The following is a 264,974-nucleotide window of genomic DNA, read 5'->3' on the forward strand; positions in this document are numbered from 1 at the left end:
GAGGCCTTTTGTGAGAGAATGGCCAGTAAGTCTGCTATGTCATGGGGATGGCAGGATGCCAGCCTCTGGCTCACAAAAATGACAGTGCAAGCATTTGACTACAAAAAGAGCTTGCGGTCCTTTCGCAGCGAGCAGGCGCGTGGCAGGCAAGCCAAGCGCACGCAAGTCCCTGCGACGTTTGCTGGAGATACAACCGGGGAGGCTGCTTCGCTGCCGATTGCCGATTTAAGCACGACTGTAGTCAATGCGCAGCACCTCATCCAGGTAACAAATGCTCACAAAAGGATAAGTAAGGGGTGTGGCTGGGTTCTCGTCCCGACCCCGGTAAATTGGTGGGCAATGCTTCCCTGCTTGGCATGTTACCCTGATAGGGTAGGGGGAATAACACACTGAGCTGTTTACGAGATGTTTTTCTTATCCCTTACACAGATCAGCTGCGATCCGTTAAGGTGGCCAAGGCCCCTTCAGTGCACAATCTGGCCAGCATCAGGGAGAAACTCAGAAAGGAGGCTGACCTAGGGCAGACTGCCGGCCCTTTTGCTGAGCCTCTGCTGGAGCATCTCATCTTGTCCCCACTAGCAGTCGTCCCCAAAACGTAGCCTGAAAAATACCAGCTTTTACATAATCTTTCTCACCCTATGGGGGCTTCCATTTATGACCATATACCCTCTGAATACTACACGATACAGTATGCATCCTTTGATACTGTATGGGATTTACTAAGATCCTGTGGACAGGGTGCTGTCAAGGCGAAAGCGGACACTGAGTCTGCTTTTCGTCTGCTACCAGTACACCCGAGCAATTTTTCACTGCTCAGATTCCATTTCAAGGGAGCTTTCTATTATGACAAATGTCTGCCAATAGGATGCCCGATTTCATACGCCTTCTTTGAAACATTCAGTGCCTTCCTACATTGGGAAACAGAAGAGGCATCTGGGCTAGCATCGCTAGTTCACTATCTGGATGATTTCTTGTTTATAGGAAGAGGGGGTACACCTGAATGTGATAAGTTGTTTGACACATTTTACGAGTTGGTGCACAGGTTTGGCTCTTTTTGGCAGAGGACAAGTCCAAGGTCCGACAATGGTTCTTACTTTAAGAACATAAGAAAATGCCATACTGGGTCAGACCAAGGGTCCATAAAGCCCAGCATCCTGTTTCCAACAGTGGCCAATCCAGGACATAAGAACCTGGCAAGTACCCAAAAACTAAGTCTATTCCATGCTACAGTTGCTAGTAATAGCAGTGGCTATTTTCGAAGTCATCTTAATTAATAGCAGGTAATGGAATTCTCCTCCAAGAACTTATCCAGTCCTTTTTTAATCACAGCTACATCTAACTGCACTAACCACATCCTCTGGCAACAAATTCCTGAGTTTAATTGTGCTTTGAGTGAAAAAGAACTTTCTCCGATTAGTTTTAAATGTGCCACATGCTAACTTCATGGAGTGCCCCCTAGTCTTTCTATTATCGAAAGAGTAAAAAACTGATTCACATTAACCCGTTCCAGACCTCTCATGATTTTAAACACCTCTATCATATCCCCTCTCAGCTGAAAAGTCCTATCTTCTTTAGTTTTTCCTCATAGGGGAGCTGTTCCATCCCCTTTATCATTTGGTCACCCTTCTCTGTACCTTCTCCATCGCAACTATATCTTTTTTCAGATGCGGCGACCAGAATTGTACACAGTATTCAAGGTATGGTCTCACCATGGAGCGATACAGTGGCATTGTGACATTTTCCGTTTTATTCACCATTCCCTTTCTAATAATATCCAACATTCTGTTAGCTTTTTTGACTGCCGCAGCACACTGAGCCGATGATTTCAATGTGTTATCCACTATGACACCTAGATCTCTTTCTTGGGTGGTAGCTCCTAACATAGAACCTAACATCGTGTAACTACAGCAAGGGTTATTTTTCCCTATATGCAACTGTTACTGCTATGGCTGCTGTGCAACCGCCTCACCACCAGGGGTCCTTCAAGAGCAGGCTCTCCTGGCTGGCCCAATCCATCTGCTCTATGCCCTGGATGTTCCTTTATAACCCTGCCTACCCAAGACTCCAGTGCTTCGGCATCGAGCTAGTTTGGGCTCCCTGCTCTAGCCTTGCTGTGTGTGGCCTTCGGGCCTTCTGCCTTGCCTTGCTGCTGTGTGTGGTCTTCGGGCCTTCTGCCTTGCCTTGCTGTGGTGGCCTTCGGGCCTTCTGCCTTGCCTTACCTTGCTGCATGTGTGTGGCCTTCGGGCCTTCTGCCTTGCCTTGCCTTGCTGCGTGTGTGTGGCCTTCGGGTCTCCTGCCTTGCTGTGTGTGTGTGGCCTTCGGGTCTCCTGTCTTGCCTTGCCTTGCTGTGTGTGTGTGGCCTTCGGGTCTCCTGCCTTGCTGTGTGTGTGTGGCCTTCGGGTCTCCTGTCTTGCCTTGCTGCATGTGTATGGCCTTCGGGTCTTCTGCCTAGCTTGCTGTGTGTGTGTGGCCTTCGGGTCTCCTGCCTTGCTGTGTGTGTGTGGCCTTCGGGTCTCCTGTCTTGTCTTGCCTTGCTGTGTGTGTGTGGCCTTCGGGTCCTCTGCCTTATCGTGTGTGTGTGTGTGTGTGTGTGGCTTTCGGGCTCTCTGTCTTGCTATAAGCTGCCTTGACCCTGCCTGGACTTTGACTCTGTTTGCCTGCCGCCTGCCTTGACCCTGCCTGGACTTTGACTCTGTTGCCTGCCTCCTGCCTAGACCCTGCCTGGACTTTGACTCTGTTGTCTGCTGCCTGCCTTGACCCTGCTTGGACTTGACCTTGTTCCCAGCCAGTACTCTGCTCCATATATCAGCCATCGCCCAACTCCATACACTCCTGCCACATCACATTCCTCCCAGCCATCATCAGAGACCTTCCAGCTATCCCTGTCTCTCTCCACCTGGAGTCACTGCTGGAGGTAGTGTTCACTACACCGGATCACTGCCCAGACGTAACAGCAACACCTTGCACTTGTCCACATTAAATTTCATCTGCCATTTGGATGCCCAATCTTCCAGTCTTGCAAGGTCCTCCTGCAATTTATCACAGTCTGCTTATGATTTAACTACTCTGAATAATTTTGTATCATCTGCAAATTTGATAACCTCACTCGTCGTATTCCTTTCCAGATCATTTATATATATATTGAAAAGCACCGGTCCAAGTACAGATCCCTGAGGCACTCCACTGTTTACACTTTTCCACTGAGAAAATTGACCACTTAATCCTACTCTCTGTTTCCTGTCTTTTAACCAGTTTGTAATCCACGAAAGGACATTGCCTCCTATCCCATGACTTTTTAGTTTTCGTAGAAGCCTCTCATGAGGGACTTTGTCAAACGCCTTCTGAAAATCCAAATACACTATATCTACCGGTTCACCTTTATCCACATGTTTATTAACCCCTTCAAAAAAATGAAGCAGATTTGTTAGGCAAGACTTCCCTTGGGTAAATCCGTGTTGACTGTGTTCCAATAAATTACATCTTTCTATATGCTCTACGATTTTGATCTTCAGAATAGTTTCCACTATTTTTCCTGGCAGTGAAGTTAGGCTCACTGGTCTATAGATACCCAGATCGCCCATGGAGCCTTTTTTAAATATTGGGGTTACATTGGTCACCCTCCAGTCTTCAGGTACAATGGATGATTTTAATGATAAGTTACAAATTTTAACTAATAGATCAGAAACATCATTTTGTAGTTCCTTCAGTACCCTAGGATGCATACCATCTGGTCCAGGTGATTTGCTACTCTTTAGTTTGTCAATCTGGCCTACTACATCTTCCAGGTTCACAGTGATTTCGTTCAGTTCGTCTGACTCATCACCCCTGAAAACCATCTCCGGAACTGGTATCTCCCCAACATCCTCATTAGTAAACACGGAGGCAAAGAATTAATTTAGTCTTTCTGCAATGACCTTATCTTCCCTAAGAGCCCCTTTAACCCCTCGGTCATCTAATGGTCCAATCGACTCTCTCACAGGTTTCTTGCTTTGGATATATTTAAAAATGTTTTTATTATGAGTTTTTGCCTCTATGGCCAACTTCATTTCAAATTCTCCCTTCGCCTGTCTTATCAATGTTTTACACTTAACTTGACAATGCTTATGTTTTATCCTATTTTCTTCAGATGGATCCTTCTTCCAATTTTTGAAGGATGTTTTTTTGGCTAAAATAGCCTCTTTCACCTCACCTTTTAACCATGATGGTAATCATTTTGCCTTCCTTCCACCTTTCTTAATGCATGGAATACATATGGACTGCGCCTTTAGGATTGTATTTTTAAACAATGTCCAAGCCTGTTGAACACTTTTAACCTTTGCAGCTGCACCTTTCAGTTTTTTTCTAAGTGTTTTCCTCATTTTATCAAAGTTTCCTTTTTGAAAGTTTAGTGTTAGAGCTGCAGATTTACTTATTGTCCCCCTTCCAGTTATTAGTTTAAATCTGATCATGTTATGATCACTGTTGCCAAGTGGCCCCACCACCGTTACCTCTCTCACCAAATCCTGAGTTCCACTAAGAATTAAATCTAAAATAGCTCCCTCTCTTGTTGGTTCCTGAACCAATTGCTCCATGAAGCAATCATTTATTACATCCAGGAAATTTATGTCTCTAGCAAGTCCTGATGTTACATTTACCCAGTCAATATTGGGGTAATTGAAATCTCCCATTATTATTGCACTGCCAAATTAGTTTGCTTCCCTGATTTCTCTTAGCATTTCATCATCTGTCTGACCATTTTGTCCAGGTGGATGGTAGTATACTCCTATCACTATACTCTTAATCAACACACATGGGATTTCTATGCATATAGATTCTACTGAGCATTTAGTCTCTTGTATGATCTTTATCCTGTTGGACTCTATATCCTCCCGGACATAAAGTGCCACACCCCCGTCAAGTTGATTCTCCCTATCATTGTGATATAATTTGTACCCTGATATAGCACTGTCCCATTGGTTATCCTCCTTCCACCAAGTTTCTGTGATGCCATACACTCTAACTCTCCCATCTTACTTCTTAGACTTCTGGCATTGGCATACAGACATTTCAAAGTGTGTTTTTTGTTTGTTTTAATAACCTGCTTTTCAGTTGTTTGGGATAATTCGGAAATCATTAGCTTTGGTGATTTTTTACATATAGGCATATGGACTATGTTTGCTTTTAATGGAACCTCTCTGTTAGGATGCCCTGTTTCATTAGTATCCTTCAAGGATACATTTCTCCAAACCATGCACTGCTGAGTGACTGTCGGCTGAGTGACTGTTGGCGGTATATATCATTAAAACTAGCGAGTAGATGGCTGTTGAAATAAAATAAGTGTAAAGGAATAAGGCTTGGTGACAAGGCATATTCAGAGAGAAGTTTATAACTTTAAAATAGAGCATAGGTGGTGGGGATAAACGTAGGTATTATGGGTAGGCTAACTTGAAAAGCCAAGTTTTCAATTTTTTTTTTTTAATTTGTGTGTGCAGTGTTACATGCGTAGGTCAGGAGGCATAGAGTTCCAGTTGATGGGTCCTGCTATTGAGAGTGCTCTGTCCCTAGTGGAGGTTTGTTGTGTAGTTTTAGTGGAGGGGATGTGAAGGGTTCCTTTATAGGCAGATCTGGTTGGCCTGTTGGAGGTATTGAAGTGGAAAGAGTTATTTAGCCAGGTGATGTTCTGGTTGTGTAAGGTTTTGTGTGTAAGGGAGAGTGTTTTGTAAAGAATTCTAGATGAGATCTGTAGCCAGTGTAGGACTCTTAGGATGGGTGTGATGTGGTCTTTTCTACAGGTATTGGTGAGCATTCTGTAATAACTGGTGCGGTTTGATGGTGGAGGCAGGGAGGCCTAGTAAGAGAGAATTACAGTAGTCTAACTTGGCAAAGATTAAGGTTTGAAGAACGGTGCGGAAATCATGGGCGTGTGGGAGAGGCCTAATTTTCTTTAACACATGAAGTTTAAAATAGCATTCCTTTAAAGTTGATTTTATAAATGTTTTAAGGTTCATCTGGTTGTCAATAGTAATACCCAGGTTGCGTACTTGTTGAGTGAGAGGGGTTGGGAGGGGTGATATGCTAGTAAGTGTGGGGTAATGTGTGGTGGGATTGTGGGAAATAATGAGTTCAGTTTTGTTGGTGTTGAGTGCCAAATTGAGGTTAGATAGGAGGTGGTTGATCGAGTTGATGCAGTTGTTCCAGACTCTTAATGAATTGTCTAGTGAATCGGTGATGGGGATAATAATTTGGACATCATCCGAGTATATAAAGTGAATGATGCCTAAGTTGGTTAAGAGGTGGCAGAGGGGTAGCAGGTAGATGTTGAAGAGGGTGGAAGAGAGGGCAGAGCCTTGGGGTACACCACAGGTAAGTTTAATGGGGTCAGATTCGGTTGCTTAATTTGACCTTGAAATGTCTGTTTTCAAGGTATGATTTGAACCAAAGATGGACAGTTCCAGATATGCCTATGTTAGAGAGGTTGTTTAGGAGGATCTTGTGACTGACAGTGTCGAAGACAGAGGAGATGTCAAGCATCGCTAGGAGGAAGGCTTGACCATTATCCATGCCTTTGCGAATGGTGTCTTTGAGGGTCAATAGGAGTGTTTCTGTACTGAAAAATTTACGGAAACCAAACTGAGACGGGGATAGAATATTGTGTGTGTCTAGGTAATCGGTGAGGTGGAGGTTGACTACCTTTTCAGTAATTTTGGCTAATAGAGGTAAGTTTGAGATTGGGCAATAGTTAGTTCTGATGGGTCGAGACTAGGTTTTTTTAGGATGGGTTTCACAATTGCTTGCTTGAGGGAGGAGGGGACTACACCATTTGTGATGGAACAATTGATAATCTCTGTGAGGGTTGAGGCTATTGTTTTGGGGATGGTTTATAGCATTTTGGCGGGGAAGTTGTCTAGGGGGTGTGTGGAGGGTTTGATTTTCTTTAATAGGGATTCAATTTCAAAAGCCGATGTGGTTTCAAGGTGTTCAAGGTTGGCAGTGGTGTCGGAGTGGGGGGGGGGTCATGGTGAAGTCCGTATCAGGGGGAAAATTTGCTATCAGTTTGGTGACTTTGTTATGGAAGAAGGAGGCTAGGTTGTCACATTTGCTTTTGGAATCTAAGGATGGGCTGTGTGAGGGGGAAGGTTCAGTTAGGTTTGATATCAGAGAGAATAGGGCCTTGGGGTTCTATGATAGTCGTGTATTTTGCATGCGTGGAAATCACATTTTGTTTTTAGGATGGTAGTCCTGTATTCATGCATGGAAGTTTTTTATAATGCGAGTAAGGAGGGGGATGGATGCTTTCTCCATTTTCTTTCCTTAATTCTCAGGTTGCTTTTGAGTTTCTTGAGTTCTGGGGTGAACCATGCTGTTTTATTGCCACGGGAAGGGTTACATTTATTGTTTTTAGTGGGCAGATTTTGTCTGCAATGCCTTTGGTGGTGTCGTTCCAAGAGGAGATAGCTGATTCTGGGTTAGTGAGGTCAATCTTGTTTGATGTCAGAGCATGATGCGATAAGGTCTTCTCTGGAGCAGGGTTTGCGAAATTGGAAAGAGTGTGTGGGGGGGTGGGGGAGGTGTTGGTTTCATTATAGAGAGGGTGGTGTTTATGAGGGTGTGGTCGGACCAGGGTACTGGGGTGCAGGTAGGGGTAGCGGTGGTGGCTATGTTAGAATTCGTAAAAATTAGATCAAGTGTGTGTCCTGCTTTATGGGTTGGGAGGTTCATGATTTGCTTGTATCCCATGGCATCAAGGGATAAGAGGAAAGCTTTGCAAGAGGGGGAAGGTGGGCAGGAGTCAACATGTAGATTGAAGTCGCTGAGTATGATGGAGGGTGTGTTGAGATCCATGTTGTTGGCAAAGAATTCAGTGAGGGGGGATGTGTCATGCTCTAGTAGCCCAGGTGTCGGGTGTATACTAGGCATATCTGTAGCAGTGGGGATTTGAAGTAGCCAAACTCATATTTGGGGGGTAAATTGACCGTTTGGGGGGGTGAGGTTAAGTTCTTTTTTGGCTGCGAGGACAAGGCCGTCCCCTCTTTTCTTGGGGTCTGGGTAGAGAGTAAATGTTGTAGAGATGTGATGGTAGTTGATTTAGTAGTGCTATGTGTTGCGACCATCGCTGCCCTCCTTACCTCTTTGGCGACTCCCTCCTGGGTTGATGGAAGTTTGGCTGCCGCAGCATCATCTTGTCGACCTCCTCCAGCGTTCCCGGACCGGGTAGACGCTGCCTTCCGCCATGTTCTCCTTAGGCCTAAGGGCGGGCACGCGCGCGGCGCGGCCCTGACTCAACTACCAACAGTGGCGCGAACCTCAGGGGCGTCCCCCTAAGATGACATCATCTTCAGATATTTAAAGGTCTTTCATTTCGCTAACTAATTGAATTAGCAAAGGGTTTCCTACCTAGCTGCCTCCAGGTATCGCTGCAGATGGGATTCACTCTCTGCATACCTTGCTACTCTGCCTCCTCGGACTTTACCAGGGATACCCGCTCCTCGGGGGCCTCGCTCTCTCTTTTACTTTTCAGGTCGCAGTCTGGAACCAGTACTCGCTCCTTGAGGGCCCACATTCCCGGACCTGCCACTGAATATAACTTGTGCCAGGAAGTCACCGCTGCCTACAACATCAGTGAGTTACCATCTCTCTCCCTCGAGGGCCTACTTCATTCCAGCTCCTGGGCTATTCTAAGAGACTACAGTGTGAGTGTTAACATCAAGGTTCTGTTCCTGAACTCTGCATACACTGCCTACTCACTATCTCAGTTTCTCTACAGCTCAGCCTTTCTGGGATCGCTGTTCCAGTGCCTGAGGGACTACAGCCCAGCCGGGCTCTTCCAGCTCACTACTGCCACCTATGGTGGTTCCCAAGAACTGTTTAATAAAAGAACATGTGTGTGTCTCCCAACTCTGAGCCTGACCGGTGGTCCCTCTCGGGATCTTCCCCCGTAGGCGTGGTCATCTGCCACCGGCCCAAGGATCCACCCACAACTATCACAAATAATAACACTGTGTCAGTGTGTTTGAGCCAGTTTTCTGGTGATTGTGCAGATGTCTGGCTTTGATTCTAATAAGAAGTCGTTGAGTATGTGGGTTTTTTTCACTAGGGATTGGGATTGAAGAGAGTGAGTGAGAAGAGTGTGAGTCCAAGGAGTTGTGTGAGGGGGGAGGTCATAATGGGTATAAGTAATTTTGGTTTGTGTGTTAGGGTTGGGGTAGGGGGTTTTCTAAGATTGCGATATAGGTATTGTATGATGGGGATGGGGATGGGGATGGGGATTGGATGCATCGTTGAGTGTGTGAGGTGGGTGTGCTGAGGCAGTGAGGGTAGATTGTAGCATGAAGTGGTATGAGGTGCTTGGTGGAGGGGTGATGGGGTTCACGGGGAGATCCAAAGGACACAGGGGTGACACGAAAGGGCGCACTAAGGGACAGGCTCCTTAGTCGCGCGCCTTTGGCGTGCGACGCCCGGCGCACAGCTCCTGGGGCCTGCAGGATGTTTTCAGGCTTTTGCAGTTCCCCACCTCCTATGACGTCGTGCTGGCTCGAGGGGCAGAGCGTCGCGATGCGGCTGCGTTCAGGGCCTAGTAAGGCCGAGGGCGAGGTAGGCCCTTACCCCGACGGGTGCACGCCGATCGCGCAGGCCTGGTCCTCGTCTGGTGGTCGGAGTCGGCTGGCCTATTTATCAATTTTTGACAATGAATTTATTCATTGTTTTTGTTGGGAAAAGATAGAAAGAAGGAAAGAATTACAAAGGGACTAGGACCAACATAAGAAAACTATCCAGGCAACTACAGTGAAAAAAGAAAAAGCATTTTATTTTCAGTTTATTGATTGGAATATGTAATGCATTGAATTCTCTGCAGGCTATGATGATTAGAGGGCAGCAGTCAGTGGGAAGGAAGAGCAGAGAAGTGATAATGTGGGTGAGAAAAAGAAGTATGGAACAGCAGGGGAAGAGGAAGGGCACAGGGGTAACAGGAAGGAGAAGCAGAAGAGTGGCAGCCAGAGGAGCAAGAGGAGTGTCAAGCATAGGGCAGAGCAGGGAGAAAGAACAGAGGAGCATCAGCAGGGAGTTGGAGGCATGGGCATTGGGGTAGTAGAGGAGCACTAGCTAATGGAAGTGACTAAGGCCGGCACTCAGAAAGTACAACTAAGTCCAGAGCATTCAGAACAAGGTCAGTGACAGCTTTTCAGCTCCCTTTAATTTATAGAGGCAGTAAAGATAGACAAAATTAACTATTTCCCAGAGAAATATGCTAGGGTTAATCAGCATGGAGGGGCAATAGAACTTTGGAATGCACTCAGGTATAATCAAGGAAAGATAGTTTGTTTAGCACTTGTAGGATGTTAACTTAGTTATACTCCCTAGTTAAGGCCAAAAAGGATAAGGAGGTGATCAAGCTTCTATGACTGACAGCTAAGAGATATTCTTAGTGCAGTATATGGTGGTAAGGAAGAAAAAAAAAGGGTGATGACCACTAGTGTGGGTAACCAAGCTTTTACATCAGATAGCTAGGAGATACCCTTTTCTAGAGCAATGTAGGCAAAGCTCCCATTACCTACTACTGTCTGCTTAAAAAGAGAACATCTTAGACATACACAGATCACTTTCATTTGCCACCAGAATAATTACTTGTTCTGTGAACAGGTGTATGTTTGCGCATATTGGAAAGAGTTTAACCTGATGACTTTATAGAGTAGAGGAAGAGAGCTCCTTTCAGCAATTTGAAGAGAAAAGGAGGCCTTGAGCTGCTGCCTGCTAATGCGATTGCCTCATTCCTTGACAAAAGCTGATAGCTCAGTGAAGGTTTATGTTAGGTTAGGAGCCCAGACTGGTCAGCCATACTACCATGCTTATTTTTTTATCTATAATTTTTTTATTTTTAAAAATTTGGAAGAAAGTCAAGGAAAGAAAATGACAATTTATTGCATCCATACGTCCCTTGCTTATTTTACATTGTGTCTGTCTGTTTAACTTTATTGGTTATGCATCAAAGGCCATTTATACATGGCAATAATGGTGAGATTACTGAAAAAAAGACACTGTGGCAGATGCAGATATTCAGACAGTCCAGCGGACAGCAGATACCAGCAGCAGAAAGCCAACTGGCTATTTGTTCTTGTGGACGCATTAGCTCCAATATTAGTTTGGAAAGCAAATACAGACAAAACACTAGGAATGTGCATTCATTTTTTTAGTGCACACAAAATAGAATTTAGGATGCACTAAAAAAATTAAGTGAGCACTAAAATGAAAATCAATTAAAAAAAAAACAAAAACAAGCAAACAGAAAAAAAAAAGACAATGTTTTGACTGCACAGCCAAGGAAAACACCATGACCAATTATTGCAAGGGTAATTTTCAAACATCCCATATGACGTGCCACACATACACAGGTTACACAAGTTTTGAAAGTGCACTTGCATAAGTCCACTTTGAAAATTATCCCACCAAATCTACCCCACATAAGTTAAACCTGTTGTTCAGTGCACAGAAAAGTTTCCTAAAAATGTATAATCATATGGTCGAATTTTACTCAGTCTGGGTAAACCTCCATGCAAACAAGACCTATATGCATAAGTTTATTTACATATCGGGCGGGCAGTTTTGTAAAGGTTCTTTCAAAATTATCCCCTGCATATCCTCCATTTATGGATGGAGAGCTTGCCAAAGTAATAATAGGACCAATCCACCAGATGGCGCTATCTGTACAGATTTTCATAAGATGGAGGCCATTTTTCATTCAGAATGAATTGGAAGCAGCCAACTGGCAATTGCTGAGAACAAATACAAGCCGAATTTTCAAAGACGAACACGCATATTTATAAAATCACCGTGGCCATGTGTGTGCACCAGCATCTGCATGCACAAGGACGCCTGCGTGGAAGTTTGAAAATTACCATCTATTTGTTTACATTCTCAAAAGATTTTATAGTTTTTAGCAGAGGCGTTCTAAGGGGGAGGCAGTCCACCTCGGGTGGCACCAGGGGACGGGTACCATTGTCACCAGCAAGAAGGCCCTGCGGTGGCTTGGTACAGTGACGTGGAAGGGGAAACCCCGCCAGCAAAAGCAAAGAGCTGCAGAGGCCAGCAGCATGCCAGCATTTCCTGGAGTTGGCATGGCAGTGCTCTGGGAGCCGGCAGCAACGCTGGGCCTGTTCTTCTGCCGAAGAACAAGACTGGCCCTGTGAGAGTAAGAGCGAGTGTATGAGGGTGGGTGTGTGTGTATGAAGGTTTATGGGGGTGTGTGGGGGTGTTATGAGTGTGCATGTATGTATGTGGGGTGGTGTGTGTGTGTGTTTTCCCGCAGATAAGCAGGCTGAACTAGCCATGCTGTCTTGGGACGTCCTTCCCAGACGATCGGGCGCAACTTGACCAAGCTGACAGAGCTTTGCTCTGTGTGTGGCTGCGCGTCCTTTCCTGTGTAGTGCCATTTTTTCCTCAGTCTGTTCCTTCCACGCTGCAGGCTGCATGCAGAGCTTCTTCTCTCTCCTCACAGAGCATCGTGTTTGTTAAAAAAAAAAAAAAAAAAAAAGAGAGAGAGGATTGCAAACATGCCGCCACAGCCGAATGGCTTCAAATTCTGCCAGTGCGGCAAGATAATGTCGGCTATAGATGGGCACAATTACTGCTACTTGTACCTTGGCCCAGAGCATGACTAGGTGGCATGTCAGAACCGAAGCCACATGTCCACCCAAGCTCAGCACCAATGCGCAGCCAAGATCACCCGACCTCAGGAAGGTAATTTGAGTCCTATGCCCCAAGCTTGGAGCGCTTGTCTGCCCACTCCTTTCTGGGGCCCAGTCTGGACCGCCCCAAAAAGGCTAAAAGGGCCTCTTCTGTGGGACCACCGGATAAGCAGCAGGGCCAGGGGAGCAAATTCCATGCCCCTCAACGCTCTTAGACCATCCAGGCACAGAAGGCATAGCGAGATGCACCGACGCATCAGCAATGGTGCCCTGCGTCGTACGGCGCTGAAGCACTGACGCAACCGCTCGATGCATCACGCCGCCCCAGTGCGTCACCCACCACGAAGTACCACGCACGTCAAGCACTGTCGACGCATGCATCAAAATCAAAGCGCAAGGAGGATTCGGCGCTTGACGCACCGACACACCATCATCAGAAAGCATCATAAGCAACTCGACACAACTCATCAGCAAGAACGCAGATACAGGCTCAGGCTGTGTCACGCAGCTCAACACAAAAAGCACTTGCTAGTGACCGGAATCCGAAATCCTCCAAGAATCCAGACACGGCTGGAGAACAGCATGGGGCCACCCTCCCTGACTTGGATCTGGTCTTCTCAGACAATGAACAGGCGTCTGACTTTGGATCCACGGGCTCCTCCTGCTCCTCGGACCGAGACTACTTGGACCTGTCTTCAGTCTCTAGGCACAAGAGATCGGCGGAACATCTGCAGGAGCTCCTCCAAAAATGATACAGGAGATCTGCTTCAACAGAACAGGTAAGATCCAGCCCTGAGGCCCTGTCTCGGACATCCTTCTGGCAGCAATACTGCCAAGGAATCCTCCAGCAGAGGACTCGTCGCCTGGCCATGGGCAAGGAACCTTAGCTTCTCAGGTGATGTCTCAGATCTCTAAGATCCTAACCCATTTCCTCTCCTCCGTAGAGGATCAGGGGAGTGGCAAGTTTTGCCCTATTCCACATGAGGACTCCCCCCAGGGCGGACCACCTTCGCCTCCGCAAGAGGATGTCAGTCTCAACCCCCTATCCAGCAGTCCAGCTTCAGGGAAATCCATCTCTTCTCCCACATCACCAGGTTCCTCAATAGGGTATCCATCAGTCCCACCAGAAGGGCAACCTGAGCCAGGTTCCCCTCCAGAAGACCTCTCTTATTCAAAGTTTGTGGAGAATGTGGGCTCCAGATCCAACCTCGAAAAACAAAAAGTACTGGACCCCCACACAGAAGTCTTGGGGATAATATAGATCTTTGAAACACCAGCCAAGCCAACTGCCTTGCCTTTACACTCTGTGCTAGATGCGGTTATAACTTAGGCTTGGGAGTCTCGGGGCTAGTGACCTCTCGCAAGACAGACATACATAGAAACATAGAAATGACGGCAGAAGAAGACCAAACGGCCCATCCAGTCTGCCCAGCATGCTTTCACACTTATTTTTCTCATACTTATCTGTTACTCTGACTGCTGAGGTCAGGGCCCTTATTGGTAACTTTTTGGTTCTAATTTCCTTCCCCCCCTCCCCCCGCCACTGATGTAGAGAGCAGTGCTGGAGCTGCATCAAAGTGAAGTATCAAGCCTAATTGGTTAGGGGTAGTAACCGCCGCAATAAGCAAGCTACTCCCATGTTTATTTGTTTTCCCAGCCTGTGCAATTTAGTCCTTGTTGGTTGTTGTCTGAATATAAATCCCCTTTTCTTCATTCCACCTGCCGTTGAAGCAGTGAGCTGCGCTGTATATGTATTCAAAGTGAAGTATCAGTCTTAATTGGTTCGGGGTAGTAACCGCCTCTACAAGCAAGCTACTCCCACGCTTATTTGTTTACCCAGCCTATGCAATCCAGTCCTTGTTGGTAGTTGTTTGAATGTAAATCATCTTATCTTCATTCCCCCTGCCATTGAAGCAGAGAGCTACGTTGGATATGCATTGAAAGTGAAGTATCAGGCTTATTTGGCTTGGGGTAGTAACCGCCGCAACAAGCAAGCTACTCCCACGCTTATTTGTGAATGCAAATCCTTTATCCCACATTTCCTCTTGCCGTTGAAGCATAGAGCAATGTTGGAGTCGCATTAACCATGTGTATGTTTATTGAATATTAATCACCAGGTAGTAGCCGTCATTCCCGCAAGCCACCCCCATGCCTCTTCTCTTCATTCACATCCTCAAGACTTTATGGATCCACAGTGTTTATTCCACGCCCCTTTGAAATCCTTCACAGTTTTGGTCTTCACCACTTCCTCTGAAAGGGTATTCCAGGCATCCACTGTTGTGTTCTGCGGCCGTGGCGCCCCACGACCGCGGCCCCCTACCTTGTCCGCAGTGTTCCTTCGCTGTGGGAGCCCCGGGGGAGGGCTCTGTTCCAGGCCGTCGCTCCTGCGCGGCCTCCGGTGCTGCTCGTTGCAGGGGGAGCCATCCTGCTCCCCCCTCGCGGCATCCAGCAGAGTCTCTCCTCCGCGGGGGAAAATCCAAGATGGCCACCGCCATCCTTAGGCGCAAGGCCATGCCTCCTCCACTGATTTAAAGGGACCTGATCCCTTTAACAAGCTTCACCTGTTCCTCAGCAGCCTAAGCAGGGGAAGTATAAAGGGAGACTTCCTCTTCTCATCCAGTGACTTGGCAACGTCCTCCAGCACTGTCTAGTCTGCTTGCTTCGTTGAGTTCCTTGAGCTTTGGATCCTGTTCCTGTTTGTCTTGGTGTTCCCGGTTCCTGACTTCGGATTGGCTTACGGTGATTCTCTGGTGCTCAACTTTGGATTGGCAAGCGGTGATTCCCTGGTGTGTGACTTCGGACTGGCAAGTGGTGATCCTTCGGTGTGTGACGACCCTCTGGCACTCGACCCAGGACTCCTTCTGGACTACCGTCTCCAAGGGCCCGCCTAAGTCCCAGCGGCCTGGGTCCCTACGGGCCCATCCCGGGGGGGGACTGCGTGCTTCCAGGGCGAAGCTCCAGTCAGCAGTTGCACCGACACCCTGACCTCTCAAAGGTCCACCTAAGTCCCAGCGGTCTGGGTCCCTACGGGCTCCTCCTGGGGGGGATCACAGACTTCCAGTGGTGAAGACACAGCGCCTCTTCCCGTCTCTTCGTCCGCCTCTGCAGTCGTCTCAGTCCTCAGTGCCAAGGGTCAGCTGGTCCCGTCTTTTTATTTATTTATTTATTTTTAATTTTTATATACCGAGGTTCTTATAGAGACTACAAATCACTCCGGTTTACATATAACGATAAACTGCCCAACAGAGATAAGGGGCTTTACATAGAACAGTGGCACATATGGAACAATATAACTGGATGACAATTTAACATAATGATAATAAATAATATAGTATAGTTTAACATTGTAATTAATAAAAGGTATACCATTAATAAAAGGTATACCATCCTCCCGTCGGCCAAGGGTTCACAAGCCTGAGCGTAACATCCACCACCCTCTCTGTGAAGAAATACTTCCTGACATTGGTTCTGAGTCTTCCTCCCTGGAGTTTTAAATCGTGACCCCTGGTTCTGCTGATTTTTTTCCCAATGGAAAAGGTTTGTCGTTGACTTTGGATCATTAAAACCTTTCAAGTATCTGAAAGTCTGTATCATATCACCCCTGCTCCTCCTTTCCTCCAGGGTATGCATATTTAGATTCTTCAATCTCTCCTCATAAGTCATTCGATGAAGACCCTCCACCTTTTAGGTCGCCCTTCTCTGGACCACCTCCATCCTGTCTCTGTCGCTTCGGAGATACGGTCTCCAGAACTGAGCACAGTACTCCAGGTGATAATCACTTCCCTTTTCTTACTCGATATTCCTCTCTCTATGCAGCCGAGCATTCTTCTGGCTTTAACTATCGTCTTGTCACATAGTGTCTAATGATCTGAAGTCGGCGAAACAATCACCCCAAGGTCAGGATGCAATCTATAGCACAGTTCAGCTATCACATGCATCCATTGTGGTCGAATCAACCATGAAGAAGGCTAAAAAATCACGCCTCCATTCCAACACTCCTCCAGGGCACAACTTTAAATGCCTGGATGACTTCAGCAGAAAAGCATTCCAAGCCCTTCTTTGCTGCTGCTGCTTTGCTACAGGAGGTCCTGCCACAACAGTTCCATGACCTAGAAGAAGGTCTAAGGCATTTGTTGCACACAGTCTATGAGGCCTTTGAGACATCCGTTCGTACTGCAGCAGGAAGCATAGCTGCTTGTCGAATGGCGTGGCTTCGGGCCAGCACCATTCGAGAAGATGTCCACGAGAAGTTGGCAGATCTCCCTTGTCTCCCTGACAACCTCTTTGGGACAAGCTCCGCAAGATGGTAACACAATTAAAAGAACAGAACATTGGGGTGTTGTCACTGGCGTCCCCTGTGGAGCAATCGGCAACTAAAAAGTACTACCCATTCTACAGGAAGGCCTACTTCCAGAGGCAACTGTATAGGCCATATTCCATGTACTGCCCGCCATCTTACTCTCTGACCCATCCTCAACCACCACAGCTGAGGCAGACAGAGAAACCAAAGACAACATCTGCCACCGACTAACAAAAGCATAAAAGCCCAGCTTTTACCACTACATGCAGGAGGGAGGATTTCCCATTTCTACCACTCTTGGGAAGCATCACCTCTGACCGTTGGGTACTCTATTGTCAGAGAAGGCTATTCCCTCTATTTCAAGAGCACACTGACTCTTCCCCATTGAGTAAGTCCTCATCGGTCCACCTCATGGAACCTTTGCTGGCTGCAAGAGGAGGCCTCTACACTGCTTCACCAGCATTTGATCCGGTAGGTCCCCAGCTCGCAGCTGGATCAGGGATTCTATTCCAAATACTTCCTCATTCTCAAGAAATCGGGAGGACGCTGCCCAATCTTGGACTTAAGAGCTCTCAACAAATTCCTGGAACAAGGAGAAATTCAAGATGACATCTCTCAAGTCCATCCTTCTTTTCCTACAGCCCAACAATTTGATTTGTTCACTGGACCTCAAGGATGCATACTCTCACATTCCTATACATCGTTTCTCCTGGCCGTACCTTTCAGGTCAAAAGACACCACTATCAGTACAAGGTACTTCCCTTTGGTCTCTCATCTGCCCCGAGAGTCTTCACCAAATGTTTAGCAGTTGCAGTGGCCCACCTCAGGAAGCAGGGAATCCAGTTGTTCCCATACCCTCGACGACTGGTAGCTAGTGGCACCACAACCTGCCACCCTTCAAAGCAACCTACAGACTACAATCCAATGCCTGGAGGGGCTTGGCTTAATAATCAATTACATGAAGCCCAATCTCCAACCAATGCAGAACCTATAGTTTATTGGTGCCCACATAAGTACAGCTCAGGGAAGAGCATTCCTTCCGGCAGACAGGGCCCATGCACTGCGCACCCTGGCCATACAGCTAAGAGACTCTACTCACTCTTCGGCCCGCTAGCTCTTGACCCTCCTGGGACACATGGCAGCAGCCATCTATGTGGTGCCCTATACGTTTGCACATACGGCGCCTGCAATGGGGGCTCATGTCTCAATGGACACAGTTCCACATCCGCTGTCCTGGCAAGTACGTCTAACCAGAAGCATAACAACAGACCTGGGCTGGTGGCTACACCCTGCAGCTCTCTCTGTCGGGGCCCTGCTTCGCCCCCCAGTTCATCAAGTGATCCTCACCATGGATGCCTCAAGCAAAGGCTGGGGAGCCCACTTGCATCACATGTGGACACAAGGACTCTATGCCCGCTGGGAGAGTCTCCAGCAGATAAACCTCCTGGAGCTCCAAGCGATTGGAAATGCCATACGTACGTTATTTCAAGAGGTTCCTACGAGGGAAAACCATCATGGTCCACATGGACAATCAGGTCGCGATGTTTTACATAAACAAAGAAGGAAGCTCTGGTTCCTGGATGTTGTGCAGGGAAGTGGTGCACATCCTGGAATGGGTGGAGGAGCACTCCATCATCCTTCAGACAACCAGAACGGACAAGTTAAGCAGAATCTTCCACCCGCATGGGTGGGAGCTTCGTCAGGAATTGGTGGAGTCTCTCTTCCAATCTTGAGGCCTCCCACGCATAGATCTTTTTGCTATGGAGTGCTACAGGAAGGTGCAGATGTCCTGCTCAGAATACCCCAGCCAAAGACGACTAGCGCAGGATGTGTTTCTCATATCATGGATGTGAGGGCTTCTCTACGCTTATCTCCCGATTCCACTCATCTCGAGAACCATGCAGAAGTGTATAGTGGACGTTGCCGACCTCATCCTTGGCCCAGACAACCGTGGTATGCCGATTTGTGCATCTCTACATTGAACAGCCCATTCCCCTTGGCCACCCTGCTTCACCCCATGCACTTCTCACTGCATCTCACAGCGCGGAGGTTGAAAGGATGGTATTAAGTCGCCTGTGCTTGCCTTCGGAAGTCCAAGAGGTGCTGCTATCATCCAGAAAATGTTCCACCAGGCGTAACTACCAAGGCAAGTGGCTGAGATACACTACTTAGTGTGATGACAAGGGTATAGACCCCTTCTCCTGCCTACCGGAGCACCTTTTGGAGTACCTCCATTCCCTTTATCAAGTGGGACTGGCAACTGCTTCAATGAGGGTTCACATCAGTGCAATTGCTGCCTACCATCATCCTCACAATGGCCTACCAGTGTCCAATCATCCACTAGTCTCCCACTTCATGAAGGGCATTCTATGACTGCGACCACCTATTCACAAACTTGGGATCTCAACCTACATAAGAATATAAGAAATGCCATACTAGGTCACACCAAGGGTCCATCAAGCCCAGTTTCCTTTTTCCAACATTGGCCAGTCCAAGTCACAAGTACCTGGCAAATACTCAAACATTAGGTAGATCACAAGCTACTGTTGCTTATTAATTACCGTAATAGCAGTTTATGGATTTAACTTCTAGGAACTTATCCAAACCTTTTTTAAACTCAGTAACACTAACTTCTGAAACCACATCCTCTGGCAATGAATTCCAGAGTTTAACTATGTGCTGAGGGGTAGATTTTATAATTTTTTGCGAGCGCGTACTTTTGTTCACGCACCAGGCACGAACAAGAGTACGCGGGATTTCAATAGATACGCGCGTAGCCATTAAAATCCGGGATCGGCGCGCGCAAGGCTGCCGATTTTGGGCAGCCTGCGCGCGCCGAGCCGCGCAGCCTGCCTCGGAGGGAACTTTCTTTCGCCCTCCCCTCACCTTCCCCTCCCTTCCCCTACCTAACCCACCCCCCCGGCCCTATCTAAGCCCCCCCCCCCCCCCACCTTTATCGCTGGATTTACGCCTGCCAGAGGCAGACGTAAATCTGTGCGTGCCAGCGGGCTGCTGGCGTGCCGTCACCCGACCCGGGGGCTGTTCCGGAGGGGGCGGCCACGCCCCCGGAATGCCCCCGAGCCGAAACCCCGCCCACGGCACCGCCCCCAAAACGTCGCGTCACAACTGCCACGTCCCCCGGCAAGCCTCTCCATGCAAGCCCCGGGACTTACGCACGTCCTGGGGCTTGCGCGTGCCGCCGAGCCTAGGCAAAATAGGCTCGGCGCACGCAGGGGGGGTTTGGGGTAGGTTTTTGAGAGGTACACGCGTACCCCTTTGAAAATCTACCCGAGTGAAAAAGAATTTCTTCGATTAGTTTTAAATGAGCTACTTGCTAACTTCATGGAGTGCCCCCTGGTCCTTCTATTATTTGAGAAAGTAAATAACCGATTTACATTAACTTGTTCAAGTCATTTCATGATTTTGTAGACTTCTATCATATCCCCCGTCAGTTGTCTCCTCTCCAAACTGAACAGCTCTAACTTCTTTAGCCTTTTCTCATAAAACAGCCCCATATCATTTTGGTCGCCCTTCTCTGCACTCTCTCCAGTGCAGTTATATCCTTTTTGAGATGCGGTGATAAGAATTGCACACAGTATTCAAGGTGCAGTCTCACCATGGAGCAGCTGACACTTCCACTCTTCGAACCTCTAGAGACTACTCACATGAGATATCTTTCTTGGAAGGTTCTGTTCTTGGTCACCCGGACCTCTGCAAGAAGGGTCAGCAAGTTACACACCCTTCATTCTTGCCCATGATAGTTTGGTTTATGTGGAAAACTGAAACTATCACCCTGCTAACCTTCTTCCCGAAGCCGCACAGTCCAGCTTGCTTGCAGTCCAGCATGTGGCTCCACATGCTGGACTGCAAGCAAGCCTTAGCCTACTATAAACGTAGAATGCACTCCGAAGCTAGAGCCTCACAGCTATTCATTTCCTTCCGCCCGAATGACCCGGATCTGCCAGTCTCCAAGAGAACTCTCTCGACTCGGATTTTGCAGTGCATTCAGTACTGTTACAGTAAAAGATCACAGAATCTGACCAGTTTGCCAAAGCCCACCAAGTAAGAGCAATGGCAGCATCAGTAGCCCATCTAAGCGAGGTTCCAATCATAGACATATGCTAAGCCACGGTCCTCGCTCCACACTTTTACTTCTCATTACTGTCTCAACCAGCAAGTAGCTGCAGATGCTGTGATGGGCAAATCCATTCTCCAGTCAGGAACAAATTAAGAAGACTGTCCGCGGCTCTGGACCAGGTTGAGCACTGTTGTTTCATTCATCTTTGGGAACTGCACCATGTTCCGGCAAGGACCCAACTTACTGCGCTTACAGCCTTCACCTGGGGACTCCCAAACATCTTGGCTAATTCAGCCTGCTTATCTGTGGAAAAAAGCAAGTTTGCTTACCGTAAACGGTGTTTTCTATAGATAGCAGGGTGAATTATCCATGTTGACCTGCCCACCTCCCCGGACAGTCTCTACTTCACACTTCGCAGACACATTTTGGAATAGACTGAGGAGAAAATGGCACCGCACGGGAAAGGATGCGCAGCTGCACACAGAGCAAAGCTCTGACAGCTTGGTCAAGCTCTGCCCAGCTGTCCTGGAAGAAGGTCCCCAGACAGCATGGCTAATTCATCCTGTTATCTACGGAAAACACCATTTACGGTAAGCAAACTTGCTTTGTGTGTGTTATGGGTGTCTGTATGTGTGTGTATGATGGTGTGTGTGTGAGAGAACATAAGAACATAAGAAAATGCCATACTGGGTCAGACCAAGGGTCCATCAAGCCCAGCATCCTGTTTCCAACAGTGGCCAATCCAGGCCATGAGAACCTGGCAAGTACCCAAAAACTAAGTCTATTCCATGTAACCATTGCTAATGGCAGTGGCTATTCTCTAAGTGAACTTAATAGCAGGTAATGGACTTCTCCTCCAAGAACTTATCCAATCCTTTTTTAAACACAGCTATACTAACTGCACGAACCACATTCTCTGGCAACAAATTCCAGAGTTTAATTGTGCGTGGAGTAAAAAAGAACTTTCTCCGATTAGTTTTAAATGTGCCCCATGCTAACTTCATGGAGTGTCCCCTAGTCCTTCTACTATCCGAAAGAGTAAATAACCGATTCACATCTACCCGTTCTAGACCTCTCATGATTTTAAACACCTCTATCATATCCCCCCTCAGTCGTCTCTTCTCCAAGCTGAAAAGTCCTAACCTCTTTAGTCTTTCTTCATAGGGGAGTTGTTCCATTCCCCCTTATCATTTTGGTAGCCCTTCTCTGTACCTTCTCCATCGCAATTATATCTTTTTTGAGATGCGGCAACCAGAATTGTACACAGTATTCAAGGTGCGGTCTCACCATGGAGCGATACAGAGGCATTATGACATTTTCCGTTTTATTCATCATTCCTTTTCTAATAATTCCCAACATTCTGTTTGCTTTTTTGACTGCCGCAGCACACTGAACCGATGATTTCAATGTGTTATCCACTATGACACCTAGATCTCTTTCTTGGGTTGTAGCACCTAATATGGAACCCAACATCGTGTAATTATAGCATGGGTTATTTTTCCCTATATGCATCACCTTGCACTTATCCACATTAAATTTCATCTGCCATTTGGATGCCCAATTTTCCAGTCTCACAAGGTCTTCCTGCAATTTATCACAATCTGCTTGTGATTTAACTACTCTGCACAATTTTGTGTCATCTGCAAATTTGATTATCTCACTCGTCGTATTTCTTTCCAGATCATTTATAAATATATTGAACAGTAAGGGTCCCAATACAGATCCCTGAGGCACTCCACTGTCCACACCCTTCCACTGAGAAAATTGCCCATTTAATCCTACTCTCTGTTTCCTGTCTTTTAGCCAGTTTGCAATCCACGAAAGGACATTGCCACCTATCCCATGACTTTTTACTTTTCCTAGAAGCCTCGCATGAGAAGCCTCTCATGAGAAGCCTCTCACGAGAGTGTGCCTGTGTGTGGGGGTGGGGATGAGAGAGAGAAAGCATATGTGAGTGTGTGTGCGGGGGCGAGAGGAATCGTGTGTGAGAGATAAAGAGGAAGCTTGTATGTGTGAGAGAGAGACGGAGGAAACGTGTGTCTGTCTCTTTCACACAGACATACAAGCTCCCTCTGTCTTTCACTAAGCGTGTATGTGTATGAGAGTCAGAGGGAGCATATTTTGTTTGTGTGTGTGTGTGTGCACCCCCAGTTCACAACAATCTCAGAGTGACAGGTATGCAGAGTAAGGGATTTTTAAAATCCTTATTAGTTTTAATTACTGGGTGTAATTTGATGTCTGCTGTTTTGAAATATTTTATCGATGTTTAGGAAATTTAAAAAATGTTGTATAGGATCTTCTAATTATTGAATATTATTCTATTCATCAGATGTTTTGAAATGTATATTATTTAGTATGGTTTTACTATTCTGATTGATTTATATTTCTTGATTGTATTGTTTTGAGGAACTGCTTTTCCATTGTTGCACTGCATACAGAATGTGGCTTGTGGTTTCCACCAGTTTTTGTCTGCATATGTGCATGTGAGACAGAGAGACAGAGGATGTGTATGTGTGTGGGTGTTAATGTGTGAGAGAGACAGAGGTAAAGCATGTGTGTGTGAGAGAGAGATGGAGGAAGCATGTCTGTGTGTAAAAGAGACACAGAGGAAGTGTGTGTGGGAGAGAGGTACAGAGAAAGTGTGTGTGTGTGTGAGTGTGTGTGCATGCATGCAATGGAGTTTGGCGTCCTTTATCCCCACAGTATAGATTAACTTTAAAAAACGTATGTGGCCCCACTCACCTGGGAGAAGCACCTGGGAGCAAGTCCCTGCCACTGTGCCGAGAAGCAACCAGAAGGAGGCACTCCTGCTCTAGCTTGTGTCTTTCCTTGCTTATAGTCCTTACCTTTCCAGCTGCTGTCATAATTTCATATGTAATAAACTTAGGCCTGGATTCATCATTCTTCGCAGAATGATGAATCCTGGAAAAACGGGGGGTGAACCTGCGAAAGCCCACAGCCTTCGCACCACGGCAGTGTGCCGGCTGCCGGCTTTCGCACCGAATAGCACCACCGTGAAAGGTGGTGCTATTCAGCGCGCTACTTCCGACAATAATGGTAGTAATGTTAGTAACATTATCGCCGGCAGCAAAGCCACTGCCGACTCCACCCCTCCCCGACTCCTCCCCTCCCCCTAATTTGCATTATATCGCATGCGATATGGCCTTATCATGTGCATTAGGGCCCTAACGCATGCGATAAAGCTTTAGAAAATAACCCCCTTAGTTTGGGATATTTTTTTTTTTAGATCTTATCATTCATCTACAAGTTGCTGACCACCTCCAATTGGAATGTAAGCTGCTAGTGAGCTATGGTACAGCATGATTATAACCCTTTAATAGCTCAACATTTGAAAAGGGGCACTCTGAACACGATGAAGACCGAGATATACAAGCAAAAAAAATATTTTTATAGAAAAGTAAAACTCATACCCTTGAAAATCTCAAAAACCTTATCTACTTTGTAAATCTACTGACACCACTTTCAATAAAATTCCATTTGGTTTTCAAAACTGCTTTTTTTTTAACATTTTTTATAAAATTATGAACTCTCTTTCAGTAAGGAATTTTGCTACAAATGTAAATTGGGTAAAAAAAACTCTTACTGAATCAATATCTCCAACCCTGGCCTGCAGGCACTCCAGCCAGTCTGGATTTAAAGATATCTGTGATGAATCTGAATAAGAAGATTTGCTATTTGACTTTGCACTTATAGGGCACATGCACTAAGCATTTTTCCCATGGACACAAAATAGGTAGAGATCCCTTCCTTTGGTTCAGCAGTATGCACATCTTTGTCATTACATTCATTGTAGCTGTCATTAAAACAGGCGTTCTCAACTCCAGTCCCCAAGGGCCACCAGCTAGTCTGGTGTTCAGGGTAACTAATGCCATTTAGCCTTTTTCTTAACCATAGGTATTTAAAGGGATTATTCATGGGTATTTACCCACAGGAAATCCCCTGTAAAAATGACTGTCCCAGCAAAGTACATGCAGCTTGCACCTGCAAACTCTGGGATAGTTTTTGTTACTATGGACCCCCACTGAGGAAGAAAATTTCAAAGGGAAATTCCACAGGAAGTTTTTACTTTGAAAATAAACTTGCAGATGCCCACAGGTCTGCAATCCCTTGGGGGGGGGGGGGGGGGGGGGGACACTGAAAATTACCTTCCCCATGTGTGAATACAATCCATGAATGTTCATTATGAATGTCCTGTTCGCTGGCCTTGGCTGAGAGCCATTGAGTTACAATGTTGACTTACATCGCTCTTTGACAGAACTGTGGAAATTAATTAAATGGAGAAAGTCATTAGGAGGACCTAGAGCTCAGTTTCCTGAGAACTGGCACAGTTTGTAGGATGGTATATCCTCCCTGAATCAGTCAAATCAAGTACAAATAAGGTGGTGATAAGTTGAAATTTGGAGACACCTGGCTTGCAAATCAACTGTCAAAAAGTAGATTCCACTCTCCAGGTCTTTCCATTGACTGTAGGCATATGTGCTCACACTCATTTCCGAACCAGCATCAAGGAACAGACCGGGATGCTCGTGATCTGACTTTCCTTTACCGATAACAATGCCCTTTCCTAAGCTCTGCGGGCCCAGTTATCAAGAGGACTCTTCCCAATTTGTGCCCCTAAGGGAAAACCCTTGACAATTGGGTCCCTTATATTCCATTTCCCATTTCCTGCATCCACAGCAGTTGGACATTTTAATTTTATGCCCACATAGAGTTCAAGTGCACATTTCCTCCAGGGCTCTCAGTGTTTCTTTGGGCGAGTTCATTCAAACACTGTAGCAAAGATTCCGTTCTGCCTAAAGTCCTCTGCAACTTGTTTTGAGTGCCGTATTTTGGCAGACAGCGCTTCAAAGATATCATTCTGATCTACTGCGGTGGCAATCCTGTAAATAAATTCTTCGGAGGATTCCAAGCCTCTGAGACCAAAGTTAACTCCACAGCCTGCAAGAAAACAAGAGCATACAAGGCACCGTGTTAGCCGCCAGCCTCTCACATCGCTATATGAACAGCAGGGTACCAGACAATGCTTAGACCTTTGTTTTCAAAAGAGATTTGCCAGAGGAACAGGCTGGAATAAGCCAAATGGGCAGTCAAGTCCTTAAGCAATAACTTGTGACCTGTTTTATACTCACTGGCTGGGGATGAAGGAGAGGATTTTTTTTGATTAGTGAAAGTATTTCAATGGGAAAAACATTGGGAGCAGAAGTGGAACAACTTTTTTTTTTACACTGCCCATGTCTTGCTGACAGAAATAAAGGTTAAGAAACAGAAACCCAAAAAAATAAAGCAATAACTTTTTATTGGACTAAATAATACATTTCTCGACTAGCCTCCGGGAGCTAATGGTCCCATCCTCAAGTCAGAACAGAATAATTCCTCACTGTCAGCTCGATCCAGTATCGTCCGCTCGAGGATTGCCCGTCTGTAACGTGCTCGTAGCGCACAATTCGGGCGCGCAAGGCAGTTCGGCGATACAGTGTCCAGTTTCACGCGTCCGTATCGCTTCTGAAAACAGACGCATAACCCTTTCCGCACCCGGCATGTAAATGAACGAAAAAGCTGTATAATGAAGGAATTAGCTATCCCCTGCGATACTGTAACGGGCGCTGATATTATCTCCTCCGTAACCCGCTGTTCTGCCGCGGCCTTAACCTGCTAGTTTACCGCCTCCCCCCTAGTAGGAGTTAGTGTAGTGTAGTGTAGGGTAAAAACATTGCTTACCCCGCCCTGGTCCCGTCCGGTCTCCTGCAGCCCCGTCCGGACCGGACGGGGCTGCAGGAGACCGGACGGGACCAGGGCAAAAAAAAACAAACGAAAAAGTAGCAAGGCTCGGGCCTGCTATGGTAAGTGTAAAAAGTGTAAAAAACAAAAAACCTGTGTGTTATATAAAAAAATAAAACAATTTTAAATACCTGTCGGAGGGCCGTGGGTCCAGGCGGCCGGTGGGCGGCGGGCAGCCATCAGCGGCATCCGGTAGTCCCTTCTCCCTTCCTCCCTCCCTCCCCTGCCTGGATGAGCGCCAAAATCGCACGGGCGGGTCGCAGCGGGGGGGGGGCGGCAGCAGGATCCGGAGCGGCGGGTAGGCAGCAGCGGGGTCCGGGGGGTCCGGGGCAGTGGCAGCGGGGGGGGGGGGGGGCGGCAGCGGGGGGGCGGCAGCAGGATCCGGGAGCGGCGGGTAGGCAGCAGCGGGGTCCGGGGGTGGCAGCGAGATCCGGGGAGCCAGCAGCGGCAGCATGTTCGATCGCGCAGGCAGGTAGGTGGCAAAGTAAAGATGGCCGCCTGCACGGGAAAATCGTGCAATTGGCCGCTGAAGACGTGACGTCACGACGTTTGGCGTCACGGGGTGTGACGTCACGTCTTCAGCGGCCAATTGCACGATTTTCCCGTGCTGGCGGCCATCTTTACTTTGCCACCTACCTGCCTGCGCGATCGAACATGCTGCCGCTGCTGGCTCCCCGGATCTCGCTGCCACCCCCGGACCCCGCTGCTGCCTACCCGCCGCTCCCGGATCCTGCTGCCGCCCCCCTGCTGCTGCCCCCCCCCCCCCCGCTGCCGCTGCCCCTGCCCCCCCGGACCCCGCTGCTGCCTACCCGCCGCTCCCGGATCCTGCTGCCGCCCCCCCCCCGCTGCCGACCCGCCGTGCGATTTTGGCGCTCATCCAGGCAGGGGAGGGAGGGAGGAAGGGAGAAGGGACTACCGGATGCCGCTGATGGCTGCCCGCCGCCCACCGGCCGCCTGGACCCACGGCCCTCCGACAGGTATTTAAAATTGTTTAATTTTTTTATATAACACACAGGTTTTTTGTTTTTTACACTTTTTAAACTTTTTTACACTTCCTGGTGCCTGTCATTCCAAATGTCATTTGAAATGACAGGTACCAGCGCACCCAGGTTACTGTATAGGCGCTGTTACAGCGCCTATACAGTAAAATGGGTTGCGCGGGCATAACCCTTCCCTAACGCTTCACAGCCGCGGCATGCATTTGCATGCGATTAGAGGAGAGTATCGAGGAGTTAGTGAAGAGAACTGTGCGTGCGGGGAGGAAGGGTGCGCCTGACACTACCTCACTGTTTTTACCGCGGCCTTACTGGATCGAGCCGTGTAAGAGCAGAAGAGCATCTGCAGTTGATGAGATCCTAATCAATCAAACATGCTTCAAAATCTCAAACTTCAATAATCAGAGAGGGAGAGGAAGGGAGCGGGTTTGTAACCCCCCCCCCCCAAAAAAAAAAAAAAAAAGTCACCAAAGGTGAGGAGACCACACCTCACCATGGCTCCTACCCATATCCTCCCCTCACCTCTGGAACTGTATAGGGATGCTAGCCGTATAGCAGGAAACAAACTCGGGGGCTGGTAAGCCCTTCTGTGCTGACAGTCCCTGCAATGTCTCCCCCCCCCCCCCCCGCATGATAATAGGAAGGAGAAGGAGGAGGCAGAGTACTGCAGGGCCCCCCTCAGCATGCGAGGGCTTGCCAGTCCCATGCTGGCCTTCCCTGCTATAGGGTGGGTAAATCTTTCCAGGCCCAGCAGCAGCAATAGGGCCTGGGTCAACGCATGGCGGCAGAAGCTGCCACAGGCAGTTGCCTGTGCTCCCACTGCTCCAGTCCAGGCCTGGAAGCATGGATCTTGGGCACACTCGCCTCTAATAGTCTTCCTCATGGAGATGAGGAAAAGGAAAGGGTACAGAAGAAATGTAAGGGGATAAAGATAATAAAAATCACTGTCTCGGTGGCTGAGAATGAGAACCTGCACAGTATGGAGGTTTAAAGCTCTGCTATCCCATCCCCCTGGGGACACAATGACCGTTGCCAAAACAGGAAGGTTAAACAAGCAAACAGGAAACTCAATGATTTTTCGTCAGATACAAGGAGGACAAAAAAATCTTGTCCATGACCAGTAAAGTTCAGCTCACAAGTCATGAATATTGAACCCATAGATGTATTCAGGATTTCCTGCAGGAGGTACAGTCACATTTACAGTTTCAAAGCAGGACTGCAGAACATTTCTTGCTCTGCAAGCCACTGTAGCAATGATCTCGGTGTCAAACACCCACATTCGAGCAATTTTTTCACTGCATGTTCAGTAAAGCAGCATCGTTGCCATATTAGTCCTCTTGGCTACATAGAAACAGAGTTCTTTGAATAAGTTGTAGGAGATATCGTTTATATAATACCAAAAACATTGATGACTAGCTTACAAGATCTATAAGGATGTGCTATCATTTTGAAATGATAGGGAAATAACATTTATTTTGGTTTTCATTTGCCATGTAATCCGGCACAACAAAAACCCAGAATGTTTCTATCATTATAATATGCACTAAAATGAGGATTGAAATGGTAAAAATTAAATAATTTTAATGATGTGGTTTTATAGGCAAAACTGTAAAAAATAGCATGTTAAGAGGTGTGTGTGTGTGTGTGGACAGGGCTGGATTTAAGATTATGGTGCCATATGCAGAGGACTGGGCAGGACGTTGCCCGCAGAAAGTTGTTGGGTTTTTTTTTTATGCACACCTTTAAAGACCTCTGCTTCTTTCACCAGATCAATACAGTATACTCATGAATGAAACATGACTCTCGAAAGCTAGCCCCAAAGGTATCACCTACAATGTATTTGCTGAACTTTGTTTCTATGGGTGTAATATGCTGCCATTATGAAAAAGAAACCTATGATGTAGAATATTCTAAAGAGTCCCAAATTGGAAATAAGCAGTCTCTTCCAATCTTTTAGTGAACTGCAAACTGGTGCATAAAGGCTACCAAAGGGAAACTAATCAAGAATATTCTTATCTTCATAAGAGGATCTCAAACCATCTACCCTGTCTCTAAACCATAGCAAACAGGAGGCAGGAAGCAGAAAGGTCCCATCTAAAATTAAATGCTTTTGGTGTTTGTTTGTTTCTTTTGTTTTTAATCTCCAATGTTCTTATCGGCCACAGATAACTCATTATCTCCCAGGCCTTATCCCAGAAATGAATGCCCATGAGGAAAGGGAGGAATGAAAGCATTTCAAGAATCAAAGTCTTCATTGGAAGCTGAGGCTAGTTCGGGCCATGCCAGATGCGCAGCTGCTGAATCGGGTAGGACTGGGAAAATCATATCAGCTGGAGATCATTATCATTAATAGAAAGAAAATACAGGCGATTTTTATGTGGTCATATTTTTGGATGAAAGCATGCTTTGTCTATACTTAACTCTTTTGGATGGTTGCACCTTAAATTATATAAACTGCATGCAATATACACCCTGCTAATGCAGGAAGAAAAGTAACGTGCAGCTTTTCACTTATACTGTGGTTTCCTTCAGCAGAAAATACCAGCATCAGCCAATAACGGGAACTTACCAGGGGCCGCTACCAGAATCCACTGTATTAGGACCCAAACATGTATTGGGAATGGGTTGGTTTGGCTTCCTCTCTTCCATTTCAGCTCCATTCTTTTCTAAATATGCTCCATTGAGGAAAGCAATTTGGGCTGATTTGGAGATCAGTTTAAAGTATATTCCTTGCGTAAACCGCATGTAGGCAGCATACTATAATAATTCCAGGAAGTGTGCTCTTCCCCTGTGCTGTACAGCCTGCAAGTGACGTTGTCATATGTGTGCATGTGCCGGGCAACAGGGGAGAGGTTTTTTTTTCTCTTTTTGAGATTATAAATTTGCTACGCCCCTTTCCTATACTGTTCTAGAGCTGGTGCCGAAGTGGCATTCTGTATGGGGAGCAGACAGAAATGCTCTGAAAATGACTTTTAACAATAATTAAGCTTGCTTTGCTTCTGGACTTTAAAAGGTATCTTCCAGTTTTCATATGCTATTTTTTACAGTTTTGCCTATAAAATTACATCATTAAAATGATGCATGGATCCTCAGTCTGAAACTAAAACAGCCATTGAAGGCCTTAACAGTTTTCAGCTTACTGCCTTAATAAAACTTTAAAGTTAGACTCTCACCATCAGGGTTAGTTCCTCATTAATCAGTTGGCATTTCCAATGATGGAAGGTCCAATAATGTTTCCTGGTTATTATAATAAAAGCTTATAGATAAGTTCCAATTTTTTGGGGTGGAGGGGAGGAAAGGGGAAGAAGGATCTGCCCAGTAGGGTCATTGTTCTATACTTTAGCTGCCAGGTGAGTGGAGAGGTAGGAAGGGGATGACATTTACACTCCCTTCCGAACCCAGATGAAATAAAATAATTTTGATTGTGTTTTAGCTTGTAAAACAGTCTGGTCCAGATCACTAGAGTGGAAGGTGGGTCAAGCTTAGCAGGGATTTATATTATTGTGTATGATGAATTATATTGTCATTTTTTGTACCTGGTGTTAGGCCTCTTGAAATGCGCTGGGTGTGGGCTTGGTCCATATTAATGCATGAATACATTGAAATTACATTACAACTTACCGGTGTCAAAGTTGAGCATTCTAGCTGCCTCTCCTTCTATTGTCACAACCACGTTGTCTCCCTCAATGAAGGCAGCAGTCACCTTCCTGTGAGAAAGCATGATCTCAAAGAGCCTCCTACTACACTGCAGGTGATGGCGGGTCAGGTCATTCATTCTTGGCTCTATGTCAGTCTTGTAGGCATTGAAGGACTGGTGAAATATGTTCTTCATTATCTGAAATAACAAATGGCTTTTAAAGTTGGCCTCTGGTGATAAAATAACTCTGCAAAAATGTGGAATGTCTGAGCTACCTTTACAAATTCTGCGTGTGGATTATCCATGGCTTTCTCCTCCTATCTGCACATGAGTAATCTGCTTGAGTGGCTCCCATATAGTTCTTGAGAGCCTCTTGTAAATTCATGATGACCAAGAATGTCTCAGTTAGTGATGCCCAGCTGGTAAAAGTCCCTTAAGAAGAGATTAGTAACATAATCACTGCTGCTCACACTACTGGTTCTAACCTTTCTCAGATTCTGGACTTGGATAGTCAGTTACAACCATGTATCAGTGTCAGCAGCCAATAGCCTTCAAATTCTTGAACAGATGATATGGAAGGTACATGAAAACATTCTTTTTTTCATATGTTTAATAAAAAAAGAATAAATTAAATTTTAACTAATTAGCATTTTGTGTTATTACAACGTATTGTTCATAATAAAGTGCCAACAGTGTGAAAGGAATACAGGAGGACATGAAAACAGAGGCAAACACGAAGAAACAAAATTAGGCATAGAAAGGGCTTCTAATCTAAGAGAAGAAAACAGAGATGAGATATATTGAATTGAAGGTTATGTCACTAGGGCCGCTCACAAGTATTGCAGGAAACCTTGGGGCATGGAAGTTAGCAAAATTCTTTGGAGAAGAAGTGCAATCCAAGTTAGTTATGAAGGTAGAAACAGCGTTAATAAGAAACAGGAACACTGGACTAGTCTGGGCACTCCTGGAGTTCATGACCTTGGGGTAGAGGATTCTGGCAAAGACATCTTTTTACCGTATCCCCGTTTCTAATTGCTTTGGAGATTGCTGCCAAATCTGGAATTAATGCTCAATGGTTGACCCGCAACCACAGATACTATGGGGCTGATCGTTCTGTAAGTGCAGTGCTAACAGCACACAAATGCAGCAGAGCTGCGTTAGATGCTAGGGATGTGAATCGTTTTTCAACGATTAAAATTATCGTCCGATAATTTTAAAATTGTCTTAAATCGTTAAAGAACACGATACAATAGGAATTCTAACAATTTATCGTTAAAAAATCGTTAATCGGGTTAGTGCGCACTAACCCGATTAACCCCGGAAAAACCAATTTTTTAACTAAAAAATCGTACCAAACACGATTTTCTTCTCCTGCCAGACGATTTCGATCGTTAAGACGATCGGGCACACGATTCACATCCCTATATGCAACTATGTCCAACCCTAGTCTTGACAAACCTGTTAAACTTTCCCGTACATTCACGATAAACAGAAGTTTTATTAGTGACTGTACACTTGTTTTAGTTCTTCTTTCTGATGTTAGATTACTATATTTAGTCAGCAGACAGGTTTTATGGAAGAAAAACATATCCAACTGCAGAGAGGCATGCCCATGAACAGCAAGAGAGCGCAGTCGGCCCTTAGACTGTAGGCCTGGAGAACCAAGGAAGGCCAGCACAGCCTAGGCGATGACAAGGCAAGGGACAGACCAGAATCAGAGATGTGGTCAATGGCAGCCGGGGTCAGTTCTGAGGATCAGTCCGAGGAGTCACAAGGCAGGCAGAGGTCAAGATCCAGGCAGCGAGCAGAATGGTCAAGGAACAGGCAGAGGTCAGTACCAGAGAGTCAGTCCAGAGGTACTACCTGGGGAGACAGACAGACACTGGAACAGAAGGACGCTAGAACAGGAGGACGCTGGAACAAGGCTAGAATAGTAGGATGCTGGAACAAGGCTGGAACAAGACTGGATGTGCAGGCAGGAACTTCCTTATATCGTACGTTCAATCAGGGCGAGCCGTGGAGCTAGGACCTGCCCCTGGCCCTACAAGAGGCTGGGTGGTCCGCGCACGCATAGGAGCATGGCCAACGCCACTGAGGACGTGGAACTCCGGTGTGAGGCCTGGTGCGCAGTAGAAGGCCCGGCGACCGCCGCCGCGGCATGCCGAGGCCTGGAGGAGCTCGCTGCTGCCGCTGGGGTGGCCGACCTGTGACCTGCAAAGGAGTTAGCGAGGTAAGCAGGCCTGTGCGGGAGTTGGGTGCGGACAGGGCGCACAACACATCTTGACACACACAGTCCCACATTTCTGCGGCGGTCAGTGAAGCCTTGACTTTGGCCTCCGTAGTATGGGAACCGTGGTGGCCCGACGGGCTTCTCCTTTTCTTTACAGCCTGACAGCTGCTGAAGGAGACTCAAGGCAGCGAGGAAAAGCATGAAGGTACAGGCCCCATGTACCCATGGCTAATGATGTTCCTGCCTTAGGAGGGTAATTTTCAAAAGTAATTCTGCAGGTTAAACAGTATTTTACTTGCAGAAATGGCCTTTTACAGAATTTCCTGCCTGATACGCAAATAAACTTACATGCATACATCCTGTGTGAGCATACATTCACCCAAAGTGAGAGGAGGCATTCCTGGGAATAGGGTTGGAGAAGGGTGTGTGTGCGTTTGCATTTAGCAGTTGTAGCTGTGTGTGAGTAGTTTCAGTGGAATAATTTTTAAGAGAGGATGTATGCGCGTACATACATACTTTGAAAACTGGCGTAGCTTATGCTTGTATTTGCTCTCTAAGGGGCTATTTGAAATTGTACCTATTAGGGCCAGATTTAATTTAGGGAAAAAAAGACAAGACAAAAGAAAAACAGTGCAGAAATTCTGACAAGTCAGTTTGCCAGCAGAATTATGAAACAGGAGCATCTTTTGCCCAATAATTTAATTCCCCGCAGCTTCTAAGAAAATGAAACTGGCAAGTACAATATAGTGCAAGTAGAATCATGGGCAAAACGTGCTGTGGGGCAATCACCTGATCCCTAAATTTAGCAGGGTGGGAGGATAAGAGAATGGGGGAGGGGAAGCCCCACAGTGTGCATTCCATAGGCTTTTTTTTGCTCTGTTCTGATGTGAGTCTCTACCCTGTTACTGGCCTATATTGTTCCATCTACTTGTTTTTTAATACATCTTTGAAGAGTAGCTGCTCTTTCACTCCTGTGCATAGTAGATTTGGTTTCATTGCCTGACTCCTTTCTAAACTATGTACTTTACAAAAATGTAATTTCTAGAAATTTCCTCCACCCTATTTAACATTTATATGCTCCCCCTGACAAACTTCCTCTCCAACCTTGGTATTACACACTTCATCTACGCCGATGATGTGCAAATCCTTATACCTTTCACAAATTCTGCACTCACTGCTATCCAAAAATGGAACACCATCCTCGCTTCCATAAACCAACTCCTCTCCGACATGCACCTAGCCCTTAATCCGCAAAAAACTGAACTCCTCCTTATCTCCCCCAAACATGCATCCATACCCATACCCTTTCCCTCCACCCTCCACCCCCCTAACTTTCTCTCTGACACAAGAAACCTGGGGGTTATACTTGATAACCAACTTACCTTCAAACCATATATCAAATCTATCCTTAGCAGCTGCTACTTCAAACTACAAACCCTCAAAAAACTCAAACCCCTTCTCTACTTCTCTGATTTCCGCACAGTACTTCAATCTATAATTTTCTCAAAGATTGATTACTGTAACGCACTCCTACTTGGTCACCCTGCTTCCCACATCAAACCTCTACAACTCCTTCAAAATGCCACTGCACGCATCCTCACTAATGCCAATAAGAAAGACCACATTACTCCCACCCTCATTAATCTCCACTGGCTCCCCATTCACTCACGAATTATTTACAAGACCCTTACCCTAATTCACAAAAGTATTACCAATGAACATTACAACTGGCCAAACCCTCCCTTCCTCCCACGTACCTCCACCAGACCCACCCGGTCCTCGCTCCGTGGAACCCTTATTCCCCCTTCCATAAAATCCACAAGACTCATTTCCACCACCAAAAGGGCCCTCTCCCTAGCAGGCCCTTCCCTTTGGAACTCCATGCCCCTTGACCTACGCACCGAAACCTCCACACCCACCTTCAAAAAGAAACTCAAAACCTGGCTCTTCCTCCAAGCATTCCCCCAATCACAATCACAATCATCATCATCCATTCCTAAAACCCTAATCCAACTACCCACCCTCACCAACACCACCCCCCCCCCCAGGACCCACACCCTGCACCCACCCCCCCCAAAGAACTACAATCCTAAAATGATAGTTAGCACAAACGCCTCTCTCCCTCAATCACTGCTCCTCTGCGCTTATACTACTTTGTATATAATCTATGTGCTTATCACTTTTTCCTCAAACCCCTGTACATATCTTTTCCCTATGTATCCTTCTCACCCTCCCCCCGCCCCCTCCCTTGTCTCGTCTACCCATATTCATCCCTCCCCTATTTATTTATCTTGTTTCTTGCTATGTTACTGAGTTTATGTTACAAAATGTTCCTTGTAAAGGCTTTGCCTATATATCCTTGGTTGTAAGTTATCTGTAAACCGGCACAATGTGCAAACGGCTGCCGGTATATAAAATAAAATAAATAAATAAAATAAAATAAATAAACCCACAGCAGGACCACATGGAGCAGAACTGATAAAACATAGAAATGTAGAAAATGATAGCGGTACCACAGTGCCTACCCAGCCCTTAGTCTCATATCCTTGCGGGGTTGCCAACCTGCTTCAGATTCTCCCAACAATGATGATCCAGCCCTGGATTTACCCCAGTGTATGCAGGGACCTGTAGTTCTGACTTCCCTCTTGCATTCCATGAGAAAAGTAAGATTACAAATCCCTGCAATCAATGGGGAAACCCCAGGACTGAATCAACCCTGTCACGTGAATCTGAATCCAGTTGACAATGCTGCATCCTTATATCTAATATCCCAGGCTTTCTTTAATCCTGTTACTGTTTGGATGTCACCATCTTCTCAGGCAGTTGCTCTATTTATCCACCACCGTTTCTGTGAAAAACATTTTCTTATTTTACTCCTTTATCCCTAGTTCTGAAACTTTCTTTTTGTTGAAAAATATGTACTTCTTGTGCATAATTACATTAGGAAGGGAATGATGAATAAAACAGAAAATGTCATAATGCCTTTGTATCGCTCCATGGTGAGACCGCACCTTGAATACTGTGTACAATTCTGGTTGCCGCATCTCAAAAAAGATATAGTTGCACTAGAGAAGGTACAGAGAAGGGCAACCAAAATGATAAAGGGGATGGAACAGCTCCCCTATGAGGAAAGGCTGAAGAGGTTAGGGCTGTTCAGCTTGGAGAAGAGATGGCTGAGGGGGGATATGATAGAGGTCTTTAAAATCATGAGAGGTCTAGAACTGGTAAATGTGAATCGGTTATTCACTCTTTTGGATAATAGAAGGACTAGGGGGGCACTATATAAGTTAGCATGTAGCACATATAAAAGTAATTGGAGAAAATTATTTTTCAATGCACACTTAAGCTCTGGAATTTGTTGCCAGGGGATGTGGTTAGTGCAGTTAGTGTAGCTGAGTTTAAAAAAGGTTTGGATAAGTTCTTGGAGGAGAAGTCCGTTACCTGCTATTAATCAAATTGATTTAGGGAATGGCCTCTGCTATCACTGGCATTAGTAGCATGGGATCTTCTTAGTGTTTGGGTAATTGCCAGGTTCTTGTGGCCTGATTTGGCCTCTGTTGGAAACAAATTGCCATACTGGGTCAGACCAAGGGTCTATCAAGCCCAGCATCCTCTTATGTTCAGATATTTTTAATGTTTCCATCGCATCCTCCCTATTACCTATTGTCTTTTAATGTATGCTTATTCAGATCCTTAAGACATTTCATGATTTTGAATATATGTTTGTTATTTTTTAGTTTAGTTTTGTTCTCTGTTCTGTTATATTTTGTATTTTATGTTATTTTTACCTTGACCAAAGCTATATTATGTATTCTATATTATATTTGCAATCCACCCAATTCTATCTAGATGGTTGGAAAATAAATCAAGGATATAACCGCATCTCCCCTGCCCAAAATAAAAAATAAAGTGCACACATTGATAACCGTTGGAGAAGTGTCCTGAGGAGTGGGATTATGAGTTTGCATCTAGAGGACATTGGGCATAAGAGGGGATGAAGCATTGTGAGGTGGTTTTCTTGTCCATTTATGGCTACCACCTGTTATTAGAAAGAGTTGCTAGCATTATTATACTCCTGTCAAGCAAAATACCAGCATAAACATAGATACATTGCTTGCTTCGTTTAAAAGCCTTTTTATATTTGTCTTCATCTGTTTTATATATATATATGTTGTGATGTGGTGCAGCCCGGCCGCAGGCAGGAGCTGCCAAGCCACCTTAAAAGCAACGCGAGTACCAAACCCAGACAGCAGGGGGCGCAGGGAAAGATGAGAAGAACTACGAATCCCAGGTTTCCTGAAACACCACCTGACTTGGGAGGAGAGCCTGAAGGTGAACAGGTGTTAGACATAGACCATGATGAGCTAGACACTGATGAGTTCATGGAAGTGGAGGAAGAGGGTGTGCCCACTTGGTGGGAATGGCCACAAAAGCCCAACTCTTGGGAGTCAGAGGAGGAAGAGATGGAGGTAGGTTCAGGGGGAGAAGAGTCCTCCAGTTCGTATATGGATACTGAGTAAGTTGGGGGAGGGGAAGTACACTCCTGAGGCTAAAGGGAAGGCCAGGGAGGAGGGCTCTAGAGGGGCCTGTTATGTTAGATCTGGTAATAAGCGCCGGGCATAAGAAACAAATGGTTACTCCCTAAGAGGCCTGCTGGTAAGAAAACCGGAGGGCTGGAAGGGGATGGGAGGAAGCCTCATGTACAGGTTTGTGTTATGTTATAAAGTGCTTGAAAGGAACTAGCGAGCTCTCTGTGTTGTCTTTGGGGATTGGGGAAGGGGTTCACCTACCCCCAATCCTGCTTGAAGGGAGCCTCGGAGCCCCGCCAAACCAGGGCCAGCGGAAGCACGGACCCAGGGATTTGCGTGAGTCGTCCAACTCTCGAGGCCTCGTTCGCTGGGACGGAAGGTGGAAGGGCGATACCCGAGGCCCCAAGGACGGTGAGCCGTGACAATGTACAAGATATATATATATATGCACAATACAATATATACACAATACAATATATACACAATATATATCTATATGCACAATCAAACCACTTCAGATGGTCCAGAACGTGACGGCCAGGATCCTCACAAACACCAATAAAAGGGAACACATCACCCCTATCCTCCAGAACCTTCACTGGCTGCCAATTAAATTCAGGATACTCTTCAAAGCCCTCATGATGATCCATAAGGCCTTACACAACATCTCCCCCCTCAACCTAACCTTCCAACTTCAGCAGCACATCACCAAGAGACCCATCAGAAGAGCGTACAAGGACATGCTACAAACCCAGCCGGCCGAAACCTCACTTAGGAAACGCGCCCTTTCCACAGCTGGTCCCTCACTTTGGAACTCGCTCCCTGCGGACCTCCGCCAAGAACCCTGCCTTTTGGTATTCAAAAAGAAGCTAAAGACTTGGCTATTTAGCCAAGAGTTCCCTGAGAGCTAAGAGCTGATGAATCGAGCTTTACAGACGCTGGTCCACCAATCCCACTGTAAATATGTTTTGAATTTGTATATGTTTTGAATTGTACTTTATTTTGCTAATCATCTTTTGAATTGCATTCCACTGGTTCTCTGTAAGTTTCAGTTTCAACCTTGTTCCAATGTATCCGCCCCTGTGGCGACAGTTCAGTTCTCTGTAAACCGGTGCGATATGTATACTATACAGGAACATCGGTATATAAAAAAATGAAAAATAAATATGTTAATTTGTTTTAAAATCTGGTGCATGTAGCAACTAAGAATTTGTTGAAATGAATCAAATCAAAGATGATTTGAAATGCATCCATAGTGGCCCATGCCTTCCACTCCTATTTGAAATTCTAGATGCAAAGTAAAAAAAAACCAAAAAAACACCTGAGAAGCAACAACAATTATGCATCCAGATTCAGCTGGCTCTGTTTCTCATTCTAGTTAACCTTTTAGTTTTGGAATGCCACTTCTACATTGTACAAAAATAAAAGACCGGTGCTGTTTAGATGACAGGAATAATCCATTCCAAAGCAGACTGTATTCTTCAGGTCATCCTGGCTATTTTTATCTTCCGCACCGCAGAAGCCAGTTAATGCAGAGCACTCAGATAAGCAAGGCTGTTTGTCTTTTCTATGTAATGGGCTGCAGCATTCTTTTATTTTTTTTTTTCATATTTTCTCTTCCCAGATTTCACTAAGCAAAAAACACGTGGGCTCCGTCTCTCCTGGTAACTTAGTAACCACAGGAACGGCTTCTTGAACTAGCAGGTTAGTAGCCAAGGGCAAACGGTGAGGATGACTCACCACAGTGTGTAACATGCTGTACCTTTCCTGCAGCTCCCTTTAGAACAAGGGGGGAGAAGAGGCAATCAGCACAACATAGGCAAGGAAGTCTGCACTGTTTTCTGGAAATCGGAAAGAACAAAAACTGCTCATTGGCTTAAAAATCTTGCAAAAGCAAAAAAGTACCGTGCAGCTTGAGACCCTCCCTGGAGGTTCAGAGCCCTAAAATACCGCACTGTTCTCTGCCTTAGAAGGAAAAACCATCATAAAAAGTCCTCTCTTCCATAACTTCAGAGCTGTCCTCTAATTGCCCTGCGGAGCTTGTCTGGGAGTTGCTGGAGTTGTTTTACCAAAAAAGGAACAAGGATTGGCTTAGTGCATGAAGGACTCTATCCTCCCTTCGTATGCTTTGTATTTTTCTCTAAGGATGCACAGAGCTAAGGTGCACACTTGCATTTGAATGTGATCTTCCTGCATGAAGTGCTCCATTAACCAAACTTTACTGCCTCCCCTTATGCTCTGCACACAGTGGCACAAGTATAGATTCCAGTTTGGCCCAGGTTTTATTCAATAAACTACAGCTTTTACTCTTGAAATGCTCTCTTTCCCATGACTCGCTTGTAAGTGTTCTGCAATCCATGTTTTGATGTTGATTCATAGCTTGAGAGTTGCTCTGCTGCTATAAGTTGTGTTCATTTACACTAAATGACAGCTGGCAAGGCGCTGTGGAATGAAAGATTATGCAGAGTCAGTCACATTACATTAGGGGTGCACATGGGACAAACTGTGGTTTTTCATTACATTTACCTTTTTTTTCATGTCTTTCAGCATGAGCTAAAATTCAGAAATAAAAAGACGTTTTGTTCTTGTGATGATATTTTGTGCTATTTTAGATAGGAAACAGCACAAAAGGAGACAGATATTGCAAATTCCCTGTTGATTACAAGTTGTAGCACATCCCTACACTAAAATAATCCTGGCACCCTAGGAGGTCCTACTTGCAGGCACGGGCACAGACTGCTTAATAAGTCAATGCCTGAAGCGCCTGCGCCCAGAAACTGGCAGATCAAAGACTGAACCAGACATGATCAAATGGGGCTACCTTAATGGCAAGAACACATGCCAAGCGCCGACCATGCAGCACCTGCTGGCTTGCTGACTCCCTGGGGAGACTTGTATAGGGGAGGACCTTGATGTAGCAAAGAAAAAAGCCTTCCCTTATGCGTGCTTGGGAAAAACACATCTACTATGCGACAAAGACACAAGAAGAATCCATGCAATGTAAATAACGAATGTGTATGAAACATTCTGAAAATGTATTTTCCATTTAATATACAAGGGACTGTACTGAACTTTGGAAGAGCCACATTTGAAAAGTTACTGAGTGTTGCATCCTATGAGAAACCGGCCAACAGAATCTCACATTTCCTTTTTAAAGCCCTTTTTGTTAACTTGAATGTACATACAGTACAACACATGCACAGAAGTGCTAAGCAAATTTCTTGCTTCGAAGCTGCACTTAGTTCAGGTTACTCAAAGTATTTCTAAAAATAAGAACCAAATATTAATGTGGCAGTCTGGAAGGGTGAGAAACAAAAGAACCTTGAAATGTGACCATTTGAATGTATCAGTCGAGCAGGCAGTGTTCTGCACAGGAAGATTAAGGGCCTCAGCTCTTCTGGTTTGTTTGCTTAAAGCTGGAGCACCAGGTCCATTTGTTAAAAGCCCCCTTTCTTATGCTGATCAGTTAACTGCTGGCCAAAGCAAGAACTGAGCAGATATATAGTAAAGGTGATTTCTCTGGGTCCTATACTGCACCCCCATCCCCTAAAAAATCATTACAAACATAGTTTAGATCACATCCCTGCTCAGTATTAAATTGGGATATTAGCAGCAATACAAAATCAGATCCATGCTTTGAGGATTGATTTGGGATGCCCTGGTTGCAGTGGAAGCCACCTGGAGGTAGGGGGAATGAACTGAACAGCTCCTCGTGGTCCCTTCTAGCCCTATCTCTATGAGGTAAGGGCCTAGGGGTGATCAAACAAAGACCTGTGCAAAAAAAAAAATGTTGCACAGGTGTGGTAGTTGGTGGAGCCAGAGAAATTCTGAAATAGAAGCTTTAGGAAAATCAAATGCTATCTGGAGCTAAAACCTAGTTAAAAATAGAATACTTAGCCCAAATAGTTGAAAGGTTTAAACCAGCAAAAATAGCTTATCCACCACAATTCTCAACATTCCCAACATGATTCATGTTTCAACTGTACATCAGTCTTCTTCAGGGGGTTTTATTATAACTTCATATAGGCAAATATTCTCCAATCCTATAAATTAAAAACAAAAACAAAATAAAATCACACCCACAACTATTTTTTCAGAATTATTTGATGCTTAAAAATTGGGAGATTTCTGATTCATAAAAATCATTGTTTATATTGGGAATAAAAATTATATGAGGAGATATCTTTTTGCAAATGACAATAAATGATTGAAATTTCATATTGCTCTAAAGGCTGAATACAGCTTGTGGCCCATTACGTGGCGAGAGGCTGCAGATTAAAACATCTGGGAGCTGTTTTTTATGATATTGTCATTTGCGATTTAAAAGATTTAAAGGATTGTTTCATGAGATTTGGACTTTGATCCTTTTCCCTCTCTGTTTGTCTTTATTGTTGATTATTCTGAGCGGTGGTTGTTTCTGATTTTTGTGATTATTTAACATAATAGTTATCCATCTAAATGGCTTACCCAGCTAAATTCAGCTTTTATCGTCTAAATTCTAGCTGGCTAATAAGGTAGGAGGCTAGAATTTAGCCGGATAAGTTAGGGGCGTAACTGGGAGGAATTAAGTTAACCAGCTAACTCCAATTTTCAGAGTTAACCAGAAAACTTAGCTGGCTAAGGGGCAGATTTTAAAAAGTTGCGCGAGCACGTACTTTTGTTCGCGCAGCAGGCGCGAACAAAAGTACGCTTGATTTTATAAGATACGCGCGTAGCCGCGCGTATCTTATAAAATCTGGGGTCGGCGCGCGCAAGGTCGGCAGCCTGCGCGCGCCGAGCCGCGCAGCCTGCCTCCGTTCCCTCCAAGGCCGCTCCGATTTTGGAGCGGCCTCGGAGGGAATTTTCCTTCACCCTCCCCGCACCTTCCCCTCCCTTACCCACCCCCCCGGCCCTATCTAACCCCCCCCTTACCTTTGTCGGCAAAGTTACGCCTGCTGGAAGCAGGCGTAACTTTGCGCGCGTCAGCCGGCAGCCCCACTCCGTCCTCCGGTCCCAGGGGCTGGTCCGGAGGCCTCGCCCCCGGGCTGGCACCACGCCCCCGGGCCCGCCCCCAAAACGCCGCATCAGTAGGCCCCGCCCCCGACACGCCCCCGACACGCCCCCTTACAAAAGCCCCGGGACTTACGCGCGTCCCGGGGCTTTACGCGCACTGGCGGCCTATGCAAAATAGGCGCGCGAGGTCCCTGCGCGCGTAAATCCAGAAGGATTTACGCGTGCGGGCCTTTGAAAATCCGCCCCTAAGTCTAGTTGAGTCAAAGAGCTATCCTAAAGTTAGCTGGCTATCTAATTAAGGGCCTAACTCATCAAGGCTTTTTCCCATAGACACAGAATGGGAGAAATGCCTTAGTGAAACAGGTCCAAGATAGATGGCTATATTCAATATTGTGCCCTGTTGAATATGCCTCAGAAGTTAGCCTGACAAGTTTATCAGGCTAACTTTGCTATCCACACTGTGTCTGAATATAGACCTCTTTATATTTTAATGATGATTTATTTGAGAGCTCAGTACGCATTAGCTAGGGACTCAGTTATTTCTTTGCTACCTTAACGCCAAGGGAGAGGTGGCTTCCCTGAGAAGAAACCTGCGGATCTTCAGTATCCAGAGGAGGGATGACTTACAACCATCCAAAGAGAAGAAGGAAAGAGAGGAGAAAGAGTTAGGATGGACCCCTCTATAGGGCCCATGAATAGCTACTGGAAATTTGGAGGAGTAATAGGAGTTTCATTCTGATATCAGAAGGGAGAAGAGGAATTTCTCCAACTTTAGAAAATAACTAAAGGCTCTATATTTTGCACTGGAAATTAACACAAAGACATCATAAACAATGAGCACTCTTGTTTTTGTTATGTTGTTTCCTGTTTTACAAAGTATGTTTTTATATGTATGTTTTTTTTTAATTGAGTTGTTTTTTTTCTATTTCTTTTTGTTTTAATGGTTTAATTATGTATGTCTTTTAGGTACTTTGGATCATGCGGACTACCGTCCCCTTAAATAAAATAAAAAATACATAAATATATTTAGTGCCATTCAAGTACTGTGAGGAAACTTAAGGATTTCAGAGGAGAAAACTACATGGAGAGGTAGGATAAATAACTGTGTAAAATGGATTTCACCTTTAATACTTCACCAACATTGGGAGCGAAGCTCTAACTTGCCCTTTGCCAATGGGATGGGAGAAACATCAGAAAAAGACTAAATCCATTGGGGCGGATTTTAAAAGCCCTGCGCACGTAAATCCAGAAGGATTTACACGCGCAGGGCCCTCGTGCGCCGGCGCGCCTATTTTGCATAGGCCGCCGGTGCGCGTAAAGCCCCGGGATGCGTGTAAGCCCAGGGCTTTCGAAAAGGGGCGGGAGGGGGCGTGTCTGGGGCGTTCCCGAAATGACGCGGTGTTTCGGGGGCATGCCGCAGCATTTAGGGGGCGGGCCCGGGGGCGTGGTGCCGGCCCGGGGGCGTGGTCGAGGCCTCCGGACCAGCCCCCGGGACCGGAGGACGGAGCGGGGCTGCCGGCCGGTGCGTGCAAAGTTACGCCTGCTGAAAGCAGGCGTAACTTTGCCGACAAAGGTAGGGGGGTTTAGATAGGGCCGGGGGGGGGGGGGGGTGGGGGGAGGGCGAAGGAAAGTTCCCTCCAAGGCCTCTCCGAAATCGGAGCGGCCTCGGAGGGAACAGGCAGCACGCGCTGGGCTCGGCGCGCGCAGGTTGCACAAATGTGCACCCCCTTGCACGCGCCGACCCCGGATTTTATAAGATACGCGCGGCTACGTGCGTATCTTATAAAATCCAGCGTACTTTTGTTCGCACCTGGTGCGCAAACAAAAGTACGCGATCGCGTATTTTTTAAAGACCTACCCCATTGGCTTTAACATCTTAAATTTAAGCAAGACTGTGAGAAGTCACACATTTATTTAAAGAACTTGTACCATCAAAATGTGAACTGAACCGCTGTCAATATATTTGTATCATTTCACCCTATATTAGTAAAAGCATTGTTGGAAATCAAAGTCAGCTTCCAGTGTGGGGTTTTTGTTTTTTTTTTGCTGCAAAGTGATGTTAGTGCTTATCACTGCTGTATACAAGAACTGTGACCTGGGAATTAAGTGCTTGCAAGGCGAAGGACCTTGACAGTTGTCTTTCCCCTCACTCAGGGAACCTTGCAGTTTGAGATATTTTAGTATTATGAGAAGTTTAGCACCTGAAAACTGTGATTGGAGATACGGCCTCTGGTACCACTATCCAGGTACGAGCAGCCCAAGGGTTACACACGTATCCACCCCTGAGGGTCTGGATTGGTCTTTGGCAGTTTAAAGGGCAGTGCTGGGAACACTGCGGGGGCCAAGCTGAGTTGTGGCAGTGGCCCTGAGAGCTCATACTGGTCGATCTGTTTCTGTAACTAGAAGAGCACTGTAAAGTCTTCTTAAAGAATTATGACATTTGTCTAACTGTGCCAAGTACACAGACCTTGATTAACTGGCCCGAACTGAATTATCCCTGCAGAAAGGTTTGCCCTGTTTAAATAGCTTTGAATAAACCCCTGTACATTATACTTTGGACTAGAGCTGAATTGTATTTTGCAGGAAAGTCCCCAGCCTGACTGTATTTTCCAGACTCGTTGCGTGCACTGAAGAATTCCGATCCTTCTTAAAGGAATAGCTGCAGTGGCTGCCGGCCTTACTCTATGGTGGGCCACTGCGGCCTCGATCTTCCAGCAGCCTTTGAAATTGAGTCGTCAGTGGGGCAGGCGTGAACAAGGAAAACCTCAAGCCATGAAGCGACAAAGAGATTTCAGGTTAGGGGGAAGGGTTTAGGGGCAGAGGCATTAGGAGAGGGCTGGAAGGGATTTTTTTTTAATATATATTTTGTTTCTGGCAGTGGCAGCCTTATATATATATATATATATATATATATATATATATATATATATATATATATATATATTTTTTTTTTTTTTTTTTTAATGAGAAGAATTAAACAAAATGGGAACACTTGTTAACATTTCCTCATTTTCTTTCCTGTTGAGCACTGATTGTAGTTCTGGCTGCTGCATCTCAAGAAAGATATCACAGTGCTAGAAAAAGAGCAGGGAAGGAAAATAAAACTAGTAAAGGGGCTGGATGGGCTCCCTTCCGAGGAAAGGCTTTTCCGAGCTTTACAATTTCATGAGTGGCACAGGACAGGTTAATAGGGAATGTATTTCTTTTAATTTATCAAGCACTGCTAGGACTACAGGAAATTCCATGAAAGTAACAAAATAACGTTAAATCACATTTTAAAAAAGGTATTTTTTTCCAGCCAGCAGACAGTCGGGCTGTGGAATTTGTCCGCAGAGAACGTGATCAAGCTGCTCTTAAACCAGATCTGGGCAATTTCTGCAGGCCAGGTCCATAAAAAAGTATTAGCCAGACAGACTTGACTGTTTCCACGTCATGAATGTGGGCGCGAGCAGTAGGGAATGGATTTTCCTATTAGGATCTGCCGGCTTCCACCGAGTGATCTGGATTGGCCAATGTTAGAGACTGGGTGCTGGGCTTGATGCACCATTGGTCTGCCTCAGCCTGGCATTTCTTTATTTCTTTATTTAAGTTTTTTATATACTAACATTCAAGACGATAGTCCCATCATGCTGGTTCACAAGAAACAGGAGTGCAGAATATAATAAAACAACTTGAACATTAGTGCAGAAAAGGCAGTTACATGTAACAAGGAAATATAGAACTTGGAATAAGAAGGAAAATGAATATAAGATAATTACATATAATAACATTGTAAGAGGTGGCTATTGATGATATTGCTGGCGATGAGTGTTAATTGTTGGGAATTAAATAATGTTGGAGTTAGGAAAGGCCTGTGTGAACAGCCAGGTCTTGAGTCTTTTCTTGAAGGTTGAGATGCAGGGTTCCATTCTAAGATCTGGGGGGATGGAGTTCCATAGGGTGGGACCAGCTGTGGAGAAGGCCCGATCTCTTAGTGTAATGTGTCTTGTAGTTTTGGCTGGAGGTACTTGAAGTGATCCTTTGTAAGCATCTCTTGTCGGTCTTGTTGAGTTGTGTAATCGGAGGGGGATTTGAAGATCAATTGGGGCTAGTTGATGGATGTTTTGGAAGATGGTGAGAATGGCCTTGTAGATTATTCTGAAGTGGATGGGCAGCCAATGTAGGCACAACAGGATCGGGGTTATGTGTTCTCTTCTCCTGGTGTTAGTGAGTATACGGGCGGAGGTGAACCCCCAGCACAACGGCACATGGCCGCTGTGCTGGGAGTCTCTGACCCCGCCCATCCCCATCCCCACCCCCAGGACCATCACGCCCCCTCCCTGCCCCTTTTTCGAAGCCTGGGGACGTATGTGCATCCCGGGGCTTTATGTGCGTCGCCGGGCCTTTCTAAAATAGGCCCGGCGTGTGTAGGCTTTTGAAAATCTGCTCCAATGGTTGTAGACAGCCAGGGCATCTATATAAAAGAATGGACACATCTACACACAGAACACATATTAATAGTACCTGTGTGTGGGAGGGGTGCAAGACTCTCTTAGTTAAAAAATAGCACTGGCAAATGTGGTATGGCACCAACCTCCTGGTCGTTCAAGAGGCGGGTCACTAGCTTAGCAACACTCATGTACATTAGAAAGCCCAGAATAATGAAAAAATCCACATATGCAGAAGGTTTTTGCACCTAAACTAACTTAGCACTTGAAAAGTTTCATTAACATATGGTTTTTTTAACCCATAAAGATCCCTAACTACAAACAAACCCCAGAACTGGCTCAGGCTGACCAAGACTGTTGCACAGCTACCAATGAGACCCAGAATACGTCTTAATACATGTCCACTACTGAATACTAACTTTCAAACTAATGTTAAATGCATTCTACGGCAGCTTAATGCAGTTTGTTCCATTGTCCATAACTGCTTTGAAAACCAAACTCGAGGCTAATTCAAAAGCTGTTTTCCCATTCTTGGCACCATTTTTAAAAATGATTTCTCCCAGGCTATATCCTGTAAAATAAGGGGCTCCCCCATTTGATAAGAAAGTTAAATGATGTCTGTGCTGCAAATAAATATATACATATATGCGTGCATGCGTATGTGTTTGTGTGTGTATACGTCACATTTTATGACACTGTTTATGTGGTCTGAAAGACTGTGTGGAAAACATCAATTAAATATTTCCCAACCTATAAAGAATCCTGTGTCTGCATGTAAACTTCACACTGTCATCGGAATATCCCAGGGGCAATAATCAGGATTATAGACCGGTTGCATGTGTGATGACCCTGACTATACCCGGACAGCTTATTGCTGGACACAACCCCCTCCCCCTCCTCCTCCCAAGCGTTTGCAACTATAAATCACTGTTTCTTATTGAATTGCCCGAGTACTTACTGAGGAGTTAAGTGTATGGCGTAGAAATCGCACAACTTTGGAATCTGAAGCCGGGCAGGCCAACGCCATGTATCGATTCCGGAAAGTCCCATAGATTTTGAGGTGGAATCCTGGTCTCGTTGCTGCCTGCTGCAAGCCCAGTGATTCCTTCCCACTGGAAGAGATGTCCACGCCATAAGCGGAGAGATCGAAGTACAGGTTATGAGCCTGGATCTCTGGGGTTGGGACCTGCAGTGTTTAAAGAACAGCAGAAAACTGATTGTACTGTTTGGCTATCAACTACCCCCTTTAACAGAATTCTTTGTGGACCTCAGGACCTTATCAGAAACCTATGAATCTGGCTGATTAGGTTAACACAGTTTTTAATTTCCTGCAGGAGATGAAATGTTTGCACATCTGCTTTCTGTTTCTCTATGAGAAAGAAGGATATCTGCTGCAGCCCATGATAAAATAAAATGGCACAAACAATTCCTGAGCTGAGCATGAAAATAAATAAAAGGCACCCGTCTCATGGAGTAAAGAGAGGCGGAACATCTGTAGCTGACTATCAACCTCATAGACAGCATTCTGGTAACCAAACGCCTTGCTCTTAAGGGGATTCTCTCATATAAGGATCCATTCTAATATTTTATTTTATTAATAATGATTTAAAAAAAACAGATGCAGTTGTTCATCTGGCAAAAAGCTTTCTTCCTGCAAAAGGGCCAGATTTAAGATCTGAAGGTTACAACTAGCTTCAACCCAGAGCACATGGCCATGCCCAACGGAACACCAATTGAAGTCTCAATGTACATTTCCACTGTGTATATAAGTGTTCAGACAAAGGAGCAATCTAGAGGTCCCTATTCAGACACAGTCCGGAGAGCAAAGTCAGGCAGATAAACTTATCCGGCTAAAATTGGAGGCAACTTGAATGGTGCAGCCAACTATTGAATACAGCCAGCCATCTTAAAGTTAGTTGGCTAACTATAGCTGGCTAGCTTTAGGGCAGCTCTTTGGCCTAACCAGACTTAGCCGGCTAAGCCATCCTCCTAATTCTGAATATTGCAGTAAGCCAGTTAACTTAGCTGGCTAATTCAACTCCTCCCAGTTATGCCCCCGGAATGCCCCTAACTTATCCGGCTAAATTCTAGTCACCTAATTTATTAGCCGACTAGAAATTTGCTGGATATGTGCCCAAATATTCATTTAGCCAGCTAACTTCTGAGTTAGCCAGTTAAATGCTTTTGAATATGGACCTCTACATCCATTTTTTTTTTAAATTATTTATTCTGAAATTGGTTATTAAAATAGATATGTGTATTGCAGTTAACTGAGTGGGAACCCTCGCAGAAGCAGGACCTTAATTTGAGCAAAAGCGAGAATAACAGAGCTGGATGTTTGAAAGGGGAAGGCATTATTTTTTTTCCCTGAAGATGGCCTCACTAGCACGGGGGCTGTCACATTTTAAATAAGTAATTAAGAAAATGAAGCTAAAGACATCATCCTCTCCTCCCTCCCTTCACCCCGACACACTCACACACACACTACATTAAAGATTGGTTTCACTTTTTGATACAGTGCAAAACTGTTTTCAGAATTTACCAATGAAAACGGCCCAGTATTTTCAGTGGAAAAAAGAAAAAAGGTTGACAGAGCAAAACTGGGTGTGCCTGGCCCAGCCAGTTCTGCACTTGTGCTATGTGCTGTACGTCCAAGCTGGTGTCTTGCAGCATATGCTGCCTGCCGGAATTCCTGCCATCTGATTATGGAGGCAATTCTCAAGCTGTCTGCCCTGGGACAAAGGTGGCACGTGCTTCCTAACCTGGCAGGCTTTGGGCCGATTTTGAAAGTGAAAGTTACATGTGGACTCACTTGGAAAACTGCTGCGGGTCCAAACTTCGCATGGTCTCTGGCACCCGCCTGGCGGATGGGTAGAGTTTTGCTTGAAAAGTCCGTGCAGCGATTTGAAAATGCCATCTACGCCAGTGTTTTTCCTCCCTTTTCCCCCCCAAGGTAGTCCTCTGAATGAGGTGAAAAGGTAAACACGTCGCCAAAGAACACATGCACGTTCCACCACGTTGAGGGTGCACAGTTTTCAGAAAACCAATTTATGTGGCATAAATGTTTTAGCTGCATAAATGTTTTTCGAAATTGGCCTCCATATTTTCATGACTGGCACAAAGAGGTATAGGATATCAATATTAGGGACCTTTATTTTCCGTTTTTATTTTCCCTGGGAATTTATCAGTGTTTATTATAATGAAGAAAAATGGGAGAAACATGTTTTACACTGATTTTTCTCCAGTTTAAGGGTCTCATTTACTGAGCATTTATTCCATAGACACAGAATGATAGTCTTAATAAATCAGGCCCTATGTTACGATGAACACTGATAAATTCCCAGGGAAAATAACATAAAAGTTGAAAATGAAGATCCCTAGATATGATTTATACAATATTTTTTTTTCCTATAGGCACAAGATAGGGTAAAAACCTTTTAATAAAGCATGTGAATATATTGAAAATTGCATGACCTTCATTATCCCTTTCCTGATAGACAGGGTCACTCTCCTGCCATCACTAACATCTGAACTTAGATGGAAGATGCCATAGAGCAGTCCTCCTGATTTTAGTTCAAACTAAGAGCAAGAAGTCTAAAATGCTTGTCCTTCCTTAATTCGGCATACTGCCTCATTTAAAATATCGTAAAGCATCTACATTGCCCTATTCCGTAAGAAACTAGAGTGTAGGTCTGTCTCGGCCCTTCTGTATAGAAGGAGAGGAACTTTCCAGTAAAGGGAGGTTCGGGGCATTAAATAGTTATCTGAGTGACAGGTGAGTCCTAAAGGGTGGGACAGAGTCAAAAAGTTTTAAGAGGACTCCTTTGGGAATCACTGCCAAGAGAGGCAAGCAAGGGGCTGAGGTTGTCAAGGCTCTTGGGAAGCGATAAGTTAGTTGCCACAGTACTCAAGTGCTCTGAAGTGCTATCTTTCTGTCTTAGAACTGTGCAGGAATTACTTCTGGAGAAAGACTATTTTCCTTTACATTTTTTTTTAATCTTTTTGCTCTGCATAATGCTAGACTATCTACTATTTATTTTATCTTCAGTAAAGTAACTTGGTGATTGAAAACACAATGCTGGACCTTTGGACTGCATGCACAGCAGGTAGGGGTGTATTTTTTTTTTTTTTTTCTGAATGTGATCCCCTGAGCCTTCCAGGTCATCTCCCCCCCCCCCGGTAGTAGAATCCATGTTTCCAAACGCTGCACTGAGTGGAGAAATGCTCTGCAGTCTCAGAAGCATGGCCCTTTGTGAATGGGAAGGCTAAAAGAACAAATGCAAAATAAGACATAAAAGAGAAATCTGTGATTTCCGAGTAGAAGGAAGTTAAAGACTATGCCACAGAATGCAAAAGAAGGTTAATAACGTTTCCAATCCCATTTGCATACTTTCCCAGTCAATAGCCCTATCAATCAAGGAGGAACAATGCCTGCACTGACTTAACCACTTTCATAAATAGGTCATCTCTCAATGACTCCATTATAACCAAATCATCAAAACATAACTCCTTTCATCCTCGCTTTCTTAGGGCCCAAAATGAATTCAAGTGATCACTATCTTCTCCAATTGCCTAATTTCTACCTTTATGTAATTGGCGTTTTCAGTTGCTTTCTCCTCTGTAAACCTGGGCAGCCATGACATTCCTGGTGAATCCTCTCCCTTGATTCTGCCAGCCCAGAAACCAAGTAAGAAAAAATCCCAGAGGCCTATTTATCAGAGCCTGTAAAAGAGTGTATACTAAACAGAGCAACATCAGGCATTCAAGCCGGCTCCACCCTAACAGGTCGATATAGTAAAGTGTGCTCCGTCGGAGCGCACTGTCAGCCTGCTCTGGACGCGTGTTTTCCCTTACCCCTTATTCAGTAAGGGGAGGAAAACACGCGGCCCACCCGCGGCACCTAATAGGGCCCTCAACATGCAAATGCATGTTGAGGGCCCTATTAGGTATGCGCGCGGGATCCAGTAAGTAAAATGTGCAGCCAAGCCGCACATTTTACTCTAAGAAATTAGCGCCGACCCAAAGGTCGGCGCTAATTTCTTCCGGCGCCAGGAAAGTGCACAGAAAAGCAGTAAAAACTGCTTTTCTGTGCACCCTCCGACTTAATATCATAGCGATATTAAGTCGGAGGTCCCCAAAAGTAAAAAAAAGTAAAAAAAAAAATAAAAAAATTTGAATTCGGCCCGCGGCTGTCAGGCCGAAAACCGGACGCTCAATTTTGCCGGCGTCCGCTTTCCGAGCCCATGGCTGTCAGCGGGCTCGAGAACCTACGCCGGCAAAATTGAGCGTCGGCTGTCAAACCCGCTGACAGCCGCCGCTCCTGACAAAAAGGAGGCGCTAGGGACGCACTAGTGTCCTTAGCGCCTCCTTTTCCCCGCGTCGCCTAATTTGCATACTGAATCGCTCGCACCGGCGAAGGGCCGGTGTGCGCGCCGGGAGAGCGGGCATTCGTCCGCTCTCCCGCGGTCTTACAGTATCGACCTGTAAGAGAGCTCAGAAAGTCAGCACTCAGGGCAGTTCCCCTGAAAGCAAAGATAAGACCTTGAGCCCTGGTGGGAATAGGCAGGCCCGGGACTCTCCTGTAATCTAACTGTTCTACTTGTGCACATGAGGGGAAAGGCAGTCCCTTTAACATCAGTGTCCTACTTCTGTGCAATACTTGTTTGAATGTGAATGTTACAAGGTTTTGTTCCATGAGGAGAAGGCAGCTCCTATTTCAACATTGGCCTGACTAAGAATACTAAAAGGGGCAGATTTTCAAAGCCTTAGGCGTGTAGGGGGGGGTTACGCGCGCCGGGCCTGTTTTCAAAAGGCCCAGCGGCGCGAGTAAAGCCCCGGGACCCGCGTACGTCCCGGGGCTTTTCTGAATGGGCGAACGGGAGGCGTGGCCGAGGACTCCGGCACAGCGGCCGGGGGATCGCACGCCGGCCCAGCACTCGGCCAGTAGGCGTAACTTCAAAAACAAAGGTACGGGTTTTTTTTTTTTCGGGCTGGGGGGGAAAGGAAGGTGAGGGGGAGGGAACAGGGAATGCCTGCTGGTTCTTTTTTACTCAACGCACAATTAAACTCTGGAATTTGTTGCCAGAGGATGTGGTTCGTGCAGTTAGTACAGCTGTGTTTAAAAAAGGATTGGATAAGTTCTTGGAGGAGAAGTCCATTACCTGCTATTAAGTTCACTTAGAGAATAGCCACTGCCATTAGCAATGGTTACATGGAATAGACTTAGTTTTTGGGTACTTGCCAGGTTCTTATGGCCTGGATTGGCCACTGTTGGAAACAGGATGCTGGGCTTGATGGACCCTTGGTCTGACCCAGTATGGCATTTTCTTATGGTCTCAGGGCGCACAACGTGCACTAGTGTGCACCCCCCTTGCATGCGCCAACCCCTGATTTTATAACATGCGCACGGTTGCGTGCGCATGTTATAAAATACGGTGTACATTTGCCAAGACTGCTTTTGCTGTCTCATAGCGCCATTTATCTCATATACTAACGGCATGTGTTAATGCATTTAGCACATTTTGGAGAATAGGCCCCATAGCTAAGAAGAGAATTCACAAAAAAAAAAACAGGCCACTGCTTTTATTGAACCAATTTAACAATGTCACAAATTGTGGATACCCAAGCCAAGCTTACACAACTCCCCAAATAGATGACAATGCTGTATGACTGTTATTGGACTAACTAGGACAAGTCTTCCCAAACCTGTCCTGGAGACCCCACAGCCAGTCAAGTTTCCAGGATATGCATAATGAATATGCTTGAGATAAATTTAGCACTGGGTTTTCCAATGTATGCAAATTCATAACTTGCATATTCATTGTGGATGTCTTGGCTGTGGGTTCCCCAGGACAGATTTGGGAAGCCCTGAACTAGGAAGTCTCAGATCGCCCAGTGTTATCACCAGCTAGGCTGCGCTTTCTCCAGCGTGGCTGTACCCACATCATACCCTGCAGCTTTCCGGGGTCACCCAGCATCACATCATCTTCCGTCATCAGCCATTGCTCATTCTGCTCTGTGCTGTTTATCTTAGGAGGAGGGACTTCCCTCCATCCAGGGTGGCAGTGTACTGCTTATGCTCCTCCTTGAAGTGGACATCCTTTTCATAGATCTCTTTGCTCAGGTACCCTGGTGCTCTTTCCTCAAGCTGTGACATAACTATAAGCTAATGTACAAACCACACTGCCCTTTGCAAAACATTATAAGGGTGGGTGGGAGGGAAACACACCATGGCAGGGTGAAGAAAAGCCAGAGAGCCCAGTAGGGATGTTCCTTATAACCTTCTCCCAACCAGCTCACTTTCCCAGCATCCTTTTGGCCTTCTAGCAGCTCCCTGACCTGCACTCACCAGCTAACAGGTATCAGGTTATAACATGGCCACAGGGAGGCTGAATAATGACAGTGGAGGAAGAGGGAGAGTTCAGGGAACGTGGCACCATGTTAGGTTGGGCTGTTCGCCCTGGTCTGGGGCCTCTCTTTACCTTGCTTGAATTTGTAAACAAGAAAAAAGAAATTGCAAGTGTTAATTGCTTATAATGGCTATATTGGTAACCAAGGATGCTCATGCAATGGAGGTTTTATACGATGTTTTAGTGGTGCCTGAAATTAGTGTATAGTATCAGAACTAGCCTTGGAAACTATATCCATGCTAGTGGCCTGACCTCCGACAGAGGACCTTATTGCGTTGAACTTTCTCTGATAAGACACTTGTCAGGAAATTCTATTTGTACTTCACAACAGTTTCCCTCCCAGGCCGCTCCAATTTAGGAGCGGCCTGGGAGGGAACTTCCGTACCCCTATACTAACCTTCCTACCCCTTCCCCTAACCTTCCCGCCTCCTAACCCCCCTCCCCCCAAAATCCTTGTCTTACCATTTGCTCCTGCCTTGGGGCAGGAGCAAGTTGCGCACGCTGGCACCCTGCTGGCACCCGATCCCCTGGCACAGTGGCAAATGGCCGCTGGGTCGGGCACCTCTAGCCATGCTCCGCTCCACCCCCTCCCCACCCCTTTCCCGACGCCCCGGAACTTACATGCGTCCCGGGGATTTACGCTCGTGGCTGGGCCTTTGAAAATTGGCCCGGCGCGCATAAACCTGGCCATGCGCATAAATCCCCGGGATTTACGCGTGTAAGGTTTTGAAAATTTACCCCTAAATGTTTTTTTTTTTTTTTTTAAATTTTTTATTTATGCCATATTTCAATAACAGAAGGAAAAAAGAATTAAAGATACATTATTAATAAGTCATAATACACATAATCTCCATAACAAGAAATATGTATTTAGTATCTACTTCATTTTAAGCTGTAATCCACTAGGAGTTTTTAATTTAAGGAAAATTGAGCGGAATTCAGGAAACTTAACTATTGAAAAAAATAAGGTAGCGTCTGAACTTTCCTTTTATGCCTCTAAACCCCTGGCCAAAGAATCTTGGGCTCGTGAATCCAAATAGACTCTTAATTGGGTAATATCGTAGAAAATAAATTTCTGATTTTGACACATAACTTCGCATTTACACGGGAACCTGACAAGCATTTTCCCTCCCATACGTTCCACCTCATTTTTCATTTCAAGGAATTTCTTCCTTCTTATCTGTGTTTGACGTGATAAGTCTGGGTAAATCCATATGGGAGCCCCGTGAAATTTCTCTAGCCTATTTCTCATAAACATGCGGAGTACTGCATCTCTGTCAGCCGGAAATACAAAAGATATATGCAATGTAGCTCTGGTTGCTATTTCTGTATCTAGGGATGACTCGATCAATTCTGAAATATTCAATTGTGGATTTATGGTCTTATTCTCAGGGTTTACACCCTTCTGCTTTCTTTCCACATAATATATTTTTGTGATGGGAGGGATAGCATTTTCTGACATTTTTAATACAGCGCTAAGATATTCTTTAAACATGTCTCTCGGTGTAATCATGTCATGTTTTGGAAAATTGAGAATTCTCAAGTTCAAATAGCGCAACAAATTTTCAATTGTCTCAAGTCTTTTATCATACACAATTTCTATTTTAGAAATTTTTTGAGAACCACCCTGTAATTAGTTTATCCTCCTCTCCATGTTTTATAGTTCTCAGGGAGGGCTAGATTTAGATTTCAGGCACCCCTAGGTGCAGGAGCAGGGGGGGACGTCCCCCTCTGCAGATGTGGGGGTGAAAGGGGCGCTTTCTCCTATGTTCAGGAGGTCCTCGTTGTTCATCCTGCATTAGAGTTTCCTGCTCCACCCCAGCTGGTGGCAATTCTCTTCCACAGTGCTCCAAATGCTGTCAGCCCACGAGCCCCTGCGCCTTTCAGAGGGTGCGATGGAAAGCTGCTTCTCGGGAGAAAGTGCCACCGGGCTTGAGGAAAAGGAGGAGGTGCCCCCAGTCAGCTGCATGCTCTAACTAGTGGGGAAGTAGGTCCAATGGCTAACATTTTTTTTACATCTGTTGCGCCCGGTCGCACCCTCAATTCTGGGAAGAGTGGCGGCCTCCGCCAGCGAACGCCAACCTCCCTGGCATCCCCGGGACGGCATGGGCGAAGCCAACCGCCGTCCTGTTACTGGAGTTACCCAGCACGCGCACAGGCCATCTTTAATACACGTCATGGCGGGAACCTCAGGGGCATCCCCTCCTCATGACATCCCTGCCTCACTGTATTTAAGCTGGCTGGCCCTACACTTGGGACGAGTCAGCAAGGAGTTTCCTCATTGCTGAATCCTCTTCATTGGGCTTCCGGTTCCAGTTCCTGGCTTGCTGTGTGAACGCTCCGAGGACCCGCTCCTCGGGAGCTCTTCCGCGTTCCTAGGCTATCTGCTCCTCGGAGGGCCTTCCTGCCTTTGAACTCCTGTTTGTTCTACTCCTCAGGACTTCCTCTGGAACCACGTCTCGTGAGTACTTTAATTCTCAATTTAATGATGTTATACCGTATCATGTCATTAAGGCCAGCCTTTGACATTCTGTTTTATGTAAACCGATGTGACATAACATATCGAATGTCGGTATAGAAAATCAAATAAATAAACACTTCTACTCTATCAAGCCTTGCTGGGATTACCTGCAGTGTACCCCGTGCCTCGGGCCACTACCGTCTTCTCCTCAGCAGGAGTCACTTCACCATACCCTGTGCTGTAAATTACTGCCTCGACCTTCTGAACTTCCAGACCTCTGACTACCTCGGTATCACCTCCTTTGTACAGTCATCCTCTGCATACCCCGCGCTGCGGGCCACTACCAGATCTGCACACCTGAGGTAATTGCTCCATCTCCGAGTATACTGTCTGGCGTACCCCACGTTGCTGGCCACTGCCGGATCTGCACATCGGAGGTAATTGTTTCACTCCTGAGAAGGCTGCCTGGCGTACCTTACTCCACAGACTACTACCAGATATCTACATCTGAGGTATCACCTTGGGCATGCCCCTTTATCAAGAACTGTATCTACTGCAGTTCCCACTCCACGGGTTCTGCTCCTGAACTATTCTTTGACTGCAGTTCCCCGCTCCACGGGTTCTGCTCTCTTCTCTATAATAAAGTCTCTCTTACAGCAGTGTCCTAAGCCTCTGAGACCGTGCCTACCGACGGTGAGGCCCACAGGGCTCCTCCCTGTGGGCGGAGTCATCTCTCACCTCAGCCCAGGGTTCACATCCATACTAAAACATAACATCATTACAAAGACTAAACATTTTCTCTTGGCATGCACACAAAGAGATTCTAAGAGCTTGCCTAATTTATCAGCTTTGTGTCAGTTTCTCAGGGGTTTTTTTTGTTCTCCCTCTAAGTTCCTGCCTCCTAATCAGTGTGGCATGGCCCAGTTCAGGTTGTCATGTCAGGTATGTACATTATGTATTACAGAGAGTGCCAAATGTTTACATCTTCTATTTGCTGCACTCGAGAGGGAAAAGGAAGCACAATGGAAATGAAAAGTACTTCAAAGGAGAGAGCTCTCTGGTGACTAAGGAATGACTCCCCAAAACACTGACTTGTGCTATTTTCCAACTTCAATCAATTCCCTTATTCCATGAACACATTTTAGGAATGGTTTCCTCCTGATCCCCGCATGAGTGCCCTGTTTGTACTGTTCTCCACCAGATGGCTCCACACAAGCTAGGATTTTACTTTCTTCTGGCTATTTTTGCACGTGTATTACAGCGCCCTAACGAGGGATGTAGATTATTCAAGGTAGGATTTTACTTTCTTCTGGCTATTTTTGCACGTGTATTACAGCGCCCTAACGAGGGATGTAGATTATTCAAGGTAGGATTTTACTTTCTTCTGGCTATTTTTGCCCGTGTATTACAGCGCCCTAACGAGGGATGTAGATTATTCAAGGTAGGATTTTACTTTCTTCTGGCTATTTTTGCACGTGATTTACAGCACCCTAACGAGGGATGTAGATTATTCAAGGTAGGATTTTACTTTCTTCTGGCTATTTTTGCACGTGATTTACAGCACCCTAACGAGGGATGTAGATTATTCAAGGTAGGATTTTACTTTCTTCTGGCTATTTTTGCACGTGATTTACAGCACCCTAACGAGGGATGTAGATTATTCAAGGTAGGATTTTACTTTCTTCTGGCTATTTTTGCACGTGATTTACAGCACCCTAACGAGGGATGTAGATTATTCAAGGTAGGATTTTACTTTCTTCTGGCTATTTTTGCACGTGATTTACAGCGCCCTAACGAGGGATGTAGATTATTCAAGGTAGGATTTTACTTTCTTCTGGCTATTTTTGCACGTGTATTACAGCGCCCTAACGAGGGATGTAGATTATTCAAGGTAGGATTTTACTTTCTTCTGGCTATTTTTGCACGTGATTTACAGCGCCCTAACGAGGGATGTAGATTATTCAAGGTAGGATTTTACTTTCTTCTGGCTATTTTTGCACGTGATTTACAGCGCCCTAACGAGGGATGTAGATTATTCAAGGTAGGATTTTACTTTCTTCTGGCTATTTTTGCACGTGATTTACAGCGCCCTAACGAGGGATGTAGATTATTCAAGGTAGGATTTTACTTTCTTCTGGCTATTTTTGCACGTGATTTACAGCGCCCTAACGAGGGATGTAGATTATTCAAGGTAGGATTTTACTTTCTTCTGGCTATTTTTGCACGTGTATTACAGCGCCCTAACGAGGGATGTAGATTATTCAAGGTAGGATTTTACTTTCTTCTGGCTATTTTTGCACGTGTATTACAGCGCCCTAACGAGGGATGTAGATTATTCAAGGTAGGATTTTACTTTCTTCTGGCTATTTTTGCACGTGTATTACAGCGCCCCTAACGAGGGATGTAGATTATTCAAGGTAGGATTTTACTTTCTTCTGGCTATTTTTGCACGTGATTTACAGCGCCCTAACGAGGGATGTAGATTATTCAAGGTAGGATTTTACTTTCTTCTGGCTATTTTTGCACGTGATTTACAGCGCCCTAACGAGGGATGTAGATTATTCAAGGTAGGATTTTACTTTCTTCTGGCTATTTTTGCACGTGTATTACAGCGCCCTAACGAGGGATGTAGATTATTCAAGGTAGGATTTTACTTTCTTCTGGCTATTTTTGCACGTGTATTACAGCGCCCTAACGAGGGATGTAGATTATTCAAGGTAGGATTTTACTTTCTTCTGGCTATTTTTGCACGTGATTTACAGCGCCCTAACGAGGGATGTAGATTATTCAAGGTAGGATTTTACTTTCTTCTGGCTATTTTTGCACGTGATTTACAGCACCCTAACGAGGGATGTAGATTATTCAAGGTAGGATTTTACTTTCTTCTGGCTATTTTTGCACGTGATTTACAGCACCCTAACGAGGGATGTAGATTATTCAAGGTAGGATTTTACTTTCTTCTGGCTATTTTTGCACGTGATTTACAGCACCCTAACGAGGGATGTAGATTATTCAAGGTAGGATTTTACTTTCTTCTGGCTATTTTTGCACGTGATTTACAGCACCCTAACGAGGGATGTAGATTATTCAAGGTAGGATTTTACTTTCTTCTGGCTATTTTTGCACGTGTATTACAGCGCCCTAACGAGGAATGTAGATTATACATGCAGGAGCTCCTAACCTGACAGTGACAGAAAAACAGTAAAATGTAGTTATTGGATTTTGTGCACACCTTTTCATTGCTAGCTCAAGGCAAGTTGTTCTTTGTAATTTTCTGCCTGCCTCAGTTTTTTGTAAACCGGCGTGATGTGTCTCACGAACGTCGGTATAGTAAAAGTTCTTAAATAAAGTTACATTCAGGCATTCCCATATCCCCAGAGGGCTTACAATCTAGGGGGCAGATTCAATAATGCGTGGGTTAAAACTCTGCACTGAAACTCAGTGCACAGTTTCTAAATGCACAGGTTACAGATTTTTTTTTTTTAACACTCAGTGCTGTAAGCTAATATTATGCTAATACTTTGGGAGTTTAACATGTGCTGATTGGAAAATGTGTGCACAAACCAGAGTTAAAATAAGCACTCAGCAAAAGCTGAGCACATTTTAAACTCAGGGAAGCAGGGGAGTCTCTCAGATGTAATTTATGCACACAAAACTCATGTTTTGTGCACATAAAAGGCATTCAGCAGAGAAATCAATTTCTGAGTGCATAAATCCCAATTACAGTTCCCATTGTCAGAATTTCAGCTTCTGCCCCATGACTGACACAGGTGTTGGAAATTTTTCTCCACTTCTAATTAGGAATAAAATTTTCAGTGCAAAGAAAACCTGAGGTAAGCCAGCACACCTCTCTGCATGCAAGGGCACTAAACAGGATGCACGGTATTATACATAAGAACATAAGATTTGCCATACTGGGTCAGACCAAAGGTCCATGAAGCCCAGCATCCTGTATTCAATAGTGGCCAATCTACGTCACAAATACTTGGCACAATCCCGAGAGGTAGATAGATTCCATGCTGCTTATCCCAAGAATAAGCAGTGGCTAACAGCAACTCCACCTTAATAATGGTTTATGGAAGCACATAAGAAAATAAGGTTTTGTAAGTTTAACTAGTGGGGTTAGGGGAGGGGAGCTACCAGCATTAGGAGCTGCAAATAGCCATTGCTGCAGTTATACCTCCTCGCTCAAGCAGCTACAAGATATCTGCAATTATTTACTGATTTATATCTGGGTGAAGTATATTCCTTGTCTGGTTTGTGTAATATTTTGTGCCTTTGGGAGTCGGGGTATCTTACTTGTGACTATAAGTTTGAAAGTGTGTGTTGTGTGTTGGAGATGGAAGCACAAAAAAAATTCCTGCAAGTAATCTCAGCTGTTTAGTTACCTCCCTCCCTTCCCCTCTATCCACCCATCCCTGAATTTACTTTTCTTATGTAGTCTTTCCTGGACTCCTATAAAATCTTTGCTACAGCATAAATTATACTTTACCTTATCTATTTGATTTTAAGGATTTAGTGATAATTTTACAAAATTTCTTTCATTCAATGCAACAATTGTAGTGCTTATGTCCCAAGGCCTATCATTTGGAGATTCAAAAGTTTCCCTTTTGACTTAGATGTCAGCAATTAAACTGGAACTGATTCATCTAAGGGAGGAATTGTCCAGGTTTCAACTAACTTCGAACCATCCAGTATCTCTCACCCATCTCCCACAGAAGTGTCAGAAACCCAGGAAAAATGGTTTACAGTGGGCTCTGGTAGAAGACAAGTGACAGACACCCACCTTCCTCAACTTTACAGTATCCTGTGTATCAACCCTCACTCCCACAGAGATGTCAGAAATTGAAGATTAAAAAACCCCAAGAACATTTGGATAACAGTTGGCTCTGGCAGCATAAGGCCTGTAATGAAGAGACACCCACTCTCCTCACCATCACCCCTAAAAAAATGCCTTTTCGGCATTAGAGAATGAAGAAACCTCAGCAATAGATTTTGATGCGATTACTAAAGATGAAGTCTCCCAATGTACCCAGAAGCCCTTCAACAGAATTAAATGTCATAAAAGAAAGCAGCTTGTGCTGGGAGACTCAATCATCAAAGGAACCAATTTGGGAGCATATATCGATGGTGATACAACAGTTAAATGCCTTCCAGGATCCTCAGCCAGTAGAAATTCAAACCAGATAGTCCAAGTCATTGAAGAAGAAAGTAGGAACTTTGATATTAGTGTTATCATCCATCTAGGGATCAATGACCTCAATAGACATAGTATCCATGAAGTACAACATGATTTCCAAAATCTAGGAAAGATAAGACACACTGCAAAAACTATTACCTTTTCGGAAGTATTACCAGTTCATTGAAAGGGAAATGAGAAGTTATGCCATATAGATAATTTCAATTCCTGGCTCAAAACCTGGTGTACAGAAAGTGGTTTTGGATACATTGGAGGCTGGGGTCATGTATGGAGCAGTAAAGCGCTGTATGGTAAGGATGGCCTGCATTTGCCTGTAGCAGCAAGGAGCATGCTAAGTGAGAAATTCAGATCATATATTACCAAACATTTAAACTAAAGAATAAGGGTGGCAGGAGATGGCCAAAGAAAGTGACATATCACCCCCATGCAATAAAAGATATGGGAGGAGAAAATAACAAAATCAGTCAGTTCAAACAAACAGAACAGATGTCTAGGAAGTGCAACAAATCAAGGGAGAAAAATTGGAAAGCTATGACTATAAATGCTTATAGTTTGGGCAATAAAATCCCAAACCTGCAGGCCCTAATGGTGGAGGTGGACTTGGACATTCTTGCTGTTACGGAGATATGGTTCACAGAGTCTCATGATTGGGATGCGACCATCCTGGGCTATAACTTGTTAAGGAAGTACAGAGGACAGAAAAAGGGGGAGGAGTAGCTATGTCAAAAACAATATCCAAGCAACTGAATTGCAGGGGACATGGGGTAAAGAAGAAGCTTTATGGACCATCCTAAAAAGAGAAGATGGTGCTTCCATTTTTACTGGTAAGATCTACAGGCCTCCAACCCAAATGGATGAACTGGACAGAGACCTGATCGAGGACATCCTAAAGTTGAGAAAGAAGGGAGAAGTGCTGCTCATTAGAGATTTTAATATGCCAGATGTGGATTGGAGTATCCCTTCTGTGGAATGTACAAAAAGTGGAGAGTTAGTGGATGCCTTTCAAGGTGCTTTGCTCAAACAAAGTGCTTTGCTCCCTCCATGAGGGAGGGTGCGATCCTCGATTTACTTCTCTCTAATGGTGATAATGTCTCTGATGTTCAGGTAGGGGGCTCACCTCTGCAGTAAGTTATCACACAGTATGGTTCGATATTGTGAATAGGATACAGAGAAGTCACACAAAGACCCAACTTTTGAAGTTCACAAATACAGATGTTGTCCAAAAGGGGATGTTCCTGGAGGAAGAACTGGAAGAAAATGGATGAGGTAGAACAACAGTGAGCCAAATTAAAAGGAGCTATTATAAAGGCAACAAATATATATGTTAGGAAAGTAAAGAAGAGTAAGAGGAAAAATAAACTAATCTGGTTCTCTAAGGAGCAGGCTGAAACAATGAAGGCAAAAAGAACAGCATTCAAGAAATATAAAGGATCTCAAAAAAGGAACACAAGGAAGAATATCTGTTAATAATGAGGGAGACAAAGAAAGAAATCAGGAAAGCAAAAAGTCAAGCAGAAGAAAGAATTGCCAAAGAGCTAAAGAAAGGAGACAAAATATTTTTCAGATACATCAGAGAAAGAAGGGAGGCCCAAAAGGGTATAGTGAAATTAAAAGGTGAAATTAAAGGAGCAATGTGTGGAGAGAGATGAAGAAATGGAGGAAATATTAATCAAATACTTCAGTTCGGTGTTCATTAAAGAAGACCCTGGAGAAGGACCGTTGCTGGTTGACAAGACCATAGATGGAGATGAGGTAGACAAAACTCCATTTACAGATGAGAATGTATGGGAAGAGCTAGGGAAAAAAAAGTGGACAAGGTCATGGGGCCGGATGAGGTTCATCCCAGGATACTGAGAGCTCAGAGATGTGCTGGCAGGTCCGCTGCATGACCTGTTCAATAGATCCCTGGAAATGGGAGTGATGCTGAGTAATTGGAGAAGAGCGGTGGTGGTCCATTCCATAAGAGTGGTAGCAGAGAGGAAGTTGAAAACTATAAGCCGGTTAGCCTCACTTCGGTGGTGGAAAATTAATGGAGACTCTGTTGAAAGAAAGGATAGTGAACTATCTACAGTCAAGAGGATTGCTGGACCCGAGGCAACATGGATTCACTAGGGGAATGTCTTGTCAGACAAATTTGATTGATTTTTTTGATTGAGTGACTAAAGCAGTGGTTCTCAACCCTGTCCTGGGGACCCCCCCAGCCAGTCGGGTTTTCAGGATATCCACAATGAATATGCATGAGAGAAAATTTGCATACACTGCCTCCATAACATGCAAATTTTCTCTCATGCATATTCATTGTGGATATCCTGAAAACCCGACTGGCTTGGGGGGTCCCCAGGACAGGGTTGAGAACCACTGGACTAAAGAATTGGATCAAGGAAGAGCACTCAATGTCATCTACTTGGATTTTAGCAAAGCTTTTGATATAGTCCCACATAGGAGGCTTGTGTATAAAATGAGAAGCTTGGGAGTGAGCACAAAGGTGGTGGTGTGGATTACAAACTGGTTGACAGATAAAAGTCAGCATGTGATGGTAAATGGAACCTTCTCTCAGAAGAGAGAATGGTGCTATGCGGAGTGCCACAAGGATCGGTGTTGGGACTGGTTCTGTTCAATATCTTTGTGAGCGACATTGCAGAAGGGATAGAAGATAAAGTCTGTCTATTTGTGGATGATACTAAGTTCTGCAACAGAGTGGACACACCGGAAGGAGTAGAGAGAATGAGATGTGATTTAAAGAAGCTTGAACAGTGGTCGAATATATGGCAGCTGGGATTCAATGCCAAGAAGTGCAGAGTCATGCATCTGCAGTGCGATAATCCAAAAGAGCTGTTTGTGATAGGGGGTGAAGGGCTATTGTGCACGGAGCACGAGAGGGACTTTGGGGTGATAGTGTCTAGAGATCTGAAGACAGCGAAGCAGTGTGACAAGGCGATAGCTAAAGCCAGAAGAATGCTGGGCTGCATAGAGAGAGGAATAACCAGCAAGAAAAAGGAGGTGATAATCCCCTTGTATAGGTCCTTGGTGAGGACTCATCTGGAGTACTGTGTTCTGGAGACCGTATCTCAAAAGGGACAGAGGATGAGGCGGTCCAGAGAAGGGCGACCAAAATTGGTGGGTGGTCGCCATCAAACACTTATGAGGAGAGGTTGAAGGATCTAAATATGTATACCCTGGAGGACAGAAGGTGCAGGGGAGATATGATACAGACTTTCAAATACCTGAAAGGTTTTAAAGATGCACAAACAACAAAACTTTTCCATTGGAAAGAAATCAGTAGAACTAGAGATCACAAAATAAAACTCCAAGGAGGACAACTCAGAACCAACATGAAATATTCTTCACAAAGAGTGTGGTGGATGCCTGGAATGCCCTTTAGGAAGAGGTATTGAAGACAATAACAGTGAAAGAATTCAAAAGGGCATGGGATAAACACTGTGGATCCCTAATGTTAGAGGATGGAAATAAAGAAAAAAAAAAAAAGAGTGCATGGGGGTAACTTGCTGGTATAGTGGTTACTACCCTTAACCAATAAGCCTTCATACTGTTGATGCAACTCCATCATTGCTCTCTGCTTCAACAGAAGGGAGAAAAGAGGAAAAGGGGAACTAGATTCAGACAGCAGCCAACAAGGACATTGAATTTTATGGTCTGGAAAAACAAATAAGCATGGGGGTAACTTGCTGATATGACTTTTACTAACTTTAACCAATAAGCCTTAAACTTTTGATGCAACTCCAACATTGCTCTCTGCTTCAACACAAGAGGTGCCTGGGAATTGAACTCAAGCAGCAACCAACAAGGGCCCTGACCTTGATGGTCTGGGAAACCAATAAGTATGGGGGGTGACTTGTGTGGCGTGGCAGATACTACCATAAGTTTGCTGGGCAGACTGGATGGACCGTTTGGTCCTTTTCTGCTGTCATTTCTATTGACTTTTCCTCCAAGAACTTGTCCAAACCTTTTTTAAATCCATCTACACTAACAGCTTTCACTACATCCTCTGGTAACAAATTCCAGCACTTAAGTATGCATTGAGTAAAAAAATATTTTCTCTTATTAGTTTTAAGTGTATCACCTAGTAATTTCATTGTGTGTCCCCTAGTCTTTGTACTCTTTCAGGCCGATTCAATATAAAGGGCAGGAGAGCCTGCGCTCTGCGTTGAGCGCCCGCTCTCCCGACGCACGCCCAAGCACCTTTCCTGGGCGCGCGCGATTCTCCATTTAAATTAGGGCCCACGCTAATAAGGAGGCACTAGGGACAATAGCATGTCCCTAGTGCCTCCTTATTAGCGGAAGCGGCGGCTGTCAGCGGGTCAGACAACCGACACTTAATTTTACCGGTGTTGGTTGTCGAGCCCACGGATCGGTGGACAGGTTTTTTTTTTTTTTTTAAGTTTTTGGGGTTTTTTATTTTTGGGACCTCCAACTTAATATCGCTATGAAATTGTTAGAGGGTGTACAGAAAAGCAGTTTTTTTCTGTTTTTCTGTACACTTTCCCGGTGCTGTCTATGATTAACACCTGCCTGTTTCAGTATTCTGGGCGACTAACTAATAAGCTCATCAACATGCATTTGCATGTGATGAGCGCTATTAGATTTTGCGAGTTTGGCCACGCGTTTTCAAGGCGCTATTACCCCTTAAAGCATAAGGGGTAAAAGACGCGTGTCAAAAACGCACAGCCAAAAGAATGCTAAACGCTGCACTCAGCCAAGTTCACTGTACTGCATCGCCCTGTTTGAAAGAGTAAACAACTGATTAACATTTACTCGTTCCATTCCACTCATTTTATACAGCTCTATCATATCTCCCCCAAGCTGAAGAGTCCTAACCTCTTTAGCCTTTCTTCATAGGCGAATTGTTCCATTCCCTGTATCATCTTGGTTGTCCTCTGTACTTTTTCTAATTCTGCTATACCTTTTTTGAGATGTGGTGACCAGAATTGCACACAAGCTTGCCTACATGCATCACTTTGCATTTGCCCAGTATCTACATTAAATGTCATCTGCCATTTGGATGCCCAATCTCCCAGTCTTGCAAGGTCTTCTTGCAATTTCTCACAATCCTCGTGTGATTTAACAACTTGGAATAATTTTGCATCATCAGCAACTTTGATCACCTCATTCTCATATCTAAGTCACTTATGAATATGTTAAAAAGCAGTGGTCCTAGTACAGATCCCCTGGGGCACTCCACTATTCTCCACTGAGAAAATTGACCATTTAGCCCAAAACTCCATTGCTACATTTGCATACAGCTTATTACATCAGCCTGTAAAGTTTGTACCCAAAGCAAAAGGTGAAGTGACTTCCCTAAAATCATAAGCACAAACAGGATTTCAACCCTGACTTCACTGGGCCTACTGCTCTAACCACTAGAAAATGAGTTAGGAGAAGACAGACATGAAAGAAGAAAAAAAAAGAGACAGGGACCATCATGATTAGAAAAAAAAAAGTTTTAGAACTCTGACACTTTTTTGGAAGCAAGAAAAATTCAGCATTACAGTGACTTGAAGCCTTGGGTATCCAGAATGGACCAGAAAGAACTGGTCTAATAAATAAAACCGGTCCAATAAAATAAGAAGACTTTTCCTAGCATCCTCTGTGCCTCAAACAAAAGTACTTATAAACTGGGAGATTTACTTCTCCAGAAAGTGACTTTTATTGCTCCCTCATATAAAGTCCCAGTCCTATTAGTAATAAAAACTCAGGTCAAGGTTCTATTTTCAGTAACCATTAAAAAAAAATAAAGGTCAAGCCGCTTTTACGAGCCAGCCGTTCTTTTTTCCCCCAACCATCTCGAAAGATTGGAACAGAATGAGCTGCTGATGTTTTATCTTTCACATCCTGGGCTTCGCTCAACCTAGATCATCAGCACATTCAGGAAACTTACCCAAATTCCCAACTAATGCATTTCTGTGCAACACATCAGTCATAAGGTAGTTTCCATAACACCTTGTCCTGGAATCGCAGAGTAGGACAAACGATTATTTTAGCTGCAGTCACTCTTCTTGTCTCTCCCCCCTCCATTGTGTTTACCCCTTCCTTTTTGTATGAACAGCAGTAGGCCACGACATTCTTGGGTGCCATTTATTATAATAATCCCAAGCTGTATCCAGCCAACGTCCTAAACTTAAGTAACAAACATTTGAAGCTGGTGACATTTGAATGTCTGAGGGCAAAGCTTGAATTGGCAGAACATCATATTTTTCTTCAGCTTCCTCAACCCTTTCCCAGATGTGCGAGGCTTTGCAGTAAAAAGGATACAACTGGAAATAATTGTGTTTCTTTTTTTTCCTTCTGATAGGTGAAGGCAGTAGGGGCTGAAATTCATGATAAACACACTGTTAAAAAAAAAATAAAAAAAAAAAAAAAAAAAAAATATATATATATATATATATACTGTCCCCGATATTGCATGTCAGTAATCATGCTTACATAATTACAACACGAATAGAAATCACATCAAAGTTGTTACGATCCCCCCTGTTGCTGCGCTACAGGTGGTCTCTCACCTTCCACCGGAGGCCGCTCCGAAGCCAGGGCTTCGCCTGTGTTCCATCCGGGACTTGCTCCAGGGCCTGAGAGGCCTAGCTGTGCCTGTGGCTTGCATGCCAGCGTTTGGACTTCCTGTTTGGCGACGCCCTTCTCCTAGGGGCCGGCCCGCAGCTCTCCACCTTATTTATAGGACCAGCGAGGGGCGGTCCTGGCAAGCTCCTCCTAGGGAGCTGCCTACAACCTCCAGTATTTAAGGACTTTCTTGTCATTTGCAACTGGCCTTCGGATCGGGCTCTACAGTCGCCTGTACCTCCTCCTCGATCCAGGTCATCCGTGGTCGTACCTGCTTTGATGGTTCCTTGTCCTGTCTCTGTCCTGATGTTGCCTGCAGATTGAGCATTACAGTCGCCTGTAACCTTGCCGATCCAGGTCCTCCATGTATTGATGGCTCCTTGTCCTGTCTCGGACTGGATATCCACTACCTGATGTGTTCCTGATGACTGCCTTGATGTGTTCCTGATGCCCTGATCCAGTTCCTGCTTTTCCTACGTCCTGTCTGGCTCCTGAGCCTTCTGTCCTGTTGGGCCCTGGAGTGGCCAACAGGAGGGATTCGTCCCCCGGGCTCGGGAGCTTCCCTGCCTGCCAGCCGAAGGGGCTTCGGATGTCAGTATCCCAGCATCGGAGTTCCTGTTCGCCTGGATCTTCCGCTTTGTCTTCCCTGCACCCTCCTTTCCTCAGCGTGGTCCGCGACCAGCCTTCCTGGGCTGAGTAGGGCGCGTCTGGGACGGGGTGGTCCGCGACTCAGTCCCACGGGTGGGCTGAGTAGGGCGCCCTGATGGACAGTGCCATGTTTCCTTCCAGCCTTGTCTACGATGTCTGCACCTGCCTTGTCTACGATGTCTGCTTCAGCCTTTGCCCTGATGTCTCCAACGTCTTGCTTCAGCCTGTCTTGGATGTCTGCTTCAGCCCCCGTCTGACGTCTTCAGTGTAAAGGACTCTGTCTGCCCTCGCCTCTGTCCGGCCTGCTGCCCATTGCCGTTCCCAGCGGCAGGTCCGAAAGGGCCGGGAACAGTCGGAGGACCGTTCATCAGTCAACTTCCCAGTGTTGGCTACCATGGGCGTGCAGGTCCGGCTGAGGGTCAGACTCTGTGCCTGCTTCTGTACCCGCCTGGCTCACCATGCCTGCCCAGCTCACCTCCCACGGTGTGGCTGGGGCTCCTCCCTAGCTTTCGCCGTGGCCCAAGGGCTCACCACCAGCTCGAGACGACCGCGCCCGCGCGTGCTCGTAACAAAAGTGATGAAACAATATCTAAAAAAATATTTCTCATTCCACAAAAAAAAAAAAAGTTATAAAAGGAGAAATGGGCACTCAAACAGTGGACTGAAATTTCTTTAGGGAGAAGATATCCATTAGTGCCAATCACAAAGTGAATCCCAGTGCTCAAATGTGAAATCATTATGCATGTGAGTAATCACATATCTTTTTCAAGACAGAATGCATCTCAGACGTTGCAGGGCATAAAGCCCATGCAGCAGAAAGAAGCCCAAACAAACACCCACCACGTCGCCTGACTCGGGGGTGAGCTTCTGTTACATCACACAGTCCTTCCTAGGATGAAAGTGCTTATTCATGACTCGGCTGTCTCGGGATGCTGAAAAATGATGACAGGCATTGCAGCCCTTCAGTTGACCATATTTAGACCCAGACAGGCGGCAGTGACAAATTGTGAGGAGCTTTGACATATTTAAAGATGCTTATCATAGGGAACTCGTTGTAAAGAAAGCAGAGGGAAATAAAATGTTGATGTCATTTTTAACAGCTGCCCAAGTTATTGCAAAATGAAGTAGACCATGGCCTTTAATGGCACCCCCACCGAAAAGATACATTTTTTCGGAAGAGCTCGTGTTCATAGTGGGACCTGGTTGAATGAGTTGCCTTGAAGGAACAAAATAACACCATTAAAAAAAAAAAAAAAAAAAAAAAATTGAGCCTGAATTTCCAAGACCAATTCATGTTTGGAAAACCTGGCAGGCAATGTTTTAGGGGGTCTTAGTACAAAAAAACCAACAAAAGGTTGACATGGGAGCTGATTTTCAGGCTGCAGGGAGAAAAAGCGAGGAATGCAGTAGAGCTGGAAACCTCTGAGCTCCCCATCGTACAACCCCAGGAGTCATTTATTGCAATAATCTCAGGAGAGAGAGAGAGAGAAAAAGATTACCTCCAGAACAGTTTTGTTTGTTCAATCCTGGAGACAAGTCTTTCATTAAAAAGAAAACATCCTCTTTCTGCAATATGAAAAACACTTCAGGGAGCTCTCAGACTGTCTTCTCCATGATCCTTCATCTTCAGTGACATCAAAGTGCCCTTCCTCTGTTCTTTCTGAAAGCCCACTGCACCTGGGATTGTCTCACCCCCGAGCTTGTTGCATTGCCTTGCGTCTGGGCCCTCTCAAAGCACTGTGGCTGGTGTTGGAAAAACGGGGTTAGCCCACCTTCCCTAGCTACTTCTGCCAGCAGGGCCAGCGTGTCCCATTAGGCAAACTAGGCAGTCGCCTATGATGCCAACCATTAGGGGGTGCCAAAGAGCAGCCATGTGGGGGCCGCGAACGGAGCCTATCCCACTCATGGCAAAAAGGAGTAGAGATTCGGCGGGCTGTGAGCGGCGCCCAACCTGCTCATGGCCCAGAGAAGCACACACTCAGCATGCACCAGCCCTGTATGCCATGGAAGCTAAAGATGAGTTTCTTAACATCCATTCAGATGAATCCAGAACCAGTGGGTTATAGGGGTGTGCATTCGGATTGACCGCATTAGTAAAACGCAACTCATATTTTTTTTTTACTTAAAAAATTGATTCGACATAAACGATCGGATTTCCCACATATCGAACATAGATATGTTCGATATGTGGGAAATCGCGATTGTTGAGCCAAAATAAAAATATAAACCCCCTCACCCTCCTTAATCCCCCCCCCCCCCCGACTTACCACAACTCCCTGGTGATGGAGCGAGGAGTGAGGACGCCATTTCTGCAAGCCTTGGCGAGAAGCATGTGACGTCGGCGGCACGTCGAGTGACGCCGGCGTCACGTGATTCCCGGCAAGTTCGCGCCGGACGGCTCGTTCGGCCCAAAAAGAACTTTTGGCCAGCTTGGGGGGGCCTCCTGACCAGCTTTTGGCCAGCTTTTGGCCTTGACCCCCCCAAGCTGGCCAAAAGTTCTTTTTGGGCCGAACGAGCCGTCCGGCGCGAACGAGCCGGGAATCACGTGACGCCGGCGTCACTCGACGTGCCGCCGACGTCACATGCTTCTCGCCAAGGATTGCAGAAATGGCGTCCTCACTCCTCGCTCCATCACCAGGGAGTTGTGGTAAGTCGGGGGGGGGGGGATTAAGGAGGGTGAGGGGGTTTATATTTTTATTTTTGCACATATGTACATATACCCAACTCATTGGATTTTTTTTATGTCCATATTGGCCGCAAGTGGGACCCCCTTTCGGACATAAAAAATATGAACATAAAATTTTGCTCTGCACATCCCTAGTGGGTTATGTACCTCTACAACAGATGGAGCAAAGCTGACATTGCAGTATAGATACAGCCTGCCAGTATTCTCCATCTCTAGCAGATGATGGACTTGCATCTCCCTACTGGGAATTGCTTCAAGTTTTAGAAGGAGAAATAAAGAAAAGAAATTTAATTTGCTCCACTCTGAGGCGCTACCAATTGGTCTCTCCTCCAGCTGAGAATTCCTGAGGTGATTTTCGTGGTCCCTCAAGGGAGTGCCTTGGTCCAGTAGCTCGTTTTCTCAGCCGGCGTGGACCTAGCTTTAAAAACAGCTGAAAAGCAGCAGGTGCGAGAAGCCGAGCATGGCAGTGATGGTATATACCCTCTCTCCCTGCAGCCAGAAACTGCCTTACTCAGCTGGGATGGGCTGAGCTCAGGTTAAGCTAAAAAAAAAAAAAAAAAAAAAAAGACATGGAGAAGGAGTTTGTAGGATTTCCTTCCTAACACCGGTCTCCGTGCTTGGCGCACCGTACCAACGTTCGTTCCCGCCCCTGAGGGAGGTTAAGGGACGTGGGCAGCCTGGTAGGTTGAACAGTCATTTTTGGGCTAGGCCCCGCTCTTAGGCCTTTCTCTGTTGTGGTAGGCTGCGGCAGCGTTTTCACATGCTTTTTCCTGTGTGTTAGGTTGCCCTCTTCAGGATCATCGGTTCGTGCAAGTGCATCTGGCTGTGCATCCAGTTTTTGTTATAAAAGCATTAGTTAGGCACACGTTTAAGTCAGAGGGGTGGCTTCCTGTACGCACAATTTGGGACACCTAAAATTTGGGCGCCTAGCTTTGGGACGCCTTCATTTTGGATGCATATATTTTACAGCGTGAATTCAGTTGGACGCATACCTTTCAGTCGCCTGTTAAGGGTACTGACAGACTGATGGCGCCTGTCTGTCATATTTGGGCGTCCTAGCCTGGCATGCTCTCTAATTTGTGCCGGCGCCATCTTGTGCTCCTACCATGTGACAGGGGCAGACCAATGGCACCGGTAGCCCCTGTGACATAGTAAGGGCAAAGGCTATCGGTGCCATTTTGAATACCGGCAGCCAACGGCCCAAGTGCAGGAGATCGCTCCAGGACCCCTGCTGGACCACCAGGGACTTTTGGCAAGTCTTGGGGGGTCAGGAGGGTGGGGGTTGTAGTTAACTAAATTTAAATGGTTGGGATGGGGTTTTTTTGGGAAACAAATATATATGTAACTAATGAACGGATCGAGGTCCCCCGAGAACGGATGCAATGGATTTGGGTCCCGACGAATACGAATACCGAATGGGATGAATCCGTCCCTGCTGCACATCCCTAATAGATTGTTTTGTGGGGTAAAAGTGGTCCCTGCCTTCAATTACCCGCCACCTATTAGCCCACCTTGAAACCTTAAATATTTTCTCTGGCTCTCTCAAACACGTATTTATCCTGTGTTTGTCTGAACTAGACTGTAAGCTCTACATAGCAGGGACTGTCTCTTATGCGTGTCTGTACTGCATTATGAGTACCTTGAAGCACTATATAAATAGCAGTAATGCTTGAATGGTCAGTTTGGTAATTCTGCCTTTCAGGAGTTTTCTATTGTCCAAAATTTCTCCCAAAATACTTCACATTCCTTTATCCATTGAGGATTTCCTATATCCCAGCAGACCACCCTTTTCATGCTTCTCTTCCTTTTGTAAGGGAAACAAAGATCTGTCCCAAAACTGGGCTGTGCCTCCAGGCATTATTCTCTCTCAGCCAGTGCATCCAAACTTGAGAGAACCGTCAACTTGACTTTAAGTGAAGCAACACAATTGCAAAATGAAAAATTGGCAGAGACTGTGTTTGAACAGATCGAAGACAATAAAAACTTAAATCTCAGCTGCATTGTTGTTGCGCCAGCGTCTTCCCGCAGGTGACACTCTGTTTACCTGTAGACTTGCCAAGCCACAGTGCACTGACATCATAGCTAGAAACAGTACTAAAGGATTACCAGTACTAAAGGATTACATCAGGTATAAGAATAATCATCCTGAATCCATTTATATATAAATCATCCAAAATGAAAGGAAAAATTAAAGATATACGACGATCCTGATTTCTTTTTGCTGGTACTGGAAACTCTATTGGACAAAACAAAATCATTCTTTGTCAAATCAACCATGTTTTACTGCTCATTTTAAGGAGAACATCTGTCTGTGGCAAAATAGCGGCTTCCTGGAGATAAACCCACCTCTGCACAGGCCCTTTCTCCCCTCACGGTCTCTTTCCAGATCCTCACTTCAGACCCTTGGCAGCAATAGAAAGACGATCAGTGTGGTGCCTGTGAGCCTGCAAGTATTCACAGACCCTGCCATGACCCCCCTCAGGGTTTGGAGGAGGGTTGAATCTGTCGAGGAGGCAGGTTGGGAGTATTTGCTCTGAAGCAGGGGGGGGGGGGATTTGGAGTCTTTCTGTGGGGAGGAAGCATTCGTCATGGAGGGTTGAAGGTGGGGGATAAAATTCCTTCTGTTAACTTGCCTTTTCACTTTGGGGAATTGCACGAGGCAGCATGCATGATAAAAATGTAACACCTAGCCCAAGGCAGGCGTTACATTTTTGGCTTTGTTGGGCACGCTGGTTAACATACCAAGCTATTTAGTACACACCCAATAAAGACTCATTTGCATCTTTAGTTTATGTGCATATACATGCTAATTATGGTGTGTTTACACTAACATTTTTTCAGATTAGTTTAGATTGCACACTAAGCTGTACGTACACAGCACTATGTTTAGTGTGCACACTAGGCTATAGGGCAGAGACCTCTCTTGCATGTGCAAGTTTGTAACATGCATACATTTGTCCACCTAAAACTGAGGCATTTCTTTAGGGGTATTTTGTGGACATGTTATGGATATATACACACATGACTTGAATTTTCCAAAGCTATGCATGTAAATGGCATGCCCTACATGCACTGATTTCCTGCCCAGTTCTGCAATGAGTAAAATTAATGCATAGAAACTCAATATTCACTCAATTTATGTGTGTATCTTGTGTTTGAAAACTGGGTTATTTGTACATGTTTAAAATTATAAACTATATATATTAGGTAGTCTAAATGTGAGAGTCAGCTGTTGATAATCTTAGCTCCTAGTTTAAAATTGGGCCACACATTACCAAAATGAAATTTTTGACAGTGGAAGAAAGACAGCCACAACCACAGCAATATATCTTTTTTTTTTCTTTTTTAAAGCTATGGTGTTTTCATGAATGAAATAATATTTGTGTAAAATAGAGCAAACAAATTCATTTTCTTTCTGGTGTCTCAGTTCATTTCAATATCTATTGTTAGTTGACTTGCTAAGCACTCTAACTGAACTTTAGGTCATTGCTTTCTCATACTGTATTCATGTGATACATTTAATGGTGTTCGAGTTCTATAAAATCTAACCCCTGTATATCTGCATTTAGTACTATGCTCTGAGATATCATAATTGCAGAACAGAACGCTGATTAGTTCAGAGAACAGAACAATGGGGATGGGAAAAAGATTAAATTATTGTTACTAATAGTCTCTTTTTTTTTCTTATTCTTGGATAATGAATGGCATTTGGTGGATCTTGTAACATTTCCCTTTTGTTTGACCTACTCCTTGTTCCTTTCCTTCGTAAGAGTTAATAGATTTAGGATAGCAATCCTATTAAACTATAAGCAGAAAAAGCAAATGCCCATGTGCATGGTCTTCCTTTCACATTCAGGAGAACAAGTAGCATTATACACTTCAAATGAGAATTACTTTCCGTGAATCTCAGTTATTTTCAATTTATTTTATTTTGATTATGCTCCTTCTCAGGTACCAGCCAGGATAAAAGTTGAGTGCTTGTTAGCAAACTTTCCTTTCAGCATGTGAAAGTTCCAAGAAACCTTGAAACGAGGTCATTTGGATGATGCAGTAGGTTCAGAAAATGTGGAAGGAATGGAAAATGAACTGGAAAGGATCAAGGCATGGCTAAAAGAATGTCCTTCTGGACTTCTTCTGCTGAGTACCATGGATTCATCCTGGGCTAGACCTTTACCGCAGTTATAGCTGTACCAGCTAAATTAGCTCACTAAGCAGTAGGGATGTGCAGAAGGAAAAAATTTGATTCGGTTTTCGTTTCGCCGGGACACAAATTCATTGCATTAGTTTCATAGGGGGGAAAACCCAATTAGTTGATTAGTTTTATTCGTTTTCCATTTTCCATTAAAGTCAATGGGGGAAATATTTGCAGCCTATTTTTGGCTGCAGAATTGGGGTTTTCTTATCAATTCTGATGAAACTTCTGGGGAGCAATCATTATAATGAGAAAAGAGCTCCAAGGTACTTAGACTGTGACAAAGTGGCATGAATAGCTTAAGGCACTATAAAAGGACAAAGGGGTACCAGGAGTGGCAAGAGTGCTTTAACAGAGCTGCAAAGCAGCAGCGAGAGTGTCAAAACACACCACAGCTTCAAAAGAGAGCACCGATAACAGTTGCATGAATCCTTGAAGGCAGCACCACAGGCAAAGTGGCAAGACGTGGCATCAACATCCTACAGCACAATGAAGGGGGAACATAGCAAGCAGAAAGAGTGTCAGAAAAAACCACAAGGTGCCGATAAAGGGACAAAGCAGCAGAAAGACTAGCACCAAGACACTGAGGAACCATGATAGTGGCAAGAACACCACAAGGAGTAGAGTCGTCTGGTGTATGGCAGCAAGGCAGAAAGTTGATAGGGGCATGACAGGCTGGCCCCAGGGAGAGTTCCCTTTCCTTTGTGCAGGAAAGGGCTCCCTAGAATGGGTTTGCCCCTAGACTGGGGTGTTTCCATTGGCATCTAGTGAGCTCTCGCTGGTCTTTTAAAATCTGGTGGACGTAGCAGATATATAAATGAGAATTTTGAAGGCCGAGGCAGAGGAGGTTTCCATGTGAACAGAGGTTCAACATGGGTCAATGGGTGCTAAGAGATAGGCTGGCTACACCCGGGGAGAGTTCCCTTTCCTAGAATGGATTGTTGGCCCCTAGAGTGGAGCATGAGCCTTTGTAGTAAATCTGTTGTAGATCTGTTGCTGGATACTTCTGTTGGAGGAGGAGTTAGCAATCTGTATGAATACGTCTCCTGTGAAGGAGGAGTTAGCAAACTGTTACGCTCCATGGGCGGAGTTAGCAATCTGTTATGGAACTACTCCTGAGGAAGGAGGAGTTAGCAATCTGATATGCTCAGCTCCTGTAGAGGGAGTAGATAACAATCTGTTAGAGGTTAGACTGCGGAGCTAGCAATCTGTTATGAATCTGTTGCTGAAGACTCCTGATGGAGAGAGAGTAGCAATCTGTTACCAGCGGAGTGCTTGGAGAGGGCACTCAGCTGTAGAGGAATCCCTGGGCTGATGGCAGATGACTGCACCCCCAGGAGGATATCCTGAGAGGGACCACCGGTTAGGCTTGGGTATGGAGACAGACAAAGATAATTCTTTTATTAGACAGGTTAGTAGAACCACCAGAGGTGGCAGTAGAGAGCTGATATGCCTGGCAGGGCTAAAGTCCCTCAGGCACTGGAACTGCAATCCCAGGGTTGCTGAGCTGTAGAGAAACTATAGATAGTGAGTAGACAGGGTATGCTGTATTCATAGCCATAATTACAAAACTCACATAAGGTCCCAAGGAAGCTCAGTAGCTGGAAAGAGTTAGGCCCTTGAGGAGCGAGTACCTGGTTCCAGGGAAAGCTCTGAGAGAGCGGTGATAACTCACAAATGTCTGTATCTGCGATAGCTTCCAGGCAGTAGAGAATCTTCAGAGTGTCCAGGAACATGGGCCCTTGAGGAGCGAGTACCGTTCCCATCTGCAAACTGAAATAAAGAAAAAAGAGCAGGGCTCCCAAGGAGCGGGTACCCCTGGTAAGTCTGAGGAGGCAGAGTAGCTTGGATGAATCCCCGCATTGAAGTGAAGACTTTCTCCTTGCTAACTCAATTAGTTAGCAAATACTGAGACCTTATATATTGGAAGTGGATGATGTCATCTTGGGGGACGCCCCCAAGGTTTGCGCCCTTGCTGGTACATCAATCGGAGTGCGCACGTGCGCCCTACATCATCAGGCAATATGGCGGATCCGCAGCATCGTGCCAGTCCGGGGACGCCGGAAGGAGACGGTAAGAAGATGCCGTGGCATCAAACCATCCATCAGACCCGGAGGGAGTTGCCACACAGGTAGAGAGGGAAGAGTGAGGGCGTCAAGCAGCGATGGACACAACAGCCTTTAAGCATGGCGAGTCGTGGAGGAGGTTTCCATGTGAACAGAGGTTCTGATTCAACATGGGTCAATGGGTGCTAAGAGATAGGCTGGCTACACCTGGGGAGAGTTCCCTTTCCTTTGCACAGGAAAGGGCTCCCTAGAATAGTTGTTGGCCCGTAGAGTGGAGCACGAGCTTTCAAGCGTGGCGAGTTGATGTGGAGGATGTTTCTATGTGAACAGCGGTTGAACATGGGTCAGAGGGTGCTAAGAGATAGGCTTGCTACACCGGGGAAAGTTCCTTTTCATTTGCGCAGGAAAGGGCTCCCTGAAATGGGTTGGCTCCTAGACTGTGGTGGTTCTGTTGGCATCTAGTGAATACCCAGAAGCTATTAACTGTTCTTATGCACTTCAGCTGATGACAAAGGAACTTGAAGAGCTCTCAGAAATAAGAAAAGTGCTACTCAAGTCCAAATCTACAATATCAAACTATGTTGACTTTGTACCCTACAGTGCCTCTGTAAACTATGGGAACACAGAGGATGAACTAGAGTACAACTACCACCAGTTTTCTATAGTATTAGAAACATTAATGTTGGCATCTAAGAAACATCTAGGAAAATGGCCCGTATTATGAAGGTCATGAAATCTATTGAACATATAAAATATCCAAGCTCCAAGCTGGACAGGCACAGCATTAGAGGTCAGGCCCTTGTAGGGATTTAAGGCCTGGACAGTGGATGGACAGGCACAGCGTTAGAGATCAGGCCCTTGTAGGGACGTACGGTCTGGACGGACAGGCACAGCATTTGAGGTCAATCCCTTGTAGGGATGTAAGGCTTGGATGGACAGGCACAGCGTTAGAGGTCAGGCCCTTGTAGGGATGTAAGGCCTGGACAGTGGACGGACAGGCACAGCGTTTGAGGTCAAGCCCTTGTAGGGACGTAAGGCCTGGATGGACAGGCACAGCATTTGAGGTCAAGCCCTTGTAGGGACATATTGCCTGGACAGTGGACAGACTGGCACAGCGTTTCAGATCAGGCCCTTGTAAATACCCAGAAGCTATTAACTGTACTTATGCACTTCAGCTGATGACAAAAGAACTTGAAGAGCTCTCAGAAATAAGAAAACTGCTACTGAAGTCCAAATCTACAATATCAACCTATGTTGACTTTGTAGTTTACATAGTGCCTCTGTAAACTATGGGAACACAGAGGATGAACTAGAGTACAACTACCACCAGTTTTCTATAGTACTAGAAACATTAATTTTGACACCTAAGAAAGATTTAGGGAAAATGGCCCATATTATGAAGGTCATGAAAACTATTGAGCATATGAAATATGCAAGCTCCAAACATCTTAAGGCAGCTTTTTATGTTCTTACATTCCAAATGTTGCAAACAGAAAAAAGAATATTCTGGAAAGAAGTGATGCACAAATACATGAAACTGGAATTAGAAATACTAGAACTAAACTCAGACAGGCACAGCATTTGAGGTCAGGCCCTTGTAGTGACGTAAGGGCTGGATAGACAGGCACAGCGTTTGAGGTCAGGCCCTTGTAGGGACTTACGGCCTGGACAGTGGACAGACTGGCACAGTGTTTCAGATCAGATACATGTGCTGATATTATCTGGAGCATAGGAGGCAGTTGGAGCTGCTGCAAGGCTTTCAATTGCTTTTATTCATCTTGCCATTCACAGGGAAAATTTAGAAACTCAAACAAAGGCATGTTTATTTTCAAAACCACTAGCATTTCCATCAACTCTGGTGCCAGCCTTGAGCGGTGAGGGCTCATGATATCCCCTGTCATTGAAAAGACACGTTCACTGGGCACACTGGTTGGTGGACATGACAGATACTGCTGAGCCACTTTGGCTAGGTGTGGCCAGACAGTGGACTTGTGTGTCCAATATGCCAGCGGATCTGTCTGCATATCCTCTGTGGACTCTGAGAGATACCGTGTCACTGACATTTGTGCTGGTGTCTCCTTTGCTTGGGTCGGCTGAGAGTCACTCATGCCAACTGCTTTCTCTCTAGCCCGTTCCAGAACAGTGGAACGGGCATGTTGTTTTTATGGGCAACATGGCTTTGGTGTACTGAAGTGGAGGAGGAAGTACTAGCTGTCGCTGACAGAGTGCTGCTCCTGCTTCGGCTAGCACTACTCTCTGAAGTGCCCACTGTTTCTTCCTCTGCTTCATGCCTAATCTGTCTGTGCCTACGGCGCTCCTGTTCATAGACTTTTACTAATAGCAGGTCCTTCACCAATAGGAGACAATTGTACTGTAGGGCGAGTTTCCCTTTCACACGGGAATAACAGACTGTGGCGAGCATGTATGTGTGGTCTTCTTTAAAGGCCTTAATCTCTCTTGCACCTGCTTCTGCAAAAAGTCCAGACAATGAAGCACCTCTGCTGTCATTCCCTGTTTAAAGCCCTCCAAATTTCCTCCAGAAAATTAACTATAGGGATGATGTCAGCCAAGGTGGCACTTCTGGAACTCAGCTCCTTCGTGGCATCCTTGGCTGAAGAGCAGCAGGATTTTTACCAGCTGACTCATGACTAACCAATCATGATGCCCTAGGGGACTATACACACCTATGTCCATTGCAGAAAGTTCATGAAGGGGTGTCTGCTGCGCCACTAACCTCTGCAGCATCATATAGGTGGAATTCCACCGGGTGGCAATGTCTTGAATGAGACGCTTGTGAGGCATCTCCAAATCAGTCTGCTTTTGTTGGAAAACCTGCCCCGCCTTCACACTTCTGTGGAAATGCGCTGCTATGTTCCTGCACTTATGTATTAAGTCTTGCAGGTATTCATTCTCTTGGTGCTTGGAATCCAACCCCAGAGCTGACTTCACTACCAGGTGCAGAGTGTGTGTAAAACATTGGATGTTCTGAAAGCCCCCATCTGATATTGCTTTTACCATGTTTGCAGCATTGTCTGTGACAAAGAACCCTGCCTGAAGATTCCCGTCTCACTGGTGTAGCTGCCAGCCCACCAGCATCTGTCTGATGCATGCTAGAATATTGGCTGAGGTATGGGCATAGTCAGTCAGGTGAGTGTGCAGTAAAGCTCACCTCCACCCTGATACTTGTTCACCAATAGAGCTGCTGCCTGCCCCTGCCTCAGCCAGGTCCCACCAGTGTGCTGTCAGGGAGAGGTAAGAATGTGCAGCATTCAGTGTGGTCCAGATATCGCAGTGAAATGCACACTACCCTGTGCCTTAGCTAGCAGCGCTTGGATGCAACTGCAACACTGGTTGTACAGGCTGGGGATGACCTTTCTGCTTAATGTGGTTCTGGAGGGGACTTGTAATTTGGAACTAAGACCTTCAGCAAATGCTTGAAACCCACATTCTCCACTATCTGCAAGGGCTGGTCATCAAGGGCAATCATTTCCCCAATGCTCCTGGTTACAACTTTTGATGCTGCCTGCCTCCTTCCCAGGATAGCGTTACCGAACACCACCCCATTTCCTCCATGGTGGGTTGTCACTTCTGACACATGGCAAGGGGCTGCTGGCCTGCCATCTGACTGCTAGAAGGGGCTGAGGGCATGGGGTGACTCTGCTCCTTTTCAACCACTTTACGCTGCCTGGAAAAAGGGGTCCCCTGACTGGTACTGCCACCATCCCCAGATGGCAGTACTGTTGGGTGTTGCTTCTGATTATTATGTATCATGCCAAAATTAGTTAGATGCCCCATTTGCTTGCCTCTGCTAATAGCCCTGACACAGTAATTACACTGAGCAAAACTCGGGTCCTCCATCACTTTAAAGTGGCTCCAGATCACAGATTTCTTTCGTGATCTCTTCTCTATAGCATTTGGGGTGGATGCTGGCACTGGAGCTGAAGTAGTGGGTGCACCCTGAGAAGCAATGCCAGGGGCATCAGTCACACTGTGCCTGCGCTGACTGCTCTTCCTCCTCATCATCATCAGTTTCATCTCTCCCCTGCAGCACTGAAGTGGAGGCTAAGACAGAACTAACTAATCCTCCTAAACCTTCTTCAGCTATTACTTCTTCCATTTCTGATGCTGAGAATCCCACACAAGATGATTCTTCATTGGAATCAGAAGCAAACAGTGCCTGCGCTACATTTTCAATGCTAAGTCGAGTCTGCTGTCACACTGCTGCTTTTGGGTCTCGTCCTTTTGTCTTGCATGACTCAGCCTCCCCTTCCCTCACCTCCAAAACTACAGGGTCAGAAACAGGTGGTGGCGATGCATCATCTTTAAATTTCCATTTTTTCCAGATGGAACTGCCTGCTCCTCTAGAGATTTTAGATTGAAACAGTTCCCTTTTTAACTTTAATAGGGGATTGGCACTGCCTTTTGGCATGCCTACTCTGCCAGTGCCTCCTCTGCCAGTCCCAATCACTCGACCATGTCTAGCTTTCCCTGACATCATGGATTTAATGTCATTGCCTACTAGGGATTTCAATTAAAATAATTATTTCCAAAAGAGGCCTACTGGGATTTGGCTTCAAAGGGTACCGCTGTCCCAATATATGTGAGTCTGCAAAACTGCCCACAATGCAGTGCCTGGATGTACACTACAACTGGGACTGCTATATGTGCACACACCAAACTTGTAACTACAGAAGAGGCCTACTGGGGATTTGGCTTCAAAGAGCACCTCTGTTCCAATATATGTGAGTCTGCAAAACTGCCCACTGATGCCCAGTGTACTGCCTTGTTGGTTTAAAAGAGCACTGCTGTACCAATATATGTGAGTCTGCAAAACTGCCCATTGACGCCCAGTGCACTGCCTTACCAATATATGTGAGTCTGCAAAACTACCCACAGATGGCCAGTGCACTGCCTTGTTGGCTTAAAAGACCACAGAGAGACAGTCTGAGTTCAATAAAAAAAAACTGCAGTTAAAAAAAAAGCCTGTCTGGCACAGCAGCAAAAACGAAGAAATATCTTTTTCAATGGAAAATTCTATCAAACTAGCTGGAAATTGAATATATCTCCCACCCACAACACCCAAATCCTGCTTCCAACCTGCCCCAGGGGGCTAAAATAAGCAGCAAAATGCCACTGCTAGCAGCTTGTCTCAGAGGGAGAGATAGTCTGAGTTCAATAAAAAAAAAAAAAAGTGCAGTCAAAAAAAAAGCCTGGCTGACACAGCAGCACAAACAAAGAAATATATTTTTCAAAGGAAAATTCTATCAAAGTAGCCAGCAACTGAATACAGATTTGAGAGACAGACTAGCTCTGAGTAAACCCACATCCTTGGACCACCCCCGCAAAGAAAGAGCGTGGCACGCCGCGTGCTTAAGGTATAAATAGTATAGCGTCATCAGGAACAGCATCACAGAGCACTGAGTGAGAGCGGTGATTGGATGCATTAGAAAAATGCTTAGCTCTGATAGGTTGCATTCTCGTCTCCTTGCCAACCTGTCTGACCCACTCTATGACTCATAGGAAAGGGCTGGTTTTTGCTATGGATACTCCCGCATGGCCTTCTCCTATTTCAAACGGCCAATAAGAAATCACTGTGAACCAAAAGAATGAAACTAATATGATGTGTTTCACGAACCCATGAATACACCGAATAGGGACTTATGCATTGCGGATTGCACATTCATTGAAAACGAATGCACATCCCTACTAAGCAGGTCTGATTGTGTTGGACAACACACCTACCTCAACAAGAGGACATTTGACACATTCTAAGAAACTTTTTTTTTTTTTTAATATGATGTTGTGGATTAGAGTTTAAATGATAATTCCATATTCAAGATGAACTTTAGTTAGCAATTTGAGAGCTTTTAGCTTTTCAAAATACAGCTTCTGTATTCTGAGCTTTATAGTGTATTGGGTTCCTTAGGAAAATTATGAAGGACTGGCTTTTTTATGTGAGTGATACCTTATATTCTGTTCATTAAATAATTCATCCTCACCATTCTAGGCTCTGTGCCATAGTGTACAGCACTGGGAAAATAGTAAAACTGAACAATAAATGGCAGCAGACAAATACTAAATTGGTCCATCCAGTCTGCCTAGTTGAAACACTTCTATTTTGGGAAGATAATGCATATAAAATCTCATTCTCCACCCAACATCAGTTTGCACCCTCTTATGTCTTTTACCTGCCCTCTCAACCCTTTCCTACCATTGCCGTCTATATCTGTTGCAAGCATTCCCAAAATTCCTGGCTCCACCATCCCTGGTAGGCTATTTGAGACCTTATCAGGTCTTGTCATCTTCAGCGCTGATCACCACAAGACCAATATGTTACGATTCTGCTTGTGAGCTAATCTCACAAGTAGTCTCACTTTTGCAGCGTGGCCTGGAGGCCGGCATTGCAACCATGAACACCGCTGACCATCCCTCCTTTCACGCGGCCTGAAGACTGCTGACTATCCCCTTCCATACGGCGGGCCAGCCGCCGCCGACCGGGTCTTCCACATGGCCTGGGAGCTGCTGTCTTCTTCCTCTTCAGCGGCCTGAAGGCCACCTTGAAGCTCCTCTTCCACGGCCCAGAGGCCGCCATCATCTGGGTCCTCTTCTGCAGCCTGGAGACCGCTCCAGCGCTCCTCTTCACAGGGCCTGGAAGCTGCCATCCTTTCTTCGTGGCAGAGAGCCGCTGACGTCAAGGCCTCCTTCCTCCTTCTCTGCAGGACGTCACTTTCTAAGGTCCTGCCTCTTCCTTAGGCATGCAGCCGCGCCTCCTCTCTTGATTTAAAGGGCCAGTCCTTCTGGCTCCTCCTTGTGATGTCATTGAGGAGTTTCCTCTTCAGCCCTACAAAAGGGCTGAGCCTTCAGTTCCTCTCGCAAGGAGTTTGTCATGGAGTTGGACCTCTCCTGGATCTTCAGTTCCAGCTCTTCATTCCAAGAGTCCTCCGTGATCCCTCTTCACTTCTTCAAGACACTCTGTTCTTAGATGGTCCTCCTTGTCTGTCCATGTTTCTTGAACCTCCGTCGTTATCTTCATTCCATGTTCTGGTCTCTCGTTGGATCCCGTCCTCTTGTCTTCAGATGTCCTGATGTCTCCGTGTCTCCGGATGTCCTGATTTCCCCTTGTCTTTGGATGTCCAGACTGTTATGTTTATGGGAGAATGTGAACCCTGGGCTGAGATGAGAGGTGTCTCTGCCCACAAGGAGGAGCCCTGTAAGCCTCACCGTCAGCAGGTGCAGACTCAGTGGCATGAAACACAGCTATAAATAGAGAATTTATTATAAATGGAGAAAACAATAATGTCCACAGAATAGCAGATGTAGTACAATACTGAGCAATGGGGAATGCCCAGAGAGAGACCACAGGTGAGAAGATCCGGTAGTGGCCCGCGGAGCGGGTTACACAGGGAATCCCCTCTGACGAGTGTAGGCACCTCAGTAACACAGATCCTCGGGACATCAGGACTGTCATTATGATAGATGTTATGGTAGATGTTGAAGCACTGGTAGAGATGCCGGAACCCGGAAATGGCTCCTGAAGTTTGTGTGCAGATATTCTGTAGTGCAGGAAAGCTGAATGACTTCTATCGAAGGAAGGCGGTAGTGGCCCGGGGTACGGGGTACACCGCATAGAATCCTTAGCACAGTTTGTATAGTAGAAGTTAGTAGAGGTACTCACAGAAGATGGTTCCTGGAGAGAGAGAGAGAGAGAGACCTGATAAGCAGGTCTATAGTAATCAGGCAGGAAGGCCCTCTGAGGAGCAGATAGCCGGGAACGCAGGGGAGCCCCCGAGGAGCGGGTACTCAGAGCGCCCAGATACCAAGACTAAATCAGGAATGGAAGTTCTTGAAGAGGAGAACTCAGCAAGACGGAACTCCTTGCTAACTCAAGGAAGGCAAGGGCTGGTTGGATTAAATATGCAAGAGGGTTGATGTCATCGGGAGGGGACTCCCTCGAGGTTCCCGCCATGACGTCTTCAAGAGAGGCCCTTGCGCGCACGCGCCTAGGTGATTCTGGGTCCAAGATGGCGGTCGGCAGTGCCCACACTGTCCTGAGAATGCCAGAGAGGTCGGCGGGAATTGGCAGAGACCGCCATTCTTCCCAGACTTGATGGAGTGGGGAAAAAAAAAAAAAAAAGAGGTGAGAATGAGAGGTTGCAGCCATCTGCGACTGACAGGCGTAACACAGACGTTCCAGTCTCCTGATGTCTTCGTCCGTCATGTTCCAGTCATCCCTGTGGTCCAGATGCCATAGATGTCTCGACGCCTAGATGTCCTGATGTCACGAGGTACCGGTGTCCATTCATATCTGATGTCCTACATTCCAACCCTGATGTTCCAAGTCTCGTTTCTGATGTCCTTTGTCAGGTTCTGATCCTGAAATACCGTCAGTCCTTAAGTTACGGGTTCAGCTCGCTCGCCTGCTCCAGACTTCGTCTTTAGCTGACCTTCCTGGAAGTAAATCCGGTTCTATCCAGTGTCTGAGTTTGGTGGCTGGAGTCCTCTTCCGGCAGGATCTGTCTTCGAGCACTGTCCGGATTCCTCCTAGTTCCTAAGCCTCTGTCTTTGTCTGAGTATCCTGAGTCCTTATCCTCATCTGAGTCTTCCCCAGTTCCAAATCCTCATCGGAGTATCCGGAATCCTTGCCTGACTCTCTAGAATCCACTTCTGATCTCCACCTATGCCTGAGCGTCTTGCGTCTCAGTTCCAAGCCACCTCACATCCTTGTCTTGTCTGAGTCTTCAAGTGTCCTTGTCTTGTCTGAGTCACAACCTCCACGTGTCCTCATTTCATGTGAGCCTCCAAGCTTCCTCACCTTCTTCAAGCCGTCAGCCTAGTCTAAGGCCGAGGTCTCATCTTGTTCCAAGTTCCAGTACCATCGCCTGTCCTCGACCTCTGTCCGTTCTGTCGCATCTGCCGCTCCCCAGTTGCAGGTCTGAAAGAGCTATCGAGTGGCCGGAGGGCTACCCCAGAGACCAGCATTGCGTTGTTGGGTCTCTACCGGTGCATGCAGGTTCGGCAGAGGTTATGGCTCGGTGGCCAACCTGCTCCTCCCATGTTTGGACACGTCTTGCCTGCCGCGGTGCTTCCACGGAGCTCCTCTCTGCAGTGCATCGTGGTCCAAGGGCACACATCTGCCTGGAATCGAGAGCGCTCCTTCCCACAGATTCCAACACAATAATCCAACAGGCAGATTGATAGAAACTTTGAAGTGGAACTTTCATGCTTTTACCTCTAAATAGATTTGTCTACTTCCTCTCCTATACTGTGCAGGAAGTTTGAATAAAACAATTCTGTACCCACCTTACCTTCCCCTTCCCTCACTCAAAGAAAGAAGTCTACTGCTTAAGGTTGCTGACATAATTGTCCATTTGTGTATATACACACACACACACACACACACACACACACAGACATACACCTCTAGATAGATAGATGTGTATTTCACAAATCCATAAGCCTCAGGTACACCCCACACAAGCCCTCCACATACATCCAACGTATACACAGCCCCCACACATATCCACATAAAACCCCTCACCCATAGACACCTTCCACCTTCCCTCACATCCACATTCACTACGTACAAGCACACAGTCAAACCCCCCAGACACATCCCAAACTCCCACCCATCAAAAAAAACATATAACCCACATATCCCCCCCCCCTCCCCGCCCAACTCACCCTCTGCCCCTCCACTACCCTCCTTTGTTAACCCAGTTGACCCCTGTTTCCCTCTATGCCGCCCTTTAATTCCTCCTAACCCCCGAACTTATTTCATATTTAAGTGAATACATTTAAGTGAATGTCTCTCAATACCTCCTTAGCTCTACAATTTGATTGTAACTGTACATATTATCAACTGAATATAGTTGCCTCTATTGTGTTCTTCACTTCTATCAGTTCAGCCTTTGCCCATCCCCTTAGCCCCTCCCTCTCCCACCCTTCCTGTATCCTCCCTCCCCACTCTCCTCCCCTGTATTATTGCTCTATTGTTTTTATTTGTTTTACTGTTTTATTGTTATATTGTAACTCTCCTCCTTTGGGTTTTTTGTAAACCGGCATGATGTGTTTCACGAATGTCGGTAAATAAAAGTAAATAAATAAATAAATAAATAAATAAATAAATATCCATCTCCCTAAATACGCCCCCCACACACCCACATTAAACATAGCTTTATAACTCCCCTTTCGCCATTGCCAAACCCATCCATCCATGCACACACACACACACACACAGACATCCCCCCACTCAATTCCACCTATACCCCACATACACCCTCTACATTCCCCCACAACCCCCTCACAGCCGTATGCGTTCACCACACGTGCACAAACCCCATCTACAAATCTGCGTTACAAAGCATTTCCAAAGCTGTGCCTCTGCATGTGTTCCCTGCTTGTTTAATAGCATGAGATAGCGGTTTGCTTTTTTTTTTTTTTTTTTTTTAAGTGCAAAACACTATAGCTCAGTAAAGGAATAATGAGAAGCATTCATAGCCAGCAGCATTTTCTCATACGTACCTGTCTCTGGTCGGGCCTCTCCAGGGCAGCGTTTGCGCCATAGGCATTGCAGGATTCCACGAGGTAGTCCGAGCTGATTCCCAGGACTGAGCTGGATTCCCCGCACGACCCATCTGCCACTACAATGATCTTTGGCCACTCTGAGGCAGCGATCTTCCTTACAAAATCATCTGTAAACTGAGGACGGAAAGGGGACTGAATTGTCATTGGTGGTTTTATTTGAAATAACATTCTCGCTGCCTAACTCATAGCACAGAGTGGTGACGGTACAAAAATTGAATGCTGCCTTACATTTTTACACTGTCATTTTCCCCAGATATGCTTCACTGACACGAGCTCATTCTAGTGCTGGACTGGGAAGAAAGTCTTTGTACGCCGTTAGGTAAGCAAAGGAATATCATATCATCAAAGAATGCACTGCACAAAAGACAGCAATTCAGTAAACAACGGCCAGAAGATATCTAAAGAGGTTTGGAAAAACAGAGTCCAAGAAGAAGCCAGATGCAGTCTACATCCAGTAGGAAAGAAAAGGTGGCAGCCATGGACATCTCTCATGCCACGTACGACTTCATGATACAATCAAAGCAAACATGGGTGGATGACAACGCTCAGAAAAAGCAACATTAATTTTCTATTCTCCAACTTCCTTGGTTTCAGTACTTTTTGTTATCATATTGTATGAATTGTATTGGGAGAAAAATGCTAATGAAGAGAACTGAGGAAAAACAAGAAGTTCCACATATAAATAACCCGGCCTACTGATGACACTGGGGCAGGAGTGAGTGGGCTTCACTCCTGCCCTTAAGAATTTCTTCCAAGGACAGTGGGAATGGGTAAGTGGGAGCTGTGAAGTGAGGGTGCCAGGGCTGGCAGATTTTAACGGGGGATGGCTAGGCCCTGGGAGGCTCAGCCGGGTAGGCCCCGGCCCTGGGCTCATTTTAATTTTACTGGTCGGAGTGGGGATCCGAGGGACTCAGGAAACAGGCAGGCTCAGGCCCCAGGTACAATTCTGACAAGACACAGTGTGCTTGGAAGGCCCCTTTTATTATTTTTGTTTTATAACTTTTTTTTTTTTTCAGTTCGGTAAATGAACTGAAAGAAGCATTAAACAAAATGGCAACTATGAAAGAAACCTTCAAAATGAAAATAAAATATATCAAAACAAAAATTTGGGGACTGCACATACTTACCATGCCCTCTGCTATACCCTCCTCCGTTCTTGAAGCCAAAACTTTCAAAGTATTCCACACAGTTTCACCCCAGTTCTAAGCAGGTGCGTGCATCCAAGGGCGTATTTATAGTATATTATTTTGGTTAGTTAATTGGTTCCTCTGCTGGCCTTTCACTCATTTCTGCTATCACGTGTAAAAAACCAGCACTTTATCTTATCTGCCAATCTGTGTGCAGGTGTAAAACCTGACATTTAAATCACTAAGCTCATCTCGCCTGATAGTGTGGGTGACTGTGAACAAGGCATCAGGTTTCAAATGGCTGGATTACCTTTTTTTTTTTCTTTCCAAAGGGCATGTACATGTCGTCTTTATTTATAATTACTAAACTTTCACGTAACCCAGCCCCTGGCTGTTTGCCTCGAATGCATGAGCTGAAGTTTCTGTGACCTTATGATCAAGCCCTACTCCCCCACTGTTTTCTGGAGGTTAGAATTGAGTCAAGCAATAGAGGAGCTGATGTACTAAAATCCTGCGTAAAAAAATGCATTAAAAATGGACACGCTTTTTCAGCAGGAGCATTAGCCATTAGGTTTAAGAACATAAGAACATAAGAAAATACCATACTGGGTCAGACCAAGGGTCCATCAAGCCCAGCATCCTGTTTCCAACAGTGGCCAATCCAGGCCATAAGAACCTGGCAAGTACCCAAAAACTAAGTCTATTCCATGTAACCATTGCTAATGGCAGTGGCTATTCTCTAAGTGAACTTAATAGCAGGTAATGGACTTCTCCTCCAAGAACTTATCCAATCCTTTTTTAAACACAGCTATACTAACTGCACGAACCACATTCTCTGGCAACAAATTCCAGAGTTTAATTGTGCGTTAAGTAAAAAAGAACTTTCTCCGATTAGTTTTAAATGTGCCCCATGCTAACTTCATGGAGTGTCCCCTAGTCTTTCTACTATCCGAAAGAGTAAATAACCGATTCACATCTACCCGTTCTAGACCTCTCATGATTTTAAACACCTCTATCATATCCCCTCTCAGTCGTCTCTTCTACAAGCTGAAAAGTCCTAACCTCTTTAGTCTTTCCTCATAGGGGAGTTGTTCCATTCCCCTTATTTTGGTAGCCCTTCTCTGTACCTTCTCCATCGCAATTATATCTTTTTTGAGATGCGGCGACCAGAATTGTACACAGTATTCAAGGTGCGGTCTCACCATGGAGCGATACAGAGGCATTATGACATTTTCCGTTTTATTCATCATTCCTTTTCTAATAATTCCCAACATTCTGTTTGCTTTTTTGACTGCCGCAGCACACTGAACCGACTATTTCAATGTGTTATCCACTATGACACCTAGATCTCTTTCTTGGGTTGTAGCACCTAATATGGAACCCAACATCGTGTAATTATAGCATGGGTTATTTTTCCCTATATGCATCACCTTGCACTTATCCACATTAAATTTCATCTGCCATTTGGATGCCCAATTTTCCAGTCTCACAAGGTCTTCCTGCAATTTATCACAATCTGCTTGTGATTTAACTACTCTGAACAATTTTGTGTCATCTGCAAATTTGATTATCTCACTCGTCGTATGTCTTTCCAGATCATTTATAAATATATTGAACAGTAAGGGTCCCAATACAGATCCCTGAGGCACTCCACTGTCCACTCCCTTCCACTGAGAAAATTGCCCATTTAATCCTACTCTCTGTTTCCTGTCTTTTAGCCAGTTTGCAATCCACGAAAGGACTTCGCCACCTATCCCATGACTTTTTACTTTTCCTAGAAGCCTCTCATGAGGAACTTTGTCAAACGCCTTCTGAAAATCCAAGTATACTATATCTACCGGTTCACCTTTATCCACATGTTTATTAACTCCTTCAAAAAAGTGAAGCAGATTTGTGAGGCAAGACTTGCCCTGGGTAAAGCCATGCTGACTTTGTTCCATTAAACCATGTCTTTCTATATGTTCTGTGATTTTGATGTTTAGAACACTTTCCACTATTTTTCCTGGCACTGAAGTCAGGCTAACCGGTCTGTAGTTTCCCGGATCGCCCCTGGAGCCCTTTTTAAATATTGGGGTTACATTTGCTATCCTCCAGTCTTCAGGTACAATGGATGATTTTAATGATAAGTTACAAATTTTTACTAATAGGTCTGAAATTTCATTTTTAGTTCCTTCAGAACTCTGGGGTGTATACCATCCGGTCCAGGTGATTTACTACTCTTCAGTTTGTCAATCAGGCCTACCACATCTTCTAGGTTCACCGTGATTTGATTCAGTCCATCTGAATCATTACCCATGAAAACCTTCTCCATTACGGGTACCTCCCCAACATCCTCTTCAGTAAACACCGAAGCAAAGAAATCATTTAATCTTTCCGCGATGGCCTTATCTTCTCTAAGTGCCCCTTTAACCCCTCGATCATCTAACGGTCCAACTGACTCCCTCACAGGCTTTCTGCTTCGGATATATTTAAAAAAGTTTTTACTGTGAGTTTTTGCCTCTACAGCCAACTTCTTTTCAAATTCTCTCTTAGCCTGTCTTATCAATGTCTTACATTTAACTTGCCAATGTTTATGCTTTATCCTATTTTCTTCTGTTGGATCCTTCTTCCAATTTTTGAATGAAGATCTTTTGGCTAAAATAGCTTCTTTCACCTCCCCTTTTAACCATGCCGGTAATCGTTTTGCCTTCTTTCCACCTTTATTAATGTGTGGAATACATCTGGACTGTGCTTCTAGAATGGTATTTTTTAACAATGATCACGCCTCTTGGACATTTTTTACTTTTGTAGCTGCTCCTTTCAGTTTTTTTCTAACAATTTTTCTCATTTTATCAAAGTTTCCCTTTTGAAAGTTTAGCACGAGAGCCTTGGATTTGCACACTGTTCCTTTTCCAGTCATTAAATCAAATTTGATCATATTATGATCACTATTGCCAAGCGGCCCCACCACCGTTACCTCTCTCACCAAGTCCTGTGCTCCACTTAGATCTAAAATTGCTCCCTCTCTCGTCGGTTCCTGAACCAATTGCTCCATAAAGCTATCATTTATTCCATCCAGGAACGTTATCTCTCTAGCATGACCCGATGATACATTTACCCAGTCTATATTGGGGTAATTGAAGTCTCCCATTATTACCGCACTACCAATTTGGTTAGCTTCCCTAATTTCTCTTAGCATTTCACTGTCCATCTCACCATCTTGACCAGGTGGACGGTAGTATACCCCTAACACTGTAGTCTTCCCTGATACACAAGGGATTTCTACCCATAAAGATTCAATTTTGTATTTAGTCTCATGCAGGATGTTTATCCTGTTGGACTCTATGCCATCCCGGACATAAAGCGCCACACCTCCTCCCGACTGCTCCTCTCTGTCATTGCGATATAATTTGTACCCCGGGTATAGCACTGTCCCATTGGTTATCCTCTTTCCACCATGTCTCTGAGATGCCAATTAAGTCTATGTCATCATTTACTGCTATACATTCTAATTCTCCCATCTTACTTCTTAGACTTCTGGCATTAGCATACAAACATTTCAAAGTTTGTTTTTTGTTAGTATTTTCATTCTGCTTTTTAATTGATAGGGATAAGTTAGAATTTTTTAGCTCAGGTGAGTTTTTAGTTACAGGCACTTGGACTACTTTTCTAATTATTGGAACCTCACTGTTGGGATGCCCTAATTCTAATGCATCATTAGTATCCTTTAAAGATACATCTCTCCGATGTAGTTTACTACAGATAAAGTAAACTATTGACATGCATAGTGCTCAAATTAGTTACATAGGGGCCCTCCCCCCAATGAAATAAGCAAAAAAAGACTTCTCACTTGATTCAATGAAACAATGAGATCCCCTCCCACCCGCCCGAAAAGAAAATGAAGCACCTGACAGCCCTGCCCCAATCCCTCCTCTCATCTGCCCAATTTTAAAGATAACAAATTCCCATCCTGATCGCCCTCCCTCCTGCCCATAAAGAAGCCCCCAACCCAACAATATGCGTACTTTGACCTACATAAACAAAAAAAGAGGTGCCGACAGGTTGGAGGGAGTCAAATAACACGCAGAGATTGCATTTTCCAGTCTCCGTGCATGCTTTATGGTACGTATATTGCATCCGTGTACGCCAACCCTCATTAGCACAGGGAAACAGCATGAGGCATATATCCCTTTTTTTAACTTTATTTATAGCAAAGTTTTTTGGTATACGACAAGAGGGCTCACCGTCTGTACCAGAGCAGGTAACATTACATATTTTCAATCAACAACAAGCAACAGCAATCAACCACATCAAGCCACCAAGTGATAATAATACATCTTATACTGACTGAATTATGAAAGCTTAGCAACACTAATATGCTGAGTTTAATCCAGCCCTTAATCAGTTTTGTGACATCCCCAGATTTGGTTCAAATTCTGCTGTCACTCCTTGTGACCTTGGGCAAGTCACTTTACCCTCCGTTGCATCAGGCACAAAACTAAGGGGCCTATTTACTAAAGGAAAAAATACTTAGGAAACAGGGCCCTATGACTATAAGCCCTTGGGGATAGGGAAATACCTATAGTATCGTAATGTAATCTGCTTTGGAGTGTCAAAAACCAGAATAAAAATCAAATAAAGGGAAAATCTATACATTCTATTTAAAGTCTGTTTGCTTTTTTGACTGCTGCAGCACACTGAGCCGACAATTGTAAAGTATTATCCACTATGATGCCTAGATCTTTTTCCTGGGTGGTAGCTCCTAATATGGAACCCAACATCATGTAACTACAGCAAGGGTTATTTTTCCCTATATGCAACACCTTGCACTTGTCCACATTAAATTTAATCTGCCATTTGGATGCCCAATCTTCCAGTCTTGCAAGGTCCTCCTGTAATGTATCACAGTCTGCTTGTGATTTAACTACTCTGAATAATTTTGTATCATCCGCAAATTTGATAACCTCACTCGTCATATTCCATTCCAGATCATTTATATATATATATATATATATATTGAAAAGCACCAGTCCAAGTACAGGTCCCTGAGGCACTCCACTGTTTACCCTTTTCCACTGAGAAAATTGACCATTTAATCCTACTCTCTGTTTCCTGTCTTTTAACCAGTTTGTAATCCACAAAAGGACATTGCCTCCTATCCCATGACTTTTTAGTTTTCTTAGAAGCCTCTCATGAGGGACTTTGTCAAACGCCTTCTGAAAATCCAAATACACTACATCTAGCTGTTCACCTTTATCCACATGTTTATTAACCCCTTCAAAAAAAAAAAATGAAGCAGAAGGAGGTGAGCAGTAGTGGTTGCAGCTGTCTGCGACAGACGGGCGTAACAGTGATGAGGAGCAGCGCCAGTGATGGTATGAAGAAGGTTAGGAAGAGCCAGTAGCTGCTGCAACTTTCCTGGACAAGCCATGTCCCAAAGAGTGTGCTTACTGCTCCATGCTCCTTCTATGCTCACCAGTGCTCATGTTATTGACTCTATGGACCAGACGTACCAAAGGGTTTTCTCCATTTTATATCTGGGAAAAATGCTTTGTTCATCAGGTCTGTATGAGGCAGATTTACTGTAATAACATGTGCAAAGCGTACTTAAGTCATTTTGACCTATCTGCTTATTGTACTGCCTGCATATGTTTAGCATCACTCTTCAATGTTAAATGACTCTTCAAACTATTAAAGTATTGCTTGCGGTATAATATAGAGATAATTCCTCGTTAAGAACAACATTTGAAACCACATATATGATATTAAACCATACTTTAAATGGGCCTACTTTAATTAATTTACTCTTTCACCTGGAAGCTTCATAGCTGCTAACTATTCCAAGAAAAGCCGGTGTCTCTTGTTGAGAACTCATTGAACCTCCAGTTCCCAAGGGCCACATTTAGTTTTCAGGATATCCCTAATAAATATGCTTCAAACAGATTTGCATACAAGTACAAGATGTTGCATTTAGGGAAATATAACCCTTGCTGTAGTTACACAATGTTAGGTTCCATATTAGGAGCCAGCACCCAAGAAAGAGATCTAGGCATCATAGTGGATAATACATTGAAATTGTCGGCTCAGATGTGCTGCAGCAGTCAAAAAAGCAAAAAGAATATTAGGAATTATTAGGAAGGGAATGGTGAATAAAATGGAAAATGTCATAAGCCTCTGTATCGCTCCATGGTGAGACCATACCTTGAATACTGTGTACAATTCTGGGTGCCGCATCTCAAAAAAGATATAGTTGATGGTTGTGCATACAAATGGTGCCGCAGACCAAGACCAGCACCTTTTTCTATGGAAGCAATGAATAACAGCACTGGACTCTGTCTGCTAGCCCCAATTCTAAGCACACCAGTGGCAGGGTAGGAGTGACGGGGAAGAAAACAAAAAATATGGTGAGAGGATTCGGGAGGGTGGAAAGGACCAGAGGAGAAGCCTACAATGGTTTTTTTTGTTGTTGTTTTTCCTTCTGTTTTGTTTTTAAATTTAGGCATTTTTTTTTCTTTAGTAAAAATTGCAATAAATTAAACAAACAATGTACAAACAAATTGAAAAAAAAAAACCAGAAATGAAAGAAATGTCTGTTCACACCCCCTATAAAAGAAGTTGTAGTGCATGGAACTTTCCAGATCATCTGGATCCCTTCTTCAGATATAAGTTTGGAAAGAGAAGATAGAGATCATGTGATGATAGTTTTGGGCATTTAAGAACGTCTTAAGAGCTAACAAGGCATAAATAGCAATCTCATCGTAGTGAGGGCCAGAGGCAGAGGGGGAATCCCTCCGGGTGCAGAAGGGGTGTGGTGCCTTTCTCCAAACACGTGCCATGCTGAAAAGGCTGCCTCTACCTCTGTCCTGGTGGCGCTTTCTCCCACTGCCACTCAGTTTGAGTGGCAGTGGGAGATGGGGCACTGCCACTCAGTTTGAGTGGCAGTGCCCCATCCTACTCGCCCCCTTAAAGGTGCAGTGGAGGGCCAGGCAATTCTATTTTATAGTGTTCAGAATTTATCTGACCTGTCCCTGAACCTTTAAGGGGCTGGGTGTGACGAGTTTTGGATTTTATGCAATGGAGTGTCTGCGTATTTGTGTGGTGTGTGTGCCCCTAATTATTATCTTTACTTTATAAAAATAAATCTCCCCCACCCCGAGAATCCACCACTTTTTTATTCTGAATTCCTAGAACCAGATTTGCATTGCAGCTAGAAAAAAAGGGCAAAAAAATAATTACCAAAAGTCTGCAAGTCAGTTTGCTTTCACAGGTCTGAAAGAATGTACTATTTGCCTACAAATTTCATTCCCATCATCTTCTAAAAGGTGAAAAAATCACACGGAAAAAACAGATGCCAAAAAAATTCTTGTGCCAGAAACTCCCTACTGTAACTTATCCCGGTCTTAAACAACACTTCTAGACACAGGACCCAATGCTACTATTTTGCACAAGTGTTTGCTTCCATGATTTATTCTGTGAATTATTTTTTGTCCACCATAAAGTTGGAGGGAATGAAAAATCCATGTTCACAAAAAAATATGCCATTTCCAAATCAGGCATGCAGGCAAGCTTTTAAAATGTGTTTTTTTGCCCTATTTATACATGAAGCATAGCTGGCCTATAATTTCATATGTGTCAGAATAATGCAGAACAGATCTCTGATAATAATGACCACAGAAGAACCTTAATTTAATCCCACACATCTTTGTAAGTGTGACAAAGTGGAGAAATATTCAATTACATCAAGCCTGCATTTTGCCATAGAAATGAAAGAATAAGCCAGAAAAAAATGTCCTGCCCTATTTTGTTGCTTCTAAATCCCACAAAAACTCCTCCCAAAATCAATACAAATTTTGATAGATAACAGTTGTACCTCACATGTAAAGAGAAGACGATTAGGAAAATAATTAACCTAAATATTAGCAATGTGCATTTGTTTCCAATGAAGGCCAAAAATGTGACAAATAAGGCCATTTTGGGTTTGTTCCCAAGGAAATCAACTGAAAATAGCCTCCTACAAAAATACCTGAATATTTGTGAATATTTTCATATTTGTGGCACTAAAAAAAAGGAAAACGGGCCTCCCTGGGCCAAAAATCTGGCTCAGTGCTGGAGGCCATCCTGAGTCGGTCTGGCATTGAGGCCCACCTGGTGCTGGGGCCTGCCTGAGTCATTCTGGGATTGAGGCCTACCTGGTGTTGGGGTCTGCCCTGGAATTTTTTGGGATTGAGACCTACCTGGTGCTGGGGTCTGCCCTGAGTCGGTCTGGGATTGAGGCCTACTTGGTGCTGGGGTCTGCCCTGAGTCATTTTGGGATTGAGACCTACCTGGTGCTGGGGCCTGTCTGAGTCGGTTTGGATTGCTCTTTCTCCCTTTCACTCTTAAACCTGGCCCCCACTTACCCCTTTCCTGATCCTCCATATCAGGCAGAAACAATGCCCAGTTGATCCGACGTCCACAATACTTTGAAAATGGAGCCATCCACCTGGAGAACAGCGGCAATGTGACATCACTTTGGTAACTTCCTCCACTGCGGCCAGTGCCGTTTTGTTATATGGTCAGATTTTTGGCCCAGGAAAGTCTTGCCAAGGCCTCTAGATTTATAGATATTTAAAATGAAGGGGGTCGCTGTTCCAAATTGACTTTTAATCATATACATTTATCCAGTTAAAAATTCTACCTCCCTCCCCTCCTCCACCCTCCCCCACCCGGCTAAAATCTGCCTGGACATAATCACTATGTGCACAGATTTACTTGGACAAAAGAGTGGCCAGGTCTACGTGTGACCAGATAAGAGATTTCAAATTTGACCGGTGAGCATGACCTTTGATGCATGATCTTTGATGCTAACTTTGTCCAAGTGCAGCTGCATGCATGGCTGCCTTAAACCTAACCACACAAGTTTATACTATTAGATATAACTTGATGTTTATTTTCAACTTTAGCTGCATAGTTTATTTATTTTATTTATTTAAAAACTTTTCTATACCGTCGCTAAGTTATATACCATCGCAACGGTTTACAAATAGGCACATAGACTAAGGTAAGTAAATGTAGGATATCTTACATTCTAACAGGTGCCAATAAAGTTCGGTTACAATTTCATAAATAAAATCATTATTTGAGTAATGTTGGTCAAGTCCAGGTATATTACTTCTTAAAAGTAGGATTGATTAAATTCATTCTCATCTGCATTACCTTGTACTTTCATTCTCTACCTTCCACACTCTTTAGTGAAGGCTTTTTTAAAGAGCCATGTTTTTAAATTTTTCTTAAAAGTTTTGAGATTATTCTGTAATCTGAGTTCGGGGGGTATCATGTTCCATAGTATGGGCCCAGCCAATGATAAAGCCCTTTCTCTCACTTGGGTTAATTTTGCTGACTTTACTGAAGGGATTGTTAGTAGTGCTTTGTTTGCTGAGCGGAGGTTTCTTTGTGGAATGTGTACTCGTAAGGCTGTGTTTAGCCAGTCTGCTTCTTTATCATATATTAGTTTGTGTATGGTGCATAAGGCTTTGTATTTTATCCTGTATTCAATGGGTAACCAATGTAAGTCTGCTAGAGTTTCGGTTATATGGTCCCTCCTCTTTTTTCCCGTTAGTATTCTGAAGTATCTGGAGTGGTCTTATCGATGTGCTTGGGAGTTACAGCTGAATATACAGACAAAGTTAACTGGTTAAAATTACCCAGTCAGCTTCGATGCTAAGCAATTCTTTGAATATCTACCCCCATAATCCTTTGGTATTCTATATTGTATATAAAACCAGATATAAAACTTTATTTATGTCTTCAAATGTTGTGTGCGTGGATGTTTGGACCAAGGTGGTTAGCACAACCTGCAGAGTGGAGCCTTGCAGGTCCCCACCAACAGCTGATGGATGAGGCAGAGGCCCAACTGGAACTTCACCTATACCAGCTCATGTTTCCCTTAGGTTGAGTCCTCGGGTACTGGGGCCAGCATGTCTTAGGTGGGGGTCTCTGCTGAAGGACAGAAGATCCGTGGATGAGGTTGAAATGAGTAGGATCAGTTGAAGGCAGGCTTGGGTCAGGGCAGGCAGCATTCAAGATAGGAACATAAGAAATTGCCATACTGGGTCATACCAAGGGTCCATCAAGCCCAGCATCCTGTTTCCAACAGTGGCTAATCCAAGTTACAAGAACCTGGAAAGTACCCAAAAACTAAGTATATCACATGCTACTGATGCCAGTAATGGCTATTTTCTAAGTTAACTTGATTAATAGCCGTTAATGTACTTCTCCTCCAAGAACTTATCCAAACCTTTTTTAAATCCAGCTATAATAACTGCACTAACCACATCCCCTAGCAACAAGTTCCAGAGTTTAATTGTGCGTTGAGGGAAAAAGAACTTTCTCTGATTAGTTTTAAATGTGCTACATGCTAACTTCATGGAGTGCCCCCTAGTCCTATTATCCGAAAGAGTAAATAATTGATTCACATTTACCCGTTCTAAACCTCTCATGATTTTAAAGACCTCTATCATATCCCCCCTCAGCCGTCTTCTCCAAGCTGAACAGCCCTAAACTCTTTAGTCTTTCCTCATAGGGGAGCTGTTCCTTTATCATTTGGTCACTCTTCTCTGTACCTTCTCCATCGCAACTATATGTTTTTTGAGATGCGGTGACCAGAATTGTACACAGTATTAAAGGTGTGGTCTCACCATGGAGCGATACAGAGGCATTATGACATTTTCCATTTTATTCACCATTCCCTTTCTAATAATTCCCAACATTCTGTTTGCTTTTTTGACTGCCGCAGCACACTGAGCCGATGATTTCAATGTATTATCCAATATGGCACCTAGATCTCTTTCCTGGGTGGTAGCTCCTAATATGGAACCTAACATCGTGTAACTACAGCAAGGGTTAATTTTCTCTATATGCATCTCCTTGCACTTATCCACATTAAATTACATCGGCCATTTGAATACTCAATTTTCCAGTCTCACAAGGTCCTCCTGCAATTTATCACAATCTGTTTGTGATTTAACTACTCTGAATAATTTTGTATCATCTGCAAATTTGATTACCTCACTCATCGTATTCCTTTCCAGATCATTTATAAATATATTGAAAAGCACAGGTCCCAATACAGATTCCTGAGGCATTCCACTGCCCATCCCCTGAGAAAATTGCCCATTTACTCTGTTTCCTGTCTTTTAACCAGTTTGTAATCCACAATAGGACATTGCCACCTATCCCATGACTTTTTAGTTTTCTTAGAAGCCTCTCATGAGGAACTTTGTCAAATGCCTTCTGAAAATTGAAATACACTACATCTACCAGTTCACCTTTATCTACATGTCTATTAACCCCTTCAAAAAAGTGAAGTAGATTTATGAGGCAAAATTTTCCTTGAATAAGTTCCATTAAACCATGTCTTTCTATATGTTCTGTGATTTTGATCTTTAGAACATTTTCCACTATTTTTCCTGGCACTGAAGTCAGGCTAACTGGTCAATAGTTTCCCGGATTTGCCTTTTTTAAATATTGAGGTTACATTATCCACCCTCCAGTCTTAATGATAATTTACAAATTTTAACTAATAGATCTGAAATTTCATTTTTTAGTTCCTTCAGAACCCTGTGGTGTATACCATCTGGTCCAGGTGATTTACTACTCTTCAGTTTGTCAACCACATCTTCTAGGTTCACCGTGATTTGGTTCGGTCTATCAGAATCATTATCCATGAAAACCTTTTCCAGAATGGGTATCTCCCCAACATCTTCTTCAGTAAACACCGAAACAAAGAAATCGTTTAATCTTTCCACAATGGCCTTATCTTTTCTAAGTGTCCCTTTAACCCTCGATCATTTAACGGACTAACTGACTCCCTCACAGGCTTTCTGCTTCAATATATTTTAAAAAGTTTTTACTCTGAGTTTTTGTCTCTATGGCCAACTTCTTTTCAAATTCCTTCTTAGCCTGTCTTATCAATGTCTTACATTTAACTTGCCAATGCTTATGTTTTATCCTATTTTATTCTGTTGGATCCTTCTTCCAATTTTTGAATGAAGATATTTTGGTAAAAATAGATTCTTTCACCTCACCTTACCTTTTTTTTTAAATTCTTTATTTATCCATTTTTTTCATTTATACAAACAGAAAAGTTTACATCAAATTAAATCTCGATTCTGACAAAGTTATAAACATAGTAGCATAAATCAATGTACTTCATGTAAACTATATTTCCTGCCAAAATAAAAAGAAATTAAAATGATCTTAGGTCAATTGGAATATTTCTTGTCTATCACTACATAATTTATAAAGAAACAAAGGAAGATATCTCAGCCTTTTTCATCTATATGCACCTGAAAGGGTCAGGTAACACTGGTTTCACTCTTACAATTATCTAAATAATCTCTCAGATGTAATGGATCATAAAAAATATAGCTTTTTCCATTATGTTATAACATACATTTGCATGGGTACCTAATATTTATCTGAGCACCTAGCGCCCTTGCTTCCTGACACATTCCTACAAAAGATTTCCTGTGAATTTGTCTATCTGTCATAGTGTCTGGGTATATCCAGACTTTTAGTCCTAGATATAACTTGTTTCGATTTTTAAGAAACAGTCATAGGATTAAGTCTCTATCCATAGAATATATAAACGATACTACTACTGTTCCCCAATATTCTATCTGTTCATTTGATATTTCCAAGAAGGCAGAAAGTTCTGTTTCAAGATTCAAATTAAGGGCACCTGTTTTAGAATCATTAACTTTCTTTGATGTTGGCACATAATAAATCTTAGATATTATTGGTAATGATTCAAAAGATAGTAGTAAAATATCTATAAGATATTTTTTAAATTGTTCTTTAGGAGAAATTAACTTGATAGACGGAAAATTTAAAATTCTCAGATTTAGATAAGAACATAAGAAATTGCCATGCTGGGTCAGCCCAAGGGTCCATCAAGCCCAGCATCCTGTTTCCAACAGAGGCCAAAACCAGGCCACAAGAACCTGGCAATTACCCAAACACTAAGAAGAACCCATGCTACTGATGCAATTAATAGCAGTGGCTATTCCCTAAGGGGCGGATTTTCAGAGCCCTGCTCGCCTAAATCCGCCCAAAACCGGGCGGATTTAGGCGAGCAGGGCCCTGCGCGCCGGTGAGCCTATTTTACATAGGCTCACCGGCGCGCGCAGAGCGCATAAGTCCCGGGGTTCTCCGAGGGGGGCGTGTTGGGGGCGGGCCCGGTCGTCGCGGCGTTTAGGGGGCGTGTCGGCAGCATTTTGGGGGCGGGTACGGGGGCGTGGCTGCGCCCTCCGTACCCGCCCCCAGGTCGCATCCCGGCGCGCAACAGGCCCGCTGGCGCGCGGGGATTTACGCCTCCCTCTGGGAGGCGTAAATCCCCGGAGAAAGGTAAGGGGGGTGTAGACAGGGCCGGGCAGGTGGGTTAGGTAGAGGAAGGGAGGGGAAGGTGAGGGGAGGGCGTTAGAGGATTCCCTCGGAGGCCGCTCCGATTTCGGAGCGGCCTCCGAGGGAACGGGGGTAGGCTGCGCGGCTCGGCGCGCGCCGGCTATACAGAATTCATAGCCTTGCGTGCGCCGATCCAGGATTTTAGTGGATATGCGCGGCTCCGCGCGTATCTACTAAAATCCAGCATACTTTTGCTGGCGCCTGATGCGCCAGCAAAAGTACGCCTATTCGCGTTTTTTGAAAATCTACCCCTATGTATAATCGCAACTACATCTTTCTTGAGATGTGGCGACCAGAACTGCACACAGAACTCAAGGTGCAGTCTCACCATGGAGCGATACAGAGGCACTATGACATTTTCCGTTCTATTAACCACTATGACATTTTCCGTTCTGTTAACCATTCCCTTCCTAATAATTCTTATTCTCCATGTTTTCTATTTTTCTCCTCAACATATTATCTGACTGAATCAAAGTATTTTGCACCTCTTGTACCCTTATTATTTTATCTGACATATCTTTAATCTTACTTTCTTGTTCATTTACCTTAGGTTCTATATTTTGTATCGCATTTTGTGACATATTTATTGAACTCGTTAATGATGATATTGACTTCTCAAGTGTCATTATCGCATTCCAAATGGAGTCTAATGTTATTGTATTAGGTTTAACTAATTTTTGTAGAGTGATATCAGTATTTAACCCCCTTCTTGACTTCAGATATCAATTGAATCTCTTCTGCAGAGTCTCCCCCCCTTGATCTTTCATATCCTTAGAAATTTCAACTTGTTCATTTAACATTTTTTTCTCTTTTTCATTAGCATTTTTCATTTCATAACTAATCACATGTCTAGATTCCAATGCAGTTCCATCAATTCCCCCCTCTGCTCCCAGGTTCCCTCTAGCCAGTGGCTATGTGTCCTGGGTGGATCCTTGAGGATTGCCTTAGACTGGGGGACATGGAGTAACAGGTGCTCCTGGGCTCAAAGATATTTGATTGTGCTTCTAGGATGGTATTTTTTTTTAACAATGTCCACACCTCTTGTACACGTTTTACCTTTGTAGCTGCTGCTTTCAGTTTTTTTCTAACTATTTTTCTCATTTTATCAAAGTTTCCCTTTGAAAGTTTAGCACTAGAGCCATGGGTTTGCTTACTGTGCCCCTTCCAGTCATTAATTCAAATTTGATCATATAACGATCACTATTGGCAAGTGGCCCCATCACCGTTACCTCTCTCATTAAATCCTGTGCTCCACTGAGCATTAGATCTAAAATTGCTCCCTCTCTGAACCAATTGCTCCATAAAGCTGTCATTTATTCCATCCAGGAAGTTTATCTCTCTAGCATGTCCTCATGTTACATTTACCCAGTCAATATTGGGGTAATTGAAATCTTCCATTATTACTGCACTACCAATTTGGTTAGCTTCCCTAATTTCCCTTAGCATTTCCCTGTCTGTCTCACTATCTTGGCCAGGTGGATGGTACTATACTCCTATACTCTTCCCCAATACACAAGGGATTTCTATCCATAAAGATTCGATTGTGCCTTTAGTCTCATGCAGGATCTTTATCCTGTTGGACTCTATGCCATCCTGGACATAAAGCGCCACTCCACCTCCTTGATGCTCTTCTCTGTCATTGAGATATAATTTGTACCCCGGTATAGCACTGCCTCATTGGTTATCCTCCTTCCACCATGTTTCTGAGATGCCAATTAAGTCTATGCTATCATTCACTGCTATATATTCTAATTCTCCCATCTTACTTCTTAGGCTTCTGGCATTAGCATACAAACATTTCAAAGTTTGTTTTTCGTTTTGTATTTTCATTCTGCTTTTTAATTGATAGGGATAAGTTTGAATTTTTTAGCTCAGGTGAGTTTTTAGTTACAGGCACTTGGACTACTTTTCTTATTATTGGAACCTCACTGTTCGGATGCCCTAATTCTAATGCGTCATTAGTGTCCTTTGAAGATATCTCCCTCCGAACCATGCGCTACTGAGCGACTGTCGGCTTTCCCCTTTGCTCTAGTTTAAAAGCTGCTCTATCTCCTTTTTAAAGGTTAGTGCCAGCAGCTTGGTTCCACCCTGGTTAAGGTGGAGCCCATCCCTTCGGAAGACTCCCCCTTCCCAAAAAGGTTCCCCAGTTCCTTACAAAACTGAATCCATCTTCCTTGCACCTTGTCTCATACACGCATTGAGATTCCGGAGCTCCTCCTGCCTCTTTGGACCTGCACATGGAACAGGCAGTGGTCAGTGGCAGGCAGCAAGCAAGAGTGTCCAGTAACAGGCAGTGGCCGGTAGCAGGCAGCAGTTGAGGAGTGTCCAGAAGGGAAGCCGAGGTCAAAACCGGCAATCTGTCCAAGGGAAGGCAGGACAGGAAGGTGAGCAGTACAGGAGGGCAGGCGAGGCAACAAGGAACAACGAGAAAATGAAGAACTGACCACAAGATCTGAGGAAGAACTGAAGAACAGATAAGGACCACTGAGACTGAAGACAAGGCAAAGATCAGGAACTGAAGACCAAAGACCAGATGAAGACTAGGAATACTGAGAGGATGCTGCAGCAACTCACGCTACAGAGACTATAGGAGACCTGTTGCTGAGGAGTGGAGGAGATGCAGTAGAAGCCTTTTATACGCCCTCCCTTCTGATGTTCATTAACACAAGGCTTAGTTCCTGACCCTTTGAAACTTGCAATTCTAAAACCACTTCTGAAAAAACCACAACCTGTCTCCAGATGACCCCGCCAACTTCCGCCCAATAGCTAACCTCCCCTTCATCTCCAAAATCTTAGAAAAAATAGTCAACAAGCAACTCTCAGTTTATTTGGACGACAACAAGATCTTAGCCCCCTCTCAGTTCGGCTTCCATAAAGCTCGTAACACTGAAGCTTTCTTAATCTCATTAACAGACACCATACTTTTGAATCTTGATAAAAAACAACCTTGTCTGCTCATTCTCTTGATTTATCAGCCGCCTTCGATACGGTGAACCACTCAATACTCTTAGATCGGTTAACTGACATCGGTATCAAAGGCACCGCTCTTAGCTGGTTCAAGTCTTTTCTCCAAAACAGATTTTACAAAGTCAAAATTAACAGTAATGAATCACACCCCGTCTGTTCCTCTCTGGGAGTTCCTCAAGGCTCCCCTTATCCCCTACCCTCTTCAACATTTATCTTTTACCGCTTTACCAGCTCCTCTCCAAACTAAAATTAATGCATTACATATACGCAGACGACGTGCAAATACTCATCCCGGTTACGGAATCACTACAAAAAACCCTAGGCTTCTGGAACAACTGCCTTCTAGCTATCAACAACCTCCTCACAAGCCTTAACTTAATCCTTAATACTAATAAAACGGAACTATTCCTCGTCTCACAGGACGGCAACTTTGCATTGTCCAACACGCTCCCCAAAAGTCAACCATCCTTCTCGGAGTCTGCATGGACAACCAATTGAACCTAAAAAGATTTATCAATAATACTGCAAAGGATGGCTTTTTTAAATTACAAGTTCTAAAACGGCTGAGACTTCTCCTCCACTTCCAGGACTACCGTTCAGTTCTACAAGCAATCATCTTCTTGAAAATTGACTATTGCAATTCACTTCTACTCAGCCTACCAGCGAACACCATTAAACCCTTACAGATGCTGCAAAACGCCTCAGCCAGGATTTTGACTAAGACCAACAAAAGAGATCATATTACTCCCATCCTGAGGAACCTGCATTGGCTCCCAGTTAAGTTTAGAATCATGTACAAAGTATTAACGATCATACACAAAACCATTCACAAGCTTATTCCACTGGAGCTCAATATCCCATTTCGGCCACATATACCCTCCAGACCGGTGAGATCCGCTTATAGAAATACTCTTGTTGCCCCTCCCATCAAAACTTCTTTAAAAAAATGAGCTCTGTCCACATCGGGCCCTGCGCAATGGAACTCTCTACCACCAGAACTCCGGCTAGAACAATGCCTGATTACCTTTAAAAAGAGACTCAAAACTTGGCTGTTCGACCAAGCTTTTCATTTATGCAGATGATCTTTCTAATACATCACCATACATACTACAGACTAACTCTCAGGTTAGCTTTCCAACTCTGCAGTCGATCAATCTAAATTACGCACCTTTTACCCTAACCCTAAATTAACTCATTATGCACTTAGATCTTTAGCCAGTTAATCTCTGGCTCCACGAAAGAGCCTATTTATTCGTTTTATTCATTTTATTCGTTTCTTTTATCCCAGTTCCTTTGCTCCAAGTTATTTTATCCCTTGTTTAATGTAAAGCATTCTTACATGCCTGTTATTGTTATACTGTAAACCGATGTGATTTGTAATTTTCTACATGAATATCGGTATATAAAAGTGTTAAAATAAATAAATAAATAAATAAATAAATAAATGTCATCAAAGGGTGTTGCTGACTTTTTCCTGCTGCGGGCCCTTTAAAGGAAATGTTGTCGGGTGCACGAGCCTTAGGAGGGCCTGGGGTGAGCGCTGGCAGCGTCTACCCATGAAGATGATCAGCAGCGTCCCGCCGCGTGGGAATGCATTGCACGTTGGCGACATCAGGGTGAGGCTGCAGGGGCCTGGCCTGTTGGGTGAGTGCGGTAGTTTGTGGGAGGAGCCCACAAACCACCAAACGCAACACAAATGCCTGACCAAACCTTTGTTTAACTCTTTGGTATGTTTTGTTTGTGTAAATGCTGCCCCTCTGAGCAAAGAAACAAAAATTCCTCCAGTTGTTTTCTTAAACCATTAATTTAGATTTATTTTGGCAATGTTTGACTATGAAACTGATTGTTATCTACTGGTAATACCAGTTTCACTGCAGGATTGTTGAATAAGTATTGCCTAATTATCCAGGACATTTGGTTCTCATCCTTCAATCTGAACACCATGTTACTGATTGAATCTTAACCTGACATGTCCTCCTGGGAGTTGCTAAGCTGAAAGACTGCTGTGACATGTTTCATGTTTAGGGCTCATCAGCACTGCAGCCTGATGCAGTACAATGACACCACCTAAACCCTCCTTCCCCCCTTCACCCCCCAATTATCTATCTCTTAGCCCCCAGCTCATACCTCTCTCCTGTACTGATCTGGAGCCAGCAGGAGGAGGAGAAGAGCAGTGATGCCTCAGATCACATCCTCATCCTTTGCCACCGGGGACTGACTCTTGCTCTGAACACTGTATTCTGCTATACTACAAAGTGGCAGTCAGGCCCTGAGCAGCACAGGAGAAGTACCTGGCTCGAGGCACCACCACTCTCCCCCTCCTTCCGCTAGCCCAGATCACCAGGATTTCAGGCTCACTGGTCTAAGATCTTTGGCCCCCGAGGGCCGCACTGACCAGGGCGGCGCAGGTGGCTGTGGTCTTCAGTCCACTTGAGCCAAATTGGGAAGAGAGGGAGCTGGTCCATCCAGATGAGAGAGAGGTGGTAAATCTTTGGCCCCACATGCCTCCCTCAGATATTTACCACCGTAGGCATGGTGTGCCTGTACAGAAATCCAGGACTGCAAATAATGTACCTAGGGAGAATGTTAATTCTGGACTGTTTCTGCAATGCAGAAAGCTACAGCAGTGTGTCTTCATTCCTTATGTAAATAATCAAAAGGGTTAGATTTCACAAAAACACAGAATGTGATGGAGACAATATTCTGCTACTCCTGGTGCTGGGGAAAATGGGGAGGGAGTGAAGACCAAGGTGGGCTGGGGGGGGGGGGGGGGATCAATAATCTGCTTCAGGTGGGTGTGGGGAGTTCAGAGATCTGGAGAGAGGATTGGAAGTGTGCAGTAGGGAATGTGGAGGCTGGGTGGGGAGATTGGAAGGTGAGGGATCATGCCAGAAGACAGGTGGTGAGGGAGTCAGAGAGAGAGAAAGAATGACTCAGGGAAAAGATAGAAGTGGGAATGAGAAGGGTGGTGTTTGGAACAGTAGAAATGGGCTGGGAGAGAGACTGACATGGATGGGGAGAGAGGCAAGCTGTTGAATCAAATAAGTTATCATTGCGGGTTAGAGATTTGGACAGTAACTTTCAAACCGGCATGTAGGCACACATAAGCACGCGTATGTCAGCACTTGCCCAGGGACGTGGCCATTTTATAACACGTGCATGCATGTTATAAAATAGCCTTGCCACGTGCACATGCCTAGTCATGCAAATTGTGTTTCTACCATGGAAGTCAGGGTATTTTATAAACGGTACATGTCCACGCCATAACCAGTTTCATCAGTTTGTCCACCAGTTCGCCCAGTCTAGGATTAGGTCCTTGAAACCACTTTGGTTTAATAGCCTGCAGGCCCCTCAGTTATCCCAGACCCTTTAAACATCAGAAATGGCTGTTTTTATTTTTTAAAAGTTACACCTCCTCCATAGCAGAAGTAAATTTACGCAGCACTGGATCTGGGTGTGTGCCCGGGGCATAAGTATTTACACACACATCTCTTGGTCCCGCCTCGGAATGCCCAGGCCCCTATCAGATCGCACCCAAACCACACCCCTTTTTGAAAACAAGTGAGAAGTGTGTGCCGCAGGAGATGCGCGCGGATGTAAGCAGCTTTTAAAATACAGCAGAGTGTGTAAGCCCTAAATGCGTGCATGTCTCCCAATTTTGGCATGTGCGCTGGGCTTTTAAAATTTAATTCTACAGGAATGCACAGCAAATTCTGTTTATGAAAACATTGAGTTAATAAGTATTTTTTGACTGTCCTGACTTCTAGCCATGAAAATAAACCCAGAAAAATGATGACATTTTTCCACTGATGTTTTAATGTTTTTTGGAATAATAAATACTTATAAATTTCCAGGAAAAATAAAATAAAATGCAATGTGCTGTATTTACAACTTTGTTTATCCCAGGCTTTCTTGAATTCTGTCGCTGTTTTTGCTTTCACCTCCTCCTCTGGGAGTCTTTTCCATGCATTCACCACCCTTTCAGCTCAATAGAGAATAGGCCTAGTTTTAGGAAATCAATCAAGCAATCAATAAAAGCTGTGATTTTACTCATGACAAAAGACCTTCAGGACATGCATAGTATTTCACTGTCTGCAAAGTTTCTCTTACAGCAGATCGTATTCTTGCATTGAGAACATTCAGCTCCTGTACAGGTATTACAATATCTTTGCTATGCAGCTAAAATGCTTTTACAATCATTGTTCCCTCTAAGTTGTGTGTATGCATGCATGTATACACATCGTGAAACCCACGCACATAGCAAAAACATAGCATGCACAAGAAAAGTAAAAAATAATTGAAGAAAAATTTTTTAAGCAAAAGTAATTTATTAAGTCAGTTAAAATGCAGATTCTTGTTTTGCATAAGAACATAAGAAATTGTCATGCTGGGTCAGACCAAGGGTCCATCAAGCCCAGCATCCTGTTTCCAACAGAGGCCAAACCAGGCCACAAGAACATGGCAATTATCCAAACACTAAGAAGATACCATGCTACTGATACAATTAATAGCATTGGCTATACCCTAAGTAAACTTGATTAATAGCCATTAATGGACTTCTCCTCCAAGAACTTATCCAAACCTTTTTTGAACCCAGCTACACTAACTGCACTAACCACATCCTCTGGCAACAAATTCCAGAGCTTTATTGTGCGTTGAGTGAAAAAGAACTTTCTCTGATTAGTCTTAAATGTCCTACTTGCTAACTTTATGGAATACCCCCTAGTCCTTCTATTATTCGAAAGTGTAAATAACCGAGTCACATCTACTCGTTCAAAACCTCTCATGATCTTAAAGACCTCTATCATATCCCCCCTCAGCTGTCTCTTCTCCAAGCTGAACAGCCCTAACCTCTTCAGCCTTTCCTCATAGGGGAGCTGTTCCATTCCCTTTATCATTTTGGTTGCCCTTCTCTGTAACTTCTCCATTGCAACCATATCTTTTTTTAGACGTGGCGACCAGAATTGTACACAGTATTCAAGGTGTGGTCTCACCTTGGAGTGATATAGAGGCATTATGACCTTTTCCGTTTTATTAACCATTCCCTTCCTAATAATTCCTAACATTCTGTTTGCTTTTTTGACTGCTGCAGCACACTGAGCTGACGATTTTAAGGTATTATCCACTATGATGCCTAGATCTTTTTCCTGGGTGGTAGCTCCTAATATGGAACCTAACATCGTGTAACTACAGCAAGAGTTATTTTTCCCTATATGCAACACCTTGCACTTGTCCACATTAAATTTCATCTGCCATTTGGATGCCCAATCTTCCAGTCTTGCAAGGTCCTCCTGTAATGTATCACAGTCTGCCTGTGATTTAACTACTCTGAATAATTTTGTATCATCCGCAAATTTGATAACGTCACTCGACGTATTCCTTTCCAGATCATTTATATATATATATATATATATATTGAAAAGCACCAGTTCAAGTACAGATCCCTGAGGCACTCCACTGTTTACCCTTTTCCACTGAGAAAATTGACCATTTAGTCCTACTCTCTGTTTCCTGTCTTGTAACCAGTTTGTAATCCATGAAACATTGCCTCCTATCCCATGACTTTTTAGTTTTCGTAGAAGCCTCTCATGAGGGACTTTGTCAGATGCCTTCTGAAAATCCAAATACACTACATCTACCGGTTCACCTTTATCCACATGTTTATTAATCCCTTCAAAAAAATGAAGCAGATTTGTTAGGCAAGACTTCCCTTGGGTAAATCCGTGTTAACTGTGTTCCATTAAATCATGTCTTTCTATGTGCTCTACGATTTGATCTTGAGAATAGTTTCCACTATTTTTCCCGGCACTGAAGTTAGTCTCACTGGTCTATAGTTACCTGGATCACCCCTGGAGCCTTTTTTAAATATTGGGGTTACATTGACCACCCTCCAGTCTTCAGGTACAATGGATGATTTTAATTATAGGTTACAAATTATAACTAATAGATCAGAAATTTCATTTTTGAGTTCTTTTAGTACCCTAGGATGCATACCATCCGTTCCAGGTGATTTGCTACTCTTTAGTTTGTCAATCTGGCCTACTACATCTACTTGTGTTGCTGCATTCTGATGATACCCACGTAAAAATGGCATGATAGCAAATAATTATTTATTTGTTTGTCTGTCTTTACTATACAATTCAATTTGCTATTTTCTATTTATTTAAAAACAAATGATGTGCTAAAATAACTTAATGGAGAATTATTTTCATTAAACAATAACTTAAATAACACTTGCAAAATCCTGATATTATTTGCATTATACTGGCCTACAGCACACAAATTTTAACTCAGTTTATAAAATGTTGCACAAAAGACATTTTTGTGCATGTAGCTTGTCAAAAATTAGAGGGAACATTGGTTGTGGAATGTCTTCCAGACTGGCTAAAACATATTGGTGATGTTCTGCCTTTCCACAAGAAACTGAAAGCATTTTTGTTTGTACAAAATTAATTTTGACTATGGAGTGTAATAATATTGCCAAGATTGTCTGTTTTATTATATTATGATGATAGTGTTATTGTTTTTAATTTTGTTGTAATCCACTTAGCATGGGTTCTAATATAGGTGGAATAGAAATTGTTTTACTAAATAAATAAATAATAAATAAGGAGTTGGGGGCGGAAGGGGGAATTAACTGCTTTCCATCCCATGCTTTCAATTTTTGAGACTTCTGGTGGGGGCAATAAACTGAATGACTTATTGAGGTCTTTTACTTGTTGATTTTTCTATCGTTCCATGACTCCACTTCTAGAATCCTAGATATAAAAACACCAATGTAGAAATGCTGAATATGGTATTTTTTAGAGATTTTCATTCATATTATAATTATGCAGACAAAGCCGAATATTTATCTGAACTTATCTGGCCAGTTTATGATAACACCAGCCCAACCCGACACGAGATTCCACCAGGGCCACTAGATGCCAACATTAGCACTTTTCGTGCTTTGGTTCTTAAAGATATAGAAGATTTTGAAAAGATGACATCTAATCCTTATTTATTTATTTTTAGTTTTTATATACCGGAAGTTCCTGTATACAATACATATCACTCCGGTTCACATTTAACAGAGTTAACTATCGCCGGGGAGGCGATTTACATGGAACATATTGAATAAAATGAACGGATAATCTATAATAAGGTACAATCTATTATAAAACAACTAGGATCAACTTAGAGAACAACTGGGAAATATAAAACTGGAGCAATATAGATACTACATTATAGACACTGTAAATCTATCATCTACATTAAGAGACGCATTAAATTCATTATCAGCAAATCAAGATATCATCAAGCCCGCTGATAAAGGGGGGAGTGTGGTTATACAGGATCGTGCACAATATGTACATTCCCTTACCGAACAAGTTTCAGATGAAAAATATTAACGTGAATTACCTTCTGACCCAACACCATCTCTGCAGCAAACCATAAAAGATTTGCTGGAAGATAAAGTTACCCCCTTTTTAACATCTAAAGAAAGGGCCTTTTTAAAGGTTGAACATCCACGGATCCCCTTATTATATGGGGTCCCTAAGGTGCATAAAACACTTTCTGATCCCCCCCTTCGCCCTATAGTTTCCAGTATAGGGTCACTTCTTGAACCGCTAGCAATTTTTTAGATAAATTTTTACAGCCGTTTGTGAAGCAAACTCACTCCTATGTTAAGGACACTACTGAGGTAATAAATAAATTGGAACACTTGAATTTACCATCACCATCAACTCTGTTAGTGACACTTGATGTCACGCCCTTATATACGAATGTGTCTCAAGAAATCGCTTTGTCCACTATAAAAGATTGTTTAAAAGACAGCCAGGATGGAAAACGGATTCCATACAGTTTCCTAATAAAGATTGCCCAATTGGTTCTCCAACATAACTATTTTCAATTTAATGGTAAATTTTATCTACAAGTATTTGGGATTGCTATGGGGTCCTCTGCTGCCCCATCTATAGCTAATCTAGTAATGGACTGTTTTGAGAGACAATTTATTTATATGTCCCCATGGTTTTCAAAAATGTTTTTCTGGATGCGTTACATTGATGATTTATTGTGCCTTTGGAATGCAGATAAATCATCTTTAATGGAGTTTTTTCAGTGGATTAATACTTTGGACACAAATTTGCAATTTACAATACAATCTAGTGATGAACAAATAGCATTTCTAGATATACATATCTATAAACAAGGAATTAAGCTATGTACAACAGTTCATCGTAAACCTATTGAAAGGAACAATTTGCTGAGGTATAACGGGCTCCCGGTAAGTCAGTTTTTTAGAATCTGCAGACTGGGTTCCACTGTTTCTGAATTTAAAAAACAAGCGTTGATACTTGCTAAGCGTTTTATAGAATGAGGGTATCCGTATTCAGCTGTGCTTAAGGCATATAGACGAGCCTATTATTCTCCCCGCGAGTCGCTCTTACAGTATCAATCTAAACCATCGATAGCAACAAGCATCTGTGTTCTCCAACATACGGATAAGTCTTATTTGATAGCACAAAGTATCAAGAGACATTGGCATGTAATGCAACTTCACTCCACATTTTCAGAAATGCCGATGATAGCATACCAAAGGAGTAAAAATATCCGCGATCATGTAGTACGGGCATCTCTCATGCCAAGTGAAACAGTGCGGCTAATTGGGACACATAGGAAATGTGGAAGATGTGACATGTGTGCGACCACCCTTGAGGGAAATGAATGGAGCCATCCAATTACGGGTCGGATATATAAGAAGAATACTAATACCACATGTGAGTCCGCCCAAGTAGTGTACTTAATCATATGTCCATGCCCACTACTGTACGTGGGTCGTACCAGTAGGGCTATTAAGATTCACCTTCGCGAACATAGAAGCCGCATTCACACTGGCAATGTTGAAGCCCCTATTGTAACTCATTGTCAGCAAGTACACCACGAGTTCAATGAGCTGAAATGGACAATATTGGAACAAGTCTCTTGAACTGATCGCGGCGGCGATCAACGCTATCATTTAAACTACCGTGAGCAATGGTGGATTTACACCCTTGCTACAGAAGCACCTGATGGATTGAATGATAATGTGGAATGGACATCTTTACTATAATGGCCTTTTTTGAAAGATCTAAGATCACCTTGACATTTGATTGACAGATTTAGCCACTCCTCCGGAACACTCTCGACTTCCTGTTTGGGTTTAAAAAGCCCCCGATGACTTATTGGCGGGTTACTGCCAGAATTTAAGCTGAAGCCGTAAACAGTAGTATATGCAGAGAGACAGCGATTTAAAGTAATTTTATTGAAGAGTGTGGACGGTTATTGTCATCATCTAGAAGATAAGTCTAACATTTTGTTTGTTTATATTTTAGACACCGTATTGCCTTCCCACCCCTGAAGAAGCCAACGAAACACGTACCATGTCGGGTTGGCTGCTGTTATCAGAAACTGTCCAGATAAGTTCAGATAAATATTTGGCTTTGTCTGCATAATTATAATATGAATGAAAATCTCTAAAAAAATCTTTGTAAAAAAAATGTAAACTGCATGGCTACCGATGATTATAACAATGGGAAGCATAGTCCAAAGATATTGTGAGTGACATGCAAAGCAGTACGTCAATACACTGCAAATCCCACACTTGAGGCATTTTTAGATATAGCCCATGTGGAATATATGAGGTATCCACAAGATATACATAAAAAAATACCATATTCAGCATTTCTACATTGGTGGTGTTGTATCTAGCGTTTGAGTATACACCAGTATATACAGTTTCTTGTTTTGAGTATCCACTTCTAGAATGACATTGTTCCTTTCAGCCACAAATATCAGAGTTTTTTTTCTCCCCAAGTGCATACTGGAGGCATTTTTATTTTGTACTGCACTTTTTCTATTGTATTTTTTAATATATTGTGCTTATTCTAGCTTGCCAAAGCAAACACTGTGTTTTTGGCTGAATGTTATATGGAGCAGCTGTTTTCAATTTTCCCACTGCATCCAGAGATATACATTAGGTGCATTCAAATTGAAGGCGAAAACATGAAAACCACATTTTCCATTAGCGCTTCCCTCACTGTAAAAATAAAAAAAGAAGAAAAAAAGGTTAAGTATGCACTGTTTCAATTGCAGAATTTTATCTTTGGCCAGTATGGGATATTATTAGAGTTGCGAGCAGGGTTAAAGCCATATCCTGGATTTAGTGGTCTGTATTAAGTGCTTGTATTTTGTTTCTGCTCTGTCAGAGAAACAGAATATAAATTTTCCAGCATTGAAAGGGTGGTGCAAAACAGTGGTTGTCACTATTTTAAGGTGAGGGGGGGGGCACTTTGGATCCATTGAGGCTGGAGCAGAGACAGAATGGGGAGGGGGATCCCCCCTCCAATGTTATGGCTGACCGGGGAAGGCAGATTTCCCTCTAGAGTTGCAGCTGTCTGGGGGTCCCGCTCACAGCCACCTCCTCTGCCCCTCCCTCCATGCTGCTCTTCCAGTGTGGGTCTGCATGTACTGTATATAATATACATGTAGCTTCTGCTGCTGCTCTTCCATTACCCTTGTTCCAGTACCCCTCCACCTCCAGCCTCTCTATCCCTTTTCCCTTGCCCTTCCTCTCAAATTACACTGATCCTGGTTCCCCTTCCCAATAACTTAAGACACTGAAAAAGCGATGTCACAGTCTGCAGCTCTGCAGTGTCTCTTCCTTCTGCTGTTATGTTTATTTATTCATTTATTAGTCGCTTACAAATACCTAAGCGATGTATAGAGTAACATATATAATAAAAATACAGATATAGATGACAAGTCCATAATCATAGAACAGATAAACCTTAATGTGAATCCCTGATTGAAGTACTCAGTTGAAGGCTTGTTTCAGTAACATTGATCTGAAAGTCTTCGAGCACTCCATCAAATGTAATGCCTCCAGAAGCAGGTTCCAGATATCCGGGGCTGCCTACTGGCATCAGAAGGCCGGGGAAGGCTTGGGGAGGGAGGGGCATCCAATTTCCATGGCTGTCAGAACCTGGCTGCTCCTGCTCCTTTGGCTGTCTGTGCACAGCCGGGCCAGGTCAGGAGTGAGGGCAGGACTAAGTCTTTGCAGCATGGTGGTCTGGCTCACTGCGGTCAGGGGGCGGTGCTGTTTGTGTTGCATCCGTCGGTCCTAGACGGCTTCGCCCCATTTGCCTCACCTTATTCACTGCTCCTCCCGCTTACCTAGGAAAGATGGCTACTGCCGTGTCTACAAGCTGACCTCTCTGGCGTCCCCAGAACGGATATGGTGCAGCCTCCCGCCATTGTTCCTCCCAGGTACCTACTAGGGTGCGCGCAACCCACGTCTTTGTACCTCCCTCGGTGCACACCTCGAGGGTGTTCCCTCATGCTGACGTCACGCCATCCGGGTATATTACCTTCACTAGTTTGCTAGCTCATTGAGTTATCGAATTCAAAACACTGGCATCTGAATTATCCTGGGACCTGAGATGCCTGAAGACCCTCTTCTTTGAAGGACTGAACTCCCGTCTGAAAGACGAACTCGCCGCTCATGAGATGCCTGAGACCTTGGCTGAACTAGTGAAATTGGCAACAAGGATCAATTGCCGACTTCGCGACAAGGTTTCAAGAGGCCAAGACTCCCAGGAGACCCTTTCTGAGTGAAGTTCGAGTCAAGTCCACACCCAAGTCTGTTCCTTCGGTCCCAGCAGCCGGCAAAGAAGAACCTATGCAGTTAGGCCGCAGCCATCTGACTTCAAAAGAGAGAAGAACGCGGAAGAAACTGAGGCTGTGTATGTACTGTGGACAAGTTGGTCATGCTGTCCAAACTTTCCTTATATGTCCGGGGAACTGGCAGACCTAAGTCCTGCGGGAGGACTTTTCTTAGGTCTTACCACTCCTTCTCCTCCGCTCACTCTTCCTGTATCCTTGATCTGCAGACCCTTAGAGTACCAGGCCCTAGTGGACTCCGGGGCAGGAGGCAATTTCATTCTACAATGATTAGTGGAGCATCTACGGATCCCCACTTCCATTATGAATTCTCCACTACTTCTTTCGTCCATCCATGGAGAGTCCTTACTGGGTGAAGTAACACTACGCACCGAACCAGTGTGTCTACGGACCGGTGCCCTCCATTCTGAGACCATCTCCTTCTTTGTTTTGGAGAAGGCCATGCACCCTATAATACTGGGATTAACTTGGCTGCAGCAGCATATGCCTCAATTCAATTGGGCTACACTGGCACTGTCAAAATGGGGGTCCAGACTGCCATGATAAATGCCTGATGGAGGTAGCTCCATTACCCTGTATGCCTTCCACCCCAGTGATGCCGGGGTTGCCGCCTCAATATGCATCTTTCCAAGATGTCTTTTCAAAAGAAGCTGCAGATGTACTACCGCCTCACAGACCTTATGACTGTGCTATTAATCTGAAGTCTAATACAGAGCCACCCAAGGGTAGGGTGTACCCTCTGTCCGTGGCAGAAAATAAAGCCATGTCCGAATATATTCAGGAAAATCTCCAAAAAGGCTTCATAAAACCATCCAAGTCCCCTGCTGGCGCAGGCTTTTTCTTCGTGGGCAAAAAGGACGGTACATTACATCCATGTATAGATTACAGGGGCCTCAACGAAATAACAATAAAGGATCGTTACCCCCTGCCTCTGATTTCATAGCTATTTGACAGACTACAAGGAGCTCAAATCTTTTCCAAACTGGATTTGAAAGGAGCCTATAATTTACTTCACATTTGAGCTGGCGATGAGTGAAAGACAGCCTTCAACACTCGGGACGGTTACTTTGAATATCTAGTGATGCCCTGGCTGTCTTTCAAAATTTAATGAACGACATTTTCCGGGATCTCCTCTATGTGTGTTGTTATTTTCTTGGACGACATCTTGATATTCTCTCAAGACATGACTACTCATCTGGAGGATGTTAAGAGAGTACTACAGAGGCTCCATGAGAACCATCTCTATGCCAAGCTATCCAAATGTGAATTTCACAAGGAGTCAGTGCCTTTCTTAAGCTACATCGTTTCCAATCAAGGCTTCCAAATGGACCCACAGAAGTTGGAGAGTATCAAGAAATGGGCGCAACCCACTGGGTTAAAAGCTCTCAGACGCTTCTTAGGTTTCATCAACTATTACAGGACCTTCATCAAGAATTACTCTTCACTTACAGTGCCGCTTACAGCTATGACGAAGAAAGGCGCCAATGTTGCTAATTGGTCTCCAGAGGCTATAGCTGCATTCCAGAAACTAAAAGATGCCTTTTCAAGCAAGCCGTGTCTTTGACACCCAGACCCCTCTAAGCCTTTCATCGTGGAGGTCGATGCCTCAGATGTCAGCGTAGGAGCTGTATTAAGCCAGGCTGGTGATTCAAAGGTTCCACAACCATGTTCATTCTTCTCCCGTCGCTTCTCTTCTGCAGAGAAGAATTATGGAATAGGAGATAAGGAGCTTCTGGCTATAAAGATGGTATTCGAAGAATGGCACCCTTGGCTCGAAGGAGAGCAACACCAAGCAACAGTCTTCACAGACCATAAGAATCTGGAGTACCTCCGCCACGCACCATGCCTGAATCATAGACAAGTGATATGGTCTCTGTTTTTCAATAGATTCAACTTTGTGCTCAAGTACCGCCCTGGAGATAAGAATATCAGAGCTGATGCTCTATCTCGCTCATTCCTCTCCGAGGACATTCCTGAAGAACCACAACACATCATTGACCCAGAGAAGGTCATATTGGCAGCTACCCACTCAGTACCTGCAGGAAAGACTATCATAACCCAAGAACCTCAGAAAAACGTTATTGGCTTGGTCCCACGACTCTAAACTTTCAGGACATCCTGGTCAACGTTGAACCCTGTCTAAACTTCAAACCTATTATTGGTGGCCCACTATGAAGGAAGACACATTCTCCTATGTCGCTTCCTGTACAAACTGCGCTAAACAGAAGACACCACCGAGTCATCCATGAGTTCTTCTCCAACCCTTGCCAGTGCCAGAAGAACCATGGACACATATTGCCACAGACTTTGTGGTAGACTTACCATCTTCAGGAGGTAACAACACCATTTGGGTAACAGTAGATTGGTTCTTGAAGATGGCTCATTTTGTGGCTCTCACAGGCTTACCCACCACCATGGAGCTCACCAAACTATTCATTACGCACATCTGCCTGCATGGCATACCTAAGCACATAGTCTCCGATCGAGGAGCCCAATTTATAGCTAACTTCTGGAAGGCACTATGTAAGAAGTTCGATATTTCTCTCGACTTCACCTCAGCATACCATCCACAATCCAACGGGCAAACAGAGTGGATGAACAGGACACTCAAGCAGTTCATTCGTGTCTATGTGAACACTCGCCAGAATGATTGGAGTGAACTGTTGCCCTGGGCAGAATTTGCCATTAATTCTCATCCAGCAACATCCACTGGATCAATACCATTCAAAGTGGTCTACAGACAACCACCACTGCCACTTCTGTTATCAGTGTCGTCCCTGGCAGCTCAATCTACTGCCAAAGATATCCAACAACTTTGGACTCAGACAAAAGAGATGCTTACTATAGCAGGACTTCGAGCAAAGAAAGGATACGATGCTTATCACTGCAAAGCTCCAGACTTCAAGCCTGGTGATAAAGTCTGGCTTTCCACGAAGCACTTAAGACGTAAACTTCCTTCAGCTCGCTTCGCTCCTCATTTCATTAGACCATTTCCCATTCTCCGATGACTGGGCAATCTCACCTACAGTCTAAAGCTACCATCTACTTTAAAGATCCACAATGCATTCCACATCTCACTGTTGAAGCCATTGATCCTTAGTGAGTTCTCCAACAAGATACCTGAAGCTATACCTGTAGATGCAGAAGAAGACATCGAATACAAAGTAGACGCAGTTCTCAATGTGAGAAGACAAGGCAGAGTATGGGAATACCTCCTGTCATGGGAAGGGTATGGCCCTGAAGAAAACTCTTGGACACCAATGTCTAATATCCTGGATAAAGAGATGCTACAGGACTTCCATCACTTGCATCCTCAAAAACCAAGACCTGGTAGGAAACAGCATGGACGCCCTTTGAAGGGGGGTACTGTTGTGACTGTCTGTCCTAGAAGGCTTTGCCCCGTTTGCCTCACCTTATTCATGGCTCCTCCCGCTTATCTAGGAAAGATGGCTACCACCACGTCTACAAGCCAACCTCTCTGGCGTCCCCAGAATGGCTATGGTGCAGTCCCCCGCCATTGTTCCTCCCAGGTACCTACTAGGGTGCGCGCGTGCAACCCACGTCTTTGTTCCACCCTTGGTGCAAACCTCAAGGATGTTCCCTCATGCTGACATCACGCCATCTGGGTATATTACCTTCACTAGTTTGCTAGCTCATTGAGTTAGCAAGGACTCGAATCCGTTCCTGTCTACGCTACTCTGCCGCTTCCGTGCTGCCGCAGGAAGCTCTCTCTCTGCCCTTCGGGGTAACTACTAACCTGGGTACCCGCTCCTCGGGGGCCCTCTGTTTTATTTCAGGTGCCTTACAGGGAACAGGTACTCGCTCCTCGAGGGCCTGCTTGTTGCGACCGTCGCTGCCCGACGGCTTCATTCCGCCTACCTTTCCTTTTCTGCAACTCCTCCTGCTCCTCATGGATGCCTGGCTGCCGCAGCATCTGCTTGCCGTCCTCTCCGGCATCCCCGGACCAGCTTGGGTGCTGCCTCCCGCCATGCTCTCCAGGTACCTTAGGGCGCATGTGCCGCACATCCCTCATTCTTATTTTCTCATTGGCGCATTCCTCAGGGGCGTCCCCCTGTGATGACATCATGCTGCCTGGATATTTAAGCCTACTGTTTATTGCTAGCTGTTGAGTTAGCAATTGTGATCTTACAGATGGGATTCGCTCTCCTTACCCAGCTACTCTGCCTTCCAGTTCCTATTGGACTCTTTCTGCTAACAGGGTACCCGCTCCTCGGGGGCCTCACTGTTTTTTTCAGGTCACTATCAGGTAACCGGTACTCGCTCCTTGAGGGCCCATGTTCCTTGACTCTCTGCTTGCACTTATCTCCTCTTCTACTTGGAAGAATTTGCTACAGACACCATCAGTGAGTACTACCATCTACTCCTCAGAGCTGTTTCCCTGGAATGAGGTACTCGCTCCTCGAGGGCCTGCCTCCATTCCAGCGCCAGTGCTATCTCTTACGTGGAACCGCTGTGTGAGTACTTTGCCAACAAGTCTCTCTACCTCCAGGGATCTGGTACTCACTCCTTGAGGGCCACCTATCTCGGGGCTTCTCCATAATTGGGACTCTGTGAATGTTCTATTGTATTCACTTTCTCAGTTCTCTCTACTACAGCACTGCTACCGGAAAAACCACTGTTCCAGCGCCCTGGGGAATACTAGCCCAGCTGGGCTACAACTTCTACTCACTACTGCCACCTCTGGTGGTTTCTCAAACTGTCTAAATAAAGAAATATCTGTGTTTGTGTGTCCAGAGCTGAGCCTGACCTGTGGCCCCTCATGGGACTTCCCCCCGTGGGTGTGGTCATCTGCCACAGTGTCCAAGGGTCCACCCAAACCTCACTAATTATAACACTGCTCTCCCTGCCTCAGTGCCTGTACCTTCTACAACATACCTGGTGGAATCGCATACCAACAGCAAACACCTAGTGAGTACTCTAACTCTCAGTCTATCTCATCCACAGTATCTCCTCGCTGGGAGACCTGCTGTGGAACCTCCTGACATCATCAATGAGAGAAGGGCTCCCTTTGCCGAGGTCCCTGAGACTGCAACTACAGACTGCCTCACTACTGCCACCTCTGATGGCTCTGTTTAAACTAATAAAGAACTATCTTGTGTTTTGTGTAGTTCGAGTCTAGCCCAGTGCTGTGGCTCCTCACGGGGCTCCTCCCTGTGGGTGTGGTCATCTCCACAGCACCCAAGGATCCACCAAAACACATGTAACTACAACAGTCTGCTGCCATGGCCGGCCTTTCTTTCTCCACTACAGCTAACTGCAGGACCTGGCTGGGGCTGGAGCAGGGGCAGGGGCAGGGTTCTTCTTGCCCTTCCTCTCCAGCTGTGCAAGGAGTAGAGAGGCCTTCAATTGTGGAGCTTGCACAAGGGTTTTTTTTTTTTTTGTTTTTTTTTTTTTTATCAGTGGCAGTGAATCAATTAGGGCTAACTTAGTCATCCATTTTACACCTTGAACACTGGTGTAAAATGAGTCTGCACCGAAGGTAAAAATGACTATTGTCTACTGTAAGACTATAGAAGAAATGCATTCTAATTAGCTGTCACCCATTGAAAATTGAACAGGATATTGCACTCCCTTCCCAAACCAAAAACTGCCTCTCCCCCCCCGCCCAGCCTCAGTCTTCTCCCTATTCTCCCATGAGACCCCAACACTTTCTCCACCTTCTACCTCCCAACCCAACTCCAGCACTTTCCTCCCTCCTCCTCAGCCTGACTCCACTTCCTCTTTCTCCCCCACTAGTCTGACCCCAGCTCTTTCTCCTCCTTCACTTCCCCAGCCTGCCCCATCCATCTCTACTCCTCTCCCCTAGCCCAACCCCAACACTCGCTTCTCCTCCCCCCGCAAGTCCAATCCGAACACTCTCCCCTCCTCCCTCCCCACAGCCCAATCTGAGCCCACTCTTTCTCCCTGAGCCCAACCTCAACACTCTCCCCATTCTGCCTGAATTGAGCATTCTTCATTTCCCCTTAACCTGATACAATCATCTCTCCTCTTCCCCTCTGCAGCCTAGGGCTGGCTTTAACTCCCCTCCCCCCTCCCACTCCTGATCATCTCTTCTCTTGGTGTCACTCGTCATCTCAGCTTGGAGGTGCACAGTCCTCCTCTATATGTGTGCTGGCCCAACAGGAAAGGAAATTTAGCATAGGGCCTGACAGCTCTTGCCCATCCTGAAGCTCTGCAATGGCCTGCCAGTTACACAGGAAAGCAGGCGTAAATCTGCACGCGCCATCACCCGACCACGCCCCTGGGCCGGCGCCATGCCCCCAGGCCCACCCCCGAAACGCCGCGTCACTTGCGGCCCACCCCCGAAACGCCGCGTCACTCGCAGCATGCCCCCCTGACACGCCCCCGACACGCCCCTCCATGCAAGCCCCGGGACTTACGTGCATCCCGGGGCTTGTGCGCGCCGCCGAGCCTATGCAAAATAGCCTTGGCGCGTGCAGGGGGGGGTTTGGGGTAGGGGTCTTTGTTGGTCGCTGTATGAATCCAATTCTCCTTTCCCCCCCTGCTGTTGAAGCAGAGAGCAATGATGGAGTTGCTGTTGCGATCCCGGTCACTGGGTCAGTGACCGGGCCCTTACCTCCTCTTATAGCGTTACAAACCGCCGGGTTCCAGGCCTCTCGAGCCGCGGGGCAGCGGCTACAAACCGCCGGGGTCCGGGCCTCCAGAGCCGCGTGGCAGCGGCGTCTCCACGAGGGAGACGCCGCCGAAGACTCCGCCCCCCTGGAGGGGAACGCGCGCGCAAGGGCCGAGGTTTTCAGCTCTCAGCCCCGGATGTCAGGGTCCGCCTCCTGATGACGTCAGATGCCGGTAAGGGGATTTAAACGGGACCCGGGAACCCTTACTTTGCCTTGCAACGAGGTTACTTCCTGGAAGTGCTAGTTGCCATCTCACTCATCCGGTTCCCGATTCCAGCCTGCCTGACCTTGTTTCCTGCTTGCCGCCTGGTTCCTGACTTTCTGCTTGTGTTCGTGGTATTGTCTTCTGCTTGCCTGCCGCCTGCCTTGATTCCAGCCTGTGACCCCGACTCCGCTTGCCTGCCGCCTGCCTTGATTCCAGCCTGTGACCCCGACTCCGCTTGCCTGCCGCCTGCCTTGATTCCAGCCTGTGACCCTGACTCCGCTTGCCTGCCGCCTGCCTTGACTCCGGATCCGTGACTCCGACTCCGTCTGCTTGCTGCCTGCCTTGATTCCGGTCTGTATTCCTGCCTGGGTTTCTTCAGTTCGCCGCCTAAGTCCTAGCGACCCGGGCTCCTACAGCTCCTTTGGAGGGGTCACGGGATTCCAGGTGAAGTCTCGTCAGCCCAGTGTGTGTTCTGCCTCCCTGCCGCCCTTCCTGGTCGGTCGGCCTAAGGATCCACTTCCGGAATTGGACAGTCACAACAGTATCAAGGCCAGCAAGTGATTCCATGAACTCTTTTCTACTTTTCCCATCCTTCAGCCTTTAGGGATCTATAATATTTATCCCATGCAGTTTTGAATTCTTTCACTGTTTTGATTTTCACCACCTCCTCCAGGAGGACATTCCAGGCATCCACCACCCTCTCTGTGAAGAAATATTTTCTGACATTGGTTCTAAGATATCCCCTCTGGAGTTTCATTTTGCGACACCATGCTCAAAGGATTTGACTACGGCCACAGCTACCCTCTAGTACTACTAGCCCTAGCAGCAGCCTTCGACAAGATAAACAATACTGATTGACAGTCTCTCCAAAATCGGTGTAAAAGAAAAAACCCTACAATGGTTCTCATCCTATCTATCACAAAGGACCTACCAGGTGTCAATCAACGACACCCTCTTAAAGAAAATAAACCTTGACACTGGAGTTCCCCAAGGCTCCGCACTATCGGCGACACTCTTCAACATTTATCTTCTCCTGATATGCCACTTCCTCTCAAACCTTAAACTGACTCACTTCATATATGCTGATGACATCCAAATACTTATCCCAATACACAACTCTCTGGAAGACACCTACAAAACAACAGCCAACTACCTCACCAAAATAAAGCAACTAATAACCAACATGAGACATCCTAAACATTGATAAGACAGAAATAATCATGCTGGATAGAAAGAACAACACTACGCACTTACCACCACTCAACATAATGAATCAAAAGTTAGCAATCTCCCCTGTCACCCATGCCCGCAACTTAGGAGTCATAATTGACAAGGAACTATCCTTCAAGAACCACATCTCCGCAAAAATCAAAGACGGATACCACAAACTTATCCCTATGACACCTAAAACCTTTCCTTTCCCCCAATGACTTCAGAACAGTCCTCCAACTACTCATCTTCTCCAACCTGGATTACTGCAACTCCCTGCTATTCAACTTACCTCTCACCACCATCCGACCTCTCCAAATCCTTCAAAATGCAGCCGCCAGAATACTCACAGGAACGAAAAAAATACGATCACATTACTTCAACTCTCATTTCACTACACTAGCTCCCAATAAAATACAGGATAGACTACAAAATACTATCCATAATACACAACAAAATACTACAAAATACTATCCATAATACACAAAATATGGATGAGTGCCAGCGGCACTCATCCAGTCTCCAGCGGCACTCATCCAGTCTCCAGAGGCACTCAACCAGCAGCACTCATCCAATCTCCAGCAGCACTCATCCAGCAGCACTCATCCAGTCTCCAGCAGCACTCATCCAGTCCCCAGAGGCACTCAACCAGCAGCACTCATCCAGTCTCCAGCAGCACTCATCCAGTCTCCAGCAGCACTCATCCAGCAGCACTCATCCAGTCTCCTGCAGCACTCATCCAGTCCCCAGAGGCACTCATCCAGCAGCACTCATCCAGTCTCCTGCAGCACTCATCCAGTCTCCAGAGGCACTCATCCAGTCTCCTGCAGCACTCATCCAGTCTCCAGAGGCACTCATCCAGCAGCACTCATCCAGTCCCCAGAGGCACTCATCCAGCGGCACGCATCCAGTCTCCTGCGGCACGCATCCAGTCTCCAGAGGCACGCATCCAATCTCCAGAGGCACGCATCCAGGCTACAGAAGCACACATCCAGTCTCTAGCAGCACATCCAAGCTCCGGTAGCACTCATCCAGCACCGATCCAACCTGAACAATAATGTACTACCGACCACAAATCACTCATCCCAATCATGATTTCCCCCACTACACAGTTACTAGGCCTCACCCTATTCACCATAATCCTATTCAACGCCCAATCTCTCACCAACAAAACTCTTATACTCAACGACATACTGCAGGACACAACCCCAGACGTTTGCGCCATAACAGAAACATGGCTCAAATCCACGGACATCACACTCATTAACCAATTACCAATGCAGACTTACGATTTCTTCTCCATCCCAAGACAAAAAAAAAGAGGAGGGGGTATCTTCCTAGCTGCAAAAAAATCCTTAAGGTTCTCACACCACCCCATCAGTACAGTAACTAAACTAGAACTAGGATTGTTCAAATCAGAACAACTCCAAATCCTGCTAGTCTACGCCCCTCCAGGCTTACTAGAGTCAGACTCCTCTCCTATCATCGAAACCATAACTCTGCATCTCAATCTTGACTCCCCTGCTATAATCCTGGGTGACTTCAATTTACATGTTGACAAAGTTCCCTCTCTACAAACTGTGAAGCCCTCCTCACCGCACTGTCAGCGATGGGATTCAGACAACAAATCAATAAACCCACCCACAAAGCAGGCCACACGCTCGATCTACTCTTTACAAACACTGGTATTTCTCTTACAAAACAACCAAATTGCAAAAAAGTCCCATGGTCAGATCATTCTCTAATCTCCACCAGTTTTTCCTTACCTCGATCAGACTCCAAACTCAACTCAAGACTCTCTTTCCTATACAGAAAACCTTGCAACTCGGAACATCTAAGTAAAGCTCTAACCTCGGATCTACCACTCATTGAAGTATCTACCCCTAACGCTGCCCTCCAATCCTGGTCCAAAATAACAAAATCTATAGCAAACACTCTCTGCCCACTGACAACCAAAACAAGGTCTGCTAATACATCCAAACGTCAACCCTGGTATAATGATGAACTACGAAAACTCAAACAATTACTTCGGCAAAAAGAAAGAAAATGGCGCAAAGCCCCTTCACCAGCCTCACTCTCTGATTACAAACGATCACTCCATCTTTACAAAAGTACCACGTTGAAAATCAAAAGAGACTACTATGCCCGAAAGGTTCATCATCTCAGCTTTGACTCAAAAGCTCTATTCGCCTTAGTTTCCAGCCTCACTAAACCTATCACTCCAGATATACCACCCGAACAAGCCCAGACTAAAGCAGACGAATTGGCTCTTCATTTTAACAAAAAAATATCGGATCTCCTTAATCAGCTGATTCCAAACACTACGTCTCCAGATAACACATATCTTCCCCAAAATAAAGACATCCAGCTTAATGCCTTTGAACCCATCACAATCACAGAGATACAAAATGTATTAAAAAGAATGAAACCGTCATCACACCCATTTGATCAAATCCCTACCAAAATGCTTCTTCTTATCCCGTACACAATAGCAAAAACCCTAGCAGATATTATAAACTGCTCCTTATCACATGGCATCTACCCAGATGACCTAAAAACTGCCTCAATCAAGCCACTGCTAAAAAAACCAAATCTAAATGCATGTGATCCCAACAACTTCCGCCCTATTTCCAACCTACCATTTATAGCTAAAATCATGGAAAAACTGGTAAACACCCAACTATCCAACTACCTAGAGGACCACAGTATTCTGTCCCCAAACCAATATGGTTTTCGCAAAGCCGCAAGCACCGAAACGCTACTAATTTCACTCATGGACTACCTACTCTCTGGTATTGATAAAGGCCAAGCATATTTTCTAATCCTCGGCGGCCTTTGACACCGTCAACCACGCCCTTCTTCTAAAACAGCTGGCAAACATTGGTTTAACAGGTGCCACACTAAACTGGTTCAAAACATTTCTAGAAAACAGAGGATACAGAGTCAAAATTCATAATAAAGAATCCCAATACCACCCTTCTAATAGAGGAGTGCCGCAAGGATCATCACTTTCACCCACCCTTTTCAATGTCTACCTGCTACCACTCTGCCAACTACTAACAAAATTAAGCCTGAAACATTTCCTGTTTGCAGACGACGTACAGATCGTAATCCCTATAAAAGAATCAATCTCAAAAACAATGGAATACTGGGACAGTTGCCTATTAGAAATTAAACTTCTCCTCAACAGTCTAAACCTTGTACTCAATGCTTCCAAAACAGAATTCCTGCTCATATCACCGGAAAACAATAACACACTTCCTAAACCACCCACACTCCTTCAAACAACCCACGTAAGAGACTTAGGAGCCATCCTAGACAATCGTCTCAACCTCAAAACATTCATTAACCAAACCACCAAAGATTGCTTCTACAAATTACATATCCTGAAAAGAATAAAACCGCTGTTTCACACTCAGGACTTCAGAACAATCTTGCAAGCAATAATCTTTTCCAAACTAGATTATTGCAACTCATTACTATTAGGCCTCCCAGCTTCTTACACCAAACCTTTACAAATGGTTCAGAACTCTGCAGCCAGAGTCCTTACAAATTCCAGGAAAATTGACCACATTTCACCTATTCTCAAAAACCTCCATTGGTTTCCGATCCACTATAGAATCATGTACAAAACCATTAACATCATATACAAAACTATCAACCAACACACGCAACTTGACCTACAAATACCACTTAAAAAATTCACCTCCGCCAGGCCTATCAGGGAACACTACAAAGAGTCACTCCAAATTCCAAAGGCCAAAACCTACCAACATAAATCCTTGAGTCTCAGAGCCTTCTCATCAGCAGGTCCAGCTCTCTGGAACTCGATCCCACCTGATTTGAGACAAGAGCCATGCTCTTTAACATTTAGGAAAAGACTAAAAACTTGGCTTTTCAAAAAAGCATTTCCAAGCCTTGAATAAAACCTCCTCTCACTAGCACTAACTCGTATGCAATAATGGAATGTAAACACGAATCAACCAACCTCAAACCCTCTCTCACTAATTCCTGCTGAATATTTATCATACTATTACCATTCACAACTGTCATATTTATTCATTTGATTACCTATGTACAGTTTCATAGTCTTATTTTTTCACTTGCTATTCTAATGTATCAATAGGCTGAAATGTAAATATTGTGCTGTTCAATTTCTCCCCTTCCATCCCAAGTTTATTTTCCTTGTTTTTTGTAACTTTCCCTCTCCCTTTTTCTGATTCACTGTATTTAAAGTTCAAGGTTCTTATTGAAAATATTGTTTTTTACGTTACGTTATGCTTTACACTCCTTGTTATTTGTAAACCGGGTTGATGTGATGCCTATCATGAAACTCGGTATAACAAAAACAATAAATAAATAAATAAATAAATTGGCTAAATGCATCCATAAAACTCCACTCACCAAACCGAAATCTCCGTTCAGCTAACAAAGGTCTATTAAAAGTTCCACCTGCTCGTCACAAACTTACATCAACTCGGAAGAGAGCCATATCCCTAGGAAGCCCCGAACTATGGAACTCCCTCCCAACCGAACTGAGAACACAACAAAATTTAAAAACCTTCAAAAAAGAACTAAAAACTTGGATAGTCACCAAAGCCTACCAAAACACCCTATGACTCTATGCTACAACTTCCCTCCCTATCAGCCCATATAAACATGCAGAACCAATCCAAAGCACGTAATTTAACCTGTACAATTTACAACCAAACTATGTTTATAACAACTAGGATAACTATGTTAACAAGTGTATGAATTTTTTGAACACTGTTAAACATCGAAACTTGTAAACCGTTGTGATGGCGAAACCGAATGATGGTATATAAAACTCTATAAATAAATAAATAAAATACTGATTTCTTTCCAACAGAAAATGTTTGATATTTGTACATCATTAAAACCTTTCAGGTATCTGAATGTCTGTATCACATCGCCCTGGCATTAAGAGAGCTCAGAGATGTGTTGGCAGGTCCGCTGAAAGACCTGTTCAATAGATCCCTAGAAATGGGAGTGGTGCCGCATAATTGCAGAAGAGTGGTTGTGTTCTCATTTCACAAGAGTGGTAGCAGATGGGAGGTTGGAAACTACAGGATGGTTAACCTTACCTTGATGGTGGGAAATTCTGCTGAAGGAAAGGGTAGTGAACTATCTACAATCCGGTGGGTTGCTGGACCCAAGGCAGCATGGATTCACCAGGGGAAGGTCTTGTCAGATAAATCTGATTGATTTTATTTGATTGGGTGACTAAAGAATTGGATCAAAGAAGAATGTGCAATGTGATTTACTTGGATTTCAGCAAAGCTTTTGATATGGTCCCACATAGGAGGCTCATGAATAAAATGAAGTTTTGGAGTGAGCACCAAGGTGATAGAATGGATTAAAAACCAGTTGATTAATAGGAGACAGCGTGTAATGGTAAATGGAACCTACTCTGAAAGGAGAACAGTGTTAAGTGGAGTGCCACAAGGATCCGTTTTGGGACCGGTTCTGTTCAATATTTTTGTGAGCGACATTGCAAAAAAAGATAGAAGGTAAGGTTTGTCTATTTGCGGATGATACTAAGATCTGCAACAGAATGGACACACCTGAAGGAGTAGAGAGAATAAAAAGTGATTTAAGAAAGCTTGGTTGAAGATTTGGCAGCTGGGATTCAATGCCAAGAAGTGCAAAGTAGGGTGCAGTACTCCAAAAGAGCTGTATTTAAAGGGGGTGAAAGACTAATGTACACAGACTATTAGAAGGACTTTGAGGTGTTAGGAATTGTGAACCCTTGGCTCGAGGTGGGGTTGTTACTACCTGAAGGGTTGGGCCCCACAGATCCCCACCGTCGGGAGGCGAGGCTGGCCAGGAATAGAGGCGAGCTGGAACTTCACCTGTGCCGACCCTCGTTCCCCACAGGTTGAGCCCCTGTGTGGCTGGTCCCGGAGAGGGTAGGCGAGTGAGTGCAGAGAGTATCAGAGAGGTTAGGCACAGTTCAAGACAGGAGCACTCTCGGAGGGAGGAGAAGAAAGAGTCTCAGTGAGTGTAAGGCCACTGCAGCTCTGAAGGGAGTAGAGCAGGACCACATGGGAGTGGCCTCGAGGAGAGGAGGTGTAGATGTGGAGACACGAACTGTATTACGCTGGATAAGGGCTAGAGCGGGGAACCTGTTGTAGCCAGTGCCTGGAGAGTAGCAGCACAGGGCTCTGCCTGGGACACGGAAGCTGGTGACAAGATCTTCTGTAGTATAAGCGTAGAGGGCTGCCCTGAGGAGCGGGGCTCTGAGGCCCAGTCTGAAGGTGTACTGCGCTGAGCCAACTCCCGGAGAGAGAAGGCACTGTAGCAAAAGTCCTCCAGGAGAAGTACCATGGGGATTCCCAGGAGCAGCGGGCACTGCTTTTGGAACTCACAAGTAGACTGGCGCTGAGCCTGGCCCTGAGGAGTGGGAAGTGCAGAGAGAGAGTCCGGGTAAGGTGGCACTGAGCCTGACCCCAAGGAGTGGGAAGCACTGCGAGAAAGAGTCCAGTTAGGTTGCGCTGAGCCAGGGTCCGTGGAGCGGGAAGTGCAGAAAGAGAGTCCGGGTAAGGTGGCACTGAGCCTGGCCCCAAGGAGTGGGAAGCACTGAGAAGGAGTCCAGTTAGGTTGCACTGAGCCAGGGAAGCGCTGAGAGAGGAACCCAGAAGGAGAAGCGCAGAGGTCCGACAGCAGGAACAATTGGTCCATGGGGAAAGTATGGCACCAAAAGGAACCTTGGAACTCATTGCCAAGTCAGTTAGTGGTGTGGCTTAAATATCCCGGGTCAATGATGTTATCAGGCAGGAACGAACCCGGAGTTCCCACCATGGTCCCTTTGAAAGCAGAGCAGGTAGCGCGTGTACGCATCTAGGCACCAGGATCGGAGCGCTGGGTGGCAGCATCCTGGCCACCACATGGAGTACAGAGAACCTGGAGAAATGCGGCGGTGGTGACTGGCTACCGCTGCAAGAGCACTGGAGGTGGAGGGCCAGGCAAGACATAAGGTGAGTTGGGCCTGCTGCGGACGGCCGCAGCCAGTTGTCATAACATAGGGTAATAGTGTCTGGTGATCTGAAGGCAGTGAAGCAATGCAACAAGGTGATAAAGCCAGAAGAAGGCTGGGCTGCATAGAGAGAGGAATAACTAGTAAGAAAAATTAGGCATTAATGCCTTTGTAGAAGTCCTTGGTGAGGCCTCATCTGAAGTACTGTGTTTAGTTCTGGAGTCTGTATCACAAAAAGGGTAAAGTGAGATGGTGTTGGTCCAGAGAAGGGCAACCAAAATGGTGTGGGATCTGTATTGGAAGACTTATGAGAGGCTGAAGGATTTGAATATGTTTACACTGGAAGAGAGGAGGTGCAGGGGAGATATGATACAGATTTTCAGATACCTGAAATATTTTAATGATGCACACATTTCAAACCTTTTCCATTAGAAAGAAAACTGTAGGACTAGGAATCATGAAATGAAACTCCAATGGGGATGACTCAGAAGCAACATCAGGAACTATTTCTTCATGAACAGGGTTGTAGATGACTAGAATGCCCTTCCGGAAGAGGTGGTGAGGATGAATACAGGATAAACACTGCAAATCCCTAAGGACTATGTTATGTTTGGCCAGCTGCGTGAAGGCCCCATGACCGGCTGCACTCACCCCAGACAACCACCGATGCAAAGAACCTCTTCTTGTGGCTGGGATGCCACCGCCATGCTCATCCGACACTGATGCGACTAGGACATCGCCATGCCACTCCTGCCCCCGAGCCTCCCTAGTATACACATGTCACTTGACTTCTCTTAATGGCCCCCACGGCGGGATCTTTCCTGTGACACACCCCTATGATGTCCACCAGCCCAGGGATTTAAGGAACAGCTGAGCAGCTACTTATCACCTCAGCATCAGGTCCTCCTTGCCTCTGTCTTGTTTGTTTCCTGCCTTGACCTGTCTGTGGTTTCTTGTCTTGGTGGCTCTGTCTTGTCCTGTCTTCTCCCCATTTTGGCCTGATTTCTAGATAAGACCCTTGCCATGGACCTGAAGCTCTCTCATCTGCCGCATGCATATAACCATTGCCTTGGACATGGACCACTTTCTTGCCTGCTGCCTGCCACTGACCCTTGCTCTGGACCTGGATTCTTCTTGCTGTCTGTCCTAGACCCAGTGAATCCATGATTTCTGCCTGCCTTGACCTCAGCTCAGCCCCAGACTCTCCCTTCATCTTTAACCTGTTGGACCAATGCCCGGGCCCTACTGGCCCCTGGAACCCAAGGGTTCAACTCATAGGGCATGGGGCTGGTACAGGTGAAGTTACAGTTCTGTCCCAGCCCAGGGCATGTCTGCCAGCTGTCAGCGTGGGCATAGTAAGTTCATCTAGTAGGTTCACCTACTAGACCAGGGGTGGGCAATTCCAGTCCTCGAGGGCCACAAACCTGTCGAGGTTTTAGGATATCCTAATGAATTATGCATGACATAGATTTGCATACAACTGAGGCAGAGTGCATGCAAATCTCTCTCATGCATATTCATTAGGGATATCCTGAAAACCAGACTGGTTTGTGGCCCTCGAGGACCGGAACTGCCCACCCCTGTACTAGACTGTGCCAACCACACCACAGCACAAGAGTCCACTTCCTTTACAGGCTAGAGGTTGGAAATGAAGAAAAGAGTGCATGGGAGTAACTTGCACAGAGCAGCAGTTACTGCTCATAACAGAATCATGAGGTAATCTGCACAGAGCGGCAGCTACTAACATAAAAAACTTGCTGGGCAGACTGGATGGACCATTTGGTCTTTTTCTGTCATCATTATTGTGTTACTACGCAAGGCAGATCCTGCGCTAAATTTCTTTTCCTGGATCTGCTGCAGTGTTTGGGCAGGCACCGGCAGCACAGTGGCATGGCAATGCTGGGAGCACCCTGGCATCTATGAAAATAAGTCGCTGGAGGCAGTTTCCTGTATTGCCTATGTCTAAATCTGGCCCAGCCCAAGCTTGATCCCCTACACTTTCTCTTCCTCCACCCTCTAACCTGAGCACTCGCTTCTCCTCACTTCCACAAAGCTCCCCCCTCCCAAGCTCAACTACAACACTTCTCTCACCTGCCTCTCCAACTCCTCCCCAGTCCTTTCTCTTCATCCCCCCCCCCCCAGCCTGACCCAAGCACTCCTTCTTCCCCTCATCTAACTCGAGCATTCTTTCCTCCTCCCCCCCCCAGCACAGTCTTCTCCCTCCTTCAGTCTCAGTCCTGTGCTCTCTGCAGGCCCATGCATTCATCACAACTGTTTGATCCATCAGCGGGCCGCATGGACCACCGGCCTGTTGACCTGCACCTCCAATTTCTCCTCCATAATCTTCCGGCTGTGTGGGCTGGAGGTCAATCCCTGATTCTCCTTCCAACCTGCACTGCTGACGCCCCCTCCAGTGTCCTCTGGGTGTGCAGCTGGGACAGGTCCTGTTTGTGGGCTGGCAGAAGCTGCTCCTTGGCAGAATGATTGAGGGGCCAGGTGGGTGCGCTCCTCGGCAGAGCGCACATGCAGGCTGATGTACACATGAGCACACTGCCAGGCCCTGACAGACAGATGCCACTGCCAGGGACCTAAGGGCATTATATGTATAGATGTAGCATTGTATAACTGAGGAGTTAAGGAGCTGTAAGGGCTCAAATCACCCATAACAATGCCAGGGATGTTAATTCTCTGAGATCTCCAGTTGCTTAATAACATTTCTACTGTGTAAATAACTTCCTGACATGTTTAATTAGGATTTAAAAAATGTTAAGAAGTCATTATCTTAATTAAAATCCATTCCAGACCTGGTATGTGCACATGTTATAGATAAACTCCCATTATATATTGTTTCCTCCAGTGAAGCATTATTTAGCAGTGTGAACCAATCAGTGGGTTATCTCAAAACCATTAGCTTATGCTCTTGACAGTTCACAACCTAATCTTATTGTTTTGTTTTTAAAAAATTTATTAATTGCTTAACACAATTGGCCTAAGCGATGTACATAATTACACACACACCATTACAATGAAGATTTAACAAAAACTAAACTCCACAAAAATTTAAATTAACAAAGATTAAATAATAAAAAACAAATCATCAAATCAACAGACAAAGCATTGTCACATTTGTATATGAAGTCAGATGACAAAAACTTCATTACAGTACATCTCAAATATGGTATAAAAATTCTTAATCAGTTAGATGGCATTAACTTCATTGCTTACGTCTCAAAAGCACGGGTGAGAAGAAAATCTTTATAAGATGTTTTAAATTTCTTGAGATCGTCTAAAGATCTTAAATCAAAAAGGAATCAAATTCCATTGTGAGGGCGCCGCAACTGAGAAAGAAGTCTCTCTAGTACTAAACAAGCGAGCATGACGGATGGAAGGAACTTCAAGAAAATTCAACTGAGAGGATCTCAAACATCTAGCTGGTTTATTGATTCTTAAGAGAGCATTAAACCAGAATGGAGAATTACTCATACGGAGTTTGAAAACAATCAATCCTATTTTAAACAAAATCCTATCAGGAACTGGTAGCCAATTGAGTTTGCATAAAACTGGTGATATCCTCCTATCACGACGTTTTAGGTTGGATACCAACCTAGCAGCAGAATTCAATAATAGCTGAACTGGCTGAATTCGACATTTCGGTAACCCAATGTACAATCCATTACAATAATCGATGTGCGGGAAGATGATGGCTCGGACAACAGTCAAGAAATCTTTTTCATGAAGCAAATGACGTAAACCAACCAATAATCGCAATTTGAAAAAGCCAGTTTTAATTAACATTCTAATTTGAGGTTTAAATGATAAAGTAGAATCTAACAAAAAGCCCAGACTCTTAATTGGGTTGACAAGAGAAAAAGACATATTATCAATTGTCAAAGAATTCTGAATTAAGGTAGATAATGATCAGTGGATCAACAACATGGTAGTTTTATTGGTGTTAAGCAATAACTTGTTATGTTTTAACCAACGATTTATGGTATTTAGGCAGAGGGTGAGAGAATCGATTGTTTCCTGCCATGAATTTTTCACTTTGACATAAAATTGAATGTCATCAGCGTATAACTTAAAGCCATCAGTGATGATGGCCAAGAGTTTGGTAATGGGAGCAAGGTATACATTGAACAACATGGCGGAAAGGGCTGAGCCCTGTGGAACCCCAACTTTTAATGGAAGGGCTTCAGAACAACGACTGTTAAATTTAACCATCTGAGAACGTTCAGTAAGATAATTCTCAAACCATATGCTGTCAAGATGCCAAAGGAAAGTATGAAGTTAAGTTGAACCACACGCAGTTTTAAAATTATTTTTTATTTATAATGTTTGTACTGAGGGATATGTAGACAGATGCTGCCCCTTTGTCATCCCGCTAATTACAGGTGTGAGCTTGAGAAGAAGCAGCAGTGGTTTGCTATGTCAGACAGGCAGGTTAAAGGGACTAACAATATGTTTATTCTCCGTGTACTGTTACCTGCACTTTCCATCCCCTCTCGAAGAATCAGGAACTGTACGCATCAGATGCTCATTGCATGCTCCAAAAGATCAGTGTAGCCAGTCCGGCCTGAAACAGCTATAAACTTCACTTTATAGGTCATCTACTGGAGGATGGCTCAGTTTTAGTCAAACGTAAGTCTGCACCTTTCCTGTGATGCTCAGGTTGCTTACCCACCAGTCAGGAATCTCTCGGAGCTGCAGGCTTCCCTGAAGCTCTGCCTCTTACATCCAGACAAGGCAGGGTGTTGCAGAGGAGAGACAGAGCCTAGAGGAACAACTGCACGATGCACCTGTTCTTTCATGAGGCACTTGGGGAACAACGCGAGTCCCAGCACAGGCCAAAACCCGCTCTTCCAGCAATGTTGTCGCAAGACTTTCAGGCCCGCTTAGCTTGTGCTTGTATAATAGAAGGACTAGGGGGCACTCCATGAAGTTAGCATGTGGCACATTTAAAACTAATCGGAGAAAGTTCTTTTTCACTCAATGCACAATTAAACTCAGGAATTTGTTTCTAGGGGATGTATTTAGTGCAGTTAGTGTAGCTGGGTTTAAAAAACTTTTGGATAAGTTCTTGGAGGAGAAGTCCATTAACTGCTATTAATCAAGTTTACTTAGGGAATAGCCACTGCTATTAATTGCATCAGTAGCATGGGATCTTCTTAGTGTTTGGGTAATTGCCAGGTTCTTGTGGCCTGGTTTGGCCTCTGTTGGAAACAGGATGCTGGGCTTGATGGACTCTTGGTCTGACCCAGTATGACATGTTCTTATAGTCTTATGTAAGAAATTCATACTGGGCCGGATTTTCAAAACGTTACGTTTGTAAATCCGGAGGATTTACACGGGTAACCGGATTTACGCACGCCGGGCCTATGTTATATAGGCTCAGTGACACGCATAAAGCCCCAGGACACGTCTAAGTCCTGGGGCTTTCAAAAAGGGGCGGGGAGGGGGCAGGGCCAGAGGCTCTCGACACAGCCGGGAGATCGTGCTTCAGCAATTGGCTGGCAGGCGCAACAGGGTAGGACAATTTTTTGGGGGGTTTAGCTTAGGGCCGGTAGGGATGTGCAGAGGGACGCCATATGTTGCATTCGTGATTCGGATTCGTCGGGGAGCAGATACATTGTATTCGGCCGTATGGCGCCCCGATGCGTTAATACGGCGATTTCTATTCGTGTCCCAGCTAAAATTAAAATTAACTACAACCCCCCACCCTCCTGACCCACCCAAGACTTACCAAAGCTCCCTGGTGGTCCAGCGGGGAGTCCGGGAGCCATCCCCTGCACTCACACCCTCGGTGCCGGTTTGATCATGGCGCCGATAGCCTCTGTCACAGGGGCTACCGGTGCCATTGGTCAGCCCCTGTCACATGGTCATCAGCGCCATCTTGTGCTCCTACCATGTGACAGGGGCTGACCAATGGCACCGGTAGCCCCTGTGACAGAGGCTATCGGCGCCATGATCAAACCGGCACCGAGGGTGTGAGTGCAGGGGATGGCTCCCGGACCCCCCGGGAGTTTTGGTAAGTCTTGGGGGGTTCAGGAGGGTGGGTTTGTTTACATTTTTATTTAGGTGGCTGTATGATTTGTGTATTCGTGGGGAATCGCGATACGTTTCGCTTCCCCACGAATACTACGAATAGTGCAATATACGTTGCGGATCGCCAATACGGCGAAAACGAATGCACACCCCTAAGGGCCGGGGATGCGGGGGGGGGGGGTTAGGGGAAGGAAAGGGAAGGGAAGGTAGGGAGGTTCAGGCAGCGGGGCTCAGCATAGGCTCGGAGCGCGTAAGGTGCACAATTGTGCACCCCCTTCTGCGTGTCGACCCCTGATTTTATAACATGTGCGCGCCTGCGTGCACATGTTATGAAATCGCGTGTCCATGTATGCACCCGGGGTAGCTTGCGCACATGGACATGTACATGCAGGTCTTAAAATCTACCCCACTCTGTTTTGCTCTGAACATTAAAAAGCAATATGGATTGTCATCTAGAGCTATGCAATCAGGGATTTTTGGGTAAAGGTGATTATTATTGTGTAACCTCAGTTTCCTTGACCTGACATAGGGGGGAATAGATGGCAAAAGGACTATGGAGACTGTCCTCTAAATCCTCGGTTCAAAGCCAGTCTTCATCATCTGCAGTGGTGATGCATTGCTATGAATTCAGGGGTCTGAGTCAATGGCCTACGATTAAAGTCTAATGGAGAGGAGTCCATCGTTACAGAACAAAAAAGCTCTGAGCACTGCTGTGAGGTTTCCAGCCTAAGTGGCAGTCCCACCTGCAAGGGTAAGCTGAGGAGACATTAGGTTAATAAAAGATGGGAGAAGTAGCCTTCCATGAAATTCAAATCCTGTAGGGGGCCCTTTTTTTTTTTTTTTTACCCCTAGGATCTTTTGCAACAATGAGAAATATTTTTCATCAATACTAGTTCTAGCAATATAATCAGAAAAAAAAATATTTAAAATATCAATTGATGCCTTTTTATATGTCATACTGAATTCTTTAATCCTTATTCAGTGACAAACTGCCCTCCAAAAGAAACTTTTTCTATAACATTAGAGAGAAGATGCTTTTGCTGTTGTCCTCTGTCACACTTTCCCCCTGCTGAAACGCATGAATTTTAGGTTTTATGAACAGCAATGGGTCATCACAAATCTGCAGTAAATATTCACAAATCCACACGAGTGACATTAAAAGGGGGGTCAGATTCCTGAAGTTCCCATTTGTTGGCATTTGGCAGACTGCGGGCTAAACCTGCGAACCGCTGCCCTTAACCTTCAGCCCTGAGCCGGTCACCAAGGCCACGAAGCACTGCTGCCTCTTTGCACAATGGGACACCACGAGGAGCTGCTGGGTCTTCATGGGGCAGGAACCTGCCGACTCCAGCATGCTGTGCCTCCCTCTGGGCACGCAGGCGCCTGCTATGCTACCACATTTAAAGGGACTGTGGCGGGAAAGTGCCTGCAGCCTCTAGAAATTACATCACAGAGTGGGCCCTATAAAAGGGCAGCTCCCCAGTTTACAGGATGCCTCGGCAACAGGTCCCACTACCTTGTGTAGAGCATGGTGCTACAATATCCTGTCTTCAGCCCAGTTTGTCTTCAGCTCCCGAGTGTCCTCAGAGTTCCTTCCCTTCTGTGCTTCTCTTTGCCCGACCTCCTCACCTATCCATCCCTTCAGATGGATACCTGGATCAACCTCGGTCGGACCTCGCTTGACCTCTTGACACTCTTGCCTGCCACCAACCTCTGCCTGCTTCTTGACATGCCTGATCGCTGCTTACCTACACCCCTGCTATCCAAGGACTTCCTCTCTTGCTCACAGCGGAGATCACCATCTAAGACCCTGCTGATCCCGGCACCCAAAGGCTCAACCCGAGAGGAACGAGGGCTGGTACAGGCGAAGCTCCAGCTGGGTCTCCGCTTCATCCGGGTGCTCTTCCCTGCAGCTTGCACCAATCCCGCCTCAGCCTGAGGGTCCATGAATGCAACACCACTGTCAAAGGGCACAGTCCCTATGATTGTAGTTCACTAAGACTTCCACATTAGTTATATGATGCATGGAAGATAAGACGTAATGTGCATGGCATCGCTTTATGAGGACTTACGTGGGGTTTCAATTTTTCAGCGGTAAGCACTTTGCACATTTACTAAAAAGTGAAAATTCTTGAACATTATACTGGAGGTTGGGGGGCTGGCAATTTCTTTCTGCTCCTTGCCGCTTCCAGCTCACTGGGATCCAGCCTCTTTTGGGCCTTTATGCCACAAGTCTTTATTCACAACTACTCAGGGCTTTTCCTCTGTTTTAGAGTCCCGAACCCATTTGAAATTAACTGCAAATCGGGTTCCAAAAACCGCACTCATTTCAAACAAATGTATATCCCTATGGGTTAGTTTGATGTTTACCTCTAGATACAAAAAGAGGTTCATATTCAAAAGATTTGTCCACTTAAGTTTGGGACTTACTTGACAAAGCATGGGATTTAAAAATCCCACCCACATGGCCTGACTCTGATTTATCTGCTACAATTTACCCAGATAAATCAGAGGCATTCCAGGGGTATTCTGGGACAGGGCTAACTTATCCAGATAATGCTGATACTCCATTAACTCTGATCACGTTTTCTGGATATCTTTAGTCATGCCAAAAGAGCTGTTCTAAAGTTGGCCGGATAAACTTCCCAGGCTAACTTTGGATTTATTGCTGTGACTTGACGGCTGAATATCTGGACTAAATTAATTGGATACATATATTCAGACATCCTGCAGCTGCATATGGACATCATTAAAAGCTTTTCTAATAGGCAATACACCAAATACCTTTCTATTGTGATAATTAATATACATGTGTTAAAATCCAAGTTAGGACTCTTAAGAACTGTCTCGGTGTATCCGTATATATAGACACAAATATTTTGTATCTGAATTAAAAACCACACGTATTTGGTCCAACATACCCTACAGCATATTTATTTAATTCTATTTCTGCATTAATATAATGCTCTAAACCAGGATGGTTTTTTTTCTTGGTAAACTGTTTGGTACTTACTGAGGTTTAATATTTTAAATATGTATAAAGCACAGCTTTCAAAACTGTCCACAGTAAAACAATTTGCACATGAAAGTGGATGTGTGGAGATCCATGCAAGTATTTTATAAACTGTGTGGCAGGTGCTGCCCCACAAGTACGTGCATATGTTTTACTAAACATGTATATTTCCAATATAGAAAGCACCTACTTTCTTTATCTGTTTTATAAACATATATTTGTATATTTTGGGCATGTAAAAATAAATAATATGTCCACCTAATAACCCTGAATTAAATGTGGAGGCAGGTATTCTATGAAGTACACATGTATACCATTCTGAAAATACTTGCATGTGTACATGGACTCACCAGTTTGCTGATACACCAGTTCATCCCATTCTTCTCCAGTTCACTTTGACCCTCTAGCACTTCTTCCTGACGCCCCTCCATTTCACTCACACCTCCCACTCAAACACTTCAGACAAAAACCATGTCTCATTTCATTGTGTCAGTCCATTATCAGATGTAACAATTTTTCCGTCAGGTTCAGTAATGTATGCAAGTATGCCATTACAAAAGAGCAACTGCCACATGTATTTCTGAACCCCACCCTGGATTGCCCCTAGAATGCCCCTTTATAGCCATGGTACAATGTACATACTATATTGCAGGTGTGTGCATGTACTCTTTAGATTTATAAAATAGTATATATGCAGACATATGATACTTACATTTATATATGCTGTTTTACATGTGAAACCCCTATAAAAATTCACTCCATAGTGAGTAGTAGAAAATGCATGCATTAACGGGATATTAAACTAACCTATCTCTAGTTAAGATAATCATACAGTATAATATGCATTAAATATAATAAAGCAAGTGCCAAAAAGCAGAATATAAATCAAAGAAATAAATAAATAAATAGCATTATTTAATACAGTGGTTCCCAACCCTGTCCTTGGGAACCCCCAAGCTAGTTGGGTTTTCAGGATATCCACAATGACTATGCATGAGAGAAAATTTGCATGCACTGCTTCCATAATATGCACATTTTCTCTCATGCATATTCATGAAAACCTGATTGGCTGGGGGGTCCCCAGGACAGAGTTGAGAACCACTGGTTTAATATAACACTAAAATGATCTCTGATTTCAGCTGAAATAAAAAAAAAATATTGTAACTGAAGTTTAAAAATAATTGTATATTATGATTCACTATCAAGCATCAAAGTCATTATTTACAGAAGAAGTTAGTACAGTAATCACAGGAAACTATTTTCATTTTCCAAGGGACTATATGGGTGCTGCACTCACCTTTTTGTTAGCGAAAATGATTAATATCTAAGCAGAATAAGCTCTACAAATGAGTTGCATTCTCAAAATATCACTATAGATTTTTAACACTGTTATACCCTATGATCTGTTCTAAATAGGATGCTGAATATGTAAACCAATAATTTACAGCTCATTTCCCCAATACCAGCAAGATTTATTCTCTGACTTTTTTTTTTCTTTTTTTGCCATTATGGACCTTCGGTAGTTCAAGCCTTGTTCCATCTTTACAGTTTTAAAAGAAAATAATTGCTGGAGTCTGACCTTCCTCTGTCTTGACATGCACATTGGCAAGATATAGTATAACAAAGCTTACTCAGACCACGGTGTTTCCAAGGAGTATTCACAACATATTTCTGGTTATTCTTAGCACACTATTATGAAGATCGGAAAGAAATATGCAGGATTGCTTGGAAAAATTGAGTTGTAATCCTGGCTCTGAGTTATTTTTTTTCCCCCTATAACTTAATTCTTCATGGACATGGGGATTTATGGTTGCAGTAACTAGGAATTAAAATTAAGCACACCTATTTATTTTTCAAAATACATAAGGTTGGCCTAGTGGGCGGTGGTCTGTGCTGCTATGCGATAGAACTGGATTCAGCCCAGATCCTGGATTTTGCTCCTCAGCCTGGGGGGCGTCTTCAAAGTCCACGGGGAAGGTCGGGGAAGAGGGCAGCATCTCAGCACACTTGCAGCATCTAGTTGCCAGGTTATACACACCCACACTGGACTCCAGACGGAGCAGTGGCCCATGGCCCCTGACTAAGGAGGGATGTTGCATGGCTGGATAACAAGGAAGAAAAGTGAAAAAAAAAAAAAAGCTGAGACGCCTCACTTGATGTTGTGAATTATGGCTCATATCATTGTAGGCTAGTACAGGATGGTTCTGACTGTACTGTAAGCCCAAAAGAACAGAAAGAAAATCCACTGGTCCAAAAAAGAAAAAAAGACACATATATATCATTTTTTTGTGAGTTAAAATAAAAAGTTCCATACAGAACTAATGGAGCCTACTTTCCAAACAGTGTGCATGCGTTCATATCTGTGTGCATATGTGAATAAAAAAAAAAAATATATATATATATATATATGTTAGCCCTTCACGATGCTCTCGGACCCCCATCAGATATCCAGAAAATGCGGACTATGGCAGGACACTGATCACAAAAAATTATTGGGGAGTGGGAGGGACACGCGCACACCCACCCGTCACAGAAGCCATGGCCCTTTCGGAAAAGCAAGCTGAAAAAACCGCAAGTCGTCCCATTCCCTAGCTAAGGCACAACTCCTTCAAAGAAACTAAAAACGATCTCGCGCCCGTACCCGGAGACGCGCAAGTACTTACTTTAGTGCCCAAGCGAATGTCGAGCTCCAGCTGGCGCCTGCTCTGCTCCAGGACGCTCAGCAGGTGCTCCTGGAAGACGCCGATCTTGGTGTAGAAGCGCGCGCCGCGCCAGCAGCCCTCCAGGTTGTCGAAGTCGACGCCCAGCGCGCGCAGGAAGCCCAGGCTGCGCGCGTCCAGCGCGATCTGCTGCGGGCGGCCGAGCAGGGCGGCGCGGCAGCGCGCGTCCAGCAGCGTCAGCTTCAGCACCTTGCCCGAGCGGACAGCGACCAGCGCCGCCGCCAGCCCCACCGGGCCGGCGCCCACCACCAGCAGGGAGGCGCGGGCGCGCCGCCGGCGCACGCCGTCCAGCGCCACCTTCAGCGCCGCGTGCAGCAGCACGGCCAGCAGGGTGCAGGCGGCCAGCGCCAGAGCCAGGCGGCCGCAGCGCTCCTCCTCCTCGGACGCCTTCTCCATCGGGTTCGCAGCGCGCGATGCTCCTTCACCCGCAAGGGTTTGAGAAGGGGGCAGAGGGCAGCCGACCCATGCCCCGGGCCAGGTGCGCAAGCCTTGCGCTACCTCTTGGATCGCCTCCCTTACGGGGGATGGAGACGGGAGCGAGTCCTGCTCGGCGCTGCGGCTGCAGACCTCCAGGGCTGGTCTTTTCTGTCCTGCCGGCTCTCCGCAGCTTCCCTCGTTAAAAGATTTCACTTCCTCACGTGGGGAGCTCTTTTCGGCAACCCGGAGCCGCGTTCCGGTCAGATCTGGAATCTCTCTCGCCCTCTCCCCTCTCCGTCTGCTCTGCACCTCCTTCTGCGGGATCAGGTTTCAGGCTGGCAAATCCCATGCCAGACTGTTAGACCCTCCTGCTGCTGGCACGAATGTCAGAGACGTGACACATATATGAGCATTCGCACAACTTTGCTATCTGCTTCCATAGTTTTTGTGGCTTTTGTTTGCTTTAAGGAATGCAACATTTAAAATGCCACGGATGCTTCTAGGTGGCCCGGGGGGGGGGGGGGGGGGCATAACACAGCCATGGCCCTCAGCCTCCCTTCTCTAGTTTTATTTGAAAGAGGAGTCCTAGCTTCTATCCCTTGGGACCCCTATGGTGGGGGACAATGATAGGTGGAAGACATCCAAGGGGGGAGGGGGACAGGGCAGAGCCAGCTTGGTTGGTGACAGCAAGTGAGGTGGGGGAAACAGAAAAGGCAACAAAAGGTCCAGGCCCGGGCCCTTGGCAGACAAATAGCAGGGGAGAGGGAGGGAGGCTTTACTTTTTCAGTTGGAAATCCTGTTTGCTTCATTTGCTATAAGGGTCACATGGATAATATTGCTTATAAAGAAGGAGGAGTGTGGCAGCCCCAGTACAGCACCAACCTGGAGATCCCAAGGTCTCCAGGTGCCAACCTGGGTCAGAGCAAGGGAAACAGGAGATTGGTCCATGGATTCAGCGGAGGAAAAGCAGCTGCATAGCAGGTACATGGGAATGGCCTGTGACGTAGTCCTCATTAGGAAGCAGGCTGAAATGACCTGGAAGAAGCCGATTGCTTAGTAGTTCATGAAGTTATGGAACTAACGGGCCAATACAGTACACTGCGCTCCGATGGAGCACTGTTAACCCTCCATTGGATGCGCGTTTTCCCTTACCCCTTATTCAGTAAGGGGCGGAAAACGTGCGTCCAACCCACGGCACCTAATAGCGCCCTCAACATGCAAATGCGATTCAGTAAGTAAAATGTGCAGCCAAGCTGCACATTTTACTTTCAGAAATTAGCGCCTACCCAAAGGTAGGCGCTAATTTCTTCCGGCACCGGGAAAGTGCACAGAAAAGCAGTAAAAGTGCTTTTCTGTGCACCCTCTGACTTAATATCATGGCAATATTAAGTCGGAGGTCCCAAAGGGTAAAAAAAGTAAAAAAAAAAATTTTTAAGTCGGGTCGAAAACCTGATGCTCAATTTTGCCGGCGTCCGGTTTCCGAGCCCGTGGCTGTCAGCGGCTTGAGAACCGGCAAAATTGAGCGTCGGCTGTCAAACCCGCTGACAGCCGCCAATCCAGGCCAAAAGGAGGCGCTAGGGACGCACTAGTGTCCCTAGCGCCTCTTTTTGCCCGTTTTTACCGCCGGACCTAATTTAAATACTGAATCGCGCGCACAGGCGAGTGGGCATTCGCCCGCTCTCCCATGGACTTTACTGAATCAGCCCGTAAGTTAGTGCAGTATAGACTGGGCAGCTGGTTTTTCTGTTGCCACGTGATATTATGGTTTTCACCACATGGCATTAAGCCTGCGGCGCAGTGAAAGCTGGGAAGAAGCAGTCAGAGTCTCAGGAGAGCGAAGGACCGGAGGAGAGACAGAGATCTCAGAAGCCATGGCATGGGACGGCAAGTGACCAAAATGTGATGCAGGCAGAAGAGGAACAGCGAGGGACCCGAGAGAGGCTGGGAAAACACAGAGTGGCGAGGGGCTGGATGGAAATACAGACGGATGAGGAGCAGCAGGGAGGCAAGACAGGTCCAGATGTGGAGCGGCAAGGGACCAGATATACAGACTTAGGAGCAGCATGGATATAAATAAGATGGGGCAGAGGGCCCCCATAGGCCCGGAGATCAAATGAACTACTGGACTGCAGGAACTGGGAACATGAGAGGGTAACCTGCAGGGAACGGCAGCTAATACCCTTAAGAGGCTGCATGGGAGGGGGGGGGGGTGGGGTAACTGTGCAGAGTGGCAGTTGCTACCCTAAACAGAAAACATGGGCCCTTGCGGACTTCAGGAACAGAGGAAGTATGTTGGGTGATTTGGTGCATACACAGCAGATTCACACCCATAACAGGTTCGCGAGGCAAGGAATAGAGAATGTAAGTAATGGTGTGTTTGAACGCACACATCCACAGGGGCTGGAAAGATTGGGGTGGGGGCGGAATACCTCCAAGATGATTGTCTTCTTTCAAAAGAAAAATGCTGTGAGAGTCATATTACCAGCTAAGTTTATAAGCAAAATATTAATATATCAATTTGTTTAAGTTAAGAGCAAGGACCTACAGATATTGGTAGTGAACTGTGACAGCATGTGGAATGGGGTTTTGGCTGCAAGCCAGAAGCAGTAAAACAGATTACCTGAATTTGCTAGTTGTGATAGGGCATTGTATAGGAAGCTGTTATAGATATACAAAAGCAAGAAAATAGAGGGCTCCCTAGTGAATATAAAACTGCAGTTTCTCTGTAAAAGAAAGGATCTGATTCTATAAAAGGATCCGACTGGTAGCAAATTCACTAATTAGGAGTTGATGGAAGAATATGAAGAGATCAGGCGCCATAGGGTTTATAGAAAGGGGGAGGGAAAGAGAGAGTATTTATACATATTGTGCCTGGACAGATATGTAACTGGCTAACATTTTGCTACATGCAGAATTTTACAGCTAGGATGGGATGGATATTTAATGAATTTTCACTAAGCTTGTCTACAAGTGGTGTCCTACTGTCCTTCAAGGGGTTTAACAAATGACAAGAATTAACAAGTTCCAAAAAATAATAGTTCAGTTACATTTTGCTAAACTTGTTTGAGAAGTTTACTTTAATGTTAAATTATAATTTAAGGGGCAATTTAAGAAAAAAAGACAACTGTAGTTTAAAGCTTTCTGGAGGAGATGGATTTAATTGGTGATACCAGCAATCTTTCCTTGAGATAACAGATTAATTCATGGATGGTTTCCTTTACAATGCCAGCCACTGTCAGAAAAGCTGGGCAGGCAGGAAGTCAGCAATTGTGAACTCAGCAGGTGGGGAATAAGCAATGCTCAGTGTGGTTAAAAGTTGAGGAGGCTCAGGATATGCAATGGGAGGGCTCACAGGAGATGGGACAGGGCTTTTTGCTGTACAGTAATGGGAGCAGAGTAGTGCAGTGGGGGCTGTATATTTGCATGTTCACTAGCGTGTGCAAAACTGGCTTGGACATTGCATTGGGACATGCTGCATGGATGCAAGAGACAGAAACCAAGTGCAAGGTAAAAAGTGGAGAGGAAGTTTGAGATAATTTGAGCAGGACATGTCAGGGACCTGCCAACAAAGGAAATCATGTTTTGGGGTTTGTTTGTTTTTTTTTCAGTTTAAGGGGGTGAGAGTCAGAACAAAAGGGTTAAAAAAAACCCAATTAACTGCTTAGGGGGTAATAAAGCCGGGGCCTCTTAAAGGCCTGCATTCTAGCAAAAGTCCACTGTGGGTATGCTAATGGTTGTTGGTGACACAGGAGGAGAGAAGGATAAGACTGGGAACCAGTTTTCATGCAAGGAAAAAAAACCCAGTCTGCTCTGCTTGTGAATTTAATGCAAAGCAGCAGTTGATATTTTACAGCCTTTGGGGGGAGATCAATACATTTTGAATAGCCACTTTGAGGACACAATTAAAACTCTGCTTCTACCTTAGGTGAGCAAAACAATTAGGTGGGGCCGATGGTTAATTATTGAAGAAAATCATGGGGGACCCATTTCTGAGTGTAGAGATAAGAAGTAAAAGATTTTGGAAACCTGCAGTGGGGGTAGATGTGCAGCGAGGACCCCTCCCTTCTCCTGTGTGGGAAACTTTATTATGTGGAGCCTTTCTTCCATGGGTAAGGAAGTCTCTCAAGATTGCTGAAAGAATTAAATAGTGGACAAGAGGATACTTGATGCAATTTATTTCAGCGTAAATATCTCCTGTTTCTAAGGAATTGTAGGTACAAAGAGAGAGGTGAGGCATCAGGTGCATACGCATGTGTATAAACATCTTGTTTCAACCTAGTTACCATGTTCAACCCATAAGGGGTAATCAGTCATTTTCAGAGCTGGGCTTGCAAATTGCCTTACATTGGAGGCATGGGGAATGAAGCAGTATTTCAAAGTCTGGCATGGGTTAACTAACGCAGTGCAGCCGAGCTCAAGCTGGCCCCCCCATTTGTACACAATAATAAGATGCAGATAAACAAAGGTAGATTAAATCCCTTCCCCACATTCAGGCATGCTGCTACAACTGCCACAAGAAATGGGTTTGACGTGCTTTAAAATAATCGCATCTTACAGCAAAAGGTCATGTGCTTAAAAGTTTTTATGAATACTGTTCCTTCCCTCCCTCATATATTCCTTCGTATATTATACCCTCTCTTCGTGCCCTCTTTATTTCCTACTCCAAGTTAACATATACTTGTTATAATGTAACTTTATACTCCTTTCAAATTGTCTCTGGTTAATGGTTGTTATATTTACTGCTTAGTTCGATGTAAACCAAGTTGATTTGATTTGTATCAAGAAAGTCGGTATATAAAAGCCTTAAATAAATAAATGTGCTTACACTTGTGCGGTCGTCTTATTGCAAGGTGGCTGACATCTGAGGCAGAGGGGTGAGCTGTGAGGATCCCGGTGCGGTGAAAAGGTCTGGGAGTTGTTTCGGTGTAGTAGCCCTCAGTAAAGCAGAAAGTTAATGGAAGGGCTATGAGGAATTTCAATTAGGTGATTACACCAGGTGGGGATCAAGCTATTCTGACCATGGTTTTAGTCACTGGGCCATGTTGCCCCTCCCAGAAAGCTCGGGGAAGTTTCAATAACTTGGAATCAAAGGGGTTTAAAATAAAATACACAATGAGCTATGCATAAGCAGGCAAAAGTTTTATAAAAGTGCAAGTCCAAAAATAATTTCAGTAAGGGCAACAAAATAAACAGTTAACAAAAGTTGCATGGAGTCACATTCACTGCAGTGAGTCAATTAAGTAAGGCTGGTTTTAAAAAAACAACTCAATTACTTTTTGAAAAATGCATAACAGATCAAGGGGGCAAGGCATTGCTATTCATGGCACGCGATACAAATTAATGCCCCATTAGGGCAAACACCGGGGCATTTGCAATAACGCAAACAAAGGAAGAAGCATCTTGGGGGAAAGAATGCTTGGCCCGCTTGAGATAACTGTACTTGGGGGCATTTAGAGTTTGTGAGGTGGTACCAAGTGTTCCCTCAAAATGTTTCTTATTATACAACTTTTATACGCCAAGTTCAAACTGGTGCACTAAGAGTCAGTATAATGCAAAATAATATTGGGATTTCTGGTATGCAATTTGTTGTGCTGTGTGTGCAAGGTTCACAATCTGTGAATGCGCATGCATGGGCACAGCTTAGAGGGAACAACGTTTGTGCTATAAACTAGTTTTAAAATCCATGGTCCGGTGCTAGCAGGAGATGTGCATTTGGGGAAGACTAGGCAGAGGTGTAGATCCAAAAAACTGATAGAAAGAAGGGAGTATGCAAAGTAATACTATGGCAGACAGGGGGGAGAAAGTATTATTATGCCCAGTTCAGGTTGGGGAGGAGTACAAATGGAGGCCTCCGGGGGAGGGTCCAATTTTAAAACACAAGGTTGGGGCAGCACGTTCGCAGTTCCAGTTCCAGAAAGTGATGTCAAGCTGCCCCGAGATAGCAAACAAGGACCCCAAAGGGGGTTAAAGGACACTGTTTTAGGATTGGGGCCACATACACTGGCCTGGGATTTGGGTATGGCACATAGGCAGATGCTGCAAATAAGACAGCATCCGAGTCCAAAAACTTTGTGAGAGGCGAACAGTACTGGAAATGAATGTGTTATCTTGGATTGATTACCTTATTGTGGCAGAACAAAGATCAGCTTTGAACAATGGCCAAAAAAGAGTCATTGGGGGGGGGGGGTCATGCCTTGTTACATTAGGCAAGGAAAAAGAGCATGGATGGGATCAGCTGGCGGAGGACTGAGCAAGCCTCAAGAACAGACAGTTGTAAAAATGGATGCAGTGGCGAGGAATAAGCTAATTCCTAAGCATTTGCAGATGACCAGGGCGGAACCTAGGCCTGAAACTATCATCAGAGATTTGGGGGTATTGATTTGATAGCGCAAGAAGCAAGCAACTTGATCATAACAATGAAAGGAACGGGCCAAGAGCCAAAAAAAAACGGAATGGAGAAAGGCAGAAAAAAATAAAGAAGTGAGCAGTCAAGTGAGAGAGAGCCGAATGGGGCACAAACAGAAGATGGGGAAATAGCATCTCAAAGAGAGTTTATTCAGGGGATCCGCTTCACGGACATGGCTCTGCTCATTTTCAGCTTAGATGACAAAGCCTACAAACGTCCTAGGTAGGGGTGAGGTGTCAGGCCCTGGTAAGGGGTTACTGGACCCTCCTGTGGATGACAAGAATGGGGGGGTGCTGAGGTGCCATTAGATAGGGGGGCACCTGGGCTGGTGGTGGGTATTAGCGTTCGGTGCATGGCGAACAGCCCCCAAGGAGGAAAACGCAACATAAAGCAAGAATCAATAACCCCCAAGGCCGGGAGCTGGCTGGCCTGGGGAGTGCTGGAATAAGAGATTAAAAACGGTGGGGGCAGCACAGTACGGCTGCCCCATTCCCGAACATCTTGCACGGTTCGGCCTGATGGAGGGATAAGAAGTGGCTAAAAATGAAATAATAAATGAGTGCACGAATAAGTAAATAAATAAAAGAACAATCTCCTCGGGTGTGAGTGCTGCATTAATACAGGTATGGGAGCTTTGCTTTAGTAATATTTTTCAATTTATTGAATACTGTGGTCCATATTTTCCACTGTTTTTTTTGGTTCTGTTGCAAAAGCAGAGTAAATGGGTTGAGTGATGCGGAAGGAATACAATTTTTGAATTTGAACAGATGTCCCAGTGTTTATTGGGGAGGGAAAGGGGGTAGTTAGAATGGGGAAGGATGAGTGGTGCGGCGTGCGGGGTTGCCAGCCGGCTCCAGAGTTTCAGGACAGGTCCTGGTTTTACTCCCCTGCACGCAGGTACTACTTATAGTCTTGATCTCCTGAGGGAATGCAATAGGGAAATCAGAATAAGTCCCAGCATGCAATGGGGTAAAACCAGGACCGGATCAACCTGTCCTGAACATCTGGAGCCGGTTGGCAGCCCTAGCAGCGTGCCTGGGTTAATACTGGTTATCATCTCAGGATGATCATGGCATCCTTAGATTCAAACTTGTGCCTGGGGCAAAAAAAAAAAAAAAAAGCTGTAAGAAAAAACACTATAAGAACTTTTGCCTGTGGAATTTTGAAATAACTTAGCTTTGGCCCATGGATTTAATTTCCCTGGACTACAGAAAGAGAAGGAGAAAACAAATCAGGCACGCAAACACTTCTGCACGAAGTGCTGTGGAATGTTTTCCCCAATGTGTGAAATGCAAGAAGCAGGCAAAGGGTCCCACAGTGGATCCTGCTCAGACCCGAGCCTATGACATTATTTTTTCTCTTTCAGAAATTACAAGCATTGAAACTGTGCAAGTAAACTGTGTGCCCTCGGTTTCTAATTTGGAAGGGCTTTTTGAGATAGGTTTTCTTTTTTCTGTAATAAAAAGGCGTACACATTAAATGAAATTTAAATCTGGTAACTTTGCATTTAGTAAAGTAAAGTCTGCTAAATCTCTATACTTGTTTTTAGCTTTCATACTTGCACTTGGCAACAAGAAATCAGCATCTTCACATGCTCTATAAAAAGATTTTAATTAGGTTATTCAATGAGCATGCTGGTTAGGAAAGCAACAAGAGCTTAGGGAAAACATAAAGAACCATGACCATAAACTCTGCTGTTCAATTAATGGGTCTTTTTTTTGTAATTAATTTATAATATCTTTGAAAGGATGGCTTGTACTTTGTAAGGGACAGTTGTTTATTCAGCTGTCTGACATTTATACGATTAATGGGATTAAAAGTTATGCAAAGAATTTTGTTTCTCACTGTGAGTATATGATCGGTAATGAACAACTAGTACCCAGGACACAGGGATACTTTTACCTCTGTTGTTTTGCTTTCAGAGCAGATACAAAGCAGGAAGGGAAGGAGATGAGGCAGGCCACAGTGGTGTTGCTCAGGCAGAAACTAATCTAAAAATGGGATTACAAGTGATCATAAGAATGGCTATTTCCCCAGCACCATCGGCCTGGGAGAGCCCAAACTTGTTAGATCTTGGAAGCAAGGCAAGGTCAGACCTGGCTAATTCCCGGATGCAGGGGTGGATTTCAAATGTGAGTGCCCTGGGGCAATGAGAGAGGGGGGTTCTTTTCCTCAGAAATCATTGGAGGTGGGGGGAGAGGGGATGGGGGTTGGAAAGGGCAAGGGGGCCACAGTGGGGATTTGTGCATCCTCCCAGATCTCCCCTGCCCAGCTCAGTACCCTCCTCTCCCAGAGTCCCGCTTCATCTTGGCGTCACTACCACCATCCTGAGTCGTGGCACTCACTCTGCAGCAAAAGCAGCTTCTGAAAGGAAACGCAGCACTGGGCTGTGAGCCCTCCCGCACTCAAAGGACCTGCGGCAGCCCTGCCCCCTCTTCCTGTCACCCGGGAAATTCATGTCGAGGGGCAGGATAGATGCCACAGAACCTGTCAGCACTTGACGGATTTTCCTTCCAGGGGCTGCTGCTGCTACTGCTGCTGTGGGGCAGGTGCCACTACTCAGGACAGAAGTGTGGCAGCACAGCTGGATGGCGACGTGGCAGCAGAACCCCTATGGAAATTTGGTACTGGAGGCAGACGCCTGTGTTGCCTGTGCCTAAATCCAGGCCTGCCCAAATGAGGAAGCACCAGGTACAATGGGATGCTGAAGACAATCCCAAATCTCTATAGCATTCTGCCATGAAAACAAGTCCCGGGCACTGTGGTGGGGATGAGATGACCTAACCCTCAACACTGAGAAATGAGGACAGGAAAAAGAAACAACTTACTGCATGTAAAAGGATTATGGGGAACCTGAACTGTAATTCTTTCAGGATTTCAACATTGCTGCTTGAATGACCTGGGACCAAAGAAAGCGTTTGATCATGAAGCATGCATCTTAGACACTGTCACCTGCAACAGGCGCCTTACGGAGAAGCAGGAAAGGAAAGGCTGCAGGAGAAACCCAAGAGCTAAAAATCAATAGCAATAAATCACTTTCTCGGCATCTTTTTGGTTAACATCCAAGCTATGAGTCTCTTCGATTTTTGGCTGAGGTTGAGAATGTGCACAACATGGAGGGGATTACTGCTCTGCTGTCCTCATCTCCAGATACAATGGATGTTATGACCATTTCCGAAGCAAGTGTTGCGAATGGCGTGAGCGAGAGCCCCTCTTGCCATGGCACAATTGGTGCAACCTCATGGGCTGGGCCCTAAGGTTGGCGCTGATGGCGGGTGAGCGAGCCTTGGCCCGGGCCAGGCTATGACAGAGTCCATAAGATGAGCAAGGTGGAGACTGAGGCGGAGCAAGGCTGAAGCTGAAGTTGGAAGTGGAACAAGGCAAGGCTGGAGACTTGGAGCAGGACAAGGCTTGATGACTGGACTGGACCAAGGCTGACGTCAGGACAAACTACCTTCTGCTGAGGCAAAGCTGAAGCACCTGAAGAGCCCTTTTACAGGGCAAGCGGCTGTGACGTCATCCGAAGGTGCCGCTGCTTTTCTCGCCGCGAGCCCTTTAAAGGGACTCTGCTCCGGGCCTGCACGTGCCTAAGGAACTGGTTTTCTGCTCCTGGCAGCGTCCTGCCGTGTGCACCACTCAGTGGCGTCTCACCGTGGCCAGGCCCGCCAGCCTGGGTAAGCGAAGCTGCTCGCGGGACCTCTCCGCAAGCGGCAAGCGTAAGAGCAAGAAGGTTAAACAAACAAACACAAGAAAAACACAAAAATATCTTTGGTCAAATACAAGAAGGAGGGCTCCCAAATCATACCTATTGAATCTAGAACAAATATCGCTGATCAATAATCATAGACTCTTCTTTAAAGATAGGAAAAAGGGATAAAGATCAGGGTGGGGATGGGGACACACATTTTTGCACAATAAATTGCAACCCCCCCCCCCCCAGTGAAAAATATGTGACAATAGACTTACAATGAGTTCATAGAAAATTATCTGCCCAATATGTATCAGTGGTGGTTCAAGTTAAACACTGAACTGCCCCAATATATATTTACACTAGAGGGGCATCCTGGGCAGTTCCTGCCATGCCCAGTGGAATCCCTTAGTTCCTAAACAAGAAATGTCTCTGTTAGTATTCACTGGGCATGTGCCACTTGTGGTCTATTGATGTTCATCCTGCCAATTTGCTTAAAATCTTTTCCTAAAACACATTCAGTTGCAGATACTCCTCCCCACCAAGCACACACAGGCCTTCCTTCTCTCTCCCCTTCTACCATAGAAGTGCTTTCCCAGACTGCGTCCAGCTTGGTGTGTAAGAAGATATGCAAGAAGTAAAAACAGAGTTCCTTATATAGAGAAAACAGATAGGAAGAATAGCCTGTTTAACATTAACAAGCCACAGACTGTACTGGTCCGGCAGGGTTACCGATGCTTATTATTAATGAACCTGTGATAATAGTTTCCAGTAACTGTTCAGTCTGCTCACTAGCACTTCTTAGCAGATTACTAGGTGAAAGTAAGTGTGCTGTACATCTGGCAGGCCCATGAACCATATCTAAAAGTGCCACTTAGATGATTAACAAGCCTCAAGTTTTAATGGCCATGCACTGCACTATTTCAGTGCAGTTTCTTTCTTCTGTTTTTGTAACATCCCCATGGCTTTAGTTTATGCTGTTAGGGGCTGGACCAATTCCACATGCAAGCAATGAGTTTTATTGTGTTTTTCTCAGAACATCGCTCGCGCTTATGAAAGTACAACACTGGAAAACCTGTTTATGCTGCTGGATAGGAGAGAGAGGAAGAAAAGACTGGGTCAACAAGGGCATTTCACAAACTGAAAAGCCCCCAAGAAGTTGCGGCAACGTTTTCAGTCCCTCAGCGTGCAAACAACCTGTGCCTGAGATTACATATTACATCACATGCCAATTTGTTGAGCTAAATGTGATTTTCCTCTCCTGTTGTTCATGTCCTGCAATGAGGCTACTTCGTGGAGTTAGATGAATAGAGAGTGTTCTGGTCAGAGAGATATTCCTGTCTGAACCATGCACAGAACTGCTGCCCATGTGATTTTTGGCTTCTTAGGAACAATCCCATTCAGAGCCGCAAAGATCTGAAGAAATGGTTTTCCTATATGTGGAGACAGGATGCTGGGCTCCATGGACCTTTAGTCTGACCCAGCATGGCACTTCCTATATTCTTATGTCCTTGTGTGGTTTCTTCTTTTATTCTCCTTACTTTCTCTCCTCTCACTTTATTGCCCTGCTCTGGGAGACCACTAGAATATATCTGATTTTATCCTATTCGTGTGCTGTGAGTGAACAGGCAGTGAACGCTATCCATGGGGATTTTTAGCTATAGTGTTAAAATTGTCAATGGTCATTTATTAGAACTGGAGATCTGCAGCATTCTTTTCCATAGATTTCTTAATTAACAGATGCTGGGCTTAGCTGTTGTTTTGCTTTTTATCACTTTATTTTTGAAATACTTGTATATCTACTATATTGATTTCTTTACCACTTGGACTCCCGTATAACACTTACGTCCTCTCCAAATTATGCAAAATGCAGCTGCGAGAATCTTAACTGGAACAAAAACATTTGAGCACATAACCCCAATTATTGTTTCTTTACACTGGTTACCAAATTAAATTTCTAATAAAGTTTAAAGTATTATGCTTATTACATTAAATCATTCGTTCACTTCTTCAAATATGGATTTATGCAGCTATACATCTGTATACTCCTCAAAGTAACTTACACTCAGCAGATAAAGGCCTACTAACCATCCCACCTAGTTGTACTGCACACTTAAGTGAGGTCAGAGCTAGAGCAATTTCAATTGCAGGTCCCAAATTATGGAACACCATGCCATCCGAACTACGACTACAGGCTTGTTTTAGCAAATTTAAAAAGGATTTGAAAACATGGTTATTTTCTAAGGCTTATCAGGAAGCAGGAAATTAATAACTTATAGGCAATGCAAGAAGTATGACTATGATTACTATGATTCTGATTATATAAATTACAACTATGAGCAAGTTCAATAATCCTAAGGCATATTATGATACAGGAAATAATAAAATTAGGTAGTGGAGGATTATTTCTTTATTTTTAATTGTTCATTGTTTATTTTTAATTTTTAATTATATTGTTTTATAATTATGATTTTATTGTTTTAAATCGGCTTTATCATTTTATATTGCAATTTTAGTTTATGTTTTTTTGAAGCTTCTTAATGTAATTAGGTTTTTGTTCTTTCCAATATGTACTATTTATGTAAACCATTGTGATAGATTACTGAATGATTGTATATAAAACCTATAAATAAATAAATATACTATATATTATCAAATGGAAACTTGATGGATCTGACTACTCACCAAGTGGACAGACTAACCAGCCTAGTGGCTCAAGGGTAGAGTCACATGTTGCTGCACAGGATACCTGGGTCAGTGTCTCTTGTCCAGAGGATCAGGTGGAGATTGGGAGCAATGTAGAAGGCATTTATTTCTGCCCTGAGACAAAAAAGCAACATGTCAGCACACTGCTTGGGTGACCTCCAGTAGCAGGGAAGAGCTAAAGACTGAAAAGGAAGACCTGGTTTGCTTGGATGAAAGCCAGGAAAAGAAATGGAAGATAAAAGAAAGGGGGAGTAAATATTATAACATAAATTGGTCATTTTTCACCTATAGGACTTATGGTCAAATCTTTTTCATTAATTTTTCCGGTCAACTGATAACCAAGAGCTGAGACACTGACACTCTTTCCAGTGCTCACCTATAGGACTTATTACAGCAACAAGTTTGGCATTAACAGGGTATCTTTGGCATGCATAAGGATTGCTTATTTAAGCCTCCTATGAGACGTATGGTCTCCAGCATTGCTGGAGTTTAATGGTTGCATCAGGCCTGCAATGCATCCACGGACTTGGTGCCACTGGCTCCATTTGCCTTGCAGATTGCAAAAGAATGCATCTGTGAAAGAGTTTCATGTAAAAAAAAAATTAGATATAATCCTTTATCACTGATAGGACTAAGAGCAGATAGTCCAAGTATACATTGGTTGTGAAACAAATAGAACAGGCTGTCAGAAATCATTGCTGGGCATCTGAGAACCCTCTGAGTACTTGCATGCTGTGCTTTGGAGAGGTACATCAAAGCCTGTAACCACTGCTTATTATGAAATTGCTATCATCACTCTGCTTCAGAACAGTTTATTTCTAATGGCAATAGCACACATAAAGAAACTCCTCTATCAGTCAAAGAAATGAAAATTACATTAGTTAGTCTCATTAGGACAACGGCAATAAATGTAGTTGATAAGACAAATCCATTATTTGTATGTTCAGTCATAAGGTTTCCAGGGTGACATCAGCTGCAGTGTTCAAGGCGCAGTGGATAATTATTTGTGCTGCTATATTAAGAGAGATAAGGTCTATAGGAAGATTAGGTCTGCTCACAATATATGGACCAAAATAGCAGTGTGCTCTACCAGAAGGGCCTGATCAATTCATTTCAATATTAAAGGTACTAAAAATTGAAGAAGGAGTACAGGGTTCTAGCTGCCAGCTGGAACCTGTGATAGTTTTTATTGCATCAATGTAAGAACAATCCAAAGATAAAATAGTAAAGAGCAGTTAAATAGGTACCATCTTCAGATAGGGCTAAGGACCTATGTAGACTTGGAAACTCAGACTGCAACATCTTTGGATTATTCTTTCACTGTTTAAATTGAAGGTATCAGAGCCTACAAAGAATCCTGTGGGAATTGTGCAATTTAAAAAAATACCAGTATATAAAATGTCCACTCTGCCACTCTACTATCACCGTATTTGTTGGTTCGGTGCATATAGCTATGCTTTGAAACGATACCCTCCAATACAGAACTGGCCATAAAGGCTGTATAATGTAATTTTAGATGCATGTGATCTGAGGCGCCTATGACTCACTTTTGCTATATGGTGTAGTCCCTGCCCTGGGTCACAGGGGGCTCACTGGGAGGGTCATGGACCATGGCCAGTCCTATGCCTCCCAGGTCATTCCCGAGTAGTGGGATGTGTGTGGAATCTCTTTTACAAGACCTTTAGGGTTTTTCTCTTCTCTGAGACTCTTCGGCTTACTCCCTACTGACCCTCAAGACTGAAGACTGCCCCTGTACTTACATGGCCACGGGCATTTTGTTAAACCTAGGATACCTCTCACTGGGGAGTGTCGGACCTCCCTAAACAGCTCTATCTACACTGACATCACTGACAGGAGCAGGGTCTGCTGAGATCACTGATTCTACACTATCCCATGGACAGATACCACCAGTAAGGGACACGTGTGGGGTCCCCCTAATAATAGTAGCACCACACAGTTCCTTTAGCAACACCTGTACAGACTTGATAGCATAAACTTTTCAACTTCCTAACATTTATTTCTGCTGTGAAATGTGGGTTTTCAAAACATATTGAAATCAATGAGAAGATGACGTAGATCGATTTTTAATACCATAGCAAGAAACAAGGTCCTCCACAAAGTCTGATATAATTAATATACCTCCTAGACTGAAGGTAGATGAACTTTAGCCTTGTTTCTCAACTGCACACCTGAAGCATGCACTTGTGGGACAGCAATACCTACTCTGCTATGCTCGGGAACTTGATTTGGGGGGGGGGGGGGGGGGTACACCACAAGAATGCAAAAGATTTGAGGGGTAAAAAGCTGGATGATAGGAAAAGATAGCACTATATTAAAAAGGAGGAGCTCCTGGAAGGAGAGGGGAGGGTAAAATCGTGCAGAACAGCGGCCAGCTGCAGATCTGAGCCATCAGGAACATGATCTCCAGTCCCACACAATCCAGGGGCTAAAAAGCCCACAGGTACCTTTTATTGTGCATATTTGCCACTAATTTTCAAAGAGAATCTTCCTCGCTGATCTCTTTTTTTGAAAATGGACTGGCGTCGAGCACATACACTAACAGCATCCAATGTTTCTGCAAGCACTGTTTTGCTACCCAGACCTAAACAGGCCCAAGGGAATGCCTCTGTTAAACCCACATTATGGAAGCAATGTGTACGTTTTGCAGGGCAGAGGAAAGCAGCTTTGACATGCCAGTTTACCCAGGCAGCTAGCTGCAGTATTTACATAGATAACTAGCTTTGGAAATGGCCCTGCAAGTTTATGTCCCACTGCATCCTGGCACTTGTAGTTCACATCTGTTGCTTCCCTATAAGAAGTAGAGGTTGATAAATAATTTGTAGGTGATACTCTCTAACTTAACATATTTGTCACTAGCTTTCAAGAATTGTGACCCCTTCGTCAAGTCAGTGCAGAATGGCCATTAAGGAAAACCAAATATTATTCTACTTAGCGCAGGGCATTGAAAAAACAAGCTTAGGAAGCGGACATAACTAATTCTTTCTTCGTGTAAACGGGGTAAATAAAAATAAAATGCCTGCCTTATTGTTTGCTGAGGCCTCAGGAGCTTGGGGAGTGCCTGGCAGCCAAAGAGAGCCCAGAAGTGCTGTGATGTTTTTTTAAAAATAGATAAATGCCGCTCAGTTTGGCTGGTGCCACGCTGCAGCAGCAGTGCTGGGAATGCTGCGTCTGCTGGCTTAAGCCTGGCTTAAGCCAGCAGACGGGGTCAGGGCTGTAATCAAAGCCCCGGCATGATTACAGTGCGGGCCAAGGGGTCCTCACAGCCTCGGGACAGTGATGTCAGCAAGAGGCTGCTTACACTGCCTGTAGGAAAATTAAAGTTTAAAGGTGATTAAAACCTGTCAGAAACTGGGGTTTGGTAGTGGTGGTCACCAAGTGAGATCATAGGGTGAGAGAACATCGTAGAAATGTCATCTTTGTGAGACTTTCCTCACTCCAAATGATGTCAAATCTTCACCAAGGTGCAGGGTTGGATATCCCATAAGGTCAACCTAGGCCATGGCAGAAAGAAGGATCATTCCGACCCATCTAGGATCTCAAGAACGTAAACAGTCATCTGCGGCGCAGCAGTCAAGGGGGCGTATATACAGCAGAAATAACAATCAAACATTTACAAATTTTTCAGTATTATTTTGAAAAGGCCATATAAAATGCTGTTTTTAAATTTACATCCATATACTTTAAATAAATTGAGCGGTACATTTACCTTGCACATCTCTACAGTTTTCGCTGTCTTGCTCAGTCACAGGCAAAAAGCATTTGCTATTTCTCTCTCACACACTCAGCGTAAATCATGTGTTAAAGGAAAATTCCAGATTTGGCGTTACAATAGTGATTCCAAGTGATTCATTATGCTCATATCGCTTGTCTTCTACATATCTACTGATAATAGGTACATAAAATATATCGTTACTACTTTTATATACTGTTTTGTTAACTCAGGGCTGAAAGCCGTAAGCAGAAAAAGTTGAAGGGGATGTTCGCCAAATTATAAGGGGGCTGCGATTTTTATTACAAAACATGAAACACACACAACTTATGGCTTGTTTATGCAGCATCATTTAATATAATGTAATGTAAGTCTGACACAAAATGAAAAACATTTCAATAAAATTCTATAATGTCAGATGAGAATCGATGTAAATCTTCTGCATTTTATGTCAATTTTATTCGCTGTTTTTTGTATCGAATACGCCATCTGGGTGAATAATTTGAACTAACCAAAGAAGTAATCGTCGTACCTCGTATGGGTTATATAGGCAGACGTCTGCATTTTGCGGGCCGGGTCGGGTTCAAAATATTTCAGTGCGGGTCGGGTCGGATGGAAGAACTTCTGCGGGGCGATGCGGGTCCCATGGGCTGAAAAAATCTTTACTGGTTTTGGTCTGTTTTATTTTGCTTCGGGGTTCACTTGCCGCAAGTTTAAATACGTTTCGAACAACTGGCGTGGATTACATATTAAATTGAAAATTATGAATCAACTTTTGAGGGGGAGGGGGCACAGAATTGTGCTTTGGCCTAGGGCATAGAAATGTGTAAATCCGGCCCAGACAAGGTGCACTGTGCTGCCAGTACGTCTCATTCTACATACGAAACTGGCCCCTAAACCCTAAACCACCACCAACACTGCACCTCAACCTATCAGGGGCCCTCCTACAGAGTTATAAATAACTACTATAAGGGTCTTGCAGATAGTCTGCTGTCTGTCTCTTTCTCTCTCTCCAAAAAATAGGATTATCACAGAGTGTGGTAAGTTGCTGCAGTAGCTTACAAATTTCCCTAAATTTGCCCCTTTTTATTAATAATGCATGCATTATTTACTTGTTTTGATGAATGATGGGGCTAATTAGCTGTAAAATAGCTAATATGGTCATGAAAATACATAGGAGTACTGTTACATTTGTTTAGAAGCTAACCTGAAAGTTTGGTGTGATTTTGAACTGTGCAAGTGGAGTTTTCTTATTGGTTTCATTTTCCAGCTCTCAGAGAAAAAGAAAAAAGAAAACTGTTTGCCATCCCACAGACAATGCCATGGTAATGCTAGCCCACCCCAGGGTCTATGCAAGGCAGCTGGGTGATTAGTTATGTATAATAATACCAAGCTGACTGCAAAGCGCAGAAAGATTTGAGAAGTAATTTGCCTTTAAAAGAATGTTTTGAACATACATAAAGTTCTTTTGAAAGCTGTGTTCTTTAGTCAAGGTGTTTTTAAAAGATTCTTGGTGGATAAGAATGTCTTTTAAATTAGATGAGAACTATTTCTAGAAGAGACTTCAGAGGAGTAAGGATTTCTTTTCAGAATGCACATGGAGACTGCAGAGAGAGGCTGTGTTAGAAACTGCAAGGAGAGCCCTGAAGACTGAGGCAGATCTGTGTGGCTGGAGGCTGCAGCTGTGCTAGAAATCTGAAGCAGGGTTGTGCCAGAGACTGAGAAACATCTCTGTGTTAGAAGTTACAGAGAAAGCCTGTGCAATCTGATAGAAAGCATGTAGAACTGAGAGAGGGCTGTGTGCTACAGGCTGCAAGCAGAACTGTTATGACAGTGTGCTTATTGCAATTTTAATCATGGGGAGAGGGAGGGAGAGGGGGAGAGGGAGGGAGAGGGAGAGGGAGAGGGAGAGAGAGAGAGAGAGAGAGAGAGAGAGAGAGAGAGAGAGAAAGCACCTAGCCATAATGCCCTTACACTAGATAGGTATTTATATATCTATGGTAGGCCCACTTAGTAACTCGAGGTGAGGTTTAGGTATTAGTGTAGGGGTTAGGGGCCACTTTGACATTCAAAGTGAGATGTACGAACAGAACAGTGCTCTCTTGTGAAGATTTTATGACCTTCGGAGTGAAGAAACTCACCCAATGTTCTCTCAACCTAGCTTGATGTTACCCGCTGTTCCAGCGTCCTGTGAGAGACGTGCCCAGCCGGGATCTACAACCACTACTCACTACTGCCACCTCTGGTGGTTCCATATACTGTTTAAATAAAGATTCAGTTCTGTCTTTGTCTGTCCGTAGTTTAGCCTGACACTGTGGTCCCTCACGGGACTGCCCCCCGTGGGTGTGGTCAGCTGCCAGTGTCCAAGGATCCACCCAAACACCAATAACCACAACACCTTCGCAGTGAGGAAACCCACCCAAAGATGAGATTTGTGCAATGTTCTCTCAATCTAGCTTGATGGACTCTCTACCTGGGTAACATCTCACTTTGAATGTCAAAGTGGCCCCTAACCCCTACACTAATACCTAAACCTCACCTCGAGTTACTAGGTGGGCCTGCCATAGATATATAAATACCTATCTAGTGTGAGGGCATTATGATTAGGTTCTCTCTCTCACTCTCTCTTTTCTCTCTGCTTCTCTCGCTTTGTCCTGGTCCTCCTTGTCTGACCTGTCCCTATCTTGGTCCTCCTTGTCTGACCTGTCCCTATCTTTTGCCTGCCTGGTATTGACCCCTGCTACAGACTTGGAATTTTCATTTACTGCTACCTGGATTTTTTTTCCCCCTGTTTGATATTCTGCTACTTCCTTTCCCTCCCTCCCCGAGTAGCTGGTCTCATCATTGCAGTGACAGTTCCAGGCTAGATCTTTCCTCAACCCTGCAATATGTGCACTGAGTCCAGCCATTAGGCGTCGTCCTATTCAAAACTCCCTCTCTATGAATGCAACCCCCACAGTATCCCCCATAAACGGGGGGAGCTAAGGACCTGTGTCAGGGATGGAAGCAGAGGACCTTCCACCTGGCAGCGCACAGCACTGCCTTTGAGCTACCTGCCTGTAAACCAAGAAGACATTAATATATATCAGCAAACGAATCCCTAAATGAAAAAAAAAAATTTTTTTTTTGGATAGGGTGCTATAATTACAGCAAACTGACAATGAGCATTCAATTACTTCCAAGAGGGAATTAAGCAACTCAGAAAATTAGCACTAAATAATATCAGTTAATTCCATGATGGATGAGACCACAGAGCTGGAGAAGAAATTGATAAGCACTGAAAAATCATGTTTTCAGTCAAAGACGCGCAGTCTCTACCATGTAAGCATCTTGAGAGCAATCACTGTGAGAAATGTGTTCAGTTGCAGACTTGGGGAGGATAATAACTTGCAGAAGTTCTGTGCTGCCTGTGTGCATTAAGTTACTCTGGATCTCAAAGCAAACTCACGCACTAAAGTTCACGTTGAAAATGATTCCTCAGAACGCACATAAACTCACCCGCACAAAGTTACATCTGATCTTTGCGAAGGTTAATTTATGTGCATACTTTTAAATATTTGGGGGCGGATTTTAAATGCCCTGCGCATGTAAATCCAGCTGGATTTATGCGCGCAGGGCCCTCGCACGCCGGCGCACCTATTTTGCATAGGCCGCCGGCGCGCGCAGAGCCCTGGGACTCACGTAAGTCCCGGGGCTTTCTAAAAGGGGCGGGGAGGGGGCATGTCGGGGGCATTCCTGAAACGATGCAGCGTTTCGGGGGCGGGCCCGGGGGCGTGGCACCGGCCCGGGGGCGTGGTCGAGGCCTCCGGACCAGCCCCTGGGTCTGGTGTCGGCGCGCCAGCAGCCTGCTGGCACGCGCAGATTTACATCTACTTTTAGCAGGCGTAAATCTGCCAACAGAGGTAAGGGGGAGTTTAGATAGGGCCGGGGGGGGGGGGGTGGGTTAGGTAGGGGAAGGGAGGGGAAGGTGAAGGAAAGTTCCCTCCGAGGCCGCTCCGAAATCGGAGCGGCCTCGGAGGGAACAGGCAGCGCGCGCTAGGCTCAGCGCACGCAGGTTGCACAAATGTGCACCCCCTTGCGTGCGCTGACCCCGGATTTTATAAGATACACGCGGCTATGCGCGCATCTTATAAAATCCAGCGTACTTTTGTTCGCGCCTGGTGCCTGAACAAAAGTACATGATTGCGCAATTTTTAAAAATCTACCCCTAAATGTATGTGCGTAAATCCAAACTCCGCCCCTTGGAAGACCTATTTTTTTTTGCGCACATAAAAGTATGCATGAAATTAATTACTTTTACACACATAAACCTTGAGCAATTTTATAAAAAGCCACTTATGCACATAAACTTATATTTTACTGTATCCGCATAAATGACTTTGGAAATGACCTGCTAAATTAAAAACTAAGTTAATTGCAGAAGTTCATACTGGAAAGTACTCAAAATGGAAGACTTTTCTAATGTGTCTGCCAGACAGATCCACTGTGGGCAGGACTTGCCTGATCCAGCATGAGGAGAATGTGCGAAACTGCACGTCCATGGAGATTTTATCCTGCAACAGAGCTAAATAAGAGGCAGCAGTACAATAATTGTGTAACCCTACTCGAGGGCAGAATAAAATAAGAAGATCTGACATATGCTCTCTAATTTATTTGGTGGGCTCAGCAAATGGAGTCATGCAGGTGGTGATGTGGAGCCATTTAGAAGTAGCCGGGCAGGAAACGCCTTTTTGTCTGATCAATGATTCCTCCGATACACTCCCCTCCATGAACCCTGCTCTTTGGGAATCTTTATGCGCTGGTCACCTGAGAGATCTCACAAAATTAACTCCACTCTGGGTTAAACCATTCAATTAACTTTTATTTTCTGCGATGTCCAGCCAGCAACGTTTTACTTATAGAAGGTATACAGAGCACACTCAGTTATTCGGAGTTCATGGGATATACAGCCAAGCTTAAACATTCAATAACAAAGGAAACAACCTGCATCCTAGGGCTTCCAATACTCCTTTTATCCACCCCTTCTTTCAAACACCATTAAACAGAATGTAGAGCTTATTTATTTATTTGATTCTTTTTTATACCAATATTCATGACAGGTCATATCACATCGGTTTACATCAAACATTAGAAGATAAGGAAATTACATTTAACAGGGAGTAATAAACTTGGCTGGAAACACGGTGGAGTACCCTGCTGAGGGCAGCCTGGAGTTGAACTACCTCGCACAGGAGGTGCCAAGTAATCAACTAGGGTAGAAGAGAGAATGAGAATTAACCAGAACAACTTATATTTAATGTTACTCATGCTATGGTATCAAGGGGTGAGGGAGAAAGGGGAGCAGGGAGGGTAGGGTAGGGGGAGGAGTAACCACAAGGGTAACATGGGATCAGTCGAGTCAGTGAAAGCCTGCAGTTTTTTAAGGAAACGCTTGTTTAAAGAGCCAAGTCTTACGTTTTTTCTTAAAGGTCAGCGGGCATTGTACTTGGCATAGATCTGGGGGTAAAGCGTTCCATTGAGAGGGTCCAGCTGTGGAAAAGGCACGTTTCCTAATGGTAGCGTGTAGGGAGGACTTGGGAGGAATGTGAAGGGTGTCTTTGTACGCTGCTCTAACCGGTCTGGTGGAGGCGTGGAGGAGAAGAGGGATAGCTAGATCAAGTGAGGACTGCTTGTAGATGGTTTTGTGTATAATGGTGAGGGCTTTGTGAAGGATTCTGAAGTTAATGGGAAGCCAGTGTAGATTCCTTAAGATGGGTGTGACATGGTCTCCTCGGTTAGTGTTGGTTAGAATCCTTGCGGCGGCATTCTGAAGCATCTGTAGCGGTCTGGTGGTGGTAGTAGTAGTATAAACAAATATCCCCTACTACTCAGATACCAGGTGTCACAGAGTGTGATTATTGGGCTGTGGCAGAGTTGATACTACCCAGCTCGTCGGGCATGGGCCGGGTCCATGCCAACATGCTGAGTTGTTTAGTTGTTTGATGTACCCCCGTTACAATGTTTGACGTACCCCAGTTACAATGTTTCCCCTGTGTTAAAATGTAATTACATTAATTGTTGTGTGCCTCTGTTATAATGTAATAATATTAAGACAATTTAGTCTTTCTATTCTCTGCGTTAACATGCAAACCGGCGTGATATACCCCAATGAATGTCGGTATATAAAAACAAACAAATAAATAAATAATAAATAAATACATAAACAGCAGGCAGACACACTACTGACTGGGAGGAGAATGGGGAGGCAATGCTGCCTATACCTCTTCCCTCACAGGTGAGCTCCTGGTTCTGAAACTGGCAGGTCTTAGGAGAATGTCCACAGCAGGAGATGGGTCCAAGAGTCAGGACTGGCAGTGGTACAGGGAGGTCGGAGTTTGTGCAGATGGTTGAGGCAAGGAGAGGTCAAGAAGTGTGAATATCCAGGCAGAGGGTTAAGGCAGGCAGCAAGCAAAGTCAGAATCCAGGCAGGCGGTCCAAGTCATCAACAAGAGATCAGTCAGAGAGAAGCAGGCTGGAGAGAATGGGGAGATAAGGAGTTGGAGCAAGATAAGGACTGAAGAAACAGCAAGGAAAGCTGTCTAACAAAGCCGTGAGGGCAACAGTACAGAATTAGCAGCCAAGTGTCCAATCTGGATTCCTTTATTGAGCAGAGACACAAATTTGTAAACAAGCCCGACTCAGGCCGAGTTTCGCCCTCTTACAATGGGGCTGCGTCAGGGGCTACAACATACAATAAATAACACATACTCATAAATAATAAAAATCATAAAAACTTAACTAAAACACACATATAGAATGGTAACAGATATGTATGTGGTGTAACATATAAACTGGAAAATAATAAAATAACTTATATTGAATATACATGTGGTAAACTATCCATCAGAACAAATGACAATATATATTGCCTTTACCTCAGCTTTATCGTGTTGTGGTTTCTGAATGTCCGGGTTTTAAATATGACTGTACAACAAAATGGTCTGTAATTTCACAAATAAAAAATCATAAAAATAAAATTAATAAATAATATTATGAATATAAATTATTCATTCACATTAAAAATTTAAATGTACCTCAATTTCAAAGAAGCGTCTTGTGGCACACTATTGAGCAAATATACATAAAACTATACAGGTCCCACATAAATGATCACCAAATTACAAAATATGCCGAAATGCGCAGAAAAATTAAAAAATAATAAAAACCTATATAAAATGCTGAGAATCAATAAATGAACTGGTGGCCCAAAATATCTTTAAAAAATGAAAAACTGTCTATGATTGACTACTATGTCCAAAAAATATGAGTGAGAGCACTATAAGACAACATGCATGCCTCCGCAACGCTAGCTTAAACAATTCGGTTTTATATCTTAACTATAACAACTATTAAAAAAAGAACAGAAACATGAAAACTCATAAAAAATATTACACAGGTTATCAAGATAAGTTAAGACTCGCTATAACTAGAAAATAAGTATTAGCATTAAATGAACTGGTGTCACAAAATATCTTAAAAAAACTTAAAAAATGTCTATGATTTGCAAAAGTGAAGGAATGACTACCATATCAAAAACTCGTGAGTAAGAGCACTGTAGGATAACATACACGCCACGGCAGCGCTATTGTAAACAATTCGATCTTGCATCTTAACTGTAACAACTTCACCCGCCAGATATGCCGCTATTGAAAAAAAGACCAGAAACGGGAAAACTCATAAAAAATTATTATTAAAAATAACTTAAGAGGAATTAAAACCAGTGCTCACTATTCGATGCGCTGAAGGATCCTGTGTGCACAGCGGCACCTCTGTCTCTGTCCAATCGTAATAGCAAGGACTCTAAAACGCCGGCTCAAAAACGCGCCAAAGCTACCGACATTCAAAAAAAAAAAAAAAAAAAGGGGGCGTGGTTGGAGCAAGATAAGACAGGAACTGGAACAAGGCAGGACTGGAACAAAGCAAGGCAGGATCTAGATGAACAACGAACGCCAGCAAATGCAGGAGAACCTGCTGCTGAGGCAAGGAGTCCTGCTTGGGCTGTCCAGGCACTTGTGATGTCATCAAGCACCCGGAAGGTTTTCCCGCTGGCGGCCTTTTAAATGTGTGACGAGCACACGTGCGCCTAAGGAGAGGCGCACCAGTGTCAGTGGTGTGGCATGCTGGGCCTGGGCCTTGTTGGGTGGTAAGGTATTCCGGCCGCAGGATTACACCAGGGATTTTCCCCAAAATAACAGCTCCCCTTCTCACCCAAAGAGAGGTGAATCGCACTTGCCCAGTTCCTCTTTCTTTTAAACACTGAACTCCAAATGTGGGACATAGGACTCACATCTCTAACTCCTGCATCAACCCACTCCATTTCCCCTTCTTTTACTCACATCTCCTTAATCCTCACGATTCCAGCCTGGCATCAGTGTGCAGGTCTCCTTATTCTCCTTCACAGATCTCCTTGGGAGCACTCTTTATTTTAGAAAGACCCCGTCCTCTTAGCTACTGGCCACTACCTCAGGAGGAGGCATCACCTCTTCTCCAACATTCTCGTGAAGGGGCCTTTCCTCTCATCGCCATCTTCTGGTGTTTTCCTTGGGAGGAGGAAACCCTTCTTCTCCTACTCCTGAGTACGGACCTCTCCCCTTGAGGGAAGAGCCCCTACAGGGCCCTACTCTCTAACTGGGAGAATTCACGGGCCCACTAGCCCATGACCTGACTACTCCAGGATCCCTAATCCTGGAGGTCCTCACTTCATATTCAGGAAGGGGAACTCTTGCCAAATTGACTCAATATTTATACCTACCTAGGCCACTCCCTCATCAATCAGAATCCTTAATAACATTCAGGCTAAAACATTGCAATAAACACAATATAGTCCCATAGCTCAGCCCTATGCTTGATGCCATCCAGTGGCAAGCCTGCAGTACTGCAGGTCCAATCAACATTTCTCCTGATAAAGCTTCAAATCCATGACACCGCAGAGTCCCCTCATGCAAAATGCCTTGAAATATTAACTCATGAATAGGGACACAACCGGAGATCCCATTACAACCGAGTACAAGAGGAGAGGTTGGAAGTGAAAGGTAGAAGGGTGGGTGAGGTGAGATGAGGGGCCACAGGAAGGAAAGAAGGGGTTACATGCTGCTAGAGACTGAGGGGTGGGGTGTGAAAGGGGAACTTACAAAAATCTCACTCAGTGGTGACGCGGAACCCGGAAGCCATGCTTGAGGTACAGTACGTTTTGATTTCTAACTGTGGGGCCGATGCAATACAGTGTGCTTAGCAGTCGGACGTGGATTAAATAGGCGCTAATCCACCCCCTAATGCTATAAGGGGATTAGCGCCTATTTAACGCGCATCCGGACGTGGAGTGAATGGGATAGCGCTCATCACATGCAAATGCATGTGAATAAGGCTATTACTCATTCACTCCAAATGCAAAAAAATAAGTGTGCGTCTCAGACGCACATTTATTGCTCAGCTATAAACGCCTGCCTGGAGCAGGCGTTTATAGCTGAGCGCATTGAAAAGAAGTACAGAAAAGCAGAAAAAACTGCTTTTCTGTACTTCTTTTAAAAGTTAAAAAAAAAACTCAGCGTCCGCATTAAGAAGACCGACGCCGATATGCTTAGCGTCGGTGTTCATAATCGGCAGACCGACCCCCTAATTATAATGTAGTAGGGTGCCCCCTTGTGGGCACCATGTGCTCGTTAATAAAGGCGGGCGCTGACTTTTCAGTACCCGCCCTCCGTGCTTTTTTTTTTGTATCTGCCCCTATATGAGGAGTACATGAAAGCACTGATCTTTTTATGTGATGGATTGTACCTCTCCAGGTGGTACCTGTTAATGCCAGCGATTCCCCCTGACCACCTGCCCACCTTCCACACCTCCTTGCACTATGGGAAGTTTACAACCATGTGATTTACTGTATACTGCACTATGTATACTTACAGTACTCTAGAAACAAGTATAAATATTATTGAGTTATTCTTCTCCTACTTTCACAGCATTTCCATGAGTTCACACAACCAGTCATTCGGAGAAAAGATTATTATCATTTCTTCTGATTGTGCAATGCACAATCATTTTGTGGTGATACTGGGCCCTTAATATTTGTAAAAACACTGTGAAGATATCAGTATACAAGATCCATGCAGAGCCCTTAAATTGTACCCATTATGTTGAAGGACTTTGAACGGTATAATTACCATGCATTTGTTAAATTATTATTTACATAGAACTGATATGCCTGATAATCACTTCCTCTTGCAGAACCTGGTTGTACAAATTAGCAATGTAAACTGAAATGTGTTCCTAATTACGCATCAAGATCATTAGTCTGAAATGCTATCAGACTAGAATTAACTTTTAATACTTTTATTTAAACGTGATTGCAGTTTTGCAGCTGAAATACATATTAGCGCTAAGGATCTTGATTATCTTCTCTGTTACAGTCTAGCAGTTGTTATAAGAAATCACAAAGGAGCATTTTTCTGTACTTGCATCTAAAATTCTTCACCCCCATGAGCATTTAAAAGTAGGCTGAAAAGATGACTCAGGTAGACACCATGCTGTGCTTTGCAGTTAGGATTTTTATTGCTGCATCTGTGTTTATTAGACACAATATCTGTACTGTGGCAGTATGAGAATGGGCAAATTATTCTTGTTAATTTCTCCTCCTCTGAAAAAAGCGATCTAAATTCAAACCCTGGGTCCTTGGGGAGTGCCAGTGCTGCCTGCATAGTAGCCCTGCCACAGAATGCAGGGCACCAGCAGGAGATGCTGCGGCATACTAATGAAGGAAAAGTTGATGAAGCCCCAGTTTTACCCCATTGCAGGCAGGGACTTGTAGTTCTCAATTTTCCTATTGCATTCTCTAAGAAAAGCAAAACTATGGGTCCTTGAATGGAGTGGGATAAAAGCAGGCATGGAATGGCCAGTCCTGAAAATCTGGAGCCAGCCTGAAACGCTAACCTATGATGACTGCTTGATTGAAACCCTAACCTATGATGACCCTCATTGAAAAACTTGAAAACTTCAGAGTGCGTGAATATTGATATTGGAACAGGTTTTTCTTTATTCAGTTATACGCATTCACAATATTGCGACATGGTCTTGTTATGACAATGGGGAGTGATGTGAAAACTGTCCACGTTGATGCCAAGTTCGGGGTTTTGCACCAGTTTTCACAGGAAAAGGACACATGCAGTACATCTCCTTGGAAATTAGCCCCGGGGATCATGCTGCAAGTACCTGCAGACACCTGCTCCTGCTTCTTCTGCAGGAAATTTTTCTGTTAGAAAGTGAAGTACCTGCATTTGAAAGTGAGATCTATGTGTGTTACTTGCCTTCTCTGAGCTCAACTCACCCCCAGAAGCATTGCCTCTCTATGCTGTTGAAAGTGTGCACATTTTGGAACGAAGTGTACTTTTATCCATGGAGGGAGGGCAGTTCAGACATCTTTTACCTAGGTTAATTGGTATTTACTTGGGGAAATGGCTTCTGAACATTGTCTTCCCCATGCTGACTTACCTGTTTTCTTAGATTTAGCTCTCTCTGTAAATAAGAGAGAGCAACAGGCCGATGCAATATCGTGCGCTGAGTCTAACACTTAGGCTAACCCCTGATGCAATTAGGGGATTAGTGCTTCCAAAACCTGCATCCACACCAGTGCGTAGCTATTAACACTCATCACATGTAAATGCATGTAGATGAGGCTATTGGCTATTACCCCTGATGCAAAAAAAATCACTGTGTGCCCAACTCGCATGTTTTAACTCGGAAAACCTAACGCCAGCCCCAGGGCTGGCGTTAAGTCTTTACACACTCCGAGCCATCTGAAAAATGCCCCATAAAGCCACAGAAAAGCCCAAAATACTGCTTTTCTGTGGTTCCTTCTACTTAGTACTGAGACGAAGGAAGCAGCATGGAAAAAAAAATCTTGCTGGTGGTCAGGTTAGGTAAACGGACGCCCATTGATTAAACATGTGTTTTCCTCCCCGGCGCACAGCCTCATCTCCTGGGCACCCGATGCCATGGACACACTAGAGACGCACAATTTATCCCTAGCACATCCTTTTTTAGCACAGCAGCTCAATTGCCTATTGCATCGAGTGCCCAGAAGAGGTGATTGTGCGCATGTTCAAAAAACCTGCATCCAGTTTGGACGCACGTTTTTCCGCACGCTTTATTGCATTGGCCTGCAAGTGTGGTAATTTCCTGTTTATGGCCTTGTAATATTTATTTCTGGAAGCGCTACCAGTGGTACCTGGACTATTAAAAGAGAGAAAAATAATGTTGTGTGTGTGCATGGAGGAAAGAGGGGTGGTGGTCTCTGATGGGACTTGGCATGGCAGTATGGCTGTGGTGGATGTTTGCATATTTCTATTTTAAAACGGGGAAGGTACGGTGAACAGAGAACTGGAAGCCAAGCAAAAATATTTAATTCACAGTCTTGCTGAGTCTCAACTGATGAAAGTCTGGGTTGGGTCTTGTCAAAAATGGGATAGAAATGGATTTGTTTAACAGAACGATCTGTGCTATTCTTTTTTTCAGCATAATACTGATCTGACTTCTGCAGAACATCACTGCAATAGCTTTGATATTCTAGCTGTCTGGTGTTTGACTTCCAGTGACTGATTGGTTTTCATTAGTTCAGTTATACTAGGAGAGAAAGATAACTTTTTACCTAAATTGGAGATTAGAGATATTTCAGTTTCAGAAACCAAGCATATGAATTTGAACTGAAATTCAGTAACATAAACATCAGTATAAGAAGACAAAACAGACCAAGAAGATATGGATGACATCTATATCTAGAAATATCTAGAGATCTATAGCACCTTTTACTTTTATTGCAGCAGTTAAAATATTTATCTCAGATAATGGTTTGACAGCATACATAGAGCTTTGAGTTTGTTACTCTGTGCTTTTAAAGGTCACATTTGAGCTTTGCATTACTTACATTAAAAAAACCTCTTTGTCAAGAATTATAGAGAGCAAACATTTTCAAATTGTTGTGGGGAGCCCAATTGAACTTTGTCTTTTGTTCAATGGAACATCAAGAGTAAAACATAAGTTAAATCTATAGATAACAACATTTAATTAAAATCTATAATAATCTATAGATAACAGCATTTAATTAAAAATAGAAAAATACCGTAGTCCAAATAGGTTTTGTTTCAGCCTTGTGTTCAAGTAGATCAACTGTCTGACTCTCAATGAACCGGTGCATCAATCCACAATTCCTGCTTCAAAGCTTCCTGGGAGTTTCTCAATATGCCAATAATGAAAAAGGAGTTGTAAAGCCAAACTGATTCATCGGCTTTCCATCGCCAGTGCACCATTCCCTGCACATTGCCCGGAATCTACTCTCAGGTTACTGTAGAAAACCAGAGAACCTTTCTTACAACAGAGCTAGGTGGTTACCTAGTTTTGATGGAACTTAACGACCAAAGACCCATGCAGAGTGGGAAACAATCGTTGGTGTAGTCAACAAACTCACAACTTCTTTGCAGTCTTGCTGGAGCATCTCAAAAGAACATGGCAGTGGGGACAACAACTGCCAGCTTAATAATGTTTCTGAATGATGACATTGCTGAGCACACTATCCAACACAAGAGGACAGCAGAACATGTCAACATCCTAATGCTGCTTATTTCTCAGGCAACCATCATCTGTTGGAATTAGAGTTGGCGTCTGTTGCACAGCAAGAGAAAGAAAATGTATCGGGCAGTAGATCACATTCAAATAAAGGATATCCTGATATCCTCCAAAATACAGGAAGGATCTTTTGATTGAACAACTGATGCAAGAATATATGTGTTGAAGGCATTATCCAAATGATTACCAAAACAGACAGCTTCACCTTGTAGAAGCACAAGCACTAGAGTGCAAACAGGATAACCAAAAATGTGTAATCTGTGAACCACCAGACTAGTGATCCGTGATTTCACAAAGATTTAATTATGATCCCCTTTTTATCATTGCTATTTATTTTTAATAACTGACTATACATTGGCATTAACAAAGTTGAAACCTTCTCCAGTTTAGCCACATACAGCTCTCAGCAGCTTCCCATGTTCCCCTACAAACAGCAGTGATCTATGGACCTCTCCATGCAGAGATTTCCGTTCTGGGGACCATTTTTCCAATACCATTTTGTGCAAATTTTCAAAGTGAAACAACCTGCGTTGTATGCTATTAAAAGTTAGTGACCCCAGGAATGCGCATTCACAAACTTTATGCCTGATAGTTGTTGGGGTGGCCGAGCAGGGGTACAATAGTGCATGCAGACTTGATAATCACCTGACATGTACTGTTTTACTCTTCCCATCCTAAATATGTCCACAAGATACCCTTATTTTATTTTAATTGTGCCTAAAGGTTTGCATGCTATGGAATCCGCCCATACTGCTATCCTCATTGGAGTAGAGCAATTTTCAGTCAGACAATTTTACCTGGGCAAGTTCCTTTGAAAATTGCTTTTCCCATGTATATATGAAAACTGTTTTTGCAAACAGGGTCCAGTAAATGCTCAGATTTTGTTTTAACTTTTGGTGCACTATAATAACTTAAAAGTGTTGCGACTGTTGCTGCCTGACGTCTCCAGTCCGCCCTCCTTACCTCTTTGGCGACTCCATCCTGGGTTGATGGAAGTTTGGCTGCCACAGCGTCATCTTGCCGACCTCCTCCGGCGTCCCCGGACCGGATAGATGCTGCCTTCCACCATGTTCTCCTGAGGCCTAAGGGCGCGCGCGCGGCGTGGCCCCGACTCAAGTACCAGCAGTGGCGCGAAACTCAGGAGCATCCCCCTGAGATGAAGTCATCATCCTCGGATATTTAAAGGTCTTTCATTTCGCTAACTAATCGAGTTAGCAAAGGGTTTCCTACCTAGCTGCCTCCAGGTATCGCTGCAGATGGGATTCGCTCTCCACATACCTTGCTACTCTGCCTCCTCAGACTTTACCAGGGGTACCCGCTCCTTGGGGGCCTCACTCTCTCTTTTACTTTTCAGGTCGCAGTCTGGAACCGGTACTTGCTCCTCGAGGGCCCACGTTCCCGGACCTGCTACTGAATATAACTTCTGCCAGGAAGTCACCGCTGCCTACAACACCAATGAGTTACCATCTCTCTCTCAGAGCTTTCCCTGGAACCAGGTGCTCGCTCCTCGAGGGCCTACTTTATTCCAGCTCCTGGGCTATTCTAAGAGACTACAGTGTGAATGTTAACATCAAGGTTCTGTTCCTGAACTCTGCATACTCTGCCTACTCACTATCTCAGTTTCTCTACAGCTCAGCCTTTCTGGGATCGCTGTTCCAGTGCCTGAAGGACTACAGCCCAGCCGGGCTTTTCCAGCTCACTACTGCCACCTCTGGTGGTTCTCAAGAACTGTTTAATAAAAGAACATGTGTGTGTCTCCCAATTCTGAGCCTGACCGGTGGTCCCTCTCAGGATCTTTCCCCATGGGCGTGGTCATCTGCCACCGGCCCAAGGATCCACCCACAACTATCGTAAATAATAACAAAAAGTAACCTGGAATCAGGAGCAGACCACTTTCTGGGAAAAGTAAACCCCACTCTCCTAGATCCCTGGTGGCAAAGCAGACTGAAAATGCCTTGACTATTTCAAACAGTAGCTAACTTGTTGTTTGGCTATGAATGTGGATCCTGTACTCTTTGCAAATATCTCAGGCTGCTTAAGAAAGTGGAATTTTATGCACAAGGACCTGTCTCTTAAGATGTGGTGGGCCCTGGTATCCACCAGAGGGCTTGAAATATCACAGCAGGAAATGATTCTCTTAACCTTGCCTATGCTGTTCACATCCTACAGAGGACATGAACATACAATCAGGGTGGGAACGTTAATCAAGTTTGGGTGCTGCTCAATCAATATTTTTTCCAGGTCATGGTAGCAGCATGTACTGCATGTTTCTGAAATATAAATCTATAAAGTCTGCTGAGATACTGTTAGGAGAAAAAGGCACTCTATAAGTCAAAATTATTATCTTACTGGGCCATATACCAGCGTAATGTAGGCTCCAAGTGATTATGCCTTAGTCAAATATTTTCTTTTTTCTATTGAGCTCCTGCATTTTATTTCATGCTTTTTCTTTTCCCTTATTTTAAATCAGGAGTGCAGTGATACACATGTGTAGGAATACCCGAAACAGAAAGGTCTGCCAAGCGCGGTGGTAAAATTCCCATGTTTATCCATAGACATTTTGTTGAGATCCTCTTAAAAAGATGGCACACCTGAGTAGTCTATGGGTACACGATCAATCAAACTGATTGACAGGCGAGATAAGGATGACAGCAGCCAATCAGCATTTACTTCTGATCTAAGCCCCGCCCCTCCCCACCCACTCCCCATAGAAGTGAATGGGGTTGTAGTCCCACCCCTCCTGCCTCCTCCTGCCATCAACCTCGCCCCCTCCTACCCCTGACCATGCCACTTTCTGCCCCTGACCCCTCCCCTAGCTCCGCCCCAGTCCCCACTCATGCTCCTCCCCCAATAGAAGTGAATGGAAAGGCCCCTCCCATGCCCCACCCCAAACCAACCCCTTATGATGTCACTGGTGGCCCCAACCATGTCCCACCCCAAGCCAAACCCCCTATGATGTCACAGTTATGACATCACCAGGCATCCATCCCCTCACCACTCCCCCAAAAATACACGCTCTAGAACATCATCAGAAAGGGCCCTGTCACTTTTTAATGATGACAGAATTAATGGACACTGGCTGTTTTTGATGATCTCACCAGAAGTACAATACAAAACCCAAACCACCCCAAAAATGCACCTCCTAGAACATCAGCAGAAATGTCCCTGATTCTTTTTAATGATGACAGAGCCGGAGTCATGCTTTTTTTTTTCTAGCCCCTTTATTTTAAAAGTTACTAGCTGTGAGGTTGCAGGAAACTGTGGCTCATTCTGTACACAAGGATTTGGTTTTCTTTTAAAAAACAGACTTCTGTAGTTACAGCCATATAAAACAAACAAGCACCAGCAAATCTTAAAGAAAATTTATTAAGACCCAGGCGCTGTAGGTAGTTTTGCTGGTATAAATCTTGACTGATTGGCTTACAGATCGAGATGCTTATTCGCCACACAAACCTGCTAGGGTACATTTTAAAAGAAACAGAAGGGGGTGAACTGCATGTAGTGTATTTTGCATAGGCATGCCCAAAACTTGCAAGACTGGAGTAGTCTATGGGTACGCTGTCACTCAAATCCCCCAAGCCAAACCCCCAATGATGTCATGGGTATAACATCATCGGAAGTTCACCCCTCACCACACACCCCCAAAAACACGCCTCCTAGAATGTCAGCAGAAATGTCCCTGACGCTTTTTAATGATGACAGAGCTAGAAGCATGCTTTTTTTTTTTCTAGCCCCTCTGTTTTAAAAGTTACTAGCTGTGAGGTGGCAGGAAGCTTTCTCTCATTCTGTACACAGAGACAGGGAGAATCTCCCCCTTTCCCTCCTCCCCTCACTGTAGATACGCAAGCCCCAACCCCAACCGCCCCCAAATCCTGGCAGAGTGAAATCTGAGCAGAGGATAATTAACAGCAGGGTGTTGGGTGTTGGAAGTTGTGGGTTTGCAAAAGTGGATAAAACACAAGGATTTAGTTTTCTTTTAAAAAAAACAGACCTCTGTGTTTATAGCCATATAAAACAAGCATGCACCAACAGATTTTAAAAAAAATTTATTATGACCCAGGCGCTGTAGGTAGTTTTGCTGGTATAAATCCTGACTGATTGGTTTACAGATCAAGATGCTTATTCGCTACACAAACCTACTAGGGTACATTTTAAAAGAAATAAAACCATAGGGCCAGATTTTAAAAACTACACGCGGGCATAGATTTATGCACGCAACCCGGCGCGCACAAATCTAAGCCCAATTTTATAACATGCACGCGCAGCCACGTGCATGTTATAAAATCCAGGGTCTGCACGCGCATGGGGATGCACAATTGTGCAACTTTCGCGCACCGAGCCGCGCAGCCTTCCTCCATTCCCTCCGTTCCCTCCGCTCCCCCTTCCCCTCTCTTCCCCTCCCTAACCCACCCCCCAGCCCTACCTAAAATCCCCCCTTACCTTTAATTTTTAAGTTGCGCCTGCCTCTAGACAGGCGTAGGTTGTGTGTATCGGCGACGGCCGGCTCGCTATCCCGGGCACAGCAGCAAATAGCTGCTGTGCCTGGAGGATCCGGCCCTGTCCCCGCACTGTCCCCGCCCTGCCCCGGCCTGCCCCTGGCCCGCCCACTCCCCGCCCATTTTTTCATGCCCCGGGACATATGCGTGCGTCACCAAGCCTATGCAAAATAGGCTCGGTGCTCGCAGGAGGCTTTTAAAAGGGTTATATGCATATATTACGCGCGTAACCCATTTAAAATCCTCCCATAGTGTCTGATGTCGATGCGCAATGGCAAGCAGATCTAGTTGACCTGACCACCTTGTCTAGTTATAACAGAGGCTACAAATACATTTTGACGGTGATAGATGTTTTGTCAAAATATGCATGGGCTGTGAGCCTAAAAACAAAAACAGATCGTGACGTGGCCAAGGCATTTGAAAATATATTTAAAGACGGCCGTGTTCCCAACAAAATACAAAGAGACAGAGGTAAAGAGTTTTTAAATAGCTCTGTGAAGAGTTTGTTAAAATACAGAGGCGTTCATCATTTTGTGACCAACAACGATGTTAAGGCAGCGGTTGTGGAGAGATTTACAGGACTTTAAAATCCAAAATGTGGCGATACTTTACAGCGCGCAACACTTTTCGATATGAAGATGTGCTTCAGGCTTTTGTGAACAGTTATAACCACAGCTTTCACAGAACAATACAGACCCACCCCATCGATGTAACAGCCTCAAACTCTCTGCGATTCTGGAAAGTAATCTACAGCAATAACAACAAACATGAACCTGCTAAGCCTTTTTTTTAAAAAAAGGAGATCATGTTAGACTGTCAAAAACTAAAGGGAAATTTGAAAAAGGTTATGAACAAACATTGGCAGATGAGATATTTATAATAACTGATGTCTTAAACAGGGGTCAGAAAACAGTGTACAAGATACAAGATTATGGTGAGGAAGCCATTCAAGGTTCTTTTTATCCTGAAGAATTACAGAAAGTCAACCATCGACAGGACAGAATATACTGCATTGTTAAGGTTCTAAAGGTAAAAGGGAGAGGTAAGAACAAGCAGTGCTTTGTGAAATGGCAAGGGTGGCCTGAAAAATTTAACAGTTGGATAAAAGCATCAGAGATTCAAGATGTTTGATTTGAAAAGGCCTTGTCTCATAAAAAGAAAAAAAAATGAATGAAGGGGGATTTTACATAACGCTGCCTAGTAACGCCTCTGTGAGAATATTTCCACAAAACACCAGCTCTAATTTCACCACACAATTAGCTAGGCCTTTGGACCTACAGGGTCCATGGGAAGTGGGGCTGGTGGAAATACAGTACCCGAACACATGGGATAATATTAAAGAAGACCATAAGTATGTTATCACCACGGGTGAAGGAAGCATGGAGCATCATTTTGTTGTACGAAGATGGAATTATGCAACCGTTCAAAACCTGGTGGACCAAATGAGCCACGACATGAACAGTCTCCTTAAACCCATGCCACCACGAATCATTTATGACCCCAATATCCGAAGAATCAAATTAAAGTCAGAGGACAACGCAGTAATTTCCGCAGAGGGTGATTTAGCGACCATTTTGGGGCTAGAAGCTAAAGCGAATACGAAGTGCTCACTGTTTCCAACGGATATCACAGGCGGGTTTAATACCCTATACCTGTACTCAGATATTGTAGAGCACCAGCTGGTGGGAGACCAATTTGTGCAGCTATTTTGCTGTGTTCCCACTAAAGTGGGTAAGGACGAGTTTATCACCTTCACTTATGATAAACCGCATTATGTTCCTGTGAACAAGCAGCACAAGGACACCATAACATTTGAAATAAAGACAGACCAGAATGTCTCATTTCGCTATAGGAAAGTGATCCTTAAGCTATATCTGCGATCCCAAAAAACTATTTTTTAAATGGTTGTGGTTAAAGACTATGGGGACCCTGGCGCATACAGAAATTACTATGCAGCACAGGCCGGTCACGGCCTTTCGGGGTATTACGCACTCCGGTCATATACGGGGCAGGGATAGGCGGTGTGTTTCGTAGTCTCTTTAGAAAAGCAATACCTCTTTTGAGAAGGGGTTTTGAGATTGTTAAACCTCATGTGAAAAGTGCAGCAAAAAACATCGCCAAAGATGTTATGGGTCATGTCACAACGGCCGTTCTGAATAAAATGAACAATAACGCAGAGCAGGAGGGGTCAGGATTAGTGATTATTAGAAGAGCTGTTAAAAGAAAGAGAACCAATCAACAGGGGCCTCCTGAACCTTTTAAAACAAAGAAGACCAAACGTGTCAAGTCTCAAAAGATTAACCACAAGACTAAGAAGAAAAACCTCTCCACCAAGAAGCAAGATATATTCTAAAAAACTATGGCTTTTGTACATCAGGGGTCTGAAGAATGCTTGAAATCAGAATTGGATGTTTCAACTTAAACGGTAAAATTGAGCATCGGCTGTCAAACCCGCTGACAGCTGCCACTTCTGTCAAACAAGAGGTGCTAGGGACGCACTAGTGTCCCTAGCGCCTCCTTTTACCGCTGACCCTAATTTACATACCTGGGATTTCTGAATTGCGCGCCCAGAAGAGTGGCCTGTGTGCACGTCAGGAGAGCGGGCTCGCCGGCTCTCCCACGCATTTTTCTGTATTAGCCTGTTTGGAAGGAGAGTGAAAGTGTCCCTGGGAGTGCGCTTCAATTTTAAACATTACGATATTAACTTTGCTGCACTGTATGTGGATGGTGAGCAAGTCCCTGAGAAACCTCTCCAACTGGATTTCGATATTGGCTGTTGTGTCAGAGAATACATGCAGCTGGTTCAAGCTTCGGTTAAACATTTGAAAGACAGTGCTCTCTTGATTGATCGCCTCGAGATTTACCAAGGTTATACCTTACTGGCCTTTGACCTATCACCCGACCAAGAGTGCATGGACCACTAATCTTTGATTAAAACTGGTAATCTGCAGGCTGAAATTTGTTTTGCCAAAGCTTTGCCACACGCGGTGATAGAAATTAACCACAGAAGGAACGTCCTTTTTGATTATCTATGATGATGATGAACACCGTACAGATCTTCCATATTTTAAAGAAGGATCCGTATGTTACAAAATCTTTTGTAGATGTCCTGCCCAGTGACTGGCTGTCTGATGTACAAATAGAAAGGAAACCTGCAAGCTTGGTGGTAAATACCCACCCCCCATGACCTTCCTGGAGAACACTGGTTAGCAATATATATGATTGAAAATGGCACTGGAGAATTTTTTGATTCCTATGGGCAACAGCCTGATAGCTTGTTCTTCCCTAACAGTATTATGATGATACAGACTCTGTGATATTTGTGAGTCGTGAGGGTGCCAGTTGACTCCCCTTTGGGAGATTATTTAGGTCAGTTTTTAGAGTAATTACCGCTGGAAGAGTCATTATCCGCAAATCCCAATACGATAATTTTGGGTAACTGCCCTAAAGAGAGGTTTTCCTGGTTAGTTATTGAGGTGCATTGTGGGGAAGGGATTATGGGCACAATTTATGTGTTCCGTTCTGCTTTTTACAATTACTCTCTTAAGGGAAAACCAATCTGATCTTCAGAGCCTTCTTTTTCCCCTACAGAACTACTGTTTATGTCTGATGGGAGAAAGGAACATTTATCCATTCATGGGGCAATTATAATAACCAGAAAGTTAGAGACATTCTTTACAAGCAGACACAATCATCATTGTACAAGGGTTTGGTACATTATACATAGGATTGTCATATTGACTTTTATTATCCAGTGACCTTTTCTAAAAACCGAATTTAGTCCCATTAGTGCTGCATGATGGTCTATCATGAGGCGACCAAAAGAAATATCATAAAGCATGATGACTGTGTCTATTTGCTATGCTGCTGCTTCTAATCTTATTGCAGTTAAGTATCTGTACTTTGGTCAAAGCTACTAAATATTAGTCCATTCTCAGTCAGCCTCAACTTCCTGTACTGGTGCATGCTAGTGCATTTATTCTGCATGTGTACAAAAAAAAGGATCATGTTTCCAACATGCGGTAATCAAGAGAAGGATGCAAGTCAGATGACAGGGTACCCTGCTAATGGTACCCTCATCTTTTTACTTTTGTAGGCAGCAGATGGGTAACCAGATTTGTTGTGCAGGCAGAGGCAGTTCTATAACGAGGCAGAGTGAGGCAGCTGCTTCAGGTGGCAAGATTTTGAGACAGCAAAATTGCTCCCTGAAACCTTCCTATCACAGCCGCCTCACCTTGATTTTATTATGCCTGCTCTTAAATTTGAAAATGGGGGGATGGACTTCCCTATCGGGGAATCGGGCTTCCCCAGTGGCCTGGATTTATCAAAATGCACTAAATATCACATGCGATAGGAAAAGGGGTGTGTCTTATGGTAATAGGCAGTTTATTGCAATTTGTGCTAATACCTATGCAAAGCACTATCTTAGTGCAAATTGTAATTGCCAGGTTCTTGTGGCCTGGTTTGGCCTCTGTTGGAAACAGGATGCTGGGCTTGATGGACCCTTGGTCTGACCCAGCATGGCAATTTCTTATGTTCTTATGTTCTTGCACTTTGCAAAATACCTTACACTTTGCAAAATACCTTACAATTCTGGAATTCCTGTCTTCTATCTATCAATAACCTCCTAACAAATCTTAATTTGATACTCAATTCCAACAAAACAGAATTCCTTCTCATCACTCCAGATGGCAACTACACTTCACCTAATATTCACACCTTATCTCCTCCAGCCTTTTCCACCCAGGTCAGAAATCTTGGCGTCACCATGGATAATCTACTGAACTATAAAAGCTTCATCAATAACACTATAAAAGAAGGTTTCTTAAAACTTCAAGTATTAAAGAGACTAAAACCCCTCTTACACTTCAAAGATTTCAGATATGTATTATAAACAATTATATTCTCAAAAATAGACTACTGTAACTCATTGTTGCTTGGTCTACCCACAAACACTTTGAAACCTCTACAATTGTTACAAAACGCCACTGCAAGGATTCTAACTAAATCCAGCAAAAGGGACCACATTACTCCCATCGTAAAAAACCTTCACTGGCTCCCTATCAGACATAGAATCCTTTATAAAACCCTTTCAATAATCCACAAAATCATCAATAACCCTACTCCAATTGACCTCACCATTCCTTTACAGCCTCACACCTCCTCCCGTCCAACTAGACTAGCCCAGAGAGACACCCTATAGGCCGATCCTCTCAAAACATCACTAAGTCGAAGAGCTCTTTCCACCGCTGGTCCTAAACTTTGGAACTCTCTCCCACCAGACCTTAGAATTGTACAATCAGCACATACTTTTAAAAAGAGACTCAAGACCTGGTTGTTTAACCAAGCATTTCCTTAACCCCAACAACCAAGCTCTTAACCTCATCACTATCGACATCAGCCTCGACATAGTCAGTACCAGCAATTATACCAGCATTTATACTCATTTTCTTTAAAATATATTGTATTTAAATTATAATTCCCATGTTCATTTTAATTTATTATTATTATTTATTATTTATTTATCCAAGTTCATCCTACCTTGTTCATTGTAAGACATTATTCTATATATTGTCAAGTTATTTGTTGCAATGTAAACCGGTGATTAGTAACTATGTTACCAGAACTTCGGTATATAAAATTGCCAAATAAATAAATAAATAAATAAATAAATATAACCACTGGGGGGACATGGAGAAACAGCAAGAGAGTGAGAGAGAGAGAGCCTAGCCTAGCCATAATGCCCTCCCACTCGATTGGTATTTATATCTCTATGGGAGGCCCACCTAGTCACTCGAGGTGAGGTTTAGGTATTAGTGTAGAGGTTAGGGGCCATTTTGACATTCAAAGTGAGATGTACGAACAGAACAGTGCTCTCTTGTGAAGATTTGATGACCTTCTGTTGCATCCGTCGGTCTTCGATGGCTTCACCCTGCCTATACCTCTCTACTTGCGGCTCCTCCTGCTCACCTTGGACTGATGGCCGCTGCCGCGTCTTCTTGCTGACCTCTCCGGTGTCTCCGGACTGGCTATGGTGCTGCCTCCTACCATTCTTCTTCAAAGTACTTCTAGGGCGCACACGCACATGCCGCCCTCATCTTTATTTCCACATTGGCGCAAACCTCAGGGGCGTCCCCTTCTTCTGACATCACGACTCCAGGGTATATCTGCCTACTACATTTGCAGGCTCGTTGAGTTAGCAACCGGAACTCTTAGGGATGGGATTTGCTCTCCGTTCCTAAGCTACTCTGCCACTCCAGCTCTACTGGAACTCTTACTACCCTTCGGGGTCACTAACGGGGTACCCGCTCCTCGGGGGCCTCTCTGCTTCTTTCAGGTGCTATCAGGAAACCGGTACTCGCTCCTCAAGGGCCCATGTTCCCTGTGTCGCTGCCTGCAACCTCAACCTTCTACTTGGAAGAACTAACTACAGTCACCATCTGTGAGTACAGAAACATCTCTCTCTACAGTACTACTTCGCCGGAATCAGGTACTCGCTCCTTGAGGGCCTGCCCTCTGCTCCGGTGCCAGACCTCTCGTCTAGTGGAATCTCTGCTCTGCTAGTGAGTACAATGCTACTGAGTCTCTCTGCTCTAAGGGATCAGGTACTCACTCCTCGAGGGCCTGCTCTCCCTGTCTTGGAGCTCTCTTATTCTACTTGGGACTCTGAATGCTAATCTATTGTGTGCTCATAATTCTGTCTCTTTTCCACTACAGCACTGCCTACAGAGGATCCACTGTTCCAGCGTCTTGTGAGAGACGTGCCCAGCTGGGATCTACAACCACTACTCACTACTGCCACCTCTGGTGGTTCCATATACTGTTTAAATAAAGATTCAGTTCTGTCTTTGTCTGTCCTTAGTTTAGCCTGACACTGTGGTCCCTCACGGGACTGCCCCCTGTGGGCGTGGTCAGCTGCCACAGTGTCCAAGGATCCACCCAAACACCAATAACCACAACACCTTCGGAGTAAGGAAACTCACCCAAAGATGAGATTTGTGCAATGTTCTCTCAATCTAGCTTGATGGACTCTCTACCTGGGTAACATCAAGCTAGGTTGAGAGAACATTGCACAAATCTCATCTTTGGGTGAGTTTTCTCACTCTGAAGGTCATAAAATCTTCACAAGAGAGCACTGTTCTGTTTGTACGTCTCACTTTGAATATCAAAGTGGCCCCTAACCCCTACACTAATACCTAAACCTCACCTCGATTTAGCAGGTGGGCCTCATATAGAGGTATAAATACCTACCTAGGATGAGGGCATTATGGCTAGTCTCTCTCTCTCTCTCTTTTACTCTCTCTCTCTCTCTTCTTTACACAAATGAAAAAGGTGTCGTTTGCGTTAAAGCCGTGCAATATGGCTTTGCAAAACTGTTAGCCCAGCCCACTTGGCCAAAATTCCTGCCCCAATATCCTCTCATTGCACCAAACATTATGGTGCTTTTGCATGCGAAAACACCATATAGCACTTTGATAAATGACCCCCTTAGCCAGATAAGTCTGAATATTGCCACTTATCCGTCTAAGCTCCTGATGCACTAAGGCTTTTCTCCCATTCTGTGTCTATGGGGAAAATGCCCTAAGTTAGCTGGATAAATAGCTCCTCCCCAGAATGCCCCCATCTCACCCACCACTTGGACAGATAGCTATTTAGCTGGATGAACAGTTATCTGGCTAAGTGATAGTTGCTAAATATGGCCAGAGAGTGAAATGGCATCACTTAGCCTGATAAGTCCCAACGTCTTCAGCTAAGTCATGCTGAATATCAGGCCCCGAATGCCATAAATCATATGCAAGGCTAGAAATAGAGGTTTCATTCTCTGCTTTGTTTTTATGTATTCAAACACTGACATCACCAGCTAATCTGTTCTTTGATTCTGGGACATTAGTGAGGCATGTATTTACTGTGTATGATCATTCTTATTTTCAGATATAAAATATGATGTCCAAATAAACCATATGACTAGGGGAGACAGGGAAGTGGTCAGAAGCATTGAGATGAATAAAATAATGGTCATTCATACCTTTCAGAACGAGTTCCCAGGAAGGATTTTTTTTAAAGTATGGAATTTACAGTGATTATGTTGTTTTCGCCTAGGTTTTTAGCATGGGAGTTTTATGATGCTGACTCTGAGAACCAAACACGCAGTGATCTCCACATGATTAATGCAATGAGAACAAGAAAAAATGGTTTCCATAGTGACCACTCCCACTTGAATGCTTCTGGACATTGTTTTCTACCCATGAGACCTTCAATCAATCAAAACGATGTGTGCATCAGGATAAACAGATGAGCAGGGAGATAAAGCAATTTGCCTTAGACCACTCAGGAAGTCAACAGTGGACAGGATTTGCACTCCTCTCCTATGAGCTCTCCTGGTTCATTGTTCAATAATCTGTACATGAAATTACACCCTTTTCCTAACCAATATTACCTCCGTGGTAATTAATGGTCAAATAGCCTGAAATGATGAAAGTTCTTCCCCATGCATGATGTCTAATAATAGAGACTGCCCGCTTTTATGGGTTATACTGTTTGGATAGGTTTGCAATCTAGTACTCTAAAATATATATTTTAAGTTAAAGTTAAAGAAAAGATATTCATTTTTTTTAATACCTTCCTGAACAGCTGACTTGATCATCCCTAAAATCAATGAGCACAGCTCAGTTAAGGACTTATTTACTAAGGTATTTTTCCCATTCTGTGCCTATGGGGGAAAAAAAACTTAGTACATCAGCCTCTTAATCTGCTGTTTGATGAAGCAAGGTACAGCTAATTAGGGATTGGCTAATACATTCTGGAAGAGTGGAAATGAATCTCCGTTGGCAGATTTACCAATTTTTATCTGACCCATATAATGCTGGAGCAATCTTGCTCTATTTTTCCAACCATAATGCAGTCATTGTGCTCAGACTAGAGATTCATAGTTTAAAATAACTTTTAAGTGGGCTTTTAAGTGAGCTCATGATTTGTCTCAGAGGCACTGGATATGAATATACCTGATCCAGCAAGAAGACAGGTCAGTTTGGGGTTTACACATGATTAAGGCTTCACAGTCAAGTACTTACTGTTGGACCATCCCTTAGTCAACCTGGAAAAACCACCTATTTAATTTCCTCATTGAATGTGAGATCCATAAGACTTGCTATGAGCTGGCTGGAGACAGAACTGGATCTGGTGATGGCATTCATCAGGCCTTGCCTTTAGAAGCTGTAGGTGCAAACTTCTTAGAACGACAGAGAAGCATCCCAGTTTTAAACCAAATTCAGCTTCTTCAGTTGTTGCTTTCAGAGTGCAGCTTTGCTTGGAGACCAGCATCTTGCTTCATGTACATTAAGCAGACATTTCGGCTCCCAGAAAGAAGTCTAAGAGAGCCGTGTAAATCTTCAAGAGGGCAATTTTCAAAAGTCATTTACCTGTGTAAATGGCTATTTACCTGGGTGAAAGGGCTTTTTAAAAATTGCCTGCCCTGTATGCAGCTAAAAGTAGGTGTATTGGAGTATAATGCGAGTGCTACTTTTACCGGCATTGAGTGAAGCTGTTCCTAGGATGGGATTGGGCCTAGTGGAGGCAACAATGTGCAGAGCTTTGCATTTTCCATACTATGCATGTTGTTTTGGCTTAAAAAAGTATCCACAGAAAAATGAGGTGGAGATGCCTGCAGGCATGTTTTTCCTTGTACAATTTTCAAAGCGAAAGTTTGTGCATACTTTTCTCTTTGAGAACTGTACTGGCGAAAATGCACCTGCAGGCTTTTCGCCTGCTTGTACACTTTTAAAATTTGCCCCCTAAAAGAACAAGTCATAATGTTAGTTGACATGGGGTTCTCAATTCCATTTAGCTTTTCCCTCATTCTATGCATAGTTGAATATCTCTCCCATTTTTTAAATCAAAATTCTCAGAAATGCCAAGTTCCATGCATTAGGCCTGATAGTCATGCAACTGGAGGATGCTTCACAATTGCATGCAGTGAGCCCCTCCTCTCACATGTCCAGTGAATCACCCCGACTATATTGTACCACTATTATAACCCTCCATCTGTCTCCTCAATTCAAATTTGATTGGCTGTTATGTTTCTCTTCCTCATCTAGCACTCCTTTGCCATTGGATGACTCAGCTGTCAGCCGCTGCTTCAGGGGGGCAACACGAGGATTGAGATCATCACTCTTCCTGCCCCTGCAGCTGCCATTGGTGCATGAAGAGGCCATAGCACAGGCAGGATTAAAAAAAAGGATTGAGTGTTATGCCAAGTTCTGCTTCCTCCCACCCCCTGAACATTGCTTCCCCAGCCCTGCTATCTTCATACAAGAAATATGTAGAAAAGGCTTCCTGAGCCTTGCGCTGACCTGTTGCTAGTAGAGGTGAGTAGAGGAGACAGAGTACCACTTGGCCAGGCTGAGAAGAGCCAAAATTCATTCCTCCTTGATTAAGTGAATTGTCTTGACCCTTATGACTTTTAAAGTGCATGGAACAGTTAGATTCTATAAGCAAAAAACCTGGAGCAGAACAGATCTCATGAGCTGAAGGCAAGGTGGAAGAACAGAAGGCCTCAGGAGCTGAAAGCAAGGCTGGAGCGCATCAAGTCTCAGGAATTGGGAACAGAAGAAGAATCAGGCGTTGACAGCAAGGCATTTCCTCAACAATCCTCAGGAGCTGCAAGCAAAGCTGGAGCAGAGCAGGCCTCTGAAACTGAAAGCAAGGTAGAAGCAGTGCATAGCTCAGAAGCTGGGAGCAAGGGTGAAGCAGAGTAAACCTCAAGAGCTGGAAGAGGGCTGAAGCATCTCCAGGGCCTGCGGAAGGGGTGAGCCAGAGAGTCACTGGCTCAGGGTACCATTTCAGGGGCACCAGAATTTGACAACCTTTAAAAAAATGTCTGCTTTTAGAACCGCACCTGCTGTCTTTCCAATGTCGGCATATCTCCAGTCAGAAGAGGCTTCTGTGGTGACAAACGGTTTATTTATTTATGGTTGCTGTTGGGAAGGCTTTTATTTATTTATTTGTTATATTTACATTTTAAGATGTATTTTTTTCACCCATAAAAATAAAGATGTAGCCAAGACAAGAAAGGTTTAACCAGCTCCTCCTCCACTGGTAGTGACAGTGGCAACGAGTAACATGAGCATTGATCTGCATCCACTTCCCAAACGTTCTTTCGTTTTATTCCCCCAGTTTCTCAGATAAGGAAAAAAATGTTTTATTTGGACATTGACCGAGAAGATACACAGAGCAATGATGTGGGATATCAGTTTGCGGGGTTTGCTGGGAGTTGCAGTGTTTCTAAGGCTCCGCTGAAGTCATGCTGAACCAAAACCTGGCGGCGGCAAATACTACAGCTCCCAGCAGGCCCTGGGGGTGGCAGCAGCCTGCAGTTTGGATGACCAGGAAGCGAGAGGGAGCTGTTGCTCTTCATCTCCCACAAGCAGAGCCCTGTACTGTTTATTATTACACAAACATAAGTAAAAAAAAACTCCAAAGAAGCAAAGAGCTTTTCCCTCCATCAATATTTACATGTTAATATAAATCCTTACAAGATTTGCTTTCCTTCCTCAAGCAACATAAAATAAAAGTGACTAGTGTGAAGGAATCCCTGAGCCCGGCGGTAATTTTCTTACAAACAACAAGGAAATAAACTAAAAGAGGCCAGGTCGGAACTGATCCTGGGACCAAAAGCAAGAAGGCTGAAGAGTAGGAGGTGGCAGCCAGAGGAGAATGGGGGTGTGTGTGTGTTTTGGGGGCACCACATCCTCTGTCACCTGCCCTGACTATCTCCAACAGGAATATGTGCATTTTGCTTCATAAACACAAAAACTTAATTTCCAGGACACATGAATGCAGGAGAGAGAGATAGCATATTCTTTGGGTACCAGACCTAGCAGGACATTATCTCCAAATTAATCCAATGTTTCCTAGGATTCTCTGCAACCTGTCATTTTGGTGGTTTGAGCTAATGTGCTTTACTATTGCATCACAATATGGTGGAAGCTTGGCAAAAGTATAGCATAATCTTTTCTGTGCATATAAACAACAACCTTAACTGGACGAGGGAACTGATACCCTATGCTATCTGAATGTAATCCACTTTGAAATGGCTGACCAGTTAGGAAAGATGGAATATACATCAGAAAATTACAGATTTCAAATCAGTATATTTTTGTGTTAAATAAAATGGTATTCTTGAAAATATAAGACCGATACAAGTTAATTCATGGAATTTTCTACCATTGTAGTGTACTCAGTAAATGTGAACAGTGTTCTTTATGCATATTTACCATAAATAATAAATTGCATTTACATTTTTAAAGAGAGATAGAAAAAATAATAATGACCACTTAGCCATCAATTAAATATATAAGGCCATTAAGATCCAATAAAAAATAATTTGGGAATATTATTCAATAGCATATATTTTATTTGCAAATAATAAAGGGCAATCACTATGCAAGATTGCAAATTGCTGCTTGCTGACCACATTTTCAGCAGTCCTGGCACAAGGTAGGTAGAGTGATAGGTCAGGTCTCAGGTCACAATGACATGAACTGCTTACAATGGGCCTTGTTTTAAACAAAATGGCTTTTTTCTATCATGCATCTATGACAAAGCTCCATGTTCAATCCCAAGTAAAATTAGCATCGTTTACCCACAATTCTATAGGTTACTATATTTTTATGAGAACTATAGATTTACCATAATACCCTTCTTCTAATGAAAATATTTTCCTCTGCTCCCGAGTGTTCTTGAAAGAGAACTCCACTTTATCACAACTTATTATACTGTTTAACATAACATTATCCATGAAAATAAATTCACCTGTAAAAATGGATATTTAATAGAAACAAATAAACTTAGAACAGGATGGCAGGTAATGACCATATGCTGATCCTTCCTGCTTAGCTTTACAGTCCCTTCTTCTTCAGAGAACTTCTGTTCCTGTCCCATAGTTTCTTGAATTTTGATACTGTTCTTGTCTCCACCAGTTACACTGGGAGACTCTTCCGTGAATCCACCACCCTTTCTGTAAAGAAATATTTTCTTAGCCTACCCCCTTTCACCCTTATCCCATAAATCCTCGTTCTAGATCCTCCTTTCTGCATGTTTATTCTTTAGAGGTATTTAAATGTTTCTATCTATTTCCCCTTTCCCTTCAGGGGATACATATTTAGATGTTTAAGTCAGTCCCCATATATTTTAGTAGCTGTCCTCTGCATTGACTCCATCTGGCTTACATCCTTTTCAAGGTGCAGTCTTTGGAATTATAGACACTTTTGCAGAAGCAAGATCACCTTTTTCTTACTGGCGATTTCTCTCCCTATGCACCCAAGCATCCTTCTGGCTTTTGCTGCCATCTTATCTTCCTGTTTGATTATCTTAAGATCAGTAGATTGTTCCACAGAAAAATTTCACCCCCTAAACTGCATTGCTTCTTTGGGTTTTTACCACCCAAATGCATTTTTTAGCATTAAATATTAGCTGCCAAACTCTCAACCATTCCTCAGGCTTCACAAGATCCCTCCTCACGTTTTCTATACCTTCCAGGGTGTCTACTCTGTTGCAGATTTTGGTATCATCTGCAGAAAGGCAGCTCATTCCCAATAGCCTTCTTTTATTAAAAAATGGAATATATAGCAATTATTGTTATGTTTTATAAATGTTTAACACTACCACACATGCAAACATTATATATATATATACAAAACAGTTTTCCAGCATGTGCAACTGTAGTGTATATATGCTAATAATAACTACAATGTTTAGTCCCTGATTAAATTATATATCTATATACACCCAGATAAAATTATTCTGCTTTTGATATAGAAATGTCAAATATTGCCAATCCTACCAACAGACAGAATTGCAACCTTTGGAGCCATCTTCTTATGGAATAAGAAACTCACAAATGTATTTTTTCGTACTGCGGCAGGCCTCATCCACCCATTTGCCCTGGGACGACTGGGAAAAGAGGGCACAGTTTTCACGCTTCCCTCCATTAGGCTGAGATCGGTCCCAGTTGAAGAAGTTTATGGCAGCCCCGTTGACATCTACGAATTTCCCTTCGTTAACCATGTCGTTGATACCTAACCAGAATTCTCCTGCTCCTGGAAGACTCTTCTTGCCATAGTCACGAAGGGCCTGATTTTCCTCGCTGTCTCTGGGAATAGCCAAGGTCCCTCCCTTAGCTATGCAGTCCTCGTTCGCTTCATGGAAATGCTTGGAATCTTCAATCGCCAGGTAGCACTTCTTATGGATTTTAGTGCCCCGGAGGCAGACTGTGAACAGATGGCAACTGGTTAAGCCAATGCAGCAAGCCAAACTAAATAAATGCACAATAGCACTATTATTAAACATGATCTTGCTTTTAATGTTGCATATTTTTAGTTTTAGTTTGCTTTTAGCTCAGGGCAATAGCTTTGGTGTCTGGCTATTAACCATCGATAAAAACCTGAATAGCTCTTTTCTGCAGAGTTTTCATTAAAAAAAACCCCAAACCTCTTTGAGAGGCTAATCTCTTCTTCAGAGAGCAAGCAATCTTTCTGAAACTTCACTATTACTCACTGCAGACCAGTGATATTTGTTATGATGTGCACTCTGCATAACCATGTATTTATTACTAATAATACAATACAGATGTATAATAATGACTTGCCATGGAAAAATCATTAATACTTAAATAGTAGAGCTCCTGTATACCTCAAATACTAGCTCTTCTTTTCAGCACTGATCAAGCATCAAATGACAAATACACAATGTCCAATTTGGGTTTCTCATATTTTATAGTAAGTAAGAATCCATCACTTTAGAAGTGATTAAATATTTTTGAGTTAGATGGAAATTGCAGATGCAGAATTTATTGGGCCAACCCCCCCCCCCCCAAACCTGAAACAGACCAATTAGATTGACCAATTCAGACCTTTTGGTGGGTCGTGTCCCAAGTGGGTCTATTGTTCTGGTTTTTTGGGGTATTTTTTTTACTATTTCTGCTTATCAATCCTTTAAAATGATCCAACAAAACTTTTAGTTGTTTTTTTTTAATAATCCCCTCCCTGCACCCCATACACTGCAAGATGATTGACTCTGGCAAATAACGTCCAGCAGAGATTAAAGACTGTAATGGAATTTGCATTCATGACTGTATTCATCATCACCTTTTTCACCAGCAGGCATCCCTCCTGTTTTGGTAGTTAATTTACAACCTTTCTGGAGCCTGAGCACATCACCTTTTAGACCAATATTTCCTAAACCTGTACTGGGAACCCCACTGCCAAGGGTTTTCAGAATATTTGCAATGAATTTTGTTCAAGAACCAACAAGAGAGGGAGCTATTTTAGATTTAATTCTTAGTGGAATGCAGGATTTGGTGAGAGAGGTAACGGTGGTGGGGGCCACTTGGCAATAGTGATCATAACATGATCAAATTTAAATTAATAACTGGATGGGGGACAATAAGTAAATCTACAGCTCTAACACTAAATTTTCAAAAGGGAAACTTTGATAAAATGAGGAAAATAGTTAGGAAAAAACTGAAAGGTGCAGCTGCAAAGGTTAAAAGTGTTCAACAAGCATGGACATTGTTTAAAAATATAATCCTAGATACACAGTCCAAATATATTCCATGCATTAAGAAAGGTGGAAGGAAGGCAAAACGATTACCGACATGGTTAAAAGATGAGGTGAACGAGGCTATTTTATCCAAAAAAAACATCCTTCAAAAATTGGAAGAAGGATCCATCTGAAGAAATAGGATAACGCATAAGCATTGTCACATTAAGAGTAAAACATTGATTAGACAGGCGAAGAGAGAATTTGAAATGAAGTTGGCCGTAGAGGCAAAAACTCATAATAAAAACTTTTAAAAATATATCTGAAGTAAGAAACCTGTGAGGGAGTCAGTTGGATCGTTAGATGATGGAGGGGTTAAAGGGGCTCTTATTTATTTATTTTATTTTATTTATTTTTAATTTTTATATACCGAAGTTCTTGTGAGAATTACAAATCAATCCGGTTTACATAAAACGATGTTTGCAGAAAGACTAAATGAATTCTGTGCTTCCGTGTTTACTAATGAGGATGTTTGGGAGATACCAGTTCTGGAGATAATTTTCAAGGGTGATGAGTCAGACAAAATGAACCAAATCACTGTGAACCTGGAAGATGTAGTAGGCTAGATTGACAAACTAAAGAGTAGCAAATCACCTGGACCGGATGGTATGCATCCTAGGGTACCGAAGGAACTAAAAAATTAAATTTCTGATCTACCAGTTAAAATTTGTAACCTATCATTAAAATCATCCATTGTACCTGAAGACTGGAGGGTGGCCAATGTAACCCAAATATTTAAAAAGCGCTCCAGGGGCGATCCGGGAAACTATAGACAAGTCAGCCTGACTTAAGTGCCGGGAAAAATAGTGGAAACTATTCTAAAGATCAAATCGTATAGAAAGACATGATTTAATGGAACACAGTCAACATGGATTTACCCAAGGGAAGTCTTGCCTAACAAATCTGCTTCATTTTTTTGAAGGGGATAATAAACATGTGGATAAAGTGAACCGGTAAATGTAGTGTATTTGGATTTTCAGAAGGAGTTTGACAAAGTCCTTCATGAGAGGCTTCTAAGAAAACTAAAAAGTCATGGGATAGGAGGCGATGTCCTTTTGTGGATTACAAACTGGTTAAAAGACAGGAAACAGAGAGTAGGATTAAATGGTCAATTTTCTCAGTGGAAAAGGGTAAACAGTGGAGTGCCTCAAAGATCTCTACTTGGACCATTGCTTTTCAATATATTTATAAATGATCTGGAAAGGAATACGACGAGTGAGGTTATCAAATTTGCAGATGATACAAAATTATTCAGAATAGTTAAATCACAAGAAGATTGTGTTACACTACAGGAGGATATTGCAAGACTGGAAGATTGGGCATCCAAATGGCAGATTAAATTTAATGTGGACAAGTGCAAGGTGTTGCATATAGGGAAAAATAACCCTTGCTGTAGTTACACGATGTTAGGTTACATATTAGGAGCTTCCACCCAGGAAAAAGATCTAGGCATCATAGTGGATAATACTTTGAAATTGTCAGCTCAGTGTGCTGCAGCAGTCAAAAAAGCAAACGGAATGTTAGGAATTATTAGGAAGGGAATGGTTAATAAAACGGAAAATGTCATAATGCCTCTGTGTCGCTTCATGGTGAGACCGCATCTTGAATACTGTGTACAATTCTGGTCGCCGCATCTCAAAAAAGATATAGTTGTGATGGAGAAGGTAAAGAGAAGGGCTACCAAAATGATAAAGGGGATGGAACAGCTCCCCTATGAGGAAAGTGTTATGGATTAATGGTTTTAGTGGACCCTTGGGCCGGCCTGCAGGAGACTGGGGAGAGGTGGACTATAGTCTCAGTGTACAAGCAGGCCGGGAGGCGGATATCAGGCAGGATGCGAACGATGATCTTCACCCTGGAAGCCGGTGCTCCCCTGGGAGGAGCCCGTAGGAGCCCGGCCACTGGGACTTAGGCGAGTGCTGTAGCTGGATCAGGAACAAGCAGGCTTGGGAACTGGAACCAGGCAGGGAACTGGAGAAAGACTCGAGTACTGGAACCAGGGAGGAACTGAAGCAAGACACGGGTACTGGAACCAGGCAGGAACTGAAGCAAAGTTTGAAGCAGGAACCAGGCTGGAACATAAGCGAAGTCTGAAGCAGGAACCAGGCTGGAACGTAAGCGAAGTCTGAAGCAGGAACCAGGCTGGAACGTAAGCAAAGTCTGAAGCAGGAACCAGGCTGGAATGGAGCAACTACCAGCAAGTAGTAACACACTCCGGGGCACGGAGAAACTGGGAACCGCAAGGTAACCCCGTTGCAAGGCAAAGACTGAGGGTCCGCGGCCGGCTTACTTAGGTCGCGGCGTCTGACGTCAGGAAGCGGGCGGAGCTTTGAATGGCGGGAACAGGCCTACAAAAGCGTCCTTCTTGCGCGCACATGTGCTTAGGGACAGGGCGTCCACCGAAGATCTCCCACCAGCGTTGCCCCTGCGGGGACGCCGCCACACAGGCCGTAAACTCCGCTAGCTGAACCGGAAGCGGGACCAGGAACATAGAGGTAAGGGCCTGGTCGCGGCACATGCAACCAGGACCGTAACAGAAAGGCTGAAGAGGTTAGGGCTGTTCAGCTTGGAGAAGAGACGGCTGAGGGGGGATATGATAGAGGTCTTTAAGATCATGAGAGATCTTGAACGAGTAGATGTGAATCGGTTATTTACTCTTTCAGATAATAAAAGTACTAGGGGGCATTCCAAGAAGTTAGCAAGTAGCACATTTAAGACTAATCGGAGAAAATTCTTTTTCACTCAATAAAGCTCTGGAATTTGTTGCCAAAGGATGTGGTTAGTGCAGTTTATGTAGCTGGGTTCAAAAAAGGTTTGGATAAGTTCTTGGAGTAGAAGTCCATTAACTGCTATAAATCAAGTTGACTTAGGGAATAGCCACTGCTATTAATTGCATCAGTAGCATGGGATCTTCTTGGTGTTTGGGTACTTGCCAGGTTCTTGTGGCCTGGTTTGGCCTCTGTTGGAAACAGGATGCTGGGCTTGGTGCTAACCAGCATGGCAATTTCTTATGTTCTTATGCTCTTAATTTGCATATGCTGGGTCTCCAGTGCATGCAAATTTATCTCAATCATATTCATTGAGGATAGCCTGAAAACCTGGCTGGCTGTGGGGTACCCAAGACAGGTTTGAGGAACTCTGTCTTAAACAGTCCTGAGCCTCCATTAGTTCTAATGGACCAAAGAGTCAAACCTGACTCAGATGTTTTTGCTCTACATAACATCAATGCTGTCTTGATGAATTTGAAAGTCTCACAGAAAAATCTTTATAATATGCTTAGGTCTTCTTCAGTGAAGAAAAGAGGACATTTGCACTGTGAGGCAATGCTGTCTTGGTCATCAGGAAGTAGGTGCATGCTTGGTTAACTCCAAATGCAGGGATCTAAAGGTCATTTCATACGTAAGGCTTGTAAAAGCTAAAGCAAAATTAATTATCCATAAGGTAACCTAATCTCTAGCAAACAAATACAAGGCAGAGGATGCAAGATATGAGTTCTGTATCCATTACTTTAGAAGAAGTAGGTGGCAGATTTTCTGATTGTGCCTAAATTAACCTTTCTTTGTATAGCTGACCAAATATGGTCTCTGGCACAAGAGCTTGTTTTGAAAGACATAACATGATTGTTTATTTGGCATATCATTTCTCAGACAGATTTTTCTGTCTACTAGGAACAATTTTTTTAAACAACATTTTTTAAACAAAGTACTGTGACATAAAAAGCACAGAATTTGAAGGAAATATGTCATTTTTTCAGTCACCAAAATAAACTTCTGAGGGACACTTGTTAAACGATTTGCAGTTAATAGAAGTCCTTTAATAAAATACCTATGTGGTTATTTCTGATTTCTTTACTTAAAGGTATGAGGTCAATTTTCAAATAGCTGCAGAGCAGCTAACTGGTTAATTTTAATCTTTTATCTTTAGGCACATTTTCAGCACAACCTAACCAGCTAGGATTTTGGCTGAAAATTCTTCTATTTCTAGCGGGTCAAAATTTCAGCAGAAGTAGGCCTAAATCTAATTCACCCAGTTAAAAATATCACAGTGCTACCTGACTGAATTGTGATCCTACCAGCAAAATGTGCCTAGAGCCTCCCATTTTCTAACTGGTTTAATTTATGGGTCTTGCACCTTTGGCTGGTTCAATTTAGCCAGTCGGGTGGAAGGGCGGGGGAGGGGAGGGGAGAAGGTATTACTGTCTAACTCTCAAGGTTATCAGATTAATCCTTTTGAAAATCCATTCTTATACATCTGAGTTTACTTATTCTTTGGGGATTTTTCTCATGTGGCTGATTTTTTTTTGTTTTATTCTTTCTGTTTTATTATAAAAATAAAATGTTACAATCAACTTACAAAATGCTGTTATTCCATTTTTTTAATTTACTTATAATGTGACAATCTTTATTCCATCGCTACCAGTCCAAAATCTAGAGGAATATCAAAGTTGTAAATAAATGATCCTCTTCCTCTTTTTATATTCCCATACTGTCATAAATCACAAAATACACATGATAAGATATCAGTTCAACTTTTAAGGACATTCAGTGTCTATATAGCAATATTTCACAAGAAGCTGCTATATCTATTATTCTGTCAGCTTTACTGAAGAAAGCATACCCACAGTGGATTCCCACAGATATTTAGTACAGCTGCCAGAGGGAGACCTGAAGAATAACTTTTTTTTTATTTAATGGGGATTTTTTCCTACAGTTGCACATTATAGCGATCAGGTCAGCCATAGCCCCTGAAGTGGCCGATTTGTACATTATGGATTTTGAAGAAAAATATGTACATATATATGACTCCAGGTGGTTTAATTGCATTAGTGTATGGAAGAGGTGTATAGTTGATGTGCTTTTTATTTAGGAAAAATCTGAAGAGGAATTACATCACTTTCATGATCGGATTAACTTGTTGTGGATCTTCATTTTAAATTCATGATGGAATTTGCGAGAAGTGTGTTACCTTTTTTGGATATTAGGATCATGAAATAGCAGAACATTATACAGGCATCTATCTACCTTGTGCCTGCTGAGTACAACAATTTGTTGCCTTTTGAAAGTTGTTATCTACAACATTTACATTTAAGGTTGCCTATCAGAGTTTCTCAGACTAAGATGGTTGTATTCGGAGGAACATGACTTTAAGAAGCAGGCATAGGAGTTAAATCAGAGGTTTTTCAGGAGGGGATATCCCATGTCGGCTATTAAAATAACCCCCAAACGAGCACTTTTTGCAAATATTTATTTTAACTTATCAACCCAGGAGTGAGATGCAAAGGTTAAAATGTATCGAGAGATCTTCAGAAAAATCAAGAGATATTTCTTTAATCATCAAGCAACGTTGTCACACTCTGGCAATGGCTGGGCATGAAGCGCGTATGGCCATGCCATGCTTTCCACCACATCCCCAGGTGCCAATTGCACACTAATGGGGCCATAAAAGAAATGTGAAAGTCTCTTAGGGGCTGGAATTTCACCAGGCTAGCTAATACACGGTCTCTTACCCCCAGGGCTTGGATCTTTCGATACTGGGGAAAAGATTTACTTTCAAGGCCCAGAGTGCTAAGGGTGACCCATTGTACCTGCTTTCTTGTCACTGGGAGAGGGGTCCCCATGAGTGCTGTATGTGCCCATGGGTGCTGTATGTCCCCATGTGTGTTGTATGTGCCCAAAGAAATATACTGGAGCCTCTGGGTTAATGTCTAAAATTAAAGGAGCGGATTTTAAAAGGGTTATGTGCGTAAATGCCCCTGCGCGCCGAGCAAATCTTGAAATTTGTGTGCGCCGGGCAGCGCGCACAAATTTACCCCGCGCCCGTATGTTTAAAAATCCGGCCCAAAGTCTTTACTGAGAGAAAATGCAGTTGAAATACGGCACAATTCAACTCAATCCACAGCTCCACAGGTTGTTTTTTTTTGTTGCAGTCTCTTTCCCTCTGTCTGTGCAAGTGAAACATCGACCCTCCAGAGCTCAGCTCAGTGGAGTTCCCAGGTGGGCAGGGTATCCTTTAGTTGGGCAAGACACTCCTTCTAAGTGGTAAAAATGTAACTTATAGTAGTCTCTGCACAGTCCAAACCTCTCTCTCCTTAGTGGTGTCCCCAGTGATCTCAAATGGTTCTTCCTTACAGTTAGTAGGATCTTCCTTTATTCTCTTCTCTCTCACACGAATCCCGGATGGGAGGGATCCAGACAGTAACTAGCAGCTTCAGATGTTCCTTACAATGGGCAGGAAGATGGGCAGCCAAAACTTCCAGGTAGTTTTGAAACAATTTTTTTCCCCGAAAACCTGAGGTAAACACCAGAAGGTCCAGGCACCAGGTCACCGTCTTCCTCTGTCCTTGTAGAGGCCTCCTCTAACCTGTGCAGCCCCAGACACAGGATTCACCATGCCCTGAATCTAGGAGGTACTCAGGATCTCACCGGCTTCCCTACAACTTAGTCTTTTTCAAAGCCCAAAATATCCCGGAATACAGAGCCAGAGCCTACACACCAGGGAGTGGAAAGGCAAGACAGATTCCCGACCTACCTCACAGACTTCAGGCAGGGTTTGCTGGAGTCCTAAGAGTAGGCCAAAAATCCAAACTAGGCCAAAGCTCCTACACACCTCCAGTAACTTCAAACACAAGCTACACTTCCCCGAGAGCTCCCAGGAGAGAGCTGCTTATAAAGGGAAGGCTTTCCAGTTCTCTCAAAGGGAGGGGTTGGTCAGAATGGTGCCTCCCCTCTTTCACTAACTGAAACTGACTAACCTAATTACCCAGGGTTTAATAGTAATATGACCGTAGGGTCCGTTACACATACACGAAGGGAAAATATTACAGAATATGTTACTGGAGCAGCTTTGCTCGACTTGAATAGCAATGAGGCATCATGATGGGCAGGATATTATTTGTGTGGCACTTGTTCACACTGTGCCCAAGGAATAAATGGCCCAGAATGGGGGTTTCACATAATGGGCAATATTTGAAATTAAGGGATCAGACTGATTGTAACACATTATCGGTGGTCTGTGCAACTGTGTGTCCATGCAGCTTAATTTATAAAGGATGCACGAAGAGATCAGACAAGGTGCATCTAATAGAGCTTCACATTTATATATCTACTGGTAAACTAAAAGCTCCAGTGTACAACACTGGAGCTTTTAGTGTCAATAAAGTGCACACATAGGTTAGTAATAGAGTGGGTCCAAGTATCATGGTGTAGAGGTGATCAAGAAGTGCATCTAACTGAGTGGAGCTCTTTTGGATAAACACACTCAGTACAGTATAACCATTTGAATTAAATCTAGAAATGGCACTTGCTAGTTTGACTGAATATATTAATATTAATATCCAATCAGGTGCTCGGAGTGATTTACTATAACACTAATGCATGAGCAGATCTATGTGTAAGGATTGGATTGGGTGAGATGACGCCCACAAGTCTGTTTAAATGTCATCTGTACTTTGTAGAAAATGCTGTCAGCAGAATTTGAATGCAGTCCCCCAGTACAGAAATCTTCATATTTTTGAAACATGGACTGCATCGGGGAGATCTAATGAAACTAAGTTTTGAAAAGACTTTATTTACAATTTGTTAAAAAAAAAAATACAATAATGTTGCTAGAAGTGACTGTGGACTAATGATTATAACTGAGATGTGATTTTGAGCAATTTTAGTGATCTAATAAGTCATTGAAAGTGACAGCCCATCATCATGAAGGTCCCTAATACTTGAACTGATATATTGCTATGCATGTTTTGTAACATATGACAGTGTGGGAATATAAAAAGAGGAAATGTATCATTTATTTACGATCTTTACTCTCCCATTAATCTTAGGATATATAATAAGATATTATAATATAGTCAATAAAACACTGAAGTGTGGGTGGTGGAGCTGGATCTTGATGCTGGATTAAATATGGGAAATTGTATTTACTGAGGAAGGGAAACAATAAAAATCAATTTGGACAAGGAGCATCTGAAGGTTTATGTAGACCAGATCACCAAAACACTGTAAATGATTGGGTTTAGCTATCTGACCCTGTCCACCTTAAAAGAAAGCCAAAATAGGAAACCAGGTATGAGGGAAGTTCTCTGAATGGAAACAGTACAATCAAGGCCCAGGAAGGAGGATTAGGCCTAAATTGGGAGAAGGAACCTCCACTAAGAATACACTAAGAATTGCATTTTTGTTGTTTGTGCAGTTGAGGTAAGCTGACTCTATGTATTTTTGTTCTGTACACAAGAACATAAGACTTACCATACTGGGTCAGAACAAAGGCCCATCAAGCCCAGTATCCTGTTTCCAACAGTGGCCAAGCATAGTCACAAGTACCTGGCAGGATCCCAATGGATAGATATATTCTAAGCTGCTTATCCCAAGAAAAAGCAGTGGATTTGTGAAAGTCTGCCCTTAATAATGGTTAATGGACTTTTCCTCCAGGAACGTCTCCAAACCTTTTTTAAATGCAGCCAAACTAACAGTTTTCACCACATCCACCGTAAATAATAAATGTTGTTTTTTTCTGGAAGCCAGAGTTCAGGCTGTTCCCTGCCCTCTTACTCCTCCCAACCATAGAAGCCCAAGTCTACATTCATAGAGCAATATCTTGGCTACTGGTCAAGCTTCTATCACTGGCTGCTGAGATGTGCCTCCCAGGGCTTCTGCCAAGGAGGGAAGGGTCAGGTTGGGCAACACAGTTGGTGATTCGATTATTAGGAATATAGATAGCTGGGTGGCTGGTGGGTGTGAGGATTTAATGTGGATGTGCAAGGTGATGCATATAGGAAAAAATAGCCCATGCTATAGTTACACAATGTTAGGTTCCATATTAAGAGCTACCACCCAAGAAAGAGATCTAGGCATCATGGTGGATAATACATTGAAATCATGGGTTCAGTGTGCTACGGCAGTCAAAAAAGCAAACAGAATGTTGGGAATTATTAGAAAGGGAATGGTGAATACAACGGAAAATGTCATAATGCCTCTGTATCGCTCCATGGTGAGACCGCAACTTGAATACTGTGTACAATTCTGGTCGCCGCATCTCAAAAAAGATATAGTTGCGATGGAGAAGGTACAGAGAAGGGCAACCAAAATGATAAAGGGAATGGAACAGCTCCCCTATGAGGAAAGACTAAAGAGGTTAGGACTTTTCAGCTTGGAGAAGAGACGACTGAGGTGGGATATGATAGAGGTGTTTAAAATCATGAGAGGTCTAGAATGGGTTAATGTGAATCAGTTATTTACTCTTTCAGATAATAGAAAGACTACGGGGCACTCCATGAAGTTAGCATGTGGCACATTTAAAACTAATCGGAGAAAGTTCTTTTTCACCCAACGCACAATTAAACTCTGGAATTTGTTGCCAGAGGATGTGGTTAGTGCAGTTAGTGTAGCTGTGTTTAAAAAAGGATTGGATAAGTTCTTGGAGAAGTCCATTACCTGCTATTAATTAAGGTGACATAGGGAATGGCCTCTGCTATTACTAGCAACAGTACCATGGAATAGACTTAGTTTTTGGGTACTTGCCAGGTTCTTATGGCCTGGATTGGCCACTGTTGGAAACAGGATGCTGGGCTTGGACTGATCCAGTATGGCATGTTCTTATGTTCTTCTTGCCTGGTAATGTGCCTACCTTGTGCAACGGTGGCGGACCTCACGCATCACCTAGATAGGATTTTAGACAGTGTTGGGGAGGAGGTGGTTGATATGGTACATGTGGGCACCAATGACATATGAAAATGTGGGAGGGAGGTTCTGGAAGCCAAATTTAGGCTCTTAGGTAGAAAGCTGAAATCCAGAATCTCCAAGGTAGCATTCTCTGAAATGCTCCCTGTTCAATGAGCAGGTCCCCATAGGCAGTCAGAGCTCTGGAATCTCAATTCTTGGATGAGACAATGGTGCAAGGAAGATGGATTCAGTTTTGTAAGGAACTGGAGAACCTTTTGGGGTTCAGTGTCGGTTCAGTGGGGTTCAGTGTCTGTTCAGTGTGCTGCGGCAGTCAAAAAAGCAAACAGAATGTTGGGAATTATTAGAAAGGGAATGGTGAATAAAACGGAAAATGTCATAATGCCTCTGTATCGCTCCATGGTGAGACCGCACCTTGAATACTGTGTACAATTCTGGTCGCCGCATCTCAAAAAAGATATAATTGCGATGGAGAAGGTACAGAGAAGGGCTACCAAAATGCTAAGGGGAATGGAACAGCTCCCCTATGAGGAAAGACTAAAGAGGTTAGGACTTTTCAGCTTGGAGAAGAGATGGCTGAGGGGGGATATGATAGAGATGTTTAAAATTATGAGAGGTCTATAACGGGTAGATGTGAATCGGTTATTTACTCTTTCGGATAGTAGAAAGACTAGGGGCACTCCATGAAGTTAGCATGGGGCACATTTAAAACTAATCGGAGAAAGTTCTATTTTAGTCAACGCACAATTAAACTCTGGAATTTGTTGCCAGAGGATGTGGTTAGTGCAGTTAGTATAGCTGTGTTTAAAAAAGGACTGGATAAGTTCTTGGAGGAGAAGTCCATTACCTGCTATTAAGTTCACTTAGAGAATAGCCACTGCCATTAGAAATGGTAACATGGAATAGACTTAGTTTTTGGGTACTTGCCAGGTTCTTATGACCTGGATTGGCAACTGTTGGAAACAGGATGCTGGGCTTGATGGACCCTTGGTCTGACCCAGTATGGCATTTTCTTATGTTCTTAATTCCTTTTTGGAGGGAAGTTACTGATTGGCTTGGTAATTTGTTGGGAGTGGGTATTATACCCGAGGCAGAATCAGTCCTACTAAATTTGCCAGTCCCTGGATTAAATAAGCAACAACCACGTTTCTGCTCACAGGTTTGTACTGCAGTGCGCTGTGTGATTGCGATGGATTGGAAACAGGAGGGCAAACCTTCCTTTCAACGGGTCAGGGATAGGTTGCATATTTATTGCCGACTGGCCTCTCTAACTGCAGTACAGAATAATTGCATGGCTTCCTTTAAAGCTTTGTGGGGTCCTTTCCTTGATTCTCTCATATAAAAGGGACAGATGCAGTATTTTAGTACCACTGCTGTTTACTACTCCTGTACTTACCGCTCCTGTCATTGTCTTTGCATTGTCTTTATGCTCACTGCTGCCTCTCTTTCATTTTGTTGGTCTTGGGGGGGGGGATCATGTTAGACATTTACTATTGGGAAAGGCTTTCTTTTTCTTTTGTTATGAACCCAGTATCCCGTTCCTAGTATACCAACATTGTTATTACATTTTGGATGTCTGTAGGCCTGTTCTTTAATCAGCTGATTATGTGCTGTTATATACTGTTTTTCCATTGGGGGGGGGGGGGAGGGAAAGAGGGTTTGCGATGGTAGACTTCTTGTATTTTGCTCCTTGATGGTTTATGTATTTGTATTTGTTTCTACTATTGTAACGTTTTCTCATAATCCTGTTGTGCCTAACAGACTGCCTATTCCTGCAAGCCTCTGGGGGAGGAGCAATATTGAATGGCGTAGCCTGCAATGGGGACTGGGGGCCGCTTGGTGGAGACTTCATAGTTTCTACATTAAGATCTGCAACACATTTCTCAAAAAGGACAGAGAGAGGATGGAGGCGGTCCAGAGAAGGGCGACCAAAATGGTGTGGGATCAGTATCGGAAGACTTATGAGGAAAGGCTGAAGGATCTGAATATGTATAGCCTGGAAGAGAGGAGGGGCAGGGGAAATACGAAACAGATCTTCAGATACCTGAAAGGTTTTCATGATGCACACATTTCTAGCCTTTTCTATTGGAAAGGAAACAATAGAAATAGGGGGTCACAAAATGAAACTCAAGAAGGGATGACTCAGAACAAACAGCAGGAAATATTTCTTCATGGAGAGGGTGGTGGATGCCTGGAATGCCCTTCTGGAGAAGGTGGTGAAGAAAGAAACAGTGCATGGGGGCATGGGATAAACACTGTGGATCCCTAAAGGCTGAAGGATGGAAATGAAGAAAAGGGTGCATGGGGGTAACTTGCTGGTACGGCTGTTAGTACCCTTAACCAATAAGCCCTTGATGCTTTTGATGCCACTGCAACATTGCTCTCAGCTTCAATGGCAGGGGGGAAAGGGGAATAGGATTTAGACAACATCCAATGAGTTTCCTGACTTTTACGGTCTGGGATACTAATAGACGCAACTGCAACTCTGCTCTCTGCTTTGATGGAGGTGGGGGTGGGGGTGGGTGAAAGAGGAATTGGATTGAGACAACAACCAACATGGGACTGACTTTTACAGCCTGGGGTACAGATATGCAAACATAAGGGGGAAAAAGTACAGGACTGCTTCTTTGGCCAACTCCATAGTAACACATGTCCAGCAGCACTGTCAAAATGTTCAGGAAGGCTCATCACCCAGTAAAAATATTGCTAGCAGTATATATATTTTTTTAATGGGTTATCAAAAGGCTTGGTAATAATTGCACAGAGTGGCAGTTGCTACCCTTAAAAGAAACATGGGGATAACCTGCACAGCGTGGCAGATACTATCATAAGAAGCTTGCTGGACAGACTAGATGGACCATTTTGGTCCTTTTCTGCCCTCATTACTATGGTACAAATTTTCTATGTCCCTCTTTTTTTTCTCCTTCCATAAGCTGGGGAGTGAATCTCCCAGCCCTGCACTCACTGTGCTCCCAGGGCCTTTGAGAAGTGTCCTCGACCCTGGGCTCGCTGTCTATCTCCTTCTGCTGCCTGCGGAGGGGACCCCGGCACCACACTCACTGGTGATTTCTTCCTGGATCCTAAGTTGACCACTCAAGAGAGGAACTTAGAGGTACTGCATGTTGGTCATTTTTTTACAGAGGCCACTGTAACAGTCACAGTTCAGACCTTTTTTTTGTTCATTTTCTGACGATGTCACTTTTTTCCCCTTAAAAACACTACTTTTTTTTTTTTGCCAAACTAGGCTTTTTACTTATTTCAAAACACCCTAGCCATGTGTGTAGGGTAATAGAATGCGCCCTAAGCCTCCACACAAACGGGGTGAGTTTGCTATTAATATATAGATGGTGTGGTAAAGGAAGGCACATGGTCATGGAATTATTCCATGTGCAATGTACTCACTGTCAGGCCAATGCAATATCGTGCGCTCAGGCTAGCGCACAGGTTAACCCGTGATTGGGTGTGCGTCCACATCCCCTGATGCAATAAGGGGGATCAGTGCTTCCCAAACGCGCATCCAAACCAGCTCATCGCATGTAAATGCCATGTTGATGAGCTATTAGCTAGTTTCCCCCGATGTAAAAAATAACCGTGCGCCTGACACACACATTTTAACTCTCAAAAATTAACACCAGCCCCAGAGCTGGCATTAAGTCTTGAAGAGCCCTGAAAGTTGAACAGAAAAGCAGAAAATACTGCGATCGGGCTCGGAAAACGTATGTTCAATTGACGAGCATCCATTTTCCTAACCCGTGGCTGTGCATGGGTTAGGAAAATGGGCGCTCATAAAATTGAGCGTCCGTTTTCCTAACCGAAGCACAGCCACTTCTCCTGGGCACCCAATGCTGAGGAGGAACTAGAGGCACACAATTTCTCCTTGTGCCTCCTTTTTAATGCAGCAGCTCATTAGCCTGCTGCATCGCTCACCCGGGAGAGGTGGATGGACGCACGTTAGAAAAGCAGGCCCTCAATCATGAGCGCCCATTTTTTGTGCACCCATATTGTATATCATCCTGTGTAACTTTAAACATACTGTAGTCAGTTAAAGGCTTCAAAATAACTAGATGCATTGTCTTCAAGGCTAGTTTAAACAAAAATAGTGAATTATTTGCTTGTTCCCAAATCTTAGGGTTCAACAGGTAAAAACCAGTCAGGTGTATTTACCTGTCTGCAATGCTTGCATTTCTTTCAGGGAGTTGACTTCTCTCCAGAGTTTGTCAATCTGAGTCTTCATATCGCCATCCTTTTCTTAAATAAGAAAATTGAGAGGAGAATTAGTGTCGCTTCACTTTTGAATAAACCATTCTTTGAAGGACTGGAATGTATTTCTTTTTTTTTTTTTAATTTTTTATTGATTGCAATTTTTTTTTATAATTACAAAGCATATCCATCTTTGTACAGAAAAGAAAAGAAAACAACCATTTTTAATACAATCAGAATAAAGTTTCAAAGAAAATTACTTATTCTATAGTCCCCTATACAATTGGGGGTGGGTGGGTACTTAGTAACTAAGGAAGCTACGATTTTCTTTACATTTTGAGAAATAGGCATAAGGAAAACTGCCCTTAGACTGGAATGTGTTTCACATTGATGAGCAGGGGGTGGCTCTTGCAAAAGTTTCCATGTAGGCATTTTGCTAGAATATTCCAGTCTAATTGTGAATACTTTAAACATCTTAATCCTAAATAGGATGAAATATATAACTAATGCATGTACAGTTTGCTGAAAATGTATATTTCTGCAGACCTAATTTGAAGTAGTCATATTATTTAGAAAGACAGGTGAGAGGCTGGTATTAAACTCTGTACATTCAATGGTTATGTTAACAGGGCACAGATTAACTCTCAGTTTGTGGTCATTAGTACCTTATTTATACAAAAAAGCGCTGTCATTCACATTTCTAACAAAAAGGCTCAGCTTTTATAAATGTTTAAGAATTATATTTAGAGGACTGTGCCACCTATCATTTCTAAGCCATTGTACTGCATACAATGTACTGCATACAATCTGCTATCGGGAATCCATTCACATCCACTGTCTTGACCAAAGCCATAACCTGTCCCCTTCTGTTAATTATCATAATCTTTGAACTACCAGTTATCTCGTTATATTGTTATACCTAGTTTATATTATCATATCTTGTTATATCTCTTTATATCCTCCATGTTGGGTTACTTTGTCATATTTAACTCCTGGTTCTACCAGTTTACCGTTATGCTTTACCAATGGTTTTCACACATGTATTTCATTGTTCCAAATGTAAACCGGAGTGAAGGCCTCTAGCTAAACTTCGGTATATAAAAACAAACAAATAAAAATTGGACAAGGAGGGGAATAAAATGACCTGGATTTGCCAATAGGTACACTAAACCTGTGCCTAGAGAGGCAAACGTCTGAACGCCGACATTCGGTTTGATGTCGGCGTTCAGAGCTGGTGGAAGTAGTTGGTTCTAGAGTCTAATGAGGTAAATTCATAAGAAACGACAACGCCATTTGGTGAAAATGGCGCTTATGTGAGAGCTCATTTGAGATGTGCGGAGGATTAAGAGTCGGGGGACGTGTCTGTTCTTATACGTCTATGGGATGTATAGATGTCATTTATACAGGAATATTGAACTCATGAATATGAATGAAGAAAATATATAAGCAGCAGGAAATTCTTTAAAAATTCTCCTGAAGAAGCCTGTGTAAGGCGAAACATGTTGAGAAGATCAATTAAACTCTGCAATTTGTTGCCAGCGAATGTGGTTAGTGCAGTTAGTATAGCTGTGTTTAAAAAAGGATTGGATAAGTTCTTGGAGGAGAAGTCCATTACCTGCTATTAAGTTCACTTAGAGAATAGCCAGTGCCATTAGCAATGGTTACATGGAATAGACTTAGTTTTTGGGTACTTGCCAGGTTCTTATGGCCTGGATTGGCCACTGTTGGAAACAGGATGCTGGGCTTGATGGACCCTTGGTCTGACCCAGTATGGCATTTTCTTATGTTAAGAGAGGAGGAAGAAGAATTGAAATAATTCTGTTATGAGAATGTGTAAAAATTTAGGAAATTGAATTTTTCTCTGCTTGTAATTCAATTCGAAGAATTTGTAAAGTGAATGGAAACTTTGGGTTATATGTAAAAATTCAATTTGAAAATGAAGATGTTTTTAAAAGGTATTGAAGAAATGCGTGTGGTGAGTGTGGTATGAATGTGTGATTAGGTGGAATGTTTGGGTTTGAGGTTGATATTCCTTGTGTGAGATTTTAAAAGGTTGTTTTTTTGGAATTTTTTCCAATTTGAATATTAATAAAGTTTGGAATATTATATATGTCACTATTAGTTTTTGGATATCTGTAGTTTTGTGATATATGATCAAATGCCAGAATAGTTGTATCTGTTCAGGTGTAGTTAGAGAAGCAAATGGTTGGTAATTAGATAAGTTTGTTGGATCAGTTAATTTCTTTTTCGGAACTGGAAGAATGGATGTTTATTTTAGGGATTGTGGGAAAGTGCTGGAGGTAAATGATAGGTTAACTAATTGAGTCAGAGATGGAGAAATAACGTCAAGGATTTCTTTTAATAGTCGTCCTGGACAGGGGTTGAAAGGGCTGTTGGGGATTTTTGTTTTCGTGAGAATATGACATCGTATCAGAATCAATGGGAGAGAAATCAATCCAGGGGAAGATTATGGAGATTGCTTTTTGGAATGGGAAGATGGCTAAATTTTGAAGATAAATTGATGATCTTATCTTTAAATTAGTCAACAATGTAATTGCAAAAGGAATCAGAGATGTGATCAGTGGGTTCATTTTTTAAGGTGGTAAATGATTTAACAATGTTGAATAGGACATTGCAGTTGCCCTTTGCAGCTTGTATTTTATGTGCGTAGTAACATTTTTTAGCATGATCAATTTGTTTTTAATATTTGTGTAGGTGAGAAAAATAGGCGCTTTTCCTTTCAATTAGAGGGTTTTTTCGTAATCGATGTTCTAACTGTTGTAATTTAACTTTCATATGATGTAAGACTGGTGAGTACCATGGGATACTATGTCTGGAAGAGACAGGGCAAAGTTTTTTGATACAAACTTATCTAAGGAATTAGAAATATGATTCCATTTTTTGGTTTTGATATCAATATCTTTTGTAGTATCAGAGTTAGAAATTAAGGAAAGTTGAGGAAGAAGAAAGTTACTAAACAGCTCAAGATCAATTTTTTCTCTTTTGTAAACCAATTTGGAAACTGAGTTTAAGTGAGAACTTGATGTTTTAAATGAGCTAGTTATCTGGATAACAAAATGGTCAGACCATGGTACAGGTAGGGTTGTAGCTGTTAGAGAAGCAAAGACAGGGTTATATAGAAGTAAGTCGAGAGTTTGACCCATTCTGTGAGTTGGCTGATTAATTAATTGTGACCATCCTAGCCCAGAAAAGGGTTCAAAAAGATGCACAACCATAGCTGGACATGGAACGTTGTTATAGTGCAAATTAAAGTCTCCAGTTACAATTGTTTTTGTTAGGTCCACGGGTAAAGTGGTTAGAGATTCAAGTAAGATAGAGGCATCACAAGGAGGACAATATACCATACAGAAATTAGCAATAGAAGTAGTAATGAGCAATATTTCAAGCGGGCTATTAAAATCCAGGATTTTCTTACAAGGATTCACGGGTAGATCACCTTTCCGTCACTTTCATTTGAATATTTGGACTGAGCTGTACTTGTATACCATCAGGGCCAGGTAAGCATGCACACAGAGGAACATCCTTTTTGTCTATGGATAGTTTGTTCATTACAAGTTCATTACAGGAATATAATTAGAATCCACACAGCTTTGGGCCAGTCCAGTGGCTGTGTGTGCCGCACACTGCCACATAAAAGACCTGGGCCTGGCTTTCACTCTTCCAATCGGCCAGGGCTAAGTTTGCTGCAGGGGCTGCTTTCACGGTCCCTGGAGGAGGAGGTAGTCTCGGCCATGTCTCAGCTGTGACAACTACTGGCTGGAACTAGAACACACCCATGCAAGAGTTCTAGAGGAAGGTGAAACCGGGGTCCCTGGCCAAGGACCATCATTATGAGGGCTGGGCTAGGTGGGAGTTATAAGACAGAGGAAAAAACGTAGGTAGTTGTGAATGGAAGCTCATGACACCATTGCGAAGGAGATTCCAGTTATAGCTGAGCTGGAAGCCCAAAAGAGCAGAAGAAAAGTACAGTGAATAATACAAGAAAAGAAAAGAAAGACTTCATAGTCTCATGCAGCCGAGAAGTGCTACATCACACATGCCTTTCATTGAGGAAGGAAACCTTCCCTCTTATTTCATCCAATATTAGATTTCTTTTGAACTGAAAGAAACAGCACTAGACCAATATCCCAATGAATATTAGAAAGGTTTCATACGGCTTCAGTCTTTCTGTAGGAAAATATTTTTCTAATGCTCATAGTGACTAATGCTCCAAATTTACCCTTTGGTTAGAAAAAAAATATGAAACGTTTTATGCAGGTTTCTGCATAGACAAAAACATTTTTTTTACCTCCTCTTAGTGTCATCAGATGGAGTGGTCACGTGAAATGACTTATGTTTTGATCACCGCAAATCTATAAGGTGTATACCCCTTGAAGTGCATGTCTCTGCACTTACTGTGTGCTGGACACTCCTGTTTGTATTCCCTATGCATCGAGTCATGACTCGATGCCTGACTGATTCAGAGATGGCCTGTGTGAGTTTGCCCATTCTCTTTGAGCTATACTCCATCACAGAAAAAGCACAGGAGAGAGCTAGGAAGATGAGGTGCCCTGTGATGGTGCAACCGGCAAAAAGTGTGCCTCGCTATAGGTGACATAGAAGAAAAGTGAGCACCATCTCAGAAAACTTTTATAGCTGTATACTTTTCAGCTGGAAACTGTACAGATGAACACAAATTAGTTTTTAGTTGGTCCTCTGATCTACAATAGCACTGATGACGCAACCCTTTCTTGAAGTGCTAGGTGTGTTCTGACAGGATACCCTTCATAGTGATAACATTTCAACAACACTGGCAGTTGCTTGTTTAATTCTGAGTGGAGGTCTCTGCATGCAATCCTGTTACGTGCATGCAAAAAAAAGTCTAAATGATTACCTTTGTCTTTAGATCTGCGATCTTTTTTTGTCTTGAGACTAGAAGCCTGAGCAGCAGTCTGATCCACCAGCAGCATCGAGACGAAGAGGAGAATTAGAAACCCAGTTTGCATCATGGCTCTTCTCTAACGCTATGAAGAAGTGACTAGAACTCTCACATCACAGTCCAGCAAATCACACAGCCTCGTCTCAGCCTGGCCAAAGCCAGCTTTATAAGAGAATCCCGAAGCTGCAGTGCTGGCACCTTCCCCAGCTCATGAAATGTGCTAAATATTTCTGCTGGCTGAGGAATAAGGTACTCCTTGTTACTACCCCTCAGCTCTGCCTCCTGTTTATCCTGCTGTTCCTTCCTTCCGGTTTCTTAAATTAGCGTTTACCCTTTTCCACACTTATCTGGCTTTATAATTCATGCTTTTTTTGTTTGTGTGTATACAGTGGTTTGATGTGAGATTTGCTGATCTTCAGTGTAAGGAAATGGCTGTACATATTTTTTTTTGAAGAAAATTTGTTTCCTCCAATCTATCTGTTAACCTATATTATCTGTTAACCTTGTATTATTCACTGTACTTTTCTTCTGCTCTTTTGGGCTTCCAGCTCAACTATAACTGGAATCTCCTTCGCAATGGTGTCATGAGCTTCCATTGTAAAACACAAGAAAACTACACATGAAAATATGAAGATTAAGGTAGACATCAGTAAAAGTAAATATTATTGGCCAGATTTTAAATTGTGTGCGCGCGTACAAAACAGGGGCTATGCGTGTGGCCGGGCCTTGCGTGCACTGCTCGCATCTTCAAAGGGGCCCGGCCACGTGCGTAACCCTCATGATGCGCAGAACTGCCGGGCCTCTTGGAAGGGGGCAGGCCTGGGGGCGTGTCCTGGGCAGGAGGGGCAGGGCGGGAGGGCGGGCCAGGATAGCAGCATTCACTGCTGTCCCGGCATGTGCAACTTACTTCAGGTTGGGCACTGAAGTAAGCTGAAGGGCAAGGGAAAAAATTATAAAAAAAGGTAGGAATTAGGGGTTGGGGAGGAGAGGGGAAGGGGAAAGGGAAGGGAGGTTAGGGAGGGGTAGGGCTCTCCCAGTCCTCTCCAATTAAGGAGCGGATTGGGAGGGAACTGGGGAAGGCCGAGATGTGCACATGCACACACGGATTACAAAATCCAGTGCGCATGTGCGCGCGGCCCAATGATTTTATAACATGTGCGCGCCAGCGCGCTCATGTTATAAAATCAGTGCATCCATGTGTGCGCACCAGGAAGCACGTGTACATGGACGCATGTGCACACCTATGAAAATGTAACCCTATGTGACCGACAGGTAATTAGGGATTCTGTTTTTAGGTTTTTAGAATCTTTAAATTTTGGTATATGTGGGTTTTGTTTTTTTTTTAGCTATTTTTAAGTTTTATGTAGATGCAAAGAAAAATATGTGCACATATGGCAACAGACACAGCAAGGGATTGATTTAATACAAGTTTGAAATGTGTGAGCAGTAGCGTCAATGAGCCTTTGGGTTCCCCCTCTCCAATCTCTCCCCACTTCCTCTCATCAGTCCATCCCCACCGCTCTCCCTGAAACACCCTCACTCTTCCCATTCTGTCCTCTTACTCTCAGCTCCGATGCTCACCACTGTGCACTGCTGAACCGGCCGAAGGAGGAAGACAGTGGAGGTCTCTTGGCTGGTATGAACTTGTGCAGCCGAAGAGTCATCGGTGCAGAAAAGGCAGGAAAACAGAGTCGAGGGTCCAAGAGCAGGCAGGAGTGTAAGTAATGGGGCAGTGGCATTTTTCTGGTGTTTGTCAAATCAATAAACACATATTTCTTTTTTGTTTTTTTTTTGACAGGGGGGTGTTTTATTGATCTCTGTTGGTTAAAACCGAAATCCAGAAGCCATGCACATGTTTCCTCCCCAACGTTTCTGCTATGTTTAGAGCACAAATCGTGGGCCATTCTTTGTGTAAAAACTTTCCAGTGCAAAATACCTCTGCTTGATGCTCTCTGTTTAAATGGGGTGGCAGGAAGAGGGTCAGAAAGCGCACAGTGTTCGGGTCTCACATTGCATTCGATATCCAAAAGACAATTGTGCACACACAGCAATAACAAACACAGCAGGGAAGATCCCATGACTGGCGGGCCCTGAAAACTTTCCAGACGGTCCCCCAAGATCAGGCTCCAATGAAGACATTCAAGCAAGGAATTCAAGAAGGAACAGTAAGCCAGCGGTTTGGAAAAGATTGACAAGCAGAGTGTCACACCTGTGAAAACACCAATTTTTCGCACTGAGTTTGGAGTCTCTCTGTTTTGTAATAGATTTTGTTGTTTTGTTAAAGCTCAAAAACAAGGCACTGAAAGGAAATGTTTGGGAACCAGTGATACAAAGTGTGTGGGCTCAATTGGAAATATACAAGTATGGGCATTTGGGGGAAGGGGGGAAATTAAAAAAAAACCCAATTTGATTCTATATATTTAGGGGTACTTTTCAAACAGCTCACATAAGTAAGTCAGCAAAAATGCACATCGGTACCACTTTTGACCTTTTGGTTTTTGCATGCTTTCAGAAGCCAGGTAAGTCCAGATGCAAGAAGCCGTCACGTGAATTTGAGGCATGCAATGCAGCCAGGTAACATAAGAAAGCTGGAGCTAGTGGAAAGCAATGCAAAGTACTTACTGAAGAAGCTTGGAGTCCAGTGAGAGCCTGAAAAGCTTTGGTAAAGCATGCATTTTATTATTTTGAACACAACCTGGGCGCAAGCAGTAAATACGCACTGGCTGTTTATTTTCCTTTCCACACTGAGATGTTGTTCAAACAGGGAATGCGGCACAGGCTTTCGCTTGTGAGTTTTCTAATGTCAAGCTTACACTGAACCCTCTTTCATGCGGCCCGGGTTTCACAAACCGACAGTGGAGCCCTTGTTCTTCAAGAAAAGGTCATCCGCTTACCCATTGCTAAAGTTTTCTTTTAACTAGACAACTCTAACCATTTTCCACGTATATTTCTTTTTTCTGGATATTTGACTCTGACTTTGAGTTCTGCACATTTTTCTGGAATATTTCTGAGATGCAGTAAATACCACATTGTTCAGGTATAATATAGTTTGTTGGGTTTTTTTTGCACGAGTGTCTCCCATGTTGGGCATAACTGCTAATGTCAAGGTAGTATCTGAAACCCATCAATATATATTTGCAATTCCTAAAATAAAAAATACTGCATTCTAAGGGCCTCACTCAAAAAGGATTGTTTTTCTAGTCTGTGCCTATGGCAAAAATATTTAAAAAGGAAAGTGTGGCAGTCATATGTTTTTATTTATTTTCTATTTTTATGTTAAAAACTTAGAAGCCACACACACATTCAAAGGATGTTCGTGGCGGGGTACAATACAGCATTCACAGGGTTAAAAAGCATGGCAGAATTCTCTGTTCTGAGCTTTAGCCAGTTAGGTCTCGAGTCTGCAAAACTCTTTTAAGTGTTCAAAAAAGAAAACTCCATGGGACAGAGCTGAATATTCCCCGAGCTGGTATGTAGATCTTTTTCATAACAAGAGAAGAAAACACTATGAGCTGAATATCTTCAGATATTTTGCCTTTTAGGCAACTCAGAAATTTTGCAGAATTGAAACCTTGGTTACCCCCCACTCCCACACATAAAAAATGGAATATGATGGCAGATAAAGAGCATGAGGTCCTTCTAATGTGCCTACTTGATCTCTAGCTGTAGCTTCCCATCCCCACAACTAAAGATCTGTGCTGGTCTTATTTCACTTCTTGTCCTTAACTGTTTCAAATGGGTAATCGTTCCAAGTATCCATCCAGCACCTTGATTGTGAAGAAGCACTTTCTTATAAGAAGGGAGTCCTACTCGTGATGCAGGTGTCTCCGCAGAAACAGCCGTGATGTCAGACAGGAAATGACATGGTTTTTCAGACACGCCCCCTTGGGAGATGTTGCTGGTTGAGGAAATTCAATGTGGTGGAGAAACCCAGAGGTTTCTCAGTTTTTTCCTCCTCAGGCAGCCCAGGGCTCAAGTTCAGGGTGCCTGGAGCTGCTGGAGAGGGAGACAAGTGCTTGAAGCAGCCATGAGGGACTCTAAAAAGAAATTTGGCTCACATTCCATTCAGTGGGGAAATTTACCCAAGGTGTCTTGCTCTCTTGGGAGAAAGCCCAATCTGTGGAATTTTTGAAGAAGTTTAAGAAATACTCCAGTGTAAGCAGCTTGCCTTGTATTTGTTGGGAGACGAAGGAGAAATCACCAGCTGTACTCAGGTACCAATACAGGGCACCCAGGCTAAGGGGAATCTCTAAAGAGTGCCCAAAAGGGGTTAAGAAGCCCCAGCTGTAGTGCTGGTCACTACAGCTTGCTGATAAACTATAAATTCTGTGACTGTCTTGGATTTTGTTTTTCTGCCTACCTGTGAATGGAGCTAGAAGAAGGTGTGCATTCCATCAAATTACTACCATTCCACATCTCATTAAACGTTTTATTTTTGGAACAGTGCAGGTTTCCCCAGAATTATTCCTGAACTCCAAAGACAGGCCCTGAACCAAATCTTCCTCCTGGCAGAAGAATCCCAGGGATCCAATAGGGTGTGTGACGGCCCCTCAACTCCCAGATGTGTCCCTGAATCTGCCCAGATGGTGGAGCCTTTTATCATGGCTCTATGTTCAGAAATTTCCTTTCCATCTAAGAATGCTTGTTTCTTCTTCATTATTTGTACCTTTGGCATATTTCAGTGCATCTGTTATATCTCCCTTCTACCTCCTGTCCTCCAGGGATACATATTTAGAGCCTTAAATCTCACTTCATTGGGTTTATTGGACAGACTCTATACCACTATAGAAGCTATCTCTGAACTGCCTCTACTCTATCTTTCTGGAGATGTGGCCTTCAGAATTGGACACAATATTCAAAATGAAGTCTCAACAATGATTTACATAGTGATATTATCATCTTCATTTTTCTGCTGATTATGTATCCTAGCATTTCACTACTGATCCTCACTGCTTTAACACACTGTTTAATAATCTTGAGATAATCTGATCACCTCCAAATTCCTCTTCTGTTTATTGGTCAACAGTACCTTACATCTATCATTTATAGCTCCCCAGGGTATCTGCACTCATCCTTTTTTGTATTGAATCTCAGTGGACACAACTTTGGACACACCACCTAGAGCTTCCTTATTTATTTCCACTTCCTTTATTGTGACTTTATAGAGATCTCAGAATCATCTACTACTACTGCTAATACTACTATCTATCATTTCAAAAGTGCCAGTTCACATATACAGTGCTGTACAGATACACATATGAGGCAGTCCCTGCTGCACAGCAGTAGCCCAATGGCTTAGCAACCACAAACTTCATCTGGGGCCACCAATATTGTTGGAGGAGTGCACATATTCAGGCTCATCCAGGGTGGCCTGCGACATGGGAGTATGGGACCATCTCAAACCCTTTTCTCTGAGTTTGCAGGGAACGACCATCTTCCTTGGAGAGATGGTCATAGTAGTGGCCAGGACAATCCTGGCTGGGTAAATGATGTGCCTAGGAGGTTTCGGTGTATTCTTTGCCTAGAAAGAGCGTGAGTGAGTGTCTACTTGGATGTTTTTAAGAGCTGGATGGTACTTCAGCTCGAAATTGAAACATGCAAAAAAAGGGCCCAAGAGGCCTGTCATGCATTTAATTTTTGCACGTGATGGAGGTGTTCAGATTCTTATGATCTGTGTAGATGGCAATACGATGCTGTGCACCCTCTAGCGCAAGCTTGATTACTGTCCCCAATGCTGTAGTTGTGTTTAGCCAGTGAATACTTTCTTAAAAAGAAAGAGCAAGGATGGAGAACCTCCTTAGGGGATTGCTGACTTAGATCTGTCCCTACCCTTAGAGTGGTGATGTCCACTTTTACCTTGAAGGGGGTGTGTTGGATCTGGGTGGTGAAGACAGGGTTTCTGTAGAAAGGCATCCTTTAATTCTTGTAAGGCTGCTATGGCTTCAGGAGGCCAGAACTTAGTGTTAGCTCACTTACGAGAGAGAGCAGTGAGAGGCGTGGCAATCTTGGAATAGTTTGCAATGAAATACTGTTAATAATTGGTCATGCCCAAGAATCTTTGCAGGGCCCTATGGGGGTTTTACTTTGTTGGGATCCATGTGGAACCCTTACTGGATACAAGGTACCCCAGGAAGGGGAGGCATTCCTTTTCAAATACGCATTTCTCTAATTTCACATACAAGTTGTAGTCCCACAGTTGCTGGAGTACCTGCCATACATCATGGTGATGGGAAATGAGATCCCTGGAGAAGATGAGAATGTCATTGAGGTAAACAGTCTCTGGAGATTTCATTCATCGTCTTTTGGAAGACTGCCAGGATGTTACATAGTGCCTGTCTCATGTGTTGAAGGCTGTCTTCCATTCATTTCCAGAGTGAATTCGGATTAGACTTTAAGCTAATCGGAGATCCAATTTTGTGAAGATCCTAGCCTCTTGAAGGTAGTTAAAAAGCTCAGAGATCAATAGTAATGGGTACTGGACCTTTTTGGTAATGGTGTTTAATCTGCGGTAGTCGATTCATGGTTGGAGTGACCCGTCCTTTTTAGAGATGAAGAAGAAGCCAGTACCGGCTGGAGAGGTGGAGTATTGGATGAAACCCTGATCTAGGTTCTCACAGATGTACTCCAACATTGCCTTGGTTTTGTTGGAAATCTGTTAGAAATCTGCTAGGGAGTTAGCAATCTGATGTGAATCTCTGTATGGAGTTAGCAATCTGTTGGAGGTTCTCTGTGAGGAGTAGCAATCTGTTACATCTATTAAGAAAGCTGGGCGTTGATGGGAGGAGCAATCTGAATGAATGGCTCCTAAGAAGGAGGAGTCAGCTACCTTGTAGTGTCTCAGATTCTGTTATAGCAATCTGTTATGAATCTGAGATAGTAGTGGTGAATCCCTGGGCTGGTGGCAGATGACCACGCCTCCGGGAGGATGTCCCGAGAGGGACCACCGGCTAGGCTTGAGTATGGAGACAGACACACATAGTTCTTTTATTAAACAGGTTTTGGAAACCACCAGAGGTGGCAGTAGTGAGCTGATATGTCCGGCAGAGCTGAAGTCCCTCGGGCACTGGAACCGCGATCCAGGATGGCTGAGCTGTTGAGAAACTGTAGAAAGTGAGTAGGTAGAGTAGACAAGGTTCATGAACAGAACTAGATGACAAAACTCACATAAGGTCTCAAGGAAGCTCAGGAGCTGGAAAGGTTTAGGCCCTCGAGGAGCGAGTACCTGGTTCCAGGGAAAGCTCTGAGAGAGCGATGGTAACTCACAATTGTTTGTAGCAGCGATAGCTTCCAGGCAGTAGAGAATCTTCAGAATGTCCAGGAACATGGGCCCTCGAGGAGCGAGTACCGGTTCCTATCTGTAATCTGAAAGTAAAGAAAAGAGTGAGACCTCCGAGGAGCGGGTACCTCTGGTAAGTCCGAGGAGGCAGAGTAGCTTGGAGGAAACGTAGCTGAATCCGTATCCGAATCCTCTCCTTGCTAACTCAGTTAGAGACCTTTAAATATTGGAAGCGGATGATGTCATCTCAGGGGGAAGCCCCTGAGGTTCATGCCCTTGCTGGTACTTCAGAATCAGTGTTGAGCCAAAGTCAAACCAGGAATCCGTCCTAGGGACTAAGGCAGGGCTTCCCAAACCTGTCCTGGGGACCCCACAGCCAGTCGGGTTTTCAGGATGTCCATAACAAATATGCACGAGATATATTTGCATATCCATGGAGACTCAGTAATGCAAATTTATCTTATGCATATTCATTGTAGATATCCTGAAAATCTGACTGGCTGTGGGGTCCCCAGGACAGGTCTGGGAAGCCCAGACTAAGGGATGGATAGCAGGCAGGGAGGGAAGGGACATCACAGGAGGATCACAAGACACTGAAGGCAGGAAACAAGAGCTGAAGACTGACCATGGAGAGACAAGACAAGAACTCAGGAACACTATCCAGGACAACCAAACAGAAACCAAGAAGACAAGAAACAGGAACTTCTGAACGCTGAGGCACCTCGCTCTACCGGCAAGGTAGTTAACTTATTGCTGAGGCACTGGGGAGGTGTCCACAGAAGTCTTTTATAAGGCAGATGAGATGGTCATTAGTGGGTGAAGCCAGATGATTTCTACTGCTGGCCCTTTAAATTCAGGGAGATCGGTGTGCACGCCCCCTAAGTAGAGCAGGGCCCAGCGGTGTCGTCGTCATTGTGCCGCAAGAAAAGAGAGCAGCATCCTGCTGTGTTGAGATTGTTGCGAGTGTGGGGGTGCGGTCACTTGCTCTAGAGGGGATGTGAGCCCTTGGGCCACAGCGCAGCTCAGGGAGGAGCCCCAAAGCACACACCATAGGAGGTGAGAGTGTCCAAGCACAGGCTGGAGCTGGAACAAGGCTAGACCAGGATTGAGACGTAGAACTTCATAGGCACTGGAACAAGGCAGGCTCAGACCTCCACTGGACCTGCACGCACAGGTGAGATTCAGCAATGTAATGCTGGTTTCAAGAGTAGCCTTCTGGCCACTCGGTAGCCCTTCTTGATCCGCTGCTTGGAAATGACGAGTGCGTGAGGCCAGATGGAGGCTGAGGGCTGGATCATGACGAGACATGGAACTGAGGAACTTGGAAGACAGATGAGGAACGTGGAGGACTCAGATGAGGATTCAGGATTCAGGCACTAGTACATTTATTTATTTATTTATTTAGATTATTTTGATATACCGATACTCAAGACTAGGGCCTTATCGTACCGGTTTACAGCGAAACAAGGGGTAACCAATTAACTAGAAAGATAAAGTTACAATGAACAGGGATTTACAGAGTGTGAGAGTTGAGAGCAAAAGGAATAAGTTTAACATAACAGAGATTAACATAAAGTTTAAACATAACAAAGTTTAACATAACAAAGTTCTAACAAAAGGAACGAATGTAGCAAGCTATGACAATGGCTTAATCTTTAGATCAAAAACTGAAGGCAAGAACGTGGGAGAAGGTGAGGGGGGGGGGGGGGGGGGGGGCGGATCTGTGAAAATGAAGTGCAGGACTGTGCTGTTTGTGGGGTGTCCATCAAGGGAAGGCTTGAGTGAACAGCCACATTTTTAGTTTCTTTCTGAATGAAAAAGGGCATTGTTCCTGCCGAAGTTCCGGGGGAAGAAGATTCCAATGATACGGTCCGACCGTGGACAAGGTTCGTTTCTGGATGGAGGTGTGACTAGTGGATTTGTTAGGGGGGGCCTGGAGAGTTCCTTTGTATGCCGATCTGATCGGTCTTGTAGAAACGTGAAGTTCGAGTGGTATTTTGAATTGGAGTGTAGATCGGTGATAGATGTTTTTGTGGATGATGGATAAGGTTTTAAACATTATTCTGTGGTTGATAGGTAGCCAGTGTAAGTTTTTTAGGATTGGTGTGATGTGGTCCTTACGACAAGAGTTTGTAAGGATCCTTGCTGCGGCATTTTGAAGCATCTGTAGTGGTTTCGTTGAGGAGGAAGGAAGGCCGAGGAGGAGCGCGTTACAATAGTCTATCTTTGAAAACAGTATGGCTTGTAGTACTGACCACAAGTACATGGTGAGTACTGCACCGCAGCGTACCCTACATAGCCACTCATGGCTGGTTGTGGACCAAGCTGAAGCGGAGCAGGTTCTGGCTTGAGTCTACAGCATGGACAGAAGCAGGAACAAGGAGCTCCGAAGACCAGGAACAGGATTCATGGATTCAAGACTCAGGATTCAAGGATTCAGAACTTGGATTCAGGAACAGACCTCAGCATTAAAAGCAAGGGCCTTCCAGAGACTTGTGCTGCAGACGTGAAGACAGGCCTTGTGCCATGAAGCACCCTACACAGTCCCCCATGGGCTGGTCAGGAACCACAATGGTGGCATGCCAGGAAAGGTGGATGAGCAGGAAACCTGGAAGCAGGACAAAGAGCCGGAGATTTATTTATTTTATTTATTTAAAATTTTTATATACCGGCATTCATGTTGCAAACACATCATGCCGGTTTACATATAACAGGGGTGTACAGTAAACAATTCAATAACCTATTTGTGTAGAAGGAAGCAGTTACAAATAACAAGGTAATAGAACTGGGAGGAGAGAAGAAAAGAAAGAGAATAACATTAGGTATAGGTATTTACATTAGTAATAACATTTTTACATGTGGAAGTGGTAGAATCTGGCTGAATAGAATTAATCGGTGTCCGGGAAAGCTTTTTTAAACAGCCAGGTCTTAAGTCTCTTCCTGAAGGTTGGGAGGCTGGGCTCCTGTCTAAGGTCCGGTGGGATGGAGTTCCATAGAAGGGGGCCGGCTGTTGAAAAGGCCCGATCTCTCAAGGTAATGTGTTTGGTAGTTTTGGCTGGGGGCACTTGAAGAGATCCTCTAAGTGTGTCTCTTGTTGGTCTGGAGGAGTTATAAATTTGGAATGGGACTTGTAAGTCGAGTGGGGTGTGTTGATGGATGGTTTTGTATATTATGGAAAGAGATTTGTAGAGGATTCTAAAGTGAACAGGCAACCAGTGGAGATCTTTTAGGATTGGAGATATATGGTCCCTCCTCCTGGAGTTTGTCAGTAATCTTGCCGCAGCGTTTTGTAACATCTGGAGGGGTCTAGTATAGGAGGAAGGTAGGCCCAGAAGGATAGAGTTACAGTAATCGATCTTAGAAAAAATGATAGCTTGTAGAATGGTTCTGAAGTCCTGAGTGTGGAAGAGTGTGTGGAAGAGTGTGGAAAAAATGATAGCTTGTAGAATGGTTCTGAAGTCCTGAGTGTGGAAGAGTGTGGAAGAGATGGGAACATCAGGACCAGGACTGAAACATCAGGAACTCGGAACATCCAGAACAAGGAACATCAGAAACATGGAACATCAGGAACACCGGAGAGATGACGAAGGAGCTCCAATGAAGAACAAGACCAAGAACATTCATAGAAGACCAAGAATGTCGAACACGAAGACCATCAAGACAGGCCACGGAAAACCTTGCATGGTGAAGGAAGCACAGACGACTGTGAGGATCCGTGTGAAGGCATTGAGGAAGTGGAGGCGAGTCCTTTTACATGGCTAGACATGACTAGGAGTGATGACATCATCTGTTGGGGCCATGGGGCTTTTCCCGCCGCTGGCTCTTTAAATATCCACAAGGGGTGCACATGCACGCCTAAGCAGGGTCCAGGACAGGCGAGGCAGCAACAGAAACGTCGGAAGCACTTGGGCTGCGAAGAGTGAGTTTGGAATAGGCTCCCTGCCATGCAGCATGACATCGGCGGCGGCACCCTGCCGCCCAGTAGAGGCTCCATGCTGCAAGGAGGAGGATTCATCGGTGGCCTCCCTGCCACAGGCAGCGGCGATGGTGGTGGATCCTTGCCGCGAAGAGAGGAATCCCAGCAGTGGCTTCATGCCGTGAAGAGGAGGAATCAGTGGCGGCCTCCCTGCCATGGGCAGCACGATGGTGGCTCCTTAGCCGCTTAAGGAGATAGGAGAGTCCTGCGGCGTTGTCTGGCCAAGTGATGAGTGAGGCTACTGGTGGTTGGGGCCCGCAAGCAGCAGAGTGCAACAGAGATGTAGCCTCGTGCTGCATTTGGGAAGGCTGCCCAGTGTCAGAGAGGGGCACCGAGAACTAGGAAAGTGCGGCAGCTTGTGGGAGGATGGGGCGAGCCACTGAACACAACAATTCCCAGATGGAAGCAGGACAAAATTCAAAACCCTCTGCATCATCATCTTCAAATGCATGAATAACAAGCCCCAGAATCTCTCTCCCAACTTCTTTTCTCCTATACTCCCACAAGAGAACCAAAATCCTCCCAAATGGCTTTTCTTTCCTCACCTCCTCTAGCTTCTGCCAGACTAACTTGTATTTGTTTCATACATTCAACTGTTATGCACCAAAATCTGGAACAAGGTTCTTCTTTCACTATGCCTTGAGCCGTGCTACCTCACTTTCCGAAAAAAACAAAACTAAGGCATAGCTGTTCAGTCAAGCTTTCCTCTGGATTCCTTAGCAAAGACCATCAACCTTAACTACCAAAACTGGACAAACTGCTTTTGTTGCAGGTGGGGTGAAGGGAAGAAGAAAAAGAGTATGGTAAAGAAAAATTAAGAAAAAAATTCTTGCAAATCTATTATAAATGTGACTCAACTATTGTAAGCAACCCTTGATTAATGCTATTGCAACTGCTCAGTTTAAATTTATTTGTAAACTGCCTTGAGTTCATTTTTGGAAAAAAGATGGAATATCAAATGTTTATAAATAAATACATAAATACAATCTAGTAAAAACAAATATGCATGACAAACAAGAAACTCTGGGAAATGACTAAGATTTGAAAGTATTCTAAAAAAAAGGTGAGTTTTTAGATTGGATTTGAATATGGCCAGAGAGGGAGCATGATGTATCAGCTCAGGAAGTCTACTCCAGACATATGGCAGAGCTAGGTGAAAAGTGCGGAGTCGGGAGTTGGCAGTTGGCAGTGATGGAGAAATAAGATAAGAGCGACTTGCACAATGAACAGAGTTCATGAGGAAGGCTGTAGGGAGAGAAGAGCTGCAGAGTGTATGCATTTATAAGCAAGTAAGAGAAGCTTAATTGTATGCGGAGGTAGAATGAGGAGTCAATATAGCGACTTGAGAAATGGGTTACATAGAAGGACACTGAAGGATGATAAGCCATGCAACTGAATTTTGAACAGATTGCAATGGAGAAAGATGGTTTAATGGAAGGCCCAAGAAGAGCAAGTTGCAGTGGTTTAAGCCAAAGGTGACAAGAGAGTGGATGAATATTTTGGTAGCATGCTCATCTACAAAAAGCTATACCTTCCCTCCTACTTCCTCTACAATATTGTTTATGAAAACAATAGAAATGGCCTAAAGAAATGTTTATGCCATAAGAACGGGGAATTCCACAAGACATATGCCAGACCAAATTATGGAAGAGATTTAAAAACAAAATTCTATAATACAGTAGGACAAATGTGAAGCATTTTTCTCATAGAAACAAAAATGTGACACAATGAAGCAATCATAGGCTCATCCCTTATTATGAAGTTTTAGGGAATACAAAATAATTTGTAAGGAAGAAAGATTTAAAAATAAGCAGTGATGAATTACAAAAAAAAAACCAATTCTAAAGGAAGAACAAGTAGCATATAATAGTCATGGAATTGTCATGATCCTGTCTACTAGGCAGCCTCTCCCCCAGCAAAGAACCTCATAAAGCCACACTCTTGCATGCTCTAACCACCTACTCATTGATCCCATGACTCAACAAGGCAAGTCCTATTTAGCCTAGCCTCTCCATACACTCCATGCCTCTTAATCGAGTCACTCTGACTCTGTACATTGGCCCTCCTTGACGTGCTACTCCTTGGTCTATGGCCTTCCGACCTTGTTCTGTGGCCTTCCTGCCTTGCTCTGTGGTCTCCTTGGCCTACCTGCCTTCCTTTGTGACTTCCTTGGCCTTCCTGCTTGCTCCGTGGCCTCCTTGGCCTTTCTGCCATGCTCTGTGAACTTCTTAGTCTTCCTACTTTGCTTGTTGGCCTCCTTGGCCTTCTTGTTCTAACTTGCGGCCTTTGGGCCTTCTACGCTCACCTAGCCCAGACATGTGGCCTGCTTGGGCCTTCTTGTTTATTGTTTGTTTTTTCTAATTCTGTCCTTGTCCAGTCCTATGAAAACACGTGGATGGATCGGTGTGAAACAAAGTTTTATTGAAGCTTGCCCGACTCTGGCCGAGTTTCGCTCAAAGAGCTGCCTCAGGGGCTTGCAAGCCACTCGAATTGGCTTAAAGCATCACAAAGTTATCACGTAACGAAGTCAAAGGTGATAACACAGCAGGTTTCTTTAAAATAATATTTAAATCAGGTACTTTTAAAGGAGATCTTTAAAAGTAAGAGTATTATATACCAAATAAACGCTCAGCATGGATTAATCCAGGCCTGCCCTCACTACAAGCCTTGTTTGTATTGCTTTCAGGAACAGCCTCGTCTCCAGCCCAGGTCTTGCCCATGGTTCCAGCTCTTGTCTCCAGCCCTGGCCTGTCTCTGATTCTGCCTTCCTCCAAGGCCCAACGTGTCTCCTGCTCCAGGCCTGGCCCCTGTTCCAGCTAAATCCTTCTGGCCACTGAATCTGAGGGCTCAATCCAAGGGAGAAGGTGGATAGTAAGGCAGAAGATCCCAACCAGCCTTGCCCCAGAATCTAACCCTGCTCCTGCTGGGGGTAAATCCCAGATCCAGGTTGCCCTATCATGACAGGACTGAAGCAGGCAGATGAAACTAAAGAAATAGGTAAAGTGAAACAGAACATCATGAAGAATGTTGTAAAAAAGGCACATCAAGAATCTTGGGACAGATTTATAGGCAATATTAAAGATGATATACATGGCATACACAGTTCGTAAATATACTTCTGAAACACAATTTTCAAATTTTACCCAGCTGTGCTGGAGAAATCCGATTTTTGATTAGAAGATTTGGGGTAATAGGAAAAATCCACAGCATATTTGAATAATTTGATTATGTGTTACGGTCCCGTGCCGTGCCCCGGGACCTGCATTCACCATGCGGCCCGGCCGCGGGAACGACTCCATGTCGGCCTCCCAGGCCTGAGATGCAGCCCTCTGCGGCGTCCTCCCTGCGAGGGAGATGCTGACGTCGATCTGCAGCTGGACCCTCTCCCTAGGCGCGTGCGTGCGTGCGCCGGAGCTGCTGATTTAAAGGGGCCAGCGCGAGAAACCTTGGACAGCTCTCTGCTGACGTCAGACGCTGCCGGGCTATTTAAACTTGGCAGCTAAAGCAGTACCTCACCTTGCAACGAGGTTCCTCAGTGTCCCTGAGTTATTAGTTGCTACAGTGTGTCCTGATCGTCCTGTCTTCAGGCTCCAGACCTGGTTTGTTCTTGACTACGGCCTCGGCTTCCACTTCTGGTTTCGGTATTGACTTCTGACTTCTGTCATCTGACTTGGCTTTGTCTCCTGACTTCGTCTTCAGCTTCCACTCCTGGTTTTGGTTCGTCTTCTGACTTCTGGCTTTGACCCGGCTCCGACCCACGACTCCATCTTCCGCTTTCGTCCCTGGCTTTGGTTTGGATCTCTGACTTTTGGCTTCTGACCCGGCTTCGCTCTTGGACTCTGACTTCGGCTTCTTCCATTACCTCAGGTATCTGGTACTTGCTGGCCCAGAGGATTCTCCTAAGTCCCAGCGGCTCGGGCTCTCACGGGCTCCTCCCAGGGAAGCCGCGGGCTTCCGAGGGTGAAGACTCTTCAACTACCTGGGCCCAGCCATCCTTCGTCCATCTCTTCGGCCGCAGTCTGGATCCTTGGTCGCATAGGGTCCCACCTAAGTCCAAGAGGTCCGGGTCCCTACAGGCTCCTCTTGGGGGGACCACGGACTTCCTGTGGTGAAGCCTCTTCTGAATCTCTTCCGTGCCGCCTCCCGGCTGTGACGCTCACTGTGGGCCTCCACAGCATACCATCCACTGTTTCAGCCTGCCCAAAGGTCCACTACCGTAACACTATGGTTATTTTGTGAAATCTGTAGCATATATTTCACAGTCTGACAAAAAACTCATTGAATTTTGTTAAAATTATCTACTGTATTTTCCAGCGTATAAGACGAGTTTTTAACCCCTGAAAATCTTCTCAAAAGTCAGGGGTCGTCTTATACGCAGGGTATCATCTTATAGGGCGTATACCGTAGTTGTCACCGGTAATCCAAAGTTACAGCATCTGGTGCATTCCCAGCGCCCTCGCTCCTCGAGTCACTCCCCCGGATGCTGTAAAAGCAAGCCCCTTTTGCCCAGCACCGGCCAATCGGGGAGCGAGGGAGCGCAGAATGAACTTTTTTACTGCATCCGGTGAGGGGAGGGAGTGACTCGAGGAGCGAAGGCGCGCTGCCCGATTAGTCGGTGCTGGGCAAAAGGGGCTTGCTTTGGCAAGCCCCTTTTGCCCAGCACCGGCCAATCGGGCAGCGCACCCTCACTCCTCGAGTCATTCCCTCCTGCTGTAAATGTTGGAATGTGTTGGAAGAGGGGTAGTCTTATACGGCGAGTATATCCCAAACTCTATATTTTCTGTAAAAGTTGGGGGTCGTCTTATACGCCGGAAAATACGGTACTTTGTTTTCTTCAGGGAGGTTCAATGAACCAATTCAATGAACCATCACAACTTTCTAGGTTTCTTGAACTGTTTGAAGAAGTTTGTCCAACCCTACAAGAGACATTGCTCTATACCGCTTTGAGCCCAAGAAAGGGATCCAACCAGCTGGGGGTTTTCTTGGTTCATAAGAGTTTAAACTTTGCTGCGGTGTTACAGATTATGCAGGGAGTCCCTAGCAAGACTTTTTGCATGCTCTGTGCCTCTGAGAAAACTCCTTGGACAAATTAGATGTTTTCCAGCCTTGTTATAAAACTTTTGGAATGGGTTTTCCAATTTTTAGGTCACATTAACAAACAGGCTTAGAAGATATCCCTGTCTTCTCTTTTCTAGCTTTGTATACCTATTGATTTCAAATAGATCTGTGCATCATTCTTGCAATATCTGCTCATATCCAGCAGAGGTCTTAAGAACTCTAGTAAAATGATATTGTCTTGTAATTTCATAACTGCGATCTGCTATTGTTCTCAGCAGCATGCACAATATTGTCTTTTTCCAGAAAGAAGGAATGAGATTTTGCTCACTCACTTACAAGTATAGATCATGTTTCTAAATAAATCTGTAGCAATTATAATCAGGAACCAGAGAGCCCCTATTTGGGTTCTTTAACATCTGAAGTCAACTGTTTTCTGATTCCTGCTATTGCTAAAAGGAGAGGTATTTAAAAAAATACATTTTACATTTAAAAATAAAATAATTTTTGTGCTTGTGAAAGATGCTAGTAGGTGTTCAGCAGGAGCTGTAGCAGTGCAGTTTGAGCCTTAAATCTGCTCTGATGGAACCGTCTCTGCGTAGGCATCACAGTTTCTACACCTTTGCAAATGTTGGCTTTTCTGCTGAGACTACCTACAGTGTTGAAATAACCGATCGCTGGGACTGAGGGCATCTGAAACCACCAGCTCAGTTTTTCTCAGGCTGGATTTGAACCAGTGATCTAGGAGTGAAAGACTCTGTTACATTGTGCAAATACCCTGGGTCTTCTAGTCCTGTCTGGGGGGGAAAGATGGATGGAAAGGTGCTTAAGTTCTAATCTTGCATCGGTACAATTTATGTAAGGAGTAAGGGGACCAATTTGGAGGCGGTTCGAATCAAATCACTCATATTCTCTGCCAGGTCAGAGCATTTGACTCAGCTGAATAAGATATGATGGTCTCTCAGACCTGGAATATTCTGAATCTAATGTGACCTGCCTAACCCAGTCTCTTAATAACAACGAGAAAAATAATTGGGTTCTTGACCTAGTTTTGTTGAATCAGATCTCGAATGAAAGGACATATTGTAAATATATTTTTTTTACAGCGAGTAGACAGTGCGCGCACACACTCCCTAAATGCGAATTTTAAAAGGCCGGTTGCTTGCCAAAACTGGGAGATACGTGAATATGTTCATCTGGCGGCGATGAGTGGATTTTAAAAGCCGCCCGAATACGCGCATATCTCCCACTGCATGCACAAATAAAAAGTTCCAAAAAAGGGGCGGGATGCGGGCATGGTCTGGGCAGGGCATGGGCATTCCTGTGGGGGAAGGGAGGCTATAAAACTAGGGGGTTTTGGAAGTCCTATCCCTTACCTGGGTGAACTGGGACAAACAGAAAACTGGTAATCATGTTGGCTCACTTGTCTATCAAAATCCCTCTACTTATGTGGTAGAAGTGGCATTTGTGTGCATCCACTTAAAATTGTGCACACGTGTGCACGCAGTCAGGCTATTTTATAACATGCATGCATTTATGCCCGTATGTTATAAAATGGCCACATCCTTGTGTGCAGGCCGACGAATGTGCACACATGTGCACCTGAATGCCTATTTAAAAGTTACCATCACACTGTATATAATATATAGATAGATAGATAGATAGATATAGATATTTATGAAATGCAGTTATTTTCTTTATTTTGGGATTTTAATACTTCTAAAGGATAAAAGAAACTACAGTTTTTCTATACTACATATGAGATTTATGTAGTATTTATGTTTTAATATAATATGCATTCTTTGACTAATTGTATGAATTTTATAGTTATAAAAAATATATTTTATTTATTTATTTTATTTATTTAATTGCTTTTATATACCGACATTCGATCGAGATATCACATCAGTTTACATATAACTAATCAAATAAGGTCGGAACAGCTTCCGACCTTATTTGATTAGTTATATGTAAACTTATTTTACATATTGTAACAGGGTAACGTGGAAACATGGTAACTTGTATAAAATAAACATTGTAACATGGTAACTTGTATATTTGAGATGTTACTTTCCGGCTAAAAACTGGATTCTTTGCAGTCATCGCTAACTTTTATGGGATCAACATAAATAATCGCAGGACATGAGTTCTTGGGAACACATAATTCTTTTTTTAGTACAACCTCATGTTTCTGAACTAATATTTGTCAAATAATGCAATTATACCTCTTTTCCCTCTCCAGTAAACAGCTACCCCGCTGAGAACATGGGGTCATTTATATATTTTTAGCGCTAATTCTTATTTTCGCTGTAGTGTTTAGGGGAAGCTGAAAGGCACTCAGTTCATTTCCAGCTCAGTGGCCATGAATTTTCAAAAGCACATTCAGTGACTAATGCCTCTCTCTGAATCAGGAATCTGAATGCAGTTTATTTATTGTGCAATCCAACACCAGCCCCTCCCCCCCCCCCCCCCCCCCATGTCTTTCACATAACTCCAAACCCTTTCATATCGGGAGAAGGGGCGTTGGTGTTGGGTTGTTCATCTACCCAAAGTTGAAGAAACTCAATGGGGCAGACTGGATGGGCCAATTTGTTCTTTACCTGCCATCATTTACGATGTTGTTTATTTATTTATTTTAACATTTTTATATACCGGTATCCGTTTACACATCGTACCGGTTTACATGTAACAAAAAGGACAAGCCAAAATGAGGCATATCTTTTACATGGAACAGAAAACCGTTAATAAAATAACAGGTTAACATTCATGGAAACTTTAGTTAAGGATTTAAACAAGGAAGATCATAAATAGACAATGAACGGTTAACATGAGTTCTAAGAGCAATATAATATAATATAGTAATATAATATCTAATTATATTACTATGCTACATGTGAGAAAAGGAAAAGTATCACAAAGCATCCGCAGGGTTGCCCTTCAGTACTGTATTTAGAGTTCCGGGGATTTTGGGGACATTAAGTAGGAGAACACTGCAATTACAGAGTATTTGAGTCGGGCAGAAAAACTACGCTGAAAAACATATGAGGACAGAATACTATTATTATTCTGCAGGTAGCACAAAATGTGCAGTAAATAAGACTCCTGGGACTCTGTTTTCAAAACTGAGCAAATATTGCAGCACTTTATTTTTCCATCAATTTTTTAAGCAAATGCACAATTTGTAAATCTGGGTACATATCTTGATAACTGTGCAGTTATTAAAAAAAAAAAAAAATGATACAAATGGCTGAGATAAATTTGCTATGTGATTAATTTCTTGCATATTTGTATTGCTCTTTTTTTTGGGGGGGGGGGGGGGGCATTTTGGGGCTTATTCATCCCCATTAGTTTTGGCTTCCAGGATGTGAATATTGCCTGTATACCATAGTTTTGTTTTGAATATCTACTATCCTAGAAGGAGATATCCTGTTGCTAATCAATGTGCTTTCAGGTTTTCAAAAACGTTATTCAGAAGGGCCAGAAAAAAGGATATTTGGAATGTGCAGGAGGTGGAACCCACTTATACCTTCCATTATTTGGCTCTGTTCTGCCTTCATTCCTGCGCAAATAGCTGCTATGGTGCCCATATAGTAAGTTAGAGCCCCCTCTATGTGCTTGTGAACCTGCTGATGGGGTTGGTTCTACTAGGCATGTGCTGGAATTATTCTGGTCTTCTTTGCTACTAAGGTTGTCTTCCTAGCTTCTAGGCACTAATGGCCCCAAACTCTTCATTGTATGCTCATTTCCCCTTAGTTGACCCTATTTAGGCCTCCTGCACAGCCTCTGTTCCAGCTCCAAATGGAAAATAATTGTGTCTGCCGAAATAGTTTTTCAACTGGCATCAAAAGGGTGAATCGACCCTAAGCATGTGTTCTGGCAAGAAAGCAAAATGCGCAATATGATAACTTTTAATCAGGCCCGCACACACCCAGGGACGCAGCTATTTTATGACATACGCAGATATGTGCGCGTGTTATAAAATAGGCTGAACGCACGCTCATGTGCATGCAATTATAAGTGGATGTCTCACTATTTGCACAAATGCTGCTTCTACCATACAAGTGGGTGGATTTTAGTAGACGCGCAAGTCAGCACAATTGCCCGTTTTCCCAATTCTTTCCCAGTTCACCCAGGAAAGGGATAGGACTTCCAAACCCCAATGCATTAATCGCCCTCCTCGCCCCGCTGTCAGCTTCAACCCTTAAAACCCTGCTGATCTGTGGAATTCGTTTGGTTTTATTGCTTACACGCCATCCAGATCAGAAGCACAGTTACGCAGCTGGGGACCCCAGAACGCACTTGTGTGTGTATAAGTATTTGTGCGCTGGTTCAATGTGAAATCTAGGAATGCCCCATGCCCCCGCACAGCTCATGCCCACTCTGCCCCTTTTTTGAGAATTTTGTTTTGTGCACACAAAGGGAGGTGCGCGCATCCTCGTGTGGTTTTTCAAATCCACTCAGCGAGCGCTGGCCCGACATATTCACGTATCTTCCGGTTTGGGCTCATGCCTGGCTTTTAAAATTCACCTTAAAATCATCATTATTTTCTGTCTTTCGGAGTAACTTACATTGGTAGTAGGGGTGTGCATGGAAACAAATTTCATTTTGTTTATTTTTTTATTTTTTGCTTAATTTTCTGTTTATTTACTTTGTTTCATGTTGGTTTTGTTCTGTTTAGTTTCTGTCACATTAGTGCGTGCTAAATGGTCCTTAGCATGCTCCAGAAATGATTTAGTGCTTGCCATAATGAGAGAAATAAAACCACATGTTGCTGGTTTTTGTGCTGTTTCTCAAAAACAAAAGACCAATATTATTTCCCTGACGTGTTTAAAATGACAGCACATCCCTGACTGGAGGTCACAGGCCCTTGCTCAGCCAGTAACAATGCTTAAATTGCCAACTGGATACCCCCGCTAACAAATGCCACTGGAGCAGGTGAGACGTCATGGCAGTACATGAGGGGAAGAGAACATTTCATAAAGCAGCTCGAGCATAATTTACTCTCCAGAAGTGACTGGTTACTATGATCGGCGACATTCAAGCCCTGCCACTTTTTATGTGTTAGGAAAATGCTAGATAGCAAAGAAAAGAACAGAGTGATTGTCTGCAACCTGTTCTGCTCTCACTTTTCGAAACGATGAGCTCTGCAATATTCCAAGGGCATTGCCTTCCTGAGATGCATAAGCTGTTTATTTCTTTTCTGCTACTATCAGCAGTCTCGGAGATCAGATTTACTAAAGCATATGGCAAGGGTCAAGAGTCATAACTTTGCTGTCAAAACAACAAAGTTGGCAGTTCTGTCACTTTGGCACAATGTTTTTCTAGTGGTACATGGGAGAAATATTGTGATTAATATTATTACCTGTAAAAAAAAATAATGAATGGCTCAACATGTCAAAGCTCGTGCCAGCACATGCATAATGGTTGCTCTTCTCTGTTTGAAGACTCCATGTGGTGGATGTGTTCAGCCATACTTACTCTCAGCTTACATGCAGCTTCCTTAAACTGAAGCCCACAGCATGGAAGAAAAGAAAGAAGACCATTGAATAAACGCCAATAAAGGCATCACAGTTAGCAAGGTTCATGTGCGAAGCACCTAATCGCAAGAAAGATCTTTGAGTGTAGCAACTGATGGAGCATTATCACCCTACGGCCTCATGAAGTGATTTTTTTCCATTCCATCCATATGCTGTGCTCTCCACTCTCACTCTCTCTATTTCTATCTCATCCTCGCTATATCTGATTCATCGCTCTATTGCTCTCTTTCCTCTCTCTCTATTTCTATCATCATCTCTCTATCGTATCTCTCATTTTCACTCTCTCTATTTCTTACCATCATCTCTCTCTCCTCCTGTCTTATTCATCTTATTTCTCTCTCTCGCTATATATATATATATATTTCTCTCCTCATCTCTATCTTATTCATCCGCCGCTATTTCTCAATATCTCTTCTCTTATTCTATCTCATCTCTCTCTAATTGTATTCTCTCTATTTCACTCTCTCTCTCTATTTCTATCTCATCTCTGTCTTATTCATCTTATTTCTCTCTTCTCTCTCTCTCTCTCTCTCCTATCTTATTCATCTCTCTTTTTCTCTCTCTATTTCCTATCTCATCTCTCTATCTTCTCTCTATCTTATTTGCCTCCTCTATTTCTCTCTCTCTCTACCTATCTAGTTGGGCCTAGTAATTTCCTCTGCATTTGGGGATCCAGTTCCCTTGTAACTTGCCGTAGTTGGGTTACAGCTTTATAAGTAGATTATAACTGGGTTTTCCCTCCTATTTTTATCCCTGCGCCAATGTACGTAGCCCAGTCACGAAGTAGTAACAATCCTTGGCTGCGGTGTCCACCAAGGTGGAAGGAGAAAGAAGAGATCCTTCCCCCCACCATTACAACCTCAGATTTTAATGACTGCTATTTTTTTAACTGCCCAGGTATTGTGTATACTGCCTCTGCAGTTGGCCAGCTTGGGGAGTGGAAGACTGGGTCTGGGAAGTGAATCCAGGTAGCCTGCATGATAGCGTGCAGTGTTGGCTTCTGAGTCGCAGAGCTGGCTCCAGGCACTACATTCTAAACTGTGAGCAATAATAGTACTGATGGTTCATATAATCCAAGAAAAAGTGATATATTCAGCTACATGAAGCCTTCATTGGTTTAACATTTTATGTTACACAGTGTATTGTAATCCATTATTCACTGAAATAGAGAAACCCAATCCCCCCCCCCCCCCCACACACACACCTAGGTTTGCGTTGATAACTTAAGGTGTAGGTTCTGTGACAGAATTAGGAAGATTCTGGCAATCATTTGCATAATTCCTAATAACTGGATGACCTTTGGTTGTTATGCTGGACTCATATTATGGGGTCATTATACGATTTTTATGATTATATGAGTTTATGATGTTTCATTTTCTACTGTGTTTTAACTGATTGTTGTGTTTATGTTTTGATTGTAATTTGATGTTTTTTCAAAGGAGAAAAAGGTATGAGTAATAATAAATATTTTTACTTTAAATAATGTATATTTTTCTTTCCAACAAATATCTTTGTCGGACCTAAACCCTGCTGGTCTGTGTAATTGTTTTGGTTTTATTGCTTACATGCTATCCATATCAGAAGTACAGTTATGCAGCTGGGGACCCTGGTACACACTTGTGGGTGTAAGGATTTATTTGATTTTTTTTTTTGGGGGGTGGGGGGAAGGGACCTTAGTGATTTATGTAGGGAAGGGAGAAAAAGAGAACCAACATCACGATGGGATCTCAGGGATAGGGAGTAAATTAACACCTTAGAATACGTTTTTTGCTTTTAAACAAAGAGCCATTAGTTATCCTCAAAGCTGGTAAATGCTACTTAATAGAGCAATATCAGACAGAATAGCATGGTCCTCACTAATAGAATAAAACTCTATATGATATGCCTTAATTGTGCAGCTATGCTTTTATATGAAAATTATAATATGATTTTATAATTTCATGAGGTAGGTAATTTAATTATGGCTTCTATTTTTAGGGGTTTATAAATTGCAAATTTAGGTGTTTACTTTTCAGTTAATTAGGGTTAGGTAATGTAGTACACGACAGTAGATCAAGACCAAAAAGGTCCACCCAGCTTGCCCAGCAAGGTGTTTTGGGTTAGAACTGCCGCTGCACGCAGGTTTTCCCCGTGCAGAAATGTTACATCTAAATTACCACAGGTTATCTCAGTTCTTCATTTCCTTCCTTTAGGCCAGGGGTGAGCAATTTGAGTCCTCTAGGGCCACCAACCAGCTAGGTTTATAGGATATCACTAATGAATATGCATAACACACATGCATACAATTGTGGCAGGTGTTATTATCCAAATCTATCTCATGCATATTCAATTACAGATATCCTGAAAACCAGATTGATTGGTTGGTGGGCCTTGAGAACCAGCATTAGACGCCCCAGTTTCTAACCTGCAGGGATCTTCTCTGTTCATCCCATGCCCTTTTGAATTTCAGTATTGGTTTTGTCCTCACCACCTCTTCTGAGAGGGAATCCCAGGCATCCAAAACCTTTTCTGTGAAAAGGTTATTTCTTCTACCCTGTTGGAGCTTCATATCGTGACCCCCTAGTCTACAGCTTTCTTTCCATTAAAAAAAGGTTCATCCCTGTGTATTATTAGTACCTTTCAAGTTTTTAAAAGTCAAAATCATAACTCTCCTATCTCTCCTCCCGTCTAAGTTCTTTGCGGGGTACAACATTTACAGGTAAATTTTTAAACCCCTGTGCGCTTAAATCCCAGGGTGTACTTGCGTGGCTGGGCCTTACGCATGCCAGGCCCATTTTCAAGTGGGCCGGCCACGAGTGTAAACCTCGGTATGCGAATAAGTGCTGGGCCCACGGAAAGGGGGTGGATCCGGGGGGTGGAAAGGGTGGTCCGGGGGGTGGAAAGGGGCGGTCCGGGGGGGGGGGGGAAGGGGCAGGGCTGGAGGTGGTCGGTACAGCGGCCATCTGCCGCTGTGCCAGGGAAGCGCACGCCGGCAGTCGGCCAACGCGCTCAAGTTGCTTCTGCCTCCAATGAGCAGGCAGTAAGCAACATAAAAAAAAGGGAAAGGTAGGATAAGGGTTTAGGGGGTGGAGGGTGGGGAGGAGAGGGGAAGAAGAAGGGAGAATGGGCAGGGGGGATAGAGAACTGGGAGAGGCCCGATCATGTCGCCGCATGTACCATTATAAAATTAGGCCCCCTGTGCCTGCCATCTGCACATGTGCGTGCGGATTATAAAATTCGACGCATTCCACATTCATCAGATTCATCTCATTCCTTCCCCCTTTTTACCATTCCCCCACTCCCCTCTTACGTAGCTACATTTCCATTTTCTCATACCCCCTTCCCCCCCCCTCCTTCCCTTCCTCCCCTCGATAGGAAGTCCATGGCAACATATTCTTATTATTTTGTTTTTGAGTAATTAATTTGATTTATTTTTTTTTAAAGCTAAATTTTTAGCTATTGACTAATTTTTGTATATTTTAACTTATTTTTAATTGACTTTCTTTGAAAAACTTTATTTTAATTATGTAAACCGTTTTGTACAAAACTCAATTTTATAAAACGGTATATAAATATTTAAATAAATAAATAAATAAACTAAATAAATAAATAAATGTGTGCGTGGCTCCTGGATTTTATACATGTATGAGCATGTTATAAAATCAGTGTGTCCATTGTGTGCGCGCCAGGAAGTGCACGCACTTTTTAAATCGACCCCCTTAGGGTTTATTGGAATTTTTGAGGGTACAAGGTTCTATTGCCAGGCACCTTTCCCAGTTGAATCAATTACAAAACATTTGTGCAGCAGTGAGTGAGAGAGTGCTAGGGTTGCAGTGGAATGAGTTTTTCTGTTATTAGCCACCTTTATTTTTGGTCATCAGGAGGTATTTTATCAATGTTTTACTGGTTAAAACCTAAAATCAGAGGCACTAACATCTAATTTTTATTTGTAATGGAACAAGGAAAACATACTCTTTTTAAAGTTATAAAATGTGGCATTAGGCAAAGGATATACCGTACTTATGCTGCAATAATTGGAGGAGCCTTAAAGGTGAATTTTCAAAGGCCAGTGCATGCATTAATTAGGGGATGGGGGAATATGTTGGGCTCGCACAAGCCGAGCAGATTTTAAAAGCTGCCGAGCTATGTGCATATCTCCCAGAGTGCACACATCTTGGAGGTTTTCAGAAAGGGGTGTGGCATGGGCATTTTGGAGCATCCGGCGTGTGCTGAGGCCCCCTTCCATGTAACTTTACTTCTGCTACAGATGACATGTAAGTTAAAAAATAAAGAAAACTTGCAGGGTTTTAAGGGTTGGGGCTAACTGGTGGGAGTGAAGACTACTAAACTAGGGGCTTTGGAGGACCTACCTCTTAAGAACATAAGAACATAAGAAATTGCCATGCTGGGTCAGACCAAGGGTCCATCAAGCCCAGCATCCTGTTTCCAACAGAGGCCAAAAACCAGGCCACAAGAAACTGGCAATTACCCAAACACTAAGAAGATCCCATGCTACTGATGCAATTAATAGCAGTGGCCATTCCCTAAGTAAACTTGATTAATAGCCGTTAATGGACTTCTCCTCCAAGAACTTATCCAAACCTTTTTTGAACCCAGCTACACTAACTGCACTAACCACCTCCTCTGGCAACAAATTCCAGAGCTTTATTGTGCATCTGAGTGAGCCAAAGTAGAGATGATCTAGTAAAACTGGGAATATCATCAGCGCATGCCCCTTTTTTAAAATCCCCCAATTTTTGCGGGTAGAAGCGACATTTGTGCAAACATGTGCACGCCCACTTAAAATTTGGTGCACATGTACGAATGGCTAGGCTATTTTATAACAAGCATGCATGCGTGCAAGTTATAAAATAGCTGTATCTCTGGCTGTGGGCCAACCATGTGCACATGCACGCCTGTGCGCTGGTTTGAAAGTTACTGTCCCTGTTGGGACAAATCATGTTCTTCTGGCAGAAAGCAAAATCAGGGGCTGATCAGGGAGCTCAGTGGCAATGCTACGTGCTGAAATATTTGCACTGGTATATCCGGCTCGGGTCTTTTGCTCACCCAGGTCAGCTGGATCTGGTGCTGCATTTTAAGGTCAATAAGAGAAGAATACATCATACGAACTCAGGGAAAGGAACAGGGAGCAACGCCAGAGCCCTCTAGGAGAAGATGCAGTGACTGCCACTGACAGGGATTTCTGCAGTTTCTCCTTTCAATGGATGCTTTTCAGCAGATCTGATGAAATATTGCCCTGTGGCTGAGCATAGGCACAAACATGCCTCTTGCTCTGTTTCTGCACTCAGCAGCTCTCGTCACGCCGTAGCAGGCTGGCCAATGATCTCACACTCGGCGATGGCAATAAATTGCCAGGCAGGCTCAGGCCATTGAGACCATGGCAGTGTGGATATGAATTCACAGGCCAGTTCGATAATCTCTGCTTACGCATTTTGCCCAATCACTGCGGATACAAGCGCCCACAGGATTGTATCTGGTTTGACATCATCTCTCTCCCCCTAACAGTTATGTCCTGAATGAATGCGAGGAGCAATAAATATCACGTCAGTTGAATTGCTCCACAGTAACCCTGTCAACATTTTAAATAACATCTTTTAACACTGTTGCTTCTTCTAATGAATGGGCCTGTGATCCTATAGCCAATAAATTTTTGTGACACACAAGTAAATTGTCTTGATCATCATTCTCCAGCTATCTACCCTCCATACATGTCATCCCTTCCTGATGCTTTGTGCAAAACCTTTTTTTCTTAAGGTACCGAGATGAGGCTGCATTTATTTTTCTTGATTTTCCAAAACAGACTTTGTAAAATCAAAGAAGGAAATGGAAAGCCATGCTTGTGCAGGGATTTTCTAGCACTTTTCAGCTTTGGCCCTATTAAAAATGGCCTCAGCCCTTAACGGATGGAGGTCATTTTGAGTAGGGGTGGAACATAGCCTTTCATTTCACTTTATTATTGCATGTCTACTCTAGAGAGTCATACAGGATTTTACCTCCATGCAGCTTGTGATCTACAGGTCTTTGCTGGGAAGGGTAGGAGAGATTGTGTGTGTGTGTGTGTGTGTGTGTGTATGGGGGGGGGGGGGGGGTGGATATTTTATTCATGCTATGCATCCATTGTTGGACCAAGGTTGAGGCTGGCACAATGTGGGCCTTATTGGTCGGTTCGGCTTTGTTTTATGTTGCTTTGTCTTGATTTGGTTTGCTTGCTGATTATGCTGCAGTGGCATGCAGTGACATTGGGGATTCAGTCTCAATCCGTCAGTCCCCTCTCCTCTCCTGCATGCGCTGCCCACTCTCCCTCCCTGCCCGGCCTACAGCAGTCTCGCTCCTTCAAACCCCATCTCCCCTAGACACAAAAGATACATAGAACCCATATGGCATTAGGCATGTTGTAACATGTAATAAGTGTGGACTTAGTCCTCAGAAAGCCATGAATAAACAATTATAATATAGTAAACCTCCCATATGAAGAATAGCACTAACTGCCAGTACTCAAGCTATAATCCTGCCAGTGAAAAGGCAGCACTATACATTTTACATGATGCTCTAAAACATCAATATACATTCTATTTAGAAAAAAACCCAAGCCAGGCTGCCAAAAATACCTGTAAAATAAAAAAAAAATACATGTACCTAAAAATATTGTACAAAAGCTTTTAAAACTAGATATGTCCCTTCTTCAGGTGTCAGATTAGAGACATTCACATCTAAAGACAGGTCCTATATTGTCTTAATAACTCACATACAGTATTTTTGGATAATATATAGCTCCAATAAAAGCTATTACAGCCTGCCAAAAATTCATTTACTCCAAGAGACAAATCTTCTATATCAAAACACCACTAACTCTTGGGACTCAAACAGCAACAACCCTAGCCAGGAAAGAGCATAACATTACATCGGGCCTTAGAAGACCAATACACTTCCTATTGAAAACAGAACAAGACGGATTGCTATAGACCCCTGCACAGAAACTATATGCAGCAAAATCCCTCACCTCAATCACATATACAGAACAGACAGACCCTTACCAAAGGCAAAATAAGAGACCAACAAACAACAAAATTAAGAAATATAAAACATCAATCATAAAAGTAAAACCATACTAATAAAAAGAATAAATATTTAAAAACTGGTGAGTAGAACATTCAATAATTAAAACCTCATAAAAAATGTTTATAAAATTTCCAAAAATATGAATATGAGATTTCAAAACTGCAGACATATCAAATAATATCCAATAATAAAACTAATAAAGATTTTAAAAATCTGCTGTTCTTCATACCTGGGTTTCAATTTCTCTCTCTCACACACGCACACAGGCTCTCTCACACTCACCCACTGGCTCTCCCCCACCCACTCATACTGGATCTCACTCCCCCCCCCCAACTCACATCCAGGCTCTCACTCTCCCCCCATACACACACCGTACACAGACACACACACACAGGTTTTTAACCCCCACATACACACAGCCTCTCACCCACAAATACACAGGAGCTCACCCACCCAGGTAGTCATCTACACACACACACAGGCTATATCCCAGCCACATACACACACACACACACACACAGGGCCTGGGCTTCTTATTTATGCCACCAGCGGGATGGGGGTCTGTTAGCAGCACTAAGAGCTTCTTCTTCCTTCCCCTGCCCACAGAATGGGGTCCGCTGGGGCCACCTCATTATCCTCCTCTCTTCGGCCGCCAGTGAGATGGGGTCTGCTGGTGGCACAAGGTCCTCCTTCCTTCAGCCACCAATGCCACTGGTGGTCACTTCTCTTTCATCAGCTGCCATGGGACAGGCTCCATGGCAGCCTGCCGAGTTGTCGGGTGAGTGGCAACAGGAGTCGCATTTATCCTAACATCATCTCCTGCAGCCATGGGGCTGATCTCAAGGTAAGAGCTGGAAGATTGGCCCCATGGCAGCAGGAGATGATATTTGGATAAATGACTCCTGCTGCCCATGGGGGGTGGTGTATGCCAGGGTAAATGTGATGCCACTGATCGGATTGGGCAAGGATTTGGTTTATCCCTTCCTAATCGGATGTATTAAATTGGGGTGGCCCTTGTCACCCCGTAGTGAATCCCTTGAAGGCCCTGACTGCACACCACTGCTATTTAATTATTTAATTATTGCTGTTATATAGCACTGTAACCTTCTTTTCGGCTCAGGAGTTCTAATGCAGGGGTTACAGTAAAGTCTTGGGTCCTAAATTCACCATCCCAGATCTCTTATCTTTCTTTTGCATAACAGAATTCCTGCCCTGGATGCTAGGGTTCAACCAGCAGGGAGGAGGTCCTAGGTACAGTGGTGGGAATGCAAAATATTAACACACGCAGCCACTCTGTAACTCTTAGTTTAATAAGTACTCAGAGATGAAGAATTTTAAAAAAAGTCATGGTCATGTGGATAAAACACAGCCAGCAGTCCAAAGGTGGTATTCAACAAAATTAGGTTTATGTCAACTTACAGAACAGGATCCAAAATGGAAAAAATCATAAAATAATTCCAAGGGCTGAAGTTTCTTTGTCTATAGTGCACATCCACTTAACTTTGCTTCTCTAAACTGAATCAATGTCCAATATGCTCTCTACCTGAAAGGGAGGGGAAATTCTCCTCTTGTACAATCATAAGCCAATGAGTAAGAATTGAAAAAAGAAGAAAACCCTCCTTGGCTTCAAAACTGAATATCAAAACTTCTTCCAAACCAGCAAGCTCTGCCCTCACTACTAATTGAGTGCGGGGGCAAGGCACCTGGGAATCCAACCTTTCCAGTAGGGATGTACTGATCCCATCAATAGGAAACTGGTCAAAGCCACAAATATCTCAGATGCTTCAAAAAACTCTCTGAGTCATGAGACCTTCCAGAATCTCCACCTCAAAAGCACCTTCCTCAATAACACTCAGTCAAGATGGTGTCTCTTCAAGAGCTTCTCCAAATCTCTCCTCGAGAGCCTGATCTGAGCAGGCTCACCCAATATATAAAGGGCAAGACCCATCTAAAAAAAGGATGGCCAAAAGATGAGAGAGGATTCAAATATGCAAAAGTCCCCAAAAAATTGTCACTAAGGAAAAGTTTAGTGAAGGTGTGAAGCCACCATCACATTATTTTAAAAACCAGGGAAGCAGTTTAGAAATATTTTAAAATAAAGAAAGAAATTGCATGCAAGCAGTTGCAGATATCTAAAGTACTTGAATATAATCTGCTTTGAAGTGCTGAAAAAAGTGCGAAAAGCAGAATATAAAAATCTAAATACAAGATGGCTGCTTAGAAGGTTGTGTCGAAAGAGAGCTCCTCAAACTTTGCAATTTTCCGCTGTTTATTATGCCTCATACGAAAAGGAAGGAGAAAGTAATAATGGAGACCCCGTCCCTTCCTACTGGTACCCTCTCTCAACCCTTAATCGAGGGGTTCCTTTCGCCGCTAAGTGCAATAGCTCCGGGGGAAGTATCTGATGTTGGCATTGGCATGGAGCAAACTGCAGCGCCACCGGATCATTACACCTACTTGAGTCCCGGAGCCCCTGTGACGCCTGAACTGCCGTTACCCTTCCTATCTCTGGGCTCGGATCTGGAGACGCCCCGAGAGAATGAGGCGATTCCAGACCCCATCGGGGGGGAGAAATGGAGAAAGAGGGACGAGTTTACAGGTTGGAGGAAACAAAGATGATCCGCCAGAGAGCGAGGGGAGAAATGGCGGAGGGGATATCCTGACTATGGAGCCTCAAACCTCGACATCTAAAAGCAGTGAAGGTAAGGCAGCGGCCTCTGCTATGAGGCAAGAACACTGCTTTCAAATTGAAAAATCTGTCGTTCCTGATGTGGGCTCTAGTGCGGAGGCAGCACAAAAGATAACATTAGAAAGCGTATGGCATGTTTTGATGGAATTAAAAACCTCAATGGCTAGTCTGGATGTAAAAATAACAGAAATTCAGAATCAATCTAAACAGATGGATTCAACTGTAAAAAAAAAAACATACCGAGAAGCTAGAGATCTTAGAAAATCATGTTGATCAGATTCAAAAGATCCAATCTGGATTAATGAAAGAAGAAGTGGCAAATGCAAGGAGAATTGAAATAATAGAAAATAATTTCAGATACAATAACTTGAGAATACTGAATTTTCCCATCGTGAAACTTATTTCACCTAAAGAATAGTTAAAAAAATTTGCTATGGAAAATTTACAATTGTCTTCAGAGAATATTCCATCTATCGAAAAAATATGTTGTAGTACCTGGGACAAGGGAATCTGAAATTGAGCAACTTCAAAATCAATCACAGCAATTGAATAACTTAACAGATTTTCTGGAAGAATATATGCAAGATCAAGTGGAAGAACGTGGAACTTTATGTATAAAGTTTCAGAGACCTGAAGACAGAGATAAAATCTTAAGACTTTTTCTTCGTAATCGTGATAAATTGTATTTATCATAGAAAATGTGGATGTTTCCGGATATTGCAAGGTCTACGCAGACTAGAAGGAATTTCCTGTTGATGAGCCAAGAGGTTAAAAATCTAGGGGCTCTGATGACCTTGTATTTCCCCTGTAAATGTATACTTAAATATATGAATGAAAGATATGTGTTTCTAGAACCACTAGAGCTCAGGAAATTTCTAGATGATCATGCTCCTAAATAAATTTGATTTATCAATTGAATCATGGAATTTGATAGTAGAAGCTTTTAGTTCCTTCTAATTTCCTTAAGAAAATTTCCTAATTTTTTGCTCCAAAGTATACATCTTGGATCTTCCTCAATTCCTTATAAATGGTCTTATACTATGATATGTAGAGGTCTCATCTTATAAAAATTTTTTTTTTGAGTACAGAGATGTTACTTTATTTCCAATTTAAGATGAGCCCAATATGATTATTGTATTACTTCTGTTTTATTGTATTGTATAGACCTATTCATTAGAACATAAGAACATAAGAAAATGCCATACTGGGTCAGACCAAGGGTCCATCAAGCCCAGCATCCTGTTTCCAACAGTGGCCAATCCAGGCCATAAGAACCTGGCAAGTACCCAAAAACGAAGTCTATTCCATTGACAAGTTTAAATTGCTGTCTATAAATTTGTAAAATTGCATAAATAAAAAAAAAATCTAAATAAAACATCTGATCTCCCTTAGAAAAATAAGACAACATCTCCCAGCAATGAATGGAGGACTGGCTCAGCACATTCTTTTTCCATGGAGCCATGCAGTCACCCCAGAGTAGTGGTTTATAAAATCTTTCCTGGGGATCCCCAGCTAGTCGGGTTTTCAGCATATCTGTAACGAATATGCATGAGATAAAATTTGCATGCAATGGAGGTAGTGCATGTAAATCTATCTCATGCATGTTCATTGTGGATATCGTGGAAGCCTGCCTGGCTGGGTGTATCTCAAGGACTGGGTTGAGATCCACTGGGATGGTCAGCTCCTCAAAAGCCAAAAATAGGTCCAGTTTTCAGAATATCCACAATGAATATTCATGAAATAGATTTCCATGCACTGCCTCCACTGCATGCAAATCTATCTCATGCATATTCATTGTGGATATCTTGAAATCCAGGCCTGTCTGTGGCTCCAAGGACTGAAGTTGACCACCCCTGATCTAGGTTATGTTCTGATGGTTAGAGCAGTGATTCTCAAACCTGTCCTGGGGATACTGACAATGAATATGCATGAGATAAATTTGCATACAATAGAGGCAGTGCATGCAGATTTATCTCATGCATATTCATTGCAGATATTCTGAAAAACCACCTGGCTGGGGGTCCCCCAGGACAGATTTGGGACCCACTGTTAGAGCCTTTTCACTACAAATGAGGAGAAATTATGGGATACAAATGTTGCGCTGGGAGTGGACCCTTGGCCTGGTGCAGGATTGGTACGGCCCTCCGGTCGGACCCGGAGAGCACTTGCCACCAGGAGGCGGAGCACAGGCGAGATAGCTAGCTGAAGCTTCACCAACAGCAAACTGGGGTTCCCTCAGGTTGAGCCATTGGTTACCTGGACCACCTGGCCTTAGGTGAACCTCGCAGGGTCTCCTAGAGAGAGAGTTCAAAGGAGTGCCCACCACGAACAAGGGTGCGTGGTCGGTTTCAGATAAGGAAGTCCGGAGGTTGCAGGAGGCCAGAACAGAGTGTCCGAATGTATAGTGAGAATCAATGCCAGATTCTTTGCATAGAATGGTCAGCCAGGCAGGGTCAGGTCAGGCAGCGATCACAGAGTAGTCGGGTTCCAGGCAGAGGTCAGGTCAGGCAGCAATCAAGGAGTAGGCAAGAACAGGCAAAAGTCAGTACCGTGAAATCAGTCCGAAGAGTACTACCAGGGATGGAGAGATGAAGGAGCAGGAGACGCTGGAACTGGAGACACAGGAGACGCTGGAACAGAGAGACTGGAACGCAGGAAGGCAAACTTGCTATCACTAGGTGATCGATCCGATTGCCAAGGCAAGGAAGTGAAGTGAAGCACCTCCTTTTAAGTGAGACTCAATCTGGGTGCGCCGCGGAGCTGGGACCTGACCTTGGCTCTTTAAGAGGCCAGCTTGTCCGCGCGTGCCTAGGGACGGGGACTGATGCCATGGAGGATGCCGAGCCCCGCCGTGACGCCTGGCTGGAGGTGAAGCGTCGGGCAATGTCGCTGCGGAACGCCAAGGCTGCGTGGAGCCGGTGGCAGAGGCGAGGGAGGACGGCTCGGGACTGGCTGGTGAGGAGGAAGGGTAAGCGGACCCAGGAGCGGGTTGGGCGTCGTTGCACAAGGCAAATTCAAATCCCCTCTGTCACTGACTGTGAAACTGGGCAAAGCATGTCATCTCCCCATGTCTCTGTTTACGCTCCCGTAATTGAGCAATCGGGTATATATTCTTAGAGGCCATGCATCTCAGAGGTGGCTAAGTCTTAAATTTTTTAAAAATGTATTTTCTAAATAAAATTTCATTTGAGTACATCATAAGATAACTTGCAAGAAAGTGGAGCATTACCAATAAGTCATTCTGTGCATTCATTATTCCCAGATACTCTGCCTACAAAATACGGTGCAGGAACAATACACAATTAATAATTATACCTAAGCTTTCAAACATGAAGTTGCCTTAGATACAAAGTACTTTTTTCTCTCTTCACTCCTAACAACTTGATGCTAGGGAAACTGAATCCTGACTAATTACCAACTGTGGATACTAAATTGTTTCAGTGGAAGTAATGCAACTTAATTAATCTCGCCCTGCCTCATAAGCAGGTGTGCAAATATACAGACAGTGCCATCTACGCGCACACAGTCTTAACAAATATAAACCGGAAAGTTTGCAAAAGAGATGGAAATCAGAAGTAAATCATATCCAAGCAGAGATCCTCACTGCTTCCTAATCTTTCCAAGATCGCCCTGTGTTACCCTTGCTGGAGTTTAGAGGGCAGTATAACTCAAAATTTCAATTTGGGGTATTGGCAAATCTGTTAATGACATTTAGTGAAATTTTGCTGGCTGCTCATTGTATATGGGAGAATGCTAGCTGAATTTTTAGGAGTTAAATAAAATATTTGTAAATATTTTTGTAAGAAAGACATAAGAACATGCCATACTGGGTCAGACCCAGGGTCCATCAAGCCCAGCATCCTGTTTCCAACAGTGGCCAATCCAGGCCATAAGAACCTGGCAAGTACCCAAAAACTAAGTCTATCCCATGCTACTGTTGCTAGTAATAGCAGTGGCTATTTTCTAAGTCAACTTAATTGCAGATTTGTGGAGTGTTTTTGAACCATCATTCCTTAGAGGAGGAGGGCTTGTATGAAGTGGTCATGTCGCACTCTAATATTTTACTTTGATTTGTTAGATTGGGTCTTTATTGCAATGTTTGAAATGCTTTCTGATTTAATTTTTTCCTAATGAATATTAGGGAACTCTTTTTTCATTTTTTTTTAAATGTCAAACTTCATTCAAAAATTTGTTATGAACCTGCCCGCAGGTCCCTCCGTGAGCAGGCACCTTACCGCTATGCTGACTTGCTACTGCCAGATGCGGCTGGATGCCGCCGAAGTCGGGCCTTCCTTGCAGCCGGAGCCACGTGGGCTGGAGGCCGCCCACCTTGCTCTGCTTTGCCGCGGCCAGTGCCGCAGACTTTTCCACCTTCTTCGTGGCTGGAGCCGCCGCCGACTCTCCTTGCCATCTTCACGGCGGGAGGCCGCAAGCCCCGGTCTGGAGCCGCTGCCATCGTCGCGGCCTGCTCCTAGGCCCAGCCCTGCTTCCTCTGCGTCGATGTCGGTGCAGGACCGCTGTCCTCTGTCCTGCACAGTTCCTGCTTCCTGTTCCTAGGTGCGCGGCCGCGCCTTTCTTCGTGGAGCTCCTCGTCTCATCTCGTCTTGTCTGCTTCATGCCATGTCTTCGTTGCCTGAGGTCCTCATCCAGGTCTCCTGATGTCTCACTTCCTGGTGTTCCAGCCCTCCTTGGTGTTTTGCTTCTGTGCTCTTGAGGCTTCTCTTCTGCCGGCCGAGGATCTCCAGGTGACACGTCTCTTGTCTGTGGAGATGCCGGCAGTAGACTTCTGTCTTGTGCTCCTGAGCCGTCCTGTCCTGCCAGCCTTTGTGGTGCTCCGGATGACATTGGCTCCATCGTTGAAGTTCCACCTTGGCTGGATTCCTTCCTGCACTTATCCAGCTCTCCACGTGGTCCATGACCAGCCTCCTCGGGCTGTGTAGGGCGCGCAGTGGGACAAGGTGGTTCGCGACCAGCCCATTGGGTCCGCCCGTGAAGGTGGACTGAGTAGGGTGCCCTGAGAGACAGTGCCAATGTCTACCTTCCCAGCTTCTCATCTCGTCTGGACTTCGTCAAGTTCCTCATCTTGTCTGTGATGCCGTTGCATCAGCCTTGGTGTCATGTCTTCGCATCAGCCTTGGTGTCATGTCTTCGCATCAACCCTCGTCTGCGATGTCTTCGCCGTAGTCATAGTCTCATGTCTTCATGTCAAGGCCTCAGTCTGCCCTCATCCTCAGGCCGGCCTGCTGCTCTATGCTGATCCTAAGCGGCAAGTCTGAAAGGGCTTGGAATGGTCGGAGGACTTTTCACCTTCCAATATTATCTTGTTGGCCTTGGGAGTTTGCAGGCCTGGCAGAGGGTAAGACCGTATCTCTGCCATGCTGGGACACGTTGCCAACCCTCGGTTCGGTCCTGGATCCGTCTGGGGTCGGGCCGAGGCCCAAAGGCACACGAAATACCCGTGTCACGTAACAAAATTAGTTTAAAAATGTGGATGCTTTGATTCTTTAAGGGCAAAGGAAAAAGAAACAGAACATCCCAAGAGGGTTTCAGGAGATTTGTTTGTCAAGGAGTTCTGCAAAGTGCCATCCAGTAGTCTTCAAATAAGAAAAATCCTAAAGTTGCACCTACCCAGGAAATAATTTAAAAAAAATGAAAATACCTCTTGAAATAATTGCCTCTCTTAGCCAAACTAAATGTGAATTCAGTCTTGAACATTGTTTCTTCCAGTATAATTGTAGCAAAAACTAAATTGTACTAAGAGATATGTTGCATGCATTCATGGTCTCCTATTACACTCTAATTTAGCCTTAAAGCAGCTGGGATGCTCGGGATAGGAGTTCTCTTCCAAACAAATTCCGCACTGAGACGTAAGAAGGAGGTTACGCTTTCAATTCAGATTTCTAATCTCAAAAAACATTGAAAAAGATGCTTCTCCTTGACTTTCCCTCTGGATACAATTGGGAACTTCCAAATCTTGAGAAGCTGAACTGCTTGCTTTGCGCCCTCTTGAAAGCACAGCTGAGTAGCAAAGTATCTGACTGTCTGCATCTCATCACGCATTCCAAAGCTCTTGCTCTGTCCCGCTATTTATTGTGGATTATCTGAGATTTATTTGCTGCGGCCTCTCTTGTAAACTCTGTGCTGGGTTTGGGCCTGTGACTGTTTTACCAAATGCCTTGGCCTGACTAACACATCTCATATGTAACTGGCTTGTGCCAAACCCCAGTAAGTGGACTGGAGGGGTGATGGGGGGAGGGGATCTGATAATGGGAAATCCCCTACCTTCTTTGCAAATATGACTCTAAGAGATAAATGGGGCCTTCAGACATAAATTTTTTGTCTTTCACATATTACATTCTCTCTATTCAAAAGCTGTATTATCTCATATCACTGTCTCAGATATTAACTAATTTATTTAAAATATTTGTTACCCGCCCTTCCATGGTTCAGGGCGGGGTAAGACATACAAAACTCAAGATAAAATATACAAAATAAAAACATATTAGACAAATACCGATACAATAATGCTTTAAATGTAATTACTCTTTCCTACCCAACCCCATCTCAGTTATCTTTTTTCCCATCTATATTTTCCTCCAGTCCTTTCTTGACTGTTCTATACAAGGTTTTGTAGCCAGGGCAAGGTCTGGTCACCACAAGGCTTGAACCAGCAATAGCTTGGGGTGAAGGCGACATGCTCTGACCTGTGAACTAATTTGGGAACACAAGATAAAACTAAAGCTACAGGAGGAAGGGCCTCTGAAGGCATGCCGCCGAGGAACCGGATTAGTTAAAGGACCAGTGAGAAGGGGTTGCTGGGAATAAGTCTGCCAGGTCCTTGTCATGGACCCTCAGTTCTGTGCACTGACTCTGGGCTTGACCTGCTTGCTTATAATTAAGAAGTGACTTAAGACTTAAGAAAATGCTATACTGGGTCAGACCAAGGTCCATCAAGCCCAAAAGGTAGGCGCTAATTTCTACCATCACCGGGAAAGTGCACAGAAAAGCAGTAAAAACTGGCTCGCAGGTTGAAAACTGGACGCTCAATTTTGCCGGCGTCCAGTTTCCGAACCCATGGCTGTCAGCGGGCTCGAGAACTGACACTGGCAAAATTGAGCGTCGGCTGTCAAACCCGCTGACAGCCGCCGCTCCTGTCTGAAAGGAGGCGCTAGGGACGCTCGCCCGCTCTCCCACTTTTTTACTGTATCGGCCCGTGTGTGAGGCCGAGATTTATTTATTTATTTGTGGGGTTTGTAAACCGACATTCGTAGGACATCATATCGGTTTCCAAGTAACATCAAACGTAGCAACAGTGCTTTACAATAAACAGGGAACAAAGGAAACTGGGAAGAGCAAGGAGTATATTGTAAACAGTGGATAACAATATTTTAGATATAAAACAAAACACAGGAGGAGTATGGAGCAGGGGGATGGGAGGGGGGAATATGAAATTTGTACATATTTACATTCATTTGGTAAAATAGGTATAGCATAGGACATATTGAGCTGAACAAGAGATGTACAAGGCAAAGAGTGCGAGGGGTGGGGGGAGTGGTGAAGGGAGGGGAAGGATCAAGTGAAGACTGGGCAGAGATCATCTGGAGATGCACTTCTGCCCATTCCATAAGTTGACCTATTTCTTGTGATATGTGTTGGCTCTTGATACCTTCCGGCCGATTGATGTAAGCCATTGTTGTAGCATTGTTTGACATTATGCAGACTGAATGACACTGCAGTCTGTCGCTGAACTGGAAACATGCCAACCGGACTGCTCTGGCTTCCAGGCAATTGATGTGCCAGAGAGACTCCTCTGCATTCCAGGGGCCTTGTGCTGTCAGCTCCTAACAGTGAGCACCCCAACTAAGGAGACTCACATCCATTGTCAGTACCATCCAGTCCAGTGTGGTTAGGGAGACACCCTTCCATAGATGATCTGTTTGCAGCCACCACTGTAGTTGGGAGGAGACTTCCATCAGCAGGGAAAGCCAAATCGATTGGTCCTGAGACTATGGATTCCGCTGGGACAGCAGGGAGCACTGAAGAGGACACATATGCATCCTTGCCCATGGTAGCACTTCCAGGGTCACTGGCATTAAGCCAAGAATCTGCAGGTAAGCCCATACAGTCGGCCTCAGAGTTGACAACAAGAGGCAGATTTGGGCTATCAACGTTTGAATATGAGCCTCTGGCAGAAAACCTTGCCTTGTTGTGTGTCGAACCGAACTCCCAGGTATTCCAGCAACTGAGTAGGTCGAAGGCTGCTCTTGACCCAGCTGAGTTCTCGTAACAGGGAAATCACCTGGTGACTTTCTTCCAGCGACTTGGCATGAATCAGCCAGTTGTCCAATTATGGGTGAACTAGTATTCCATCCTTTCTCAACGCCGCCGCAACTATCACCATTACCTTGGGAAAGGTTCTGGTAGTGGTAGCCAGACCAAAGGGCAGTGCTCGAAATGGAAAGTGACGTGCCAAAACTGTGAACCACAGGAATCATTGATGTTCCAGTTGGATAGGAATGTGAAGATAAGCCTTGGACAGATCCAGAGAGGTCAGAAATGCTCCTAACTGTACTGCCAAGATCACAAAGTGCAATGTTTCCATGCAAAAAATCATCAGTCGCAGATGATGATTGATGCCCTTGAGGTCCAAGATGAGCAAAAGGAGCTCTCCTTCTTTGGCACAATGAATTAAATGGAATATCGTCCCATATTTTCTTGAGACATGTGCACTGGGACCACAGCCCTCAGCCTGAGGAGCCTTGCCAATGTATCCTCTACCACCTGTCTCTTCTGTGGGGAGTGGCAGGGAGATGTCATGAACACGTCCCGAGGAATACTGTGAAACTCCAGCACATATCCTGCTCGTAACACCTCCAGGACCAACTGATCCGATGTGATCCCGACCCAACTCTGATAAAAGAGAGAGGCAACCTCCTATCTCCTGTTCCTGGGGGATGGGTTGGCAAACCTTCATTAGGAGGGTCGAGAGGGTCTACCACCCGAGCTTGCACCTCTTCTGGACTGTCGGAAACAAAAGGACTGAGACCTACTGAAGGGCTGAGTCCTCTGAAGATTGCTCCATTATAGGGTCAAAAGCACCTGGAACCTTTAGCATGACTTCTTATGACAAGGGAGAGCTGTGCCAGTCTCTTATCTTCTGGCAAATGAGGAACTGGAGATTCACTGCACTTACTGGCCATCTTTTCCAACTTGCTACCAAACAAAAGGGGGCCATTAAAAGGCAACTTGGTGAGATTAGCCTTGGAGGTTACATTGGCTGACCAACTTCTCAACCCTAACTGATGCCTGGCTGCCAACTGACCTGGAATGTACCCCAGAATCATCAACCTCCTGATAGAGAAGCAAACAAGAGCGAGCCATCAAGGATCAACAAGAAGTGATCTGCAAGTTCTTTGCCAAAGCTTCAAATGCCTGCTTAAGGATAGTCTCAGTCTTTCTCTTTCTATCATGAGTATCTTTCAAGGCCGCTCCTCCTTCAACAGGAATAGTGGTCTGCTTGCACACGAATAGTGGTCTGCTTGCACACACAAGTACATCTACCTTCGGAAAACAAAAGAGGGTAAGGCCTTCCAAAATCCAACCCCCTTTGAAATTAGTCTCTGGGGCACCCCACTCAAGATCAATCCATTCTTGAGTGGTTTCTATCATGGGATAAAAACAAAAGGCTTTACACAAAGAGATCAAAATAGAATTTCTCTTCGGCTCAGAAGCGAAATCTGACCGAGGAATGCCAAGCATAGACAAGGTCTGGGTATTCAAGGCTGTCAGTTCATCTTTATGAAAGAACCACAACATGGTTCCTTATGATTCCAATCCAGGGGGAATGTCCCTATCCTCAAAAGAGGCAGGATCAGCGTCATCACCCATATTGTCCAGATCTCCAGCCAAAAGAGCCACTGGCATGAAAGGGGTTCTCTGGTGCATAACAGAAAGCAAGGTTCTCAACTGTTCCTCTGCCCTTGGAGCCTGGGCTAGAGCAGAGGGCTGCACCTGAAGAAAGGATTGTAACCCCTGAAGATATTCTACACATGAAAATGTAAAAGCAACCAGACCAGGAGGTACCTGGGGAGTACTGAGGAACCAGTTAGGGGAGATCCACAATCAGGTGCCCCACCTAAGACAATCTTACCCAGACCCACATTCGGCTGGGAAGAACCAGACATAGTGAAATCGGAGGAAGATAATTCACCCTGAGCCTCCAAACAGTGCTGGCAGTGCAAAGAGAAAGGCGCTTAGACTTCTTAGGCACAGGCATCATTACAGCTGACAACATGCTGAGCAGTGGCCAGAGGCATGCATCTTGCTGTGTTATATTTTCTTTTTTTTTTTAATTATATGTGCTCAACTAGGCACCCAAAAAGATATGTGTCCAATAGTTATGCGCGCCCATCTAGGCACTCAACTAGGTGCCCCAAAATGTATGTGTCCAATATTTATGCATGCACACCTAGGCACTCACCCAGGCGGCCAACAGAAAAATGCACAAAAAAGTAAGTGCACGGTACTAGATGTGCGCTGATATAAGTGCAAGGCCATTAGGTGGCGCTTAAAGTGGGCGCTCAGAGGATAAGGTTTTACTATGCGCCCAAAAACTGGGCACATAAACTGGACGCACAGTGAGACGCACATGCTGAGCTGACAAGGCTGAAGAGGGCAGCCTAATAAAGCATGCAAAAAGCTGTTGTGGCCTACCACACAGCGCGCAGCAAAAGCCTCAGAGCAGGGCCTAGCCTAGATAGGCTGCTCAATCCACCAGGCTGCCCACGTCCCTCAACCTCCCATGGAGTAGGACGAACGTCAGAATGGTGCACCGAGCATGGAGACCAGAGGGAGGAGGAAGCCCTGCCAGTAAACCCTGCCACTAAGTCTTTGTACATTCCTTTTTTTTTTTTTTAACTTACCGGAGCTCAGCCTTACCTGGCTGAGCACAGAGATGGTCTCCGGCTGTCGGGGGAGAGGGCATTTGCTGTCACCGCCACACTCGGCTTCCAGCACCTTCTGCCTTTCAGCTGCTCAAGCAGCTAAGCCCATACCGGAAAACCAGCTACTGGGCCAAGACATACCTCTGAGGGAGCACGGAAATCACCTAAGGAAATCTCAACTGGGGGAGAGACCATGTGGTATCACTGCAGGAGAATGGGGGCGTTAATTTTCTTCCTTAATTCTCCTTCTTAAAATCGAAGTAATCCTCTGTGGGGAAATGCATTTTCTCCATCTTCTGGAGACAGAGAATACTGGCAGGTTGATGTCACTAGAGAGGGTTATAAACTGTGACGTCAGTTTGCTCTGTCTCAATCTGCTGGTAGGGGAGCATAAACCCATTTGTTCTGAATTCATCTGACTGGATGCTAAGAATCCATCCAAAACAACTGCTCACCTTTACAATTTCAAGCACAACCTCAGAGATCCCCTGTGCATTTCCCATAAGAAAGTGTGGTGATGCACCTGTCTTGGCAGGCTTGGGCAGGGACTCTTACAGTCATTCTCTGTAGTCTGGCTCAGGGATTGACATGTGCCTATGGCTTTAAGAAGTTAAAGTTCCTATAGGATTAGTAAGGCAGTAGTCTGCCTATTTCCTCTCTCTTGTCATGTGTCTTGGCTTGGGGCTCATGTGGAAAGGGTACAATGCTTTCCATACACCCTGCTTTTAAGCTCCCTAGAGCAAACTTCCTTTATGCCCTTCAATATAATCAACTCAGCAGTTAGCAGTTTGAACCTTATTTTATTTATTACACAACTCAAGGCTATATTCCAAGCTCCCCACACCTACCAATTTCCAGAGTAAACATCATACCAGTCACTCCAGTGAAATTCCATTACATAATTTCTTTCCAGTCGCTCAGTAATACATCCCAGTTCCTAAACACAAGTTTCATTCTTTAACAAGGTCCCCACTCAGTTTTAAGTGCAGAATTTCTGTGATTTCAAGGAATAGAATGTAGTCCCTCCGAGCTAATTACTGGACCCACTCCCACATTTCCTTCACTGAATACAGTGCTTTAGTTTTACAGGTAGAAATCACATTTTGCAAACAAAGACTTAGGGTCTTGGATTTCAACTTACCAACCTAGCAATGTCAGGGCCAATGCAATAAGGGATGCTAAGCCTTTCACGGTTTTTTCACTCGAGTTTAAGCATAGGTTTTTTTGGCGCTAACATAGACCTGATTTAGCACCAAAATACCCCACACTAAAAAACCTACTGCAGACTTAGCAGGGGATGCATGCAAATTCCAAGGTAATAGCCTAATTAGCTATTACCCTACAATGCAAGGAGGCACACTAAGCAAGACTGCCTAGTGCATCTTCTACTACCATGGGGACTGTTAATACCCGCTCAGAGGCAGGTGTCAAACTTCATGTGGCTGGCCTGATCAAAGCTCCCTCCCCCCACAAGGTCTGACCCAGTGGGCCAAGCAGTCTGGGTCCAGACCCAGGAGTTCTCTACCTAAAATGGTATTATTTGCCAGCAGTCCTATGTCTTAAAACAGCGGTTGCCAGACCCGAGATCTCCCCCCACCCAGGAAACTCTGCCGGAGACCTTTCTCTGGCAGGGCTGTTCCCAGTTTGTCCTTTTCACTGACACTTTCTGAAAAGGGGATGCATCCCTTCCCTGACATGTGACAGTGAATGGACCAATCGGTAGTAAGTGAAGGAGTGAATAAATTAATATGAAGTGCCTGATATTTAATATTAATGTCATCACCCTTTCAGGAACAGCCCTGCCGGAAGAGGGTCTCTGGCCTGGAAGGGGGATTTGGGGTCTGGTAAGTGCTGTTTTAAGACATGGACCTTCCAATTGTATCAGGTCCGAGCCAGACCACTTGGCCCATTGGACCAGAGCTTGGGGGGGAGGGGGAGCGTTGGTGCTCGTCTGTATCTGCGCTTCATGTAGTGGTGACTGTGGGAGCCTGATGCAGTGAACCTTTGAGAGCTGTAAACACACAATTCTGCCTCAGCACACCCTTTTTAACACAGAGTGAGCTAAGGCGTTAAGAGGCGTCTTCAGCATGCATTTTACTGCATTGTTGCCACTCTTTAGCCTCCACATCATGTTTAAATGTTACCAAGCTTGGGCAGTTTAAAGACCTGGCTTTCAAAATAGTCCCGCTCCAATTTCTAATGTTTTGCGAGATCTAGTTAAAAAGCACACCAAGTACTTAGCCACCAGTATCACAGTCATTCCTGCTTGTGAGTTTTTCTTTGGCAGTAACTTTAAACACAGTCAAACTTCCCATATCAACCAAGAGAATCCCTCGGCTGTGCTGCACTCTTTTCTCCCTGCATATACTTTGGCAGTACAGTTTAAACCAGGCAAAAAAAACCTTCCTTATTAATTAAGGAAATCTCTCAGCAGGGCTGCACTCTTCTCTCTCTCTCTCTCTGCAGTTTAAACCAGGCAAAAACCTTCCTGCATTGAGACAATCTCTCAAGAGTGCTGCACTCTTCTCTCTCTCTGCAAGTTTCTCACATGCAGGCCCATACAGTAAACTCCGCGGGAGAGCCGGTGCTCCGAGGCGAGTGCCCGCTCTCCCAGCACGTGGCCAGGCACCTCTCCCGGGCGGGCGATTCAGTACTTAAATCAGGGCCCGCACTAATAAGGAGGCGGCTGTCAGTGGGTCTGACAGCCGACGCTTAATTTTACCGGCGTCAGTTGTCCAACCCACTGACAGCCATGGGTTCGAAAAATGGACGCCGGCAAAACTGAACGTCTGTTTTCCAACCTGCGGGCCGCATGCAGAGTTTTACATTTTTTTAGAAATTTTTTTTTATTTTTTTGCTATGATATTAAGTCGGAGGGTGTACAGAAAAGCAGTTTTTTCTGCTTTTCTGTACACTTGCCCGGTGCCATCTGAAATGAACTCCTGCCTTTGCTTTCTGTATTGTGGGTGACTACCTAATAGGCTCCACAACATGTGTGTGTGTGGGGGGGGGGGGGGGGGGGGGGGGGTGTTTGGCCACGCGTTTTCCACCCGCTATTACCTTTTACTGTATAAGGGGTAAAAATAGCCTGTCGAAAACGCGCGGCCAAACGGGGGATAATGGGCCGAGCGCACCGTTCTGTATTGGCCTGTTTGTTACTTTTATTCAAAAGTACCCAGTGTTTCCTTTCTCCCCATGTGTTTCTCACTTAGATAGCGCAAAACAGTTTCTCCAAACATTGCACTCCCTTTGTTTCTCAGAGTCTGAATTCCTGCAGAATTTATCTAAGCCCTTCAACTTCACAACTTCTTTCAATGCCAGCACAAAGTCTTTTTCTTTTAATCATCTAAGGCATCAATTTATCTTAATGGCTATAGGAATCAGGAGGCTCTGCCTCATCTTCTTCCGAGGCTGTCTCCATGGTAGGCTCAGTGTCTGCCTCCCTGCTAATACATAGTAACATAGGAATGATAGCAGATAAAGGCCAAATGGTCCATCCAGTTTGCCAACAATTTGCTTATGGTAGTAACTGCCACTCTGTGCAGGTTTCCCCTAGTGGAAATGCTACACTGTCCCTTTCTTCAAGCCTTTAGGCATCCACAGTGTTTGTCTCATGCCCTTTTGAATTCATTAACTGTTCTCATCTTCACCACTCCCTATTTATTGCACCTGGCAGCAGCTCAGCTGAAGGGTGTGGACTCCCCCTGATCACCTGTTCCCTTTTGGATTCATCCGGGATACTAATCCTGGGAAGTCTGGGTAATGTAGTTTCTTAGGAGGTAGCCATCTTAAATTTCCTTATATGGCTCTAAGCAGTCCTATCTGATAGCCTTAAAGCTGTAAACTCTTGCGCAGGGACTAGCTAAAGACCTAGTAGTCATCACAGACAGTGAATTCATATACAGTCCTTATCTTTACCAACCTGTCTGGGAGGCAGTTCTGTGCTTCCACCACATACTCAGTAAAGAAATATTTCTTTAAATTACTTCTTTCACTCTTATCCCATGATCTCTTGTTCTAGAGCCTCCTTTCCATTGAAAATGGCACATTGCCTATACTTTCATACCTTGGAAGTATTTAAATGTCTCTTTTGTATTTCTCCTATCCTGCTTTTCCTTTAGGGTGTACATGTTTAAGATTGTCTTCATAATCTTTATATGTACACCATTGACCATTTTGGTAGCCACTCTCTGGACTGATTTCATGCCTTGAATCCTATTTTCCGAATCACTATTAACTAGTGTCAGATCTTCCTTTTCTTTCAAAGGCTCTTGGGGAAAGTGGTCTTACAAGTTAGTAAATTCTCTGGATAAAACTAATGCTCTTCATCTGAAACAATTTAGACAAGGATTTAATACTGACATAGTACTCATTGCTTTGACCAATGACAATAGGTTCAGAATTGATAGAAGAAAGGATGCCCTTATCATCTTACTTGATATGAGTGCTGCTCAGGTCTCTCCAAACCCAATAAGCCAAGGCTGAGGCAAATCCAGTTGTGCTGAGCCAAGACCAGTAGGAGCTGCCCTGAGCCCCTCTGACCTTCGCCATCCTTCCCCCATAAATGTCAGTGCCAGGGATCCCAGCTGCCACTTATCCCTTCCAGGGGGTATTCCATGAAGAAAGAGGTAGGAGTGACCTTTAGTCACGCCTGTCCCTTTGGTATCCCTATAAAATTGGTGCCAGTCAGCTCTGAGACTGGTGCCAAGTTGATATGGCCATATAACAAAATGACTCTAGCTGGATTTAAGACTGGCTCGATTTTGTTGACATCAACTTGTCCCTGACCCTTTCTTTATAGTAGACCCCAACTGAAGGGGGGTAAGTAGGAGATAGGGAAGTCCCTGATCCCACCTTATTTGCAAGGGTGGGAGATGAGGCGGAGTGGCCCAGGGAGACCTTGACTTAAGCGGGAAGTGGGGGTTTTAGGGGCTTGGGGAATCCCTGGGAAACTATAAAACCCCAGAGGGGGACCCAAGGAGTCATTTTGTTTTAAAATGTTGAATGTTTTTTTTGAATTGATTAAAAATGCACAAAAGTCTTTGGCAAGTCATTTTCAGTTTGTTCCATTTGCAGCAAACTGAAAACAGACTTTTTTGTTCTGAAAAATCATTCATTGTCAAATGAATGCGCATTTTTATCAGGCATCAGTAAGGGGAAAACCAAGGGAGAGTTTGTCTCCAAGAGTGCTTTCTTGCTAGGGAATAGTTGTTGAAGAAAAAAGAAATCTCTAGTGCATACAGATTTGAATTTATAAAAATACTTAGATGTCACTCAAATAACAACAGCTCTGAGTGGCTTACAAAGGTACATTCATAAAAGTAAAACAAACGACATAAAAACAAACAAAACTCAGCTCCCAACATTAATCAATGTTATTATGTTGTTAAGTCTCCAAAACTAATTCAGGCAAGGTCAGAAAAAGCTGACTGAAACAAATAAGTCTTCAATATCTTTTTGAATGATTTAACACAAGTCAACTGGTAACGAGTTCTTAAGCCGAGCACTTCTAATAATCATCTGTATAGATCTCAAAGCCGGGGTTCTGAACATGTAACATGGGATTCATCCATGGCAAAGTCTCTGTACTAGTCATTTTAACAACAAACTAGCTGGTCAACTGGTCAATAACTGCCAATGCAAGCCTTGTAGTGTTGGAGAGATATGCGTTCTCTTCTTAGGTCCTGTTATCAACCAAGCAATGGAGTGTTGCATTGACTGTCATTTTTAGACTGTGTATTAGGTTTTAGATTTTTTGTTTGATTGGACCCAATACAAATAATTCATCTACATCATGATCCAGGAAAAGAACTGATTTTGGATCAACCTCAAACTGATATATTGCAGGATTTTGCCTGTATTTGGACTTCGCCAGAAAACTTCTCAGGACTGCGGGCCTTGCAACAATTTTGCTTTTCCTCTTGCCAGGAAAGAGCCCTGGGAGCATGTAGGAGTCACAACCTGATCCCTGAACTCCCCCTGTGAGCCCTGAAAATCCAAGCAGAGAGTGGGACAGGGTTTACACAAACATTTCTGTTAAAAAGACAGCACTTTTTCCATTGTGTTATTTTAAAAAAGATCATAGCCATTCATTTGAAAGAGGAATATCATGTCTTAAATATTTGAAAGACTGAACACAGAATTAAGATAATAGTGTCTGTCTTGCTCTATCAACATGATATAGTACTCATTGTAATGCACAGTGATGTACTGGCACTACAGGGCATGCCATGCTATACTATAAGAATCATTTATTGAACTACAGGAATTTTATATAACAGAGAACCATCTAATCATCTACACTATGATTAGGGTCCTTCTTTTTCAGTTTTTATTTTTCCCAGGAATTTATCAATGTTTATTGTAACACAAAAAATGGGAGAAAAATCAGTGGCAATAAAAGGAATCTTTTTTTTTTTCTCAGTGATTTTCTTCCATTTTTTTGTATTATAATAAACACTGATAAACTCCTTTTAAAAAAAGAATAAAAACTAAAAGCAAAGGTTCCTAACTATGAGGTAGATTTTAAAAGCCCGGCGTGCGCATCAGTTGGGGGATGCGTGCATAACCGTTGTGACGGTCTCCTCCAAACGACGGTATGGAAAAGATTTAAAATAAATAAATAAATACAATAAATAAGTTGGGCTTAAGCATGCCCGTCAAATTTTAAAAACTCCGAGATGCTGCTCGCACACCTCATGGAGATTCAAAAGGGGGCGGGGGCTTGGGCATTCTGGAATGGGGCCAAGAGATGGATGCGTGCCCAGGTCCAGTGCCGCGTAAGTTTACTTCTGCTGTGGAGCAGATATAACTTAAAATTAAAAAAAAAAAAAAGCCATTTCTGATGGTTTTAAAGGGTCTGGGGTAACTGGGGGGAGTGCAGGCTATTAAACCAAGGGGGGTTTGGAGGACCTAGCTCTTAACTGGGTGAACTGGTGGATGAACTGGTGAAACTGGATGCATGCCTGTTATAAAATACCTTGACTTACATGGTAGAAATGGGATTTACGCAACTAGGAGCGCCCCCACTTAAAATCGGACGCACTTGTGCTTGCGGCAGTGTATTTTGTAACATGCAGGCATATGTACATGCGGGCTATAAAATCCTCGCATCCCTGGGTGCGTGTCAAAGTGCGCCTGTGCTCCGTTTTGAAAGTTACTGACCCTGATTTCAAACTTTTATTTTTAATTTTTTTTTTTTTTTTTTTTACCATATTTGAGTGTTGATGAAAAAATATATTATTATTATTATTATTATGGCTTTTATATAGTGCATTAAATCAGGGAGCTTTAATTGCATACAGGCACACTTTGTCCTTGCCTCCAGAGCGTGCAAGCTTGAGTAGATGTTTCACTACAAAGACAAGCCATGATTCAGTGCTAATGCAGTGTGTGTAGAGATTTGCC

At 44.1% G+C, this 264,974-nt stretch overlaps 2 protein-coding genes across 3 annotated transcripts; both read right to left on the minus strand.

Moving 5' to 3' along the window:
- Positions 1-24,271: 24,271 nt before the first annotated feature.
- LOC115095013 lies at positions 24,272-146,212 on the minus strand. Of its 2 annotated transcripts, XM_029608166.1 has the most exons (5): positions 145,470-146,212; positions 89,403-89,579; positions 48,605-48,832; positions 31,453-31,666; positions 24,272-25,996 (listed from the first exon to the last, which is right to left on the minus strand). In XM_029608166.1, the coding sequence occupies exons 1-5, from the start codon at positions 145,920-145,922 to the stop codon at positions 25,818-25,820; spliced, it is 1,251 nt and encodes a 416-aa protein (XP_029464026.1). In that variant the 5' UTR covers positions 145,923-146,212; the 3' UTR covers positions 24,272-25,817. The 2 variants fall into 2 exon arrangements, with proteins under 2 accessions (XP_029464026.1, XP_029464027.1); XM_029608167.1 differs by lacking the exon at positions 31,453-31,666.
- Positions 146,213-192,748: 46,536 nt separating this feature from the next.
- On the minus strand, positions 192,749-215,244 carry CLEC3A (C-type lectin domain family 3 member A). Its single transcript, XM_029608168.1, has 3 exons — positions 214,988-215,244; positions 210,058-210,141; positions 192,749-194,886 (listed from the first exon to the last, which is right to left on the minus strand). Exons 1-3 carry the CDS (start codon positions 215,100-215,102, stop codon positions 194,495-194,497), a joined length of 591 nt encoding a protein of 196 aa, XP_029464028.1. The 5' UTR covers positions 215,103-215,244; the 3' UTR covers positions 192,749-194,494.
- Positions 215,245-264,974: the final 49,730 nt, after the last annotated feature.

This window comes from Rhinatrema bivittatum, chromosome 7 (assembly GCF_901001135.1).
Source record: "Rhinatrema bivittatum chromosome 7, aRhiBiv1.1, whole genome shotgun sequence".
Lineage (NCBI taxonomy): Eukaryota > Metazoa > Chordata > Amphibia > Gymnophiona > Rhinatrematidae > Rhinatrema > Rhinatrema bivittatum.

What these genes read in the sequence shown, in the direction of transcription:
- LOC115095013 (XM_029608166.1), bottom strand. Translation starts at nt 145,922, where the DNA reads ATGGAGAAGGCGTCCGAGGAGGAGGAGCGCTGCGGCCGCCTGGCTCTG. An exon ending in GCCATACACTTAACTCCTCA is followed by an intron (nt 31,667 to 48,604) that starts GTAAGTACTCGG and finishes TTGTTATTTCAG; the next exon opens with ATAATGAAGAACATATTTCA. An exon ending in AATGCTCAACTTTGACACCG is followed by an intron (nt 25,997 to 31,452) that starts GTAAGTTGTAAT and finishes GTTTTCTTGCAG; the next exon opens with GCTGTGGAGTTAACTTTGGT.
- CLEC3A (XM_029608168.1), bottom strand. Translation starts at nt 215,102, where the DNA reads ATGATGCAAACTGGGTTTCTAATTCTCCTCTTCGTCTCGATGCTGCTG. An exon ending in TCGCAGATCTAAAGACAAAG is followed by an intron (nt 210,142 to 214,987) that starts GTAATCATTTAG and finishes TTCTTATTTAAG; the next exon opens with AAAAGGATGGCGATATGAAG. An exon ending in AATGCAAGCATTGCAGACAG is followed by an intron (nt 194,887 to 210,057) that starts GTAAATACACCT and finishes ATCTGTTCACAG; the next exon opens with TCTGCCTCCGGGGCACTAAA.